The following is a 244,751-nucleotide window of genomic DNA, read 5'->3' on the forward strand; positions in this document are numbered from 1 at the left end:
TCTAGTCATCACCTATTCCCACCATGTAAAGATCAAAGGCCCAAGCTGTAGACAGGAAAGAGTAACCTATTCAGGGGTGTACGTGTGCAGGGACCCAAGCCTTGGCTAGGCTACGCCTACTGTATGAGATGCAGAGGTGAGCTACAGACACTGGAGATAACCTTAAATTGTTACACTTTATAAAGGACACCCCAGAAATCTGGCAAACACATAAACAATATGAAGTAACATCAACTATTTGCTTAGGAAAATAATCAACTGTAAATGACCATCATATAAATGTAACTGTGACACTCTAAGGACCTTTCCCAGCCCTGAAGTAAAGCTGTGTGTGGCCAGAAAGTGTGTCCCTCTCACCAACAGTAGCTGGTCCAGTAAAAGATATTCCCTCCCCCACCTTGTCTATCACAATAAAAGAAACCTGTCAACAAGGTGTTGGGCCACCCCAAGAAGGAATCAGCTCCTGCTCTCCCTGGCTGCAAAGTCCAATCTTATGCCTAATGTCCCTCCTTCGTCTCTCTCTGGCCTGCACCTCTGTCCAGCAGGTCTGCCCACAAGCAACAGCTCCTCACCCGAAGGGCCACACCAGTTCCCCAGTTGCCCAAACTGTGTTTCCTCTGTCAGTGCCCCAATGGTCAACCTCCCTAGTGCTACACTTTGTGGGATAGCTCAGTGGTTTGAGCATTGGCCACTTAGGGATCTGGGGCAAAATTCAGTACTTGGTCCTGCTAGTGAAGGCAGGGGGCTGGACTCAATGACCTTTCAAGGTCCCTTCCAGTTCTAGGAGATTGGTATCTTTCCAATTATGTATTTATTTTGTGCTCTGTGCATGCCCACAGCCCTTCACAGTCCAGCTTCCTCTGGCCAAACCCCTTTGTAGCCAGCACTACCTTCTGTAACTGCCGTCCAGCTTCCCCTCTGGGCAGTTCCTGAGCCTCCCCCCAGCTCCAGCCACTCTCTCGCCTTTCTCTCCCCCCCGGCAGCATTCTGAGCTGCTGCAGCACACCCACCTCTCTTGGTGGAAAGTACAGCAGGTGCTAGTGCTGGGGCCAGGGGTTTAGACATAGTCCGAGCTAAGGTGGTTATGGATGTGCAGTCATTGGGAGAACCCCTGTGGAGTTGGAAAGACTGACTCCTACGCGAGCCCCTGGTGGAGCTGAGGGGACGTCTGGTAAGTGTTCCACCGTAGGCGTCAGCTCTCTGATTGTTTTCCCTGTAATGCTTTCACCGTTCAGATACGTGTGCTTGCTTAGAGAGAGCTGTGTTATAACTCACCTGTCGGTAACGATGCTGTTCCCAGCCTCGGAGGAGACAGCGGAGTGCAGACCCTGCTCTGCTTAGGCCGTCTGGCTTACTGGGGTATCAGCAGATCAGTGCAGCCTGCTCAGACCCTGGCCACGAGGGCACGAGATGCAGGCCTCTGCCCCAGGGAGGTGATGGCTGGGAGCCAGGAGTCCAGAGTAGGTGCCCTCCAGGGAGCAAGTGGGTGCTGTTGCCCTGATCTGGCCTTGGGGAAGGGGTGGTGGCAGCGTACTGCGTGCCGGGGCGGGGGGGCGTCAGTGTATCCAGCCAGGCCAGGGTAAGTGGGGGGTGTCTGTTGCTTAGGGTGGGGCCCATGGGGGGGTCAGTTGCTAAGGGGAGGAGCTGGGGTGGGGTGAGTCACTGGGGGCAGGGTCCTGTGGGAGGAGCGGTGAGTTACTAAGGGGCAGGGCAGGACCCCCGGGTCAGTCGCTAAGGGGTGGGGCTGGAGGTGGAGCTGGGGGGGTCAGTTGCTAGGAGAGGGTCTGGGGAGGGAGGGGGTCAATAGGTAAGGGACGGGATTGGGGATGGGGGTTAGTTGCTAGGGGAGGGAGGAGGGAAATGTGTTGCTAAGGGGAATGGCCAGAGGATGGACCAGGGGTGTCAGTTGCTAGGGGAGGAGCCAGGGTGACCGTCAGCCCCTATGGGGCGGGATCAGTTGCTAAGGGAGGAGCCAGGATGACGTCAGTAGCTTTGGGGGCGTGATCAGATGCTAGGGGCGGGGCCGGCTGGAGTCTGTGGCTATGGGCTGGGGTTGGGGGTGGGGTCAGCTGCTAGGGGAGGGACGAGGTCTGTCGCTAAGGGGCGGGGCCGGAGAGCAGTTGCTAGGTGACGGCCCCGCGGTGGGGGAGGGGATCCGCGTTCCAGAGGGGGTCGCGGCGCCTCCCCGGGGTCAGGGGTCGTGGCGCTGATCAGGGCGGTTTCCGGTGCGGACCCCCCCCCGCCGGAAGCCCCTCCTGTGTGGGGCGGGGCGGGGCGGGGCGGGGCGGCGGCATGGAGTGAGCGCGGCGGCGCGGACCCGGCGGGCTGCGATGGAGGCGGCGCGGGGGCTCTGGCTGCTGCTGCTGCTCGGTGAGTGCGGGGCGGCCGGGCCGGGTCAGGACCTCCAGGGCGGCCGGTGCTTCCCCCCGGCTCGGAGCCGGAGAGCGGCCCGGGAGCCGGGCCCGAGACTCGGGGCTCACTGGGGGAGCGGGGCCGGGAGAGCCCAGGCCGGCAGGAGCGGGTCTCTCCCCAGCCCGGCCCGCGGGAGGCTGTTCCCCGGGCCGGGGGCCTGGATCGTTCCCTTCTCCCCGGGAGCGCGCTGCGGCCCCCCCGGGTCGCTCCCCAGCCGTTTGCTTCTCCGCGTGAAGAGCTTCTCGTTTCCAGGCAGCACTCCGCCGGTGACCTCGCTCGGTGGGTGCCGTGGACGTTGCTCTGCACGTTTCTGGGGCGAGGTGTGTGCTGTGGGCTGGGAGCCATTCTTGTGGCTCTTTCCAGATGTCCCGCATCCTTTGGGAAGCGTGGCCAGCGGAACCGTTCCCTGCCTCATGCGCGGAGAGAACATCTCCCTGCGCTGTTCTTTGTTCCGTTAGTTCGTACGGGCCCGGATCACCGTCACCCTTTTGGCCACATTGCTCTGGAGCTCATGTTCGGCTGTTCCACCAGTCCTCTTCGTGCCAGCTCTCCAAATGATGTACCCCTGCCTGCTCCTTTCCCTCTGTCCCGGGCCTCCCCGTTAATGGGGAGTCCTTCAGCTGAGCACAGGCCTGCAAAGCAGTGGGAACCCAGGGCATGGACTGCTCCCTCATAGCACTAGGCTAAAGACCGAAAGGAAGCCGTGTGGCCACTTGTGAAGACTTGCTTTTTTATCCCCTTCACCCAGTGTTACTGCTTGATGCAGGATGGCTGTGTGCCCTGGAAACAATCGTTTCAAGCTGTATCAGCTTTAATAAAAATCTTTTAGATCTTGCAATTTGGAACTTCGTTCTAAACTAGCAAGACCTGAAGTGAGAGTAGAGGGAGTTGGGTTTAGCTGGCATGTTTTTAGGATTTGAAATGTGTATTATGGTCAGGTTACTCTCCCCTCTTGAATTTTGCCCCCCTGGATCCCTACCCTGACATGTCCATAAGAGAGGTGCCAGCCTCTTACCCTCCTTTAGCTTCTGCATAAAGTGCGATCTCTGCAAACCAGCAGCAAGTACTCCCTGGGTCAGAGGTGCTGTGCCTGTTGGCTGTGTGAACAGGAGTGCTGTGTTGGATGGAGGTGGGCACAGAGAATGGGAGGGTAAGGTACTGGATATTCCCAGGTCCTCTTGCTATTTCCCCAAGGGCAGCAGTAAGGTGGTGTGATTGTGATATGTAGGAAGTGTCCTGTAGCTCTGCATTTTCTAACAATTTTGGTTTGCTTTTCCTTGTAAGGGGACCTTAACTCAGCGTTTCGTGGTTTTCCAGACTTTAAGTTTTGGGAAGGAAACTCTAATATTCTAGAAGGGCTTGAGGAGCACAGGGCTGTCTTGACTGCCAGCAAATTTAATTCCACAGTGGCTAAGCTTTTTGCTTGTGACGCTTAGTTATAACCACAAGCATAGTTTTGAAAGTGAGGACCTTAGAAGGCTGTTATTGGGGGCGGGAATCTAAGCATGAATCTGCAAATACTTAGCTTTATAGCATGTGGGGTTCCTGGCAGAGTATTTCCAGACTCTTCAGTGCTTATGTTATTTGGATGACTCAGGCAGCTTTTGTTTTTTTAATATCTACAGCGTTCTAATGTGTGAGTTAAGTTGTCAAATTATTTATTTTAACACACTGTGAAATGTGCATTAGAGAGAATTAATGTATTTTTGGAGGTATGTTTCCAATACCAATGATATAATTTTATTTGTACTTTCCAGTGGGGCTCTGGCAGAGTTCATCACAAGAGTCCATTAAGGAAATTAAGTAGTCCCAGGGTGAGAGGCAAAGTTCTGTCCTATTAGAAAGCAGTGATAAGAAATCAGAGGAATAAATGGCCAACTTTCACTGTAGTAAAAGGTTACTAGTGTGGTGCTCCAAAAGCCTGTACTAGGATCAGTGTGTAATAAATACACAAACTGCATAAAAACACTGGCGTTAAGAGAACATGAAAGTTGCAAAGTAAACATGGAAAAGCTAGGAAATGCCAAAATTAAGGTCCGCTGAGAGTCTTAAATTGGCCCCTTCGTGCATATGCATTATGATTCCATCTTTAATTACATGATCACATCCTATTTTTTTCCGCAGGACAGATTGCTCAGGGAATGAATTAGGGTTGTGCATTGTGTAGTGAATGAAACTTGCCTGTTAGGAGCTCTGCTTCATTTGTTGCAGAATTGGAAGGTATGTGGTGAATGAATCGGGGACCTGCAGGAAGAAAAAGGATCGCCTCATGCTAAAGACAAGTTGAATGCTGCCCTGGATTCTATCCCTGCCTCTGCCACAGAGTTTCTGTATGATACCGGGCAAGTCACAAATGAAAACTTTCACAGATGGCCACTAAGTGTTCCCCATTTTCAGAGTATCCATCTTGAGCCACCTGGGCTCTGATCTGCAGAAGTGCTGAATGCTCACACTTCCAACTGAAAGCAATTGGAGCTGTGTTCTGAACAAAGAAAGTGCTACACAATGCTACTGTGAGAAATCCAGTGCCTAGGTGTGTCAGATTGCACACCCATGTTAGTGGATACTTATGACCTTAATCTCTCTGTGCCTCAGTCCCCCACCTGTATAATGGGGATAATTACACATATATCTCCTCTCACAGGGGTGTTGTGAAGATTTTGTGAAGCACTCAGACACTGTAGCGATGAGCACCATAGAAAAGCCCTTGAGGAGACTAACTGTATTCAGAGCAGGGGTTGAATAGTGTGTAATGAGAAGCACAGTCAGGAAAGTAACTGAAATATTTCCCTCATGGATTGTATTTTCTAAAAGGACAACCTACCTAATTCTCAATTACTGAGGGACAATCTCCACTCATTGGTGTATTTTGCTTGCCACCACCACTTTGTACAACTTTTCATGAGGGATGTACCTGAGTATTCAGATTCTAATATCTAAACCGTATTGTTAAATCTAGTCACCTGCATTTGGGTTATTGCTAACAACGTACTCTATGTATCATCTGACTTTTAAAAAAATCTGTTCTTATCAAATAAGGTCTGGGGCCAATTAAATCAGCATCATCCATTCTGTGTGTGGAATGAGGTATTTGGCATGTCACCATGCAGTTGAAGGCTGTATCATAATACATACGCACAAGGCAGTATACGTTGGCAACCTTAATTCTGGCCTTTTCCAGCTTTTGATTCTGCAGACTTAAGATGTTAACATTTTTTGTATGAAACTTCTTATATTTTTTAAAAAACTTAAAACTTGAAGTAACAAATTTAGGATTCAGAAGAGGATTATGTTCATATGGAGGACAATACCTAGTTATATTAGGTAACTAATAGATAATCCCTCCTGCTTCATAGCATAATGTAGGTTCTAACTGATAGGGGTAAGAAGAAACTTGCTCTGTGGACAGGTTATTCCAGTTACCCAGTTGGAGTGTGTTCTTGTACCTTCCTCTAGCTAAACCACCAGGTAAAGACTACTGTTGGAGACAGGGCAGATGGGCCCTGCTCTGATCTGACAGTGCCTTCCCCCCCAGATTAATTAGTAATTAAGATCTGATGAACAGTCCCGTCTGTAACAATGGGAGCAACCAGATGTGAGCGGAGAGACCAGCAACTGGAGCCCTTGGAAATGTCAGGACTCCAGCAACCGCCAGTGCTTTTAAATGCTCAATCGGAAAAGTTTGGTAACCACCTCCTGTTGCTGGTTTTAAATGTTACTTTAAGAGCTGCTATTTACATTCTTCCAGTACGTAGCTAATGCAGTGTGGGGCTGTATTAAGTATCTGAAATATTTAAGTACTAGGCTCTTTCTTCAAACAGGAAAGAGTGGCAAGAAGCCACGCATGCAACCGGATAACTGCTACAAGAGTGCAGTGAAGATTCATCTGGTATGATTAGTTACCTCACAGTGCAGCAACGTGAGCATTGTGGGTGGAATACCAGGGGCTTTTGAAATAAATGAGCTGTTAAGTTGTAAAAGCAGCCGTTCTCCCTGCAGGAACTTGCACTGGGTTGAGGCTTGAGTATATTGCCTGCTTGTTAGTGCAAATTGCATTCTTTGTGTGGTGATCCCTTTGTCTGGCAAGGTAGGGGCTGTGTCTTTTTATTTGATCAGGAAAGCACCCATCACACTTGTGGGCATTGTACATATAGTGAAAAGGGTGACATTAAATGGTCTGCAAAGGTTACACACTGAAGCACTCTCTCTGAAGCTGGCACTTCACAGCTCAAATTTGTATTGCTTTATCAAGTTTAGCAGGAGGAATTGAAAAGAATTACTAAGGATGCATGGTAGGCAGGTGCCTAAAACACTGATTAACACAATCCTCCTTGTGCTGTCCCCAAGCTTTATGCTTTGCAGAGACCTCCGAGTGTGCTTCATGAATAAAAATTACTTCATACATGGGGCCTCAGAAAGCAAAGGCTTCATGTTGCTGGAGAGTCTGATTAGTGAAATGCAAGGCACACATTTATAATGCACAAATAGTATTCATGCAGTGATAAGATAATACAGTAAAATCACACAGGAAATATGGCAGTTAAGCCAACAGCTGCATTACCTTGATCCCATAAGACATATGGTGTGTCCCGGTATGTGCTCCATAGCATAAATAAGAAGGTATTTATATAGTTAACAAGAAACAAAGTAATAGAAATTGCAGCTTTGTAGTGGAACCAAGTTAGTGTTCTTGCTGAGACTCTGAACTCTTGCGTTTACTGGCTGTTTTGTGACTGACTTGCATGTTCAGCATTATATTACCATAGGGTTTTTTTTTGCATGTAATTTACTTGCTTTCATCCATCTTTAAGGCCAGAAGGGACTGTGGGGACCATCTAGTCTGACCTCGTGTGAAATATAGGTCGTAGAATTCCACCAGGTGGTTCCCATGGCAAGGCCTTAACGTGCCGTGAAGGCTAAGCTAGAGTTTACTCTGATTTCAAGCAAGGGTCAGCGCCTGTGGTGCAGATTGTGACTTTATCTGGCCATACTAGAGGAGTGACCTGGGGCAGCTCTGCTGGTGGCTGTCATGGGGGCGCATCCCTTGCATAGACAAGGCCTAGCTCTCCGTCCTTGAAATTAGCCCAATACCAGTCCCTGACTTGGCGCCCTGCTTAGGCTGGGGAGGGGAGTACTTGTGATGTCACGAAGGAGAGGGGCTTCAGCAGGCTCTGATAAGTCTTAGCTGAGTGTGTGGAGAGTGTCAGATTCTATTTTTGATTAGCAATTAAAAACTACTTAGTGGCAGTACAGGGTGGGGCGGTTCAGGTCCATCTCCCCAAGCCCTTAACAGCCTGGAAATAACAAGAGGGAAGACTTGCGCATTCCTTGCCACCTTCACATCACCTACAGCGCTGTCAATAACACACTCCAGTGCTCCAGAAGGCTTTCATTTCCATCTCCCAAAGATACCCAAAAGCAATATGTGCCCAGCTTCATCAAACGTGTCCTGTCCAGCAAGGCATTAACAGATCGGCACGTCTGACTGTGCGTATCATGTGCATTTGGAAAGTTATTCTGCCTTAATGCTGCTGAGGTCACTGTTAAGGTTTTATGTGAGTCTTTACAGCTTCTGCTGAAAAGCCAGGCTCTCAAGTTAAGACCTGTCAGACTCTCATCCTCTGTGGATTGGTGACAGAGGGGCTCACCACATGAGTACTGACTTAACACCCATAACCCTTGAGTGTAACATGCTATGTATTAGTCAGCAGTGGTGATCATGAATCCTGAACCCTGTCCCTGGCGATGAGAGGGCTGTGGGTAATAGTAGCTAGGGATGGGATAATCCCAGCGGGTTTAGTCACTCTGGAAGGCATTTGGTGCAGTGGATATGACTGGAATTTGTCATGTTAGGAAGAGCTTTCTAACTCTAAGGATGGTTAAGCACTGGAACAGGTTACCACAGAGACTGTGAAATTTCTATCATTGGAGGTGTTTAAGAACAGGTTGGACCAAACACCTGTCAAGGGTGGTCTAGGTTTACTTGGTCCTGCCTCAGTGCACAGGGTCTTGTTTAGATGATGTCTTGAGATCTCTTCCAGCCCTGCCTTTGTATGATTCTATGTTAGAAACCTGGGTTATGGGCCTGAAGTGATCTTGCATAAGCTCGCTGCTAGCTTCTTTTTAAAGTGGTGTTCAGTGGCATTTCTGGTGTGGCCATAGTAAATTGCTTGGGAATTTAAACAGAAGAGGTGAGATTTTAATGCCTGGTTTGCTGGTGTTTGTGCTGCTTGTCATCCGATTCTGCGGGTTTGCTTTGCCGCTATGTCTAAAGTTGCAAAATGCTCTGTAGATGCTCTTGATGTATAAGTGATATTGTAGGTCTCATCAAACCATCATGAAAACTTCAAATAATGCTCAGTGTTTATTTTGTGTGATTTGGCTTGTGCCATTAAAAAACTTTTCAATGAAAATCTCATTGAAAGTTGCTGGTAAATTGAACTCTAAGTAACACAACCTGGAGTATGGAGTTGGGACCAGCACCTCCGTAATCCCATGGATAGGGGTATACACTTAGGCCTGTGTACGACCATCAGTCCGTCACAGATCCCCCACTGTGATGTCAGTGGGAAGTTTGCCCAAACCTCAAGAGTAGAATCTGGTCCTTACATATTGACTGCATTTTAGTTACCATGATTTATTCAGCACCTGATTGTCTAACTTGGCAGCGCTTAGTAGGAAGCATTCTTGCCAGCATCACTGTTTGTCTGCCCTTTGCTTGTCCTTTGTCTCCTCTTTCCTACTCTCTGCATCTTCAGATTTTCTTCCTCATGGCCCCTCCCAACTTCTATCCCTGTTTTGTTTTCCTCCCGCTCTCTTCATGTTTTCATCTGCTCAGATTCTCAGTGCTTTAGAGGTCTCACCTTAGTGAGATGAATGGGATGGAGGGAGTTCTTGCCTTAGAGAAGAAGGATGGAGTGCTGGCCAGGGTGTAGGGAGACCTGAGTTCGGTTTCCTGCTCCACGGCTGGCTGCCTGTGTGATCTTGGACAACTCTCAAACAGGGACCAAGGCACAGAGATTTGGGGACAATGGCACCGTCCTCAGAGGCTGTGGAGGGTAAATGCATTAAAGGTTGAGATGTGCAGACACGGTGGTGATGGGGAATGGAGAGATCATTGCCCCTCTGTGAGCCAGTATTTCACCCTGTCCATAGATCTGGGAAACCAACGCTGATGTGCAGCACTTCGATCTCGCATTTTGAAGGCTTTCCTTAGAACCAGGAGCAATAGAAGCTGACCCTTTGAAATAAAAGCTCAGATTCTCTAGCCCCTGTACGTGTTGTGTGACTCTCAGATCCGTGAATCCCGCCTTGTGTAAATTTGCTTCTCCAGTGAAGCCATTCAGGGAAAACCCACTGCAGATAAACATTTTGGGTAAAAAACAAAAACATAACCCCACTGAAACTTATGTTCTACCCTGTGTTATTTCAACAGCCAAAAGTGTATGTCTACAGGGCAAACAAAGCCAAAAATCCACCTTGTGACAGCGAGTCTCAGAGCCCAGGTCAGCTGTCTCAGGCTTGCTCTATGGAGCTAAAAGTTGCAGTGCAGATGTTCCTGCTTGGGCGGGAGCCCGGGCTCTGTGGTGCCCCCCCTGCAAACATCTACACTGCAATCTTTAGCCCCTTAGCATGAGCCCAATTGAGTTGATCCGGGCTCCGAGACTGTCTGCCTCAGGTTCTTTCCTGCAGTGTAGACATACCGTTAGGTGATTCAGAGACGTAGACGAGGGTACCTTTTTTATGGGGCTCCGAGTCCGAACTCAGCCCTGGTGCATCATGTGGCAAACAGTAAGGAGGATGTGTGGGGAGTAAGGACAAGGGTCCCAGCAAGACAGTCATTCAGGTCAAGCCAAAGGGGGGTTCAAATGTAAAAATAAGACCCAAGTTACAAGTGGTAAAATGACTTTTTTGTAGCCATCACTGCGGATGAGCACTCCGGCAGGGACTTGGCGAGTGAGCTTGGCCTTTCGGCTATGTGCTCCAGTTCTCCTGGCCTCCTGTTGATTTGGGTTTGTGTGTGTTTGTATGTCTGATGGAGCTGGGAGAGGCTGCCCAGAGAAATGCAGCGAAACTGAGAAGCTCAATGACGTGTTATAAAAAGCCTCTGCAATTCACAATGCTGTGAGAGATCTCCAGTGTTAAGAATCGAAAGCAGGTTTTGCTCCTTCCCTGGAGGACGTTTGCAGTGCCCCCTCCGTGTTCCCCTCTCCCCTTTGGCTGGGCATCTCTTCTCTAGCTGCTGCTCTCTTCTTCAGACCAATGGAGCCTCCCTTTCCTGTTCCGTTCTCTCCTCTTCCCCCCCGCCCCGTGGGGCTCCCTTGCCATATCGAGAGCTAAACTGTACCAGTCACCTGACTGGTAAGTGCCTCTCTGGGCAGGTCCTGGATAAAGGAGCTACCTAATGAATAGGAGCATGGAACGCTTCTTACGCTCAGCTGCCTCTTCCTCCCTGCAGGTGTATGAGCCCAGGCAGCCTTCTTTCTCTCTGGTGGGTGAGCCATTCAGGCCTGCTTCACAAGGCTCCTGTGCGTGCACCTGTGTGTCTAAGTGTTTTGTTACCCTCTCAAACAGCTCTGGATTTTTGTTGCAAGATAATCAACACCTTTAAATACTGCCTTTGGGAAATATTCACTTCCTTCTCATCTGTTCCTTGAAGAGGAAATACATTAATATACAGTAGTCCTGGTCTGTTTATGCTACAGAGCTTGGTGTTTGCATAAAGCTGAATGTGTCGGAGGGGGGTAACATTGCATGTCTGATGGAATGGTATTCGGCGCTCCAGCTTTACTCTTCATGTGTGAGGAGCTGTGATTGGGCGCTGCTATTGGACTGGAAATAACGTGCAATTTGGAGGCAGCAAGCACAAAATGCAGCTTTGTTTAACTAATTAGTGCCGGAATTGCTGACTGGCTCACAGCAGCCTGGGAATCTGGTTTTAGTGCTCAGAACCTGACAGAGCTCTGACTGGAAGCTCTTCATTCTCATAAGAACGGCCATGCTGGGGCAGACCAATGGTCCAGCTAGCCCAGTATCCTGTCTTCTCACGGTGGCCAGTGCCAGATGCTTCACAGGGAACGAACAGAATTATTGTGTGATCCACCCCCTGTCATCCAGTCCCTGCTTCTGGTAGTCAGGGGCTTAGGGACACCCAGAGCATGAGATTGCATCCCTGACAACCTTGGCTAATAAGGTCCATCAGTGGTTATCCTCCATGAAGTTAGCGAATTGTTTTTTGAACCCAGTTATACTTTTGGCTTTCCAACATGAGTTGGAGCTTTCCTGGCAAGGAGTTCCATGGGTTGACTCTACGTTATGTGCAGGAATATTTCCTTTTGTTTGATTCTAGACCTGCTTCCTATTAATTTAGTTGGGTGACCACTGGTTCATGTGTTATGTGAAGGAGTAAATAACACTTTCCTGGTCACTTTCTCCAAATTATTCATGATTTTATAGACCTCTGTCATATCCCCCCTTAGTCATCTCTCTTCTAAGCTGTACAATTCCAGTCTCTCTAATCTCTCTTCATATAGAAGCTGCTCAATTCCCCTAATCATTTTCATTGCTTTTGTACCTTTTGCAGTTCTAGTATCTTCTTTGAGATTGACCAGAACTGCAGGCAATATTCAAGGTGTGGGCGTACCATGGATTTTTATAGTGGCATTATGATATTTTCTCTTTTATCTGTCCCTTGCCTGATGGTTTCTAACACTGTTAGCTTTTTTGACTGCCAGTACATATTTAGCAGGTATTTTCAGAGAACTATCCATGATAACGTCAAGATCTTTCTTGAGTGGTAACAGCTAATTTAGACCCCATCGTTTTGTATGTGTAATTAGGATTATGTTTTCCAGTGTGCATTATTTTGCATTTATCAACATTGAATTTCATTTACCATTTTGTTTCCCCATCATTTAGTGGTGTGAGATCTCTTTGTAACTCTTCAATTTGCTTTAGATTTAACTATCGTCAGTAACTTTGTGTCATCTGCAAATTTTGCCACCTCACCGGTTACCCCTTTTTCCAGATTATTTATGAATATGTTGAACAGCACCGGTCCCCATACAAATCCCTTGGGCACCTTCCTATTTACCTTTCTCCAGTCTGAAAGCTATTTTTTTCCTTCCTTTTGTTTCCTTTCTTTTAACCAGTTACTGATCCATGAGAGGAACCTTCCTTCTTATCCCATGACAGCTTACTTTGCTGAAAAGCATTTAGTGAGGGACTTTATCAAAGGCTTTTTGAAAGTCCAAGTACACTATATTGATGAGATATCCTTGTCCACATATTTTTCTGATCATCCACAAACAATTCTAGTAGATTAGAGAGGCATGATTTTCCTTTACAAAAGCTGTATTGTCTCTTCCCTGACAAACTTGCAAAATCTCTTGTCAACAGGCCTCAGTATTTCGTCAACTTGCTCATAAATCTTGTTCTGTCATAAGCACAGTCACGCTGCATTTCGTGGCTGGGCTTTTTTCTCATTTTGGGCCAAAGAAGACAATTATTGATGTTTCTGTGTTGCTCTGCTAAAGTTCTTTTCTAAATATATTCTTTGTATTTGTCTGTGTGCTGCCTGCTCACTAACTGCAGTATTTGTGAGATTGTCCCATGTGCACACTTGAAGCCATTGTAAATGTAGATCCAAACTTCAGCTTTTTGTGACCGCTTTAATAGGAAGGCTGGCCTTAAATACAGAATTTATTTGGTGGTGATCAGTCTCATAGGTCCCAGAGGGAGGGTTTCTCCATTGTTCCTTTCCTGACTGAAGAGCTGTCACCCAACAGCAGTTGAGTGTGCTCAATAAAGAGGGACTGTCATTTTGGAGGAAGTGTTGGATTGATCCAGTTTACACAGATCATTCCACCTTCCTCTTCTCACTTTCCCTCTTTTAGTTACTGAAGTGACTTGGATTTGATCCGCCAGCCTAGCCTCTTTGGTTAGATCTTGTCGTCTTTCCCACGATGGCAGACTCTGACATGCCAGATATGAATTACTAGCAAAGCAATTATGGCCCAAGTCAATTTCTTCTGTACATTTTCTAGTTTGCATCAGTGTGCAAGTCCTGCTCTTACCCACGCCTAGCTCTCCATCCTTGAAATTGGCCCAGGACCAGCCCCTGACTTGAGGCCCAGCTGTCATGGGGGCACATCCTTTGCATCTGAGCTGAGCAATATTGAAATATGCAGCTGAAATTACTAGCTCTTACCCATGTAGTGAATCTTCTGTTTGGTGGTGATGGTGCCCTCTAGGTTATTCATCCTGCTTCTGAGGATCGTGATTGGTTAAGGAGAGTTTTTTCCTAAATTTAATGTCTTGATACTGCTTAGCTGAATCCAGGCCTTTCCTAGTTTTAACCCTACTCTCCATTTTACAGGACTTTTCTTGTTCATAGATTTCCGGGTAATTGAAATCCTATAGTCTGACCTTCTGTATGAAACAGGTCAGTGAATGGCCCTGAATTAATTCCTTGAACAGATCCTTTAGAAAAACATCCAATATTGGTTTTAAAGACATCAGAGATGGAGACTCCACCACGACCCATGGTAAATTCTTCCAATGGTTAATTACCGTCACTGTTAAAAATTTACACCTTATTTACAGTCTGTTTGTCTAGTTCCAACTTCCAGCCATTGGATTTTACCTTTCTCTGCTAGATTGAGAACCCATCATCAAAGGTGTTCTCTGTGAATGATACAGACTTTGTACCAACCATTTAAATGGTTAAGCTGAGCAAAAATCCCTCTGGGCTCTGAATAGCTATTTTGTTCACAACTCAATTGCTGTGAAATTAAAAAATAAACCAACACCATACTCCTGTGGGCTGCTCTGAACTGATGAGACCCCAGTTCTGGCTTTGCAGCAGCACTGAACTGCCCACCATCCAAGAGCTGAGCTGTGGATTATATAAACAAGGAATTAAACCGAGCAGCATTAAATCCCTCGTCAAAGCTGAATACCTAGCTTCGCCATGATGAGGAAGAATCAGAACCTGATTGTTCATAGAAACCTATCTGAAGAATGGACGTTGGTGTAGGCGTGTGAATATCTTCCTACTGTAAATAAGGGCTCTTTTATTTTTAGGGTTAAACACAACCCCCTTGAATTGAAGTAACGTGCTGGGACATGCATTGAAGATACAATGGGGGGAGGCGTGTCTGAAGTTGGGAATTGTGTTAATTTCTTCAGGGATTTTAAAACAAATGAACAACTTCCGTACTATTGCATCTCACTCAGCCTCTTTTTAGTCTTAAATTGTTTGCATTTTCAGTCAATTTTTTTAAAACACAAACTAAAAAATATGTAAACCTGCCCATCAGATTGGCCTAGTTGTAAACAACTAAGAGCCGATTCAGGACACTGCATGTTGCAGCTTTCGAGGAATACACACCCTGATGTGGAGTCATGTCTTCCTCCTAGATTGTGCAGCTTAAGTGTGAAGCCTTCTGGCACCTTTTGCGTGTGTCCATCAGCTCAGCCCAGCCTGATCCTTGCTGGATAAAGCAGAGAATATGTAACATCCAGATCTCTGGGGTATTTCTTCAGGTGAATAAAACTTCTCCTTCACTTATCACAGCAGGCAGGTAGAAGGCAAAGACTGGGTCTCGGAGAGCAGGCGGTATATAGTATCCGGATCTCGGTATGCTGGCTCTACATACTACCATGATGTGCGTCCTTGGACCTCGCAGGTCACCAGTGTGTCAGAGCAGAGTGCTCAGGGGGCTTTTTGTGAAGAAGTTTGAATAAAGGCCATAAAACATCTCCCACCACAGGGTCTGAATCAGAAACAATAATTCCTTATCCCCAGCTTGCTGCTCAGTTCTAGAGGCTAGGTCCATTGGTGGTGCTTCTGGTTAACTTGTAGGGTAACTGTGTTTTGTCCTAGCCTGTGTGTTGATCTCGCCTCTGGAGATGGAGGCTCCGACCTCCAGGTTTCTGTACGAAAGCCTATTGGCTACTCCCTCCTTTGTTCAATGTTAGGCACCATCTACACACACAAGTTTCACTGACATGACATGCGTTGCTAGAGTTAAACTGATGTCTTTGATGGTGTGCCTTGTGCCTCATGTGTGATCTGCTTTGTATTTGAGCTCCTGCACTGCTTGTAGACCATGGTTGGATGGGCAGGTATCTCAGGGTTCCTGGCACTGCTCTCGGTCTTGCTGAATTTCTCATGCCAGGAGGCCAGTGGAACTGTTGGAAGGGGGCCTTAGACTCTTCCCCCCCCCCCACTTCAGCTCTGTCACAGAGCTCAGCTAGCTGCTAATGCCAGTTCCAAACTAATCTCCATCTGTGTGGAGGAGGCCCAGGGGAGCCCTGCCCTGCAGTACGAGTCTTGAGAATCACTCAAGGGCCCAGAAGTGGAATGGTCACAGTCAGCTGAAATGTGTGGTATCTTTCTCTGCCCCAGGGGAACGGTGGCCCAGTGGTTATGGCATTAGCTTGGCACTCAGAAGACCAGGGTCAGTTCGCTGCTCCACACAGTGTGTCTGCACTGCAGTGTAAGTCCAGGCTCAAGCCTAGCCCCCCTTCCATCTATCCTAAAATCGTGCTGACCCAGGGTTCAAGCCCTGGGGCTTTGCAGTGTGGACACAGTCTCCCCAACTCAGGTGCTGGGAGTCCTCCAAAAAGTATCCCACAATCCTATGGGCCAACCTCCTTTGTCTTTTCTAGCCCAAGAACTTTGCATCTATGCTACTGAGAATGGAAGCAGCCCTTCCATTGACTTCTGACCACCAAGCTGCAAATGCACCACCAGAGCCTTCTTTGCTTGCAATGGCAACTGAACAAATCATGCTGCTCCATGGTCAGGGGAACACAACCAGAGTTTGGTACGTTTCTGGCAGGAGGCCAGCATAACTGCAGACTTCAGTAAGAGTGACAGGAATAACCACATGTAGAAGGGTGGGACCGGGGCTCAACCCTCCCTGAGGGCGGAGGGGAGCCACACTCTGTCAGCCCGGGGCCCGCCCTTTGCTTCAGGGCTGAGCGACAGTACACCATCACTTGGGGGCTCCGGCCTTCTGCGGCAAGGCGGCGCAACAGGATACAGTCAGTGGGGAGCTCAGGCCCCTTGTCTCAGGGCTGAGCAGCAATATACTGCCAGTTCAGGGCTCAGGCCCTCTGCTGCAGGGCTGAGCAATAAACAAACAGTCTAGAAGCCCAGGCCCTGGGGGAGGGCAGGGCAATACGCAGTTCAGGTGTATAAAGCCCAGGCCCTGGCTCGGCGGGGCAGCAAGCGACTCAGGGCTCAGGCCCTTCAGGAGGGGCTGAGCAAACAACCAATCTGAATGGCCTCCTCAGGCCAGGGGGAGGGGGAGTCTGCCACCCTTGGAAGGGTGGCAGGGGGAACGCAGGCCCTCCCTCTCCACTGCGTCCCAGCCCGGGGCCCTAGTACCGGTTAACACCGCTGGCGGTCAGTGGGGATCCTGGCCGAAACACACTGACATTGGTTCAGGTGAATCCCCAGCCTGACTGGGGTTGGCTGCCCCTGGGCCACTTCCAGTCTCCCCTTCACTGGGTACCTGCCATCCGCCGGCGCCATCCGGTGGGTCCCAGACCATGGGCTCCTCAGGATACCGGGCATAGGGAACTCCCGGCGGCTCCTCCGGGTGCCGAGCATGGGGCAGGTCGGGCCAGCCCTCCTCCGGGTGCCGAGCACGGGGCAGGCTGGGCCCGGCGGGAGCTCGGGCACCAGCGTCTGTCCTCTCCAGCAGCCTCCTTCCAACTGAGTGCCGGGGCCGTGCTTTTATACTTCCTGTCCCTCCCCTTGACTTCCGGGGAATGGGGACAGGTGGTGGTGGCGCCGCCCCCTGCCGCGCCTGTTCTAGCTCGTCCCTCTCAGGCTCCACGGGGAGTGAGGCCTCCTCACTACACCACACAAACCAGCAAATAGCTGAGCAGCTGGCAGTGCTGCAAATTTCTGGACCTGTGACCAGTGCAGACAGTGGGATAAGCAGCTGAATAGTGAGTACTGGAAAACCAGGGACCAGAACCACACGGTGGGCAACTTGCCGACATTATGCCCATCTGATGAGGTGTTTGGATGCTGGGCAGTAAACCTAGCATCAAACCAACGGTGGTGCATGATGACCTACTCGGCTGGGACAGTGTCCTGCTGATCCCAGAATCCAGCATGGGGACTGATGGGAGCTAGCAGCAGGCACCGCGTGGGGACAACAAAATCACTCTGTTACTGAAAGCAGCCCCAGAGTAGGCTCTGAACCATGGGTCCAGCTGTTTGATGCCCCTCCCAGGAACAGCCGTCAGTGGAGCAGGCAGAAGAAGGGATTAGAAGCTGCCCCTGAGCCTGGTAAGTTTCTGGCTTATTAATATAGGAATGGGAGGGATTTCCACTCTAGGAACCAATGCAAAAGTTATGAGAAGCCCCGGCTAGCAATGTGTATCCGCTAATGGAGGATGGTATGCCAATGCCTTGATGTCCTCCCTCCATCTCCCCCACCACCAAGTGGAATTCAAAATGGCAGCTGACATGCAAACAGTGAGGAACACCTTTGCAGTGAACTTTTACTGGAAAGGTGCAGATTTTTGCTGGGGCCATTCCCGTTTCTTAAAAATTAAGCACACATTGCCATGCTTATAGGTATGCTGCTCTGTAACCAGTAGGTGGTCTGCTGAGCCACCTGGAAACAGTGACTGTGGGAGTGGTAATCTGTTCCATTTACAAATCTAGTCCATTTCAATTCAGGGTAGTCCATGTAGTCTGCAGGTGACGGAATCACTTGTCCCAAATATGACGGGGGTTTGTAATTTTTCCCAGAATCATGCCATGCCTGGGGAGGAGTTCTGTGTGTTTGTATGCAGCCATAATGGTAAGCCATGGAAGCTAACGCAGCAGCAACCTATTGATTCCCTCATGAATTCTGGCCTAATCCTGGGTGCTGATCTCTGCAAACTTTTCCTGAAGCAGGAACTCCAGATCAGTTGTTTTCAACCTTTTTTTCATGTGTGGACCCTTTAAAAATTTGGCAGTGCAGACCCCTTTATCTAAAATATCCAAAGTCTGGGGACCCTTGGGGGTTCACGGATCATAGGTTGAAAACCACTGTTCTATGGTAACGACAACCTTTTGTGAACCCCCAGGGTCTGCGAACCACAGGTTGAAAACCACTGCTCTAGATAGGGCATATTTTAGGGCATATTTTCCTTGGTAGCTGACCAGCCCACTCCACTCATCGATATGCTGCTTAGTCACTTTGTTTGAATCCTTTGCTTGCATAAACTGCAGGTTTCCCACCAGCAGCTTGGAATAACCTCTCTCTGCCAATCAGGCACCACAGGAACTGTTATGTCCCCCAAAATGTGGAAGGCCTGAAATGATAGAAAAAGCTTTTGTAGCACAGCCACTGATGGCAGCCCCCCTGGCCCCAAACCCAAGTAGTTTTGCAGTTTTCTCAAATGAAAAATGTGGCTTTGCATGGAATTAACCAGGCTGTGTCCAGGGAGTGCCTGTGGCCTGAAGCGTCTTTCTCACAATATACTGGCATTCAGTGTGTAGCAGTATCATTTTATGTCCTTGAAATTCCACAAGGATTTTTTCTGTGTTCCTGCAGTGAGCTATTGGAGACTGTAACTGTCTGGGTCTTGTCCTGTTCCAGGCTCCTCGCTCTCTACTGGCTACAGCACTTGCACGGCAGAAGCCTGAGCCAGCACACCTGCATGGACTGTTCCAGGAGGAATTGTTTCCATGATGAAGTTCTGGAGAGGGCCAGCAAGCAGGCCCCGTACCAAAGACACAGAGGGACGTGCAGCTGGAGAAAAGGCAGGCTGCAGGGCAAGAGGAAAGGCTCAGGCGGGCTGCACAGCTTGAGGATGGGGTTTCAGTGCAGGAGCAGTTACTTGCTTCGCAGTTCCCGGAAGGGAGGACAGAGCTCAGCAGAAAGAGCCCTTTGAGTGGCTCATATCACTAATGACTGCAAGAGTAGAGGCGCCTGCTGCATCACCCAGACCACAACCTGAGTTCCTTGTGCGCTACCCTGAGCAACAGTCCTGAAGCAGCTTGGAAGACTCCATGGTTGGGTGGCCCATGGAGTTAGGCCCCATGAATGGCTGGCCAGGGCAACCTTGCCCCATGCAGCCTTTCATATTGACCCCTTTCCACAGTGCCATGTGCACAGGGAATGAAGGGAGCGGAGAATAGGGGGCCAGGGCTATGCCTGGGTGGGGGTTTTCTGGCTTGTCCTTGGTTCCACTGTTTGCACTTGTTGACGCACTCTGTTTTTCTGTAGGGTCTGATGTTACTGGGGTTTAGGTCTGGTAATGGCAGCTGTCCTGCCTGGCAATGGGAGAATGTTGTAATTCCTTATGTTTACAAATAAAAATGTCTTTATTTTATCTGGAAAGTTTATTTCTGTCACTGCTTCACATCACATGGTGTGTGTTGAAAATAATAAAGGTAAACAACTGATCATGGACAATTAGGAATTAGTATGCAAAGACTGTCCCTCGGTACAGTTACCTATAGCAAGTCATACTTCAGTCTCTTCCTTGCATCAATCCACCATGTGAATAACTCCTCTACCCATTTCAAACATGTCATGTCTTTCATAAGTGCATTGTCTGACACCAACATTCCCCACCCCTCCCAGAAGCACATTCACAAAGGTACTATATCCCCTCTTCCATTGGGCCATGCATGTCTAATATGGGAGCACACAGCATCCCTGACTCTGTTGCCAGCTCCAGCAGTGGGAGGTACCCTTTCTGTATCAGTTCTGCAGCCCCTGGCGGTCACAGGCCCATTCAGGGGGAAATGTCTAAGTTCTGGATTTACAAGACTGTAAGGGCACAGGAAATGAACAGCACTGATGACACTGGCATCCAAACGGGATTTCAGTCTGCCAAAAACACATTCAGGCACCATTCTGGACCTGCTGAGAGTGTAATTAAACTGTCTTTTGTCAGGGCCTTTGAAATCAGGGTACAGTTTTATAAGCCAAGGCAAACGGAGATATGTGGGGTTCCCCGGAATACCGGTGAGACAGTGACTCCATTTATGATGTCATTTGGTGGGAATAATGTCCCAGCCTGTCCATGAATGTAGACTGGCTGATTGGCGGAAAACCCTGGTATCATGAACTTTTCCAGTGTAACCCATGTTGTCATTCATAAATCGCCCTCTGTGGTCCATGAGGGCCTGCATGAGTGTAGCAGTGCTTTTCATGATCTATGTACTCACTGAGGTGGGCAAACCATGGGCACAAGAATCCATCAGTGGCCCCAGTGTAGTTTGGAAACCCCATTCTTTCAAAGCCAGCAGTTTCTTCAGGAATATAAATCCATGGTATGCTCATATCCTGAATACTGTGTGCAGATGTGGGCCCCCCATCTCAAAAAAGATATATATGAATTGGAAAAGGTTCAGAAAAGGGCAATAAAAATGATTAGGGTTATGGAAAGGTTTCTGTATGAGGAGAGATTAATAAGACAGGGACTTTTCAGCTTGGAAAAGAGGCAACTAAGGTGGGATATGATTGAGGTCTATAAAATCATGACCGGTGTAGAGAAAGTACATAAAGAAGTGTTTACTACTTCTCATAACACAAGAAATAGGGGTCACCAAACGAAATTAATGAGCAGCAGGTTTAAAACAAACAAAAGGCAGTGTTTCTTCACACAATGCACAGTCAACCTGTGGAACTCTTTGCCAGAGGATGTTGTGAAGGCCAAGACTATAACAGGGTTCAAAAAAGAACTAGATAAATTCATGGAGGACAGGTCCATCAAAGGCTATTAGCCAGGATGGGCAGGGATGGGGTCCCTAGCCTCTGGTTGCCAGATGCTGGGAATGAGTGACAGGGGATGGATCACTTGATGATTACAGTGATCTGTTCATTCCCTCTGGGGCACCTATCACTGACCACTGTTGGAAGACAGGATACTGGGCTAGATGGACCGTTGGTCTGATCTAGTAGGGCCATTCTTATGTAATATCCTTTATGTCTGCCACCTTGGGGCAAACTACACACCTGTTTGCTTCAGAAACCTCTACTACCACTTTGTCCATCATCAGTGTTTCATCACCAAACTGGTTTGCAATGGACTTGTAGCAGTCTGGGGGTAGCCAGCGTCCAGACAGTTTAACAACCTGCTCCTTGATTGGCAAAGGTAGCCTAAGTGTGCATCTTTATGATGGAGGATGGGGGCAAGCTGCTCACAAAGCTCCAGCAACATAACTATCTTCCTTCAAAAGTTCTAGAGCCACGGCTGGTCATCCCAGGTGTGCATGGCAGTGTGATCCCATTAGTCTGTGTTTGTGGCTCTGCTCCAGACATGCCGGGCTACGTAGGGGGCATCCATGGACATAGTGAGGGTAATGAGCAGCTCCATATCTGGGTACACTTATTCTGCTGCTGCCTCCTCTTGCTGATGGGCCAGAAAACACCACAGAAACGTCCACTGGCATCTCATGGATGCTCTGCCCATTTCCTGAGAAGAGAAGTTCTTCAGAAGGTGCCTCCTCCATGTTGGTTCCTCCAGTAGCTGGGCACACACACAGCTCGGCAGGATTTTGTGGCAGGCTGTTCATGAAACATGCAGAGTTGGCCAGTCCAGTTTTCCCACTGTGCACTGCGTCAGAGATCTAGTTCGGCCACATTTCAGATGGGCGCAGGGAGTCTGGGATGTGGTTGGTCTGGCTCAGGTCTGCATTCTGCATTGTTGACACTAGAGCTGTGGTTTCGAGCCAAGGTTAGAAAATAATTAACCTAAGGTTAACAATCAGTGTTGATGCCCAGGCCCTGGGTTCTCTAACCCAGGACCAGCTGATTTGAGTCCCACTGACATTGCAGTGTAGACAGACCCTTTCTCTCTGCCTCAGTTCTCCCACCTGTCCAATGGTGATAAGCCCCTGTTGAGGCTTCACAGATTTCAAGGCCTGAAGGGACCCTTCTGAGGGTCTAGTCTGGCCTTCCTAGCACAGGTATTAGGACTTACCGCATTCACTACTGTTTGAGCTAGTACTGCGGGCAGTATCCAGCAGAGAGTGTACCACAGTATGTTCTGTAGTGTTCTCCATTACCATTCCTTGATGCACACGAACATCTTGTGCTTTCTTGACTGGAGCGGCATGTTGAACTGAGCTCTCTGTTTAGCCTAATGGCTGGAATGGAGAGCAATTAAACTGGAGACATTAGGGTCCTTCAGTACATTCTGGGAGGGCTTTTGGAATTGTAGGAACACAATTGTGTTGTGGAACACAGCCAAAAGCCCTCGTTTACTTTGGGGCAGTAGGGGAAAGTTCAGGGCCCCGTCCAGGCATAACTGACAGCACCTTTCTTTAAATTGAACTGAAAAACAGCAAGATATCAGTGACAAATATTTAGTGGTAAAGCTGTACATGGATTTTTCCTACTCTGCTTACAATTCATTTGCTACTTGAATCACCAAGATCAAAGCAGGACTCCACCAAGCACACGTGGGCATAAGTAAATACCATGATCTTTAGCTCCAGCCCATGAATAAACACTCCTGCCTCTCTCCAGCTTTTGAAGCCTAGCTCTTGGTGCTGAAATGTGAAATATTTCATGTTAGCAGTGGGCTTGGGCTTTGGGTATTCATAAACTCCACACAAATGCTCATTGAGCAGTGGACAGACCTGGTCACAAATGTGTTCTTTGTTGATACTTGAATCTGCCACGTGTATTTGTAGAGAAATTCCACTGCAATTTTTGATGGTATGGTCAGGCTGTTTGTTCAGACTCTGATCCAACTTCTCTTCTAAGAAGTGCCATGAGTGCTGATGCCAGTCTTGCTGGGTTCTCAGGCAAGGGCACATCTTCAGGCCTCCCTTGGACCTTTTGAACTTCTGTAGGATCTTGTCAACTTACTGATGACCCTCAGGAGTGATTTTCAGCTGTGTAGAGGATTCTGGTCTAGGGGCCATTGTTTTTTTTGTATGCAGCCCCTTCATTTGTTTTATTAATGGCGGATGGTCACGTGCAGCTCTCAGCCTGTCCCATATAGTCTCTCTGCGTTGGTGGGGAGGAAGGATAATGTGTATGTGAGATGTTTCTTGTCTTGATGAGGAGCAGACTCGGCTACATTAATATTTAAAATGGAATTTTTCAATTCATAATTGTTTTGAAACAACCTTCATAGTTTTGCAGTTGGTCTCATTTAGCAAGTGACTGCTCTATATTAAAACAGCTTATCAGACTATCTTGACCAGTAATGTATCCCTTTTTGCCATAGTTCGACTGTCTGTACAAAACTGAATATAACAATTGGTTTATACATTTCTAGGGCGGGGGCTTGATCAGGGCGGGAAATAAGCAAGGTCAGTGCTTCTTTATTCTTAGAGAAAAGGGGCACCCCACCCCTGCTCAGTCTCTTCCCGCAAGGCCCCGCCCCGTCGATCGCTCCTCTCCCTGCTCTTCCCTCTGTCACTTGCTGGATCATCTCCACCTCCTTCCTCACCCCTCAACTAGGCTCCCTCTGCTCCGGGGCTGGGACGGGAGTTGCTGCAGCCTGAGAAGGGGCTGGCGCGTGTTGATGACCCGGAGTCTCCCTGTAGTAACTGGGCTTTTGATGTCCAGTCCTGTGACCGGACACTGCCAGGTCTCCTTTTTGACCAGACCTTCTGGTCGAAAACCAGGCACCTGGCAACCCCAAATGGCATCTGAACACAGAAGCCAGAAACTGGACTGTCCAGGTAAACCCCATATGGTGGCAACCCTATCTGCACAACCCAGCAGAAATGCAAAATGGCTAGTGGGGGTGCACAGACCTAGAGCTTACCAGCGCCGGGCAAGTTTTAGCTTCAGTATCGAACCAGGGTAGCCTAGCTGCTCTGCAGGAGGCCACTGCAAAAGCTCTGGACCCCAATGGTTCCAGTATGATAGTGTCAGAGGCTGGATACTGAGAGCGAAGAGGAGGGGTAGGTGAGGATGGGGTGGAAGCAGAGAGTATATGATGGATGGTGTTGATGTGCCACTGGCAGTTAGAAGTGTGAGAGCTTGTCAAGAAGGCAAAGTATAGCTCAGCGCAGGCAGGGATTGGCTTTAACCCCCCCTTCCCCCCCTCCCGGGGTTGTGTGTCTGAGAGGCTGTGATCTGTGACTGTCTGTTGTATCGTGTGTCATGGAGTTACTGGTTTGGTGGCACCAGCTTGTTTACTTTTACAGTTGGCTTAAGGCGTCTGTGGAGATTATTTAGCACAGTTCTGAGAACGCTCTCTCTAGTGAAGTGCTGCATGCGTCAGGCACTGGCTAATCTTAACTAAGCAGCCCTTAACTAAGGGTCATGGGGAATGCTTTGTTGAGGAAATGTGTAGCCAGGAGCATGAGAGTCACTGATCCTGCTGCTGTAAGTGCAGGAGGAAGAGCAGGAAAGTAATTGCATCCTTCCTCTCAGAGGAGGAATGTCAGATGGAGCCATTGTCTCACCTGGGCAGAAGGAGGGTTCTAAAGGGACATGGCAAGTCACCAGGACCTGGAGCGAAGATTAGTCATGTGGCATGTTATCATAATCCCCCGGAGCTGTGCTAAGCAAGGGCAGTGGTACTGCCAGGAAGGGCCACCACAACCCAGGGAGTCAGGGGTAAACCCAGCCACCTTGATTGGGCATTCTGGCCAGCTGCTAATTATGGCAGCCATTGCATCTCATTGGCCTTAACAAGCTTAGCTGCTGAAACCAACTGTCTACCCCTTGTTGTGACCCAGCAGGCCATAGACGCCGGGTATGGGAAAGACAGGTGAGACAGGCCTTTCCATCGGCTGGGGTCAGGGTAGGCTTGGTGCCTGTTCTGGGCTTCTTTCTCAGCCTTTGTCCAGTATTAGAATCCCCAAGTGACAGGACGTTTGCCTCTTTCCTTGGGCACTGCAGTGGTGAACGCCTCCTGCCCTGCTGGCTCCAGTGGGTTAACTTTCACTTTAGTTTTAGGCTGCTTTTAAAATAGCAAAAGTGTGTGTGTGTGAGAGAGAGAAACAGTTGTCAGCCTGGTAATCCCATGCATTGTGGGACTGTCTGGGAAGCAGGGTTCTTGGACCTCCATTTCATGTATATGGTGATCGAAGTGCGGGATACTTAGCTCTTAAAAGCAATGTTTTCTCTAAATCTTGGCGGCGTCAGCCCTGTATGTATCCATCCCCTTCCCCCGTCTGCTCTTTGGAGGATCTGCTAGTGACACATGGCTGCAGAGACCTTTTTCACAAAGGAAAGACAGTGGCAGCAGTGGCCGGTTTGTTACTGACACCATTGTTGCTCTGTTCCTGTTTTTCTCTCCCTGATTAGCAGCACTTAGGACAAGTGCTGGCCTGGGGGCATGTACAGCCAGTTTTTGTGTCTCATGTCTGAGACTGACACCTCGGGCTTGACTACACTACAAAATTAGGTTGACTTAAGTTAAATCGACCTGCAGCCACCACAGCAATTAAGTCGGCTGTTGATGTCCATGCTGCCCTCCTCCTGTTGGTGTGCGTGCACGCTAGAAGCGCCTGCACCGACTGACGTGGGGCGTTGTGAGGCACTGACAGTTGGGCAGGGCTCGCAGCTGGAGTTCCCTTGCCCCCAGGGCTGACAGCGGGAGCCCCAAACTAAGTGGGAAAAAATAGAAGCTGTGAAAGTGAGGTCAGTTGCCCTGCTGGTAGGCTCCCTGCTGTGAAATTGAGCCAGGCTTGGGGCTCAGGGCTAGGGTTGTCAGCCCTGGGGCTGGGGGCAGGTTCCCACTCTGAGCCCTGACAACCAACAGGCGATGTAAGTAACAGTGTCTACATGGACACTGCCCCACCCTAACTACATCGACCTAAGGGTGCAGTCATTAAATTGCTGTAGTCGGTGATTTACACTGGCGGGAGCAATGTTATAGTGAAGACAGTGAAGAGTTAGATCAATGTAAGCTTACGTCCATAGAGTAGTCCAGGCCTTCGATTGCAGCTTTGATTTCATCCCAACTTGGTCATACAGGCCCACTTCATGTGGGTCTCTGAACCAATCTACACACCCCTAGGAAGCAGTGAGGGTTGAAGAATGAGAAGGCTAGGGGCCCATATTCTTGTATTGATACCAGTGGACATTGTAAACAGATGAGAGTGACTTTTGCTGCTGCTGGCTAAAGCTGGAGAGGAAGCACACCATTGCCCATCACCTCAAAGCTGGAGCGTGGCACTTTCTGGCTGGCCATGCAGGAAACACTGCTGTTAACCAGAATAGCTGTCATTTCAGGTTAGGGTATCTGGTTTATTGGAAAGGTTCAGCAGCTGTTTGGCACTTCATCTGTTGAAAACATTGAGCCTTATTTTTGTGCAGCAGCCACTGGAATGTCTGTGCCTGGGGCAGCTAGCTGTGCTGCATACTTGCGTGCTGGGTGTTTCTAGGAAGAGGGATTGATTAGGGTTTCCAGGTTACCCCACTTAGAATAATGGGCAGCTTTGGCTTTCGGATGCTGGCTCTACAAGAGCAGGCTATCCGTCTGCGTTGGGATACCCAACCATTGTCCACCGTGGCATACAGTGGCAACTCACCAATAGTCTGAGACTTCGCCGTGTCCACGAATGGGAATCTGACTCTGGCATGGGCAGTAGCATCTGCAAGTTTCCATCTTGATCAATGCAACCTCTCCTGAGCATCTTGGTTTCCCCTCCTTTACAGTGGGGAATTGACAGTTGCATTATGAAGGATTCTGTAGAAAGCTGTGGGGAGACACATCGCTGGCAGTCATTGATCTGCCATTCCCTGTACTTGAGGATTTTGATAGTTCCAAAATTCTGCTTAGTGCAGCTGAGTAGTAAAGTAGGATCGATAGATACTCAAAGCCAGCCTCGGAAAGCCTTTGGAATTGCATCACTAACGTGTCCCTCAGAAACATAGGCTGTGTCTACGCTGCAGCTGTGTTGTCAGAGCGCTGTACTGTAGATGCTTCCTACTTTGGCGAAAGGGTTTTTTCCATCACTGTAATTAGTCCACCACTCTCAGACGTGGTAGCAAGGTTGATGGAAGGGTTCATTAACAAATGCCATGTCTATACTGCAGCTTATGCTGGCAAAGCTTATGTTGCTCTTGGATATGAAACTTATGTCCCCCTGAGCAACATAAGTTTTGCCCGGGTAAGTGCTCGTGTGCACAGCGCTACGTTGGCAAGAAAACTTCTCCCACCAACAGAGCTGCTGCCGCTCGTTGGGGGTGGTTTAATTGTGTTGATGGGAGAACTCTCTCCCGTTGGCTTAGAGCAGCTACATGAGCCATCGTACAGCGCGCAGCTGCATCGGTACCGCAGTGCAACGACTTGCTAGCGTGGACGTGGCCAAAGTGTCACTTCCCCATTGTAAAGCAGGGAAAACCAAGATGCATGGCGAAGGATGCACTGATCAGGATGGAAACTTGCCGGGTTAGGTTGGCTTAACATAAGAACGGTCAAACTTGGTCAGACCAAAGGTCCATCTAGCCCAGTATCCTGTCTTCTGACAATGGCCAATGCCAGGTGCCCCAGAGGGAATGAACAGAACAGGGAATTGTCAAGTGATCCATCCTCTGTCTCCCATTAACTATATTGCTCGGGGGTGGGGTTGAGTTTTTCACATCCCTAAGAGATGTAGGTAGGCCAGACGCCATGGATTTCATGCAGTCTTACTGTAAGCAGATAACTGTTAATGCACATCTCTAAAATACTCCTATGTGGAATACCGGTCAGTAAACACATGCACTTTACTTATTAGAGTTAACTTGATAGCATGATACAAACCAGTGTGATAGTTTAGAGAGGCACACGCCAATTTACAACAACGGTGCTATGGTACTATGAAGGGTGTCATGTATTGGTGTGTTCAGTAGCCCCAGCAGCTTCCATGCAAGACTTCTTTCCCCGTTTCACACACAGTGGGGCACCTACTACCTGGAGTCATCCTTAGTATGTGTGGAAGCATTGCCTCCCTACCTAGTGGTGTTTGATTCAACTTGACTATAAGCTGTCAACATGGTTTAAGGATCAGCTTCTCCCGGCTTCCCTTGCCTGGTGATGCTGCTGAATTTGTGGCAGGTATTCAGGGATTAAAACCTATGAGGAGTCTGATAGTATCGTGACCACTTCTTTGTTTTACATAAGTTCTTGGCAGTATGGGATAGATGTTCAGCACTGACATGCAGCTTTCTTTAAGCTCTGTTGCCCGACTCCCAACAGTTTGGGAAGATCTGAGAACACAAGTGGCCTTTGTTACAAAGGCATCAGTTTGAGTTGGCAGTCAAGCCCCGAGTGCATATGCTTTTCATTGAGTGCTCGCTGCTCCAGCTTCATACTTCCACTCCCCGTGCCAGCTTTTTTTCTCGGTCTAATGTGAAAATGTTTTCCCCAAGTTTATGTACAAAAACGAGAACTCTTTCATTTAGCATTAAACGGATTCCTGAGCCATTATGGAAGTGTTCTCCCGGCCCCTGCACTGGGTAGACTGATGCTCTTTTCTGTTTGAGAATTGCATGTTATGCCTGATCAGTTATATTTTTTTAGCACTTTATTCACAAGGCTTCCAAAAGCACCATGCATAGGAGGTCAGTGATTGCTCTTTGTAGGCCTACACTGAGGCATGATCAAACCTATTCTTACAACAAGGAATGCGGATTACGGTCTGAAAACAATCAGTTGGGGTGGATTCTGCCGTGACTCTCAATACTGATTCCTGAAAACCGTTTCTGCTCTTGTGGCTTTGCTGCCTGGTGCCGGCCTGTTTCAATTTGAAAGCGGTTTTCCACAATCATTTTTAAAAATGTTCTCAGTCTACGCAGGTTTCTCTCTACTAGCAACATGATTTCCTGAAGCTATTGTCTAGACGGGTCCTTGTAAAACAGTCTGGTCCCTGGAATACATTGTGGATGGCACTTAAGTGCCAAAGCAGCCCAGGCCCTGATTAGAATGGCGTACTCTGGGGGTTGAGCTGTGTGCAGTAGAGGCGGATAAAGGGGAGCTGAGAGCTCTGTCTGGACGCTAGGCTTTGCGAATTGCATCAGGAATGTGGCTGTGGAAGGTATAACTGGGATTCCAGTTCATATAGAGGGTGGCTGCTCATATTGTAGTGGTGACTGAGGAATACCTCTAGCTGCAGAATGAAATGCACTGTACTGTGGTCGCTCGGTCATCGTAGGAAGTTAGGGCGGAGGAGAGAGGCTGAGTTGTCTTACTTCGGAATGCAGGAAGTGAGTTATTGGCATCTCTGGCCTATAAAGGACTGGTGAACTGGAGGGCTGACATTGGGGCATATAGGAGAGTGTGTGCTGTGGGTTGAGAAAGTTGTAGTCCTTGTAGGAGATGTATACAGGTAAGTGGCGTGGGTCTGGTGTAAGTGGGCTTTTGCCTGCCAGCTAGAGAGGGAATGATATTACCATGGCACCTAGGAACCCTTGTCGTGGACCAAATCCCCTTACTCTAGGGGCTGGACATACAGACCCAAAGGCTGGTCCCTGCCCTGGAGAGCTCAGTCGAAGGGAGGCCTACGTTGCAGTGGGAGGTGTGACTGCAGCGGCGCACACTAGCAGTGTGCGTATATATCCAGGGTGGGTTTGTACAGCCTGCACTCAAACTTGCGCTACCCCATCTTCGCGGCTAGTGTGGCTATGCCTACCTGAGCGGCAATCACCCGCATAGACAATAGACACAGCCGGCCAATGGGGGCAAACAAGAGACAGTCAGTCGGTGAGTCTGGTAGGCAGTGGGCTTGGCACACTAGTGGCCTGTTAAGTTTTTATAAGCATCATGGCAGAGGAGTTTTAAGGGGCAGCTTGAAGCCTTTTTAACATGCAGTGTGATACTTTACACACTTCAAGAGACTGAACTGTTGAGTGTATTTAAGGGTATGGCTACACTTGAAATTTCAAAGCACTGCTGCGGCAGTGCTGCAGGAGCGCTCCCGCGGCAGCGCTTTGAAGTGTGTGTGTGGTCGGAGCGCCAGCGCTGGGAGAGAGCTCTCCCAGCGCTGCACGTAAACCACATCCCTTACGGGTGTAGCTTGCAGCGCTGGGAGCCGCACTCCCAGCGCTGCGGCACTGATTACACTGAGGCTTTACAGCGCTGTATCTTGCAGCGCTCAGGGGGGTGTTTTTTCACACCCCTGAGCGCGAAAGTTGCAGCGCTGTAAAGTGCCAGTGTAGCCAAGGCCTAAATCTCTCTTTATCTTCACTCCAATTCCAGGTACTAAAGGCTGACTGCATTTAACTTGGTTGTTCTAAATCTGTGGAACAGGAATGGCTCCCAAGGATTTTGCACAGAGACTTCAACGCAAAACCGATAGACTGCTGCTTTCAAGACACCTTGATAGCTAGCAAATTGAATAACCATTGGATAGTTCTGCTCCCTTTGTCATCGCTGCATCAAGTAGTTAGTTGCCCTGGAATCGATGTTCCTAGGTCCGAGTGCGAAGATGTACAGGTCTGTCGCATCTTACGCGCATTTAACATGCGCAATTTCAGCTTTACGCGGTTGGCAAAAACAAAAAAAAATAGAGAAAAATAACAATTTAAATACTGTTTCTGTAGTGCTGGTGATTCCGCCCGCCATTCAACTCAATGTAATTTTGACTATACGTGGTTTTCGCTTTACGCACTAACCGCAGAACGGAATCCCCGCATAAGATGAGACAGACCTGTATCCTGAAATTGGCTACAGTACAAATCCTATTGAGCCTAGAGCTCAAAATAATTAGTTGCGCAGGCGGCTGTAATGGTGCTGGCAAATCAGATCCATTTTTCTCTGCCCAAAGGGGAAAATGAGCCATGAATGCAGTTCCACTAAGGATATGTCTGCACAGCAAATGAAATGTGATTGTAGTTCGGGTAAGCCTACCTGCACCAACCGTGATCTGTCCACCACTGGTAACAGTAGCAGTGAAGACATGGCAGCAAGGACTGCAGCATGGGGTGGCTGCCCAAGTACAATCAGGACTTGTGCTAGCCCATTGGGGGCCCTAAGCAGGAATATTTTGGGGCTCTCCCCACAACCCATACTAATAATTAATGGGGGGGCCCTTGAGCTGCTCGGGGCCCTAACAGTTGCTTAGTCTGCTTATGCCTATCTCCGGCTCTGAGAACAATCCTGCTGGGGGGCCTGGTTATGTATTCTAGTTGTTAACCCGCCTGCTTAATCACACCTTCATTTACTGGTCGATCTATCCAGAAGAGAAACCCAACCCCCCTAAGCTTCATCAGCTGGGAATCTGCTTGTCATCCGCTAAGGACTGACTCTGTCTTCAAAGGTGGGTATAGACCAGTTAGCTACTGTATCCAATCTTTCCCTTGGTAATTTGCGGAGTGTTAATCATTGCTGTTGAAAGCAGAGTTGTTGTAAAGCTAATGTGTAAGCCACATACCCTATTATTTAAGATCCATCAGCAAACAGCCCTCTTGTTAGGGGTTGTTAGTCTCTTAAGAGTACAAAGAAACGCTTTGACTTCAAAACAAGCAGCTGTGGTAAGAGATGTCACAGTTACAAGCCAATTGGGATCTGATTGGCCAGTGTCTTTGTTGCTTTCCACGCTGTGTTTGTTGTACCTTCTTTGTGCTTCATGGCTCTCTCTGGGTGTCTCTTCTCTAGGGAAAAAGGGCATGTTCTTAATGTATGTGAAAACTACAAATTGCCCTGTCTTCATGAGGGTGTTACCATGTGCCACTAACACAAGTTAAGGACCCATCCTTGAGTGTGGTTCACACTGAGGGACATGAGGTGCATGGTGTTAGAATTAAGCTAGAAAATAGCTTTACAATTTCAGGTTTACAATTTAGGTTGCTTTAAGGGAGTGTTTTTTGTTGCTGAATTATATGCGTTTACTGAGAGCGGAGAAGAGTGAGGACCGTTAAGGCACCCGTATTGATTTTCTGAGTTTCCTGCCTTCAGAACTCATGAAACATTCATGCGAGCAGGATGGAGTTAGCACTGCAGAGGACGGATCATTCAAATGCTTATTAAACTGCTGACTGCAGTGGAAAGGGGCCAGCTCCTAAATATGAAAAATGTTTCCCCCAGCAGTTAAGAGTTGTGCTAATCAGCCTAGGCCAAAGAAAATAGACATTTCTAATCAGTTACTGTTTCTTCATTCACATTCCTGCTTTTCCTGTGACTTTTGAAATGGAGTCCTGACGAAACAGGCTAGTTACCCAGCGGAGGTGCAGTGTTTAAAGTATTCTGCATGCTCCCAAGTCCTTGAAAGGTATTGATGACGAGAGAGAAGGGGTTGGGAGTGCTGAAAGGAGTCTTCATGGGTGTGCCTATGCTTAAGTTCCCAGAAACTTTCTGCCAGGCTCTGCGCTTCATCCTATGGGCCAAGGACAGCGCGCAAGCCCCAGTCCGGAATGGAGGACTGAATAGCTGTCTCTGGGATATACAATAGCACAGCTTAGCAAGCTGCTTAGTCTGAGCGTTTCTTCTAAACTGGCTCAGGAAGGGTACTGACATGGTGATGCTGGAGACATCACAGGCAGTTCATTCCACTTGCTCTGATGCTGAGCGGTTGGACCCACCATCTCCCAAAATGCGGGGAGGCCTGGCACCCTTGGCTTGGCGCCAAAGGAAAAAGAAATCATCCTCCCTTGGTTCAGAGCTTAGATCCAGAGAGCTTGGCATGAGAGTTTATGGTTCTGACCTCTAATGTGATCTCCCTACTGTTTGTCTTCCTGATATTGGCCTCGACGCACTGGGGCCTATGTTTGCATGCTAGTCCTAGTGTCTACTCCTCTCGCAGCAGGTCGGGGAAGCACTTTGTTATGGGACTCCTGGCCCGGGAGCTGTGTGGATCTGACACCGGACCGTTGGGCTTTGAGGGGCCTCTGCACAGCATCTGGAACAAGAGGGTTTCAACATATACTGACTGTTGGACCTTCGTTAGCTCCCATAAGAGCTTCTTAGTACTCTTGAGCTCCATGGGGGGAATTATATGCCAGGCTCTCCAGGATGTGGCCTTTCTCGCATTGGTTCTTGTGCCACATCTGGGGATCCTGGGTAGAACTGAAAGAGATCTCCAGCACCAGAAGAAGCTAGCTAGAAGAGCCAGCTAGTTACCTGGCACTCCCTGCAAGCTGCACATGGGGCCTCACTCTGCTGTAAGATTCATGACCAGAGACACATGGCTTCTTCGTTTGCGGGGTCTCAACAAAAGCACAAACTAATACTGTGAAGATGTCCTCAGTACAGAACCAGAGGCCCTTCCACACGTGTGAGGAGAAGATGTGCGGTCGCTGGGATAGACAGAAGCTCCCACAGCTCAGGAGCTTTCCTTTGTCCTCAGGATTCAGATGCTGAGTCACATCTCTAGCTGCCTCACCCTGCCTTAGGACGAAGTACTCTCTTGACCCCAGCTGCCACAGGCCGAGAGAGAATAACGGTAAAAAGGCATTGGGTCATCTCTGGCCATTTGGGCTCCAGTCCTTAGATATGACTTGTGGAGAGCACAGGACCGGCCTTCAGTTTCCCCTTTCAGCGACCCCTCACCTTGTGGACTGCCTGGCCAGTTCCATGCTCGTCCAAAGAGTTGTGGGAGCGGTGCTGTGTGTAAAGGGCAGACTCTGGGGAATCTAGTGAGATGAAAAACCGAGTGGAGACAACAATGCAGTTGAATCTAGGCACTGGTCTACACTACGAATTTAGGTCGAATTTAGCAGCCTTAGATCGATTTAACCCACACAACGAAGCCATTTTTATTGACTTAAAGGGCTCTTAAAATTGATTTCTGTACTCCTCCCTTACGAGGGGATTAGCGCTGAAATCGTCCCTGTCAGGAGCAGCGCCAGGGTTTTTGGCGCCCTAGGCGCAGGGCTGGCTCGCCGGTCCCATGGCTGCGGATGCTCCACCGGAGCCACAGGACCAGCGGACCCTCTGCAGGCACGCCTACGGGTGGTCCACTGGAGCACTGTACCTCCTTCCCAAATCCTGGCTCCCTAGGTGACCGCCTAGGTCACCTAACTGGAAGCGCCGGCCCTGGTCCCTGCTGGGTCGAATTTGGGGTAGTGTGGATGCAATTTGACGGTATTGGGCTCTGGGAGCTATCCCAGAATGTTCCATTGTAACCACTCTGGACAGCACTCTCAACTCAGATGCACAGGCCAGGTAAACAGGAAAAGCCCCGTGAACTTTTGAATTTCATTTCCTGTTTGGCCAGTGTAGTGAGCTGATCAGCACAGGTGACCATGGAGTCCCAGAATTGCAAAAGAGCTCCAGCATGGACCGAACGGGAGGTACTGCATCTGATCGCTTTATGGGGAGACGAATCCATCCTATCCAAACTCCGTTCAAAAAGACGAAATGCCAGAATATTTGAAAAAATCTCCAAGGGCGTGAAGGACAGAGGTTATAACAGGGACCCGCACAGTGCCGCATGAAGCCTACCAAAGAACCAGACAGGCCAACGGCTGCTCTGGGTCAGAGCCCCAGACGTGCCGCTTCTGTGATGAGCTGCATGCCATTCTAAGGGGTGCCCCTATAACTACCCCACTCTGTGCTTCCCTCCTCCCCTACCCCTCCCGGGCTTCCTTGGCAGTTATCTCCCCATGTGACGAATTAATAAAGAATGCATGAATTGGAAACAACAACGACTTTATTGCCTTTGCAAGCAGAGATCGAAGTGGGGAGGGGAGGGCAGTTGGCTTGCAGGAAAGTAGAGTGAACCAAGGGAGTGGGTTTTCATCAAGGATAAACAAACAGAACTTTCACACCGCAGCCTGGCCAGTCATGAAACTGGTTTTCAAAGCTTCTCTGGTGCACAGCGTGCCCTGCTGTGCTCTTCTAACTGCCCTGGTGTCTGGCTGCACGTAATCAGTGGCCAGGCTATTTGTCTCAACCTCCCTCCCTGCCATAAACCTATCCCCCTTACTCTCTCAGATATTGTGGAGCACGCAGCAAGCAGTAATAACGATGGGAATATTGGTCTCGCTGAGATCTAACTGAGACAGTAAACTGTGCTGGTGAGCTTTTAAATGTCCAAAGGCACATTCTACCACCATTATGCACTTGCTCAGCTTATAGTTGAACTGCTCCTTACTACTGTCCAGGCTTCATGAGCCATGAGAGCAAGGGGTAGGCTGGGGTAGGTGCGACCGCGCAGTACTACCGACTGGGAGAGCAGCCTGAGGCCGAAGCCTCCAGCTGGCATGGAGATTCAGTCCTGCCTGGAATATCATTAGATGAAATTTAAAGAAGAGGATGACCTGGAGTCATTCCTATTCTTGTCCAGGCGCCCCCGATCCACCTCACTGAGGCCGGCCAGGAGCACTTATGTCTGCCCAGGTGTCCTTGACCAACCTAACTGAGGTTGGCCAGGAGCACCATGGGACAACGATGATGGCTAGCAGTTGTATTGTACTGTCTGCCGTCGGCAAGGCAAGGGGATGCTGCTGTGTAGCACTGCAGTATCACATCTGCCAGCAGCACCCAGGAGACATATGGTGACAGTGAGCTGAGCGGGCTCCATGCTTGCCGTGGTATGTCATCTGACAACATGTACCCAGGACCACCCGCGACAATGTTTTTGCCCCATCAGGCATTGGGAGCTCAACCCAGAATTCTAATGGGCAGTGGAGACTGCGTGAACTGTGGGATAGCTACCACAGTGCAACGCTCTGAAAGTTGACTCTAGCCTTGGTACTGTGGACCCATACCGCCGACTTAACGCGCTTAGTGGGGACACACAAACGGCTGTATCAAATCGATTTCTAAAAAATCAACTTCTGTTAAATCGACCTAATTTTGTAGTGTAGACATACCCTTGATGGACGTGAATCCCACGGTGTAGGCATGTGAATGTATTAGGTGAGTTAAACTCTCAGCTGTCCAGCTAAGAAAAGGAAGCTGGGTGCACAAGGTCAAAAAGAGGCAGTAAAATCTACCAAAATGATAAGAGGAGACTTCAGCTGTCCACCTAGAAGCTGTCCCATTGGGCTGTCCAACCAACATATAGCTGGTTTCAATTGCTCACTGCTTTTCAGCTTCTTACAATAGCTATTTCTAGGACACCTAGGAGGAGAGATTTCAATTTAGCTCCTGTGTGTCGTCTAAGACAAATGCAATAAGTGACAGTAGCTGAGCCAGTAAGTAACAATGTCCACAAGAGTCAACATCCCAGGGGCAGGTGCGTACTGAAAAGTGACACTTGAGAAAGGGAGATTTCAGAAAATGAAGAGCCTCCTGAAAAAGGCCCTGAGTTAAAAGTAAAAGCAGAATCCTTTATTATGTGGCTTGAATGCTACTTGAAAAAACAGGAATTGTCTCACAAGACCTGCGTCCGACTGAGCTAAAGGGAAATAGGAAGGCAGGGAGTAAGCCAGCGTGGTTACGTGGCAGGCTCCAGGGGAGATATTTAACCCAAACAGAAATCACTCAGAACTTGGGAATCTGACTCTAGTGAAGCCAATAAATAGATACATAAATAAACATGTATTTTTGCTGAGAAGCTCATGGATTTCTTTGCCTCACTCTTCAATGCTGAAAACGCTGGAGAGATTCTTTCTCCAGAATCTCTCCTTCCTGGTAACACAGATGAGGTGCTGTGAGGGACTGAGGTGACAGAAGAGGAGGTGCTGGAGCAAATTGATCATTTTAAAGTGCAGTAAGTCACCTGTCCTCCCTAATCCATCCCTGAGCTTTGAAGGAGCTCAAGTGTGAAATAGCTGAGCTGACACCAAAAGTGGGCAGTCTTATTAAAAACAGCCACTATTCCAGAGGCCTAAAGGGCACCAAATGTACCTATATTTAAAAATGGCTCTAGGGGTGCTCTGAGGAATTAGACCTGTATGTATCTGCTTGATTGATTGAAATGATAATTAAAAACAGAACAACAGAATACCTGGAAGATCATGATATGATAGGGTCTAACCAATTCTGGAAGAATAGGGCCTCACTAATCGTAGGAGTTCTTTGAATGTGTCAGTACAGTACTGGATAGAGCAGAATAGGTTGTCATAGTTTATTTAGATTTCCTACAGGCCTTGATAAGTTCCCACACAAGAGGCTACTAAAGAAGCTAAGCAGTTAAGGGAAGAGGCAAAGAATTTTCCAGGATCAATAGCTGGGTAAGAGACAGGAAGCAATGAGTAGGATTAAATGGTCAGCTTTCATCATGGCAAAAAGTTGACACTTGTGACCTAAGGAGCCACACTAATTCCTCTGTTACTTATCAGTCTAATAAGGGGAGTGAGAGAGAGAGAGAGAGAGAGCAAAATTTGCAGAGGACACGTAGTTTGTTACTCAGGACCAGAGAACTGTGAGGAACTTCAGAGAGAACTAACTAACCTGGATAAATGGGCAGCACAGTGGTAAATGAAATACAGTGTCAACAAATATGAAGTAATGGATACAAGAGGGAAAAGGAAAACTCCTTGTGAACCTGGCAGGATTCTAAATTCCCTGCATCAACTCACAAAAGGGGGCTGGGTGTCACTGGAGACAGCTCAGTGGAGACCCTTGTTCAGTGCCCAGCTGAGATCAAAGAGCAAACATACAGGTGCATAAGGAATGTGATCATAGGTGCCAACTTCCTCACTTTCCCCTGGGTGCTCGACCCTGGCCCCACCCCCACTCCACCCCTTCCATGCGGTCCTGCCCCACCCCCATTTCAACCCTTCCCCAGAGTCTCCGCCCCCTCCCTGCCCCATTCCAACCCCTTCCCCAAATCCCTGCCCTGGCCCCGCCTTTTCCCGTCCTCCTCCCCTGAGCGCGCCAAGTTCCCGCTTTTTCCCCTCCCTCCCAACATGCTGCCAAACAGCTGTTTGGCAGCTGCTGGGGGAAGTGTTGGGAGGTAGGTGGAGAACCAGGGATACGGCGCTCCCCAGAGCTCCCACAGAGTCAGCGCTTATGAATGTGATAGTATTATCATATTCTTTGTACTATTAACTTTTATATAAGTCAGCTGTGAGGCCTCTCCTGGACACAGTGCAGTACTGACCACCCCATCTCCAAATGGTTATTGCAGAACTAGAGGGGTTCAGAGAAAAGTGACAAGAATGATCAGAGGTCTGGAAAGCTCTTCTGTAAAGTCAGATTGAAGAGATGAACAAGGCGGGGGGGAACATGCTAAAACTGTATGAAATTACACACAGACTCCATTGCAAGAACATTATTAGATTGCAAAGTCAAGCACTCAAAAATAAGTAACTGCCGGAATTAGGGTTGCCTGGACAGCCTCAGTCCCTTTGTCCATATGCATTATGATACAGTCTCTAATTACACAATGAATCAAGTACAGGTTTTCACAGGCCTGTGCCTCGTTGTGTGCGCGGAGTGGATGGTGCCAGTCAATATTTTGTTCTGTTCTTATTGTTCAGTGTGTGATCCCGGCCTTATTTCCTGCTACTTTTTAGCCTCTGCTCTGAAGACAGAGTTATTAATTCCCTTGGGGCTTTTCCCTGGTGCTCATCACTCCTACACTGAGCACGTCACAAACATGACGTAGGAGGAGGGGACATTATCCTCGTTTTACAGATGGGGACCTGAGGTACAGAGCAAAAAAGGCTGTGAGAGAAGGGGAGCTGGCACTCATGTTCAGGTCAGGGTGGGTTGGGCCAACACATTCACAGGCGGGAACAGAGCTGGCCCTGAGCTGGGCTGGTCTTCCTGCTCCCTTCCCTTCTCAGGACTGGGTAGGTGGACGGGTAAATAAGCAAAAGGGGGGTGGGGCAGGGAAGAGAGGAAAAAGCAGGCATGTGGAGAACAAAGCAGTCTTTGGCCTGCTGCTCGCTTGGTGCTGAGATCGTGGTGGGTCATTAAAAGAACCTGTGGGGAGGGAGCAGAAGAGGAAGTAGAGAGACAGGGCCCATGGGGTTGGTTGGAGCCAGGATCTGGAGGACAGGGGCGTGGAGTGGGACCCAGAAAAAAGCTGGGGAACCAATGGAGATTCAGAGGGGTGGGAAAGGGTTGTGTTTGTGCTGCTGAGTGTACGTGAGAAGATTGCAGCACAAGTCTGGAAAGCTGGAACCTGGGGAGGCCCCTGAAGGAAGCTGTAATGTTACTTAAACATATAGGGTCATGAGGAAGTCCCAGCTGGGGTACTGTGAGCCTCAGGCCCCCGGGTGTGAATATTCCTTCACCAGAGCTGCCTGTGAGCAGCTCTGGAGACTGGTCACACCCCTGCAGTGCTCAGTTCACCCACCAACAAACTGTTCTGTCTGTGCACCCACTCCTCATCCCCTATGAAATATCAGCAAGGTCCCCTTGTGGCCCCGGTTGTGCTGATCCTGTCTAGGCACTTTTAACCAAATGTGTGTCTGGACCAATCTGGTTGCTTTAATCAGAAGCTTCAGAAGTTGTTCCAGGAATCCTTGAATCTAAACCAAGAGCTTGGCAATATGCCTACAGAAAATTACAGGGAGGTCTACAAAGTGTCTGTGCTATGGGAAAGGACAGAGTTATTTCCAGCTGCCAAGTGTTGTCCAAATGCATAACAAATCTCAATACTACTCCTGCTTGTAAATTAGTTACTGAAATAGAAATGATTAATTCTCCAGCCGTCCTGGTGATCAAATGAGCTGATGCTGTAATGAGGGAAGCACTTGTTTTTCAGGAATGCTTAATTTAATGTGAATTTCTATCACTGAGCATCAATTCTGCTTGGTTCTCCTGTTAATTGGTTACTGGGCTCTATCAGACTACTGGAGCAGACGTTCTGCCCACCTATTGATTTGTAAAAGCACTTCAGAAAGTGCCCTGTTTGCATATCCCTACTGCTAATGGCTTTTATCCATTTTTAGAGTGGCGGAAATGCAGTAATGTTTAGCAGTAGAGCATCCTTTTATTAAATAATGTATGAGCACAGGAAATACTAGCTTCTCTGGCTGTTCACTGATTTTGTGGCTTTTAATATAGTTTTTTAAATTTCTATACTGAACAAACACGAATTTGAAGTTGAATGTCCCAACTTTCCCCTGTCCCTATAAGCAATCGATTGATAGTAAAGGTAAGTTTTGAAAGTAGAGGCCATTGGCTCTCCATCCTGGCATCTCCAGGCCCGCAGAGAGACCTTGCTCTGTTTGAGTGGAAAGGTGGCACGTAGCTATCTGACAAGTGGCTCAAAGGTAGCCTTGCTGCTTGAGAGTTCAGTCAGCAGCTTGGGCTGGGTTTGAGCTGAGTTACTCAGAGGTGCTTTTCTGGGCCGTGGATTTGGGAATAGGCTATCGCTCCCCTGGAGACTGATTTACACTAACTACAGATTGTCTAAACCTGCGGATGTCCTTGGTATTAAATTAACGGATTATTGTAACACTCCTTCAGTAACCGCCAGATAATAATATACTAGCACAGCATTTTACGGAGCTGAAACCCTCTGAAATGCCTTTGGTCTCCCCTTCCTCAGAGGCATGGAGAATAGGTGGGCCCCTGTGCTAAAAGCTAGAAATGTGGGCTCTTCTGGACCAGCAACGAGTGACTTTCTAAAGTGCAGGACAGCTGCCCCTGCTTTCTTTGATCTGCCTGGGGGTGCTGGGAGTGGCCCAGAGAATTCCGGTCAGGTGAGCCATACTCCTGTACCCAATCAATTGACCAAAATTATAATTAAAAACAGAAATTTAAAATCTGGAAGTTCATGATATGATAGGAACAAACTAGCACAGCTTTTGCAACGCAAACCGTGTCTGATTCATCTGCTGGAATCTTTGACTGTCTCGAGAAGAGAGTGGGTAAAGGAGAACTGCCTGACCATTTATTTAGGCTTTCAAAACTGCTGTGACAGAGTTCCTCGCAAGAGGCTAACCCCAAAATTGTACTACCGTGTTTTCTTAATCAATTTAAACAGATGCAATAGCTGTATGTCGAGCAGACCTGAAGAAACTAGGTAGTCCAGGGCCGAAGGACAAAGCATTGTCATAGATCAGAAACTGGCTAAGGCAGATCAAAAGAGTTGGAGTCAAAACTCAGTTTTCATTGTGATAGGATATCACATCTGGTGAAGTGGGTTTTAGCCCACGAAAGCTTATGCCCAAATAAATGTGTTAGTCTCTAAGATGCCACAAGTACTCCTCATTTTTTTATCACAGGGAGAGGCACTCTCGGTTAGGGAGGTCCCTGCTCATTTAATGCATTAAGTCGTAGCTAGTGCCTTACACTCCACATGGAGACCAGTAGACCAGTAGCCAGTGTAGATCTCAAAGCATGGGGAGATGTGTGATGGCGTCTGTGCCAGCTTCGCTCTCCAGATGCCGATGGTGAAAAGCTGTCTGAGTTGGTGCTGTATTATGACCATCCAGCTGCGGCTGGATTCTGGAGTCCTCCAATTGTGAACTTTGGTGATCAAAAGGATTGCCTCCAGCAGTTTTCCTCCTCCCTCCATCCTCACCCCAGTTAATTTTCAGCCAGCTCACTCTTATCTGTGCCCCAATCTCAAGTAGGCGCTTGCTAAGGCCCCCTGGTGAATCAGAGGAGACAGACATACATTGACTGGGTGTCAGCATAGTGAAAACCTCATGCCTCTTACTGTCCTCATATGCGGAATATGAGGGGGACCGAGCAGCTCCCTGCAGCACTCCATGCTGGAGAGCTCTGAAGGAAAAGGGACAGTTCCCCACAATTACTTGTTATGATCTTTCCAAGGCAAAAAGAGCAGTCACTGAAACACAGCCCTGTCCACCCCTGCCGAGCTCTGAAGCACATTGGAGCCTCCTGTGATCAGTTGTCTCAAAAGCAGCTGATAGAGATGATAACTTCATGGACACCTGGACTGCATCCATTGTATTCATGATCAGGAAAAGCCAGTGAACAGTGTGGGGGAAAACTTGCAGTTATGTCTAGGGTAGTTTAGACCAGGGAAGATGTGAGGAGCATCAGTGGACCTTCCTAATTTAGGAGAATGGGCAGCATAATGGTGGGTGAAATTCAGTATTGACAAATACAAAGCAATACAGATTAGAAATTTGTAAATTAGCTGCTACCACTCAAGAGATGGATCTAGGAGTTGTTGTGGATAGTTCTCTGAAAACATCCGTTCAATCTGCAATGGCAGTCAAAAAAGCAAACAGCATGTTGGGAATCATTAAGAAAGGGACAGATGATAAGACACACTGCCTCTTGGTGTCCCTCTGGTCTTTCCCAGTCTGGCAGTTCCTATATGCCCTGTGCTACTCTTTCATAGAGTGTCCAGCAGAGGGGACGCCATGTTTGTGCAGCACAGTGGGGCCCCAAATCTGCCTGTGGCTTTTGGACTTTTGGACACTTCTCCAATAGAAATGCTTAATAATGATAAACACACATTGCCTTGGCCTTATCTGTTTGACCCTTAGCCAGTCCCTGAGCACTGCAAGGGACTGCTCTCGGGCTGGACAGCCGGAACCCACGTCTCTTCACCAGCCCTCCCTCGCAGCTACACTCCTCAGACAAGAGGGGACCTGGTAGAACCCTGCCTGACAGCATGCGGACGCCCTTTAGGAAATCAGCAAGGTACCAGTGGAGAAACTCGTAGGCAGCCCCACATTTACAGAGACCTATCGAAGCTCATTTCACATGTTTGTCCAGACTGGAACTCAAGCCTGGCGGTGAATGGACAGCTATTGATCCTCTCCATCACGTACTCGGATGTGGACGTGAGGATAGGTTGGGCGAGAGAATTCCCGCAATCGGGCATCTTTCTTGAACATGAGTGCCCAGAACTGTACACAGTGTTCCAGAGGAGCTCTCACCCAGTGCCTTGTTTGGGAGTCTTCCAATATCCTGCTCTGTTCGCGCTGCCAGCACTCTCTGGTGAGGCGGGCTTCCCCCTCTAGAGTTCAAAGAAAGCTGATCAGTACTGTTGCTCGGGTGCTTCTGTTTGAATATTGCACTCGAGCTGCATCCTGTCAGTCAGAATTGGACATTTCTGCCTCTCCCCTCTCTTCATCACGTGAAAGCGTGGGCCCACGTTCCTCAGGGCATTGGGGCAGGTGGCACTGACCGATGGGATCAGGGTCTTCCCGGATTTGTTGCAGAAAGGTTCTCTTTGGTCTCCTGTGTTGTAGGGACTGAGGCCCAGATCCTCAGAGGTATTTAGATGCCTGCCTTCCATGAGGCACTTAGTTATCTTCAAGGGTCTGAGTCGTAGCCGAGGCAAGGGAAAGAAACTCTGTGGGGTGGGGGAACCGTGAAAAGTGGTGTGAATTTCTCAAGAGGCGGGTGGCACATTTGGCTGCTTCTCTTCCCTCTGTGTCCCCAGCACTTCCCAGGTTCAACTCTAACAGAGTTTCTAGCCTCCAGCCTAGCATCCCATGCTGGACTGCTATCAGCATCTAGTGCAGGGGTAGGCAACTTTTCGGCACGCGAGCTGATTTTCAGTGGCACTCACACTGCCCGGGTCCTGGCCACCGGTCTGGGGAGCTCTGCATTTTAATTTAATTGTAAATGAAGCTTCTTAAACATTTTTGCCTTATTTACTTAACATACAACAATAGTTTAGTTATATATTATAAACTCATAAAAAGAGACCTTCTAAAACGTTAAAATGTATTACTGGCAGGCAAAACCTTAAATGAGAGTGAATAAATGAAGACTCGGCACAGCACTTCCGAAAGGTTACCGACCCCTGGTCTGCAGTCAAGACCTCCAGGGTAGGCAAGGCCAGAGTACAGTATAAAAAACAAGCAGAAACCCTCCCTCCCCCAACCCATTCAGGCTCTCTCTCTAGCTATCATAAAGTAGCTGAAAAGGGCAATTCCCTATCCCATTCTGCACCTCACCTTTAAAATAACCCAGCTCTTCCTGGTTGAGCCATCAAGGAAATTCAGAATTTCAACATGCCTATTAGCTGTGGCACTTGTCAAACACGGAAGGCGGGGAGTGGAGAATGCCAGGACAATGCTAACTCTTCCATGGTTGGAGTGGTAAATGTAACCTTTGTTTTCAATTCCCCACCTCGCAAACGCAGATTTGAAATGAATATTTTATTTACAGCTCTGCCCCGCCCCCCAAAGTCATGGGTACGTATTTACAACTTTAACTCTCATGTAACAACATGTCTGGAAATGTACTGCTAGGGTCAGACGGACTTAACGTGAAGCCAGAAGGACCCATCTGGCTGCGCCTCAGCGAGGGTTACAGGGCCTTGGAGAAAAGCCTCTTGCACTTTCAGAGATTCCAAAAGGAGACTTCTGGATCTCGGTGACAGCTGCAGGGATTTGCCACTGAATTCCTGCGCACAGCTGCGCTATTGAACCTTGGCTGGGAGCAACTGCCTCTTCTCTGCTTACCAAACTCAAAATCCCGGGGAGGTCAGCTCCCAGATTAACTATCTGGCTGCTTTTAGCCACTGCAGGCGCTTCGAAAACTCCAGGCTAGGGGAGGCGATTCAGACCAGCTTGTTGCTGCTCTGACTAGTGGGGATGCTGCTTTGCAGAGCCATGCTTGCTAAACTGAGACCAACTGCCTGTGTGCACACTGTGCTGGTGAACAGCCTACGCTCAGCTCCAGGCTAGGATGCCTGCAAGTCTCCTGAGTATTTACCAGGCCCTATTTCCTGTCCCTGGTTATTTTGTAGGATACACACCGTAGAACTCACCACAGAAAGTCTATGTCCCACATTTAAGCAAGAAGCACCATCCACAACAGACGCTAGAGCAGGGGTCGGCAGCCTTTCAGCAGTGGTGTGTCAAGTCTTCATTTATTCACTCTCATTTAAGGTTTTGTGTGCCAGTCATTCATTTTAACGTTTTTAGAAGGTCTCTTTTTATAAGTCTATAATATATAACTAAACTATTGTATGTAAAGTAAATAAGGTTTTTAAAATGTTTAAGAAGCTTCATTTACAATTAAATTAAAATGCAGAGCCCCCCAGACCGGTGGCCAGGACCTGGGCAGTGCGAGTTCCACTGAAAATCAGCTTGCGTTGCCGCAGGTTGCCTACCCCTGTTCTAGAGTGTATCCTGCTCCATGGGGGGAGGGCTGTTATTAGGACAGCTCCCACGGAAATAGATTGAGGGTGACAGTGATTAGTAACGACAGTTGCTTAACCATGGGAGAAAGCTGTGTGAGATACCGTATCTGGGAAATAGTATGTGATCATGTAACAAAAGACTTGCGTGGTGATGATGTACAACACACCCAGGCAGTGAGAGTCAAATGGGCAGTCCCCAAGGTAGCATGGCCTGTCCGAGTGTGAGCGCTGCAGCCTTCAGGTCGTGTTACACGGGAGTGCCAGCTCTACTGGAGTTAAGGTTGGGTGGACAGAGCTAGCATTTCACCTTGATAATAGTGCAGAAAGCTGCAGTTCCACTGAGAGGTGGATGAGTGTCACCCCCATGGGTCATGCTAGGGGCTGAGTACGGGCATGGGAATTGCTGGTTGCCCAGTCACCCACTCAGCCCGTTAGCCCAGCCTGCTTCTCAGTGCACCGAGTTAAAAGCTGGAGAAGGGCAGCAGATCGGTGAAGGACATTCTTCTCCAGAAGACTAGTAGCTGCTCCCTTCTCCCTTCATAACCCCATTGGCCCCTTTCCTTGTCAGCTCTTTGTGCAGTTGACTTATCTGTGAAGCATGGAGCTTGGCGTGGTTCCAGACCTGGACCCTAGTATTGGACCCAAGCAGCAGGGGGCTGCAAACGGATCCAGAGTGAGACTTGAAATGGGTTAGGTAGCAGCCTCGTCTCTTCCTGCCTCCTCCTTTCAGGGAGATGCAGCTGTGTGTTTATTTGTTGCGCATGTAGCTAAACCTTCCTTGCCTAATGCCCATTATAAGACTCCAGGAAGTTACTGACCTGACAAGAACACAGAGGAAAACAGCCCCTTTTAATCAGTGCAAAGCTTTTTCCACGACACACGATAGTCTCAAATTAGGTTACGCTTGGCCTAGTTTCAAATGTGCCTGAGTCCAGCACCACACTGTATTCCCTGGAAGACAGAGCTGATGTAGCTCAGTGGGGCTGCTGCTCAGTTTGAGGAGGGTGCTGTGCTCAAATTCGCTCTTCATGTGCTTTTAGACTAGGGCTCTGGACAGATGTACTTTCCAGCACAGACAGATTTGCTAGTTATCACATTAAGAGTGGCTAAGGGTCCTGGCAGCAGATGGCTTTGACCGTGCTTGCACTCTATGCATGCTTTTGGTACATCCGCTCCTCTGCTGGCAGATGGAACAGTTGGATTGATTCACATGCATTGCATTCATGCTTCCTGTCCCCTTCCCTTCCCCTTTTGTCTTTATAGCCCTGTAGCAGAAGTTTCCATGCTCCAGCTGGCCACAGTTCTCACTTGCTGGAGGTAACACTGGGCTGTTTTATTGGCTTGGTTCTGATTTTCCCATTGTGTCCCAGTGAGGCAGTTCTTCATGAACAGGAGAATGTTAAACAATTGGCCAGAGCGGTGCAGTTGTGAAATTGTTTGTGTGTCACTGTCGTCCTGTTCTGGGGTGTTCACACCGTGCAGCGTCCGAACTGACTTTGAATAGCCAAAAGCATTTTCAGCGCTCATCCTTGTGTGTACTAAAGGGAGAAGACTTAATCAGCACATCCTGGCTTGTTGTACAAGGTATTAACCTTGATTCACTTGGGTACAAACCCTGGTTTCTCTGCAGACTATGTGATAAAGTTCCTCCTATACTTTGGTGGGTCCTGTGCTTATTGGCGGATTTGCTCACCTCACAGATTTATCCTGTGGGTCGGGAAACAACCCAGAGACCTTCCCCTCTGGTAGAAGCTACAGTCCAGGTCAATTCCTCCTGTGTCTGATCAGGAGTTGGGAGGTTTGGGGGGAACATGGGCCCACCCTCTACTCTGGGTTCCAGCCCAGGGCGCTGTGGACTGCAGCTGTCTAGAGTGCCTCCTGGTACAGTTACGCGACAGCTACAACTCCCTGGGCTACTTCCCCATGGCCTCCTCCCAACACCTTCTTTGTCCTCACCACAGGACCTTCCTCCTGGTGTCTGATAATGCTTGTACTTCTCAGTCCTCCAGCAGTATGCCTACTCACTCTCAGCTTCTTGCACACCTCTTGCTCCTAGCTCCTCACACGCACTTCCTCCCCTCTGTCTCCCTGGCTTCCTCTCTCCTGACTGAAGTGAGCCCTTCTATAGCATCAGAGGGGCCTTAGAGTCAGGTACTTAACAGCCTCACCTGACTCTTAGCAGGTTCGTTGGAGTCAGGGGCTCTCATTAGCCTGGAGCAACCCCTGCTCTGTCACTCGGGGAACAGAAAACTGCTTATCCAGTGGCCAGTATATCTCCCTTCTACTGCTCTGCTGTTCCCAGCTGTCCTGGGTCTATCACAGCAAGTCATGTAGCTTTACCCTGTAGGCTCTGTGCTTTCTCAGCAGGCTCACAATGCTCCACAGGGAGGATCGGGCCAGTAGACTGCCTCACCGACAGAAGGTACACGCCTGCCCCCTCGGGCCATGGGAGCCGCCTGCGGAGAGTGAGGTGCTCTACTCCCTTACTGCCCTTTGTGCAGCATCTTCGTCCACTTCCTCCATTTTCCTTTCTGGTGTCATTGCAAGTCCTTGTGTAAAACACAGGATACGTGTTATCCCGTCTGGAACATTCATCTTTCTTCTGGGCCCTCACACCGATTCTGGTTTCACTTGGTATCCTGTCTTGTCCTTTCCAGTCACCGGCTTTTGTCTTGTCTCCTCGCCCCACTTTCAGGCTTGTCCACAGCAGAGCTGAAACAGGACACTGACTTCAAGAATCAGAGACCAAAAGCAAAATGACATAAGAACATAAGAACGGCCACACTGGGTCAGATCAAAGGTCCATCTAGCCCAGTATCCTGTCTTCTGACAGTGGCCAATGCCAGGTGCCCCAGAGGGAATGAACAGAACAGGGAATCATCAAGTGATCCATCCCCTGTCGCCCATTCCCAGCTTCTGGCAAACAGAGGCTAAGGACACCATCCCTGCCCATCCTGGCTGATAGCCACTGATGGACCAATCCTCCGTGAACTTTCTAGTTCTTTTTTGAACCCTGTTATAGTCTTGGCCTTCACAGCATCCTCTGGCAAGGAGTTCCACAGACTGACTGTGCATTGTGTGAAGAAATACTTCCTTTTGTTTGTTTTAAAGATGCTGCCCATTAATGTCATTTGGTGACCCCTAGTTTGTGTGTTATGAGACCAGACCTGTCATGATTTTATAAACCTCTATCATATCCCCCCCTTAGTCATCTCTTTTCCAAGCTGAACAGTCCCAGTGTTATTAATTTCTCCTCATACGGCAGCCATTCCACACCCTTTCTTAATGATTCCCAACATTCTATTCGCTTTTTTGACTGCTGCTGCACATTGAGTGGATGTTTTCAGAGAACTATCGACAATGACGCCAAGCTCTTTCTTGAGTGGTAGCAGCCAATTTAGACCCATCATTTTGTATGTATAGTTGGGATTATGTTTTCCAATGTGTGTTACTTTGCATTTATCAACATTGAATTTCATCTACTATTTTGTTGTGAGATCCTTTTGTAGCTCTTTGCAGTCTGCTTAGGATTTAACTATCTTGAGTAGTTTTGTATCATCTGCAAATTTTGCCACCTTACTGTTTACCCCTTTTTCCAGATCGTTTATGAATATGTTGAATAGGACTGGCCCCAGTACAGATCTCTGGGGGACACCACTATTTACCTCTCTCCATTCTGAAAACTGACCATTTATTCCTACCCTTTGTTTCCTATCTGTTAACCACTTATTGTTCCATGAGAGGAACCTTCCCTCTTATCGCATGACAGCTTACTTTGCTTAAGAGCCTTTGGTGAGGGACCTTGTCAAAGGTTTTCTGAAAATCTAAGTACACTATATCCACTGGATCCCCCTTGCCCATATGCTTGTTGACCCCCCCCTCAAAGAATTCTAGTAGATTGGTGAGGTATGATTTCCTTTTACAAAAATCATGTTGACATTTCCCCAGCAAATTATGTTCATCTATCTGTCTGACAGTTTTGTTCTTTACTATAGTTTCAACCAGTCTGCCTGGTACTGAAGTCAGGCTTACCGGCCTGTAATTGCCGGGATCATCTCTGGATCCCTTCTTAAAAATTGGTGTCACGTTAGCTTGACATGCTGGCTGGGGAGGGAGGAACATAGTGCATCTGGATCTGCAGTGATCTCGTCGGCTGTCAGGTGCTGGAGGTAGCGCATTTGGCTATACATCACCTCCTCTGAAGGAGCTTGATTTGGGTCATAAGTCAGTGCAGAAGTCCTTGAAGATACCCCCTTCTTTTATGCTGGGAGTAGAGCTCAAGTGTCAGAGTTGCGAGGTGGAGCAGAACTCTGCTTGTGGTGGGGCTGGGGCAATTCTGAAGCAGCCCCTGTTTTGGGAAGGGGCATGTCGGCTGGGACTTTGTGAAGAGTCTAATGAGGTATCTGCAGTGGCACGCTGTGTGCCCCATGCATTGAACTAGAAAAGCTTCTGCAAAAGCCAAACTGAGTCAGCTCAGAATTTCAGACCCTATGTGGGTTGGGTCAAGTGGCTTTGTCACTTCCATTTGCTTCTTGAGGTTTGTGCTGCAAGAGAGTCCAAGCCTCCAGTGCTTCAACAGATGATGTCACTCCAAGATTCAGCGCAGTAGGTGAACCTCACTCCCTGGGTTCTCTGCGTGTGCATATGTTCTCTGGAGACACCAGGCGAGTACTGCCAAAAGCCCTTTGAGGAGTCTCGTCCTCCTGAGTCTGGAGGTTGAGAGTAGAAAGCCACAAGCCAGCACCTGAAAGACTCACGGCTCCTCATCTTAGTGACATGGAAGCAAATGTTTTAAGAGACTGCAAGGCTTCCAGCCTGGAAATGTTGGTCCTTTCCAGTCTTGCTTTGCTTGTCAAAGAGTCTGGACCAAACTCTGGAGGGACGGGACACCCCAATCACTCTTAATCAGGTAGAGCATAAGTGTCTGCCTCAGAGGGACAAAATTAACACTCTCTCCCAATCTCTCCCCATGAGATTGGCTGCACCAGAACCTGTCAAAGGCAGCCGGGCAGATTCGTACTGTCTGGAAGTCGTATGTTATTAAGAATGTATCGGGTACCATCAGCCCTATATTAGTATGTACCTGCTCCTGGAAGCCGAACTCATTCACTGTCCTTCTCTATAGCGGGTTGGAGGCCTGGCACTGGATTAAGGTGGAAGGCAGTAATGAGAACAGCTGTCAGAGGAAGACACTCAGGCCAACATGCTGCAAGTCTTGGGATCTGCTGTGTGACCAAGAGAACCTTTTGAGGGGAGAGTAAGGCCACCCATGGGTCCCTGCAAGCTCCCAGCCTTCCTCTTGCCTTACCTGGGATGCTGAACCCTTAAGGGAACGAGCTGTTTATAACTAGCTGTTTGTTCAGCAGAGCCCTGGCTGCCTAATTTTCATTTCTGTCTCTGCCCCTTTACACTGCTCTGCAACGGGCCCTGCTTCATGTTGCCAGGCTAGTGTAAACGGAAAGCCAGCCCTAAAGCTCTGCGTGTTCAGTGGCATCCCACCTCTGGGCCTCCCAGCATGCAGGGTGACTGTGCTCAGCTTTCGCAAGAGCTGGGCGTCGGAGAAGAAGAGCACGATCAAGCCGTGGGAATCTCTCTCCACGGCAGACACTCCTGCACTTGAAGATGCCTGTGGCTGAGTGTACCGGAGGCATCTCTGGGAGAACATTATCCTCGGCCTGGGGATGCTTGGTACCTCCTTTCCTGGGCATGGCCGGCTTAGAGAGCATGGAGAGCGGGTTTGAGAGGCAGCCCTGGCCTTGGGGCAGCCCACGCAGTAGCGCTGACATACAGTTTCAGGATGGAGGCCAGTTCTGCTTAGGCAGCTCCTCCTGTTGGCTGGTAGAGCTGCAGAGGAGTTAGACTCCTGAAGGGATATTTTTCTTAACCCTCCTCTTCTCCATGATCCAGCACACACCTTTGCAGGTGATGTGGTGGGGTGAAAAACATCGTTAGCAGCTCAGGCAGAGAGAGTCTGCCTGGAGCCAAGTCACTCAGTCTTAACCCTCTCCCCCTAAGCCTGGGGCAAGATGGCTCTTTAGCTGTGTTTGAAAGAGGGTTGCCTTTCCATGGGACTTGAGCTGCGTAGCAAATCCTTGGCAGTGAGACAAGCTCCCCTGTGCGGCTGGAGGTTTCTCTGGGTGTGGGTCTGGGCTGTGAAATAATAATGCACTGCCTGTTAAGTTTGTCTGTCTGCTGTCTGCTGCATCTCCAGCAAACAGGATCTCTTCAAGGAGGTTTGTTTAATTAGATGTAAACCGCTGATGAGCTGTTCCTTTGCCTTCCTGCTTGGGGATGCCTGAGGAAACCGTCAGGAGGATGTGGGGATTAGTCATCTCTGGTCAGCTTTGGGAATGGTAACAGTGTCACAAAATCTTTGTATATTGTGGTCTTCTCACCCTGTGGGCATCACACTAAGCCCTCGAGTTGGCCCTGCACACTGCCAAGGGGACACACATTTTCTCTGATCATTCATGCTGTTGTGACAGGTTGGGCCACTTGCAACTGTTCTCACCGGGCTGCCAGTCTCTGCTGCCATGCCCAGGCTGCTGCACAGTGCAGCTGCTGGCCAGCTGGTCTGGGAGACACATATAACCTCCCCTCCTTGTCTCCCTTCGGCTTTTCCCTTCGTTATGGGGGATTTGCTGTAATGTTACTTCCGTAGCTGTTTGTCGTTAGGGTGCCATCCTATGTTCTGCCATGCAGCATGCATCCGGAGACAGGGAGCAAGTCCCCTGCTCAGTATGTCACCTTGAGGACAAAGATGAGATGCGCAGGGACACCAAGGATCCCACTGGCTTAGATTGAAAGGCTGTCCTGAAAGCAATGTCAGATTGAGCTGGGTTAGTCTCTGTGGTTTTTGCAGAGGAAGTGAGTCTGTAAGAGAGATCTGAATGGGGAAAGGATCAGGGCTTGGCACACTGATTTTGGAGGTCATGCCACACATGGGGTGGCATTGTTACCTGCACACTCTAGGGCAGGGGTTCTCAAACTGGGGGTCAGGACCTCTCAGGGGATCGCGAGGTTATTACATGGGGGGTCGCGAGCTGTCAGCCTCCATCCCAAACCCTGTTTTGCCTCCAGCATTTATAATGGCGTTAAATATATTAAAAAAGTGTTTTTAATGTATATGGGAGGTCACACTCAGAGGCTTGCTGTGTGAAAGGGGTCACCAGTACAAAAGTCTAAGAACCCCTGTTCCTGGGCACCCCACCTTTACCCTTCCATAGGCTCAGGGCGTAATCTTCTGCGGGTTTGCGGGGCCTTTTACCAGTGAGCAAGCCTTACCCAGTAACATCCTTAACCTCTATTTATTAAGTTACCAGACAGAACCCACACGCTAGCATACAATGCGCACCACTGCCAATAAGATAGCTGAACTTTTCCTGGTGGCCAGTCAGGATTAGATCGTCGTGGGCTCCTCCAGCTTCTGCACAGTGTGGTTGGCAGGGTGTTGAGGTCTGGCATTGTGATCTTGGAGCTGTGTCCTGGAGTTCCTTTTGGACTCCAATTTATATAGTTAAACTTGGGTCCTGCTTAGCTGTCCCGTAACCAATCACTGTAAACTGAAGTCCTCAAACCAGTATTTCCCCAATCCTAGCCCATTACAAAACAATTCTTTAACCAATCACATCCCACCATCTTAGTTGATTTAAATATTGTAAAAAATCAGTTACACACAGACAGAACCAATTAAAGAATGAGACAGACCCTACAGAAGTGGGGACTGTAAAGGCCAAACGATAGAAGTAGAGATTTCACAATCACAGTGGTTGATAAGTGGTTTCTTGCCAGAGAGAGCGCTATCAAAGTTTTCTTTAAAAATCTTAAAATCTGTCTCTTTATCTGATGGTGGTGGGTACTATTAGGACAGGAGCCTTCCTAACAGCCCGATTTTAAAAATTTTATTAAAGCTAATATTAAAAATTAGTATAGTACACAGGGTAAGAAAAGTGTGTCAGGACATCTGGGTATAGTGCTTAGATAATCCACAAATTGTGACAAAGTTCCTCCTCCATCTTGGTGGGTCCTGTGCTTATTGGCGGATTTATTTGGTTCAGAGATTCACCATGTTGCCCAGAGACCTTCCCCTCTGGTAGAACCCACAGTCCAGGTCAATTCCTCCTGTGTCTGATCAGGAGTTGGAAGGTTTGGGGGGAACCCGGGCCCGCCCTCTACTCCAGGTTCCAGCCCAGGGCCCTGTGGACGGCAGCTGTCTGGAGTGCCTCCTGGAATAGCTACAAGACAGCTACAACCCCCTGGGCTACTTCCCCATGGCCTCCTCCCAACATCTTCTTTATCCTCACCACAGGACCTTTCTCCTGGTGTCTGATAATGCTTGTACTCCTCAGTCCTCCAGCAATACGCCTTCCCACTCTCAGCTCCTAGTTCCGCTTGCTCCCAGCTCCTTGCATGCATGCTACAAACTGAAGTGAGGTTCTTTTTAAACTCAGGTGCCCTGATTAACCAGCCTGTCCTAATTGATTCTAGCAGTTTCTTCTTAATTGGCTCCAGGTGTCCTAATTAGCCTGCCTGCCTTAATTGGTTCCAGCAAGTTCCTGTTTGTTCTGGAACTGCCTCTGTTACCTTACCTGGGGAAAAGGGATCTACTTAATCTGGGACTAGTATATCTGCCTTCTAACACTCTCCTGTATCCATCTGGCCTGACCCTGTCACATATACTCCCCCCACTCCCCGCTGAACACCACAGGGTTGGGCAACTTGGGACGTCAGGCAGTGTACCCGTGACAAGCCATCTGCATTGCCATGGTGGCATCCAGCCTGGTGTTGTATGGTGAATTGAAAAGGTTGTAGGAACAGGGACCATTTGGTCACCCGTGTGTTGTTCTCTTTATTTTGCTGCATCCACTGGAGGGGTGCGTGGTCGGTCACAAGGGTAAACCATCGTCCCAGAAGGTCATAACGTAGTGTTTCCATGGCCCATTTCACAGCTAGGCACTCTTTCTCAACCACAGCATCCCTACCAGTTTCCTGCTGAGGTAACGGATTGGATGTTCTTCGTCTCCGACCATCTGCGATAGGACAGCTCCCAATCCTACTTCAGATGCATCGGTTTGTAAAATCAATTCTTCATTGAAGTCCGGGGCTATAAGCACAGGGTTACTGCAGAGGGCTGTTCTTAGATCCGTGAATGTGTTCTCTGCAGTGTTAGTCCACTTCACCATGTCTGGACCCTGGGCTTTTATCTGGTCTGTCAGGGGACTTGCTCTGGTAGCGAAATGGGGAATATATCTTCGGTAGGACCCCACCACTCCAGGAATGCCCGGACTTACTTTTTCCAATTCAGCTGGGGCCAATTTTGGATAGCCTCTAGTTGGGGCTTGACCATGCCCCTTCCTACAATGTAACCAAGGTATTTAGCCTCGGCTAGCCCTATAGCACACTTAGCTGGGTTGGCTGTGAGGCCAGCCCGTCTCAGTGTGTCCAGAACCGCTTCCACATTTTCCAAGTGGGTCTCCCAGTCAGGGGTATGAATAATTAAGTCATCCAGGTTTGCAGCTGCATAACTGTTATGGGGCCGCAGAAGCTTGTCCATGAGACGCTGGAAGGTGGCAGGTGCCCCATGCAGTCCAAAAGGAAGAACAATATATTGAAACAGACCCTCTGGGGTAGAGAATGCCATCTTTTCTTTTGCATCTTTGTCAAGGGGAATCTGCCAGTATCCCTTTGTTAAATCAAGGGTTGTAAAAAATCGGGCATTGCCCAGGCGGTCAACAAACTCATCAATGCGGGGTATGGGGTATGCATCAAATTTGGATATCTCATTCAGCCGGCAAAAGTCATTGCACCACTAAGTTTTGTAATTGGGTTTGGGCATCAACACAGTTGGGCTCGACCATTGACTGTGGGATTCTTCAATGACTCCTAGTTCCAACATCCTTTTTACCTCTGGCTTGATCTCCTCTCTTTTTGCCGCTGAGACCCAGTAGGACCTTAAAGTTACCTTTGTCCCAGGGTCTGTGATAATGTGGTGATATGTTTCAGTGGTTCGGCCTGGTTTGGTTGAAAACGTGTCCTGGTACCGGTTCATCGTCTCAGTTACCTCCTTCTTCTGGTTTGGTTTCAGATCAAGGGATATCCTGATCTGCTGATGTAGGTTATTTCCCTGGGTCGGCGCCTCTTCGGCCACCTCACATGCCTCCTGCTCGTGCCAAGGTTTCAAGAGATTAATGTGATAAATCTGTTCTTGTTTCCGGCGTCCTGGCTGCCGCACCTTGTAGGTACTTCCCCCACCGGTTCAACCACCTCATAGGGCTCCTGCCAGTGGGCCAGAAGCTTGCTTTCTGCCGTGGGTACCAACACCATCACTTGATCCCCTGGTTGGAACTGTTGGACTTTTGCCTGGTGATTGTAATGGGTTTGCGGGGCCTCCTGTGCCTTTTCCGAATGTTCCCATACAATAGGGGTGACCCGGGTTATCCGGTCTCGCATCTGCAATACATGTTCTATTATATTTCTCTTTGCATTGAGTTCCTCTTCCCAGATCTCTTTGGGGATATCTAATATGCCACGGGGATGACGCCCGTATAATAACTCGAAGGGGGAAAACCCAGTTGAGGCCTGAGGTACCTCCCGAATAGCAAACATAAGGTAAGGTAGTAGGGTGTCCTGGTCCTTCCCGTCCTGACTTACCGCTGGGTGATCTTGGCTGGTGTTGTATTGCAGCTGCCAGGCTCTGGAATGGGGCTTGCAGCTACACAGGACGTGGAGTAGTGTCTCTTTGGCATAGCCACACTTCCTGCATCGCTTGTCCCGATTCCCGTGGCGGGAACGTTGTTTTGATGCAGTTTTGATGGAATGTGAGGATGTGACTCTCTGCTTCTTAGCTCCTGGCTGCTGCTGCCCTAATGTGGCTGCTGCTGCTTAGTAAAGAAAAATTCCTCAGGCCTTACAGCATGGAAGATTGCATGGAAGGGAGATGGAGGGAGGAATACTAGAAAGCAGGCCCTGAGGGGTGGCTGGGGCAGAGAGCTCTGCAAGGCAAGCCTGGTAGCTCAGATTGCATCAGTGAAGGGTTTTCCTGGAGGCTGCAATCCCTGCTCCAAGGTTCCTGCAGGGATTTTGTGTTCAGGTTGCTCTATGTAACCGGATCAGCATTTAAATGCTCTTTGGAGGCAATTGTTACAGTTGGAGGGGGAGATGTAGGGATCTGAGTTATCATGCAGCAGTGAAGAAGTGCATGTGTGAGCAGCTTTGTGATGTTAACCATGTGCAGTGGAGACTGCCTGTGCTTCCCTGCTGAGTGTGGTATTGAAGGAATTCCTCTAGGAACCCTTTCCGGAGGCCAGCTGTTCCTGTGCAAGTTACAGGGTGGGTTGCCTCAGCCTTGTCTTCAGCGATCAGTTTACAGGCATGAAACTATAATTGCTTTGTTCTCTTCTTATTGTAATAATTGGTTAGAAATTCGGCTTAAGGCTGCACAGCTGTTCCATGGTACAGATCCTGGGCATGAGGCGGGTAGAGGGACATGGAAAAACATTGGTTACAGCATCTCGTAATGAGCTGCTTGGAAGAGACTGATGGGAACTAAGGGCTTGTCGACACTTAATGTGCTGCAGTGCATCACACTGAAGAGGCTACCAGCGCCGACTGGATGGCTTCTCCCGTGTAGCTACTCCACTTCCCCGAGAGGGGGTCGCCGTGGTGATGGGAGAATTCACCTGTTGACCTCTCTAAGCCAGGGGTTAGGCTGGTTTAACTGTCGCTCAGGGGGGTTGATTTTCACACCCCTGAGCGATGTTGTTATACTGACCTAACTCCCTGGTGTAGACCAGGCCCAAGACTGTTTGGTGGTCTTGGTTTTTGTTTTAAACTCTGGCTGAAGATGTAGCTGGCTTCTCAGCTGTACACTCAGAGCCTGTTTTTAAAAGACATTGCCCACTGGGGCAGCCTACAGGCGGCTGGAGATGTCAGCCATTTGCTCCAGCCCAGCTTCTCCTGCATGCTGCCTTCCTAGGAGGGCTGGTGCTGTGATTGTCGGACCAGCGGAGGGAACAGAGAGGTGACAGCAGTCTCCTGAGTCTGCATATCCTCTTGGGGGGTCCATGTGACTCTGACGAGCATCACAGCTAATACGTGCAGAGGATATACCTGTTCTAAGTATTTGGAGTTTTACCAGCCCAGTCAGTTGAGAAGCGGGATTGAGTTTCAGGGCCCTCCTTGCTCTCTAGGTAGGATGTAGCCAGTGATTTTAACATTCCAGTTATGTGACTCCTCTCAGCACCTCTCAGCAATATAGTTGTCTCAAATTTCATACATCAATGAGCATTTCTAATTCCTCTTGTTTAACCAGGCTTCCAGCATTGCTGTACCGGTGATCAAAGAATTTATTCTGCGTCCCTTGACACCTTGAGTCTGAGCCACAGGCTTGGGTTTGTCCTGTGTTTACCCCAGTTCCCTGCCTCTTCAGTTGCTAGTCTAATGGGCCTGGTCTGTCTAGCTAGTCTGTCACCCAGAAGATTGGTTTCTCTATCGCTGTGATGGATCCGTCCAGCTGGTGCAGCAGCCATCTCTCCCATGGCAGAGTTGTGTTATGATCCAGTGATAGTTGGCCATAGACTCGCCAGATCAGTATGTTTCTGGGTGCAGAGATGATTTTTGTTCCTCTTTTTCCTCCTAAAGTTCTGGTTGCAGTGGATGCAGTGGATGTCTTCAAAAGTTAGCCTGATGGGCCTTCAAGGAATTTCCAGATGTTGAGGTTGATTAGAACAGGCCAGCCGCATCCAGAAATTCTTCTCTGCCTTTAAAGTAGTTCCATATGGCCTGGATGGTTAAAATGTTTTATTGTCATCTCCGCAGGTCTGAGGGGCTTTCTAAACCGGAGACCTTCACACTGAGCGGCATGGGGGCTGGAAATCATGTTGAGTTTCAAATCGCTCTCAGTGTTTAGTTTGGCTCCCATCCCTGGACTAGCCGAGCATCTCTCCATCCTGCTAAGCTCTAGAATAGGCCTAGCACAGAGCAGGCTGTCACGCTCTGAGCAGTGTTCCTGACGCGACTTGGGACACTGCCTTTCCAAGCAAGGATTCGTATTGTACTGGTAAGCATTCAAGGGATCTGCCGAACCTCCTAGCTTTCCGCACTCGCTTCCACAGCTTCTAGTAGTGAAAAATCAGGGACGTAGTTTCACGTTTTTGTCAGAGAAGAGCCAGACTCTGGAGTTCTGTGCTGTTCCCTGTCCCGTCATGCTGAAAGTTAGCAGCAGGAGAAGGAAGTTCATAAGGTCCCACTGACCGGTGCCAGGGAACACACGGCTCACTTGGGCGTGAGTGAGAGCTCTGCGGGCGGGCTGGGTGTCAGACTTGCTGAGCGGTGTCCGGAGCTCGTGAGCCTCGCAGTCTGGGAGGGCTGGACGGGCTGAAGTGGGACACAGAAGTCTGCTTGCAACCTGTGGATGACGCTGTGAAGAGGGTAGTGCTTCCCTCCAGCTCTCCGGCTTAGTGTGCTGGGCTGGGAGTCATGAGACCTGGGCTTTCGTCTGCTTTGGGCTGGCTGACCGGCCTGGCAGCTCATGTCAGTGCCCTCACCTGGGAAGATAGAGTATCTGCTTGTGGGAAGGTGGAGCAACTAATGTCTGAAGCTCTGGAGCCCAGAGGCGCTAGAGAGAAGCGCTTAGTTATTGGATTTAGCTGGGCCAAATCCTAGCACCTCTTTTTGTTCCTCGCGGAAGGGGTGAAGCACAGCACCCATTGTCTCAGTGCGACCGCTTGGGGCGCCAGGATTGAAGTGCACACCCCTTCTGGAGGCTGGTTTGCAGCACCAGCTCATCCAGCACTCCTGCTCCCCGACTGGCTCAGGGAGGAGGGGGCTTTGCCTCTGCTGTCCCAGTAAGTGAGCATCTGTGGTTGGGGGATGTGGCACTGTGGGAACGGCTGCTCAGCATTGGTTAGTTCATGTGGGTACAGGCCTCAGAGGCCTGCAGTCATCGGACATGTGCTAAGCAAAGTGTTTCCAGGCCAAACCGGGCTCTGTGTTCTGTGATGGGGTCCCTTCACGTGGTGGTTTGCTTAAGTCCTCCAAGATGACTAGCTAAGAGATTGCGTTGCTGGTCATTTAACTGAAAGATCTCTCTTTACCCTGCCAGTGTGCCCAAAACTGGAAACACGGGGTGCTATAGACACTGGGGAGAGCATTTACCATAAATCAGGTGACTGAATCGTTAACCTAGTTGCCAAGATTACAAACTGCTGCCGCCGCCCCCTCTCTTAGTTGGGGTTTTGTAATTAGCAAATGAGTCCAAAGTTGTATTCGGTGACTAGGAAGGTGTGGAACCTGTTCTTTAAGGATGCAAATCTGAAAGGAGCCCTTTCTAGTCCTGCTTCTGGGATGTGTCTGCTGCGTCTGTACTTAATCCCTGGAAGAAGGCGTTACACTTCAAACGGCAGCTTGGTGTATTGGGCAAGTGCCTAGGCTCCGGTCAGGACTGGGGCCCTGTTGTTTTCCCTGGTGGCTGAAGGCTTGTGCCTCTCTCAGGGTTCTAATGTGACATGGCTTCACTGATCCAGAGCTCTTCCTGACACTTCGCAATTGGCTGACTCCTGGGAAGATCTGACAGTCCTGAAATCCCAGGTCTGTTCACTGGTGGTTGGTGGCTAGGGCTTTTTGGTGTCATTTGTAAAACTCAAACACTCATCCTGTTTAAGCTGCTGGTTAGCTGTGTGCAAACTTCCATTGCACCACAAGATCTGTGCAGGCTCCTCAGTGCATCTCCAGAGAGCAGAGTGCAGGGGGCTGGCTCTCTCGGGAACGACCTGGGGTTCAGTGTTGTCAGCTGTAGGGAAAAGTCTAGTCTCAAGAGGAGAGTCTGGCTGTAAATGTATTGGCTGATTCAGGGCAGAGATCTATGGTGTTAGCATCTCTGAAACAGATTTTCTCTGTTTAAAAACATCTCTTCACGTTTGATGCTCTTTGCCATTCACCCAATTGTGTAAAGGAATTGCCCTACTTATGTCTCTTGCCCTGTTGTTGTGTAAGACGTCTAGCATGTGCCCAAGGCAGGCACTGAAAGTGCTTAAAATGGACCAGGTGACAGCCAGCCTTCTTTTTAATACACAAATGTGACTGCCTGCCTGATGCTGCAGAGCCCAGCAGGCAATGTGGCTTTGCTCAGTTCACAAAGGATCATCATAAGCTGGGACCTGTAGTCCCCACCCTGCTGCACCGCTGGTAGGGTGAATAAGAATTCATGGCTTCTTAATTACAAATGAATTTTTAATTTAAATCAGATTTTTAACATTTAAATATTAATAAAAACCTTATTTAACATTAAATTTGAAATTGACAGTCTTTAAGGCCTTAACTTACTATAGTCTATTAAAATCATTTCAGTTTAATGCAAATAATTAATATTCAAGCAATACACATTTGCTGTCTGCAGTTTTAAAGATAATCAGACCACTGAACTGCTGGAAGTCACTGGCTCAGCACCTGCAGTCCGAATGTGAGTAGCTAACCCAGGTTTTGACAGCACTGTGCAAATAGAGATTTTTTTTTTAATTTCAGTTTATTCAACTAGTTTAGTTCAATGGCTAGTTTATTCCAAGCTAAGAAACTGATTGAGAATTGAAAAAGCAGGAAAGTTTTGTTTTCCTCTTCCAATCTATGAATAAAAAATAGGTGTGAGAGGATGAGATCTGTTAGTTCTAAATTCTTGAAGGACGTGGTGACCAGAACCAATCAGTTAAACTTAACATAAGAACATAAGAATGGCCACACTGGGTCAGACCAATGGTCCATCTAGCCTAGTATCCTGTCTACCGACAATGGCCAATGTCAGGTGCCCGAGAGGGAGTGAACCTAACAGGTAATGATCAAGTGATCTCTCTCCTGCCATCCATCTCCACCCTCTGACAAACAGAGGCTAGGGACACCATTCCTTATGTATCCTGGCTGATAGCCATTAATGGACTTAACCTCCATGAATATATCCAGTTCTTTTTAAACCCTGTTATAGTCCCAGCTTTCACAACCTCCTCAGGTAAGGAGTGCCACAAGTTGACTGTGCGCTGTGTGAAGAAGAACTTCCTTTTATTTGTTTTAAACCTGCTGCCCATTAATTTCATTTGGTGACCCCTAGTTCTTGTATTATGGGAATAAGTAAATAACTTTTCCTTATCTACTTTCTCCACATCACTCATGATTTCATACACCTCTATCATATCCCCCTTTAGTCTTCTCTTTTCCAAGATGAAAAGTCCTAGTCTCTTTAATCCTTCCTCATGTGGGACCCTCTCCAAACCCCTAATCATTTTAGTTGCCCTTCTCTGAACCTTTTCTAGTGCCAGTATATCTTTTTTGAGATGAGGAGGGCACATCTGTACGCAGTATTCAAGATGTGGGCATACCATGAATTTATATAAGGGCAATAAGATATTCTCAGTCTTGTTCTCTATCCCCTTTTTAATGATTCCTAACATCCTGGTTGCTTTTTTGACTGCCTCTGCACACTGCGTGGATGTCTTCAGAGAACTATCCACAATGACGCCAAGATCTTTTTCCTGATTTGTTGTAGCTAAATTAGCCCCCATCAGACTGTATGTATAGTTGGGGTTATTTTTCCCAATTACTTTACATTTATCCACATTCGATTTCATTTGTTGCCCAGTCACTTAGTTTGTGAGATCTTTTTAAGTTCTTCACAGTCTGCTTTGGTCCTAACTATCTTGAGCAGTTTATTCTCATCTGCAAACTTTGCCACCTCACTTTTTACCCCTTTCTCCAGATCATTTATGAATAAGTTGAATAGGATTGGTCCTAGGACAGAGCCTTGGGGAACTCCACTAGTTACCCCTCTCCATTCTGAGAATTTACCATTAATTCCTACCGTTTGTTCTCTGTCTTTTAACCAGTTCTCAATCCGTGAAAGGATCTTCCCTTTTATCTCATGACAGCTTAATTTACGTAAGAGCCTTTGATGAGGGACCTTGTCAAAGGCTTTCTGGAAATCTAAGTACACTATGTCCACTGAATCCCCCTTGTCCACATGTTTGTTGACCCCTTCAGAGAACTCTAATAGATAGTAAGACACGATTTCCCTTTACAGAAACCATAGTGACTTTTGCCCAACAATTTATGTTCTTCTAGGTATCTGACAATTTTATTCTTCACTATTGTTTCAAACAATTTGCCTGGTACCGGCGTTAGACTTACCGGTCTGTAATTGCCAGGATCACCTCTAGAGCCCTTTTAAAATATTGGCGTTACATTAGCTAACTTCCAGTCATTGGGTACAGATGCCATTTAAAGGACAGGTTACAAACCTTAGTTAATAGTTCCGCAACTTCACATCTGAGTTCTTTCAGAACTCTTGGGTGAATGCCATCTGGTCCCGGTGACTTGTTAATGTGGAGTTTATCAATTAATTCCAAAACCTCCTCTAGTGACACCTCAATCTGGGACAGTTCCTCAGATTTGTCACCTACAGAAGCTGGTTCAGGTTTGGGAATCTCCCTAACATCCTCGGCCGTGAAGACTGAAGCAAAGAATCCATTTAGTTTGTCCGCAATGACTTTATCGACTTTAAGCACTCCTTTTGTATCTCGATCATCCAGGGGCCCCACTGGTTGTTCAGCAGGCTTCCTGCTTCTGATGTACTTAAAAAACATTTTGTTATTACCTTTGGAGTTTTTGGCTAGCCGTTCTTCAAACTCCTCTTTGGCTTTTCTTATTACATTTTTACACTTAATTTGGCAGAGTTTATGCTCCTTTCTATTTGCCTCACTAGGATTTGACTTCTACTTTAACTACAAGGAATATTTCCTTTGTTTAATAAGTCACTTGGTTTTAACGTGTTTTGAAAAACTTACTTATTTGTTCGTATGTATCCAGCACATTTAAGATCGATTTATTTAAGGTTTATTTACTTTAAAATGCTGGTTTTGTGCATTTTTTATTGAATTTGAATTTCCATCCAAATAGAGCATGACACAAATCATGGGTGAAAAAAACAAAAAATCATCTAGTAAAAAAGATTTTCTAATGTAATTAAAAATGTAAAATTAAGAATCTGAATAACTATGTGTTAAGCTAGGTATAATTGCTTAAATACGTGTGTATAGCTACAGTATAGCCTCCTGGTAAGCAAAATGGAACACCATATTTAGTGTAAAGGTTATAATTAATTGCAAATCAATATGTTTTAATGGATATACCAATCACTGAGGATCGACCTTTCTTTAGGAAAATGAAAAGTATGAATGCAAAATAAGATTTAAAATCAGTTATTTAAATCAAGGTTTCTTGCTTGATGCTTTAACTCATGATGAAAATGGACTGACGATAAGAGGCTATGAGCCATAGGTGTGTTGCTGAGGTGGTTCTACTTCTGATACTTCTGATAGAACAGAGGTTCTCAAATGGGGGGTTGTGCCCCTCAGGGTAGCGAGATTATTACATGGGGGGTCGTGAGCTGTCAGCCTCCACCCAAAGCCCCGCTTCACCTCCAGCATTTATAATAGGTTAAATATTTTTTGTAAGTGTTTTTAATTTATAAGGGGAGGTTGCACTCATAGGTTTGCTGTGTGAAAGGGGTCACCAATACAAAAGTTTGAGGGGGAGGGATAGCTCAGTGGTTTGAGCACTGGCCTGCTAAACCTAGGGTTGTGAGTTCAATCCTTCAAGGGGCCACTTAGGGATCTGGGGCAAAATCAGTACTTGGTCCTGCTAGTGAAGGCAAGGAGCTGGACTCGATGACCTCTCAGAGTTCCTTCCAGTTCTAGGAGATAGGTATATCTCCATATATATATACTTTTTTAACCACTGCACTAGAACATAAGTATCTTTTGCAGGACAGAGTGGCCAGAGCCTGGACTCGGCTGTGTGTCTAGCTGGTGAGACCCCTTGGTGATCTGCTGCTCTGGGAGTTTCTCTTGCACTAGAAGAGCTCTTCTTTCTTGCTGGTGTTGTCCGTGTCGAATCGGAAAGCAGCCACTTTTGCTGGAATTGCTTCCTAAGCCGGGCTGCTGGAGCTAGTCCTGTGACTTTGAGAGGGTACCGTGTACGCTGAGCCCACCGTCTCTGCTGGCAGTAGAGCTCCTTGGAGAATCAGGCTCACATCAGTTTTCTCCATTAACGTCCAGAGTACGTTTATTTATGGAAAAGACATTTGTCTCAATGCTGCGGAGCCAGTTAGTCTCGGTTATTCTCATACTAACTGTGAGGAATTAGCCAGCCACTGCACCAGCTGCTGAGCTCCTCCTCTGAACTAGAGAACGAAGGATGCCCCATGTTCTGGGAGGAGACAGGCTTCTGTTGGCTTGTTGTGTGCTCTGCATTCTGCAGCCTCCGCACAATGGTCGTTTTCTAGTGCTTCAGATTTTATCTGCTGCATTGGGATTGGACTAACGTTAGCTGAACTCTGCACATGGTCCCACCCTGCCAGGGCTCACTGCACGCCGGCATAGATTCTCTTTGTTTTGGAAGTAAGCAGCGGGACAGTAATGCTCTGGTGGTTAGGTCCAAGATGGGCTTGGAGCATCCGCTGAGCCTGTCTATTGCAACTAGTGTGTGAAAGACTCTGTACTGTTGTGAACTCACGGCCGTACCCACTTCACCCAAAGCCCTGACTGCCCAGGCAGCTGGCTGAGAGACCAAGCTGTCTCATCGGTGAATAAAGCTAACCCCCTGAAGCAGTGCAATGAGCACCTGGTTACGACAGGTAACGTCCTGACCCTGGCTTGTGGGACACCCTCCGGTCCCCCTGCTTGTCTGATGTGATGTGGGGAGCGATTACATCCTCTCAGCCGCTAACAGAAGGAATGGGGTGACTTCCTGCTGCTCCCTTCCACGCTGTCCTGCTGCTTCGTAACTGTGACTTCCTGCTGCTCCCTTCCATGCTGTCCTGGCGATCAGAGAAGCAACAGGCTGTTCCTAGTGCCCTGTGTCTGACTGAGAGTCGCGGTACAGCTGCTGCTGTGCGTGGAGTCACTGCACACCTCAGATTCTATCGATCGGTGGCCCCCAGCAGCATAGTGCCAGGACAGCTGGCAGTCGCTCCAGTACCTGCACTCACACCACTAGGGGAGGCAGGGCCAGGCTGTTATCCCCATGGGTAAGGCCCTACCAAAATCACGGTCCATTTTGGTAAATGTCATGGTCTTGGATTTTAAAATCTTAAATGTCGTGGATTCAGCTATTTAAATCTGAAATTTCAGTGTTATAGCATGGACTCACAGAACCACACGGGTTTGGCCCGGAGCGCAGCTGTGTGCTGGGCACTGCACAAACACAAAGGCAGGCATGGTCCCGCATAGTCTGACTAGTGAGAGCAGCTGCTGCTCTCAAATGAAGCTACAGGTCAGCAAAACCTGGCGTGTTTCTGGCTCCGCTGAATGGCTGGAGGAATTCCGGCACCACCCTCTGGTGTATGTGGTCACTTTAATAACGTTGTACAAGTGGTATTGAAAAGTCCCTGTTATTGCATCCCCAGCTGCTAGAAAGGAGGGCTGGAGAGGTTCCAACATGGCTTAATGTGACACCAAGTGTCTGGGTGGGGTAACTGAGTCCTGAGTGTTCCCCACTCCTTCTAGTGAGAAACTGTAGGTGAGGAGGGTCCGTGTGAAGACAGCGGGGAGCCCAAGCGGTGCAGCGATGTCTGGCTTGTGGTCAGGCTGCATTCCCCAGAGATGTTACTGAGGAAGCGGGAGAGACGGTGGTGATCAGATTGTTTCAAGCTGTTGGTGATTGTTCGGAGCAGGCGCAGTGGGAGGCGGGGGGATGCTGCCTGGCACAGAAGGAGGGACCTGGAGCGCCTGCAGTGGGACCACTCGCTCTGCATTAGCTCAGCTGAGATGCCCGATTAGCCATGCTGAGGGCGGCCGAGGAGGAGTTAAGCAGTGGGTGCAGAAATAAGCTTTGCCTCTTCTTTTGAGCCTGAGTCCTTCTGGTTTGTGCGTCTCCTTGTACGGCTGCCATGAGCTGCTGTGTCTGCGGGCAGAGTAGGGCCTGGAGCAGGAGGCATATGAGGCTCTGTGTTCGTGTGCTGGGATGCTGTGAGTACGTGGCAGTGTTTCCCTGTTGGTGTGTTGTAAGCCCCCGGTGCTGGCAGGAGCTGCTCTGGGAGAAGCCATGTGCGCGTGAGCACCAGGGTTAGAGGAGTTCTCTGGAATGCTTTGTTGAGTCTGTTCCTGCGGCACTTAACAGTCAGTCACTTCCCCGCTCCGAGCCGAGCCCTGAACCCTGGCGCCTGGGTCTCTGTCTGCACCGTGACTGGTGATGACTCACTCCTGGCTACAGCGCAGCGCTGGGTGTTTGGGTGCTGAGCACAGTGAGTCCCAGTCCTGCTCGCTGCCAGGGGGTACCTGCAGTATCCCCGCAGAGCTGGGGGCACCTGCAGTGGCTCTTATTAAGAGCTAATGCACAAGATGTTTCCACAGGAAGCCACTTGCACTCTCTTCTTTCTTGCCATCCTTCTGTTCAGGGTCGGTGACTGCTATAGACTTTCTGCACTCAGGCTGGATGCTGGGCTGGCATGCAGATTGTCCAGTCCCAGCAAAGGAAAAGAAATTCGGTTTTGAACACAAGTCTCTCTTAATTCAGAACTCTGCCTAATGAGTCCCATGGACCCAGTGTGGTCCTGCTGCCTCCATGTGTCTACCTAGAGGCTGGAGATCCTAGGAGCCCGCCTGTGTCAGAGGATTTGCTTAAGGAGGGGCCTGCTGTTGTCCAGTGGGGAATGTACCAGGCCTGAAGTTGCAGAACTCACCGAGCATATGGTATAATTTCACTCTGAGCCACCAGCCACAGAGCTATATCTCCTTAACCTCAGCAGGGAGCCAGGTACCCAGGGTCCTCCCTCAGCTGTCTCACTGCTGGTGCAGCTGGGTGTGTGCTCATACAGGTGGATACAGTTTGTATCCACACCTGTCTGCAGAAATCTTCTGAATCCTCTTTTGCCACATGAGAGCAGGGTTTGTATTTCACTCCTCGCTGTCCCATGGACGGAAGGGACAAGGCCACTCACCTGGCTGCTCGAGAGTCCAATGATGCTGGCCCTCAACCTTCGTTAACTAGCTCAGCTGGAGGCTTGTACCTTTCACTCATACCCCCATTATTCTACAAAGCGCCAGAGCTTAAGGCTTGCTTCTCTGATCAGTCAGAAACTGTCCCAAAACACAAGAGGCCACAGAGAAACAGTTCAGGCCAAAACCAGATTTTTTAGGTGTTTTTTGCATAACATGGACGAGAGTTATTGTGGTACACGCACATAATAATATTGTGGGTGGGTGGATGTGTACACAGGTTTAACAGAGCTGTTTTAACACTTGTGTCCATGGTGGTGGGGGGCTGGCGCAGTTACATTTCACTCATGAAATGCTTTGGAGCTCAGCCTTCACTTTTAGGTTGGCTCCTAATTAAGTTAATCAGCTTTTTCATGACTGTTTTTTCAAGCAGCCCTTTTGGTTGAAGTCAGAACAATTGTGCTATTCATCCTTCAGTTTGCCTTGGAGCCGCCGCTCAGCCCCTCTCTGACTTTCCCAGAGTCCCGATTGCCCAGGCCTGCCTTGCTGTCTGGGTTGTGCTGGGGATCACTCTGGTGAGCTCACACACTGGGCACTCATGGCAGAGCGCAGAGGCTGCTGTCCACTGGGAGGGATTCCGATGGTCTGACATAGGTCAGTGGCGGGGACTCAAATGCTGCTTTCCTCAGTGCAATTATAAAGGGCTTTGCTTGTCTGAGCTGCATTATCCCTGGCCTGCAGGGAATATCCGTGATTATTTAGACAGCCACTCCTGCACAGGGTGCTTTACGAAGAGCTGAAACTGACAGCCTGTGGTGCACCGAACATGCCGTCTACCTGACCTACCCCACAAAAGGCAGCAGCTGGAAAATGGGGGCTGGTGTCAGAGTGAGAGAGACAAAGCATGTGAAATGCAGCTCTGGTACTAGAATTTTTCATTCCGCAGGACTCCAGAGTGTCTCTCAAACCGTGTGACTGGCGCTGCATGTGGGTCGCTGGCCAGCCGTTCTGCACCCGCAGCGCTGCAGACCAGTCAAGAACCACGAGTCAGTTCAGCAAAGTGTAACAAAGCCCTTAGAATGTGAGCAGGATGCTGGCACCTGGCGTCCAGCCGCCTGCAATGGAGTCTTTACTGGCCCAAGGAGTCAGGACTCCTCCACAGTGGCGCCTCTGACAGGGCAGCGCCCTGGTGCCACACTGAGATGTCAAGGGCCTACTTGAGGGAACCAACCCCACCTTTGCAGCACCTGTGTTTTCCTACCAAGTCCCTGTTGGAGTGTGAGCAGGCCAGCCTGGGCTCAGCTGGAGAGGGGCCTAAGGCGAGATGGCTGCTGCAGGAGGCCAAGGACTGCTCTCTCCAGCGCTATGCTCTGAAAGCCTCAGAGGAAGTTTCTCTGTGCAGAAACAAGCCCTGTCAAACTCACAGTTTACCTTGACACTGATACTCTTGGACCTCTATGTGGGGAGATGAAACTGTTTACCTATCGAGTGACTGAGCAGGTGGGCTCTCATGTCCTTTACAGAACGCTTTAGTCAGGTCCCAGATTTGAAGCATTAATTTCACTCTGTGATTCATCCTACCCCTGCATTAGCTCCTCGTATTGCCGTTTATCAGCCACAGGGTAGCAGCCACAAGTATATGGTGTCAGATACAATCATTCATGAAATCAGCAAAGACAAAGAAATGCCTTTGGGAAGTTTTCAAGTGCTAATTGTGTCACACCAAACTGAGTGCTGAAGAAATTCTTCATAACACAAAAAAACTAGTGTTACTCCTCGTTAGCCCAAGTGGTTACCAGCATTCAGGGTGTTGTGGAATATCTTCACCAGGAAGAGAAATTGAGGTGGGGATCGTGTATTTCTTTGGTGCAATCCTGTTTATTTTGTTTCCTTGAACACAGTAAGAACCAAACAGGAGGCTGTTTCTTTGCTCACAATTCCAAGCCTCTTTCAGCCAGCACTCTGCACAAAAAAAATCGCTCTCGCTTTACTTTCTCTCAGGGTCAGACTACAAGAACTTCTCTTGTTGTCTCCTGATTTTCTGCTTGCTTCTGGCTGCTGCTTAATCACAGAGGTACACAGCTCCATCAGACAAGACCCAGCCCCTGTGTTTGCATTCAGTCTAATCTCTGGGCGGTGGCTTCTATTGCTCCCTCATGTAGTCTGGATGGAAAGTAGCCGGCATGCCCATCAGCTGCAGTGAGGTTTCACCCAGGACTAGATCAAAGCTCATTAAGCAGCTGTTAATGTGTGTCAGCAGGGTCCACAGGGACAGTTAGTCCGTAGTGGGCTAGTACGGGGTAGAGTCACACCCCAGCTTTCTGTGAACGAAATGTCTGTGTAGCAAGCACCAAGTCTGGCTGCTGCAAGTTCACTCTAAAATTCAGACCCTGACGAGTCCTCGTCATGAGCCCTTAGAAAATCTGTATCCAGCTCCTGTATCCACTCAAGGTCTGGCCCCAAATTCTATCATTGAAGGAGAGCGCAACTGTTACTGCTTCTGTTCTGCTTCACGTGACGGGTTCCCAGTGCATCCTGGTGCTAATCCAGCATGTCACTAGGATCTACCTTGGCCCAACCAATGTTTGCCTCCATTACCCCTCAAATAGACTGTAAAAATCAAGAACAAGCATGTCGTTTCCCCTGGTTTGCCAGGGAGATCAGGCCTCTGACACACCCTGGGCCCTGAGTGTTTGTAAAGTCCGTAGTCAACACCTGGATCCGGCTGGCCCTAGCTCATTTTCACACAGACCCCTTCTATACAGACAGCAAGTGTATCCACACCAGAGACTCCTGTGTCCCATGCATCGTGCTTCAGAGAGGCCACAATAACCCGGCCTGACATCTTGATCTGTAGGTGCATCACAAGTCACTCAGTAACACTGTGGTTTTCCTCTCTGCAGGAACAAGAAGAGGTGCTGGCATAGCAGATGGGCTGCTGCACACAATCAGATTATATTGGGGCTTAGCTGGTCAGCTCTTAGTGTATGTGATGTGATTGCATTGGTAACCAAGGGCCTGGTGATGGTGGTTCTGCCAGATTCTTTTTGTGTTGCCCAAGTTAATGATTGCTGCTTTATTGGTTTAAGCACTCTTGGTTTGAAATTAATTGCTTAATACTTTAATCCCCTGGTACTTAAAACGAGGATGACACATCCCTCCATCAGATGTGAGGTTCGTACAAATTAATAGATCACAGTGAAAGTATTCAGGGCAAGGAGGGTGCTGCCATGAAAGTCAGGTACCCTGCTGTGATTGAACGGATCTCCTGGCTTTGATGTGAGGAACATTTCCAAAGGCACTGGCCTAGGTCACGGCCGGGACCTCTGGAACTTGCCTTCCAAGGTCAATGGCAGCAGCATGTGTGCCTAACTGAGGGAAGGAGTCTGCAGATTACTGCTGTGTCGTATCCCCTGCCCCTCTCTGTTCCTGTGGGTCTGTTCATCCGCCTGTTGTGTTGTTGTAAACCTATTCTGTGACTTGTCTGTTCAGCACCTTGTCTGGGGGCTACTTGACTACAAATGAATAACAATGTGCATGGAGCTGTACGTACAGTGCAATGTCACATCTGCTGGTTGTCTGTTAGCCTTCGCCCCTCACCTACCGTGTCAGATAGCTAGTGCCCAGCCTGTCAGCGACATGGCCCGTCACGAGTGCAGCTTAATGAAAGAGCGTGTGGTTCAGCTCACTCGGCAGCCTTGAGAGATTGAGCCGGCTTGTATTATTTATGCAACAGCTGCTGTGGGCTGATGGACAGACTGCACCTCATTGTAGGGCATGTGAGATGTGGCGACTGATAGCGGAAACCCCCTTTGGACTTGCACCAGTGTCATCGGGGGCACACACCATTGAAGACAAGTCCCCACGCCCAAGATTTCATTCAGGCCCTGGTTCATGGCAGTGGGCTTGCACTGTGGATCGTACCATGCCTGGCGTGGGGGTCAGGGTCACTGTACCTACCTCGTACTATTCAATGCAAACCCCAGGGCTGATCAAAGTCAGCTGACTGGACCATTTGATGGGTGGGTGTGTGTATCTCTGCAGAAACTCTGGGTCCCCCCAAGGGGAGGCCTCGGTGTTGAGGCATGATCTGAAGAAGGGCCCTGTGTGTGTTCTCCAAGCTGTGTACTTAAGAGTGGGCTGGCACTTAATCACCCTCTGCCGCGTCTGGCCCAGACACAAATGGCAGGGGTGTTGTGCTGCTCCCCCGTTCATGTCGGGCCTACACCAGCACCCAGACACAACACCAGGTGGCATGTTCACAAGCCAGCCAAAAAGCTGGGCCCTGGTCTGTCATGATCCAGCCCTTCCCCAACACCCCCAACTCGTGGGATGGCTCTGTTCTGCCACCTGGGCCAGCTTCCGTCTGCATGACATCCGGTTTGCTCCCCCATACTTTCCTGTTGGCTTCTCTGGACAAGTAATTGCAGCTGGGAATCCAGCACAGGAGCAGCCCCTCCTTGGCCCACATGTTGGGTTGATCTCTCCCTGCTCACATGACAGGGGAAGAGGCCAAATGCTGCATTTAGTCACAAAGTGTGTGATGCTTTTAGTGGTCTTGCTCCTTCCTTGCGAAGTGCTTCAGGAAGGCTCCAGTCATCATAGCCCTGTGCTCCCCTGCCCTCAGCTGGCATTGGCAGGTGACAGCTCCCACAGCCACTTCCCGCGCTGTTCCAGAATAGCGTGGCCAAACCCATCAGCACCGCTGTGGTCCTTTCCATTCCCAGCGCCTCTGGGCTCAGGCTCCAGACGCCCGCTCCTCAAGGCACAGGTGGGGGTGGGGGGGACAGCCCAGGCACCCAAAGCACTTGATATTGAACTGGCTTTTCAGATACCACTCCGTCCCCCCAACCCAACAGCAGCCAGGAGGGAGCGGGCGTTGAGCCGCCAGAGGGACCTGCTTAGATCAATCGGATTCAGCTGCCTTCTCATGCTTCCTGTTGTTAGTCTCTGGGCACCAGCGTCCGCAAACACTCAGTGTGGGGCAAAGGGGCTGAGTGAGGTCCCCCAAAGCAGGGCTGGCTGCCCTCCCTGCCCGGAGCTTGGCCATCCCCAAAGTGTTGCTCGCTTGCTCTGGCAGAGGCCTCAGCTGGGTCTGCACTAGCCTTTGCCGTTGGTGCTTACGCTTTTTGTGCTGCCCTGCTGGCGGTGTTTGAACTGCCGTGTCCTGTAACCCTGCTGCAGGGGCGAAAGGCTGGCAGCAGCTGTGGGCTGCACGGAAACGGGGGCTGGGATGTGACCGGCAGGCCTGGTGGTGGATGGGGAGATGTGCACGTCCTAAGGCCAGCAAGGAGCAGTTTGTGACCAAGGCCGAGGTGAGATTGGGAGTAGCGGTGGAAAGTCTAGTTTTACTCTGGGAGGGGCTTCTGTTTAAACAAATCCCACACGTGATTCGAGGCCAGGATTGGAAATGGTGGCGTTCCCCTTGCAGGGCTCTCAGCTTTGTAACTGCTGGTTACCAGAGCACTGTGCCTAGGTGGACCGAGAGTGCTGCCCGCTTCTGTGCTGCTTCCAGAGGCGTTGTGAGGAGAGCCAGGCCTTGGCCATCAGCCCGGGGAGCTCAGGATGGCCAAGGATCTGGTTTGAATGCCTTGTAGTCCCAGCAAGCCAGACATGCAAGAGATTGTCCCCATTGGCTTTCCCAGCAAGGAGCAGCCACTCAGATGTGGAGACCTGCTGTGGCTACGCAGTTCCACCTGTCGGGCGCCCGCTGGCTCTGTGGCCGACCCAGCGCTCTGCAGCACAACCAGCCGCCCTGCGGGCCGTGCTAACCAGGCAGTAGGGTTTCGACTTTACAATGTGCTCACCCAGTGTCTGGGCATAGAGAAATGTGTTCAAAGCGCCAGTGGCGCTGGGCACCAGGCTCATAGCCTTCACAGCCATTGTCCAGGTGGGGGGAGGCTCCGCCTGCCTGCCCTTCAGTTGAGCTAACCAATCCCAGGCTAGGTAGGGCATGGTGGTGCGATGCCCTCTGTCCCCATGGGCTGCGGAGTCTCTTCTGGGGGATTTTCCTCCCCGGGCCATGTTGGGGTGCAGGCCCTCGCAGGTGAGCTGCTCTGGAATGGCGCGGTGACCCAGCAGAGCAGTTCCTCTCATCCCCTGCCTGTGCGAGGCTCGCGCCGAGGCCTTTCTGGGAGGCTGAGTGCATTGGTCGAATGGGGCCAGCTGTAGGTGAATATTCAAACGTCCAGCTCAAGCGTGTGGGCGTCAGGGCCTGAGCTAGGGCACTCCCTCCATGTTAGTGTCTGGGAAACCTTCTCTACAAGTCAGGTTTGCTTTGGTCTGGGCCATGTTCTGCTATCTGGCCTGAGCCTCCTGCAGCTTTGCAGCGGGGCCGGGTGATTGCACACCTGCAACAGTGCCCTCGCTGTCTGTGTGAATCGTGGGGGTCCAGGAGCTCAGAGCCGGGCTCTATGTTCTGCTCATGTGGGAGCTGCAGTGTGGTATTGCATGCTGACAGTGGAAGCAAGCTGTGAGCCCCGCGGCTGAGCAGGGTTTGCTGTGGGAATGCAGATGGGATGGGGCCCTGAGCCATCTCTGCCCCAGGAGTGTCCTATCCATTGTGCGTGGGCGAAGGAAGGTCCCATGGCACTGCCCCTGGGCTCCCTGCGGCGCAGCAGTGGGTGGGGCAGGCCGTGTCACGCTCCAGCACAGCCCTGGCTTTGGCACTCAATTGCCACGGCCCCTTCCCAGGGGTGAGCTGCGGCCAGCAGGCTTCCTGTGGCCAAGGTGCAAGCTGAGCTGTCTGAGGTACTCATTGTGGGAGACACCTACTGTGCTTGTCGCCTCATCTCTCCAGAGCAGAGACTCCTTTGACAGACCCGGCGAGGCTTGGTTCAGGAGCCTGGTTCTGAAAGAGGAAGGTGCTGCCCACCCCCACAGCCCGTGGCAAGCATGGCAGCGGCTCCTGGTGGCTGTCGGGGATCTGCCCTGATTGTCGCCAGTTGGCTGTGCAGCCCTTGTGAGGCTCAGCTGTGCTGCTTCCTGCAGGCTGGGCTGGCGGGCTGCGTTTTCTCCCCAGTGGGTCCCTGATCACCACCTTTAGGTAACTCTGGAGCTTGTTGCTGGAATACAGGCAGGAAGCCTGTTCCTGAAGCCAGTCCCCCTGCCGGAGCAGCTGTGGGAACACACCATCTTGGGCCCTTCGCCGTTCACCTTCGATGTGTAAAATACTCAACATCTGCCTCGGGTTGAACGGCCCCCCAAGCGCTGCTCTGCTTTGGCCTTGTTCCATGTGAGAGCGGGAGGCTGGGAACGGGATCGGGTAGCAAGCAGCAAATGCTGAATTGCCCTTTGTCTGTCTCTCTTCCGATTGCCAGCTGGTAACCCGAGCGGCGCGTGCATGCAGCTGGCTGCAGACAAGCAGTTTGCACGCTCCTGGGTGGAGTGTTAGACTGACCTTGCTAGGTGTATGTTCATGGCCCGGGCCAATTCTCCAGCCACGTGGCCAGTGCTCTCCTTAGCCTAGGTGGGGTGTGCTCAGCCTGCATTTTTCCGGCCATTGACAATGCGTATCCTTTTCCTGCTGCGCATTGACCCTCAGCCCCCACAGCAGCATCCGCATGGTCCTGCTGACTGGACCCTGTTCAGGCCGAGAGGGCAAGCATCTCTGGAGGGGCAGGGAGCAGCTGCTGCGAGGCACTGGGATGCCAACAAGCTACCCCTAGGGAAGGGGCTTCACAGTGGCCGTTCCCCCTGCACCTGTTTGCAGATGGGCTTTGGGGGGGTGTCTCCCAAGCGATGGAGCAGTGGCTATCATCTGCTGCAGGGATGGTTCCCTCTCCTCCCCCAGATGTGCACACCTCAGGCTGGGGTGTCTGCACTGCTTGCCCAGCCTTGCCTGAGCCAGTTGGGGTGAACAGTCCACGGGAGAGAGCGGAGTCCTTGTTCCTCTGTGCCCTCCTGACACGGTACCCGACGGGCCTGGGCAGTCTCCGAGCTCTGGGACTGTTTGACAGGGGCAGGGTGGGACAGGAATGCCCCTTTGGCCAGCCCTGAGCAATGGGCTTTGCCCCTTTCCCCGAGAGGCTCTCCCACAACCTCGCAGACCCTCCCTCCTGGGGCGATCCAGCGAGAGCTGTGCCTTCGCCAGTGCCCCTGCTCCACCTCTCCCATAGCTCTGTGCTGCCTAGCTCTGACTGGAAGCCACGGGGCTTCAACTGGGATTTGAACGGGTGTTTTTGTGCCTAGCTGGGCAGCTGGGTGTTTGCCTCTCCTCTGAGGTGCTTTCTTCTCTTCCTGCGGCCAAAGCGCCTGCCTGCTCCTGTCCTTGTGAGCCACTCCCGTTTCAAACCAGGAGCTGTGTTTCTAGGTTAACCTCTTCCTCTCCCAGGCTGTGTAAGGTAGAGATAAAGCTGAGGAGTGGGTTGAAAACTGGCCCTCTGGGTATGTCCGAGAGTGGAGACAGTTTTACCAGCGTGGGGGATCATTGGGGGAGGGGAGATGCTGGAGCGGAAAGCCCAGGAACAGAGCCTGTAACAGACTTGTCTGCTCCTGAAATGTAACCTGTGAAATCTGGAAACTTGGCAAGCAGGTTAGCGTGTGCCAGGGTGTTTGGAGCCTCCCAGCGCCCTGTGCGTGGCACGGAGAGGATGGCCTTCTCCTTGGCCTAGTTACTGTTGTCCTGGTTGCCGTTCTGGGCACAGGGCTGCTCCCACGTAGGGCTGAGAAAACAACGGTGCTGGTTTCAGTGCGGGCTTTTTCTGGAAGTTGAGGCTCTGAGGATTCGAGCTGGAGATTGAGGTGCACATTTGTAACAGGGAGGGGAGTTCATCACTGGACCAGCCTCCTTAGTGAATTCTCCACCGGTGGGAGTTGTTGAATCCAGACTCGAGCTCCAGCAGAAGCAATGGGCTCTGTGAAGGAATCACTAGGTGAGGTTCTGTGGCCTGTTAGGCCGGAGGCCAGCCCGAGTCCCTTTTGGCCTTGAAGTCGGACTCCCCTGGAGCCCGAGCGCTGCTGGCTGTTGCACTGGCTAGCAGTGCCAGGCTGAACGCTGTTGGCGCCGTGAGCTGGGTTCAGAGCCCTTGGTTCACTCCGCAGGAAATGAGCCCCGGGAGGCAATTCAGCGGGTTCTCGGACAAGAGCGCCATCACTCCGAGGATGAGGAGGAACCTGCTTGCTGGAAAACTGCCAAGCAGAACACTTCAGAGTCCCCTGGAAGGGCCTGAACTCTTCGACAAGCTCCTCGGGAGACAGGATTGGATGTCCGCACCTTTCGGGGCCTTTGAACACCCTCCCCAACACAGCTAGCCCGTGTCACGGAGTCACCGGGCGATGCTCTGGAACTGCTCCCCACCAAGCCAGGCAGGACTCTGGGGAGCCTCCTCTCCCTTGGAGCAGACTTGTTCAGGGCAAGAAGCTCACACAGCTTCACCTCCTGGGTCTCTCCTTGGAGCATTCAGCATCCTCTGTCCCTCCGTGCGCTTCCCACAGCGAGTCCACCCCAGCGGGGTCCTGGGGAAGCCACGGGGTCCTGCACCCCCACTTCACAGTCAGACGTGACTCTCAGCCAGCCAGTAAAACAGAGGTTTATTCGATGACAGGAACAGGGTCTAAAACAGAGCTTGTAGATACAGCGAACCGGACCCCTCGGCCGGGTCCATTCTGGGGGGCAGTGAGCCAGACCCCCTACGTCTGCACTTCACTCCTCGTCCCCAGCCAGCTCCAGACTAACAACCCCCCAGCCCCTCCTCTCTGCTCAGCTCCTTTCCCGGGCCAGGAGGTCACCTGATCTCTTTGTCTCCAACACCTTCAGCTGGCACCTTTGCAGAGAAGGGGCCCAGGCCATCAGCTGCTAGGAGACAGAGTGCCAGGCATTTAGGTGCACTGGCCCTTTGCTCTTCAGCAATCACATGCCCTTATCCCACCACCTAGATACTTAAGAACTGCATAGGGGACACTCAGGCACCAACACAGTATTCAGAGAAAACATTAAGACCATTCCCAGTTCGTCACAGCCCGTTCCCCCGCTTTCCCTCCCCCGGGTTCCCATCTTGTTCCTGTGGCCCAGCAGGCGCCAGCCAAGCCCGTCAGCACCTGTGCAGTCCTTGGGGCCAGCAGCTATGGCTCCTGTGGGGCAGTCAAGCTACAGAGGCGGCCGTGGGCCCTTAGTTTCTTTGTCTGGGTTTCAGCGGCTGGAAAGGAGAGTTCCAGCCTCAGAGACCAGCCAGCTCTGGGTTAGGAGCAGCAGCCCAGACGGAGAAGCTGCTTGGACCAGCCTGGCAATGGCCTTTGATAGTGGAGGAGAAGCTATCGGCTACCCGGCAGGGCATGCGCCGCCCTTCTGGTGCGCAGACCGGCTAGTCCTGGGCGCTGCGTGCCTCTCTCCTGCAAACTCCCTCTGGGCCCAGCTCTGGAGAGACTGTGCCAGGGCCCTGACTGCTGCTCTCACAGGCTCTTGTATTGACCAGATCAGTGGGCTTCCTTCAAAAGGGCTTTGTTTGCTAAATTGCCTTCCCCTTTCCCACCCAATCCCTGCCTTTGGAAAGGGCTCCGGGTGAGGGAGGTGTTGCAGGAGAGTTCCTGGTAGGGACAGTCCCGGGACCCCACTTGGGGCAGGGCTCCAGACAGAGCTTTGCAGAGGGGGCCATTGTGGGTTCGAAGTCGAGGTGCCTTCGGGGGAGTTTCAGGCTTCAGGGACTCTGACCCTCCACTCGATGTGGCTCGGAGCTGGGTGTTCCTTTGTGACTCTCAGCAGCCCAGCCCATCTCCCCCTGAGAGAGGGGAGTGTTCCCTGCTGGCGTGTGCGGTTCATGGGCGTACGCTGGAGGACGGCCCGGGGCTGAGCTGCGGGGAGGGTTTGGGCTCCAGACGATCCCTCTGGGGTTTCAGATGAAGAAAATCAAAACTGCTCTAAGTCCCAATTCCGAAGGAAATGGAAACTGGGCGTCTCGTCATCAGACAGTGGTTAACCCTTGATGGGCCGGACTAGATCACGGTGCAGTGGTCCCTGGGGGCACATGGACGTCTGTAGTGTTGGGTTCTGAAAGCATGTGGCTGGCTCGGGTGTGGGTGTGGATCTCACTTTGCACCGGGCTGCCTGTCCCCGGGGTTCCCATCACAGCAGTTCCCAGCACCAGAGCGTTGCGGGATCAGAGACCTGGGGTGCCTGTAGGGTTAAAAGCGCAGCCCTGTTCAACCTCCGTGTTCCACTAGGCCCTGGGTGTTCGTGTCCTTCTGGCCATGAGGGTTCCCCGCCGGTCAGGCCTGTCAGCACTCGGGGCTGAAGCTGCAGAGGTGTATGTGCCCTGCAGTGTGTTCCCCAGCCTCAGCGCTGTGTATCCTGCAGAGCCGGACCCTGACGGGGAAGAGCAGTGAGCTGTGTCCTGGTGCTGCCTGGGACACTGCTCAAGCCTGATTTTCACTCCGGCGTTCTCTTCTCTGGGCTGAAAGGGCATGTTCTGGCCTGGCCCGAGCTAGCGCGGGGGCCCCTGCTGTCGACAGGGCAGCTTGCAGCTTACGGCCGAGCATCCAGGCGAGGGGGTGCCTGGGAATGTGGCCTGGAGTTGTGGGGAGCCCCTGGCCTGGAGTGGGAGCACCCGCTCCCTGTCCTGCTGCCCCTCAAGTATGGCAGCCCTCTCCAGGGCGCTGTGGGTCAGAGTGCTCTGAAGCGGGGTTTGTAGTGAAAGAAGCAGGCTGCGTTCCCAGGGTCTGTCATGCACAGGCCCTGGCCTTCTCCTGGGCTGCAGCCGTTTCACTGTCGCCTGCTTTCATTGCTGTCTGGGCAAGGCCTCTGCTCGCCCCCCCGCCCCCGGGATGGGCAGGGACAAGGGTGGGGCACAAGGGAAAGGGCTCGAGCCTCCTCCCCCCACATGCACACACACCGACCTGGTCTACACTTCAAACATACATCGCCCCAGTTATGTCACCCGGGGTGTGCAAGGCGCTGTGACGTTGCGGGGTGCAATCCAGAGCGAGGAGAGGCTGTCACCCACCTGCCCTGGTCACACCCTGGGTGTCTGTGTACAGCCACAGAGCTCCAGCAGCTCTGACCCCAAACACCAGCTGCGCTCTGGCTCCTGCCAGCCTGGCGTTACTGCTCCCAGGGCAACCCCAGCCCACTCCCAGATGCCCCCCAAATACGTGTGTTCTGTGTGTCCAGTCCTCTCCTGGACAGCCCAGCTGTGTTGGGTCTGTTGCCCCTCTCAGGGGATCGGTGCACAGCAGTCTGTACCTCAGCTGGAATTACCTGCCCAGTTCACAACACGAATTGACGAATAAAACAAGTGTATTTAATTGCAAGGCGAGAGCTGTTCAGGGGGTACAAGGAAAGAGGCACTAAAGTCAGAAATGGTTCCAAGAGCAATAAAGATAAATCGATTCCCGAGGCTGAACTTCCCAAGCTGGGCCTGGCTCGAGCTGAAGTCCCTGAGCACGTGTCCAGTAATGCTGCTGACCAAACCCTCCTGCCAGGGTCTGCCCGCAAAGCCCCATGGCCGTTTCTTTCCTGGTCTTGGGTGAACGGGAGAGAGAACTGGGGGGGTTGCCCCCTCATTTTTAGAGTTCAGCCCCCCTTTGAAATGCATTGTCTTGAGGGTGACCCCTTGATAAAGGTCTTTCCCCCCTGAGAGCCAGGAGACAAGGAAGTGGGAGTGGGGGTGGGGGTTCCATGCTGCTGTTTGCTAAGATCAGATCCATTTGTTCCCGCCCCATCCTTGCCCCAGAATGGCCCCTTGGTAGGCGATGGCCCAGCAGCAGTGACGGCAGCTGCCTGGCTGGGGCGACAACTTGTCTTTGGAGAGCGGATCTAGCCCCTCCCCAGACTTGCCTGGCAAACGCCCTTCAGTCATGAGTTCAGCTAATGCTCAGAGCTTTACACAATGTTCCGCCAGCCCTGTCCCCGCGACATTCTTGCTCAGCGAGGTATTAGCTCCCTCAGCGTATTTGTACAAAGATGGTTGCAGTGGTGTGCGGGTGTGATGGCAGGGGGGCGTCCTGTCACCGAGGGGCACTGGAGTCCCATGCACGCGCACTGACCGGGTCGACACTTGAATTCACATCGCCCGAGCTAGGTGTGAAAAGTTCTGCTGACCTAGACCCTGGTGTGGATGCAGGTAGGACAGCGGCAGAATTCTCCCACCAAAAGCTATCTCTGTCTCAACTGCAGCCGCAGACAAACCCCTTCCATGGAAATGTCTATGCTATGGCTCTGCAGCACCGGAGCTGGGCTGCCCCCAACCCAGGCATGGCCTGCAGCTCCCCACGGCCTGCTGGAGCCCGGTTCACGCTGTCTTCCCCTGCCCGAGAGCTGAGAGTCTGACCCCTTCCCCCATACGCTTCCAGCAGGGGGCTGCTCTTGCCCCATTTGATGTCTGAGCTGAACCCCTTCCCCCGGGTACCCCTGGCCCCACAGGTGACCTCCTTTCCTGCCTTCCTTTCAGCCGTGGGCACTCGGGCGCGGATCCTCTTCACCAAGGAGCCGTCCTCTCAGGACGCCTTGCATGGCCGCAGCGCCATCCTGCGCTGTGAGGTGGAGGAGCCGAGCGGCGTGGAGTTCGAGTGGCTGCACAATGGGCTTTCCGTCCAGGACACCGAGCGCCGCTTCCAGGAGGGCAGCAACCTGCAGTTCACTGCCGTGGATCGGCAGCAGGACGCCGGGAGCTTCCAGTGCGTGGCCAGGAGCACGGTCACGGGAGAGGAGGCCCGAACGGCGAATGCATCTTTCAACATCAAGTGTGAGTACGAGAGCAGGGCCAGCGAGCCTGCCCCAAGCCTCTCCTCCTGACCCAGACCCCAGGGTGGGCACATGGCAGTGGGTACAGCCCTCCCTCCTGCTGCCTTTTCCTTGCCAGGGCATCCCCTCAGCTAGTGTCCACTTTCCCATAGTCAGCTACCGGCCTGGCTCCTTCCTTCGATGTATGCTGTGGAGGGGAACACACCACGGCCTCTGGGCTCCAGGCCTGGCCCAGTCACACAACCGCCCCCCTGCCCCACACAGAGGCACATGGCAGTTCCCACCTAGAAACTGTAGTGTCCCAGTGAATCCTCAGAGATGTGGCCAGGGTATGACAGGGTGGGGCAGGGGAGTGGGTGGGGTGGGGATGGCGTGGAGCAGGGGTGTGGATGAGATGGGGCGGTGGTGGCCAGGGTATGACGGGGTGGAGCAGGGGTAGGGGTGGCCAGGTTATCACGGGGTGTGGCCGGGGTGGAATAGGTTGGGCGGTGGGGTGGGGGTGGCCGGGGTGGGGCACGGGTGTGGGTTGTGGGTGGCTGGGGGTGGGGGTGGCCGGGGTGGGTCAGAGGTGAGGGTGGCCAGTATATGATGGGATTGGGCTGGGGTGTGGATGAGGTGGGGTGGGGGTGGCCAGAGTATGACAGGATATGGATGCGATGGGGTGGAGCGGGGGTGTGGATGAGGTGAGGTGGAGGTGGCCAGATTATGACAGGATGTGGATATGAGGGGGCGTGGTGGGGGTGGCCAGGGTGGGGCAGGGGTGTGGATGGGGTAGGGTAGAGGTAACCAGAATATGACAGGATGTGGCTGCGATGGTGTAGGGCGGGGGTGGCCAGGGTGGGGCAGGGATATAGATGAGGTGGGGTGGGGGTGGCCAGAGTATGACGGGATGGGGTTGGGTGGGATGGGGTGGGGCAGGGGTGGGGGTGGCCAGAGTATGACAGGATGTGGATGTGATGCGGTGGCGTGGGGTGGGGCGGGGGTGGGGTGGGGGTAACCAGAGTATGACAGGATGTGGCTGCGATGGGGTGGGGCGGGGGTGTGGATAGGGTGGGGTGGGGTGGGGGTGACCAGAGTATGACAGAGTGTGGCTGCGATGGGGTGGGGTGGGGGTGGCCAGAGTATGACAGGATGTGGCTGCGATGGGGTGTGGATGGGGTGGGGTGGGGGTAACCAGAGTATGACAGGGTGTGGCTGCGATGGGGTGTGGATGGGGTGGGGTGGGGGTAACCAGAGTATGACAGGATGTGGCTGCGATGGGGTGTGGATGGGGTGGGGTGGGGGTAACCAGAGTATGACAGGGTGTGGCTGCGATGGGGTGTGGATGGGGTGGGGTGGGGGTAACCAGAGTATGACAGGGTGTGGCTGCGATGGGGTGGGGCGGGGGTGTGGTGGGGTGGGATGCGGGTGGCCAGGGTATGACTGGGTGTGGGTGGGGGCCAGGGTGGAGCCGTCACATTGAGTGAGGAGCTGGGCCGCACACAGAGCGGTTCCTGCAGGACCCAGCAGATGTCCTGTTGGGCCCGTCTTAACTCCTCAGGGGGTAAGTGGGAGCAGAGGGACTGACTGGGTTAGGAGGAGGGATTTCTAGCTGAGGGCTGTGCCAGACTGTGAGTGGGAGTGGGTGGGAGCTGCCAAACTGGGCCAAAGCCTAGGCAGGGATCTGCGGTGCCCACCACCCAGGGAATGGGCCGGGAGCTGTGATAGGTCCTTCCCCTGGGAGTTACCTTTCTCCTGCTCTCCGCCTTCCCTCCACCACACTGGGCACAAGCCTTCAGACATGGCTACTGGAAAAGCGACCCCCTGTCATCATGCAAGGCCAGGCCGATGGTGCTGCCCCCAATGCCTGCTCAGTGGGGAGCTGGGCCCCAGTCCGGCAGCACTGCCACAGGGATGCCGGCATGGAGAGCTGCGAGCTGGAGTCTGTGCAGCGTCTGGGCTAATCTGATGCTGGCCAGTGGCCCTGAGCGCCACCAGTCTTAGCCCCACTCCTTTACCTCCAACAGTCTGTCTGTCGTGGGCCACTTGTCTCCATCTTTTGCTGATTCTCCTAACCGGTGTTTGGTCCAGGCTCTGCTGGACTTCTGTCCCCTTGGCTGACGCTGAGCACAGGTCTCAGCCCTTCTCCTGTACGGCACTCCCCTTCAGCACTAGAGAGACGTAACGGCCATGCTAGGTCAGCCTAATGGTCTAGCTGGCCCTTATCGAATTCCTTTATGAACCTAGTTATACTTCTGGCCTTCACAACATCCCCTGGCAGTGAGTTCCACAGGTTGACTGTGCATTGGGTGAAGAACTTCCTTCTGTTTGTTTTAAACCTACTGTCTGTTAATTTCATTGGTTGACTCCTGGTTCTTGTGTGATGGGACGAGGTAAATGACATGTCCCTAGTCCCTTTCTGCACACTGGTTGTGAGTTTATAGCTCTCTAGCATATCCCCCTTAGTCCTCTCTTTTCCAAGCTGAGACAGCCCAGGCTCTTTCATCTGTCCTCAGACGGAAGCTGCTCCATTCCCCTGAAGATTTCTGTTGCCCTTCTCTTCACTGTTTCCAATTCTACTGGGTCTGTGATGAGCTGGGCGACCCTTGTGGTTTGGCTGAGCTCTCTGGGTGCGGCTGACCCTCCCCCATGTTCCCAGCACGGCCCAGGCCAGGCTTGTGACCTTGGCTTTCATGTCTGCCTGCTTTTGATCTGCTCCGTTGCCTGCTTTAAAGGCCCTTCATGGATCTCTGCAAATGCTCTACTCCCTGCTGTTGCCCCCCCAGTGGCACAGAGCCCCCGCGTGCTGCAGGCCACGGCTGGAGATGCTCCTGATGTGAGCGCTGGAGGTTGGGGGGTGTGGAGAGGCCCAGGACCGGCTGGGATCAGCCAAGAACTGCGTGGGACCAGTGCTGCCCTGCGCTGGCTGGGGGAGCGGAGCAGCTGGACCAAGCCCAGAGCTCCAAGAACCAGCTCGAGCGCTCTGGGGCCCACGAGCAGCCTGGGATGGGTACCTGGGGCAGTGCTGTCGCTGACAGGGGGCAGCAGCAGTGTGGGAGGGCTGGCATGCTCTGAGCTAGTGCCATGGCAGCGGTGGGGTGCAGGCAGGATGGTGTGGGGTGTGCACACTGCTCGGAGCAGGGGGTGCTGGAACTCCCTTTCCTTCTGCAGGGCTCGAAACGGGCGGCGTTGTCCTGAAGCACCCAGCAAGCATGGCAGAGATCCAGCCCTCTGCCTCCATGACGCTGCGCTGCCACATTGACGGCCATCCGCGGTAAGGAGCCACTCGCGCTTCGCCAGCGTCCGGGCTGGGCTCTGCCTGGCCTTTCACCTGCTCTCTCTCTCTCTCTCTCTCTGTCTCTCCTGTGAAGATCCACCAAAGCCTAGGAGGAAGGTGAGAGGCAGGAATCACCGCGGGAGCACAGTAAGGGTGGGCCTGGAGCTGCTTGGTGTGCTGACCGGGGTCTGTTTGTCATTGAGACGGCTGCATGCGTCATGGCTTCCCGAGCTGTGTGTCCGTGTGTCCTGTCCAGCCCAGTGGGGCGGAACGAAGGATCAGCCGAGCGGGCCATTTCACAGCTGCTTCCTCAGCGCATGTGCTCTCTGGCCCACTGCTGGCCGCCGCGCTGACATGCCTGTCTGTCTCCTAGCCCAACGGGCCAGTGGTTCCGGGATGGCACCCAGCTGCTGGATGACCGTAGCAACTACTGGATCAGCAGTAAGGAGCGGACGCTAACCCTGAAGAGCGCCAGCCCCGAAGACAACGGCGCCTACTACTGCTGTGCTCGCAACGCCGTGGGCATGGTGTGCAGCAGCGACAACTTCACACTGAATCTCATTGGTGAGGGGCCCCCACCCACCCACCCAGGCAGCAGGGCCCTGGGAGGGGGCTGCTCAGGCCTGTGCCAACCGCCTTCTCTTTGATGTTGCAGCACATCAGTGAGGCTATGACCTCAGTTCTGCCGCAGCTGGGGAAGTGTCAGGCTGGTGTGATTTCCTCCCTCCCCCCAGGAGGGAGGGGAAATTGTCATTTCCAGGGGCCCTGCCTGAGCTAGAGAAAGGAGCAAGCATCACCCCTGCGTGGCCACATTTTAACCCCGCCTCGTCCCCGGGGCAGGCACAGGCAGGGATGGTTGTAACTACCCGCTGCGCAGCCCAGCAGGTAGCTGGTGGGTTGTTAGCCCTGCTCTGCACACAGTGCCTGTATCGGTCAGCGGGGGCCGTTGTACCGCTGTGTTCTACCCATTCAGCCCCAGCACAGCCACAGTTATACCAGGATAAAGGTGCCCAGGACCAGGACAGTGTATTCCCCTTTCACCGGTGCCAGCAGCGTGAAAGCAGCATCCACCCAAGGGTCTGGACTGCTGTGCCCCTCCCAGTCGAGGTGAAGCGACTCGCCTTGTGTGTGCAGACAAGGCCTTAGCCAGCCCTCCCGTTCCGAGTCTTGGCGGGACCTGGCGCAGGGGCTGTCGCTGGCAGAGGGCAGCATGCCCAGAAGGGAGGTTGGGTGAAGGTACATTTCTGCCATGTGGGAAGGGAGCAAGCAGCTTGGTGCCAGACCCTGCCGTGTCACACAGGCCCCCTCTCCGTGGCTGCTTGGAAGGCAGGCTGGGCCTTCCCCCGCTCTGCCGGCCCTGCTTGCGGCTGGGCTGGCCTGGGCTGGGCTGTGGCAGCAGACTGACGCTTGTGGCTCTGGCTGTGCTTTCCAGACTGGTCAGCATTCCCAAAGGGGAGCCAGGGGCCAAAACCACCCTGTGAAAGCCAGACGCGAGGACACAGCAGCCTCTCCAGGAGGCAGGGCCTGTGCCGGGACAGGCGTGTAAACACCTGCAGGCACGAGGTTCCTTGTCCTGGCAGGCTCTCTGGATGCTGCAGCCCTGCCCTGTGCTGGATTCCCGCCAGTCCCTGACCAACCCTCCCTGTGTCTCATGTCTCGTGGGAGATGAGCTGGCATTCGGGGGAGAGACGGGACCCCAGCCACCCTAATGTTCCTGCGGTCTCCCCTCCCAGACGAGAGCTTCCCTATCCCGGTGGTCATCCCGCAGGACCTGATCGTGAATAAGAACGAAGAGGCCATGTTCCACTGCCAGTTCACGGCAGTGCCTCCTCCCACGCAGGAGTGGGTCTTCGAGGACAGCTCTCCCATCACCAACAGGACACGGTGAGTGTCCCCTGCCCCCTTGGGAAGCTGCGGTGGGGTGGGGGAAGGAAAGGAAACCCGTCTCCCATTTCATTGCGTGCTCCTGAGACCTGCAAGGCTGGAGGAGCCATGAGCTCTGCGCGTGTGAGGGGATCAATCCCGCTTCCCGTACTGAGTTCCCTTCCCAGCGCCTGTCCAGGGGCCAGGCTCATTCTGGGTTGGTCCCACTTCCCATGAGGCTCGGTCTCTGCCAGCCACTTGCCAGGGGCTTGGAAGGGGAGCAGCAGTCTGGGGGCTTGTCTTTCCGGTTAAGACGCGGGATGAGGGAAAGCAGTCTGATTTCTGGCTAGCTCACGTCAGGAAGGAATCGGTTGAAGCTGGCTTGACCCAAGCCACTCTTCACCTGCAGTCGGAGTGGCAGCACTGCGCTTTGCACGGCCTTAACAACATCGGTTTAAAAACACCCCTGTAGTTAAACTCCTGCTAACTTGTGGTTAGGCCAGGCCAGGCTAGGCCTCAGGGTGGCTTGTTATCGTCCCTGCCCTGTCATTAGGGCACCTGCCTTGTGAACCGTGATCCTGCTGTTCCCTCCCTCCCCTGAGCTGGCCCAGGCTGTTGCTGCTGGCCCTTGGCCTGGTTCTCTTCTGTTGTGTGGGTTATGGGGCAGCTTGAGAGCCGGGCAGGGAATCGCCTGGTAGCCTGGGGTATCTCAGCGCTTCATGCAGGAGCTGAGGACATGGGCAGCCAGCCCCAGGGCTTGTCTACATCAGAAAGTTGCAGCGCTGGTGAGGGAGTTACAGCGCTGCAACTTAGGAGGTGTACACATCTGCAGGGCACCACCAGCGCTGGCCGTACTCCCGTTTTGTCTCGGGTGTAGAGGATCCAGCGCTGGTGATCCAGCGCTGGTAATCAAATATAGACACTTACCAGCGCTTTTCTTGACCTCCGTGGAATAAGCAGGTATCCCAGCATACCTGAGGAAGCCTCTGGTAATCAAGCTGGTCTCCTTCCCCGGTTTGCTCTCGCGTTCCCCGAACCCCGAGCAAGCAGGTCTCCTTCCCTGCGGTTTGCAGGGTGGTTCGGGAACGCGAGAGCAAACCGGGAAAGGAGACCAGCTTCGCCGCGGTTTGCTCTCGCGTTCCCCGAACCCCGAGCAAGCAGGTCTCCTTCCCTGCGGTTTGCAGGGTGGTTCGGGAACGCGAGAGCAAACCGGGAAAGGAGACCAGCTTCGCCGCGGTTTGCTCTCGCGTTCCCCGAACAAGCAGGTCTTCTTCCCTGCGGTTTGCAGGGTGGTTCCGGAACGCGAGAGCAAACCGGGAAAGGAGACCAGCTTCGCCGCGGTTTGCTCTCGCGTTCCCCGAACCACCCTGCAAACCGCAGGGAAGGAGACCTGCTTGCTCGGGGTTCGGGGAACGAGAGAGCAAACCGGGAAAGGAGACCAGCTTCGCCGCGGTTTGCTCTCGCGTTCCCCGAACCTCCCTTGAAGCCGCCCAACAGCGCTGCAGTGTGGCCACATCTAACACCACTTGCAGCGCTGGTTGCTGTAAGTGTGGCCACTCTGCAGCGCTGGCCCTATACAGCTGTACTAATACAGCTGTAACAACCAGCGCTGCAAAATTTTAGATGTAGACATGGCCCCAGACTGGCCGTGCACAATGGTGACTGAGCAGACTCGTGCTTGGCCATTGCTCTGCACCAGGATCCCGACTGAGGAGCTGAGGGTAGGAGGGAGCCATTTGTAGCACTTGGCAGCAAGCCTGACCCGCCCTCCAAAGCCCAGGAATGGCACTGGAGAGTCTCGAGCACCCTCTGCTGGGCACATGCAGACAGCTCTGTGTGTTTTGGGTCCACAGGCCGGGGCTGGGGTTGCCTGACCTGTTGATTGCTTAAGAATCTCCAGCTGGCAAATTAACACTGTCTGGTGGGTTCTAGGCTCCAGACCAGGCTGTGGTGTGGGCATTGCTGTTAAATTGGGAATCCCGATGTGTGTGGTTGGGAAAAAGCTTCTGAGTTTGCAATAGTTTTATTAACACCAGTAGCAAAATCACAAACTCTCGCACCCTGGGGTGGGAATACAGAGTGACTATCTGAGCGGTCATGTACTCACACCATCCCCCACACGAAAATCTGCAGTCAGTCATTGTCCTCACCATTACCCTGGTGTCTCCCAGGGCACACAGGCTGGGATACAGCTTTCCCAGCGTGGGGCGCTGGCGCCCCTGGGCCTAGCACATATTCAGTAGGGGTTCAGCCCCTTTTCCTTACTTCTGCCCCCCACTAACGTGGGGGTGCCCATCTCCCATAACTTCATGGCATATACGTTAGTGACCGTGGCCTTGTGGTGGTAGGACGTCTGCTGATGTTCCTGACCTGAGGAGCAGTAAAGCTGCTGTCAGCTGGTATCCTGTGGTTACTGATCAGCATTTCAGTCCAGCTCCCGATCCGGGCTTGCTCCTGGCCAACTGCTTATGCGAGGGCCGCTTCAGCCCTAGCCTCTGTGAGTTCAGGTGTTGTCGCCCTGGCCTTGAGGCTTGTGGGCGCATTGCATTGCTGCCGTTAGCGGATACCTGTGCCTCAACTAGCAGATACCTATAGGCTCTGGTGCTCCCAGCTGGCCCCCGTCATGCCAACGGGGTGGCCGGGCCAAAACTGAGCAGAGTTGCCACCCTGTGCGCCAGGTCACAGCACTGTGGGCAGGGAGCCAGCCCAGCCCCAGCGGAGCGGCTGCTGTGGGGCGAGGTTTTCGTTGGGTTTCAGTTTATTCCCTGTTGTTTCCCATTTGTGCAGAGCTCTGGCTCGATCTCTGCAGCCTGGGTGCACCCAGCTGGCATTTCACAAACCTGACAGTTCTTGCCCCCGCTGCTTCCGAACGGAGCTGAGTGTAGCCGCGGCAGGGCTGTCTACAGACAGTCTGGCCCCATGGCTCTCAGGAGCAGATCCCAGCTGTGACACCACCAGCTCGCTGGAGCCCAGGGACTAGGAAGGGCAGAGAAGCCAGCAGCACAGGGAGGGCTAAAGCAGCATGGGGGGGCTTGGACACAGCAGGTTTCCTCGCTGGGTGGTGCTGAATGTGGCCACAAGGGATCGAGTAGCTTGAAGGTCAGTTACTCTCTAGAAGTGCGCTCTCCCTTCATCAGAGAATCATAGACTAGCAGGGTTGGAAGGGACCTCAGGGGGTATCTAGTCCAACCCCCTGCTCAAAGCAGGACCAGTCCCCAACTAAATCATCTCAGCCAGGGCTTTGTCAAGCCTGACCTTAAAAACCTCTAAGGATGGAGATTCCATCCCCGTGCCAACCCCCGGAACCCCAGTGCCATGCGCCGTCCCGAAACGGGGCCCTGCTCTGCACCTCTCAGGATGGATGCACACACCGCCAGCAGCAGACTGCCTCAGGATCCCCTCGCAGGCCTGTGCGTCCAGGACCACCTCCCCCGGAATTCCTCGTCAGAGAGTCTCCTGCACAACATGCAGCCTAGGGCCTGAGAGTCACCTCGGGCCCTTCTGAGATGGGCAGCCAGGGCTGCCCCCGGTCCCCTGTCCCGGGTGGGGAAGAGAGCCTGCCCCCGACCCCCTGTGTCTCATCTTCCAGTGCCCAGGAGAGGGGATGCAGGGAGGGAGCGTGTGACCACGGAGTATATTGCTTAGACAGGGCCGTGCTGCTGCTTTGCACGTCTGTCCCTCTTGTCTCAGCCCCTCACTCCCTTCGTGCAGGGTCACGGTGTTTGCCAATGGCTCGTTGCTGATAACCCAGGTGAGAGCGCGCAGCACAGGGATCTACAGGTGCATTGGCCACGGGCAGAGAGGGAAACCCACCGTCCTGGAGGCAAGTCTGCGGCTGGCAGGTAAGGCCCCGCGTGGCTGGCTGGGTGCTCGTGCAGCTCTGGATGTGCTCTGAACTAGGCGGGCGCGGCGCTGCCTCTGTGGTGTGGTTGGGGATGAGCCGTTCTTTCTCCAGGGCTGCACGGCCATGGCAGAGCAGTCCTGTCCCACTGCCCAGCCAGGGGCAGGAGCTCTGCTCTGCTCCAAGGCACAGGACCTCGGCGCAAAGCTGGGGGTAAGTCATGTCTCCCCCGGTTTCTCTCAGAGATCGAGGACATGGCGCCGTTCTCCCCGAAGGTTTTCATAGCGAGCCAGGAGCAGCGCGTGGCCTGCCCAGCCCCCCGCGGCGTGCCCCAGCCCCGTGTCTGGTGGGAGAGGAACGGCGTCCCGATACCCACTAGCGGCAGGGTGCGCCAGGAGGCCGAGGAGCTGGTCTTCACCAGCGTTACTGGGAGCGATGCTGGCACTTACACCTGCCACGCGGCAAACAAGGCCGGGGAGAAGAAGCAAGACCTTAGCGTCACCGTAGCCAGTAAGTGTCTTCTGCTGGGTGCTGGGCAGGGGGCGGTGGGTGTGGGGTGCTGGGCAGGGGGTGCTTGGGGTGGGGTGCTGGGCAGGGGGTGCTTGGGGATGGGCTGTGGGGTGCTGGGCAGGGGGCGATAGGTGTGCGGTGCTGGGCAGGGGGTGTTGGGGATGGGCTGTGGGGTGCTGGGCAGGGGTGCTTGGGTTGGGGTGTGGGGTGCTGGACACGGGGTAGTGGGTGTGGGGTGCTGGGGATGGGCTGTGGGGTGCTGGGCAGGGGGCAGTGGGTGTGAGGTGCTGGGCAGGGGGTGCTGGGGATGGGCTGTGGGGTGCTGGGCAGCGGGTGCTGGCCAGGGCTGGTGGGTTGAGATGGCAGATGGGCAATGCCCCCTGTGACTGACTGTGGAGCAAAGGCTAAGCGAGTGCAGGCTGCATCGCAGACCCTCGCCCAGCAGACAGCCCCAGGCGCAGCAGGGAGGAGACTCTCTTGGCTCTCTTTGGGGTGGCCTCTGGCAGGTCTCCCCAGCCCAGGGGCAGTGCCCGGGTGTCCTTGTGGCTCTGGGAGGAGGTAGGGCCTTTCCCAGAGGCCCCCTGCCCCATGCCCACATTACAGTGCTGAGCTCCTGCTGCCCCGGACTTCATGTCACCGGCAGTCAGAGTTGGGCAGGCGGGTGGTGCAGTGCCCAAGCTCTCCAGGCCAACCAGGGGCACTGCCAGGGTCCTGGTGTGTCTAAGGCAAGCACCGCGCTGCTGGTGGGCACCCAGGTAACGTTGTCCTCTCTTCCCCAGCGGTGCCCAGGTGGGTGGAGATGCCCAGGGACAGCCAGCTGGAGGAGGGGAAGCCGGGCTATCTCCACTGCCTCAGCAAGGCCTCCCTGAAGCCCACCGTCACCTGGTACCGCAATGGTGTCTCCATTTCTGAGGTGAGTGAGGTGCATCAACCCGCAGCCAGCCCGGCCACGCTCCCAGCACCCGTGCTCTGCCTCTGGCCAGGCAGCCCTGGAACCTGCTCATCCCTGTTGTCCCCGGGCTGTGCGTGGGTCCAGGGAGCAGGCTCACATCCTGCTGCCCTGGCTGCATAGGGCAGCTCCAATCCATGAGCCTTTCCCAGTTCTAAGACCCCCTGCATGTCTCCTACCCCCTGCCCCCCAGCCTGCTCCAGTGGGCCAGGTCCCAGCCTGAGCCCTGGCAGGGGAGGCGGCAGAGCTCAGCGCACTGAGCCAGCCACGGGCTGTGCATGCAGTGGGTCTGTGGGCCAGGGCGGGTGGGAGAGGGCAGCAGGACTGATGCCTCTGTTCTGGCTGGGCAGGACTCGCGCTTTGAGATCTCGGAGAATGGGACGCTGCGCATAAACAACGTGGAGGTGTACGACGGGACGGTGTATAAGTGTGTGAGCAGCACCCCGGCGGGCAGCATCGAGGGATATGCTCGTGTGCACGTCCTGGGTAGGCTGGGTGGCTGCATGCTGCCGCGGGGATCCCCCCTGCCCCTGCTCCCACTGCTTGGGCAGGCACCGCACCCCTGGGCTGGGACACCGGCTGCTCTGGGCTCTGAGCCTCAGGCCTCTCCCTCTGTGGCTCCTTGGCTCTTCCAGCGTGAGCCCTGCTCCCATGTGCGTGTGCAGCAGGGCCGGGTCTCCAGCTGGGGCCCCTGCTCCCCGTGTGCGTGTGCAGCAGGGCCGGATCTCCAGCTGGGGCCCCCGCTCCCTGTGTGCGTGTGCAGCAGGGCCGGGTCTCCAGCTGGGGCCCCCGCTCCCCGTGTGCGTGTGCAGCAGGGCTGGGTCTCCAGCCAGGGCCCCTGCTCCCCACCTGTGTGTGCAATAGTGCCCCCAGTGCCAGCGCTGGTCTCCAGGCACAGTCCCCAGCTCCTGGCATGGGTCTCCAGGCACAGCCTCCCCGTGCTCCTGGCGCGGTCTCCAGGCATGGCCCCTCATGCCAGCTCGGGTCTCCAGGCACGGCCTCCCAGCTCCTGGCATGGATATCCAGGCACGGCTCCCGGTGCCAGCACGGGTATCCAGACACGGACCCTGGTGCCAGCTCGGGTCTCCAGGCACAGTCCTCCAGCTCCTAGCACGGGTATCCAGGCACGGCTCCCAGTGCCCGCACGGGTAGGCAGTGGGGTCAGTTACACTCAGGGGTCTCTGGCCTGACTGCCCCGTCTGTGTTTGTTCCAGAGAAGCTGAAGTTCACGCCCCCCCCGCAGCCCCTGCAGTGCATGGAATTCGACAAGGAGGTCACCGTGTCCTGCTCAGCCACTGGCCGCGAGAAGCCCACCATCCGGTGGGTCAAAACAGGTGAGGGGTGGGGACGTGGTATGTTTCCGGACTGCCTGGGGCTGGGCTTCCTGGCATGGGGGTGGCTTGGCTCAGCACTAGGGATCATTCTGGCCTAAGGCCTCTGGCCTGGCCGGGTAGCTCGGTGCCCCTCTGGGCACACGTGCCCTGCTTTGCCAGCACTGCAGCGAGGGGGAGCCCAGGCTACCCACAGTGCCCAAAGCCTCCTGGCTGCAGCGTAACCCCTCGTTCCTGCCCTCCAGACGGGAGCAGCCTGCCGGCTCATGTCAGCCTGAGCGCTGGCGCCCTGCACTTCCACAAGGTGAGCCGGAGCGACGCTGGTAACTACACGTGCATCGCCTCCAACAGCCCTCAGGGCGAGATCCGGGCCACGGTGCAGCTCACGGTGGCAGGTGAGTGCTGCACGCCTCCCGGCTCGGTCCCTGCTCCAGGGAGGTGAGGGGCATTGCCTGGGCACCACCCCTAAACAGCTGTCCTGAGGAAGGAAACATGCTCTGGCCTCAGGCTTCCAACCCCAGGGGCCCTTCGCACCTACTGGTGCTGCAGGTTGTGGCCTCCCAGTCAGCTGAGCTGCTGGCGGTGTCTGTTCGTCCGCGACTCAACCCGAAAGCCAGTGCTGTTTGTGCAGCTCCCTCTCCTGCCCACGGCTCTGCCAGCTCCCCGCTGCAGCCTGTGGCACTGGGGAATGCCACCTGCGGGGAGCTGTCCTGTCCCACACTGACCCCTTGCCTGGGCCCTGCTCTGACCTCCCTCCCCCCCGCCGCCCCCCAGAGCTGGGATGTCCAGGGAGCCTGCGCAGACCTGGCAGTGGGTGGTGGGCGGCGGCAGTAGGAGAAGTACATGCATCGGCGCTGAGCTGCTGTGACCTCTGTGTTCAGTTTACATCACCTTTAAGCTGGAGCCAGAGCCCACGACGGTGTACCAGGGGCACACAGCCGTGTTGCGGTGCCAGGCCGAGGGCGACCCAGTGCCACACATCCAGTGGAAGGGGAAGGAGAGGATTCTAGATCCCAGCAAGCTTTTACCCAGGTATGGAGCCCTCTCTCTGCCCCCCTCTGGAACCTGAGCTCTCCTGCCTTGGGCATGTGTGGCATGTGGGCTGGTTGCCTCCGGCCCATCCTGGAGCTGTGTCAGAGGGCCAGCTGGGGGCACCATCCCCAGCCTTCCATGCTCCTGGGCCAGGCCCCAGACCTGGAGACCAGACCAGTCCCCTGGGGGTTATTGGTCATTGGGTGGTTTCCTGCACTGCTCTGTGAGTGAGAGCTGTGACTGGGAATCCCCTGCCTTCGGAAGCCGAAGCTTTAAGGCAAGGCCCAGGTATGGAGGGGGTACCCTGGGCCCAGGCCATTGAGAACCCTGCTCCAGCAGAGCTCACCAGCTGAGTCACAGAGGAGCACAGGAGTGGGGCCTCTTGCCAGGAGCAGGGGAGTCATTGGCACCAATGTCAGGAAGCAGCAGAGTCCATTCCCTCGCAAGGCCACCGCCTGGTGGGGAGGGGTCCCAGCAGGCCTGGGAGGCCATTGGAGTCCCTGGGGGAGACCAGCCCAGGACAGTGTGAGGAGCTAGGTGCTCAGGACGGCTGTGCGCTCTGTGGTGGTACCAGTAGAGCTGGCTCCCAGGTGCTGTTCTCCAGCTGTAGTTAGGCCCTAGCACGGGCACAGCTAGACTGAGAGAAAGGCGCCTTCTCCGGGGTAGGTACAGCCCTTCTCATGCAGCACTGCTTTAACTGGACCAGTCTAGTTACAGGGCTGAGGGGAGATGAGGCTTTGGTCCAGTTCCTCGAGGCAGGTGCCCACGTCTGACAGGGCAGCGTCACCGGCAGCCGCGGCTAAGGGGCTGAGCGCAGGGTGGGCAGGGAGAGCGAGGCCCCTAGCAGGGCTAAGGCTTGAGGAGTGGTGCCAGGGCTCAAACTTTCTGCCTCCTGGCCCCTTTCACCAGCAGCAGAGCGGTGGAACCAAGGCAGAGGAGAGAGCGCTGACTGGGGGGCAGCCAGCACCCTGCATGCCTGACCCAGGACCCAGCACATACCTCATTCATGCCCTTTGCTGGGCCCTGTGCTCTCCCGCTGGGTGTGCAGGCGCATGCGTCTCAGGAGTGAGAACCGCTCTCCTGTCTCAGCGGCGTCGGTCGCAGTGGCAGTGCCGGTGGGGTCTTGCTGTGCTGACGTATTTGAGGCCCCGGACGGATGTTCGGCTGGATCAGATGCCCACACAGGCGTTCCGGGAGTGTGCCAGAAAGTGTTCTGCACAGTCATGCAGTGTTGGAGGGCAGCACTTTGCAGAGGGCCAGCTGGCTGCTGGCTCCGTGCAGGCCAGGAGGCCCCTGGAGGAATATGGGGGTAGCGGAGCTATTTTGAGGTACACGGTATTGTTCATAGAAAACATGACTAAGAATTCCCACAGCCTCCCTCCCTGCCATCCCTGGCTGCACAGACCCAACAAGAACCCGGGCCCTCGACACCTGCCGCTCCCCTCTGCTCTGGCCTCACATACTGTGTCCTGGGAGGGCCTTGTCTGGGGTTTGCGCAGCACCTAGCACCCGGGACAGCCCCTAAGCGCTGCTATGGGGGGTGCCTGTTGTTCACAGGATCCAGATCATGCCCAACGGCTCCTTGGTGATCTACGACGTCACTACGGACGACTCCGGGAGGTACACGTGTATTGCTGGCAACAGCTGCAACATCAAACACCGTGACGCCATCCTCTATGTCGTAGGTAGGAGGCGCCCTCGAGCCCTCCTTGGGGACTTGGGCAGGAGCAGCTCAGCCACCAGTGGGAACAGCAGCTGGGGAAGGCAGGGCAGGTGGCTCCTCTCTGCACGGGCACCTCTGTGCCGTCGAGGGAGGGTCTCCTGTTCCTGTAGCACCGTTCTGCCGCCCTGGAAGGTCACCATTCCTGCACACGGCACTGTGAGGGCAATGTGGAGACAGCCAAGTGGGGGTTGGAGCTGGACCACTGGGGCTTCAGTGGCAGCAGGTAGTCGGGCTCCCTGTGGCAGCACAGCTGAGGTATTGGGGTCTGGACTCACTCAGGGCAAAGAGCACCCCCAACAGAGTGTCCAGCCCTGCCAGGGGCTCCCCTGCACACGCACACCCTCTGAGCCACGTCCCGCCCAGCCAGGGGCTCCCTGGGGCCACGTCCCGCCCAGCCAGGGGCTCCTCTGCACACACACACCCTCTGAGCCTCATCCCTCCCAGCCAGGGGCTCACCGGGGCCACATCCCTCCCAGCCAGGGGCTCCCCTGCACATGCTCACTCTGAGCTGCATCCTGCCCAGCCAGGGGCTCCCTGGGGCCACATCCCGCCCAGCCAGGGGCTCCCCTGCATGCACACACCCTCTGAACCACGTCCTGCCCAGCCAGGGGCTCCCTGGGGCCACGTCCCGCCCAGCCAGGGGCTCCTCTGCACACACACACCCTCTGAGCCTCATCCCTCCCAGCCAGGGGCTCACCGGGGCCACATCCCTCCCAGCCAGGGGCTCCCCTGCACATGCTCACTCTGAGCTGCATCCCGCCCAGCCAGGGGCTCCCTGGGGCCACATCCTGCCCAGCCAGGGGCTCCCCTGCATGCACACACCCTCTGAGCCGTGTCCCGCCCAGCCAGGACTCCCTGGGGCCACGGCCGCACAGCCAGGGGCTCCCCTGCACATGCTCACCCTGTGAGCTGCGTCCCACCCAGCTAGGGGCTCCTTGGGGCCACGTCCCGCCCAGCCAGGGGCTCCCCTGCACGCACGCACCCTGTGAGCTGCATCTCACCCAGCCAGGGGCTCCCCGGGGCCACATCCCGCCCAGCCAGGGGCTCCTCTGCACACACACACCGTCTGAACTGCGTCCCGCACAGCCAGGGGCTCCCTGGGGCCGCGTCCCTCCCAACCAGGCCGCGTGTTGAGCTGTGCGTTGTGCTGCCATCTCACGCTGTGTCCCTTGCCCCCAGACAAGCCTGTTGTGGAAGGGGATGAAGGTCCCAACAGCCACACACCGTATAAGATGATCCAGACCATCGGGCTGTCGGTCGGGGCAGCCGTCGCCTACATCATCATTGTGCTGGCCCTCATGTTCTACTGCAAGAAGCGGAGGAAGGCCAAGCGGCTGAAGAAGAACCCGGAGGGCGAGGAGCCCGAGATGGAGTGTCTGAACGGTCAGGCCTTAGCAGCCTGCCGGGGCTTGGCACAGGTCTCCCACGCAGCCCCAGTGCGTTGGGAGCGGGCTGGGGACTGACTGGGGCTGGCTCCGTTTCCATCAGCGCGGAGTCCTTTCTACGCCAGGCAGGAGCGTGGGGCTGGGGTCCCAGGCTCTCCCAGCAGGCTGTGCTGGTGCCATTGGCAGTGCAGGTGCCAGCGGAGGCTGGCCGGGTTGCCGTGTGGCAGGTTGTGCAGTGACCCAGCGAGCGGCTGGGCCGCAGCAGGGAGAGTCCCCCGCAGTGCGTGGATGCAGTGCCCTCTGACGGGCAGGGCAAGGCAGCACCCCCTCTGTGGCTTTCCCTAGCAGTGGGGAGCATGAGAACTGACCCCCATGCCAAGGCATTCCCTGCTCCCCCGCCCCCAGCCTGCGTGCTGAGCTCCCTTCAGGGGGCATGTGCTGGAGGGCTGCATTGGGCATGGCCAGCTCGCTCTCTGCCCGGGAACTCAGGCGCCGGTTCCTCTGGTGATGGGTAGAGCCCCGTGCAGTTGGTGCGGTAACGGAAGGTCTCCCAGGGACCAGGCTTGGAGAAGCCAGTAGCGGCCTGCAGGCTGTAAGGAGCCTGGTGAGGTGGTGTCAGGCTCCCAGGCCCATGTTCTCTAGCCTCGCAGAGGGCTGCTGAGCCCTGACGGGATGTCAGTCTTGTGGGGGTTTGAGTGTGTGGAGGGGCAGAGCGCTCTCCGAGCCCGATTGGGGCAGTGACCCGAGATCCTGGCTGCCCAGGCCAGGAAGTGACGGCCCCCGTTTTCCTCGCAGGTGGCACTCTGCTGCAAAACGGGCAAACCACGGCCGAGATCCAGGAAGAAGTGGCCTTGACCAATCTGGGCAGTAGCTCTGGTGCCAGCAAGAGGCACAGCACCACCGACAAGATGCACTTCCCCCGCGCCAATCTGCAGAGCATCACGACGCTGGGTATGGGCAGTGGAGCTAGGTCCAGAACCCAGGCTCAGCCAGGACGTGACACTTCCCGGGCTGGGAGCCACCTGGCTGCTGCCTGCCCCCAGCCCGAGGGTGCTCTGCCTGTGCCAGCTGGGGGTTACCTCCTGGGCAGCTGCTACTCAAGCACTCTCCTCTGGCTGCACCAGCCCTGCAGCCTGCCAGCAGATGCACCCTGTCCCCTGAGTCTCTCCCCAGGGTCCCCCTGCAGTGTCCAGCCCCAATCATGGGATAGCCACAGAAATCCGAGTTCCTCCCTTCCTGCGACAGGGGACCCCAGCTCCTGGGGTTTACCTTTGACACGCAGCCCTCCAGTGCAGTTACAGCCAAACAGGAGATTTACTGCAGAAGGGACAGAGTCAACTAGAAACCAGTGTGAGCAGTGGACACAAACGGTTACATCGAAACCCAATCCTGGCCTGTCTGATAGATTTCGCCCCCCAAAGTTCAGTCTTTTGCAGCGTCTGCTGCCCCCCGCGGAGCTAGGCGCCCCGCCTTGCATGAAGCATTAAATCTCCCCTGCGCACACAGCTGCACTGGTGGGGGGTATCGAGAAGTTACAAGCTTCCAGCAGAGCCCTCACATGCTACCCTGCATGGAGCAATATCCTGGGAGCGGTGCATCAGGTGTAGCGAGTTTGTCAGGTCTGAGACAGGAGTTGCTTGTAAAGACTAGTGAGCCCTTTGCCAGCTGGCAGCAGTGGGCTGCTGTGTCACACGGGCACGGCTCTCAGTCCCCAGGGGCTGTCACCCTGAAGGGCTGTTTCCTCGTGCCATGTTCTGGTGTCCTGCAATCAGCCTCAGCACTAGCATAATGGAAACCTCCCTGTGTGGCCTTGTGCAGAACAGAAAGACCAGCCCCATCAGCATGCATAGAGCGTGACCCCCTCCGACAGAACACTGGGGATGAGAACTGTCACCCGCCCCTAACCCATGGGCACAGAGATACCCCCAGCTCCTGGCAGCGCTGGCTCCAGGAATGCCCACTTGTACAACATTCTTGAGCAGAGCCGACTGGGCCCTTGGTAACGCCCTGCTGCTCCTTTGCTGGGTATCAGCAGACAGGAACGCCGGTTGGAAGGGGGGCGTTGGCCGTGTCACCGTAGCTTTACCGCTAACCTAGCCGCTTGCCCTAAGCGTGCGGCTGTAACCCGCCAGCCATACCCTGTGTGCACAAGTGGCAGCGCATTGTCCCCAGCGGGGGAGGTACGCTGCATGCCCATCTCCTGCTGGCCCCACTGCCCCAGCTGCTTACCCCAGAACCGGGGCTTGTGAAAACCCCAGGCTGGGCAAAGCTCTCGGCTCTGCCATCCAGGGCTGGTCCCTCTTCCAGATGGGACTGCCTAACCGCGGCAGCTGGGATGGAGGGGTTAGCTGCCCACAGTGACCTGCCTTCGGTCTTCACACCTTGGCCGCCTGTCTCTGGCCACACGGCGGCAGCGGGGCTGTGTGCGCACTGGCGGGATAGAGTGAATGACTAGTGATACGCTGGGAGTGTTGTGCATGTGGCTGCCTTGCACGATGGTCCCCGATCTATTTTCTTCCTGGGGGAGTTTCCTTCCTTTTGAGCAGAAATTAGATAATGATGCAAGGGAGTGTCCCGCTGCTCCCCCCAGCCGAATGGGTGCTGGAGAGGGAGGGTGTGTCCCCACAGACATGAGTGCCAGCTGAGCCCATGCCAGGTAGCTCCCACCCTTGGGACCAGCCACCTGTCCCCTTGCTCCAGGCCTGTTGTGTGGCTGCCGCTCCCCACGCCCACTGAACGGGCCATTCTCAGAAGTGCCGTACAGGATGGTGTCTGTCCCTCAGCCCCCTCGTTTTGGGGGCGGCTGTCCTGCTGGCTGCTTCGAGAGTAATGCTGGGTCAGCCTTCCCCCAGCTTAGCTTAGGAAACCAGGGCGGCAGCATGGCCTAGTGGGTAGGTTGCTGAACTGGGACTCGGGACCTGGGGTCTTTCCCAGCTCTGCCCCTGAGCTGCTGGGCGACTCGGGTGAGTCATCCCCTCTCTGTGCTCCAGCTCTCCTGTTTGCAGCAAGGCAGGGGGCTTGGGCTGCACGGAGGTGACCCTGCACGCGGCCCGCCTCCTGGTGACCTGCTGCCCTCTGCTTCCAGGGAAGGGCGAGTTCGGGGAGGTCTTCCTGGCCAAGGCGAAAGGTCTGGAGGACAACGAGAGCGAGGTGCTGGTGCTGGTGAAGAGCCTGCAGACGAGAGACGAGCAGCTGCAGCTGGACTTCCGACGCGAGGCGGAGATGTTCGGCAAACTGACCCACCCCAACGTGGGGCGGCTGCTGGGCCTGTGCCGTGAGGCAGAGCCGCACTACATGATCCTGGAGTACGTGGATCTGGTAAGGGAGGGGCCCTGCTGGTCAGGGGTGGGGCTGAATGCAGGCTGGGAGATGCCGTGTGGGGAGAGACCCTCTAGCGTCCAGGAAGGAGCAAGGCCCTCAGGGGCCAGAGGAGGGAGGCTGGGTTTGTGACCAGGCCCTCCGCTCCCTCCTCTATCTAGAGGCTGTTTTGCCAGCTTTGCCCTGTGGGGATCCAGGCAGGGCTCCCCCCCAGCATGTAGCAGGGCATGTGGTTACTGGTCCCCTGGCCCTGGGCTGGTGCCAAGCTGCCAGGCCCCCCTGGTCCAGGCTCTCCGAGTGCCAAGGCCCGGCTGGGGAACGGGGAACGGGCGGAGCCCCGATCCGCCCTGGGGGCTCAGCTGCCCATTGTGCGAGGGAGGACAGAGCTGTGTAAGGGGGCGCTGGTCTAAAACCTGGGGCCGGGAGGACGCCTGTCTCTCCGGAGCCCTCGCTCCCCCGGCACTGGCAGTGCCAGGGCCCCCTTGCTGGAGCTCTTGCTGGCTGCCCAGCGGGCGGTGAGCTCATGCCTCTGACAGACACAGCCCCTTGCTGCCCTGAGCCGTGCTGACATGGTGATTTCGGCCTTGCCAGGGGGACCTGAAGCAATTCCTGAGGATCTCCAAGAGCAAAGATGAGACGCTCAAGCCTCAGCCCCTCAGCAACAAACACAAGGTCAGTGAGGGAGCATCGGTGACCCCTGATGGGCTAAAAGGGCCAATCTGCCCGGCTGAGGGCCCCTATCCTCCCCAGGATGGGCCCTGGAGCCTGCCCCCTTGGGTACCAGCCCCGATCTGGCCCAGCACAGAGGTGGGCCGTGCTGCGATGCCCTGTGCCTGGCACTGATGTGTCTCTCGTGGCAGGTGTCTGTCTGCAGCCAGGTGGCCCTGGGGATGGAGCATCTCTCCAACAGCAGGTTTGTGCACAAGGACCTGGCTGCCCGGAACTGCCTGATCAGCGCTCAGAGGCAGGTCAAGGTGTCGGCCCTGAGCCTCAGCAAGGACGTGTATAACAGGTACGTCAGGCCAGACGCTGGCCGCCTGCCGCGGGCTCCCCGGTGCGGCGCTCTCCGGCTGGCCTGATCCCCGTCTCGCTTTGCAGTGAGTACTACCACTTCCGCCAAGCCTGGATCCCTCTGCGCTGGATGCCCCCGGAAGCCGTCCTGGAGGACGAGTTCTCCACCAAGTCAGACGTGTGGTCCTTCGGCGTCCTCATGTGGGAAGTCTTCACGCATGGGGAGATGCCCCACGCCAAGCTGGCGGACGACGAGGTGCTAGCAGGTACGTGGGGCACCGCCCACACCGAGGTTGGGCGGGCTGGGCAGAGGAAGTTGCTGGGCGGAGGGGTATGGTGGGCTGTTGCCTTCTCCCCGGCTCCTGAGAAGGCTGCTGGAGCAGCGGGTCCTGGTCAGTATCTGAGTCGGGCCCAGGGCTGGACAGGCCCCGCGGTGACCCCCGGCAATCCCTGTGCCCTCCCCAGACTGCTCAGTGCCTCGGCCCTGGCCGGCTCTCCAGGCTTCCTGCGGACAGGCTCAGTGCTGTCACCCGCCCTGCCCCAGGGCTCTCCTCACCCCTGCCCCCGGGGCCTTTGGCCAATGCCCCACCCTGCCTCAAGGCTCTCCTGTCCCCCCGTGCCCCGGGCCTCTGCTGTCTCTACAGGGGCCTGACACCTGCCCTGCCCCAGGGCTGTCCTGTCCCTCACCCCGGGTCCCTGCTGTCCCTGCAGGTTTACAGGTGGGGAAGATGAAGCTGCCCCACCCCGAGGGCTGCCCTTCCAAGCTCTACAAGCTGATGCAGCGCTGCTGGGCCGCCAGCCCCAAGGAACGCCCCTCCTTCAGTGAGCTCACCACCGCGCTGGGCGACAGCCCGTCCGACAGCAGAGCCTGAGCGGGCAGCCGGCCCCTTGCAGGGGGACGGGGGGAGCCGGGCTCCACCATCGGACTGGGACGAGTCGGAGCCCAGAGGGACCATGGGTTATCACGGCTGGACTGGGTGCTGGAGGGGCCTCTCCCCGGCCTGCTGGCATGGTGTCCTCCAGGCCCTACCTCTGCTCCCCACGGTGCTCCAGGCAGCCCTTGTGTGCAGCAGGGAACGCTGGGGGGCCCGGCCCACTTCCACAGCCCTGACCAGGGCTCCTCTCCCGCCCCGAGCCCCCGCCACCCAGCAGAGCCAGACCCCGTCCCGGGGGGTTGAGCTCCGTGTCCCTCGGCGCTGGGAGCCTGGCAGGAACCCCCGTTCGGCTGAGACGCGCTGTGCAATGCAGCCCTCCCCTCTCCCCTGCGCGCCGCTGCCAACCTCTCCTTTGGGGCAGCCTGGCATGGAGCTGTGGGCCATCTCCCTGTGCCACGTCCCTGCCCGCTGTCAGGCGAGGGGAGCCGTGCAGATCCTCTCCCGGAGTCGCCGAGGAACCCGGGTATTTATTCAGAGGTTCTGCTCCCCCGCCCCGCCCATGGCCCTGCGCAGCAAGCCAAGCAGCAGGAACACCATGTGCCTGGCCTATGAAGGAGATTCTCACTCGCTTTCCTGACTATCCGATGCCTTCTTTTGTATGATTCCCAGGGTGGTGCCCCTCTGCTCCTGGTGCGTCGCGCTGACCCCTCCCAGCCCAGACCCCGGGGGTCGGGTTGGTTGCGTGGGGGCTGTGACAGCCAAGGTTTTTTACACGCTGCTCTCAATAAAGAATCTCTTTTTGTAGCTGCTGTGCTCAGCCTCCTTCCTCCATGCAGAGGCTGGGCGAGTCCTGCCCCGGCTGTCGGCGCCACCAGCCCTCCAGTGCCTCGCACACACGCCAGCCGTGGGGTGGGGCAACAAAGGGCTCCCGCTGGGAGCTGGGCAAGGGGCACGCGTGCTGGCTGGCGTCCCTGCTGCTGAGGTGGCCTCCTGCCTCACCTGGGAGCCGGGCATGGAGCTGACTGGGAACCAGGGGGCTCTGCAGGACGCATGAGCTGAAAGCCCAGCAGGTGGGGTTGTCTCTTCCGGGGAACGTTAGAAGTTTGTTTTTTGGTGAGAAGCGGAAAAACAAACAATTTCCATCCCAGCTGCTGCCGCAGAGCCTCTGGGCGTTCCTGGTCCCCACCTGTGGCCCTCTCCACTGGCCAGCCCCAAAGCTTGTCCCCCCTCATCGGTGCTGGAGACTCCCGCAGGGTGCCTGGCCGTCCCTGCGGCAGATGGCACTAGCCCAGCATGTTCCCAACACCTCGGGCATGGGGGGAGCAAGGCCAGATCTGTAGCGCTAAGAGGAGAGGGGGCACCAGCCCAGGGGGACCTGCAAGGGGCTGAGCTCGTGGGGCTCCCCACGCTCAGGCATGGAGGCTTTTCCCTGAGCGATGGCAGGGGTAATGCCCAGATGCTGGGACATGGACCATCCAGGCTGGGCAATGCCCCCTCCCCAAGAAATGGGTCTGTGGCCTCTGTCATCTCCCTGCATGGGCCATTCTGGCTAGCAGGGACTATCATGAACATCCAGTCTGAGCTGCACATTGCAGGCCACAGAACCTTGCCCACCCCCTGCTGCCCCCTCAGAGGCAGGCGAGTCTCCCTCCCAACCACCCGGGTCTCTGCCAGTCTGCCCTGGGGGAGGATTCCTTCCTGATCCCAAATATGGTGATCAGTTAGACCCTGAGCATGTGGGCAAACCCCACCAGCCAGCCACCAGGGAAAGATCCTCTGTGGTAACTCAGAGCCCTCCCGCCACTGAGCCATCTCCGGCTGGCGGAGATACTGGTTAACAGCAGTCGATGGGGCCGCGTGACATGGTAGGCAACGTCAGGCCATCCCCTCCAGAGCTTTTCAAACTCATTCCTGGCACCATCACTGCTCCCCCCGGGAGCCTGTTCCAGAACTTCACCTTCGCCTCATTTCAAGCCTAAACTCGTTGATGGCCAGTTTATAGCCCTTTGTTCTTGTGTCCGCATTGGTGCTTACCTTAAATAACTCCTCTGCCTCCCTCGTGTTTATCCCTCTGATGTATTTCTAGAGAGCGATCAGATCTCCCCTCAGCCTGCGTTTGGTTACAGTAAACAAGCCAAGCTCCTTAAGTCTCCTCTCATAAGGTTACTTTTCCATTTCTCTGATCATCCTCGTAGCCCTTCTCTGCACCTGTTCCAGTTTGAATTCATCCTTCTTAAACCTGGGAGATCAGAACTGCACACAGTATTCCAGGTGAGGTCTCACCAGTGCCTTGTACAATGGCAATAACACTTCCCTGTCTCTACTGGAAATACCTCGCCTAGGATCCATCCTAGGATTATATTAGTCTTTTTCAGTCGCATCATGTTAGCGGCTCATAGTCATCCTGTGATGGCCCAATACACCGAGGTCTTTCTCCTCCTCTGTCGCTTCCAACTTATACATCCCCAGCTCATAACAATATTCTTCTTGTTAGTCGGTCCCTAAGTTCTTGACCTTGTTCTTTGCACTATTACATTTCATCCCATTTCTATTAGTGCAGTTTTCAAAGTCCTCCAGATCTTGTTGTATGATAATCCGGTCCTCCTCCATACTGCCCATACCTCGCAACTCTGTGTCCTCTGCAAATTTTTTAGCACACTCCCACTTTTTGTGCCAAGGTCACTAATGGAAATATTAGATAAGATTGGTCTCCGGACAGGTCCCTGAGGCCTGTTGTATTAATTTACAGGGAATAGATGAGCCAGGGGTGCTGCATAACCCAGTCGCTGTCCAGCACTGAACAGTGGTAAAGTCTGATTCTATTTCATCCCAGGGCCTGGTTGGACTTCAGCTGGAGCTGGTACGAGTGGGGATGTCACCTGGGTCCCTCTCTCTGACCTGGTCTTGTCAGGACATCTCTCAAGATGAGGATGCTGAAGGCCTGGGTTTCCAGGACGTGGTGGGGTGGCAGCCATGGGTGAAGCTTGGGGAGGGACCAGGGAGCTGGGGGGAGCCAGGGCCTGCGGGAGGCTGGGAAGGGCTGCAGAGCTTGGGCATGGGATGCTCAGGCAGTCGCCTTGCATATGTTTTTTTCTGCCCCCTTCCACGGCCAGGCAGCCCAGCCTCAGCAACTGTGGCGTTTGCCCTCCCTCTCGGCCCATCTTGTGGTCCCAGCCACTGCATGTGCTCCGTGCTGGTCTCTGCCAGTTTGCAGGCAGCTCCGGGCACCAACACAGCCTGGCAGGTAGGGACGAGGAGGGCGGGTGTTTGCCAGGGCCCCTGTGTGGCAGGCATGTTCAGCACTCGTTTCCATGGCAACATCATCACAGGATGCACCAGGAACTGAGATTAAAGCATAATTTTAGCACCTGCTAAAGTAACAAAATTCTGCCCCCTTCCCCCCACCTCCCGACTCACAGCTGTTCCTGTAGGAACCAGAACTTCAATTTTCCTGATTCGTCCTCCAAATCAGACCTAGAAAACCCAGGGGCACGGGCTGGCTTGGGAGTGGGTGGAGGCAGGGAATGGGGCGTTTCCCCTTTAGGGGGTGCTGGCTGCCAACTGCCTGGCTCAGGGAATGGGACATGGGGCCTTTCCTCTCGGAGGGACGCCGGCTCTGATCCAGCCCAAGGTGTGGGACTGGCTGATTGGGAGGATGGGCTGGGAATGGGGCAAGGGGCATTTCCCCTCTAGGGGGTGCTGGCTGCAAACTTGTCCCAGGGCACTGAGTTCAGTTCTCTTGTTGGAAATCCCAAGCAAGGCTCCCTGGGGGCAGGGCTGCCCGGGGAGCAGAGCCATTTCCAGCCCTCAGCAGTGACAGATCATCAGGCAGCTACTTCTGGAAGCAAATTCAGCAATCCAGCAAGAGCAGCTGATAGAGCAGATGTGAACATGTGAAAGACCAGCCACACTGGGTCAACCCAATGGTCCATCTATCAGTGTCCTGTCACTAGTGCCAGGTGCCCCAGAGGGAATGAACAGAACAGGGAATCATCAAGTGATCCATCCCATCGCCCATTCCCAGCTTCTGGCAAACAGAGGCTAGACACACCATCCCTGCCCCTCCTGGCTAATAACCACCAAGGGACTTATCCTCCAGGAACGTCTATAATTCTTTTTTGAACCCAATTATACTTTTGGCCTTCACAACATCCCCAGGGAGTGAGTTCCACAGGTTGACTGTGCGCTGTGTGAAAAAGTACTTTTCAAACCTGCTGTCTATTAATTTCATTGGGTGATCCCCTAGTTCTTGTGTTACATGAAGGAAGAAATAACACTTCCTTATTCACTTGCTCCACACCAGTCCTGATTTTATAGACCTCTATCATATCCCCACTTTGTCATCTGTTCCAGTCTCTTTCATCTTGCCTCAGACGGACGCTGTTCCATGCCCCTAAGCTTTTTTGTTGCCCTTCTCTGCACCTTTTCCAATTCTAATACATCTTTTTTGAGACAGAACAACCAGAACTGCACACAGTATTCAAGGTGCGGGTGCATCATGGATTGATGCCGTGGCTTTCCGTTATTTTCTGTTTTATTATCTATTCTTTTCCTAATGGTTCTTCATATTCTATTTGCTTTTTTGACTGCTGCTGCAGCACATTGAGCAGATGTTTTCAGAGTACGATCTACAAAGGTGCCAAGATCTTTCTTGGGTGGTAACAGCTAATTTAGACTCTTCATTTTGTCTGGATAGTTGGATTATGTTCTCCAAGTGCATCACTTTGCACTTAAAACATGGAATTGCATCTGCCGTTCTGTCACCCAGACACTCCGTTTAGTGAGAGCCCTTTGTAACTCTTTGCTTCCAATTGAAGCTACCACCAGTACCCGGAACCCATCCACAGACAAGCCCTGGCAGACCAAGGCACCCAGGGTAGGAGAAGGAGCAGCAACTGCCATCTCCCCACAACAGCCTGGATCCTGGGCTGTGACTAATGCCTGAGCTCGGAGCTGTCAAGGGTTCCACAGGGTCAGTGGAGAAACACCCAGGGCCTGACAGACTCTTCCATGTGCTCCAATATTTCCTGGTTGGCAAAGGCGTGAGGGATGCTAGGAAATGTGTAGAGGAGATGAGCTCCAGCCACCTATCCCTGCTTCAGCAATTAGCAACAGCCTTCAAGTCCCAACTTCCTTTAGGACGTGCAATCTAAGAGTGTGTTTCCAGCCACCAGAGGTGGGTCACCATGCAGGCAGCTCTGCAGGACAAGTATCAGAGGGGTAGCTGTGTTAGTCTGGATCTGTAAAAGCAGCAAAGAGTCCTGTGGCACCTTATAGACTAACAGAAAGCTCATGCTCCAAAACGTCTGTTAGTCTATAAGGTGCCACAAGACTCTTTGCTGCTTCTGCAGGACAGCGGCCCACTCCCAGTCTGCAGCCAATCGAATGATGCACGGGAGTGCTGACCAGAAACCCAGAGTGCCTGGGACTGGGCTGCATAGATCTGCACTTCCTGGGCCAAGCACTGAGCCGAAAGGCCTGGCTGCACAAAAGGAACGAAGTGCCCGGCAAATCACTCACAGAGCCTGAGTTAGACACCTGAGCTCCCCACCCAGTGAATGGGAACAAATACCTTAGACAGCAGTTCCCAAAAGCCAGCGTGCTGGGCAGGTAGCTGCCTCAGCCAGGCAATGGGAGACAGCAACTTGGGGCGGGGGAGGGGGGATGCTAAGGCCTACGCCGCCCCCAGACCTGGCTGCTCCAGTCCAGGCTGCAGGGTGGTGCCGACTGCTTGCGACTGAGCCAGAGCAAGAGTGACTAGACAGCAAGTATGAAAAATCAGGATGGGGGTGTGGGTAATAGGTGCCCATATAAGAAAAAGCCCCGAATATCAGGACTGTCCCTATAAAATTGGGGCATCTGGTCACCCTACCAGAGCCCTTCGCTTGGCGCTAGGTACCTGGGCCATTTTGCCAGGAGCCGGTGCGGCCCCCGTATGGCTGCAGTCCCAGGGGTCCGTGCACTCCCTGGGGAGGCGGGAGACCCAGGTCTGCCAGAAGAGGGACAAGGTTTGACCAGGGCTAGGAGGGGAGTGGAGAGGAGGCCATAAGTCTGTCTGTGAGGTTTATTTCTACCAGCTCCCAGTCACAAGCTAGTCTGTTATCAGTTAGCTCCTCCGAAATTGCAAGATTTGCTCTTCAGCCTTAGTTCAATGAAACTCTCCTATTGTTTCACCTTCTTTTGGTACTCTGTGTAAAAACACATCGTGTGTTTCATTTTTACATGGAGAAGTTCTCCGCAAATCTCTGTAACACAATTTCAGAGTTAGCCAAACTATTAACCACATCAAGTGCTGCAGAATCCGCTATGGGAAGTTACTGTCGTCCTTTTTTCAGGCCTTGTCACGTTTAGATAGAGAGTGGAGAACTGTTTAAATCTCCTCCAGTTGTTTTCCAGAGTTTCAGCTCAGTGGAGCTTTTACCTGCTCCATTTTTCCACTGAGACACTTTTCTTAGGCCATGGCTATGTGACACATGTTGCCGATGCAAGTTATATCGGCATAAAACCTTCAACATTAGTACATTGCTCATGCACATGCATACCTGGTTCCTTGCGTCGGCGCTGTGTGTACTCACCAGGAGAACTTGTATGTGCAGTGCAGTGCACTATGGGTAGGTATCCCAGCATGCAACCCACCCCTATCTAGTGCACTGTTATTGGAAGTTTTGGCAATACACGGTAGGGCAGAAATGAGTTGCGCAGGGGTGACTGGGAGCCAGGAGTCAACTTCCCAGCATACAATTGTCTCCATCCCATATTGTCACCTATATCCATATTTTTCACACCTTTTAAAAAAAAAATCACAGGAGCCCCTGTGGCCCTCCTCACTATCTGCCATCTCCGACAGAAGCCTGGAGCCTGCACTGCTCTGCACTAGTCTCATGTGCATTGCAAGCACTGGGGGTTAGATGACCCTGACCATCCGTTCTAACCCTATGGTTCTATGAGTCTATGGCATATGACCCTCCAATTTTTGGAGAGCTGCACAAAGAACCACATGAGTGGGGAGTGTGATGATTCCTTGGAGGACAGATTGCTGTGGGACATAGCAAGAACCAAGGTAAAGTTGCTGGTGGCATTCATGGAGCAGCTGCAGATGGTGAAGCACTGCTTCTGGGCCTGAGAAACAAGCACTGATGGGTAGGATTGGATTGTAATGCAGGTTTGGGATGATGAGCAGCGTCTGCAGAACTTTCGGATGCGCAAACCCCCCTTCCTGGATTTGTGCGCCGAGCTCACTCCAACCTTCCAGCACCAGCACACCAGCACGAGAGCTGCACTGACAGTGGAGAAGCAAGTGGTGAGTGCACTGTGGAAACTTGCAATGCCGGATTGCTGCTGGTCAGTCGGAAATCAGTTTGGAGTTGGAAAATCCACTGCGGGGTATCATTGTCATGCCAGTGTGCAGGGCCATTAATCGTCTTCTGCTACGCAGGACTGTGACTCTTGGCAATGTACAGGACATAGTGGGTGGATTTGCAGCAGTGAGTCTCCCAAACTGCGATGGAGCGATAGACAGCGCACACATCCTATTTTGGCACCAAGCCACCTTGCCACAGAGTGCATTGAGAGAAAGGGCTACTTTCTATGGTTAAGCAATTGTTGGTGATCAGTGGGGATGCTTCACCCACATCAAGATGGGCTGGTCAGGGAAGGTGCATGACGCTCACATCTTTAAGAACACAGCTTTTCGGAAAGCTGCAAGCAGGAACTCTCTTTCCCAATCAGCTGATTACCACTGGCGATGTATAAATGCCAATAGTGATTCTGAGGGACCCAGGCTACCCCTGGCTCATGAAGCCGTACACCTGCTACATTGACAGCACCAAGGAAAGATTCAGCTACCAGCTCAGCAGGTGCCGAATGACAACTGAATGTGCTTTTGGTAGATTGAAGGGATGCTGGCGTGGTTTACTCACAAGACTGGATCTTAGTGAAAAAAACATCCCAATGATTATAGCTGCCTGCTGTGTCCTGCATAATATCTGGGCAGCAAAGGGGAAAAGTTGCTGCTGGGTGGAGGGGCTGTCTGATGAGTTTGAATGACCAGATCAAGAGCTATCAGAAGAGCTTAGAACGGGACTATATGGCTCAGGAAGTCTTTGAAGGAGTGTTGTGGTGGACTGTGCTCTCTCTGGCCTTGCTGTTTTAGGGCCAGGAAGGAATTGTGTGGTGATTGCTAGACATGTAGGAATATAACACTATCAGTGCACCTATTAATTTTGTGGTGCTTATTGCATTTATGATTATTACACTGTGTGTGTCACTGATCCTATGAGTTGTGTCACTGTTCAATAACAGGGGTGCTTTCAGTACCACTAGCTGCTCTGTAGCATGTGTTGTGAAGTACTAAAGATTAATTATTCTCCAAACAATAGAATTTTGAATAACAAAACCAGTGCAAAGAAAAATCTGTGCAATTTAAAAGCAAGTACATTAAAAACTTAGTAAAATAATGGAACGGAACTTAACAAGGGGAACGAACATTTATGTCGATTTTAGCTACACATACAGCAAGTGTGGCTTTCACGGGTCAGTGTATGGGAAGCTGTGGTTGTCCTGACTGTCCCCTGGGTGGAGTGGTAGGGGTAGGGATGGAGCCCCTGATGTCACATGGAACGTTGAGCGGGTGATGTAGGGAGGCACAAGACTGGAGTTCTCCATGGGCTGCCAAGGGAGCCTGGGATTGTTGAACTTGTAGGTCCGCAAGAGTCTGCAGCAGCTGTGTTTGCTGGCAGAGAAGCCCCATTACATCCTGGTGCATTTCCCGTCTCCTTTTTCTGCTGGGATGCCTGGGCCCGTGTCCTGTCTGCTCTTTCCTTCTCCAGGCTGTCTGCAATGTTCACCCTCCAGACCCTGTGCTTGTGGTCCAATGCAGCACTGCCTTGCAGGATCTCATTGAACATATCATATGAGTCCTTTTCTTTCTCCTGCTTATCTGGCTCAGGTGTTCTGTGGGTGTAGAGGTGGAGACCATTAAGAACATAATGGCGGCAGCAGCTGCAGATAAAACACGCAGAGGTACCATTGTCAGTACAGTCACAACGGAAAGCAGAAGTTAAGATTCAGAATTCCCTTCCCTTGCTCCCCTAAAGTTTTAAACAAGACGTGCTTCTTGGTACTTGTGCTTCGGAGCACCACCCACAGCCCTAGCCACGGGGAGGGCGGCCTGCCAGAAATGAGGGAATTGCTCGGTTGCATGAATCTAGCGGGATAGCGCATTGGCACTGAATACTGGCACTGTTTTTCACAGGCGGGGGTGATTTTAGCTGATATTTCACTCCGGAGGGTATCAAAGGCAGAGAGATCCCAGCTGCTGCTGGCGTCCCATATGCTGCCAGGGCTGTATGCTGCTAGCCCATGTACTGCAATGGTGCAAGCCAAAGTGATCGCTGAGTGACGTGGGAAAGTGTCCTACCGCAGAGGAAGAAATAAGGCTGTCATCCCTGGAGACCTTTGGTAGAGGACTGCGGAGCGCCTCAAACCTCCATGAAAGTGTCATCGAGATGTCTCAGGAGGATTCAAGGGACATCCCTGTGCACATAAACTGCTCCACATGGTCCTCTGCTTACTCTAGGAGTCAATGAAAAGCCGATAGCAACTCTAGCTCTCCTGCTTGTATCATGACCTCTCCCAGCACGAGTAAATGAATGGAAAGGCAATAGCTGGGTCCTGCTAAGTGCCACCAGAACGTCCCTGTGATGGGAAATACAATCACACACTTCCCTGAAGTTCCTTCCCCTGTATCAGGCTCCACAGCTGGGCCTGTGGTGGCATCTCAAATAAATCCTGGCTCCTGGCTTAGCTGCAACCCCCTCCCCCCCCGTAGGGGTTGGAGTGTAGGAGGGGGCTCAGGGCGGGGACAGAGGATTGGGGTGCAGGGGTGAGGGCCCTGTCTGGGGGAGTGGGCTCGGGTGGGACCAGAGAAGAGGGGTTTGGGGTGCAGGCTGCCCCAGGACTACGGCAGGGAAAGTGGACCCACCCCCCAGCTCTTTCCCCACAGCAGCACCTGGGCTGGGCGCCTCTCCCCTGGCCATGTCAGGTCCAGGCTGGGTTGTGGCCAGGGGATGGGCACCTCTCCCCTGGCTGTGGCAGGTCTGAGCTGGCCTGGGTTAGGGCCCCTCTCCCCCGGCTGTGGCCCATGATGATTTCTCCTGCGCTGCCCTGCTGTTTCTCCCCAGGGAGCAGAGAGCAGCATGAAGTGAGGGCACAGGTTGAGGTCCCGTCCTCTCCAGTGCCATGAGCTCCAAGGGCTTTCTAACAGCCCTGCCCACGTGGGCCTTGGCCCGACTCTGGGCCAGGATCTCTGCTAGGACGGGAGTGCTGGCACCCACCCCACAGTCCCATTGAGGCCTCAGTGAATGGGGTTTCCCATCCAACTCCAGGCACACCCCTACACCTCCACTGGATGGGCCAGCCCAGATAGCTGCTCAAGCCTCAGCTTGTGTCAGACAGTGGGGATCAGACCTTGCGCCATCCGCGCCTTCCCCTCTGTGGGGCCCTATAAAAGGCTTCCCTGGGTGAGCAGTTCCAAGCAGTGCTGGGCTCCCCAGGCCCGGCAGAGGGCTCCTTTTCCCCTGTGTTTGAGGGTTGGGTGCCAGATGGGGCCAGTCCTACCCACCTCTCCTGCTGATCAGAAAAGGGATCCCCCACTTTCTGAGGCTGCTTGTTCCCTGTCTTGTGCATGGGGTGAGGGAAAGGGGAGATTACAGTTTGCAGCGGGGGGTGTGGGCGAAGAACTAGCCCAGAGATTAGATTAGTGCGTCAATAACCCCTCAGCCTTGGCTGGATGTTTAGCCAGGCCCTGGGGGCTGTTCTCTCTTTCTCCAGGCAGGGAGCTGTAGACTCGAGGAGATCTAGGGTGGATACAATGCGGGCTCTGTCCAGGCTGTGCTGGCCCTTTAAGAGAGTGAGGTCAGCCTCACCTGTGCTGGGGTAACCGGCCCCCCCAGGTGAAGGGAGGGAGGCATTTGACCAAGAACCAGCCCTGCTGGGAGGTGTAAGGGGCAGCCTGGGCTCAGGGCAGGAGGGAGGGGTGTGTTACCCTTGGCCCAGAGGGCCTGGGGGATGGGAGCCAGCAAAGGGGACGGGGGGGGGGGAATGTGTTTGTCCTGGTGAGTGTGATGGTCAGGGCCGGCTTTAGGAAGTGCGGGGCCCAATTCGAACATTTTCCGTGGGGCCCTGGCAGGGATGACTAAAAAAAAAAAAAGAGTGTAAAAAGACAAAAAAAAGGCTTTTATTTCTTCCATGTATTATTTACTTTCCATAATTATATAAACAATACAATTTTATATTATGTACATTGCATCATATATGCTGTTGGGTGCGGTGATTCCCTCTGATGTTATTTGGGGGGCAGCAGCAGGCTCTGATGCTGGAGGACGTAAGACCCTGTTACAGGCTCAAACGAGGGAGTCAGACAGTCCCTCAGCCTCTGAGAGGTACAGGGTGGCTGCTGCAGAACAGGACCAGGAGTGTCCCCCCACCCTCCCTTGAACTCTCCTGGCCTCTCGGGAAGCAGCATGTCTGTTGCCATCTCTCTTGTACCTACCCTGTTCTCTGTGGCCCACCCCCAGGGGCAGGGCTGGCTTGTTCCCCTTCCTCTGGTCTCTGTACCCTCTGCATTCCCAGCCCTTGGCCCTCTGGCGTCATCCCTCGCCTGCTCCTAACGTGGGCAGGCTCTCCCCTCCTGCTGGGGCCCCTAGCTTGGGTTCTGTTGTGAAGCTTCTCATCCGATAGCACCTCTCCCCTGGGCTACCCCTCCTCTCCCTGCCCCCCCGACTGACCTGGGGGTGACTGGTTCTGCTGAGTGGGGGAGGAATGCGATATCCAGTTGGGGCCCCCACTTCCCCCCCCCCCAAGATAGCTGCTATCAGCGAGGATGCTGGGAGAAAGGGAACTGGGCCCCCTTTTGTGCTGTCTTTAGCTGCTTGTAAGGCAACCACTTCAGTCTCCAAAGAAATCAAAGGACCTTGTGTGAAACAGATGGGATAGGTGGGTCCTACCTTCCAGTCATGATCTAAAGCCAGAGCTTTGTATCTTGCTGTGTAGACCTTGGCATAGGAACTGCCAGGTTGGGTCAGAGCCATGGCCCAGCTACTCTGATAGCCTGTCTCCAACCGTGGTCAGGATCAGCAGCTTCACAGGAACGTGGGAGAACCTTGAGTGGACAGCTTCAGAATAAGCTGCCCACAAAGGGAGTTTCTCCCAGCTCCCACCAGTTTGTGTCTGCCTTCTGCCCTGAAATGAGGGTTTATAGCCCTTATTTTCATGTTGTCTATGGTGACTGTGGATGTTCCTGTGCGTATTAATGTCCAGTTGTTTGCTGAACCCGGCTATGCTCTTGGCCTCAATGATATCTTGTGGTACTGAGTTCCACAGGCTAATCAAATGTTAAATCTTGGCATGACTTGCTGAATCAGGGTTGTGAGAGGTTGCTGGACCATAGGAAGAGGAGGGCAGTGGTTGCTTTCAGCTCGGCTGGGGGCTCATGGCAGGTCTTTAACACAGGAAAGTGCTGACCTAACCCCCTAGGCATCCACTGGGGTGGAGGTGGGAGCTGAGTGGCTCCCAAGGCCAGAAGCCTTCACCAACCTCTGGTGGGGAAGGACAATAAACTGAGCTAATCCCCTTGTGGTCCAATCCTGGCACAGGGACTAGAAATAACCCAGGGCAGAGTCCTACAGCTCGCCCGCCCGCATGCCACCTGGCCTGGCCTGCACAGTCCCTGATTCCCCACCCCCGGCTCGACCCCAACCTCTCCTCGTTCTAGTTCCAGCTTGTCCCTGCTCTGTCCCGGGCCAGGCCCGCGCTACCGCCCCGCAAGCATTCATGGGGCTCTGTCCCTTTAAGAGCCTCCCTAGTCCTCGGCCCCTCCGGCTGACGTCGAGCGTGAGCACAGCGCCCCAGGAATGTATGCAAATCAAGCCCCGCCCCCGGGCCAATGGGAAGTGCCGCTCGGGCCCCCTCGTCCAATGCCGAACGAGGCCCGCCAGAGGGCGGCCAATGGGCGGGAGGCGCCGGCTCGCACCATATAAGGAGCGTCTTCGCCATAAAAGGCAACATTGTATCGCTTTATATGGGGGGAAAGTGGCGCGCGGGCGGCGGGCAGGAGCAGGCGCCCGAGCGGGTCCGTCTGTAGCGGGAGCGAGCGAGCGGGGCCAGGCCGGGAGGCGGAGGCGGGGGCCGGGCCGGAGCAGCCGGCGCGGGGCCCATGGCAGCGCCGGCCTGACCCGCCCTCGCGGTCCCTGCGCGTCTCCCTCCGCGGCACCATGTTACCCAGCCAGGCCGGGGCCGGGGCCGGGAACGGCGCTGCCGCCCTGGCCCGCGGCTCCGCCATGGGCCTGGCCCGGGCCGCCTCGGGCCGGCCGGGGGCCGGGGCGCCGCGCGGCGCGAACGGCGGCGGAGCGGGGCCCCGGGGCCCTGGCAACGGCGCGGGGCTGGCGGGGGGCCGCTTCGAGCGGGAGCGGGACGCGGCGGCGGCCGGGGCCGGGGCCGGGGCCGGGCCGCTCTACAGCGGCAGCGAGGGCGACTCGGACTCGGCGGACGAGGACGAGCTGGGCAGCGGCGAGCGGCGCGGCCTGAAGCGGAGCCTGGCGGACGTGGAGCTCGGGGTGGTGGTGGGGCCCGAGGCGGCGGCGGCGGCCGCGGGCTACGGCGGGGTGAGCGGGGCCGTGAGCGGGGCCAAGCCCGGCAAGAAGACCCGGGGCCGGGTCAAGATCAAGATGGAATTTATCGACAACAAGCTGCGGCGCTACACCACGTTCAGCAAGCGGAAAACCGGCATCATGAAGAAGGTACCGGGCTGGGGGCCGCGCCGGGGTGGGCAGCGCCCGGGCCTTTGCGGAAGAGGGGCCCCAATAGCCGTCCCGGGGGTGGGGGCGGCTCGGGACACTGGGGGCCCGGAGCAGCGCGGAGCTGCGGCTTGGGAAGGTGCTGAGGGTGCTGCCCTGGGAGTGTCCCCGCACCCCAGGGTGCCAGCCCGGGGCGGAGTGGGGAAGGGACACGGGGCGGCTTCCTTCAGTGACAGCTGGGACTTGTCACCTCTCCGCCTTCTGAAGCTGGGACCAGAGAACGAGGCTTCCCCTCCGAGGCTCCGCTGGGCCAGATAGGGGCCTGGCCTGGCTTTAAACCTGCGGTAGCTGGACCGGCGCTGGTGGTTGGGGTGCAGGCGGAGCCCGGTGGAGGGGTAGTCGGAGAGGCTGGTTTGGGTGCGCTGAGGCCGGCACGCTGGAATCACTTCGAGAGACACTTGGGTGAGGATGAGCCAGCTCTTGGGTGGCCCTTAGACCCTTCTGTAATCGACGTGATGGATGATGATAGAGACTCTTGGCTCAAGGAGACCAGTCATATCGCTGCAGCAGATTGACCAGGTACTAAACTGCCCACATGCAGGGCCTAGGGAAATACGTGTGAAGTGTTGATGTTTCAGGGCTCCCATTAGATGGGGAGGAGGGAAGGTGTTTTTAAAGGGGTGTAAATCCTGTTTACACCCACGGGGCTAAGTACTATTCAAAACACCAGTTAAAGAATATTCACGAACACGCTGTAAATCATTATCTCTCCTGTTCTAGACCCGCTGTGCGCAAAGGGAAACCTCTGTACCCCGTGAGTGGGGGTGGTATTGCCATACGCACGCTAGTGCCCTGCCCAATCTAGTGCCGACTGACCCAGCTGGAGAGAGCATTCTAGAGTCTTGAACTCTGCAACAGTCGGGACTCATTTCGCTATTTGGCCTAACTGGTCCCTTAGCGTGTTCCTAGGCGTGACCGGGTGAAGTTTTGTACAGCCCTAATAGATCCCCTCCCTCAGAGTTCACACCCCCCAACACACTGAGTTAAGCTTTGCTGTCCCCCCAAAGTGTTCGCCAAGCCATGCTGGGCGCATCTCTAGCTCCCTTCCTTGGAAGTCAGTCCCCCTTGCCCATAAATCCGCTTCCCAGTTCCCAACTCCTGATGTATTTCTGGTTCTGAAGTCCAGAACAGAACATGTTCCAGATGTGTTTTACCAGAGCTGCAGAGCAGATCTGTTATTGTCCAGCCTTCACTTGATGCTTTTACATGTGATCTGTCCTACTCAGCAGATTTGCTTCCTAGCATCAGGAGATCTTGACTGTAGCAAGAGGGGAGAGAACAACCCAAAAATGCAGTATTGATACTAAGGTGGTGGCCCAGCCTCTCCCAAAAAGTTACAGGGCAGACTTGGGATGCTGGGTTGTTGCTCTGAACGTAATGGTGTGACCTAATGCTCTGCCCATCCAGACTGAGGAGTGGGACGCCCTCCATCAGCTGTCTAGCATCTCCACTTGAGCGCATAGAGGTGTGGCCAGCCAAGAGTTAGAGAAGCATTGGGAGCGCTACACCTGGCTGGCTAGCAACTCAAGGGAAGGTGACCGGGTGTAAGATGTCACCTGAGTGCAGCCGTCTCAGCCAGCCGGGTGAACCGTGTGCCGAGGGGCTGTTCTCTTCAGCACTCCAGCGAATCCCACTTTACAGACGATACTGGGAGACATCAGCGTGGGTCAAGGGCTCTTTGGCATCGTCTCCTCCATCTCAAGGGCTGAGCTGAGCCAGTTGGGGTTTGAACCATGGAAATGGGGGTCAGCAGGGGTGGAGCAGGTTTGCAGAGGAGACACCGTTATTTAGGCTAAGCCCAAGGCAGCCTGGGAGAACAGGCAGCACAATGTCAGGAAATGCGAAGTACTGGCCATTAGAGGGGGAAATTTGACCTGGTCATACAGGTTATTGGGCTCTACTGTCAGGTGAGAGCAGGACATGGGCATCGTTGTGGGGAGCTCTCAAAACTATCCAAAAATTGGACCCGATATTCAGAGGACTGAGGAACGGGATGGACGATGATGCCATTATATGGGTCAGTGGGCACCGTGTGTCGTTCTGCCACTGCATCTCTCCCAGGAGTTTACGGAGCTAGAGCAGTTTAGAGACTGGTCAAGTGCCAGGAGGGCTCCTCTCGGGAGAGTGATTCGTTCCCCTAGGAAGGAGACGAATTAGAGAGGACATGATAAAAGTTGATTAACAATGAGTGGGGCAGAGGAGGGAAACCCTTGGTGTACCCAGGTTCAAAAAGGGATTGGGCATCTCCATGGCTACCGCGAATACCCAGTGTTGTCACGGTAGAGCCTTTCCCGAATTGTAACCCTTCTGCCTCCGAGCTTACGCCAGTCTGCTGTGTGCCGATGTGTCTGGGAAACGCCATGTGTGCAGGGCACCTCTGGGCAAGTACAATGTGATTCCTCCGGGGTAGAGCGGGAAGCTGCTGGGAGAGGGTCCAGGCAGCCGATGGGGGTAGAGAGCTGCCTGTGAGGGGCTGCCATGCTGTGCCGTGGGCATCGGGGCTCCCGAGGCTTCTCCGTGAATCTCTGCTGGGCCTGTACCAAACTGGGAAGAATCTGGAGCTGTGGCAGGTTGCCCTTGAGCACAGGGCTGTACCTTGCTGGTGAGAAGGGTGGCCGGGTCTATACCTTCGGAAGCCAGCTGCTTTGATTCTGTACCACTGATGCATGTGGTGACGTTGCTGGGGATGGGCTGAGGGTGGTGCACCTGACTGCTGACTAGCCTCTGGCAGCACCCCCTTGTCCTTCCTGGCTGTGGCTGGTGGCATGCAGGGCACACGGGGGCAGGTGATGCCATCGGAGGGTCAGGGAAGGCGAAGTTGGCAGGGTCAGTGGAAGCAGAGCCAGCTGCTAACATGCCCTCCTTGAAGTACAGCTAAACAGTGCTTTGCCGGGACCCCGGCCGTGACTGCTCTGCACGGCTGGGACTGTGCTGTACGTTGCTTTGTGCTTGGCAGCATCCGGGGGGGACCTCCTGCAGTATGATGTTTCTTCCCCGCTAGCCTGGTGTGGCAGTCTCGCCGGTGTAACTGACCTGCCTGGAACGGATTTGTCACCGCTCCCTGAGAGCCCGCACCAGGGATTGCCCTGATTTGATTAAAGCTGCTCAGAAAACTGGGCTGCTGCTGCCTCTGGCTTCTGGGCTGGGCTGCTCCTTGGATCTTTGGGTGCTTGTGGGCCTGGCTGTGGGCCTGAGACAGCACTGCTGCCCCCCCGGGGTGCTCTGCTGGGGATCAGTGGGGCGAGCAGCTTCCCTCTGCAGGCTGTGGGTGCTGGGGCTCGGGAAGGCGTTGGTCCTCTGGCTGGGACTGCTCTAGTGGTTTCTGTCCCCGTTCCCCCTCTTGCCCAGGACAGGCTGGCCCCCGTGAGCTGCTCTGAGCGTGCTGGGAAAGGCCAGTGGCCAGCCTGTGCTCCCAGGGGCTGGGTCCAGGCTAACCATTGCAAAGGCAGAGCATAGCGCCAGCCGCCGCTGTCCCTCCGGGGAGAGCTCTGCCTGCCCCGAGTGCTGCAAAGCACCGGAGCGGCAGTTTGCCAGTCTCACCGGGGAGGGTGTCCCCACTAGACCAGGGGGTGCCTGCCTGCGCGTGCGGAGCAAGGAGGAGGTGGTGAGTTGAGCTGTCCCATGTCTGTCTCGCCCACTTCAGAGGGCCACATGGGTGGGCAGCCTAGGGAAGCAGAGGTCAGTGCTGGGCCTGGTTTGACACCTCCGTGCCCTGGCAGGGTGCTGGTGCCAGGTGCTGAGATGACTGGGGGAGCTGCAAACGGCTGCTGGGCCAGGGCAGTAACACAGGTGCCTGGCAGCAGGGACCTGCGGCTAGTGTGTTCGGGTGGTGTTCCCCGGATCCTTGGTGGCAGGGAGACAAGTGCCGTACCCGGAGCAGCTGGACACACAGGGGGGCGGTGGTCAGCAAACAACATGGGGTTCTGTCTTGTTTCGGCTCCAGCCTGCCAACCTGGGAGAGGTCTGGGCCCCAGCAGCCGTGTCCGGCTTGTGCCGGGTTCGGTGGGACAGTCTTGGGATGAGTCCGGGATGAGTGTTAGGAGCTCACTTGCTCTTGGAACGCCATAGCCAAGTGCTGCTGTGTCCCGTCGGCCCTTCCCTTGCCCCGCTGGCTGACTTCCACGGCAGTGGGGTTTGAAGGGCAGGACATGGTGGGACGTTTTCTCGGTGCTGTGGTGCACAGGTGCTCACTCCTGGACATCTTGTTACCAGGGGAGATGGTAGAGCCTTTCCCAGAACCCTGCTTGCCTCCGTCCCTAGAGACGTGAAGGGAAAGAAGGTAGATGGCAGACATCCCTGGCAGCGCTGCATTGTGCTCTTGGGCTTGGGGGGTTTCCCGGGGAGCTGCAGGGAGCCTGTGCCCTGCTGTGCTGGCAGGCAGACAGGACCCCCACTGGGTGCGGGTCCTGTCCGGGGGATCAGGGGACCATCTCCCTCAGAGCGGGGCAGCCCCCTTCCTGCCTGGGCGAGGGCTGACTGCCCTGCTGCGTCGCTGAGGCTACCAGAGCTCTGGTGTTGCTGGGCAGGGCGGATCCCCTGGCTGTTGCCGGCTGCAGCAGGAGGATTGGCTGGGGGCACCTGTGGCCTGGGGGGTCTGGCTGGCTCTCATGGTGTGAGTGGAGGGCTTGAAGCCAGGCAGCCCTGGTGGAGCCTAGCTCTCTGCTGCCGGGGCTGTGTGCAGCCCATGGGCTGGGGGCGCTGGCTGTTGCTGGGTCGGGGAGCCCAGGGCAGCCCAGAGGCCTCGTGGGGCTGGTGCTGTGCAAACCCAGGGGGAGACAGGCACAGCCTGGTAGCAATCTGGCTGTGGGGGAGAAATGGGGCTGAGGCTTGGACGAGCTCTGCCCGTGGCAGCCATGCCCTGGGAGAAGCTGCCTGGGATTTGCTGGGGGCCAGGCCTTAGGTTGGCAGGAGTGGGGGGGGGGGGCGTTCAGGACACTGCAAAGACGTTGGCAGGAGCAGGCAGGCAATCAAGGTTGGCTGGCGACCATGTGATGAGAGAAATAGGGTGGGGTGGTGCCGGGAAGGGCCCTGATGAAGAGGATGCTGGGGGGTGGTTCAGGCAGAACAGCCGGCCTGGGAGGTGTTTTTCGGGGGGCAGCACCAACGTCCATGTGACTGGCTGGCTGAGTTCAGGGCATGTGGCTCACAGGTGTGAGAGGAAGCAGTGGGGCAGGCCACACATGCTGAGGGCTCGGGGGAGGGGGGGACTTTGGGGGTTCCGGTAACCCCTACAGACCTGGGCCCTGCTGGGGAAAGGTAGAAGTAGGTAACGCTGGCGTCTCCAGTGAGGACAGCGCTGGCCCCGGCCTGTGGCCGTGCCCCACGTCGGGTGTCTGTGGCTGACTGGTGTTCTGTCTGCTGCCTTGCAGGCCTATGAGCTCTCCACCCTGACGGGCACTCAGGTGCTGCTGCTGGTTGCCAGCGAGACAGGCCACGTGTACACGTTTGCCACGCGGAAGCTGCAGCCCATGATCACCAGCGAGACGGGGAAGGCACTGATCCAGACATGCCTGAACTCCCCGGACTCACCCCCCCGGTCCGACCCCACCACCGACCAGCGCATGAGTGCCACGGGCTTCGAGGAGACTGACCTCACCTACCAGGTGTCGGAGTCCGACAGCAGCGGCGAGACGAAGGTAACCCCCTCTCCTCTGTGCTCGTGGGCACGGCCGGCTCGGGCCCGGGCAGCCTGCCTGGTCTCTGCCCAGCTTGCGGACCACCCTGTTGCAGGGATCAGCTTGAAGGCTCCTCCTGCTGCCCAGACTGGGGAGCTCGCAGGGCCAACTGGGGCTGCCTGCTAGATCTTGGGCGGACTCACCCCTGCGGTTCCTTGGCATAGTATCCTAGGGCCTAGTCTGCCAGCCTGGGTGCTGGACTCCCTCCTTCGCTCCCTGGCCCTGCCCCTGTGAGCTGGGTCCCCCTCCCTGTGGTGGGGCTGTGCCTCAGTTTCCCTGGGGTGATGATTGGGTTGGAGCGGGAGGATAGTTTCCTGGCCTGGGCTGCTATGAGGTCAGTGCTGCAGTCCCCTGCCCACCTGTGGCTCGCTGGCTAGGAGCTGCAGAGCCTATCTCCCCTCGGTGGGGGTGGGTGGGTGACAGGTGTCATTGCCCCTGCAGCCCCCCCCCCGCTGCCCCTCACCCTGTTATCTCTCCTTCGGCGTCTCCATGCTCTTGCTCTCATTGATAAAAATTTGATTCTGCCTCCATGGCCATATAAGGTCTGGTTTCCCTCGCCAGAGTCCCTGGCAGGGCCCCTCACATTCCTTATAAGCTGCAGCTGTCTCTTGCTTTGGGGCCGGGTTGGAAGGGGGCAGGGAGGACATGGGGAATGGAATCGCTTGGCTGGCTGGTCCGTTCCTCCTCTGCTGGCTCGGGCTCTCGCTGGCCCTGCTGCCGGTGGCGTGCCAAGAACATGGGGCTGTTGATCTGCCCTGGGGACTCTGAGGGGCTGGCTTGCTGGCTGGGACCCTCCTGGCTTTACGAGCCCCTGTGCTGTCCGCATCCCCCTGCTGGGAAAGGCTCAGTCATGGGGGCTGGCAGCTGGGGGAGATGAGCCATCTGGGGACATGGGCCCCCAGCGAGGGACCACGTGGTGCCCGGGGGGAGGGGAAGGAGGCTGGGCAGGCTGTGGCCTTGCTTCCCAGGGTGGCTGCCAGAGCCTCTGGCAGGGGGATTGCCACCCTCTCTTGGTACCAGTCCCGGTGGGGGTCTCGGGTCTGCGCTCGCTGTGCGGGGTGTCTGCCAGTGGATCTCCTGGCTCCATGGTGGGAAGGAGCAGGCAGGCCGAGGGCCCAGTGGGGCGTCGCAGGTGGACAGGCTGTTATGCTGAAGTGACCTGGGGTAGGGGTGTAGCTACTCCCTGCTGTGCGCTGGGCAGTGTGAGTGGCTGAGCCCCAGGGGGGTGGTGGGTTCGGTGTGGAAGCCACCCCTCAAGGATGACTTCCCTGCTCTGTGCTGCGCTGCACAACCGGACTGGGGCATTGGAAGACTCCTGCCCCCCCCATGGCACCTCCGCTGGGGCAATATTGGCACAGTCCTGAGCAGCAGCCACCCCGTTTCCTGCTGTCCCGTCTGCTCCCCTGAAATCAGTGGCTTCCTGGCTATCACAGCCCCCCAAGCAGGGTTCCCAGGCTCTCTGGACACACGCTACAGCCTGGAAAGGCAGAGGAATGGAGCAGCTGAGGGGGGATCCTGTTAAAACCTTCCACCCCGTGCCCTGCAGCTGAGCCCGTGATGTGGGTGACCCTGGCCCTTGCTGGGCTGGCAGGCTGAGGGGGGAAGGAAATTGGGCATCTGAGGAGATCTGCTAGCACTGGCAGTAAGGGGGCTGCCGCAGCACCCCAGCCGTGTGCTGGAGCCCATGGCGGGCGGGGGGCAGTATGCTGCCTGTCAGTGTGCCGACCGACCATCTGCGGCACGGGCAGCCCGTGCACGCCCCTCTGCTGGCTTCGTCTCACACCTCGTTTTCTGCAGCCAGGGATCCTTCCCTGCTTGTCTCTCAGCCCTGCCCCTGCTGGCAGTGTGCCCCGCGTGTGCCTAGCACGGTGACGGAGCCATGAGGCATGCCCAGCACAACTCTCCAGGAAGCTGAGCTGGGATTGGAGTCCTGATGCCCTGCACCACCACCTCAGGGCTGAGTCTCCATGGCTGCACAAGCCGCGGCCGCCCAGCCCTGGAAAAGCAGAAGCATGTCTGTCATGAGCGCTCGCACTGCAGCGCTCTCTCGGTTCAAAGGGCCCAAGGCTAGAAGGGCCCATTGTGCTCATCCCTCCTGACACCTGTAAAGCGCAGTCCAGACAGCCTCCCCCAGCGACTCTGGCTTGGGGCCCAGAACGTCAGTTTGTGCTCGAGCCGGGCTCTGCCGAAGAGATCCAGTTGTGATGTAAAGTCTCCAAGTGTCGGAGAATCCACATGCCCAGGGTTAATGATCTTCGCTGGTAGAAGTTGACGTCTTTTTTCCGATCCGAATGTGTCTAGAGTCTGCTTCCAGCCGTGGGATCTTGTCTGTGTTTGCGGGGTTGGAGCACCCTGCTAGCCAAAATCTCTTCCCTGCCTACGCACTTGTAGATTGCAATCAAGTCATCTCTCGGATAAACTGCCTGGCTGGGCCTCCTTCAGTCTCTGGCTGTGGGAGGTGTTTTCCAGACCACTCTCCTCCACGCGCCCTGCTGCAGAGCCCTCTCCAATTTGTTCACATCTTTCTCTTTGGTTGAAGTGTGGACCCAGTATCCAGTAACCGTCTCCCCAGTGCTGTATACGGTGATGACCCCCATGCTTCCTGCTTCTGGTTGATATTCCCCTGCTTTGCAGCCAAGGATCTGGCCCCTCCTTCCTACAGCATCCTGGCACTGGGAGCTGGTGTTCAGCCGATTGTCAGCCGTGACCCACCCTCAAGTCCTTTTCAGAGTCCCTGCGTTCCGGAATAAAAGCCTCCATCCTGGGGCTTTGCTCCTCACGTCTGCCCTGGTGTTGGGCTGTATTAAAATCCATGTCAAAGGAGCCCGCTTGACCAGTGATCCCGATCACTGAGTGTCCTGTCGTCTGCATGTTTTACCGACAAGGACGTCAGATTTTCTTCTGGATCATCGATAGACATTGAATTAGTGCTAAGCCGGGTACGGAGCCCCACGGGCCCCCACAGCTAGTTACTTTGAGCTCTGTCGGGAAGCTAGGCCTTGGGCTATGTGGAGTGTAGCGTGTGGCGCTGAGTCTGAGGACGGGATGTCTCACAGTTACCGTATCACCTGGTCTTGTGATCTCATTGGAAACGACAGCTGGCTTGTTTCCCAAAGACCCGTTTCCCCCATGATCCTGTTGACTAGCATTAATTATACCCCCACCCTTTAATTCTCAGCTGATTGCTCCCAGTACCAGCTTTGCCAGGAGTTTGCCCAGGATTGAGGCCAGGCTAACCAATTGGGTGACCCAGTGTGCCCTGGTATGTTGGCACAACATTAAGGGTGTTTTTTTGCCGATTCTCGGGCATTTCCAAGAGTTGCTGACCAGTCAGCGTTCCTGGGTGCAGCTGCAGCCGGCCTCCCACGGCAAGTGTGTGGGAGATGCGTGAACGTCTGTTGAAGGCTGCGCTCTTTTAGCCTCCAGCGGCGGTCCAGCCTGAGTGCAGGTCACAGTGGAGGCAGGGATGCTCTGTGGCAGCCAACTCCATCAGATCCCAGAGAGTGACGAAAAGCCCCAGCCTGGAGTGCGTCCTGGGGCCCTCTGTACTCACAGGCCCTCCAGGGAGCTTGGCTCCTTCTCAGCACTTTCATGTGCCGGTGCTGGGGTGGCAGCACCTGGGGAGGGCGAGGGGGAAGGACGCTGCAGTGTGGCCTGGGGAGGGGAGCGGAGCAGTGGCCGAGCCCTTGGAAGCACTGGGCTGGCTTATTCACACCAGAGCGAAGCAGGGAGTGGGCTCGGTTAGTGCAGCAGAGATCGGCAAGGCGGGCAGGGGCCGTGCCCCACAGTACTCGGGCTGGAGGGAGGATGCTGGGACTCCTAGCCGGGGGCCACTTAGGCAGCTCCAGGAGTCTCTGGCTTTCAGCTGACTGAGCAGTGAGGCTAGTCTCTTCAGCCTAATCACTCCCTCCTCGGGGTGCCTAGCTGCACTGAGGGATGGTGGGTCCCTGCTGCTTTCCCCCTTCACCTGCCCCCTTCGTGCTGCCTTTGCCTCTGGCAGTGGGCAGGCCCAGGAGAGGCCACTGGAGAGCAATCAAACTGAGCAAGGAGGGAAGGTTACCAAACTGGGCCTGTACTGAGCCTTGAGAAGAGGAGGCTGAGGGGGACCTGATAAATCTTGGAAGATGCCAAGGGCTTCTACTGAGAGGAGGGTGATCAGTTGTTCTCCTTGCCCACTGAAGGGAGGACAAGCAGTAACGGGCATCATCCGCCGCAGGGAGATTTAGGTGAGATGTGAGGAAACTTCCTGTCTGGGTGGTTAAGCTCTGGCCCAGGCTGCCCAGGGAGGCAGTGCAGTCCCCATCACTGGGGGTCTGTAAGACTAGAGTGGGCAAACCCCTGGCAGGCATGGTCTGGGGTTACTTGGCCCTGCCTCAGTGTTGTCTGTCAGGCCTCTCCCCCACCATAGGGAGCGTCCAGCCCAGTAGGGGCATGTGCCCGGGCATGTCTCCAAGCCCTGTGTGCTGGCTAGGACCACGCTTCTGTTTGTGGGGGGGAAGGGGAGTCTGGGTTTAATCCCTGCCTGCGTCCCTCGCCCCTCTCCCAGCCCCGCTGTGTGTACAGCACGTCCCAGTCGGTGCTGTGGGTTATGTTCTCCTTAGATCTCCTAAATTAAGTCTGATAGGGCCTGGCCAGCACTTGGCTGGGGAGCGGGGGGCGGGAAATCCTGCTTGTGCATCCTCTCTACTTGGCTGATCCCTGGGCTGGCCCATCTGAGGAGCCTGGAGCCAGGCCCCGACCATGCGCTGCAGCCTCGTGTGCCCCTGGCCGTTGTACGTGCTGCCAGCTGTTTGATGAGGTCTCTGCTGCGTGGGAGCTGACTGAGAGCAGCTCCTGAAAGGGGGCTGCCAGGCTGCTGCTGAGCACTGGGGTGTGTGGGGCTGCAGCAGAGGGAAGGTCTGGCATGGACAGCCCCGTCCCCGCCTGGAATGCCCAGCCTGAGGCAGCACCATGTGGTCAAGGAGCTCCTGTTCCTTGTGTCCCGCTGCCTGGCCTGGGGGTGGGCAGAGAGTGCCGGGCGCTGTAAATGAGTCCCTGGCCGCTCGGTAGCAGCTTCCAGGAACGGTGGCCAGGAGCCGCACTCTGTCCAGTGTTCTTGGCGCACCAGTACCGGAGCAAGGATTCCCATGGCGTTCAGGGGGCGGTGAGCAGGCCCAGGAGCCTGCCCAAGTCCTGCATGCAGCCTCAGCTCTGCTCCGGCTCCAACACGTCGCAGGCGGCTGTCCAGGAATTCCAGCCACAGGTTGGTTGGGAAGCATCCCCGGCTTAATGCCCCTGGCTGTTAGCAATGGGCGCCACGGCTCTGGCCAGCTCTCCACCCGGGCATGCTGCCTGTGCCCCGCCGCACCCCATGACCTGCAGCACGGCATGTGGCGTGGGCTGAACCATCTCCTGGGAGTCGGGGGTTGTTCTCTGGCTCCATAGCCAGCTGGTTCCTGGCCCTCCCCCTGCGACCCGTGCAGCGAACTCGCAGCAAGTGGGGCTATGAGTAGCCGGCTGTGTGGGGCAGGGTAGTGAGGGCGTGCGGCTGCAGCTCTTTGTGCACTGCAGGGTCGGACTTGCCGCCCCAGCAAACAGAGGGGCAGGCCAGGCTGCAGGCAGGCCAGGATGGCTCCCAGCCCCTCAAGGAGTGCTGCTTCTCTTGGCATCTCTCCTTTCCCAAGCGTAGTTTGTGGAGTGGGCCTGCAGGGGCGCGGCCTGGCGGGGGGAGCCCTGGTGCTGTCCATCATGGTGCCCCAGGAGGAGCATGAGATCCTTGCAGCAGAGGCAGGCAGCTGGTGACGGAGCTGGGGCTCAGCCTGGCCGGGGGATTGGCCCAGTGGGGCCTGCGCGGTGATGCTGCCGACGTTCCCAGTGCAATGCCTGCTTCTCACTGAGGTGGCTGGGGCCAGCTCGGTGCTGAGGTACACAGGCCCCCCGCAGCTGCCCCCCACCCCTGGCAGGGGGCTGCCCATGTACGCAGGTCCTGATGCAGCTCAGTGGCAGGAGATCTGGCTCAATCCAAACACGCCGGATGCCTGCGCCGCAGGGGAGGAGAGAGAGCTGGGAGCGGGAGGTGGCGTGAGCCTCCCTTCTCCTGTGTTCCACCACCCTGACGGAGCGGGTGGCTGCGGCCTAGGGCAGGGAGGCAGCCTCCTGTGAGCGCTGGGGCCTGGGTCAGCCTGCGGGATCCCTCAGAGCAGGTGGGGGCTGAGCCCTCTGCCCTAGGACGCTGGCCTGATCTTGGGCCACGCAGGGGCGAGCCAGCTGGTTCGTGTCTGTCCAGGCCAGGCTGCCAGTACCCCATAGTGTCTCTGGGCCTCCAGCCTCACCTGCTCAGTGGGCAGGACCCCCCCCACACACACATACACCCTGCCGCACAGTGTTAGAAGGGGAAATAGTAACAGTTGTGAGGTCCGATCATTCAGTGCTAGCTAGGGCTCTCCTCACCCATACCCTGGTGAGTGGGGGGCACATGGGCATGGGGGGGTGCTGAGCCTGCTGCCAGGAGGTGTGGGAGGTGACTCTCCTAGCTCGCTGCTCTACTGTCCCTGACCCGGTGCATATTTCCCCCGAACAGGGTGGGCACACTCCGGCTGGGAGGCTCACCCGCCATTGCTCCAGGCTCTGTGCCAGCAGCTGGCAGGGCTCCCCCAAGGGCCAGGCCGGGCCTGGCTTGGGAGAGCTGTAAGTTGGGCTAGGGAGGGCGAGGGGACAAGGCAGAGAAGAGGCTGTTTGCTGAGCCCCAGGGGCTGGGAGCTGATGGGTTCCAGGTTCTCTTCTGCTCTGGGGGGACGTCGGCTCCCTATGGTGGTGAGTTGGGCCTGGCCTGCCCCCCTTCCCCCTGCTGTGGCAGGCCAGGTGCCACTTGTGTGCTGACAAAGGGAACAGCTGCAGCGGGCGAGGGGCTGGAATGTGGCTGGGTAGCAGGTGTGGGGGAGAGGCCGGACGTCCTGGAAGTGGTATTGGTTTGGGGCTGGCCCCTCCCCAGCTTTGCACTTGTCTCGGGGCTCACGTCTCTCACCTGCAGCTCAGGGGGTGCACTCCTGAGGATGCAGTTGGCAGTGCAGCCTAGGCACAACGAAGTAAGTGCTGTCCCCGGAGCCCTGGCAGCTCAGAGCAGGGCCCTGCTGTCCGGGAGGGCGAGATGTTGCTCGTTCTGCGTGTGGCAGACGGTGGATCTCCGGCGCCCCTGCTCCGGGACACTTCCAGAGCACCCTGCTGGCAGGGGGCAGGCGGGCCGTGCCCAGCACACAGCTGTGTGAGCCACTTCGGAGCTGCACAGACACACTGGCCCCTTCCTCGGCGGGGCGGGATGGGGGTGCTCGCTTGCCAGGATGACCTGGGTCGAGCTCACTTAAACGTTTCCCTGCCATGCAGGGGCCCTGGTGCGCCTAGGTCCCTCCTGTTCTCTGCCTGGGGCACATGCTGCTCTACGCTCCTGGAGTCTGTTCCAGGAGCTGGGTTCTGAGCAGGTCAGGCTGCATGAGGAGCTGCTGCTTCTTTCTGGCCTGGGACTCCATGATTCTCCAGTGTGGCGGGGACCTCGGGGTGATCGCATGGGAGCGCCACTCCCTCAGAATGACATGAGTCCCGGCCTGTTGCTTATTCGTCCTCGGTTGCTTCAAACAGCCCCAGCTGGCTGCGTGGTTCCCCTGCCATGCGGGATGGCGACATGCAGCATGCGGCCAGTGGGCCAAGGCAGAGCAGCAAGCGTAGGACACGGGAGCTGATCTGCTCTGGGCCCCGAGGGCCTGTGCACCCATTGGGGTAGGTGGAGTGAGTGCAGCACATGCCCGCCCCAGGGCCTGCAGCGGGGGTGTAGGAGCCAGGGACACTCCCTGTGAAGGTGGCGGGAGGAGTGTGGGCTGGGAAGACTTTGGAGGTGGCGTCGGACGTCAATCTGTGTGCATAGGGTTGGAACGTTAGCAGCAGCCTTCTCTCAGCAAAGCGGGGAGCCTGCCCTGAAGGGCCCCTTGTGGCCCCCAGCTGCTCTTTGGAAATAAATTTCCTTGGCCCCTGGATTCCTCTGCCCAAGAGGGCTGGGAACCACTGACCTGAGCCCAGCTGGGGTCCCTGCAGGGATGGCTTTTGGAGGGAGGCTGCTTTGGCCTGGATCCCCCTCGCAGCCCCTGGAGTGGGCAGCAGGGGATTGTGGGAATGAGGCTGCCCAGACCAGCAGGCACAGCCCTGCCCCAGGGAGTTGGCAGGGGACAGCAATGGAGGAGGGACACCTGGGCTTGGCAGCCCCCAGGGGTCAAAATCCTCAGGCCAGCCCCTCCCCCTCCAATACCATGAGACTTCAGATACTAAACGCTGAGTGCTCTGTGTACACGCTCGTGGAGGGGTGGGGGCACTGGGTGTACTGCAACCCTCGGTTAATGGGGCGCAATGTTGGGACCCCTGGGCTAGAGCATCTGCCCCGCATTTGAACCCAGGGTAAAGATTTTCTGACCTGTGCTTGAGCTTAGGGCTCTCGTGTCCACACTGCCGTATCCCCTGCCCTGTCGACTCCTGCCCCCGGACAGCTTGACTGCCCCCCGGTCCCTGCCCGCGGGCGCTGGTGGGGGCACTCTGCGTGCTGAGCTGCTCTGGTGCTGTCACAGCAGTAGGACTCTGCTCTGAGGAACCCTGGGCTCTGCCCTGCTGGGCTGGGCACCCTGGCAGGACCATGCCAGGGGCTCCGTGCATGAGTCACCAGGGCTGTCCAGCTATTCAAATGAAACTTGGCAATTCTTAGTGTTTAGAAATGGAGGGGGAAGGGGGGGTTGGGCTGGTGGGTCTCGCCCCTCCGCCTCCCTTGGCCGTTGTTTTGAAGTTTAGTTTCAAAGAGAAAACGCCCCCACCCCCCCAGCTTGGCCGCCGCAGAGTGGTGACATGGGGGGATCCCCAGAAGGTGGTAGGGGAGTTTGGGGGCTGGCTCCCTCTCACTGCCCTGACCAAGAGCGGAGTGGGGACCAAGCAGCTGTCCTGCAGCGGGGGTTGGGGATTCTGAGCGGGCGGAGGGGTGGGGGCACTGTGGGAGTAGGCAGAGGGGAAGCCCCCCAGGTGGCATGAGTTGTGGGCAGTGCTGACAATGCGCCCCCGTGGGTACGATACCCAGGGTGCACGGCAGTGGGGACGCCCACCCGGTTGGCTCCTATTGAATTGCTGGCTGATCCCCCTGGAAGCATCAGCTGGGTGGCTGGGTCACCCTCTCTTGCCCTCCCAGTGAGGGGCTAGGGCCGGTGGCTTGCCCCTCCGCGTGGGGACAGGAGACTGCCGCTGAGATAATGGAAAGTGATTTGCCTGGCTCTGCTCCGTTATCACATGCTCGTTCTAATTCGGACTGCAGGGAATCTCAGTGGCGCGGCTAGCGGGGCTCTGCCACCCAGCCCTCCCTTCCCCTGGGGGAGACGGGCAGGGCGCTCTGGATTGGCTGGGCCTGTCCAAAATGGGCTGCCTTCCCTTTTTTAGACGTTAGGCAGGCTATGAATTCCTATTTCTTGGCAGAGCGACAGGCCGGCCGCAGCACGTGGGAGCTCTGGGCCCGCCAGTCTGCACTCGCGGTGCAGTGCTCTGAGCATGAGCTCCGTAACCCTCGGCAGCTGGGTGGTACTGTGATCCCCGGGGAGGCTAGTGCCCAGAGGACTGGCGCCCCAGGGCTCTGCGGCTGGCATGTGGCTCGTTGCTCCTCCTGACCCCTGCACATCGGGGGTTGTTCCAGAGCAACTTATGGCCCACGCTGGAGCTGTGTAGGGGCCACAGCAGACAGACAGGATCTCTTTCTGCCCAGTGCGGGTCCCTGTCAGATCTGGCTAATTTCTGTCTCCATCTTCGGTGCAGCTGATCTCAAGGCTCCTGTGTAGCAGTGGTTCCTTTGCCTCTTGCCTGGGGCTGATTCCCTGTCCATCCCGCGTACTGAGCGGTCACGCGTCTCTGGAACAAGAGTAGAACAGTTGGTGTTGCCTCTGAGTGTAGTTTGGCCGCAGGCCGGCTGCTAATTACTCAGCCATAGAACAAAGTTTGGTGTGTGGAGGGGAGAAGTCTGTGCATGCCACGGTGGGGTGTGCCCCGAGCAGTGGGGTGTGCCGTGGGGTGTACATGGGGGTGTGCCCGGAGCAGAGGGGAGTGCCTGGAGCCCCAGGATGTGCCCAGAGCAGTGGGGTGTTCCCAGAGCCCCAAGGCATGCCAGCATAGTGTGGATTTTTGCTCTGTGTGTTTCAGGGAGTTTGGTGCTCACACGGGCCTGGCCCCGGCTCCCAGCAGCTTCTGTTGCCTGCTAGCCTGTGTAGCCCCTCACCCAGGTGTTTGGCAGAGCCCTGAGGTCTGGCTGGGGATGGGGCATGGACGGGGCTCAGGACCCGGTTTGGTTTGGGGGGTTGGCAGAGCCCTGAAGTGGGGATGGGGCGCAGATGGGGCTCAGGACCTGGTTTGGCTCTCCCTCACCCGCCAGTCTCTCGTAGGACTCGCTGAAGCCTGCGTTCACAGTTACCAACTTGCCGGGGACGACGTCGGCCATCCAGACCGTGCCCACCACCTCCACGTCCATGCAGGTCAGCAGCGGCCCCTCTTACCCGATCACCAACTACCTAGCGCCTGTCTCTGCCAGCGTCAGCCCCAACACCGTCACCAGCGCCAACGGGACTGTGCTCAAAACCACGGGCACCAGCGCCGTGGCCTCCGGAGGGCTTATGCAGCTCCCCAGCGGCTTCACTCTCATGCCAGGTCAGTGTGTGCTCTCGAGGCCTGGCCCCAGGCCGATTGGTTGTTCGCTTCACCCACAGGGCTGCCTTGCCCGCAGCGGTGCTGGATGGGCCTGTTCTCTAGACGCTGTCCCTGCGGCCAGGCCTTTGCCCCGGGGGCAAGAGGGGATGGGCTCTCGCTGCCTCCCCTTCTGTGGCGGGGATTGCAGGGATCCAAGGTGGGCCGTGCGGCTGTGTCCAGGGCCGCCCCTAGGAGGAAGCTCAGCACAAGCTCCGGGGCTGGAGGAGGTAAAAAGAGCTGGTCATGATGAAGCCTTTCTTTCCCCCTCCTTTTGGCAGGTGCTTCGCTCCCTCCTGGGACCCCTACCATTCCTCTCGCCCAGTTACAGCCGCACTCACTGGCCCTCTCCAGCCAGCAGGGCCAGGCGGTCGCGGGCACAGCGGGACAGCTGCAGCAGGCACAGCAGACAGTCTTCCGTTTCCCCGCCACAGCCGGAGGGCAGATTGTCTCTCTGACAGGTCAGCGCTCGCTTCTCCTTGGCTTGCTCGTGGGAGGGGGGGCTGGGGCGCAGGGAGCACGGCCAATGCCAGGCTGAAGGGCACAGGAGGCTGGGCACAGGGTGCTCTGGAGGGCAGTGCTTGCCTGCTGGCTGGCAGGGGGCGGTATCCTAAACAGGCTCGGCGCATGCTGCAGGGACGCTGCCGTCAGTGCTGAACTGATCCATCCAGCTGGGCTCCCACTGCACTGCAAGGCCTCCCCAGGCTGGGGGCTGGGCACAGCCTTGTGCTCGTCAGCCTGATGCATGGGGCAGGCTGAGTTTGACTGTGCATAGGGGGCCCGGCAGTCAGTGTGGAAGGAGGGGTGTCTTGGCAGATTCCTGGCCACCCGAGCGTCTCTCCCCAGTTCTGGCGGTGGTGCTGTGTTGATTTCAGGGAGCCGGGAGCTGTGGCGGGGAAGCTGCTTGGCTCCCTGGGGTGACTGACTCTGTGTAAAAAGAAGCAGGACAGTAGCAGCTGCTCCACCAAAGGGGCATTACAGGAGGTGATCTGCTAATAGGGTGTCAGGCTTGAGGCAGTAGGGGGTCCCTGAAATCCCCTCTGCAGGTAACAGACACAGGGTCCAAAGTGGAGCAGGAATATACGGAGGGGTTACAGAGCAGCGAGTCCCCAGAGCACGCTGGACACGCTTGCAGGAGCTGAGCTGTCGACAAAGTCGGTATCATTTCAAATCAGCTGCTGAGAACCTACCAGGCAGGGTCAGAAGCAGCGCCCAAGGTGGGCGCTGAAGTTGATGAGTTCAAATGGGCGATAGGATGTACTTGTCACCAGCCAGGTGGATTCGCTGTTAGGCGTCGAGGTGGGACGTCCAGCTAAAAACCGTGCTCCAGTGCCCCCGTGTGTTCTGTGCCTGGGTGATGTCCTCGGGCCTGGGCTGTGTGTTTACAGGTGTCCTTTGAGCTGTTCTAGCACCTTGTGCTTTGAAACAGGGACATGAGAGTAGCCCTGGGGCTGGAGAGGTGCCTTTTGCTGCCCCTATGACTGTTCACCCAGATTCAGTGGAGGAGTTGTTCTCTGAAAATTCCCTTTGTACGTGCTCCGGACGGGTTTGTTAGAGGCTCCAAACATTGTCTGCTCTGACCATGCTCCAACCCCAGGCCACAAGCTGGGGGGGGCTTCCCCTGGAATTGCTTGGTCTCTCAGTGCCCCCCTCTGGTGCCCAGGCAGTCTGGAGAGGGAAGAGGAAGCAATTGCATTGTATTAACCAAAATGCAATTCAGGGAGGACAGGAAAAGAGCAGGAGAGGACATACTGTAGAAGGGGAGAGGGGGCTCGGGGCAGGAAACGTCTGTGCCCATGAGAGCACATATCCTTCCAGAGCCTGGTACTGAGCCTGGCATCCCCGAGTCCCAGCACTCCTCTGCTGTCAGCCTCACTGGCAAAGCGTGGCTCTCCCTGGCATAGAAGATGGCCTACTACTGCTTCAGTGATGGAGGTCTGTGCTGTGGCTCGAAAGGCTCTACCCTTGTAGATGACCAAGGCAGGGCTCAGCGTAATTCCTGTCTTTTCTGTTTGCTTTCTAAAAACACTGGAAGTTACATAAAACCCGCCGTGAAAAGAACGGGAGCAAAGCAAAATGGTGCGCTCCAGCCCTGTGGAGTGCAATACAGAAAAGCCTTCGTTACCTGGGCACGTGCTGTGTGGGGCCACGTGCCGAATGAGCCGGACACAAGGAGATTGTGAATCGACCTGGTCCACCCATTGCGCACGCACAAGGGCTGAGGTCAGGTTGCAAAGGCAGCTGGAGAGCTGGCACGTCCCAGCGTCTTGACTTGACAAGCTGAAAGGGTTGGGTGTGCAAGGGAGGATGTCTCCTCGTGATTCCAGGTAGAAGTCAGTCGCTAACTGGCAGGGTTCAGACCATCTGTAGCTGCCTGTTTTCGGTATCCTGCCCTCTCTCTGGACTAGCTGGTCCTGGGTTGTCAGAGACGGGAGCCTGGGCTGCTCTGAGCCAGCCTGGTGACTGCTGTGTTGTGTGTGTATTGTGCAAAAACCGCACACAGCTCCTTCGGGGCCCAGCAGGTTAGACTGGAGGCCTTGTGCTGTGTCACATGGCTGCTCCCAGGAACATTGGGCTTCTCCTTTTGGCATCCGGAGCAGCTATGGGGAGAACCAGTTTCGTAGCTGGGTCCCCCTCAGGGCCAGGGCTGCAGCAATCTTCCCCATTGGAGCACAGAGTGCCCGGAGGAGGCTGGCTAGGTGGGGCTGGCCTGTGGCTGTCACCTGGCGTAGGTCAGATGTGGCACTTGCATGTCACTCAGCTAGTGTGTCTGTGCTGGGCGGTGAGTTTCGGCTCCAGCTCAGCATGCCCGAGGCTGTAGCCCGTGGCAGGTGGTTCCCAGCCCCACCCCCAGTCCTTTCCTGATTGAGGCAGGGGCTGGAGTTGCTGCCATGGGGGCCTGGACCGGGAGTTAGTGGGTAGAGTCCTAGCTGTGAGGGGGGGCTTCCAAATCCAGCCGAGATGGGGTGTGTCAGGGGGCAGAGCATATTGCTGCTGGCTGGGCTCCCCCCTGAGCCCCTCTTTGTCTGGGGTAGGCGAGGGCTGTGTGCCAAGTGGGGAGGGCAGTGAGGGAGGCCCCCCACGTGCCCCCTCTGCGTGGCTGGCTCCAGGCAGTAACGCCTTGCAGGGGTTGCTGCTGTCAGTCTCCGGGGCTGCTGAGCCCAGCTGGGGAGCAGGTGGAAATCCAGTCGGGAGGTCGGCCTTTCCTCCAGCAGGCAGGCGGGTGCCTCAGGTGCATGCAGGGAGCAGCCGGGGGGCATGGGCAGGGGCGGGTCTCCTCCCCTCACCGTGTGAACGTGCCCCAGCCCACGGAGTGGGGCCTAAACGCTCTGCTCCCCTTTCATCCTGCCTGGAGGCGCAGGGGGTGCGTGTGTGACGCGGGGCCAACAGGTCCCTGCGTTGCCTTTGGGTGGCAGCGGCCGGGGGAGCGTGCGGTGAAGGGCTCTCCTCTCTCCTCCCAGGCGGCACCGTGACGCAGCAGGTTCCCGTGCAGGCCATCCAGGTACATCAGGCCCCACAGCAAACGTCTCCATCCAGCGACAGCAGCACTGACCTCGCCCAGACCTCTTCCAGTGGAACAGGTAACCTGCTCCTTGGCAGCTGGCTCGCTGTCCCTGGTCGCTAGGCCTGGCTGTGGTTCCCTGGCCGAGGAGGGCTGGTCTGCGCCCTGCTCAGAGGGCCAGGAAGTATGCCATAAAAAGTGGTGTAGCCAACACGAGGGAGTTCTTCATTGTTTTGTCCTAACACACAGAGGTGCTGATCACAGAACTGAAAATGAAAAGTCTCTTAAGTTCAAGTGATCGTCACTTAATCATATTTATAATGTGCAAGCGGAATAAAAGACCAGTAATATATATTCCGGGTGCTTTAAAAGAGCCAATTTCACACAGCTGTTTACAATCCACATCAGCTGGTAGGAAGAACTTTATCGGATCAATGTGAATGATCGTCGGGAATCATTTAAGAACACATTACTAGATGCCCCAAAAGTCTCAGCTCTTCGAGTGCTTGTTCATGTCCATTCCAGCCAGGTGTGTGCGCTGCGTGCACGACCGATGGAAGATTTTTCAGCTAGCAGCAACCGTAGGGTCGGCCTGGGCACCCCCTGGAGCTGTGCCTTCATGGTGCCCAATGTAGGGCCATGCTGAGCTGCCACCCCTTCAGTTCCTTCTACCGCCAGTGACGGCTAGCTGGGACTTCCCTCGCTGTTTAGCAGTGTCTCGTATTTTGTATATAGTTAGTCGTTTTTTGTTTTAAGTTAACAGTAATAGTAGTAGGCTGTTTTCATTGGGGGGGTCCTCGTCCCCCTGTTTTTCCCGCACTGCTGGGGCATGCCTTGGTCGCCAGAGTTCAAACTGGGTGAAGTCTGTGGAAAGTTGATGCCAAAAAGTGACCTGCGCACTCCTTGTTTGAAGTGCCTTGGCGAGGCACCAAAAGGACACGTGCCGCATTTGTAAAGGGTTTTGGCCGAGGACTCTTAAGGATCGTGAGCAGAGATTCAGGCTTATCCTCCCCTCTGCCCGCAGTCCAACCCCAGGTCAGTGGAGCCCGTACTGAGCGCTGCCTCTGTGCGCAGCACACCGGCACCGACAGAACGTGTGTTGGCTCCTAGAGAGGAGCCTAAGGACTCCTGGCACTGACACAGCACTGAACATAAGACTTCTGGTAGGCACCTGTCTGTATCCCCAGTGCCCCAGAAGAAAAAGAGGCAGGAGAGGAGGCTCTCCCCCTCCTAAGCCTAAGGAGACAGCAACAGGGAGACCTCAGCCCACCCAGTTTACTTTGGGCCTAGGGGCTCGTCAACTCCTGCCCTGCAAGGGGTCTAGTCGAGTTCGGCCCTGCTACCGGACTACGCCTCTCCGGACTGTCATGGCTGGGACATTCAACTCCCGTCCACTCCGGAGACTTGTGAGGCGGTGCAGGACCTTGTTCACCGATGGCTCCGCCTTCCCCAGGGAGGGATGAGGCACTGGTGTCAGCCAGGCTGCCTATTCCATCTTGGGGCAAGCCGGCAATGTTGTCATGCCACTCCCTGGCACCAGTGGCAGGGGAGAAACCACATCAGTCCCCAGAAGCCCGGCACCACTCTTTGGCCTGGTCTACAGTACGACTTTAGGCCGAATTTAGCAGCGTTACCTCGATTTAAGCCTGGACCCGTCCACACGATGAAGCCCTTTTTTTGACTTAAAGGGCTCTTTAAATCGATTTCTTTACTCCACCTCCGACGAGGGGATTAGCGCTGAATTCGGCTTTGCCGGGTCGAATTTGGGGTAGTGGCCTTCAGGAGCTTTCCCAGAGTGCTCTGTTGTGACCGCTCTGGACAGCGCTGTTAACTCGGATGCACTGACCAGGTAGACAGGAAAAGGCCCACGAACTTCTGAATTTCATTTCCTGTCTGGCCAGCGTGTTTGCAGAGCTCATGCAGAGCTCATCAGCATGGTGTGCACATTGCCTGGCCCGTACTTTGTGAGAAGTCTGACCATGTCCCTCTCGTCACCGCGCTTCCGGCGCCGCCTCGCCTGGTTTTGCGTGAAACAGTCATCTGCCGTTGCTCTGACGGAGGGAGGGGTGACTGATGACATGGCTTTCAGGAAATTAAAATCAACAAAAGGAGTGGCTTTGCATCAAGGAGAAACACAAACAACTGTCACACAGAATGACCCCCTCAAGCATTGAACTCAAAACCCTGGGTTTAGCAGGCCGTTGATTTCACAAAACAAATTGGGTCAATTTCTTGTTTTGATCCATCTATCTCTTACATCTTAGGCTGGCAGCAGACAATGCAGCATGACTGCTACCCATCCTCATCTCCTGGGTGCTCGGCAGAAGATGGGAATGACCTGGCTGAGTCACTCCCATGTCTGCCCAGGCACCCCGACTGACCTCACCGAGGTCGGCTAAAAGAGCACCCAGGAATACGACGACGATGGCTACCAATCATAGTGTGCCGTCTGCTGCCAAAAGGCAATGAGCTGCTGCTGTGTAGCAATGCAGTCCCACGCCTGCCAGCACCCAGAAGACGGACGGTGAGCTGAGCGGGCTCCATGGTTGCCGTGGTATGGCGTCTGCTCAGGTAACCCAGGAAAAAAGGCTCAAAACGATTGTCTGCTATTGCTTTCACGGAGGGAGGGAGGGAGGGAAAGAGGGGCCTGATGACATGTACCCAGAACCACCCGTGATGCTGTTTTTGCCCCATCAGGCATTGGGAGCTCAACCCAGAATCCCAGTGGGCAGTGGAGACTGTGTGAACTGTGGGATAGCTACCCACAGTGCAACGCTCCGGAAGTCGACGCTAGTCTTGGTACTGTGGACACACACCACCAACTTAGTGCTTTTAGAGCATTTTTTGTGGGACACACAGTCGACTGTATAAAAACGATTTCTAAAAAACAGACTTCTATCAATTCGACCTAATTTTGTAGTGTAGACATATCCTATGGCACCAGTCAGCATCACTTCTCCGTGGCCGTCTTTTTCGGAGTCCAAGGCGGAGTCCTGTTGTTCGGATAGGTCCAGCAGCAAGAGGTCTGAGGCTGGTTGTATTGCCTAGATCCCTTCGGCGCCGTGGCCACCTCAATGGCAATCACCAACTCAGTGGACCTTTTGAACTCCCTGGGCCTATCATCAGGCCCGGGGTCCAAGCCAGGCATCGAGATCCAGGTAGGCATCCATTGCCCCATGCAGCAGCTGGCACCGGCTCGATCTCTGGTGACGACTCCCACACTCCTGCCTGCCACTTTGAGCCCTGCACTCCCCTGGGCGCCGAGGGCAGTGACCAGGGCCATGGGCCAGTGTTTTCGTCCTCCCCAGATGGGCCTGTTGCAGGCATGTCATCGGCCCTGGCCTTGGAGGGCAGTAGTGTCCTTCAGCAGTAGTTGCACAGAGTGGCCCAGAACCTGGGGATCCAGGCAGAGGAGGTGGTAGAGAATACAGATCCCGTGGTGGACATCCTTGCCCCCTTTGGGCCCTCGCTGCCACTTATTAAAACTATTAAGTGAAACCACAATAGCTTTGTGGAAGACCCCAGCCTCCTTGCCCCCTACAGCAAGGTGGATGCTGCGAGCCACAGGGAGCACCAGGAGTTCCAGGGACCCTCCCCTAAAAACCAGGAGGCCAGAACGGTTGACTTATTTGGGAGGAAAGTCTACTCCACCGGTGGTTTGCGGCTCCAGATAGCAAACCAACAGGCCATCGTTAGCAGATACTCCTTTAACCCCTGTGGAGCGATGGCCAAGTTTGCCAAATTGCTGTGTCCGGACTCCTGTTCCGAATGTAAGGCCCTGGTGGAGGAAGGCAATCTCATTTCTAGGGCCTCCTTGCAGATGACTCTCGATGGCGCAGATGCAGCTGCCTGAACCATGGCTACGGGCATGGCCATGAGGAGGTCATTTGGACTACCTCTCAAAGTCCAACAGCCTATCCAGGACCTACCCTTTGAAGGTCAGGCGTTCTTTTCTGAAAAGACCAACAGAAGACTGCACAGTTTAAAAGACTCAAGGGATACCCTCAAGCCTCTGGGTATACACACCCCCGCCACACAACGCAGGTATTTCAGGATGCAACCTCCTCCACGGTTTTACTAGCAAAACCGACAGGACGGTTCCTGGAGGAGGAAAAGGTGTGGCGGGAAGAAGCCGTGCCCATCCTCAGGCCAGGGCTCTGGCCAGACCAAGCCTTCTGCAGGCCAGATGATGACGGACCAGATTGAGAACTGGATCTACCCCCACCTTCCCTTCTCGTCCTGGTTATCCCCTTTCTGCTGTGCATGGTCCTTTATCACTTCGGACCACTCAGCACTCTGCACTGTAGAGAGGGGATACGTCATCCAGCTCTGCGCCTGCCCTCCCTTCCACCCCTCTTTCCGGTCCCTCTTCAGGGACCCCTCTCACGAGCAGCTCCTTGCACAGGAGGTGCACTCGCTCCTCTCGCTGTGGGCAGTGGAAGAAATGCCTCAGGAGCAGAAGGGTGAGGGCTTCTATTCCCGATATTTCCTAATACCGAAAGCCAAGGGTGGGCTCAAGCCAGCCCATCCTGGACCTGCGAGAACGCAACAAGTTTGCGAAGAAACTCAAATTCCGCATGGTCTCTTCGGCCTCCATCGTCACTTCGCTGGGTCCAGGAGACTGGTACGCCGCCCTCGACTTGAAGGACGCTTACTGTCACACAGCGATAACTCCATCCCACAGCAGATACCTCAGGTTCGTGGTGAACACCACCCACTGCCGGTTCACAGTCTCCCGTTCAGCCTGTCAGTGGCACCTCACATGTTCACCAAGTGTCTGGCGGTCATGGCCATGTTCCTGTGCAGGCGGCAGGTACGGTGTTCCCTTTTCTCCATGACTGGCTGATCCTGGGCTCAGGGAGAGAGGCAAGTTGCCTTCATAAGAGTCTCTTTTGATGACGCTGGGACTGCTACTGAACGAGTGGAAATCAAAGCTGTTGCCAGTCCAGAGGATAGGGTTTGTAGGGGCGGTACTGGATACGACACACGCCGGGGCATTCCGTCCCGAAGCGAGATTTCTAGCCCTGGGTTACATTATCCCCTAGCCTCTGTTTGTCAGAGGATGGAGATGGATGGCAGGATAGAGACCACTGATAGGTTCACTCCCTCTGGGGCACCTGGCATTGGTCACTGTTGGCAGACAGGATACTGGGCTGGATGGACCTTTGGTCTGACCTGGTACGCCCGTTCTTATGTTCTTATTATTCGAGGTCTCAGACAATTCCCGCCCCACCACAGCACGGAACTGCATGTACCTATGTAGTACCGCATGCCAGGCTCAGACTTTAGCGTCTTCAGTCCTGGCTAGTGTCAGTGTATCGGCGAGTGTGGACAGGATTGTAACCCTGCCTCGCCCAGTACTCAACTCCCTGCTGTGGTGGCTGAACCCGCAGGTGGTAGGTGCAGGGTCCCCAGTCTGCAGCCATCCCTCTCCCTAGTGATGGACATGTCAGACTTGGGCTGGAGGGCACATTTGGGAGACCTCAGTGCACAAGGGCTCTGGTCTCAGGCGGATCTCGCTCTACACATCAAGGTCAGGGAGCGGTACACTTGGCATGCCAGATTTTCCGAACCTACCTAGCAGGGAGCTGTGTATCAGTCCTGACAGACAACACCATGGCAGCGTTTTATATCAACAAATGGAGGGGGTGGGTGCATGCTCCTCTCCCCTGTGCCAGAAACCCTCATGCTGTGGGACTTGTGTATCGAATGTTCTATACAGCTGCAAGCATCGTCCCTCCCTGGAGTACGGAACGAGCTGGTGGACCATCTCAGCAGGCCATGAGTGGTCCCTTCTCCCAGATGCAGTGAACTCAATCCACCATCAGTGGGGCTTTCCTCAGATAGACCTGTTCACCACACAACGTAACAGGAAGTGTCAGCAGTTCTGCCTCTTCCTGAGTCACAGCCCAGGCTCCCTCGCGGACATGTTCGGTCTCCCGCAGGAGGAGGAACAGTCTCCTATGCACGTTTCCGCCATGCCTCTCACAAGGTGCTTCTCAAGATTTGCAGGGACCGATCTCTGGTGATAGTGATAGCACCAGCCTGGCCCTGCCAGCACTGGTTCACATCACTCCTGAAAACATCCGTGGAAGCCCCAGTCATCCTGCCCCTCTTCCCGGACCTAATCACGCAAGATCGTGGCCGCCTCCAACATCCGAATCTCAAGTCTCTCCACCTCACAGCGTGGAAGTTCCATGACTGAACCCAGTGGAGTTGTCCTGCTCTGATCAAGTCAGACAAGTTTTTTTCCATGGCAGCAGGAAACCCTCCACGAGAACTACCTACTTTGCCAAATGAAAGAGATTTTCAATCTGGTTGGCGCAGCACCTTCTATCCCGAACGCTCACGTTGGTGCCACTTATACTGGACTATCTTCTCTACCTCGAGCAGCAGGGACTGTGCATGACATCAATAAGAGTTCACCTGGCTCCCGTCTCCGCCTTCCATCCAGGCACAGAGGGCTGCTCGATCTTTTCCAACCCGTTGGTCAGCCCTTTTCTTAAAGGGCTCGACAGATTGTACCCGCAGATCTGACAGCCTGTCCTAGCTTGGTACCTCAAACTGGTCCTATCCAGACTTATGGGGTTGCCATATGAGCCCTTGGCGACGTGCTCCCTGCTCTCGCTCTCTCTCATACAAGGTGGCATTCCTAGTAGCGATAACCTCAGCCAGGAGGTGTCTGAGCTCAGGGCCCTAACATGAGAGTCCCCCTACACTATGTTCCATCAGGGCAAAGTCCAGCTCAGGCCTCCCCCGGCTTTTCTCCCAAAGGTTGTCTCCCAGTTTCACATCAACCAGGACATCTTCCTCCTGTATTCTACCCTAAGCTGAACTGGAGTGGCAGGGAGCACTTCACTCACTGCCTGTCCCTAGGTCACCAGCCTTCTACATCGAGAGAACAAAATCATTCTGAAAGTCCGTCCAGTTATTCGTGGAGGGGGCGGACAGAATGAAAGGTCTGCCTGTGTCATCACAACATAGGTCTTTGTGGATCATCTCCTGCATTTGGGAGTGCTACAGCCTGGCAGGGGTGCCCACTCCTCCAATCACTGTGCACTTCACCAGGGCTCAGGTCTCCTCAGCAGCATTCCTGGCGCAGGTTCACACCCAGGAAAGCTGCAGGGCAGTGATGTGGTCCTCCATACACACTACACAGTTACCCAGCAGGCCAGAGACCATGCGGCCTTCGGACAAGCAGTGCTCCAGTCAGCAGACAACTCCGACCCCACCTTCTGGACTTAGGTTTGGGAATCACCTGATTGGAACTGACGTGAACAAGCACTTGAAGAAAAAGCGGTTACTCATCTTCTCGTAACTGTTCTTCGAGATGTGGTGTTCATGCCCATTCCAGTACCCACCCTCCTACCCCTCTATCAGTGTAGCCAGCAAGAAGGAACTGAAGGGGTGGCAGGTCGGCAGGGCCATGAAGGCGCAACTCCAGGGGGTGCCCAGGCCCACCCGCTGGATGCTGCTGGGGGAAAAGTCTTCCAGCTGTTGTGTACGTGGCAGGCACACACCTGATTGGAATGGACATGAACAACACGTCTCAAAGAACAACAGTTCTGAGAAGGCCAGTAACCATTTTTTCCCCAATCGGAGAAGACTCATAGACTCATAGGTCAGAAGGGACCAATCTGATCATCTAGTCTGACCTCCTGCACAAGGCAGGCCACAGAACCCCACCCATCCAATTTTATAACAACCCCTATCCCAGGACCGAGTTATTGAAATCCTCAAAAATGGTTTGAAGACCTCAAGCTGCAGGGAAACCACCAGCAAGCGACCCGTGCCCCACGCTGCAGGGGAAGGCGAAAAACCTCCAGGGCACCTGCCAATCCGCCCTGGAGGAAAATTCCTTCCCGACCCCAAATATGGCGATCAGCTAAACCCTGAGCATGTGGGCAAGAGTCACCAGCTAGCACCCAAGAAGGAATTCTCTGCAGCAACTCAGTACCCATCGCATGCAACATCTCCCCGCAGACCATTGAGCAGACCTATCTGGTGGTAATTCAAGATCAATTGCCCAAATTAACGATCCTATCATAACATCCCCTCCATATACTTATCAAGCTTTGTCTTAAAGCCAGGAAAGTCTTTTGCCCCCACTACTTCCCTCGGAAGGCTATTCCAGAACTTCACTCCCCTAATGGTCAGAAACCTTCGTCTAATTTCAAGTCTAAACTTCCTAATATCCAGTTTATACCCATTTGTCCTCGTGTCTACATTAGTACTAAACTTAAATAATTCCTCTCCCTCCCTAACGTTAACCCCCCTGATATATTTATATAGAGCGAGCATATCCCCCCGCAGCCTTCTTTTGGCCAGGCTAAACAAGCCAAGCTCTTTGAGTCTCCTTTCTTAAGGCAGTTTTTCCATTCCTCGGATCATCCTTGTAGCCCGTCTCTGAACCTGTTCCAGTTTGAATTCATCCTTCTTGAACATGGGACACCAGAACTGCACACAGTATTCCAGATGGGGTCTCACCAACGCCTTATATAATGGTACTAACACCTCCTTATCCTTGCAGGAAATACCCCGCCTGATGCATCCCAAAATCGCATTTGCTTTTTTAACAGCCGTATCACATTGGCGACTCATAGTCATCCTGCTGTCAACCAGTACCCCAAGGTCCTTCTCCTCCTCCGTCGCTTCCAACTGATGCGCCCCCAACATATATCCAAAATTCTTATTATTAATTCCTAAATGCATGACCTTGCACTTTTCACTGTTGTATTTCATCCTATTTCTATTACTCCAGTTTACAAGGTGGTTCAGATCTTCCTGAATAGTATCCCTGTCCTTCTCCGTGTTAGCAATACCCCCCAGCTTCGTGTCATCCGCAAACTTTAGTAGCACATTCCCGCTCTTTGTGCCAAGGTCAGTAATAAAAAGGTTAAATAAGATCGGTCCCAAAACCGATCCTTGAGGGACTCCACTGGTGACCTCCTTCCAGCCCGACAGTTCACCTTTCAATACGACCCTCTGGAGTCTCCCCTTTAACCAGTTCCTTATCCACCTTACAACTTTCATATTCACTCCCATCTTTTCCAATTTAACTAACAGCTCCCTGTGCGGAACCGTGTCGAACGCCTTACTGAAATCTAGGTAAATTATATCTACCGCATTTCCTTTATCTAAGTAATCCGTCACCTTCTCAAAGAAGGAGATCAGATTGGTTTGGCACGATCTACCTTTAGTAAATCCGTGTTGCAATTCGTCACAATTACCATTGACCTCTATGTCCTTAACTACTTTCTCCCTTAAAATTTTTTCCAAGACCTTACATACTACAGACGTCAAGCTAACAGGCCTATAATTACCCGGATCACTCTTATTCCCTTTCTTAAAAATAGGAACTACATTAGCAATCCTCCAGTCATACGGCACAACCCCCGAGTTTATCGATTGCTTAAAAATTCTCGCTAGCGGGCTCGCAATTTCACGCGCCAGTTCCTTTAATATCCTCGGATGGAGATTGTCCGGGCCCTCCGACTTCGTCCCATCGAGCTGTTCAAGTACGGCCTCTACCTCAGTTGCGGTAATATCCACTTCCATATCCACATTCCCGTTTATCATCCCTCCATCATCGCAAGGTTCCTCACTAGTCTTATTAAAAACTGAGGCAAAGTACTTGTTTAGATGTTGGGCCATGCCTAGGTTATCCTTAACCTCCATTCCATCCTCAGTGTATAGCGGCCCCACTTCTTCTTTCTTTGTTTTCTTCTTATTTATGTGGCTGTAGAACCTTTTACTATTGGTTTTGATTCCCTTTGCAAGTTCCAGTTCAATGTGGCTTTTAGCCTTCCTCACTTTATCCCTACATGTTCTGACCTCAGCAAGGTAGCTTTCCTTACTGATCCTGCCTTCCTTCCACTCCCTGTAAGCTTTCTGCTTCTGTCTAATCCCCTCTCTGAGTTGTTTGCTCATCCAGTTTGGCCTACAGCTCCTGCCCATGGTTTTTTTCCCCTTTCTCGGGATGCAGGCTTCCGACAGTCTCCGCAGCTGTGACTTAAAGTAATTCCAGGCCTCCTCCACATTTAAATCCACTAATTCCTCCATCCAATCCACTTCCCTAACTAATTTCCTTAACTCTTTAAAATTAGCCCTCGAGAAGTCAAAAACCCTAATCCCAGATCTACATTTGTTGATCCTTCCATCTAGTTTGAACTGAATCAGCTCATGATCACTCGAACCAAGGTTGTCCCCTACCACCATTTCTTCTACGAGGTCCTCACTGCTCACCAATACCAAATCTAAAATGGCATCCCCTCTGGTAGGTGCTTCAACTACTTGATGAAGAAATCCATCCGCTATCACATCCAGAAGAATCTGACCCCTATTATTCTTGCAAGAACTCGTCCTCCAGTCTATATCCGGGAAGTTGAAGTCCCCCATAATCACACATTTCCCCTTTGTGTTTACTTCATTAAAGACATTGAAGAAGTCTCTATCCATATCCCAATCCGATCCCGGCAGTCTGTAGCACACCCCAAGCACTATCTCAGGGGATGCTCTAGTTGCTTTTTTACCCAGTGTGATTTTTGCCCAGACAGACTCTGTCTTATCCATTCCATCGCTTCTTATTTCGCTACAGTTAATTTCATCATTGATGTACAAGGCTACTCCACCACCTTTGCCTTTCTTCCTGTCTTTTCTAAACAGCACATAGCCTTCAATACCCGTGCTCCAGTCATGAGTACTATTCCACCAGGTTTCGGTAATCCCTATAATATCCGGCTTCACTTCCTGCACTAGTAACTCCAGTTCCTCCATCTTGTTACCTAGGCTCCTCGCATTAGTGTACAGACCTTTTAATTTTCGGCGTTTGGCGTCAGTGACATTCTTTCCCCCGTCGTGCACAAACTTTCTACCACCAGCATCTCCCGTTACTCTGGTTTCTACTCCACTATTCCTCCTTGGATCAAATCTTGGGGTCGCAAGGGTATCCCAGCTCACTTTGTTTACTTCCCTCTCCAGGTTATATTCTGGCGTGGAGATCTCCCGAACATCTCCCAACCATCTCCCCCAACTTCCTAGTTTAAAGCCCTCTTGATGAGGTCGGCGAGCCTCCATCGTAGAATTCTATTTCCCTCCTTGCTGAGATGAAGTCCATCCTGAGCGAACAGTCGTCTATCCGTAAATGCTTCCCAGTGACCGTACATCCCAAAGCCCTCCTTATAACACCACTCCCTGAGCCATCTGTTGATCGCCATAATCTTGTCACTCCTTCGTCGCCCCGCTCTAGGAACCGGCAGAATCCCACTGAAGATCACCTGAGCCTCGATGTCTTTAAGCCTCTTCCCCAGTCTGGCGTAGTCCTCCTTGATACAGTCCAGCGAGTAACTAGCCGTGTCATTCGTTCCCACATGAAGGATAATCAATGGATTCTTTCCCGCTCCCGGGAGGGCTGGATTGGTTGAAAAACTGATCTGACTTAGATGGAAGTGAAGACAGCTGTTTAAAAAAAATTATATTGTGATAGGTTTGGTCAGAGAGATCCCCTTGGGACTGTCACCTGATGTGCTGACATTATCTCTGAGCCCACTCTCCCTGCCAGCTTGGGACTCCAGAACCCTGCCTTGTTGAGCCAGACATGCTAACCTGCTGCAACCTGACCCAGGGTCTAGGTCACACCTCCGAAGCGGCAGACTTTAAAAACAGCTCAGCAGGTTACCTCTCCAGCATCCAGACTTTCAGCTTCCAATGGGATCCAAACCCCAAATAAATCTGCTTTACTCTGTATAAAGCTTATACAGGTAAATTTATAAATTGTTCACCCTCTGTAACACTGATAGAGAGATATGCACAGTTGTTTGCTCCCCCAGGTATTAATCACTTACTCTGGGTTTATTAATAAACAAAAGTGATTGTATTAAGTATAAAAAATAGGATTTAAGTGGTTTCAAGTAATAGACAGAACAAAGTAAGTCACCAAGCAAAATAAAGCAAAAACACGCAATTGTAAGCCTAATACACTAAGAAACTGATTACAGGTAATATCTCACCCTCAGCGATGTTCCAATAAGCTTCTTTCACAGGCTAGACCCTTCCTAGTCTAGGCCCAATCCTTTCCCCTGGTCCAGTCCTTGTTAGTTCCAGCAGACATCTCAGGTGGGAAGCAGGAGTTTTCTCAGAACTGGCAGTCCCTTTTGTCCTGCTCTACCCTCTTTTATAGCTTTGGCACAAGGCGGGGATCTTTTGACTGTGTTTGTCCCCATCCCCACCTCATCAATGGAAAAGTACCAGATTTAAGATGGATTCAATTATCATGTGACATGGTCACATGTAAGACCCCCAGTCTCCATTCTTCCTGGGTTGGCCCACAAGTACACAGGAAGGCTTGCAGGTAAATAAACCATTTATAACCAATTGTCACTGGCAACGGGAGCCATCAAGATTCTAAACCACCATCAATGGTCCACATTTTGCATAATTACAGTAGGACCACAGAGTTGTACTTCATATTTCTAACTTTAGATACAAGAATGATACATGGATACAAGTAGGAGGAATGTATTCAGTACGTTATAACCTTTGTAATGAGACCTTTTTGCATAAAACATATTCCAGTTGTATCATATTTACACTCATGAGCATATTTCCATAAAATATATGGAGTGCAACATCACCAAATAATTTTATTCATATGAATAAGAAATGGAAGAAAGGGGAAGTTGATAGAAATGTATATACATCAGAAATTAAGAATTGTAGAAAATTGGTAAGGGAAGCAAAGGGACACGGAGAAATCTGTAGCAGATATAAGGACAATAAGAAGGAGTTTTTAAAATATATTAGGAACAAAAGGAATCCTGACAATGGTATTGGTCCGTTTAAATGATGGAAATGGTACAATTATCAAAAAATAACACAGAAAAACCAGAAGTTCTCAATAAATATTTGTTTGGTATTTGGGGAATAAACAGATGATATAGTCTCATCATATAGGGATTAAACACTTTCCACTTCACTAGTATCTCTGGAGATATTACATAGAAACTACTGAAGTCAAACATTTTGAAATCAGCAGGTCCCGATAACTTGCACTCAAGAATTTTAAAAGAGCTGGTAGAGAAGCTTGCTGGACAATTAATTTTAATTTCCAATAAGTCTTGGAGCCCTGGGAAATTTCCAGAAGACTGGAAGAAAGCTAACGTGCCAATTTTTAAAAAGATGAATGAGATGACCCAGATAATAGGCCTGCCAGCCTGACATCGATCCCAAGCAAGATAATGGAGTAGGGTGACCAGATGTCCTGATTTTATAGGGACAGTCCTGATTTTTGGGTCTTTTTCTTTTATAGGCTCCTATTACCCCACCCCTCTACCCCCATCCTGATTTTTCACATTTGCTGACTGGTCACCCTATAATGGAACCTCTGATATGGGACTTTTTTAATAAAGACCTAAAGGAGGGTAATGGAATTAATGCAAATCAGCATGGGTTATGGAAAGTAGATCTTGTCTAACTAACCAGATACATTTTATTTTTTTTTTTTGAGATTTCAAGTTTGTTTGCTAAAGGTAGCCATGTTGTCATAATATACATAGACTTGGTGTCACTTGGCATTTTGATTTAAAAAAACTAGAATGATATAAAATGAACATGTCATGTGGGCCATAGATTAAAAACTGGCTAACTGATAGGTCACAAAAATAACTGTAAACAGGGACTCATCAAGCGGGTCTCTTTCCAATGGGTCCCCTAGGGATTGGTTCTTGGCCTTAGGCTATTTAACATTTATTCCATGACCTGGAAGAAAACAAAATCACCCCTGATAGTCTGCAGATAACGCAGAACTTGGGGGAGAGGTAAATAATGAAGAGGAAGGTCACTGACTCAGAGTGATCTGGATTGCTTGGTAAGCTGGGTGCAAGCACACAGTGTTTTAATATGGCTAATTGTAAATGCATATCTCCGGGAATGAAGAATGCAGGCCACGCTTACAGGATAGGGGCCTCTATCCTGGGAAGCTGCAACTCTGAAAAGGATGTGGGGGTTGTGGTGGGTAATCAGCTGAACGTGAGTTCCCTGGGTGACAGTCTGCCCGGAGGGGCACTACAGGTGCAGTGTGGGGGGAGGGGCCCTGTGGGGACAGTGCGGGGGGGGCTGCAGGTCATGCTCTCCCTGGGGAGCCCCTCCCACGCTTCTGACTAGCACTCGCTCTGTTTCCTGCCAGTGACGCTGCCAGCGACGATCATGACTTCGTCTGTGCCAACCACAGTGGGAGGTCACATGATGTACCCCAGCCCTCACGCCGTGATGTATGCGCCCACCTCAGGCCTGGCGGACGGGGGGCTGACCGTCCTCAATGCCTTCTCCCAGGCGTCCTCGGCAATGCAGGTCTCCCACGGACAGGTCCAGGATCAGGGTAAGAGGGCTGCTTCCCGTGCTGCGCTCGAATGCCCTTGTGCATGTCCCGTCCCCCCAGTGCATCCAGCCCCCACCCACATAGCCGGCCCCCACCCCCATCTATCTCCGGATGATTCTCTCTGCCTGCTGGCAGCAGGGGGGTTGCCTTCTTCCCCAGCAGGGGGTGCTGGATGTGCCAAGAGCCATCTGTGACCCCAAGGCAATTGAGAAGGGTGGGTGAGAGCAGCCGTTTTGAAAGAGAACAGCTGTTGAGTGGAGCTGGGTGAAGATTTTTTCCCTCCACCTCTGCTGCAGGAGAAGCATTCAGGCAAGCAGAGCGCTGGCAAAAACTGATCCTCGGCCCTAAGAGACATTGTTAAAACTGACCCATTGCCCCAGACCTGCTCGCCAGGGACGGGAGGTGTGGGTGGGAACGTGGGGGCAGGAGCAGGATTTGGAGAGTATATGGGAGGCAGGGAGACTTGGGGGATGTGCGCAATGGGATAGGAGGGGCATTTTGAGGGTGAGGGGGGCTGAAGGAAGGGGGATTTGGGGAGCGCATTTTGGGGTGGGAAGGGAATTTGGAGAGGGTGCGCAGGTGACATGGAGAACAGGAAGGGATGGGGAATTTGGGGGTGTACATGGGAGGAGGTGAGAAACAGGAAGGGAAGAGAGTTTGGGGGCGCACAGGCGACTTGGGATGGACACTGGCTCCTTTGTGATGCCTTGGCGATGGTGAGCCGGCCTGCGCATTGTGGCTGCTTGGTCTGGTGTGGAGCGGGGTGACGCAGCCAGTGCGCGTGGCTGAACAGGCTCCCAAAGGCTCGATGGCTGGTGTTTCACGTGGCCCGGCCTGCCACGGCGTCCCGGGGCGTGTTTCACGTGGCCCGGCCTGCCACGGCGTCCCGGGATGGAGGATCTAAGTGCTGACTCTGTGTGGCAGGTGCTGTCCCCCAGGTGTTCCTGACGGCCCCATCGGGCACTGTTCAGATTCCGGTCTCAGCCGTCCAGCTTCACCAGGTAGGCACAGAGCAGTTCGGTGGGTACCTCGCCCACGCCTCCCACCCAGCCTCTTCCCCGCACCAGCCCTGCGGATGTGTGTCCCTCCCCCTGCTCGCAGGGATCCCCAGTGGTCACTGGTAACAGGGGATGTCCCAGCTGGAGGGAGGGCATGAGAGAAGGCACTGTGCCCATGGGACTGCTCTGAATGCAGTCAGCCTCTGCTCCGCAGCACCCCCAGCCCGTAGGGGAGACGGCAGCAGCCTAGGATCTGGTCCACAGATGAAACAGGACCAGAGCCTGGCTGCTTGGCAGCATGAGTAGGGGAGCTGCTCCTCCTTCCTGCTGTTAACAGCACACCCTTGGGCCAGGTTCCCCTCCCAGCCCTGAAGCATTGCTCTGTGGATGGGGAGGCCTGGCATTAGCCCCCCGAGCAATGGGTGGAGCTGGCAGGCTGGCTCTCCGGGTGGGCCTGTATCCCAGGGCCCTGGCTGCACCCTGGGGTGGCCCCGTGACGCTTCCCGGTGCTCTCTCCTCCCTTCTCTCTCCAGATGGCTGTCATTGGCCAGCAGTCCAGCAGCAGCAGCAACTTGACCGAGCTGCAGGTGGTGAACTTGGACACGTCCCACGGCGCCAAGAGTGACTGAGAGGCCCTGTGGTGCCCCGGCCCGGGAACTGCGGCAGCTGCTGCCAGCCGGGTGCCGTCTCTGGCCTCGCCGGCGCCGGGATCGGCAGCGATTCCCTCTCGTACGGACTGCGTCACTTATTTATTGTTGCCTTTTCACGTTTCCTTCACACACACACACGCACGCACACACGGGGCGCGGAATGGAGCTGAGCCGGGGCTGGGCTGCATTGGGACGCTGCATTTCCTGTGCTTTTCTCACTCCAGCCAAAGAAACTCGGCCCTCGAGGGCAGGGCTCCCCTGCCGTGTCAGTAAACAGTCTGGTGTCTGCCCCGGCTCCTTGCGATCACACTGGGCGTCTCCAGCTGCTGTGGGCCAGGAGTATTCGCACCGAGCAGGGCACGGGCCCAGCGACGCGCCCCCACCGAAGGAGCTCGCTTCCCAGGTCCAAGTCTCACTCCCCTCTGCCCCTGTGCCAGGGAGGGGTAGGGTGGGTCCAGGCAATGTGCCTTCAGCATGGCCCAGCAGCAGGCGCCCTCCTGCAGACGGCAAGCTGCTCCGGGGGGCTCCCAGGCTGAGTCTGCTCCCCTGCCAGGAGGGACGCTGGGGCATTGGCATCCTCCTGGGCTGCTCTCCTGCTGGCAGGGTGGGCTGGACAGGACCTACTCCTGCCCAGGTGGCAGCACAGGTGCCAGGCCCCATGGCTCGGCCTGCGTGGCAGAAAGCAACCCCCCAGCAGTGATAGTGCGGCACCGTGGGCGAGATGCTCCCTTGTCTGTAGCCCTGGCACTGCTGGGACACAGGAAAGCGAGCTCCTGGCACAGTCCCTACAGCCCCACCGGCCCCATGCAATGCCTCCTTGGCCTGGCGGGTGTCCCCGGGGGGCTGTGATGCTGTCCCAGCACTGTCCATGAGGAGCGGGGCCGGAGGGGTGCTGCATGGGAGCCGAGCTGGAAGTAAAGTGCGGTTTGCATTTCCCATGTTAAATGTCTCTTGTTCTGCCTGGCCAAGGCAGTTGCTTTTGTACCCCCTGGACACTAGCGAGCTGCCTGGGAGCAAGGTAACTCGGTTGTGGGACCCTGCCCTTCTCAGAGAGCCCTAAAGCCCATGGACATAAATCATCTCCGTGGGATGCTGCAGGGGCCACCATGTGCTCTCGTTCAGGTGCCAGGGCTGGGAAGACCCAGGTATGTGGGGGCAGGATTGCTCTCTGTGCATCGCAGCGTTGCCTCACTCCTGCCGGGGGCGCTATCTGCACCCGGGCACAGTTCCTGCCATGGTTAGTGCTTTCCAGAGCACCATTTCAATGCGAGATGGAGGAACCAACTGAAACGTTCAAGGGAAAAACTTCAGGGTCCCGGAGCTGCCGCGCAGCCTGGCCCAGGAGGCAAAAGGGGGCGGTGCGGATTCCTTCAGGCACCTGGGAGGGGAGGTGGGGCACCCCAGAGGGAGGCGCTTTGGTCGTGTGGACGCAGCAGGAGGGGGGATGGCTCCGCTCGGAAGGAGCGTCCTGTCCTGGAGATGGAGAACGTAGGTTGCAGTGAGCGGCTCTGTGGGGAGAGAGGAGGCTGCTGACTCCTTAGGGAACGAAGCAGCTACTGTAACTTTTTTAAATTAAAGACGAGAAGCCTTGAAAAAGAAAAGACTTTATTTTTCTAAGTGTTAAACTCAGTATTTATGTAATTCTCAAAGGAATTCAAGTCTGGCTCCTGTACAGTTTTCATGGGGTTTGTACCACGGTGGGGGGCGGGGGGTAGGGACAGGAAGGGGCCTTGCTTTTGAATTTGTATTGTAACCTTGGACATGGTTCCTCCAGCATTAGCGTTTAAGCTGCCTGCCCCGACGTGCTCACAGGTGCTAGGAATTGAACTGGGGCCAGCTCTGCCAGTTCTGAGGGTGCCTGCGTCCCTTGGACCAGTCTGGGTGGCCTGCATGGCAGGCTACAGTCCAGCCACTGGCCCCCAGAGGGCAGGGAGGGGCTGCTGGGCTGGCTCCTGCTGGGATGGGTGCGGGGAGGGTGGGGCAGGGAGTCCGTCCTCTGCTCCCTCCTGCTGTGTGGTGGGAAGGGGGGAGAGGCTGGCACGAGGTGCCCAAGCCCTCAAGGGCCCTGCCTGGTGTCGACTGGGATACGCGTTGCCGCACGGCTGCAATTGGAATGGCGCCCTCAGCTGAGATGGGGACAGGGCCTAATGGGGGGTCTGCCCTGGCACCCCACTCCCTAAAGCTGTTGTCAGTCTGGGAAACAAGTGCCTCCAGCAGTGGGTTTTGAGATGGCTTGGGGAGAAGTTTCCAATGTCCCTGCAAAGCCTTAATTCTCCCTGAGCTGGGCAGGAGGCCAGCGCCCAGCCCTGGGCGGGCGAGATGCCGGAGTTTCAGGCTGCTGGCTCTCCTGTCCCCCCGGGGCCGGTCTCTGCCGCTCACACCCCTCCCAGTAACGCATGCAGACATGGCTCCCCCCCGCTGCTTTGAGGAGAGGGGTCGGCCTCCCGCCAGCCCTCTCCTTGTGCTGTTTGCTGGTGAGCTGGGCAGGTCCCCTTGGGAGTGTGGAGGTGCTAGGACCAGTCATTCCTCTTCTCTGCACTGGGGCACTCTCCGGAGTCTCCTCCAAGCCAGGCTCTCTGCTCCCCTCCGGCTGCGCAGCTCCTGGCTCTCAGCAGCAGCTGACCCGTTGTGGGGCCGTGTTCGGCAGGGGGCGGGAGGGGTTAGAGCCCAGCCATGGCTCAGGCTGATATGCCCAGGTCTCTCTGTGGAACAGAGCCACTTTTCCGGGCAGCAATTTCTTCCTCCTGTTGCTAACTAGGAGTCAGCCCAGGGCAGGGAGGGGATCTGGAGCTGTTGTCTGGCCTTTCCCCCCTGCTTTTCTTCGGCTGATGGCGCAAAACTGACCCCCTGGCCGGAGCTGGAATGAGTTGACTTAAGCCCCCGTGCAGCTCCCCCTACCCTCCAAAGGAAATGCAGTTTAAACGCTAATGTTGTATTTTATTTAAAGTGCGGACTTGTCAGAACACTTGTATATCAGGGATGAAATGGCATTTATTGTGTGGTGACCTTTTTAGTTCCTTTTATTGATTGTTTTGGGGTTTGTGTGTGCGAGCGTGTGCTTGGTTGTGTGTGCGCGTGCGTGCGTCTGTGTGTGTGTGGTGGTTGTGGTTTTTTTGTTTTGTTTTTTTTTAAAGTTTCCAGGGCTGTGTTTTCTGGAAGGATGTGGAAGTAATCACAGTACTATGTACAGAGCTTTCTTTTGTATTAAAAAAATACTCTTTCAATAAATGTATCATTTGTGCACAGATCGGATGGTCTGAGTCTGCTTCTAGGAACCAGGTGCTTAAAGGAGAACAACTTTGGAGGGGCTGAGACATGCGTGGTGTATGTCACACCTAGTTGTAAGTGATTTCACACGAGCAGAAATGGCTTGGTTATAAGTTTAAAGAAACAAACTGGGTGCCCAGGCCAGATGGCAAAGGCTGACTTGCTAACACAGCCGATCAGCCACCCGCAAAGTCAACGCCAGCCTCTCCCACGGGCTCTGCTGCACCTGACCTGACAAGTGAACATTTGAGAAAAAGGAGGTTTAGGGTTGATTGCCAATGATTTGAAGATCTGCTCTATGTCCCTTGGGAGCATGTCTTGGGTAGGGGTTGTGTGTGGAATTTTTAATAATTAACAAAGCAAGGAAGTTCCAAGACCCACAACCTCCTTGAAATGGAGTGAAGGCTGGGAGTATTAGTAACTTAAAAGATTTAAAAAAACAAAACATCTTACCGGGGGCTTGTAATTCTTACTAACCCAAGGGCCATGCACCCAGGAAAATCAGAGATGAGGCTGCAGTTGAAAGAAATACAAACTTGTAATGCTCTGGGAAAGCACCATGAAGGCACCTAAACAACCTTGACTCTGCCCCCAAGTCAGGCCCTTCCATAACTGTGCCATTATGACTAAGCTTTTTAGGGATGGAGGTGACAGCTTAGACCAGGGGTCAGCAGCCTTTCAGAAGTGGCGTGCTGAGTCTTCATTTATTCCCTCTCATTTAAGGTTTTGCGTGCCAGTCATACATTTTAACGTTTTCAGAAGGTCTCTTTTTATAAGTCTATAATATATAACTAAACTGTTGTATGTAAAGTAAATAAGGTTTTTAAAATGTTTAAGAAGCTTCAATGCAGAGCCCCCAGGACCAGTGGCCAGGACCCAGGCAGTGTGAGTGCCACTGAAAATCAGCTCACATGCTGCCTTCGGCACACGTGCCATAGGTTGCCTACCCCGGCTTAGACTGAACTGATTTTTAGGGAGACACTAGGTTTTTTCCTGCCATGAGGTAACTACAGGGCAGAGTTGTAAATTTGGTATTTCCTGATGGTTGAGTGCTGTCCTTTTCTCTACATTCTCTGAACAGAGGAGTTTTTTGTATATAATTTCCAAGGGTTTTTTAAAAGCAACTCTAATGCCCTCACTCCACCACAATCCTGATTAAACCCAAACCCTTCAGTGTGGCTGCACAGACCCTGCCTACGTGAGTTGAAAGATTAGTTGTAGATGCCGGCGGGTGTAGGCTGTTGTTCTCTGTGGCCCAGCCACAGTGTGCGTAGTACAATGAAACAGGAGTAGCCTTGTTTTAAAGACAGCATAGCTGAATCTGGACCACACTGCCTCTCAGAAAGAAGCTGCCACAGCTAAGTGGTTGTCTCCCATATTAAACAGCTGGGTTCTGTTCCCAGCATGGCCAGGTGTGAGGGATACGAGCCACAGATGTCAAGTATCAGAGGAGTAGCCATGTTAGTCTGGATCTGTAAAAAAGTGATAGACTCCCACGAAAACTCATGCTCCAATACATCTTGTTAGTCTGTAAGGTGCCACAGGAGTCTGTCATTTTTTATGAGCCACAGATGTGATCCCAGGTTTACGCTAGGCCAAGACCACTTAGTAGGAAAGTTTATGAATAAATAACAATCAATGCAGTCAGAAGACAGCTGTGAAATCATAGTCCCCCATCTGGTGCACCTTCCCTGAACCCCACAGGCAGCTAAGTGGCTGAGGAGCCATTTGTCCGTGTCCTGGCTGGAAGAGCCAAGTGGGGTGATGCTTGTGCAGTACTCATTGAATGTTCAGGGGTTTTGACAGCAAGCTGCAGGCAGCAAATTGCAGATGAGAAATGACAATTTCCAGCTGCTCCTAATTGCCAGATCTGAACAGATTTACATGGGGCCAGCAAAAGGCATTTCCCTGACCCCAGTATGTCCCTCTCGCTGAACTGTGGAGACCTGCTGCATATCATGGAGGAACTAGAGGTCTCAAAAAAACAGTAGAATTGTAAGGGAAAAGCGTAAGGTAATGAATATAGCTGTCGCTACCACAGCACCCTGCTGGTCTCTGGGTGGAGAACTGAAACAAATCCCTGAGCGCAGCTTGTGATAGTCACTACACACACACTTTGTCAGCATGCTAACAGAGTCACAGTGCTAACAATTGCTACTTCCATGGAAATACTGTGGCTCCGCTCCTCTGTGGAAGTTAAGTTTATATTATGTACAGCACTAGTTTTAGGTCTGTTTCTAATGTGGGGTGTAGGATTATTTTGGGGGATGAATAGCTTAGTGGTGTGAGCATTGGCCTGCTAAACCTAGGGTTGTGAGTTCAATCCTTGAGGGGGCCATTTGGGGAACTGGGGTAAATATCTAGGGATTGCTCATACTTTGAGCAGGGGGTTGGACTAGATGATCTCCTGAGGTCCCTTCCAACCGTAATGTTCTATGATTTGACAGTGCTGGTTGCCAGGAGAAATCTCCTTGTCTCTATGATTAGGAAAAGGTTCCTGTTTGGCTGTACTTACACACTACGGTGAGGAATGCAAGACATCTCGCTGGGTAGCTAGATGGGATCGATGCTATTTAGAGCCCTGAGGAACCCCTACAAGACACACAAGGACTGGTCACAGAGGGAAGATGAAAACCAGGAAAGAGGGTATGAAAATCAAGGGGTAAATAGAATCAGAGCAATCAAGGGTAATGCAGAAGTCCAGGAGGAGGATGACAAAGTGCAAACTCTGAGATTTGGACACATCTCTGGAGATTTCAGGGAGAGCAGTTCCGGTGGGGACCGCATTGGCTGGCTCCAAGTGTAAATAGAGAGGAGGAAGGCAATGGCCAGTCCTCTGTGAGGTCAGAGAGTGGAGGGAGACAGTGGGGTAGGTGGAGAGACAAGCAAGGTTAAGGGGGAAATGGGACAGAGCTGGACAGGCCAGGGCCCAGGTAGAGGATTGGAAGTGGAGATGAGGCCATTAACCTGTGTCAGATCTTGTCAATAGCCTCTCTGAAGAGCAAGGTCTCCCAAGTGCCCATGGAACAGCCTGAAGCTTCAGAAACTGTTGTCCAACAACTTTCCACCTGTTCCCTATTTACTGTTGTTACACTGCCTTGAACCCGGGACCCCAGGGAGCTCAGCTCAGCCCCCAGCCAGGCCTGGGAGAGCATGACCTGTGTACTTCAGTGTTTGCAGGATGGGGGATGACTTACAGAAACAAGGATTTTTTAATACATTTTCAATTACAAAAGGGGGTGGGAAATCACATGATACTGAAAGGTCAAATTGAATATTACAGGACTGTACAAGCATTTTAGGTAGAGGATTCTTTGGAAGGGCTGAAGCTAGTATACCCTAAAAGCTCAAACTAACAGAGCAAATTAAAAAACCCAGTTTTTGTAATGTATTGACTTCTGGGTGAATAACTAATGATTTTGAATGCTTGTCCTTGTCAGTCTGTCTAGGGGTTGAGTATCTGTATTTAGTAAAAATTACAGTACAACTTTGTGCCCTTAAGGTCAGTTTTTTTTAAAGGTATTAATTTAGGCATCTAGTGGGATTTCAAAACACCTCGTTACATTCAATCTTTAACTCATGTGAGCCCACAGAATAAACTTCTTCTTTTTTCATAACAAAGAGCAACCATTGACCATTACAAGCTAAGTTCCGCTATTGCAATACAACCAGGAAATGTTACAGTAGGGGTGACAGCGAAAGGCATGTATGCAGCGTAGGTGTGTGGGGGTCCCAGGTCTCAATGTGGCTCTCGAAATTCCCAGCAACTATTAATATTTTCAATGATTACAGACTATTAAACTATACATGAAGCAGCACAATGCCATCCAGCTGCACGATGTTAACATGGGTCAATGACGAAGTGCTAAAAGTAATAACAGATTAAAAGTAAACAACATAAAGGTGTGAAATACAGTTACCAAAAACAGACAGGCCCATTCAGAACTGCAGCTAGGTCTCTGCAACTTGCTTTGTGGTGGTGTGCATGCCTCGTGCTGTGCAGAGCACTGATAAGGGATTCTTTGCAGGCAGTGCTGTTGTAGACAGGTCGGTCCCGTGCTATTAGAAAGGGGTGGCATGGGAGGGAATATATTTTATTAGACCAACTTCTGCTGGGGGGAGAGAGCCGCTTTCCAGCTGACCCAGATTCTCTGAAACACTACAAAGCGGGGAGGGAGGGGGGCAGGGGCTGCTGCACCCCTCGGCTTGAAGTGGTTTCCATCATATCCAGGGTTTACAGTTTAGTTCAATGGCTCTCAGCATCCCCTGTACAAATTGTTCCAGCTCCCCTGCTACAAAAATGAATGACAAAGGTAAGGGAGGGGCTGCGCGGGAAATGCTGGGGGGGCTGCGTGGATAATGCTGGGGGGGCTGCGCGGGAAGGACTGAGGGTTGCGCGGGGAGGAATTGGGGCTGCGCACGGAGGACGGGGGGCTGCGCGGGAAATACTGGGGGGGCTGCGCGGATAATGCTGGGGGGGCTGCGCGGGAAGGACTGAGGGTTGCGCGGGGAGGAATTGGGGCTGCGCACGGAGGACGGGGGGCTGCGCGGGAAATACTGGGGGGGCTGCGTGGGAAATGCTGGGGGCTGTGCGGGAAGGACGGGGGGCTGCGCGGATAATGCTGGGGGGTTGCGTGGGGAGGAATTGGGGCTGCGCGGAGAGGACTGAGGGGGCTGCGCGGAAGGACTGAGGGGGCTGCGGAGGGAGGACTTGGGGCTCCGGGGCACAGTCCCGGGCGCGGCTGGCACGCGCCGCCCCCCCCCCCCCGGCAGATGGGACCAGCCCAGTGCCCCTCCCCCCATCCACTGCAAGCAGCGGCCCCGGCTACCCAAGCGCCTCAGCTCTGTGGCGCATGCGCGCCGGCGCTCGCCCGGTCACCCCGCTCCGACCCGGAAGCGAGGCTCGCGTCGCGCATGCGCCGCCGTACCCGGAAGCGGAGAGCGGCCGAGGCGAGGACGGGAGCGCGGTGCTGACTGGGCAGGTGCCGGGCTCGGGCTCGGGCCGCGCGGCTGGGGGGCGGCGGGCGGGGCCGGAGGGAGGCCGAACCCCCCCCCCCAGCGCCGGGCCGGGCAGCGCAGCGCACGGGGGCGGGGTCGCGCCGGAGCCGCCGCAGGCCCCAGCAGGACTGTGCCCCGCCGGGGGGGGCGCAGGGCAGGAGCGGCCCCGGGGTGTCTCCGAGGGCACAGCCCCGCCAGCCCGTGCCCCGGGGGAGGGACCGGAGTGGGTGGGTCGGAGGCCCATGGCGGTGGGGGTTGCGGAGGCCGCGCCGTGTCTCGGAGCCGCGGGCGGGGCCTTCGTTACAGTCGGAGTCCCCATGTGCCTGCGAAGCCCGTGTGGACGGAGTGTAACCGGTGCAGTGGTGTGAGGCCCATTCACCGCACCGTGACATTACTCTGAATCCTCAGGGTAGTTACCGTTTCGCTGCTGAGAACTTTGGTAAAACCCCTCAGCTACTGAACCTACCGCACAATCCTCAAATGCCTGTCGAGGTGCCTAAAACCCCAGCTGTGTCCTACCCAGCTGCCAAAACCTCCAGCTTCACCTGACGACTTCTGTGATCCATTGCCAGCACAAAACTCGGTGGCACATTGTGAACACTGAAAATGTGAGGACAGTGAAGCGAGTGCAATGGAAGATCAGAGTAAATGACACGGGAGCTGTTGCATGTTATTTCTTTCCCTGTTTCGTTCAGTTTCTAGTCTATATAAGCTGTTTGGGGCTAGCACCTTCTTTTTTTCTGCATTTATACAGTATGTGGCGCAAAGGGATCTTGGCCTAGGCCTGGCGCTCATGGGTGTTACCACAAGATATGTATAGAATACATAATATCATCCACTGTTTAATTCAGAGGAAGCACCCACATAATCCCAGCTCTACTGTGCCGGGGTGCTGTGGAATCCAGGGACCGTGCTACAGGATTTAGGTCTGGATGTGCCCTCCCTCTGCAACTCAGTATAGCCATCCTTTGCATGCAGAGATCTCCCTCTAATTGTAGGAAGGATGATCCGTTCCTTGTATGATGTCTGCTTGTAGACAGTGACTCAGAGAACTGATCCAGATCCAGCTTAAGCTGCACAATGTTTCTACTTGTTACCAGCTCCCTTGGCCATGATTCAGGCAGCATCTATTTATTCCTCCCCACTGTCTACCACATGGACTCCATTAGTCTCTCTCGCCATGTAAATGATTGTCAAGTATCGGAGAGGTATCCGTGTTAGTCTGGATCTGTAAAAGCAGCAAAGGGTCCTGTGGCACTTTACAGGTTAACAGATGTTTTGGAGCGTGAGCTTTCGTGAGTGAATGTGACATGCATCTGACAAAGTGGGTATTCACCCACAAAAGCTCAAATAAATGAATGTAACCCAGCATCATGAATAGTACAGAGATTGGTGCTTTACATGCAGTCTAGTCCGCAGGATCGTTGAGAACAGTGCTATGCACAGCGCATGTCATTAGGGCCTTTGTTCATATTGAGAGGACGTTTCCTGCTGACAGGCTTGTTATTGGCCCCCAGCCATAAATAAGGCTGCAAGCCGGAGAGGAGCTTGAAATGCAGAAATGGCAACAGAAAAGCAAATTTAGTTTCTTGGTTCGCATGTTCCAAGGTATCATGTCCATGGTACTTGCCTCCATGTGAGATGATAGTTCCTTAGTCTGGCTCTGGGGAACCTTCCCATTCAGTACCAGGAAAACTCAGACAGTTTGCATGCAGTTTAGGGAATGACTGGGTCAGTGCGAATTGATTTATTCATTGAGATTTATTTACTGTATGTGTATTGAACCTAGGAGATTCTGTTAATGACTTTTCCCTTTGGGGAACGATGGCGGATATTGAGCTATTTGCTGTACAAACACAGTGAGTGGCTGTCTCTGCCCTAAAGAACTTACAGTCCAAGCACACAAGACAGATCAAGTGTGGGAGGGAAAACAGAGGTGGTGACTTGCTTAAGGTGACACAGCAGGTCGGTGGCAGGGCTGGGGACAGAACACGCAGATCTCTCCATCTCTAGTCCCCCCCCTACCAGCTGGGTCCCAGAGGTTCTTCCCTGGAGAGCTCTCTCCCTGAGCTCTTGACCAGGGTTCCTAGGCGGATCATAACCTGCTCCTACCTCTCTCTCTCTGTGCAGACGTTCCCCGTCATGGTGGGCGAGAGGAGGAATGGAAACCTGCTCGTGCATCTGGGGCCCAAGCTGCAGGCCCACCCCGAGGAGCTGATCCGACAGCGCCGGGGCCACGATGGCCACACCGAGTACCTGATTCGCTGGAGCATCCTCAGCTTGGAGGAGGGCCCGGGGAGCAGCACCAATGCCTCTTCGGCAGAGAACAAAGCAGAGAACATCCTGATGTGGATGTCGGCAGAGGAGGTTTATGCCAACTGCCCGACGCTGCTGGGCAAGAGGAAGCCCGAGGGGCAGCGGGTGAAGGAGGAGAAGGCACCCAGCACGTTCCCTCCAGACGTCACGCTGGATGAGGCCTCGCTGCTGGAGATGAAGGCTGACGTTAGGAACCTGGTGCAACGGGCTAGCCGGCAGATGGCTGGGCCCACGGGCCCAGAGTCCTCCATCCTCAACACCATCCACGTGCTGAGCGCCTACGCCAGCATTGGCTCGCTGACGGGCGTCTTCAAGGAGACCGGGGCCCTGGACCTGCTGATGAAGATGCTGTGTAATGAGGAGAAGCAAATCCGCCGCAGCGCCGGCAAGATGCTGAGGGCCCTGGCTTCACACGACGCAGGTGAGATCTGGCCAGGAGCCCCAGAGAATGGCTGGGCCAGGCCCAGCTGCTGAGCACGGTGTGCTGGGGGGGTCCTGGAGCTCTCTGGGAAGGGGAACAAATTGGAGCTGGGTTCCCCCAGGCAGCAGGATCTTCTCGGGGACCCAGTTCTCTTCTGGGTGGCTGGGGAGGAGTTGAGGCTGGGAACTGTTTCTAGTATGTGGGCTCAGTACTCTGAGAATCTGACTGGGTCGTGAGGGCCTGACTCACACATCTCAAGGTTGCCCAGCAGAATGTAGAACTCAGAGGCCTGAATGTGTTTCAAGGTGCCCCCTAGGGAGGGAGAAGTCCCATAATTGATCTCCAGACGCTTCCAAGGCCAGCAAACTCAGCAGAATTTCCTGGGAGGAATGAGGCCAAGCAGTGAGCAGAGTGAGATGCTGAGGACAAGGCACGGGGACTGCACTGCTGTGGGAGACATGGGTTTAGTTCCAATCTTTCGTCTGCTGTGGGTACTGAAGAGCCAGGCCCCAGGCCCATCTACAGTGCTGCCCCGGGCAGCCTAGAGCAGCATTCTGGACTCAAGCCTATGTCGCTGTGTTATCTGGTGCTCCTTGGAGAATCCCAGCGGAGTTTGGGAGCTTACACAGAATCTTCATTTCCCGCTTGCCGTTTATCCTATTTTATAAGATAAAACTTGATGCTAAAAACATTTCCGAGCCTCTTGTTAGCCCGTGGCTCAGGGATGTGGATTTTCTGTGTGCTCCTTGGAAGAGCCTGGTGGTTTCCCTGTCTGCCCCTCTTCTTTTGAAGTTTTTTTTTGGCTCATCCTGCCTCCCATTCCCCAAGGACAGTTCTTTCTGGCAGTGACTAAGGCCAGGTCTACACTACAGACCTATGTCCACCCCCCGAGCGATTTTCTACCAACCTAACTCCTGTGTAGACAGCCTTATGTCAGTGGGGCAGCTACCGCCTCTTGGGGAGGTGGACTGCACTGACTGGAGCACTCTCTTGTTGGTGTAGGAGTGTCTTCACTTAACCCTACAGGGGTGCAGCAGCATTGGTGCAGCTGTGCTGATGCAGCGTTTTAAATGCAGACCTATCCTCGGTAACCAAGCGGCAAAGCTTTCTTCATGCCCAGTCCCAGCTATGTCTGCAGAGCTCCGGTGTTCCTAACAAAGCACCAAGCAGCAGGGGAGTTCCCACCCTACCGAGTTCCTTGCCTCTCCTTCCCGTCTTCCTTTCCCTTCTTTCCATAGACGTTAATTTTTGTGGCACATTTGGTCTGTCTCTGGGCGTGAGAACAGCTGATAAGCTGGTCCAGTCAAAGATACTATCTCACCCATCTCCAGCTGCAGCCCCTCAAGAACTCAGCCCTGGCAAGTGGACCCATTTTGTAGCCACAGTCAGCCTGTCGCTGTCTTTGTCTCTTTCCTGTTCCTCTGTGACCCCTTCAGGGAAGTGGGGTTGACAGCTAGCTCTAGTAGGAGGGCAGCGTCTGGTCCTGTGCAGTTTGATCTGGGCAGGGTACAGTAATAGTGCTGAACAGGCAGATGGAGAGAGACTCAACCCCTCTCATGCAGGGCTGGGGGGTGATAAGAGCCTAAGAAGCTGCACAGCAGTAAAACAAGCCCCTTCTCCTAGTTCTGAGTGATCCTCCCAAGAGGGGAGGGCAGCCTGGTTCTAAGTGATCCTCCCAAGAGGGGAGGGCAGCCTGGTTCTAAGTGATCCTCCCAAGAGGGGAGGGCAGCCTGGTTCTAAGTGATCCTCCCAAGAGGGGAGGGCAGCCTGGTTCTAAGTGATCCTCCCAAGAGGGGAGGGCAGCCTGGTTCTAAGTGATCCTCCCAAGAGGGGAGGGCAGCCTGGTTCTAAGTGATCCTCCCAAGAGGGGAGGGAAGCCTGGTTCTCAGCGATCCTCCTAAGAGGGGAGGGCAGCCTGGTTCTGAGCAGGAGACCCAGGAGAGGCTATTGCCACGTGAGGGCTTTGAACCGAGCGCTCTAGAATTAGACTGCGCAGGGGGAACCTCCTAAGCCACAAGATGAGTGTTTCCCCAGAGACACTTGGGCAGGAGTTTAAATAGACCAGCTCTGATGAGTTACCCGAGATAAGCTGCAGTACGTCCAGGTCCCGGAACTAGACAGTCTCTTTCCAAAGGGTCAGGGATCAGAGTCTCCAAGCAAACATTTTGAAGCACTGGCCTCATCCATACAAACCTCTCTCTCTTCAGAGCTATCACAGCCTGGTCCAGTCTGATCGTGGATGAGCCGAAGTGAAATCCACTGTAAAGTTTTCCTAATGGTTCATTGATGGCTGCAGTGAAATGCTCAGTGAGGTCTCTGGCTCCTAATGCTGTAGTCTGATGCCAGCTGTGGCTCTGTGAATGAGAAAGGGGCTCCTACATCAGGTCAGCTGTGACCTCTCAAATCTCCAGGCAGTAGCTCTCCGAGGGCACCTTTGTGAGCTGGAGCAGACCTGCAGAAAAGGAGAAACTCCTGCTGCTAGCACCCAAGCTCCCCAAAAAGAGAGCAGGCTCCTTTCCCAGCTGGAGTCATTTCTCCTGCCCTAGGACTAGTAGTAGGTGTTGTTGGCACAGGACGGGCAGGGTACCCATTGACATGGTATCTGGACACCAGTGTATAGGCACAGAAGAGAGGTAGGTGCCTGGCACGGTAACGTGACAGAGGAGGATACCACTGGCACATTGTGCCTAATGCTTCCTCCAGCACCCACTGATCCTGTGCATAATGCCAAGTTCTAGCCCTTGCAAAGAGCAGTTCAGGCGTGGGGACCAGGCTCAGATTTTCTTTCTGCCTGGCAAAGGGACACTATGCTAGCGAGTGTTTCAAGGGGATGCTTCAGAACTAGCCAAGGTTTCCCACTTTTGCTTCATCCCAGTCCCCACCTTCCAGGGGTCCCTGAAGGCAAATGAACATAGTGGGGGCAATCTTCCACCTACTCTGTATTGGTGCCGGTCAATATATCTGTGAAACGCCATCAGAGCTGTGCCCGATGCTCTAAAGACAATGAAACAGGAAGAGTTCCCTGCCCAATGAGTTTCCAGTCTAATGGGCTGACTGGGTGTAAAAAGATGTGGCACTGCGCAGGGCTGGGTGTGGTGGGGATGAGAGCTGCTTGGCTGTGACTAAAAAAATATTGGTGCAGAGCTCTGCAAATTCTGTAGAGCAGCTGTCCAGAATGTGCGTGTTAACACCACCACTCCCACTAACCCCTACCCTCTTGATGTACAGGTATGTGTCTCGCTTCCATGTCTGGGAGGCCATCTGGCAGCTGCCTGGTTAGTGGCAGGGGGTGATTGTGCTCCTAGCTGGGACAGAACTGAGTGGACACAGCCTTGATGAGGTTGTTCCGGGGCTTGCAACTGCATGTCAGGGAATGGGCCTGGTATGGAGAGGCCCAGGGTAGTGAGTGATGGAGTCAGGGAAAAGCACACGGGGGTCCTTCAACTCAGTTCAGTGAGAGTTTATTGAGTAACAAGCTCTGTCAGTGTAAGATGTAGCCAGACCCCTCAGATCTAATCCTGCTCCCACTGATATCAGTGGAAACAAGTGTGGATCTTTAATTAGCCATTTGAGGGGGATTTTGCAGTGTGCTTGAATTGAGATTCCCCCTTCCTTCCTGGGCTGTCCAGAGGCAGCGGAGACCCCGGTTGGGGCAGGCAGGGAGCAATGCTGGTGCTGCATCAGAGCATCTCAAATCCTTACATCTGCCATGATGATATGTGGATAGCTTAAAACAGCCTGACCTTTCTACCACGCTCAAGGGGCGATCCCACAAAGAGGGGGCACATCTGTAATCTGCCTTTGCTGTCTTGGGTTACTAGTGAGCAAGACTTTCTTCGTGTTCTGAGCTCACCTTCACCAGCTGCAGGGGCTGTGTGCAGACTTGGCACTTCCCGAGGGTGTGTGTAAAGCGTGGCACGTGGCAGCCCCAAAGGACCCTGGTCAGAAAGTTATGGGCCCATCAATATAGGATGATCAAATCCCAACAGCACCTGCAAGGCAACCTGCAAAGGGTTTTAAAAAACCGCGCTTGTGCCTTTCGGGTTGTGTCTGATGACAAAAGGGGCCTGAAAGGGCTTTTTCCAAAACCAGAGGTTTTTTGTGATTTGTTTTATTTTCTCCTTACGATATAAGGCATGTACATTTTATGTTTTCTGGAGGACCTGCTGGATGTCTGAGAGCTTGTGTGGAGTGAGCTCTCAACACAGAGGCATGGGCATTGAATCTGGCAGGCAGGGGGCTTTGCAATGCTCCTTGTCATTCAGGTGAGATGTTTCCAGGGAGCTTTAATAGTGATGCTGTTTTCCTCTCTCGACTGGTGCAGTTTTCACTCCCAAGTCCCCATTTCACTCATTCTTCAGTCAGTCCCGCAACTGACAGGGCTCAGCTCCCTAATGCCAAACCCGAGGGGGACAGGCTGTTTTGGGAGAGAGGAACAGCAGGGTTGGGCTTCTTTTGCCTTCAGAAAGCAGCAAAACAAAAGCACAAGCTTTGTATTTTACTTTGCAGGGTCACTGGCAGGTGTGGGCAGGTGCTCCCAGCTCATGGCTGCAATCTAGCTTTCATTGATTGCTTTTTGTTTCACTTCGGGGAGTGGGGGGCAGTAAACTCCGTGGCTCTCATTGACTCTTCTCCCCAGACGAGGACTTGGCCTCTTGGTGTGGGAAAAGCCTGGGGTACTGCAGGCCTTGGGAACTCTCCCATGCAGTGATAGCCCTACGGTTTGGTTGGTTGTTTAGTGGCTGGATGGTGGTTGGAAGGGTCTGGGGGAGGGGAGACAGGTTTAAGTTGTCCAAGGGGGATAGGTGGTCAGGGGGTGGTGTTTGGCTTTGTGTGGCTGATTCCCCTTTCTAGGGCAATAACCCGGCTGCGGGACAGCTGGGAGAGATGGAGAGAGGACAGGGCACGGGTGCTGGGAAGATTGAGATGCTCCTGAGGGGCAGGTGGGAGGGAAAGCACTCAGCTGGTGTGTGTCGCTGTGCAGGGAGTCGGGCCTACGTTCTCCTGTCCCTGAGCCAGCAGGACGGCATTGAGCAGCACATGGACTTCGACAGTCGCTACACCCTCCTGGAGCTGTTTGCAGAGACCACATCCTCCGAAGAGCACTGCATGTCCTTCGAGGGGATCCACCTGCCCCAGGTACCCGCAGGCCTGGTTCGCTCGGGGGAGGGGCACAGGAGCAGGGGGTTTCACTGGGCAGGGGGCTTGGAGACCTGTCTGGTGTGGAGATGGACGGTGTGGTGACAGGAGAGAGAGCTCAGAGGCCTGTTGGGGAGGGGAGGGATGGCTCAGGGTGGATAGGTTGGGGGAGGGTTGGCTCAGAGGCCTGTTAGGGATGGGGGAGAGGAGGGTTGGCTCAGGGTGGGGAGCCTGGGGGAGGGTTGGTTCAGGGTGGGGAGGACAGGGGGAGCCTGGGGGAGGGTTGGCTCAGGGTGGGGAGGACAGGGGGAGCCTGGGGGAGGGTTGGCTCAGGGTGGGGAGGACAGGGGGAGGTTGTGGGCAAGACAGGGGGAGGGTTGGCCCAGAGGCCTATTAGGGATGGGGGAGGGGAGGGGTAGGCAGGAGGGCGGAGGCCTGTTGGGGTTGAGTAGCGATGCTCCAGGACAGGTGGGTGGGCAGGCAGGGGAGTGGGTGGGGAGCTCTCTTACCGTGGCTCTGACACCGTGTCTGTTGCAGATCCCCGGGAAGCTGCTGTTCTCGCTGGTGAAGCGCTATCTGTGCGTCACCTCTCTCGTGGACAAGCTCAACAGCAGCACGGAGCTGGGCGGGGAGCGGCAGGACTGCACCGTGCCCTGCTCTCATGTTGGGGAGAGGAGCCGCATGCAGCGGGAGTTCGAGTTCAGCATGGCCATGGCCAATCTCATCTCCGAGCTGGTGCGGGTGATGGGCTGGGACCGCAGCCAGAGGATGGAGCTGCTGTCCCTGCAGGAAGGGCAGCCGCGGGTGGTCCGCTCCATCTTCCAGCCCAAGGCTCCTGCCTGCACCTCCATCCAGGTGCCTCTGGTCACGCCAAAGCCCTCGCCGTGCAAAAAGCAGGGCCCCGGGTTCCTGACTTTGTCCGACTTCGCCAGGCGCAGCAGCTATGTGGAGTACGTGCAGGAGACCCTCAAGCCGGGGATGAGGGTGCGCATGCTGGAGGACTACGAGGAGATCAGCGCTGGGGACGAGGGCGAGTTTCGCCAGAGCAATAATGGCATGCCCCCCGTGCAGGTGAGTGCCCGAGGAACGGAGGAGCGTGGGACTGGCACAGTGTAAGGGAGGAAGGTGAAACACTGCAAGTGGCATTGCTTCCCATCCTCCCTTCCCCTGAGAGCCCCAGTCCCTGGTGTTCGGCTTGGACTCTTTGTAGCTGGCTTCCTTTGATCCACAAACAGGCTGTGCTCCCCTGGCCGAAGGTGAACAGGTTTTTCGTCCTCACACTTCCCGTTTAGGAGAGCCGGGTGCAAGTGAGAGTGCGGTCTGGGGGGCTCCCTTCGCACTATGCGTGCGCAGAGCAGCATGTGTTTGGTGCAAGGTCAGAGCTGCTGACAGAGCCCACCTGACTCGGGAGAAACTTAAGTAGCATCTCCAAGAGAAGTTTGCCGCTATGCCTACAGCTGATGATGATGATGAAAATTTGTGGGATTCAAAACTGCCATTCTCAGCATGTGCTGAGTCCATTGGATATGTCACCTACCATCACCAAGATTGGTTGATGAGAACGATGCTGAGATTCAGGGCTTGCTTGACAAGAAGAGACAAGCTCGTTGCATGTAGCAAAACAGCATATCACACCAGCAGAAGAAAGAGTCATTCAAGCAACTCAAGGCTGAAGCCCTAAGGAAAATCTGTGTCATCAGAAATAAGTAGTGGCGAGAAAAGACCAAGGAGATTGAGCTTTACGCTGATAAACATGACATGAGTTTTTTTCAGGCAATAAGGGCCATTTATAGTCCATGCTCCACCCATACCACTCTGAGGCCAAGACGGATCAACGTATTTTAAGAAGAGCGAAGCCATCAAAGCCAGATGGAAGGAACATTTTGAGTTAGTCCTGAATCATGAGTCAACTTTCTGTGATGCCACTACTGAATCTATACCTCAACGACATGAAAGAGAATCTCTTGCTGATCCATCCCCCCACCCCTCAGAAGAAGTAACACAAGCCGTTATGCAAACTAGGAACAACAAGGCAGCAGGGCCTGAAGTCTACAAGTTTGGAGGTGAAGAATTGGTAGGGAAGCCCCACAAACTTTTTCTTCATATCTGGTATAATGAGAAGATTCCAGAAGACTTGAGAAGCGCTAACATTGTTATAATCTTTAAGGAAAGAGATAAGTCAGAGTGTGGAAACTATCGAGGCATTGCCTTGCTATCTACAGCAGGGAAGATTCTTGCCTGTATCCTCTTAAACCCATTACTTCGCCTTGCTGAGGAAATATTGCTGGAATCTCAGTGTGGTTTTAGACCATCCTGTGGGACAACCGACATGATCTGTGTTGCCCACCAAATCCAGGAAAAGTCTTGAGTGCAAAGTCAGAACCTGTACATGGCTTTCATCGATTTGACAAAGGCCTTTGACTCTGTCAATCACGAATCCCTGTGGAAGGTGCTGGCCAGATTTAGCCGCACTCCAAAATTTATTAAGGTCGTAAGGCTTCTCCATGATCAGATAACTGCCATGGTTCTCTGAAATGGCTTTGAGATGGAACCTTTTGTCATCAAAACTGTGGTTTAGCAAGGTTACATTATCGTCCCAACCCTGTTCTCCATCTATTTAACAATCATTTTGGTCCTCGTTAAAGACCACTTCCCCAATGGAGCTGACATTCAATACAGAATGGATGGGAGGGTCTTTAATCTTCAATGTCTCCTCAAAGTCTAAAGTCTTCAGGGCATCCATTACTGATGACTGTGTCATCCTCACGCACACTGAGAATGACCTTCAGTCCATATTGGATTTTCTTGCACAAGCTTACCAAAGCCTAGGACTCGCACTCACTATTGGGAAGACTAAAGTGCGCCAGCAACTTGCCTTAGGCTTTGCACATGACCCACCACAAATCACCATCGAGGGTCAAACTTTGGAGACAGTTGAGCACTGTTGCTACCTCGGTAGCCAACTTTCTCAAAACTCAAAAATCGACAGTGAGATCCAGCACAGGATCCAGCGTGCAAGTGCTTCCTTTGGGAAATTGCTCCTACGCGTTTTCATGGACCGTGACCTACGGCAGGACACCAAGATCCAGGTCTAGAAGACAATTGTTGTTCCTACACTTCGCTGTGGATGCGAAACCTGGATGACCTGTCGAGAGCACCTCAAGAGCTTGGAGAGGTACCACCAGCGACGCATCCGGAAGATCCTTTGTGTCAAGTGGGAAGATCGCTGCTCCAGCGCCAGCATCCTCGCTGAAGCCAATGTCACCAGCATTGAAGCAATGATCCTCATGCACTGACTTTGCTGAGCCGGACATTGTGTGCAAAATGCCAGACTCTTGCCTCCCAAAACAAGCCCTCTACTCTCAGTTCACCCATGGCCAGATATCCCGCGGTGGTCAGAGGAAATGCTACAAAGACGCACTGAAAGTGGATCTTATGAAAACTGATGTGGACATCACAAGCTGGAAGGAACAAGCCACTAACCGATCCCAGTGGTGCCATTTCCTCCATCAGGCAGTGGCCTGCTTTGAGGAGAAGTGCCTGGCCCTTGAAGCTGAAAAGAGAGAGAAGGAAGGAAAAAGAGAGAACTTTCTGCCAGCAGGCAACTGGCCTGCCACGAAATGTCTGTACCTACTGCAGGTATATTTGTGGGTCTGGGATCAGACTCTTGAGTCATCTCAGGACCCATATATAATTCCACGATAGAGATCATCCTCGAATTGAGGGATCACTTACTTAATCTGTTAGTAAATTCAGTTTGTGCTGATGCCCTGAGGGGGATAGTGGTTGAGGTAAAGGAGATCAAGGATTTGTTTGTTTTTTTAAAGGTGGGAGAGACTAAAGCATGGTTGTCCTGGGAGGGGAATGAGCCGGAGGTGAGGGGGATCAGGGTGAGATAGGGTCACAGGGGCAGGGTAGAGGGGCTGCAGGAAGAGAGAAGATGTGCTCTCAGGTTCAGTGATTAGGGCCATGAGAGGGAGTGGTGGTGAGAGGCAGAGGGGAAAGGGAAGTGAGGACTGGGCAGCAGAGGGATGGAGTTCCACTTGGATCTTGCTAGTTTTCTTCCCGCAGAAGTTAGGAGGATCCCAGGAGGAGGGGGGATAGGAAGGAGCTGAAGGTGGCCGGTTGGTGAGCATGGTGCACGCTAGGGGCAGAGCCATAGGAGAGGAGCAAGTCTTCCTGGGGCTGGGACATGTGCTAGAGGCCCTCCACTGTGCAGCAGCAGGAGTTGAGGAAGTGGATGGTGGGGCTAGGGCAGGGCTGGGGATCTTTGAGCTGAGTGAGTGTGGAGAGTCAGTGACTGTCACTGGAGAGGGTGGAGAGCAGAGAAGTCCTGGCAGTGGTGGGGGAAGTCAGAGGCCGCTGGGTAGCGGGACAAGTAGAGGGCGCAGCAGGCTGTGTTGGAGCTGAGTCGCTGGCCAGGCACATGAGCCTCAGTGAGGGAAGGGCCCGAGGGGAGCAGATCAGACTGGTGGTTTTGGTGGGTGGGAGAGCTGCTCCTAGGCTGTGGTCAGGGAGGTCGGTGGCTAGAGGCCAGAAGGGTGGGATTGTGGCATGCAAAAGAGAAGGTGCTAGGAGTCCAGGCCAGAAAGGAAGGTGGTTGGAACGTTTCCGTGGGCAGTAGATGACGGCATCATGGAGGGAGGGGAGAACAAAGTCAGATGCAGTGTTGGTCTCACTCAGTCGCTGCCGTTTGAAGAGGGATGTGGGGTGTTGGGAGAGGAAGGCTGGTGCCCTCGCTCCGCTCCTTAGTGAGGGAAGCTGAGCTCGGGGAGTGGAGATGGAAGGAGTGACTGCAGTGTTGGGGGGAGTGCAAGTTTCAGTGGGAGCTGGGAGTTGCAAGGAGACAGGGTCCTGAATGGCTGTGATCTGTTGGGAGATTGACCCGAGTGTACCCCTGTTAAATAGGGTGCAGAATAGCCAGCACCTAACGCTTGTTCCTTCAGACTGCAGGGCTGGGAGTCAGGAGATTTTCACCTGGACCCGTGGGTGTTGGGGAACTTTGAGCCCTGACCACACCCACTGCCGTTCCATGGATCTCCTGGCCACGCTCCCTACCAGACTCTCCCTTCTCCCCACCATAGATCGATCAGCTCTCTCCACCTGTGCGACGACTGGCCTGTGGGTCATGTGTGTATTCATGATGTTCATTGCTCGGCTTGCCATCTGGGGTTTGTTTGAACATTTCATGCATCTGTCTTGTGCTGTAGCATTGTCAGCTGAGCAGACCATATTACCTCACACCCAGCATTGCCCTCCCTGTCCCAGACTGCACTTGTAATCAGCGTTCTGTGGCCACTCTTCCCGCTCCGTTTTCCCATTCCGTTCCGCAGTGGTTTCCTCACTTGGCCTTGGACCATACTTAGGAATGGTGTTTGGATGCGGTTCCAGTTAGCAAGAGATCACTTGGTTTGCCCAGCCCTGTTCCCATGGGTGTTCTGGCTAAGGTCCCAGTGGAGATTGGAATGTGTTGCAAAGCATGGTGTGTCTGCAGCCAAACAGAGTTAGCGAGAAGTGCTTAAACATGCTTTCCACTGTGTTTAGGAACCAAAAGCCGTGGTAGATGGTGCCATGCTGTCGGGAGTGGCTCACAAGTGAGAATAGCAACCTCAGGGCACAAACCCCAAACTAGTTGTGAGTTGTGCAATTAGATTTCACCAACCAAGTAACAAGTGTAAACTTTGCAGGTCCTGTAACAGCTTACCATGGAGTCACAGACAGTCCCCTGGGGCATTCCGATCTACCTCACCACCCAGGCAAGCTTGTCTCTGTGATAGTCACTTTACACCAAAAATTGCAACAATTTTCGGGTCACTTCCAGTCCCCAAGGACCAGTCACTTGCCCAGGTCAGTTGTATTTAGATTTCAAACCCAAGACTGGGCCTGTAGCCAACAAACTAACTTAGGGCAGGTCTACACTTAAAACGCTGCACTGGCACAGATGTGCCACCATAGTGCTTAAATGAAGACGCTTCTACACCAACGAGAGAGCATCTCCTGTCGCTGTCATTAATCCACCTCTGTGAGAGACGGTAACTGTGTCAACGGGAGAAACCCTCCTATCAACATCGTGCTGTCTACATGGGGTTAAGCTGATGTTATTAAGTTGCTCAAGGTGTGGAGTTTTCACGCCCCTGAGTGACGTAATTAGACTGATATAAGTCTGTAGTATAGACCTGGTCTGTGATGTATTAAGTAAGAAAAGAAATGAAGGTTATTTACAAGGTTAAAACAGGAAACATGCGCAACAATGAGTTACAGTCTTAAATTTAAATAGGTACTGTCAGCTTCTATAATAAGCAGCTGTGTGTATCCTTTAGGGCTGACCCAGGCCAAGCAGCATGGGGATCTCTTGTTTATGCTTAGAAATCTTTGCCCCTTAGAGTCCAGGCAGCACAAAAGGACCCCAATTTCTTCTGGTCAGGGGTTTTTATCGCCACCCCCCTAGAGTCCAAGTCGATGGGATGAATGCTTCTGAACGTAAACTCTTTGTGGGTGTGTGTGGGGAGCAGTGGACAAAGTCTTTGCTCCACAATGGCCCAGTTGGATTCTGTAGGCCTTTCTGCCGGGCGAAAGGTAACACCTACTGTAGGAATCCAGCATTTTGCACTAGGTGATGGTTTTTTTCCTGTTTGGGGAGTTATGGTGTTTCAGAACAAACATTTTACAGTTACAGAGCAAACACCAAAGTTTTGCCTTATAGCATGAGATACAGATAGTAAAATTCATCCTACAAGCATTCCATAAAGTCTAATCCCATTTCTATAACTCTGATATCAGTTGTAACTATACCAACCCGCAGGGGAGCCAGACCACTTTCCAGCTCCGTTTTGTTAGTGTTAGCGAGGCCTTGGCACGAGCTGGCACCTGGTCTGCCAGCGTCACAGAGGGGGCTTTAGAATCCTGCCCAGATGTGGCCACAGCTCTGTTCTGTGACCCTGTGCCATTACCCACTCGACCCTACTCCATCCTCTCTGCTTTCTTTTCCCGTGCTTAAAACATGGGGCCACCATGAACGTTCTCTTCCCTCCTCTGTCAGTGCCCAACTTCCTCCAGAGCTCAGGTCTTCCCCAGACTAGCACGCTGTTTTGCATAGCCCGTTACGCTATCTTCCTTGGCTGCCTCCACCGCCCTCACAACCCTCCCGGTCAGCTTCGCTGAAACCATGTCCTTCCTTGAGATAGAGAACGAGCCATTGTGTGTGACCAAGACAAGGAAGGCTAGATTTAAAAACCATCCTGACCCAGTCAGTGGCCTCTGAATCAGCAGCGTCCAGTCCTCCAGACCTCCCCACATGAAAAGAGCAACTATCCGGCGTGTGTGCAGCATCTTCCACAGATGTGCAGTGAGCTGTCCTGGCTGCCCCAGGCATGATCAGTCTTGGTGCACCGAGCCGTGCCACACCTGAGCCTGAGAAGCTGGCTTTGGGAACTCAGAGCCGGGTAGCCGCTCATTTGGCCTGGCAATGGTATACAAGGTCCTGGTAATGGCAGTGGCTCTGTCCCGATCTTCCTGTCACTGGTGAGACCAGCTGGTTGGAGAGTGTGCCGCAGTGTCCAGATAAGATGTCTGCTGTGCAGTTGATGGCTGGGTGCATCCCAATGTATTTAGAGTTGAAACTGTAAAAAAGATGTCTCTACAAGGTTCTAGGCACCCTGCCTCATTCGTTAGACAATAGAGTGAAATCCAGCAGCATTCCCACAGGAGCTCAGCCAGCCAGTGCCTACAGAAACTTATTTCCATCCCCCAGTTGTTGTGGGATGCGTGTCCTCTGTCCTCTCCAGAAGCCGTGTCAAATGGGGGTCTTTGTAACATGACCAGGAAGTCACCAAATCTGAGCTCTTTTGGATCAAGGCGGGAAGCAACTTCCAGAGTCTGAGCCCTCGGAGAAGGCTCTGCCAGCCATAACAAACAAACAGTCCATCCCTCACCGTTTCTCCTTCCTTCTTGATACCCTCACCTCTCCATTCCATGGCCTGGCCTCACTTGATCAGTCACTGTATACGGCCTCTGGCAGAGCCCTCGTTTGCCAGGCATGGAACTTTCACTGCGTGGACTTCCTCCTCCCTGCTCGGAGCCCGACTTTACCCACCAGCCATTCAGTTTCCATCCTCCACAATGAAATTCTGTCACTGGAGGTCCCCCTTTTCTTCCAGGCCCTTTACTCTCTCTAAAAATCTGTCATCCCATTGCACCTGCCCGCCTCTCCTGTCCATACTAGTATAACACACTCTCAATCCTTGAGTTAAAACTGGAGGATTGCTGGCACACCAATCATTTCACTGTCCTCCAGCCTGCAGCTCTAGTGATCTAGGAGTTTTCCCTCTGCTTTCAGCTGCTCGTGAAAATCTTTACTTGTGGGCTCAGGCCTGTGGTTTGTCAGATGTTATTTGTGAAGGACTTTTTCCCCTAAGGTCTTTAAAAAGTTCCTAGACTCTGACTCATCCTCCTTTTGTTATCTTTCTTCTGGGGCCTAGGAGGGCTGAAATTGTAAGTGTGAAGAAGGCGCTGTACTTTCAGAACCGTGTTCAGACTTGTAGACGTGATGCCAGCTTTGTCAAAGCACTATCCTGTGCTTGAAAACTTGGCCGGGTACTGATCTCTGTGGAGAGCTAAGGCCTTTGCTTGGCTTGGAAGAAATTGTTTTTGAGTCTGCCACGATGGGGCAAGCTGGTGAGTGTCTGCAGAGCATGTACAGCAGAAAATGTCCCTAGCTCAGCACTTAGTGTTAGGTGTGCACTCACACACACACACTCATCTAGTAGGAGAGCAGCTTTTAAATTCTGTAAGCTGAGGCTGTGTCTGCACTACAGCTGAGAGCAGGCTTTCTGGTAGACAGATGCACGGCCGCTGCTCTAGCTTGCACACAAATAGCAAGGTTGCACAAGCAGTGGCTTAGGCCAGCTGTCCATGAATGTGCCAAGGAGGCTGGGTGGCTTTGCACTGGCTTTGCTGCCCCGCTATCCCTGGCTACGCTGCTGTGTGTGGTGTCCTGGCTTGAGCAGAGCTGGCGTGAGTCTGTTGACCTGTGCTGGGAAGCTCATTCCCAGTTGCGGTGTAGACATACCCTGAATAAATCAAGAGCAAAGAGTTTCCAAGGAGCAGAAGCAAAGCTGGTAGAACTTATGTAAGTAGTTCCTGATGCTGTTTTTAAACAAGAACCTAGGAAACAGACGCAAAAGAACTTGTTAATGCAGTACAGTATTAAGTTTACCCGTTTAAAATCAGGAAAGGCAAAGATTTCAGTATCAATATTGACTAAGCCACATTGTATGTCCTGGATACCACAGAATGTGCCCACGTTTATACAGCTTAATGGGTGAGATGGTGGCGGGCATATTCCCTTCTCTATTTATAGAGCGTGGGCACTGGGGAAGTGGCAGGTCTGATCACACGGGTCTGTTTCACCCACAGGTTTTGTGGCAATCTACAGGCCGGACTTACTGGGTGCACTGGCACATGGTGGAGATTATTGGCGCTGGAGAGCAGCCTGAAGAAGGTGCTGCCCAGGAAAAGGTATCCAGTCTGACAGAGAACTTGACACTAACTACAGGTGAGGTTATGTGCACTGTATGTATGTGTGCATGCTCTGCCTATTGCTTCCATATGCTTTGGGGTGTGCTTTGGGACTAGTCACATCTCCTTTCCAGTATGAAGTGACTTAAATTTCTTCTACGGATTTTCCTAAAGAGAAAAGTAATTCTGCGTGTTCTGTATGGGGGTGACAGCTTGTCAGTCAGTGATATGACTTAGAGCTGCATGGGACACATGCTCAGATAACAATAGGTGAAAAATGTCATTTAATACATTGACGTAACTCTAGTTATAATTAAACTGAACTAACTGCTAAAACCAGCATGTTATGATATTTTGGCACTTGCTGCAAATGAAACCACCTGAAATTTGGTTCATATAACATCAAGAGGAATGAATAAAACAATGTAGGTTCATAAGTTTTAAAAGCACTGGCGTGCTTTTTTTGGAGTTTGATAGGCTAAGGTTTTAAAAGCTGTTTACTAATTTTGGGTGTCTGCATTTCTGGGGGTGCATCTTGAAGCACCTTAAAAGGTCTGGTTTTTCTAGGCAGGGTACTCAACAATTTCCTTCAAGGTGTCTTAAGTTGAAATCGAGGCACCCAAAATTTAGTCACTTTTGAAAATCTTTTTCATCTAGTCTGACCTGCTGCGTAACACAGGATAGAGAATTGCCCCAGTAATTCCTGCATCAAACCCAACAACTTGTTGTTGAACTAGGATGCATCTTTTAGACAGACATCCAGTCTTGATGTAAAGACTCCAAGTGGCAGAGAGTAAGCTGTTTCAGTCTTCAGTCACCCTCTCTGTTAGAAAAGTGTGCTTCTATTTCCAGTTTGGCTTTCTCCATCACTGACCTCCAGCTGCTGGACCTTGTGATGTCTCTGTCTGTTAAACTTTGCCTGAACACCAGCTTGCTTTGACTTAAGTTAAACCGCTGCAAACCCTGGTAGGGATGCTCTTATTTCAGTTTACACATGGTTTCATTCAGTTTAACTTATATCTATTCCTAGTCAGCTAGTTTACCTGAAATAAACCTGATTTAAACTGGAATAAGTGTGGCCCCACAGCTTTGGCAAAGCTTTAAATACATTCATTTAAAATCACACCTTTATCCTGTGCACTCTGCACGTAGGCAAGCCCTTCTATTACCGAGCTCTCTCATGATGATACCTTCTCCCTGCGTAAGAACTTCCGGACCATAATCAGGGCTCCTTTTATCCTTCCTTTCAATAAGCTAAATCGATGTAGGGCATGCCTACACTTGCCATTTAAAGTGGGAAAAGTCCCTTTTTTGCTCAAAAACCATGGGAGCATCTACACTTGCTAATGATTCAGAAGTTTCGCTGCAGACAGAAAACCACCTCCACGAGAGGTGTACAGCCCTTACCGGTGAGGCTTTTGCAGTGATGTGCAAGTGAAGACACGTTCTGCCTGTTTACAGAGTTTTAGCCTCCGGAGGATATCCCACAGGGCCTAGGTGACCATTCAGGTCAGCAGCTCAGCTGCTTTGACGCCAGGTAAACAGACGTCCACCTGTCATAACCTTAGTCCCAGATTTGGACCTTAGCGTCCAAAATATGGGGGTTAGCATGAAAACCTCCAAGCTTAGTTACCAGCTTGGACCTGGTACTTGCTGCCACCACCCAAAAAATTAGAGTGTTTTGGGGCACTCTGGTCCCTCTGAAAAACCTTCCCTGGGGACCCCAAGACCCAAATCCCTTGAGTCTCACAACAAAGGGAAATAATCCTTTTTCCCTTCCCCCCTCCAGGTGCTCCTGGAGAGATACACAGACACAAGCTCTGTGAAACTACACAGAGTGACTCCCCCTCTCTGTTCCCAATCCTGGAAACAAAAAGTACTTTCCTATTCCCCCAGAGGGAATGCAAAATCAGACTAGCAAATCCAACACACAGATCTCCCCTGATTTCTTCCTCCCACCAATTCCCTGGTGAGTACAGACTCAATTTCCCTGAAGTAAAGAAAAACTCCAACAGGTCTTAAAAGAAAGCTTTATATAAAAAGAAAGAAAAATACATACAAATGGTTTCTCTGTATTAAGATGATACAATACAGGGTCAATTGCTTAAAAGAATATTGAATAAACAGCCTTATTCAAAAAGAATACAAATCAAAGCACTCCAGCACTTATATTCATGCAAATACCAAAGAAAAGAAACCATATAACTTACTATCTGATCTCTTTGTCCTTACACTTAGAAACAGAAGATTAGAAAGCAGAAACTACTTCTCCCAAGCTCAGAGAAAGCAGGCAGGCAGACAGATAAAGACTCAGACACAAACTTCCCTCCACCCAGAGTTGAAAAAATCTGGTTTCCTGATTGGTCCTCTGGTCAGGTGCTTCAGGTGGAAGAGACATTAACCCTTAGCTATCTGTTTATGACACGCCCCCCAAATTGCAGACAGTGGGGAAGCTCACTGGCGGCGATTTCCTTCTAGAACTTGAAAATAAACAGATTAATACAACACATGCACCTTTACATATACCACTAAGTATATAACTAACAGACTTCTACATTTTAAGAACACTTTTTAACTACTGAATTCTGGGAAACTCTCTCGGGAGAGTGCATCAGCAACTTTGTTAGAAGCTCCTGTGATGTGTTGAATTTCAAAATCAAAATCTTGGAGAGCTAAACTCCAACGAAGAAGTTTCTTGTTGTTCCCCTTGGCAGTATGAAGCCACTTTAGTGCAGCATGGTCAGTTTGTAGTTGGAACCGCCGTCCCCAAACATATGGGCGTAGCTTTTCCAGGGCGTACACAATGGCATAGCATTCCTTTTCACTGACTGACCAGTGACTTTCCCTCTCAGACAGTTTCTTACTGAGAAACACGACAGGATGGAAGTTGTGATCTGTTGCTTCCTGCATGAGCACTGCTCCTATACCACGCTCAGATGCATCTGTGGTTACTAGGAATGGCTTGTCAAAGTCCGGGGCCCTGAGCACAGGGTCAGACATGAGCGTTGCCTTAAGTTGGGTAAAGGCCTTTTGACACTCATCAGTCCACTTAACTGCATTTGGCTGGGTTTTTTTGGTCAGGTCGGTCAGTGGGGCAGCGATTTGGCTGTAGTGTGGTACAAATCGCCTGTAGTATCCGGCCAAGCCTAAGAAGGATTGGACCTGCTTTTTGGACCGTGGGACAGGCCACTTTTGGATAGCATCCACCTTGGCCTGTAGGGGGTTTATGGTTCCTCGACCCACCTGGTGCCCCAGGTAAGTCACTCTGTTTTGGCCTATTTGACACTTTTTGGCCTTAACAGTTAGTCCTGCCTGCCTGATGCGCTCAAAGACCTTTTCCAGGTGTAGTAGGTGTTCGGGCCAGGAGTCTGAAAAAATGGCCACATCATCGAGGTAGGCAACTGCAAATTCTCCCAGTCCAGCTAGTAGACCATCTACCAGCCTCTGGAAGGTGGCGGGTGCATTTCGAAGGCCGAAAGGAAGGACATTGAATTCATACACCCCCGCATGGGTGATGAATGCTGACCTCTCCTTGGCAGGTTCATCTAGCGGTACTTGCCAGTACCCCTTGGTTAAGTCTATTGTAGAGATGAACTGGGCACGTCCCAACTTCTCCAATAGCTCATCGGTACGTGGCATTGGATAGTTGTCCGGACGAGTTACAGCATTTAGCTTACGGTAGTCCACGCAAAAGCGTATTTCCCCATCTGGTTTGGGTACCAGAACCACTGGAGATGCCCATGCACTGGTAGATGGGTGGATTATACCCATCTGTAGCATGTTCTGGATCTCCCGTTCTATAGCAGCTTGGGCATGAGGAGACACCCGGTAGGGTGGGGTTCTGATTGGGTGAGCATTACCTGTATCAATGGAGTGGTATGCCCGTTCAGTCCGTCCTGGGGTGGCTGAGAACAATGGGGCGAAGCTAGTGCACAGCTCCTTGATTTGTCGCCGCTACAGACGTTCCAGGGTGGTTGAGAGGTTCACCTCTTCCACGCCACCGTCTTTTTTCCCGTCGTAGTAGACACCGTCAGGCCACTCAGCATCATCTCCCTGGACTGTAAACTGACAAACCTGTAAGTCTCTGGAATAGAAAGGCTTGAGAGAATTAACATGGTACAGTTTAGGCTTTAGTGAGGAATTGGGAAATGCTATGAGGTAGTTTACAGCTCCCAGGCGCTCTTGGACCGTGAATGGCCCTTCCCATGATGCTTCCATCTTATGGGCCTGTTGCGCCTTCAAGACCATAACCTGGTCTCCTACCTTGAAGGAACGTTCTCTGGCATGTCTGTCATACCAGGCCTTTTGCTCTTCTTGAGCATCCTTTAGGTTCTCTCTAGCAAAGGCTAAAGAGTGTCGGAGGGTGCTTTGTAGGTTGCTTACAAAGTCCAGAATGTTAGTTCCTGGAGAAGGCGTAAACCCCTCCCATTGCTGCTTCACCAACTGTAATGGCCCCTTAACCTCGTGACCATACACAAGTTCAAACGGTGAAAACCCTAAACTGGGATGTGGTACAGCCCTGTAGGCAAACAGCAACTGCTGCAACACTAGGTCCCAATTATTGGAGAATTCGTTGATGAATTTTCGTATCATGGCCCCCAAAGTTCCATTGAACCTTTCCACCAGGCCATTGGTTTGATGGTGGTACGGGGTGGCAACCAAGTGATTCACCCCATGAGTTTCCCACAGTTTTTCCATGGTCCCTGCCAGGAAATTAGACCCTGAATCTGTAAGGATGTCAGAGGGCCAACCTACCCTGGCAAAGATGTCTGTTAGGGCCAGGCACACAGTGTTAGCCCTGGTGTTGCCTAGAGCTACTGCTTCCGGCCATCGGGTAGCAAAGTCCACTAAAGTCAGTACGTACTGCTTTCCTCTGGGCGTCTTTTTTGGGAACGGGCCCAGAATATCCACAGCTACTCGCTGAAATGGGACCTCAATTATGGGGAGTGGCTGGAGAGGGGCCTTGACCTGGTCTTGAGGCTTTCCCACTGTTTGGCATACCTCACAAGACCGGACATACTTGGCAACGTCCTTGCCCATCCCCTCCCAGTGGAAGGACTTCCCCAACCGGTCCTTGGTTCTGTTCACCCCAGCATGGCCACTGGGATGATCATGGGCTAAGCTTAAGAGCTTCCCCCGGTACTTAGTTGGAACCACCAACTGTTTTTGCGGTTGCCATTCTTCCCGGTGTCCACCAGAAAGAATTTCCTTGTATAAAAGTCCTTGGTCTATAACAAACCGGGATCGATTTGAAGGGCTGAGAGGCGGTGGGGTGCTCCGTGCCGCCGCCCACGCTTTCTGAAGGCTGTCATCTGCTTCCTGCTCAGTCTGGAACTGTTCCCTTGAGGCTGGGGTCGCCAGTTCTTCCTCAGACTGTGGACTTGGGCTTGGTCCCTCTGGAAGCGATGTAGGTGATGGGGTTGTTTCAGTTGCTGGTGAACCGCTCTCCGCTGGTGCACCTGAGGGTATTTCAGGCTCTGGCTGAGCCTTTTGGGTATGGCTGTCTGTTGCTTCTGCCAGTTGTGGCTCGCTGGCGCCCACTGGCGTTGAGTTTGAAGATGGGTTTGCACTTGCTGGTGCTGGTTGCTGTTCCAGTTCCGGGCCTGGGACTGGAGGTGCTGTGGCTGTTTCAGTGGTTGGCATGGAATCTGGATCCACTACCTCTGTCTGGGTCTCTGGTAACACAGACGGGGCGTCTGTGGACGGCTCAGGAACAGGAATGGGTCTGGAAGCTTGCCTGGTTTGGCTACGTGTAACCATTCCCACTCTCTTGGCCCGCCTCACCTGGTTGGCCAAGTCTTCCCCCAGTAGCATGGGGATAGGATAATTGTCATAGACTGCAAAAGTCCACATTCCTGACCAGCCTTTGTACTGGACAGGCAGTTGAGCTGTAGGCAAGTCTACAGCTTGTGACATGAAGGGGTAAATTGTAACTTTGGCCTTTGGGTTGATGAATTTGGGGTCAACGAAGGATTGGTGGATAGCTGACACTTGTGCCCCCGTGTCTCTCCACGCAGTAACCTTCTTTCCGCCCACTCTCAAATTTTCCCTTCGCTCCAAGGGTATTTGAGAGGCATCCGGGCCTGGGGATCTTTGGTGTGATGGTGGTGTAATGAATTGCACTCGCATGGTGTTCTTTGGACAGTTGGCCTTGATATGTCCCAGTTCATTACACTTAAAGCATCTACCATCTGATGGGTCACTGGGCCGAGGTGAGTTACTGGAGACTGGTGAGGTGGAAGGGTAGGGTGTCTGTGGCTTTACTTGGGTGGTATGTGGGGTCTTTGGCTGTCCTCGGTTGTAGGGTTTATGGTCTGTGTGCCCCCTGGGGTAATCGTTCCCCTTGACAGTAGCTTTCTTGCTTTCTGCCAGTTCCATCCATTTGGCTCCAATCTCCCCCGCCTCAGCGATATCTTTGGGATTTCCATCTTGTATGTACCGTGTGATGTCTTCAGGAACACCATCCAAGAACTGCTCCATTTGTATGAGGAGATGCAGTTCTTCCAAGGTTTGAATGTTGTTTCCTGTTATCCAGGCCTTATAGCTTTTTGCAATGTAGTAGGCGTGTTTGGGAAATGACACCTCTGGTTTCCACTTTTGGGTTCTGAAGCGCCGACGGGCATGATCTGGGGTTATCCCCATTCGGTATCTGGCCTTGGTTTGAAAAAGTTTATAGTCATTCATTTGCTGCTTAGGCATTTCAGCTGCCACCTCTGCTAAAGGTCCACTGAGCTGTGACCTCAATTCTACCATGTACTGGTCTTCGGGGATGTTGTACCCAAGACAGGCTCTTTCAAAATTTTCCAAGAAGGCCTCGTTTCATCACCTGCCTTGTAGGTGGGAAATTTCCTGTGCTGTGGAGCAATATTTGGCGCCGGGTTGTTAGGGTTGGCTGGCACAGGCAGCCCAGCTTTTGCCAACTCCAGTTCATGTTTTCTCTGTTTTTCCTTCTCTTCATTCTCTTTTTGTTGTTTTTCCATTTCTTTTTGTTGTTTTTCCATTTCTCGGCGGTGGGCCAACTCTTCTTCTGCTTGTTTCCTTCGGTAGGCCACCTCTTCTTCTTCTAGTTTTCTTTTGTGTGCTGCGTCTTTGGCTGCCTGTTCTTTGGTAGGCTGCCTCTCTGATCTGTTCTTCTCTTTCTTTCATCTCCATCTCTTTTTGTTTTATTTCCAGTTATCGCCTGTGTTCAGCTTCTTTGAATTGCTCTTCGGCCTCAATTTTTGCCTTAGAAGTCATGATTCCTGTTTTCTTGTGTTTGGGTGCCCTCCGGTGTTTATCTTCTGAACTGCAGGCTCTGTTGCCTCCTGGGGTCTGCCTAGCAACAATGCTTTTTTCCCTTTCTCTCTCTAGCTAATGTTCAATGAAAGGAAACCAGAAAAACCACTTTATTTGCATGCCTATAGTGCTGGTACTTGCCTCCTAATGGGAGGGCTATTGTGTGACAAAAGACCCTTAACAGTCTCTTAATGGCTTCTCGCTTAACATGCAAGCCACAAACTGCCAGAGAGAGCAGAAAAAAAAAAAATTCTCTCTGGTTCCCTTTTAAAACCAAACTGTTTCTCTCTGCTAAAAAGCCCTTAGCAGAGAAAAGAAAAATATAATATTCCTACTGGCTTCTGGATTCTGTCTATCCTCCCACCACTGCCACTCATGTCATAACCTTAGTCCCAGATTTGGACCTTAGCGTCCAAAATATGGGGGTTAGCATGAAAACCTCCAAGCTTAGTTACCAGCTTGGACCTGGTACTTGCTGCCACCACCCAAAAAATTAGAGTGTTTTGGGGCACTCTGGTCCCTCTGAAAAACCTTCCCTGGGGACCCCAAGACCCAAATCCCTTGAGTCTCACAACAAAGGGAAATAATCCTTTTTCCCTTCCCCCCTCCAGGTGCTCCTGGAGAGATACACAGACACAAGCTCTGTGAAACTACACAGAGTGACTCCCCCTCTCTGTTCCCAATCCTGGAAACAAAAAGTACTTTCCTATTCCCCCAGAGGGAATGCAAAATCAGACTAGCAAATCCAACACACAGATCTCCCCTGATTTCTTCCTCCCACCAATTCCCTGGTGAGTACAGACTCAATTTCCCTGAAGTAAAGAAAAACTCCAACAGGTCTTAAAAGAAAGCTTTATATAAAAAGAAAGAAAAATACATACAAATGGTCTCTCTGTATTAAGATGATACAATACAGGGTCAATTGCTTAAAAGAATATTGAATAAACAGCCTTATTCAAAAAGAATACAAATCAAAGCACTCCAGCACTTATATTCATGCAAATACCAAAGAAAAGAAACCATATAACTTACTATCTGATCTCTTTGTCCTTACACTTAGAAACAGAAGACTAGAAAGTAGAAACTACTTCTCCAAAGCTCAGAGAAAGCAGGCAGACAGACAAAGACTCAGACACAAACTTCCCCCCACCCAGAGTTGAAAAAATCCGGTTTCCTGATTGGTCCTCTGGTCAGGTGCTTCAGGTGGAAGAGACATTAACCCTTAGCTATCTGTTTATGACACACCCCTCCCCTGTAAACTCCCGGGAATTTAGAAACTCCCCTTCCTGATTTCTTGGCAAGTGCTGACTTATCTGGCCAGGTGACAATGGCTGCTCCACAACAAACGATCCCCTGCTTGGAGCAATGCTGAGCTACTGGAGCTGATCAGTGTTTGGGAACAGGAGGCTGTGTAGCCACCCAGGTTGCCCCTTGATCAGCCTCGCCCTTCCCATAAGACCTGTCATCAAACTGGAGAGAGCTGCACTGTGGGATAACTGCTCTCATCCAGGGACGCATGTGGAAGTGAGTGAGGACGCAAACCAGCGCTCTTCTTTCACCGGGGAACCTGACGGTTCAAAAATGCTGCAAATGTAGACATAGTCTCAGCTCTTTAAGAGTCTTGCATATTTTCCAGACTGTTGATCGTTCTTATGGCTCTTCTCTGACCTCTCCGTTTTTGCAATATCCTTCTTAATGGAACTGGACATGGTATTCTAGAAATGATTCATAGTATTTAAGGCCAGAAGGGAACCACTAGATCATCTAGTCCAGGCCTCTCAACCTTTCCAGACTACTGGGCCCCTTACAGGAGTCTGATTTGTCTTGTGCACCCCCAGTTTAACCTGACTTAAAAACAACTTGCTTACAAAATCAGACCTAGAAATACAAGTGTCGCAGCCACACAATTACTGAAAAATTGCTGACTCTCATTTTTACCATAGAATTATTGAAATAAATCAACTGGAATATAAATATTGTACTTGCATTTCAGTGTATAGTATATAGAGCAGTGTAAACAAATCATTATCTATGAAACTTTAGTTTGTACTGACTTCGCTAGTGCTTTTTCTGTAGCTTGTTGTAAAACTAGGCAAATCTCTAGATGAATAGATGTAACCCCTGGAAGACTCCTGCGTACCCCCGGCTGAGAATCGCTGCTCTAGTCTGACCTCTTGTGTAACGCAGGCCAGAGAATTGCACCACGTTGACCCCAATATTGAGTTTAATAGATTGGGTTTAGCTAAAGCAGCTTCTAGAAAGGGATTCCATCTTGCTTCGAAGAGATGGAAGATCCGCTGCTTCCCTTGATAGTATGTTCCATGGGTTGATCATCCTCCCTGTTCAAAATCTGGGCCTTATTTCTAATCTGAATTTGTCTGGCTTCAGCTTCCAGATGCTGGTTCTTGTTCTGCCTGTCTCTGGGGGATTAAAGAGCCCTTAGTACATGGTATTTTTTCCCCATGAAGGTACTTATACACCACAATCAAGTCCCCCTGCAGTCTTTTTTTTGATCAGCTAAGCAGACTGAGCACTTTTAAGTCTCTCACTGTGAGACATTTTCTCCAAGCCTCTTTTTGTTTTGTGGCTCTTCTCTGCCCCCTCTCCAATGTTTCAACCTTCTTAAAACGTGGACACCAGAACTGGATGCTGTATTCCAGCATCAGTCTCACTAGGGCTGTATATGGAGTCAAATCACATCCCCGCTCCTATTCCCTCCTCCCGGGTTTATATCTCCTGGGGTCAGATTAGCCCTTTCGGGCCCAGCGTTGCACTGGGAGTTCACATCAAGTTGCTGGTCCATTGTGACCCCCTAAATCCTTTTCAAAGGGGCACTGTGGAAAAAACAGCATCTGGTCCCATAATTAAAGAGTGTATCATAATGCGAACACACAAGGGGGCTGAATTAAGGTTGTATGGGGAACCTTAATTCTGGCGTTTCCTGACTTCTGAGTGCTTGGCTTTACGAGATGTTCAGTTTTGTTGTGTGTAAATTGCTGGGTTTTTAAACTAGATTGAAAGGCAAACTGCAAATGCGAGTCAGTCTCCTGTAGGCTTCACAACTTCGAAAGGAAATTGTTTTGATTTTTAGGTGCTTATTAATATTCATAATATGCAGTGCCTAGGAGCCCAGCACTGGGACCAGTTTTGTCATGGTGGTTGCCAAAGGGACTAAGGCCTTGTCTGTACACACACGTCATACTGCTGTAACTATCCTGACAGAGTTAAATTGCTACGGTCCCTGGTGTGGATGCAGTTATACCAGGATGAACGTGTTTATACCAATATCACTTATTCCTACCTGGGAAGAGGACCGAGCTATCCCAGTATAAGGCACACTTATACCAGTACAATGGTCTAACTGTATCGGTAGAAATCACTCCCCCTTCTCGCCACCAGTGTAAAATCTGGGCCTAGATCAGGCCGACGCAAAACTAAGATCTCTGAGTACTCAGACCCCAAGCCACATCTGTTCACTGCTGTGGCTGAGCCCAGGACCCTCACCCCGGTTAATACAGCAATGAACAAACAGGGCCTTTTATGCTTGCAGTTTTGGTGTGCGGGAAATCTCTGTACCTCGGTACTGGTACAGCCCTGGGGCCATTGTGTCTGAGCACCAAAAGCAGGTGTTTCTACTGAGCAAATGTCTGTTCTCTTCAGGTCCTTCTTTATTTTTCAGTCCTCACAGATGTTCTCTGCTCCCCCGAGTGGAGCCTGCCAGTTAAGATGCTGCTTACTGCCTTCTTCCAGATGTTAGGGAGGCTGTTAAGTAAGACTTACCGCTGATCTCCACAGTACCCCCCAGACGTCCCCCATTTCCTGCCCCCTTTCCTTTGTTGACAGTCCTCTAGCCAGTGATCAGTCTTTGTGATGGTGTCGTGTCCCCAAAATGATGAGTGTGACTGTAATAATTCTCCCCTTGCTGTGCCGCATCGACCGCCTGGCGTCTGTGGATTGAACTGAGCAGCTGGCTCCGACTAGCGAGCTCAGATTTCAATCAGTTTAAAGGGAAATCCTTTTATTTAAAATTCCTGCTGGATCTCCCCTTGTCGCTGGGCAGGAAGGTGGTGGTTGGTTCTGACAGCCACCCAGTGTTCTCTGCTCTTGCTTCATGTGCTCGCTCTGTGTGCGGGAATCCAGCCAGCCTGTTAAGAGACTGAATTCCTTTTGAACCCTGCCCCTTGGCTGCCTGACTGGCCCAGGCCAGCTGTCCCCTCCTGGCTCAGATGGCTCTGCAGCAGGGTAACTGTCCTGCTGAGGTGCTCAGGGTTTGTGTCTCTGCCTTGCTGTGCCCCCCTGCAGTGACCCAGACGTTTTACTGCAAGCCCCTTGGGGGACTGTACTCCCTGCCCTACCTGACGGACCGGCTGAGCGAGGACTCCGAGGCCCTGAGCCGGGTTGAGTGGTGGGAGCTGCTTTTCTTCGTGAAGAAGCTAGACCCCCATGAGCAGCAGGAGATTGCCCAGCTCATCCAGCAGCACCAGGAGGAGCAGGTGTGGGATGGGGTGGTGCAGGGGAGGGAGAAGGACCTGGGAGGAATAGGGAACTGGGAGGTGAGAGATACCATGGAGCGAAGCGGGAGAACAGGTGAAATGGGAGTGGATGGGGGCAGCAGGGATGGCATGGAACAGGGAACTGGGGAGCTTTGGGAAGGGCGGAGCAGACTGGGCGGGGAGATTGAACCGGGGGAGTAAGGGGGGTGGCGGGGGGGGCAGGTGAGGGGGGGACCAAGGGGTGCGGGTGGAACAGAGGGAGAACGAAAGAGGAGACCAGCTCTGCCCAGGCTCAGGTAGAGAAACTGTCCAACAGACTCTGGATGGCAGGTCACAGGCATGGGGAGATGCTGTCAGCAGCCACTCGGACATCAATGTAGGACAAGAGAATTGGGCTTATTTGGTTCTGGCTGGCCTGGGAATATCCTGGTGTTGAGTCAGTTCTGGCTGGCCTGGGGACATCCCAGTTGGACTAGCCCAGTTTCAGTTTGGGTCTGACTGGCCTGGGGATATCCCAGTTGGACTAGCCCAGGGTTGGGTTGGTTTGGTTTTGGCTGGCCTGGGGATATCGTGGTTGGACTAACCCAGTTTCGGGTCGGTTCTGGCTGGCCTGGGGACATCGGCCTGCTGAGCATTAACCCAGGCCCTGCATTTCCAGCTGTCAGAGCTGGATGAAGAAGCCCTGATCCAGCTGTCGGTACCAGCGGAGCTGGCCCAGAAAGTGCTGCGGGTGCTGAGTAAGCAGTGCCAGGGCTGCACCCTGAGTGACCTGCACAGCTCCCGTGTCTACAGCAAGTACTTCCTCCGCCCAGGGGGGGTGCAGCCGGGCAGCCTGGGGCTGGATGCAGCCCCCTCAGAGTGCACCGAATCCCTGGTGTCCAAGAAACCAAAGAAAGACCCTCCCACCGCCAGAGTGCCTGTCCCCGCCCCGGCCCCCCCGGAGAAATCCGACTGCCAGCTGTTCAGCGAGCTGCTGCGAGTAGAGGGGCTGCCCTGCCTGGAGATGGTGGAGGAGAAAGCCAAGGGTATGTGCCGGCCAGGGAGGGAGCTGCACGCGGCAGTGCTGGGTGCTGGGCTCTAGCTAAAGAGGGTCCCTGCAGGCCAAGGAGGGTCTGGGCAGGGGAGACCCAGCCACTGGCTCAGGGAGGGGTGGTGCAGAGGGGCGATCTGTGGGGGGTGGGGAAGCGCTGCAGGGAGGGGCTGGCTGGAGGGCTTGTGGGGCAGCCGTGGGTTGACAGGTGTTTTGTTCCTGGCCAGTGTTGTGCAGCGTGAAGGGGTCGGGGAAGAAGAACTCGTTGGAGAGGATTGCAGAGGTGGTGGAACTGATCCAGAGGTCCAGCTCCGAGGTGGGGCTGCAGCTAGCTGGGCTCAGGTTCATTATCAAGACCCTGGAGGAAGAGGCCGGGCGAGAGCGGCAGGTCGTCAAACCCGAGGGCGGACTCACCGTCAGGTCAGTTCTCTGGTGGGTCCTGTGAGCGTGCCCAGACCTGGAGATGGCAGGCCAGTGCCTCCCGGGAGAGAAGGGGCAGGAAAAGCAGCTGCTCCTGTCTGCAGGGGCCAGCTGGTGGCGAGTGTCTGTCTCTGGCACGGGCATTGCCCGTGGATGAGGTTTCTATTAGAGACGTGCCAGGCAGAGCCGTAACAAGGAATTTTTGTTTCCAAGGCAAGGGCTGGCTCTAGGCTTTTTGGCAGCAATTCGGCTGTGGGTCCCTGAGTCCCTGTCGGAGGGAAGGACCTGCCGCCGAATTGCCACTGCCGCTTCATTCATTCTTCAGCGCCAAGTCCTTGTGTCCCTCTCGGAGAGAAGGACCCACTACCGAATTGCCACCGAAGAATGAATGAAGCAGCGGTGGCAATTTGGCGGTAGGTCCTTCCCTCCGACAGGGACTCAGGGACCCGCTGCCGAAGAAGCGGTGGTGGTAGAGATGCCACCAAAGTGCCGCTGATCGCAGTGGAGCTGCGCCACTCTGCTTTGTGCGCCCGAGGCAAGTGCCTTGTTCTTGTAATGGCACTGGTGCCAGGGGTGCCAGTCAGGGCTGGGCGCCTGGGCTGTGCTCACGATCCTGGCTCCAGAACCTTACGGTCTAGCTACAGCAACGTACAAAGGGTTTGGGTGTGGGGGGCAACAGATCCATGTCACTGATTGTACGGCCGGCAGGGACCATTGTGATTGGCTGGGCTGATCCTGTGCATCGTGAAGGCCAGAGAGCGTCACCCCGTCACTCCTGCCTGGGACTGAAGTCTCCTGGGTTAGTGGCCCACGGAGCCCAGTAGGTGGTGGTCTTTGGGCAGATGGCCCCTCCCAGCGTAGCGACCACAAGCTGTGGAAGACTTGCCCCATCCCTGGGAAGTTGGTCCCATGGCCGGTCACCCTCCCTGGTAAACAGGTCTCTGATTTCCCGTTCGAACTTTGCTGTGGTTCTCCTTCCACCTCTGTCTGCTGGAGCAAAGAGCCCCCGTGTCAGCAGGGTTCTCCTCAGGCAGGTGCCTACAGACTGCGAGCAGATCTCCTCCCCCTTCGTCCGAGGAACTGCCTGGATCCAGCTGCTTTAGCCACTTGTTGTGAGGCAGGTTTTCCAGCCGTGGGTGCTTGCAGCCCGTTTCTGACCCCTGTCCGGTAGCCCTGTGTCCAAGTGCGGACACATGACCAAGGGGTGACTTGATCATGATGCGCAAGGACCTTTCTGGGGAGAAAACACTAGTGCTAACGGGTCCGTTAATGTAGCAGAGATGGGCAGGACCAGAACCGGCGTCTGGAGCTGAAGCCAGACACGTGCCTGTGAGGCGTAAGGCCCAGATGTTTACCAGGGAGGGTGATGAGCTGGAAGAAACTCACAGGGCAGGGGTGGATTCTGCACCTCTGGATAGCTGAAAATCAAACCTGGCTGCCCTGCTGGGGCTCCTGTGAGGACTGGGGAGTGGGGGACGTGGTGGGGCCAGGAGGGGTGGGAGGGCCGTAGGGGGCCCAGGGATCTGGTTTCTGGCCCAGAGCTGACCTAGAGCCACGCAGCAGGTCAGTCCCCGGTTGCCCAAGCCCGGCTCCTCACCCACCGACCATTTCTCCCCGCAGGGAGAAGCTGGTGAAGATGCTGGTGGAGCTGCTGACCAACCAGGTGAAGGAGAAGCTGCTGGTGGTGCTGGCTCTCCGCCTGCTCTGCGTGCTGATGGCCAAGTACGACTGGCGTGTGCTCTTCGCCACAGAGGGCGGGGTGCGTGCCGTGCTGGCCTGCATGCAGGAGTACGCCCCCTCAGCGCTGGTCCAGCAGGCCGGCCTGGCGGTGAGTGTGCGCCAGCAGCCACGGGGCCAGGCATCTCTTGGGGGGAGAAGTGTGGCTCCCGGGGGAGATGGTGGCTGTAGTGGGCTCAGGTGGGGACATGCCGGGATCCTGCGTGGGAGAGGGCGGGATGGGATGGCCAGTGCTGGGATCCCAGGGGGATGCCAGATGCATTGGGAAGCCTCGTGTTCTGGGCCCGGGGCTGGCGCTGCCAGCTCTCGTCCCTGACCAGTTCCCTTGGCCTCCCAGGCTCTGAAGGTGCTGGTGGGCGCCGGAACCTGCGAGTTGGTGGGTGCCAGCGAGAAGCCCTATCCCCTGAACCACGCCGATGCCCCGATGATGTGGGAGATCTTCGCCAGCATCGGCTCCGCCTCCAGCAAGGACTCGGACAGCCTGCTCTGCGCCCTGCCTGCCGCCATCCGCACCATGCAGGGCATCGCTGGGTATGGAGGCTGAGCGGAGTCATTTCCGGGGGGGCAGTGTTGAGGGGCAGCTCCCTGGAGGCTCTGGGGGATGTCTGGCCAGGGGGGCCTTTGCTGGCAGGGAGTGCCGTCGCCCCACAGACCCCCTGGGAAGGAGCAGCGGCTGGTGCCCGCGGGCACTCATCCTGGCGCTCTGTCCCGCAGGGCCTCGTCGGCCGTGAAGAACGGCCTGCTGGTGGCCGGCCTGCTGATCGACAACCACCGGGGCCTGGCCGAGCAGCTGGTGAGCTGTGACGTCCACTCGGCCCTACGGAGCTGCTGCCAGGGGGGCCAGGGCCACACCACCGAGACGCTGGCCCAGATCGCGCTCAGCCGCCTGGCGGAGCACAAGCTCCCCATGAACCTGGACACGGCAGGTACAGAGCCCCCCGACCCCCGTGACAGCCCTTGTCTGAGGATGTGGGGATGGCAGGTATGGAGCCCCCCCACCCCCACGACAGCCCTTGTTTGAGGATGTGGAGATGGCAGATACAGAGCCCCCCCACGCCCGCAACAGCCGCTGTCTGAGGATGTGGGGACGGCAGGTACAGAGCCCCCCCACGCCCGCAACAGCCCCTGTCTGAGGATGTGGGGACGGCAGGTACAGAGCCCCCTGACCCCCGCGACAGCCCCTGTCTGAGGATGTGGGGATGGCAGGTACGGAGCCTCCTGACCACTGCGGCAGCCCCTGTCCCCCCGCCTATAAGCCTGAGGATGGCTCCTACACAGCGCTGCTCCACATACGCAGCTCCTGCCCCACCAGCCCCTGTCTAAGAGCTTGGGAACGGCAGGTACGGAGCCCCCTGCCCCCCTCCAGCCCCATCTGTGAGCCCGAAGATGGGGTTCAGAGCACTTGGCGCCTCCAGCCCCACATTGCCTGCAAGCATACAGCCGGCAGCATGCAGTCCCCGGCCCCAGCCCTACGGCTGTCTCTCTGTGGCAGAGGAAGGCTCAGCCCCACGCTGCCTGCGAGCATGCAGTGCCGGCCCCAGCCCCACGGCTCTCTCCCTGTGGCAGAGGCAGGCTCAGCCCCACACCACCTGTGAGCGTGCAGCTGGCGGCGTGCAGTGCCCTTCCCCGTCCCCAAGGCTCTCTCCCTGTGGCAGAGGCAGGCTCAGCCCCACACTGCCTGTGAGTGTGCAGCTGGCGGCGTGCAGTGCCCGTCCCCGTCCCCGTGGCTCTCTCCCTGTGGCAGAGGCAGGCTCAGCCCCACACTGCCTGTGAGCGTGCAGCTGGCGGCGTGCAGTGCCCGTCCCCGTCCCCACGGCTCTCTCCCTGTGGCAGAGGTGGGCTCAGCCCCACGCTGCCTGCGAGCATGTAGTGCCCGGCCCCAGCCCCACGGCTCTCTCCCTGTGGCAGAGGCAGGCTCAGCCCCACACTGCCTGCGAGCGTGCAACTGGCGGCGGGCAGTGCCCGTCCCCGTCCCCACGGCTCTCTCCCTGTGGCAGAGGTGGGCTCAGCCCCACACTGCCTGCGAGCGTGCAGCCGGTGGTATGCAGTGCCGGGCCCCATCCCCACGGCTCTCTCCCTGTGACAGAGGCAGGCTCAGCCCTACACTGCCTGCAAGCATGCAGTGCCCGTCCCCACGGCTCTCTCCCTGTGGCAGAGGTGGGCTCAGCCCCACACTGCCTGTGAGTGTGCAGCCGGTGGTGTGCAGTGCCCCTCCCTGTCCCCACGGCTCTTTCCCTGTGGCAGAGGCAGGCTCAGCCCCACACTGCCTGTGAGCGTGCAGCCGGTGGTGTGCAGTGCCGGGCCCCGTCCCCACGGCTCTCTCCCTGTGACAGAGGCAGGCTCAGCCCTACACTGCCTGTGAGCGTGCAGCTGGCAGCCTGCAGTGCCCGGCCCCACGGCTCTCTCCCTGTGGCAGAGGTGGGCTCGGCCCCACACTGCCTGCGAGCATGCAGTGCCCGTCCCCGTCCCCACACCTCTCTCCCCCTATGGCAGAGGCGGGCTCAGCCCTGGAGCTGAAGGATGTGGATGTGCAGACGCTGCTGGGCCGCCTGCAGGAGGGCAGCCTCTCCAAGGAGCTGGTGCTGGCCCTGGAGCGCTGCCTCTGCGACGAGGCCGGCCCCGAGAGCGAGGGGGCCGCGGCCCTGCGGGACCGCCAGCACTTCCTGCTGCTGCTGCGCAGCCTGGAGCAGCTGGGGGCTGAGAAGGCCGTGCAGCTGGGGACCCTCCGGTGAGTGTGAGACGCGGCCGGGTCCTCAGTGACACGGGGGTGGGGGGTCCTCAGTGTCACTGGGGGGCGCGTGGCCGGGTCCTCAGTGACACTGGGAGGGGTGCGTGGCCGGGTCCTCAGTGACACTAGGGGGGCGCGCGGCCGGGTCCTCAGTGACACGGGGGTGGGGGGTCCTCAGTGTCACTGGGGGGGACACGTGGCCGGGTCCTCAGTGACATGGGGGTGGAGGGTCCTCAGTGTCACTGGGGGGGTGCGCGGCTGGGTCCTCAGTGACACGGGGTTGGGGGGTCCTCAGTGACACTGGGGGGGTGCGTGGCCGGGTCCTCAGTGACACTAGGGGGGCGCGCGGCCGGGTCCTCAGTGACACGGGGGTGGGGGGTCCTCGGTGTCACTGGGGGGGACACGCGGCCGGGTCCTCAGTGACATGGGGGTGGAGGGTCCTCAGTGTCACTGGGGGGGTGCGCGGCTGGGTCCTCAGTGACACGGGGGTGGGGGGTCCTCATTGTCACTGGGGTGCAACCCGGTCCTCTGTGACATGGGGCATGGTCCTTGGTGACACTGGGGTGGGGCGTGCCGGGTCCTTAGTGGCACTGGGGGGTGGGGTGCAGCCGGGTCCTTGGTGACACTGGGGTCCAGGTCCTCCGTGACGCTGGGGGCGTGGTCCTTGGTGACACTGGGGGGGCACGTGGCTGGGTCCTCAGTGACATGGGGGGGACATGCAGCCGGGTCCTCAGTGACATGAGGGTAGGGGGTCCTCAGTGTCACTGGGGTGCAGACCGGTCCTCTGTGACATGGGGCATGGTCCTTGGTGACACTGGGGGGGCGTGCCGGGTCCTCAGTGGCACTAGGGTGGGGTGTGCAGCCGGATCCTTGGTGACACTGGGGTCCAGGTCCTCCGTGACGCTGGGGGCGTGGTCCTTGGTGACACTGGAGGGGGCGCGCCGGGTCCTCAGTGGCACTTGGGGGGGTGTGCAGCCAGATCCTTGGTGACACTGGGGGGGGAGGGGTGCATGGCTGGCTCCTCGGTGACACTGGGGGGAGGGAGGGTCCTTTGCCGGGGATCCTGGGGTGACACCTGGGGAGGGGGACCTTGGCCTGGGATCCATGGGTTGTACTGCGAGTGTGTGGCTGGGATGTCCCAGGTTGGAATGGGAGCCAGAGCGGGGGTGTGTCTGGTTGGGCTTTCCTGGGGGTGGATTGAGGCAAGGTTAGTTGGCGCTGTCCTGGGAGCGGTTGATTGGGGCTGTCCTGGGGCTGGGGATGGCTGTTTTGGGGGGTCAGGGTTGGTTGGGGCTGTGCTGGGGATGGGGGTGGCTGGTTGGGGCTGTGCTGGGGATGGGGGTGGCTGTTTTGGGGGGTTAGGGTTGGTTGGGGTATGCTGGGGGCGGGGGTGGCTGTTGTGGGGGGACAGGGTTGGTTGGGGCTGTCTGGGGGGATGTTTTGGGGGATCAGGGTTGGTTGGGGCTGTCTGGGGCTGGCGGTGGCTGTTTTGGGAGGTCAGGGTTGGTTGGGGCTGTCTGGGGGAATTTGGGGGGGTCAGGGTTGGTTGGGGCTGTGCTGGGGATGGGGATGGCTGTTTTGGGGGGTCAGGGTTGGTTGGGGCTCTCCTGGGGTTGGGGGTGGCTGTTTTGGGGGGTCAGGGTTGGTTGGGGCTGTCTAGGGATTGTTTTGGGGGTCAGGGCTGGTTGCGGCTGTCTGGGGGATTGTTTTGGGGGGTCAGGGTTGATTGGGGCTGTCCTGAGGTGGGGGGTGTGTGTGGTCAGTTGGGGTTTCCCGAGGTGAGGGGGTAGGGTGGGGTTGGGGTGAGGGTGGTGGGGGGCTGTCATGGGGTGAGCGTGGCTCGTGCAGCCAGAGGGCCGGGCACACGGGGGATCGGGGCACTGTCAGCCGCTGGCCTCTCCCCTCAGGCCCCACCTTCCCCCGTCTCTTGTGCAGGATTTTGAACAAGCTCCTGGACAGTTACCAGGAGGAGGCGCTGCCCTGGCACGAGAGCATCGAGCCCTGTCTGTCCTCCATGAGCGCCCCCAGCACCGAGCGGGAGGTGAGGGGTCCGGGGGGGGCCCTGCTTACCTGTCGGGGGTGCGGAGGCTGGGGGCAGGGCGGGGCTCCTGGCTCAGCCCCAGTTATGGGTTCGCGGCAGGAATCACTGGCGAAGTCTCTGCCCGGTGCCCTGGCTCCTAACAGCCCTGATGTGCGCCAGGCCTGTCCCGGGGAAGCTGGGGCTGTGGCCCTTTACCCAGTGCCCCCGGGCAGGGCTAGGGCCTGTCTCTGTTCTGTCAGACTCCAGCCCAGGCACCGCAGGAGCTGAGAGCTGCTCCGCCCCAGGGAGCTGCGCTCCCCATAGACCAGGCGGGCGAGGGGCTGGGGCGACTGGCCCAGGGAGAGCAGGTCGGGGCAGGGGTGGGACTAGAAGCAGGTCTCGTGGCTCCCAGGCCGGTGCCCCAACCCCCAGGCCGCGCTGCTCCCTCTGCAGGTCGTGCAGGAGTTCGTTCGCTTCCTCCACCGCCTGGCCACCACCAACAAGGACTGTGCCGTGGTGATGTGCCGCCTGGGCACCAAGGAGGCCCTGTCCAAAGCCCTGGACAAGCACAACTCCAACCTGCTGCTGGGGTCGGAGCTGCGGGACCTGGTGACCGACTGTGAGAAATACGCCAGCCTCTATCAGAAGCTGACGACCAGCATCCTGGCCGGCTGCATCCAGGTGAGGTGTGGGGTGGGCATCCTGACCCCGCCCAGGTGACCGGGAGCTCTGCCATGGGGGAGACCTCCCCCCACCGCCTGGGGCGGCCTGCCCTCCGGGCGGGTGGAACCTCTGCAGCATGCCGGGGCACGACCAGCCGGGGGTCCCAGGCTGTCTCTGAAGGGAGGGGAGGGAGGAGGGCAGGTTGTCTGTCTGTGGGGAGGGGTTGGTGGTCTCTGCAGGGGGTGGCCTGGAGGGAGGGAGTGACTTTCCCCAGGGTGCAGCCTGGACTGCTGGGTCCCCTTAGCTCTCCCACCTGGGATGCCTTTTACGCTGCTGGGAACAGCAACCCATCCCTGCTCTGCTCACTCCCAGCCCCCAGCACGTCGTCACTCCCAGCTGCGCCCAGCCCTCCATGAATTACATACAGGGCGACACCCACAGAGCCCCCGCCCCAGCCTTGCTCCCCAGAAATGTGCCTTTTGCACTGCACCGAGCCCTCCCGGGCAGCGTAAGCTCCTCGCTCCCCATTCCAGCTCTGGGAGGGAGCATGCGCCAGCCTTTGTTGTCCCAAGCAGAGGTTTCCCAAACACGTCAGTCAACACACGGGTACAGATAGAACCATGAAACAAGTCTGTTACCCAGAGAGGGGTGGATTTGGAGTGATCGCAGGCGGGAAGGCCTAACAGTCAGAACTGGTCACAAAAGGAATAGAAAGATAAACACGCAAGCGAATTCCTAAACTTCACCAGGACTAGTAAGTTGAAAAGCATAAGAAGGAGTTTCTCTCCCCAGCAACTGCAGTACATTTCACGGGCTGCGTCTTTTCCCAGCCTGGGACCACTCCCCCTTTGTTCAGCTCATTGTGCGTCGTCGTCATGAGCGGAGAGATGGACAGAGGAGAGGGGTGGCCAGGGACATTTTTCCCCTTTCTTATACTCCTGCCCTTTGTGCTGGAAAAATCCCTGCTCGGTCGTGGGGTCGGGCAGTGCTGTTGTTTACGTGAGCTCCAAACTGCCCTCCTGATGAATTGTAACTTGTTTCCCTCCCCTCCCCGCCAGCGGGTGACTGTCTGGTTTAGTACTTTGGTACTTTGCTGGCGTGCTAGGGTGTCTTTGTCCCTGAACAATTAGTTCGTGGGCATTACCCAAAATGACACCGTATTTCAGTAACAATCATGCAGCTTTACACACTGTGTTGTTACACACATCTTAACAGGACAATGATATTCAGCGGTTTATGAATTTTCAAATGATCTCTCACAAGGCGTACTTTGTACAAAATATGACCATGTACAATGGTGAACATGGGGTACAGGGTGTCACAGAGGTTGATGGTCTCTGGAAGGGGTGACCAGGGAGTTGTCTGCGGGCAGGGAGAGGGCTTGGTGGTCTCTGGAAGGGTGTGGGCAGGGAGGAGGTGGTGGTGTGTGAAGTGGGGAGAGTGGCCATGGGACAGAGGCTCTCTCTGAACCCAGTTCACTCAGTTCTCCCTTCCCCACCTGTGGGGCTGAGTTCCTCAGGGGCTGGTTGCTGCTCAGGGTCCAGCAGTGGAGGAGGGCTGCCAGGTCCTTCCTCCCATTGACGCTTTGCGCCCCCCCTCTCTTCCAGATGGTGCTGGGTCAGATTGAGGAGCATAGACGAAGTCACCAGCCCATCAACATCCCCTTCTTCGACGTCTTCCTGCGCAACCTCTGCCAGGGTCAGTGCTGGGGGGGTCACCTGGAGTCCCTGTGCCTGAGCTGTGGCCCCGCCAGGGTGGCTCCCTAGCTCCCTTCAGCACTGTCCCCTCTCCCTGCAGGCTCCAGCGTGGAAGTGAAGGAGGACAAGTGCTGGGAGAAGCTGGAGGTTTCCTCGAACTCCCACCGAGCCAACAAGCTGACGGACAGGAACCCCAAGACCTACTGGGAGTCCAACGGCAGCACCGGCTCGCACTACATCAACATCTACATGCACCGTGGCGTGGTGGTCAGGTGGGGCGGGAGGGGGCTGTGGGTACTGGCCCCCGGGGGGTATGGCTGTGTGTGTTGGGTGGCAAAGAGCATGTCCTGGAGATGGGGGAGGGATGAGGTGGGCGGGGGGAAGTTGGGCCCAGGTAACAATTTGGCGAGGGGTGGCAGGGTGCCCAAGGTGGCACAGAGGGGCTGCACATGCTGGTTCCCTGGCTGGGGTGGGTTCCCTTCCCAGGAGCCAGCCATGCAGGGACCTCGTCTGTGTCCCCGGGCGCCATATGCCCTGCTGGGATGGCTGTCGGCACTGCGGACCCAGAGCAATGCAGCACCAGGTGCAGCCCCCAGGAGCTGGGGCCAGGGTTTCAGGGTCTCCTGTTAGGACCGGCAGCCATGCGAGGCTCTGAGCCCACTGGAGGACGTGCCCCTCGGGACGGGCACCGTAGGCTTAGGCCTTGAGCACAGGCCAGAAATGGGCCGGTGCCGACGCTGTGGCTCTCCCCGGCTGCAGGCAGATGAGCCTGCTGGTGGCCAGCGAGGATTCCAGCTACATGCCAGCCCGGATCGTGGTCATGGGAGGAGAGAACCCGGCCAGCATCAGCACCGAGCTCAATACGGTGAGTGTGGGCCAGGCCGCCCCGGACAGGAGAGGGGGCGCTGCAGGGGGTGGGGGTCCTGTGGCTGGGGGGCTCCCTAGCAGGGCGGGCGCAGGCTGAGAGCTTCCCACCTGCCAGCACCCACCTCTGCTGGTGAGCGTGGAGCTGGGGCATCCCGGCCCAGGCCGGCGGGGGCACAACTGCCTTGGAATTGGGGCAGGCAGCACCCGAGGGGCAGGGAGTCGCCAGCCCCAGGCCTGTAGGCCCTGTCCTGGCGAGCACGTCACCAGCCTCTCCTAGGCGGGCAGGAGCAGGGCAGGGCCCCAGGCTCAGGGTCTCCAATGCTTGCCAGAACCAGCTGCTCCAGGGGGAGGGGCAAGACACCGCAGTGGCCAAGTCCCGGCTTCCCCTCCTGTCCTTCTCATCTGCCCCGTACAGGCCTGGCACTGCCTACCTTGTCCTAGCTGCTCCCCTTTCTGCTGCTAGACCCTGCCACCCTCCCGCCCTCTGCTTCCCCAGACCTGTTACCCACCTGGCCCACGCCCAAGTGAGCTGCCCTGGGAAACCTCTGGCCAGAACCCAGAGGCGCTGTCTGCGCTGGGCTGCGTGCCTAGCTTGGGTTGTGCTGGGATCTCGGCTGCACGGTGGCCATAGAGCAGAGGACGGACCGAGAGGAGCCACCTTCCGGCCCCCGAGGCAGCGCTGAGTCCCAGGAGGTCACTGGGGAGAGGCAGGGGGGCGGGTGGGGCAGACACACAGGCCGGCGCGTTCCTACTGGGCGCAACATGTTCATCCGTGCCCACGGCTGGCTGGGTGTGGGGGCGCTGGGCCTTTGCTTACAGTGGTGGTGCTGGCACCAGCTCTCGGCACGGCTGGGCTGTTCCTTAAAGCTGCAGCTCCTGGGGGCAGGTGGTTCCATGAGAATCCAGCCTGTGACTTCCCGAGTGAGGCTCCAGCCCCCCTGCTGCAGAGAGAAGCTGGAAATTGGGACCCCCCCTGCAGCTCTAGACCCAGTGGATAGGCCTGCTCTGGGCGCTGGGGCTGGCGGTGCTGGGAACCTGCTCAGCTGGCTGCATGCGGAAGGAGCAGGATCGGTTACAGTCCCCTGGACACTGGGACCAGGGTGTGATGCTTGGTCAGTAGCCCCACTCGGGCTGGGAGCCGAAGGGGTACGCCGGGAGATCTGCATCTCGGACGGACCACTGGGCTGTGGCTGTCGTCCAGTTCCCGTGCCCGGCAGCATCCCTCTATCCCCATCAGCTCTGGTCTCTGCGTCCGCTCCCGGTGGGTTGACGGCAGCCCCTGAGCGCGGTGGAGCTCCCAGGGGCTGGTCTCTCGGTGGCCCTGCTGGGAGGGAGCAGCAGGGAGCGGTGGAGAGGTCTGGCGCATCTGACTGCTCCAGCAGAGCCGTGATTTCTGTGATCTCCCCAGGTGTGGCTGGGAGGGGCCCTGGGGCTGCCTGACGGTGCGGCAGAGGCTTTGCTGGCTAGTCCCGTCGCTGCTGGGAGACCACTTACGTCCTAGCTGCTGGTCGTCTCTTTGCCCTATCCCTGTGGGGCCCGTGTTCCTGCACGCCGCTAACCCCACGGCTTCGCTTCATGTAGCTCTGGGGCCTGGGCCTGGACAACACTCTCGTGGGGTGGGGCAGGGCGGGATCTCTCGCGGCCTCGCTAGCTCTGTGCCCTGACGGCTTGCTGCTCTCCCTGCCCCCCAGGTGAACGTCATGCCCTCGGCCAGCAGAGTGATCCTCCTGGAGAACCTGACCCGCTTCTGGCCCATCATCCAGATCAAGGTCAAGCGCTGCCAGCAGGTGGGTGCGCTGTCGGGTCCCTGACAGGTTCAGTCACAGGGACCCCCTTTGGACTGTCACCTGATGTGCTGAAATTACCTCTGGGCCCATTTTTCCTGCCAGCTTGGGACTCCAGAGCCCTGCCTTGTTGAGCCAGACACACTAGCCTGCTGCAACCCGACCCAGCGTCTGGTCCACGCCCCAAAAGCTAGAGACTTAACTGAAAACAGCTCAGCAGGTTCCCTGTCTCCTGCACCCAGACCCTAATGGGGGAGACCCTAAATAAATCCATTTTACTCCCTGTAAAACTTGTGTAGGGTAAATTTATAAATTGTCTGCCCTCTATACTCTGATAGAGACACACGCACAGCTGTTTGCTTCCCCAGGGAGTAATCACTTACTCTGGGTTTATTAATAAACAAAAGTGATTGTATTAAGTCTAAAAAGTAGGATTTAAGTGGTTTCAAGTAATAACAGACAGAACAAAGTCACCAAGCAAGAAACTGATTACAGGTAATATCTCACCCTCAGAGATGTTCCAATAAGCTTCATTCACAGGCTAGACCCTTCCTAGTCTGGTCCATTCCTTGTTCATTCCAGCAGACATGTCAGGTGGTAAGCAGGGGCTTTCTCCTGACTGGCGGCCCCTTTTGTCCTGCTCCACTCCCTCTGTAACTTTGGCACAAGGCGGGAATCCTTTGTGTCCCTGGTCCCCACTCCTCCTAAATGGAAAAGTACCAGATTTAAGATGGATTCCAGTATCATGTGACATGGTCACTTGTCACTGAAAGACCCCCAGTCTCCATTCCCCATGGGTTGGCCCACACCTACACAGGTATATAAACCATTTACAGCTGATTGTCCTAGTCACTGGGAGCCATCACGATTCTAAACCACCATTAATGGCCCACACTTTGCATAATTACAACAGGACCTCAGAGTTATACTTTATATTTCTGGCTTCAGATCCAAGAATGATCCATGCGTACACGTAGGAGGTCATGTTCAGTAGGTTATAAGCTTTGTTCTGATCCCTTGCAAGAGACCTTTTGCATACAGCATATTCCAGTTACATCATAGTCACACTCATAAACATATTTCCCTAAAACGTCGCCCCCCCGTCCCTGTGTGCGGCCGAGCTGGGCCCTGGCCTCCCTCGCCCCCCGCAGGGCCTCTACGGGCAGCGAGAGGCCTGGCCCAGGGGCGCCCCGTGGGGAGTCGCTCGGCCTGGCAGGCCTGTGTCTAACCGGGGGGGTTTGTGCCCTGTGCAGGGTGGCATTGACACGCGTGTGCGTGGCATTGAGATCCTGGGGCCCAAGCCCACCTTCTGGCCGATCTTCAAGGAGCAGCTATGCCGGCGCACGTACCTGTTCTACACCACCCAGGCGCACACGTGGTGCCAGGAGATTGCGGACGAGCGCATGCAGCTGCTGCAGCTCTTCAATAGGTGAGGCCTGTACCCGGGGTCCCCCTAGCCCTGAGCAGAGCCCCCGGCAGTGCCCTGCCCTGTGTATCTGTACCCGGGGTCCCCCCCCAGCGCTCACCGGGGCCCCCGGCAGTGCCCTACCCTGTGTGTGTCTGTACCAGGGGTCCCCCCAGCGCTGAGCAGAGCCCCTGGCAGTGCCCTGCCCTGTGTGTGTCTGCACCCGGGGTCCCCACAGAGCCCCCGGCAGTGCCCTGCCCTGTATGTCTGTACAGGGGGTCCCCCCAGTGCCGAGCAGAGCCCCCAGCAGTGCCCTGCCCTGTGTGTGTCTGTACCCGGGGTCCCCCCAGCGCTGAGCAGAGCCCCCAGCAGTTCCCTGCCCTGTGTGTGTCTGTACCCGGGGTCCCCTCAGCACTGAGCAGAGCCCCCAGCAGTTCCCTGCCCTGTGTGTGTCTGTACCCGGGGTCCCCCCAGCGCTCACCGGGGCCCCCGGCAGTGCCCTGCCCCGTGTGTCAGTACCCAGGATCTGCCCCCAGGGCCCCACCAGTGACTGGCGCGGGTGTCTCTGCTGCTGCAGGCTGAACTGTGCGCTGCGACATGAGCAGGTGTTCGCCGATCGCTTCCTTCCCGATGACGAGGCGGCCCAGGCTCTGGGCAGGACCTGCTGGGAGGCCCTAATCAATCCCTTGGTGCAGAGCATCACCAGCTCAGGTACCAGTTCCCCAGCCCGGCTCCCCGCTGCCCCCAGCCCGCCCGGCCCGACGGCTCAGCCTCCCCCTCTGGCCTTGCAGATCCCAGCGGCGTCAGCCCCCTGGCCTGGCTCCTGAGCGAGTACCTGGAGAACCTGGAGACGGGCCGACGCGCCAAGAGCCGCGCCACCATCTTCAACTCCCGCGTGCGGCGCCTGAGTCACCTGCTGGTGCACGTGGACCCCGGTAGCCCGGAGCCCGAGGAGCTGAGAGCCCCAGTCAAAGCCAGTAAGGGCCCCTGCCCTGCGGGCTTTGGGGCTGGTGCCAGGGTGGGGCTGGGGGAGGAGGCCCTGGGGTGCTGAGTGGGGAGAGGGCTCTCCGGGCTGCCTTTTGCACGTCCTGCCAGAGCCGGGCGCTGGCGCTGAGCTCGGTGTGACCCTGTGTGTGCCCGATGCCCGCAGGCGGGGGGGCGTGAGAGCGCACTCTGTGGGGCGGGCGGGTGGGCAGCCCCTGGGCCTGGTGCAGCAGAGGCTGGTCCTCAAGGCCCTGGGGCCGGGGCGTAGGAGACAGACGTGGGGGTCTAGCCCAGCACTCAGAGCCGTGGGTCTGGTGCCCACAGGTAGAGCCGGCAGGTGCCAGATGCCCCTCTGCAAAGGCAGCCCTGTTGTAGGGGGCAGGGTCCCAGCCGGGCGTGGCTACTCCACTGCCCTGAGGTGCCTGGGGCTGGCTGGCTCCAACTCGCCCCGAGCTCCAGGCTTGGCCCTGCGCCCCCTCACTCAGTGACCAGGTGGGGCTCAACCGGGCCCATCCGGCTCCCGGCCGCCCCTGCCTATTGCCAGCGAGCTGCCCTCCCTGGGGGAGTGCTGGGAGGGTCGGGCCCTGCCCTCGCCCCACAGGCGGCTTTGGGGTCGGGGAGGAGGGCAGTGCTGGGGCTGCTCTCACGCCGGCCCCCCCTTGGCAGACGGGAAGAACGGGAAGAACAAGGAGACGAGCTCTGGGGCCACCAAGATGTCGGGGAAGAAGCCCAGCAGCATGACGGGGATTACGCAGTGCTGGAGGGGCGTGGTGCAGCAGCAGGTGTGGGGGGCTGATGAGGGGGGCGTGGTGCAGCAGCAGGTGTGGGGGGGCTGATGAGGGGGGCGTGGTGCAGCAGCAGGTGTGGGGGGGCTGATGGGGGAGGGTACGTGGTGCAGCAGCAGGTGTGGGGGGGCTGATGGGGGGGGGCGTGGTGCAGCAGCAGGTGTGGGGGGGCTGTTGAGGGGGGCCGTGGTGCAGCAGCAGGTGTGGGGGGGCTGATGGGGAGGGGCGTGGTGCAGCAGCAGGTGTGAGGGGGCTGTTGAGGGGGGCGTGGTGCAGCAGCAGGTGTGGGGGGCTGATGAGGGGGGGCGTGGTGCAGCAGCAGGTGTGGGGGGGCTGTTGAGGGGGGGCGTGGTGCAGCAGCAGGTGTGGGGGGCTGATGAGGGGGGGCGTGATGCAGCAGCAGGTGTGAGGGGGCTGATGAGGGGGGGCGTGGTGCAGCAGCAGGTGTGGGGGGGGCTGATGGGGAGGGGCGTGGTGCAGCAGCAGGTGGGGGGGTGATGGGGGGTGGTGCAGCAGCAGGTGTGGGGGGGCTGATGGGGGGTGGTGCAGCAGCAGGTGTGGGGGGGCTGATGGGGAGGGGCGTGGTGCAGCAGCAGGTGTGTGTGTGGGGCTGACGCGGGAGGGGCGTGGTGCTGCAGCAGGTGTGGGGGTGTGTGACGAGGGGGCGTGGTGCAGCAGCAGGTGGGGGGCTGACGGGGGAGGGGACGTGGTGCTGCAGCAGGTGTGTTTGTGGGGTGACGGGGTAGGGGGCGTGGTGCAGCAGCAGGTTGGGGGGGGCTGACGGGGCGTGGTGCAGCAGCAGGTTGGGGGGGCTGACGGGGGGCGTGGTGCAGCAGCAGGTTGGGGGGGCTGACGGGTGGCGTGGTGCAGCAGCAGGTTGGGGGGGCTGACGGGGGGCGTGGTGCAGCAGCAGGTTGGGGGGGTGATGGGGGAGGGGGCATGGTGCAGCAGCAGGTGGGGGGCTGACGGGGAGGCGTGGTGCAGCAGCAGGTGGGGGGGTGATGGGGGAGGGGGCATGGTGCAGCTGCAGGTGGGGGGGTGACGGGGGAGGGGGCATGCTGCAGCATCAGGTGGGGGGGTGACGGGGGAGGGGGCGTGGTGCAGCATCAGGTGTGGGGGGACTGACGGGGGAGGGGTGTGGTGCTGCAGCAGGTGTGTGGGCGGTGACGGGGAGGGGGCGTGGTGCAGCATCAGGTGTGTGCGGGGGGTGGGCGTGGTGCAGTGGGGGGGCAATGGGGTGGTGCTCATCCGCCTCCCGACCCTGCATGGGGGTAGCAGGGCCCCCATCCACCTCTGTCTCTGCGGCTCCTGCCCCAGGCCCATGGGACACTAGATGCGGAGGACTCTACCCACCCCTGGCCCATCCTGTCCCCCTGGGACCCTACCCACCTTCAGGGCCTCCCCCATGCACAGCCCACCCTGTATTCCCTGGGGCTGGCCAGGCCCTCCCCCCGGGGCCCTCCCCACGCCTGTCACGTCCCGTTTCCCCTCCCCCCCGACACCTGTCCCGGCCTGTCCTCCCCCGGCCCCCAGCCTGTACCTCCCCGGGGCCCTCCCCACTCCTGTAACCATGTGCCGCCTGCCCCTGCACAGGTGAAGCGTTTCCTGGAGTCGGCGTGGCAGGGGCCGGACTTCGTGGAGCGGTACTGCCGCCTCTACCGGGGCCTGCGCAGCGCCATGGAGGAGCTGTTCGGGCAGCAGACGGCCTTCGCGCTGGCCCTGCGGCAGGGCTTCTCCGGGGGCCTGCTGCAGCTCTCCTTCCTGACGGCCATGCACGTGAGTGGGGGGGTGCCGGGGGCTGGCCTGGCCCTGGGGGACGAGCGTGGGCCCCAGCAGAGCTACCAGGCTGGTCGGCCTGGTGCCAGCTCGCCAGGCTAGAGGCTGCTGTGCCCCAGTGGGGGTGAGCCCCTCGGCGTCGGCTCTGCCCAGCCACGCTCCTGGCTGCTTTCCAGAGTCCGAGGGATCCCAGGTCATGGGGGTCTCTGCCAGCTAACCCCCCTGCGCTAAGGCCGTCTAGTCCGCTCCTGCTCCAACAGGCCCCTCGCGCCCCCTTGCCCAGCGCCCAGACACGCAGCTCCCATGGCCCCGCCTCCCCCAGAGCCTCTCCCCCATTCTGCCTCCCTGTCTCCACAGGGGGTGACCCCTGGGAATGACCCCGGCTCCTAGGGAGTGGCCCCTCCCCCTCTCCGGAGAACTACCCCTCTGTAGGACTGTTCCCTCCCCCAGAGCCCCCCCATCATGTGAGCATCACCTGAGCTGTGGTAGGGGAGCCGCCCCGAGAAGGCCCCCTGGCAGCTGGCTCTCTCCCCCACAGGTGAGCGAGCAGTTTGCTCGCTACATCGACCAGCAGATCCAGGAGAGCCAGACGGACGTGGCCAACACGGAGTCGCTGCACCGGCTGCAGCAGAGCCTGGAGCCCATCCTCTTCCTCTCCGGCCTGGAGCTCGCCAACACCTTCGAGCACTTCTACCGGTGAGGGGCCCCAGCCGTGCCTCCCGCCCGGCCTGGGCTCTGTCTTGGGCCCGTCGCGTCAGCGGGTGCTGGTGCCTGGCTTGTCTTGGGGGCTCTGGCTCGGCTCGGGCCGTGGGCTCCCCAGAGTCCAGCCGGACCCCGGCCATCAGCCCCGAGCCTGTGTGCCCAGCCGTGGGTTGCAGGGGGGCCGCAGGGCACTGCAGGGCCCCCAGGCTGGGTCAGACCAGGCTGCGGGCTCCACAGCGCACGCGCCAGCTGCCGGCCGGCTGGGACGCCCTGCTCCAGGCCATGGCAAAGGCATGGAGGGGCCGGGGGGGGTTCCGGGATGGAATTGGGGGTGGCTCTGGCCCCGCCCTGACGCCGGCTGCCGTTGCAGGTATTACCTGGGCGACCGGCTCCTGGCCCAGGGGAACGTGTGGCTGGAACGGGCCGTCATTGAGCAGATCGGGCTCTGCTTCCCCAATCGCTTCCCCCAGCAGATGCTGAGGAGCCTGAGCGAGTCGGAGGAGCTGCAGCAGCAGTTCCACCTTTTCCAGCTGCAGCAGCTCGACAAGCGCCTGCTGGAGCTGGAAGCGGGCCAGGACGATGCGGTGAGAACCCTGGGGGGAGGGTCTGCGCGGTGCCCCCTCCCTACCCTTTAGGGGCGGGGTCTGCGCCGTGCCCCGTCCCTTTTCCAGGGGGGCGGGGCGGGGTCTGCGCTGTGCCCCCTCCCTACCCTTTAGGGGCGGGGTCTGCGCCGTGCCCCGTCCCTTTCCCAGGAGGGGCCGGGCGGGGTCTGCGCCGTGCCCTCTCCCTGCCCCGGAGGTGCTGCAGACGAGCCCCTGGCAGGGAGCCTGACTCCTGGCACCCTGCTCCCGTCCCCAGGCGATGGAGGAGGAGCCGGCCGAGCCGGAGGAGGAGCCGGAGGTGAAGGTGCTGGCCCTGTCCCCGCGCTGCTGGACCATCTCCCCGCTCTGCTACCTGGAGGATCCCAGCAGGTGTTTCCCGCAGCCCCTCGGGGGCTACTTGGCGCGATTCACCGACTTCTACACCAACAGTGAGGCTGGGGGCAGGGCTGGGGGGCGGTCACTGTGCCCCATCGTGGTGGCAGGGAGCGGCGTGTGATGGGGGAGGGAACACTGGGGGGGGCCTGTGGCTGGAGAGAATGCACTGGGGGAGGGTGGGAACAGGGCTAGACTGAGCAGTGGGGTGAGCTCCAGCCCCGCCTGGGGGCGTGTGGCTGTGGGGGGCGGGGCAGCCCCAGCTGGCTCAGGGACCCCACGGGCCCGGCTCTCTGGTGGCTCTGCTGGGACTGGCCGCGTCTCTTGCAGGTCAGAACCGGTTTGGCCTGGAGCACACGAAGCCGCGGCGCCTGCAGTGGACGTGGCTGGGCCACGCGGAGCTCCAGTTTGCGGGCAGCACCACCCTGCACGTCTCCACCCTGCAGATGTACATCCTGCTGGGCTTCAACAGCGCCCAGGTGGGACCCCCGCTCCCTCTGGGGGGTGGGACCCCACAGCTGGTTCCAATGGGGCACCAACTGGTCCTGTCCTTGCAGCAGAGAGAGTGCCTTCCCCCCAGCTCATCCATATGGGGCAGAGACGGTCTGTCCTCCTCCACGGGCAGACACCCCCCCTTCCCTCTGTCCCTCCCCACATGAGGCAGGGAATCCCCCCCACCCCCGAGCCCTTGGACTTCATCTCCACAGCCCTGGTCCCTGCTCCCCTGTGGCCCAGGAGCTGCTGAGAAGCAGCCGCTGCATCCCCTGGATGGCTTGTGCCAGAGGAATCGTTGTTCTCTCTCCCCTTTGCCCCTCTGCCCCCCCCCCCCATTCAGCCCATCCTCTGATGGCCACTCCCCCACAGGCCCCAGCGACCTCGCCCCCCATGCCACGGCCGCCAGAGACTTTGCCCCATTGCTCCAGCCCCTGGGCTGTGGCCCCAAGATGCCTGTCTTGGCCCCCCGAGCTGTTGCCCCATTGCCATGGGCCTGCCCCTGCCTATTCACTTCCTGTCTCCTTTGCTCTGCAGGAAGTTGCTGTGGAGACCCTGGCCCAGGCCACGGGGCTGTCTCCTGTCCTGCTGAGCCACGCGCTGAAACCTCTGACGGGAGAGGCCGGGATCCTGACCCAGAGCCTGCCTCAGGGGGGTGCGTATGGGGGGACTGGGCGGGGGGGGTTGAGCCCTGTCCCTGGGTGGTCCCTGAACAGGGCGACCACAGATGGGGACGGAGCCCTGGAGCCCCTACGCTGGGCCTGGTTGGGGGGTGCGGAGGATTGGCCGGGCAGGGTTGGCCCAGGGCAGGTGCCAGGGAGCATGGGGCTTGTCTGTGAGCTGGAAGGGGGTTTGTGTGTGGAGGGGCCAGTCTCCAAGCAGGGCTGGGGGAGCGGGGAGGGAGAACTGGTCTAGTGGGTGTGGAGGGGCTGGGGCTGCTCCCCAAACAGGGCTTGGGGGAGCGTGGTGGGGGTATGTGGGAGACCTGGGGCTGGTCCCTGAAGAGGGGTGGGGGTGGGGTTCATGGGAGGGAGGGCGCATGGAGGGCTGGGGCTGTTCACCCAGTAGGGCTGGAGGGGTGGGATATGTGAGGGGGGGCATGGAGGGCTGGGGCTGGTCCCCAAGCGGGGCTGGAGGGGTGGGATATGTGAGGGGGGACATGGAGGGCTGGGGCTGGTCCCCAAGCGGGGCTGGAGGGGTGGGATATGTGAGGGGGGTGGCATGGAGGGCTGGGGCTGGTCCCCAAGCAGGGCTGGAGGGGTGGGATATGTGAGAGAGGGGTCATGGAGGGCTGGGGCTGGTCCCCAAGCGGGGCTGGAGGGGTGGGATATGTGAGGGGGGTGGCATGGAGGGCTGGGGCTGGTCCCCAAGCAGGGCTGGAGGGGTGGGATATGTGAAGGGGGGGCATGGAGGGCTGGGGCTGGTCCCCAAGCAGGGCTGGAGGGGTGGGATATGTGAGAGAGGGGTCATGGAGGGCTGGGGCTGGTCCCCAAGCAGGGTTGGAGGGGTGAGATATGTGAGAGGGGGGTCATGGAGGGCTGGGGCTGGTCCCCAAGCAGGGCTGAGGGGTGGGATATGTGAGGGGGGGGCATGGAGGGCTGGGGCTGGTCCCCAAGCAGGGCTGAGGGGTGGGATATGTGAGAGGGGGGGCATGGAGGGCTGTGGCTGGTCCCCAAGCAGGGCCGGTGGGTGCTGGAGGAGCCGCTCCCTGGGCATGGCTGAGTGCGGCTGTGTTGGTCCCAGGCGTCCTGCGTCTGAACGAGGCGGCCCTGGCGCGGGCAGCTGGCCAGCGTCTGTGGCTGCTCCCCAAGCAGACGTACCTGAATGTGGAGGATGACGAGGGAAGCACCCTGGAGAGGAAGAGGAACATCATCTGCTGCCTCATCATCCAGATCCTGAAAGGGGAGAAGGAGCTGCACATCGATAACCTGGTGTTCAGGGTACGGGGTCCTGGCAGGCGAGCGGCCACACGGCTCCGCGCCCCGGCAGCCTGAGTAACTCTGCCCTCTCCCCCCCACCCCAGGTGATCGATGCCTGTCAGAAATGGGAGTCTGGCTCCGCCCTGAAGTTCCTCAGCTTTTGCTGCAGCAGCACGGACGTGCTGTCCTGCACCCTGCACCTGCTGAGCCAGGGCTACCTGCGGCGCCAGGAGGACAACCCGCAGCTGCTGGAGTACGTCTCCACGGAGCCCACGACACCTCACCGGGGCCAGGCCCAGGTCATTTTCCATAGCACAGGGTGCCTGAGGGGGCAGGACAAGGGCAGCAAGTTCTCCCCGTTCAGGTATGGGAGCGTCTCAGGCGGGGGCTGACGGGGGCGTCACCAGGAGCTCTGCAGACGGGTGACGGTTTGCTCTCTGCCAGGCTGGATGCCCGTGGAGTCGGCCCAGAGGCGGTCCTGATGGAGACCCTGCTGCTGCCTATGGGGCGCACCATGAGTCAGGAGGAGGTGCAGGTGCTCATGAACCAGACGGTGCAGCAGGTCCTGGACACCCTGAGTGTCTCAGCTGATAGAGCCCAGCACCTGCTCATTCACTGCAAGTGGAACGTGGACCTGCTGATCGAGCGCTACACCGAGGACCCCGAGCTGCTGCTGATTTCCTCAGGGCTGCAAGTGCAGAACCCCCAGCCACCCCCGAGTCCCATCACCCACTGTCCGGTGTGCGTGAGCCAGCTGTGCCCGGACGACAGCCCTCCCACCCTCTGCTGCATGCACTACTGCTGCAAGGTGAGGGGCCTGGGGGCTGGCAGCGTCTATGACAGTGAGGGGAGGGTCCCGGGGGCATACTGTCACCCCTTTTTCCCTGGCTTCCTTGTGTTCCTGGGCTCACTCCCTGTTTTCAGGTGTGGCATGATTCTGGTGGCACTTCGCCTGCATGGCAAATTCCTGAGTTTATCAAGCTGGGAGCTGGCCCCTGACGAAGGGAGGGGGCTCATCAGGAGAGTCTGTGCCCTGGGGTGAGCACGAGAGGTTCTCTCTAGATCTGATCTTGTTCCCCCTCCCCAGTCCTGCTGGAATAAATATCTGACGACTTGCATCGAGCAGAACCTGGTTCAGAACTGCACCTGTCCCATCCCTGACTGCCCTGCGCAGCCCACCACGGACTTCATCCGCTCCATCATCTCCTCCCAGGAGGTCATTGCCAAGGTGGGTGAGGTCACTACTGGGCACGGGGCCGTGTCTACTCTGCCCTGAGCAGGTGTGTCAGGGAACACGCTTTTGTTTCTGGGCCACCGCCTTTCCCCCCTCCCTGTCTTGGAGAGTGGTGGGGCTGAGAGCTACCCGGGAGAAACCTGGTGCCTTTGAATGAATGAATCCTCCCTTGTGCCAACTGGCTGTTCACTCCCCTGCCCTCTATCAAGGTTTTTTTTCCCCACTCTGAACTTATGGGTACAAATGTGGGGACCTGCATGGACACTTCTAAGCTTAATTACTAGCTTAGATCTGGTATACACTGCCACCTCCCAGAATTCCAGTGTCTGGGGCACTCTCTGTCCCCCCAAAACTTTGTCCCCTCCCTGGGTTGCCTTGAGGGACTTTACCTATTCCCTGGTGAACACAGATCCAAACCCCTTGGATCTTAAAACAAGGAAAAATCAATCAGGTTCTTAAAAAGAAAGCTTTTAATTAAAGAAAGAAAAGGTAAAAATTATCTCTGTAAAATCAGGATGGAAAATGCTTTACAGGTTAATCAGATTCCTATAGACGAGAGGCCTCTCCCCCCCAGCCTTAGGTTCAAAGTTACAGCAAACAGAGGTAAAATCCTTCCAGCAAAAAGAAACATTTACAAGTTGAGAAAAAAAACATAAGACTAACACACCTTGCCTGGCTAATGACTTACAAGTTTGAAACATGAGAAACTGATTCAGAAAGATTTGGAGAGCCTGGATTGATGTCCCGTCCCTCTCAGTCCTGAGTGCAAACAACGAACAAAAAAAAAAAAAAAAAAAAACACAAACAAAGACTTCCCTCCACCAGGATTTGAAAGTATCTTGTCCCCCTATTGGTCCTCTGGTCAGGTGTCAGCCAGGTTTACTGAGCTTCTTAACCCTTTACAGGTAAGAGACGTTAACCCTTAACTATCTGTTTATGACACCCTCTCTCAGGCTCTTTGTGCTGCCCTCTGTGCCCTCCCTTTGCGCCCCCTGCCTCCGTTCCTGTCGCTCTGTGTATCTAATCCCCTTCCAATCCAAACTAGAAACCAACCGCGAGAGGACGATGGTACGCCCTGTGCAGAAATGAAAATAGCTCCTCTCTCGCAGGGAACATCAATCCAAACAGTATATGGCTAGAGTGTCCCTGTGTTGCGAACATGAGCCCCTAATTCTCAGACACTCCCTCTGCCCAGTTTCCTTCACCCCACCTTGGAAAGCCATTCCACCCTTGGACAAAGCCCTCAGCAGGAGACACCAAAGTGGGTTGGCTTCTGATTGGCAAAGAGGGAGGAGGAGTCAGGGTCAGGCTTCCAATGGAAGGCTTGTCTCAACATTAACATCTTTTCAGAACTGGGCTTTCCTTCCTCTTCCGGAAATGACTGGTGGGGACCCCTTCCCGCCTCCCCATCTACAGAATTATCAAATACCTGCCTGCGCCCCTGTTGTGCAAGGAAGTATGGCATGCCTAGATTTGCAGAGAGCTATTTTAGTTTCTGCACAATTTCTGTGGCAGTTCCTGGTGGAGAGATCCTGGAGGCAAGGATCACTGGGCCTGGAGCAGAGAGGGGTGTCTAAGGTACTGCTGTTTGAGTCTTAGCTGGGGGAAACTTGGGATCTGCTCACTCAGCCATTTGGGAGGCACTTCTTGCTCGGATTTCCTTTGACATCCAGGCAGCTGCTGTTGGTGGCTCGACTGGTGCCCAGATGTTTCTCTCTGTGCTGACTTTCTCTCTAGGGTGTGAGTACTGTCCTTGTTATGATTGGGAGCAAGAGAAGTTCCTTATTTGCACAGAGGTAGAGGTTTCTATTCCTGCAGCTTCTGGATTCCCACAAACAGAGGTGGGTCTTTGACCCATTCTGGACTTCAGTGTTCAACGGATTTGTCAAGAAAATGAAGTTCAAGATGACCACCCTTGCTTCTGTTATCCCTTGCCTGGAGAGAGCATCCTGCAGGTTGAGGGCAGCATACCAGCTTCCACGTGGCAATACAGCCAGACCACAGGAAGCTTTTTTTCAATTCATAGTACCCAGTATGCATTGCCAGTATATGGTCCTGCCCTTGGTCTAGCCTCAGCCCCGTGGGGATTCACAAAGCGCACAAAGGCGGTTGTGGCTTATCTGTGCCATCTTGGAATTCAGATATTTCCTTACCCGGATGATTGGCTAGTTCCAGAAGATCGAGGTCACATATCCAGAACAGCCTTCTTGTTTTCAGATGTCTGTTCTCTGGTACAGGTCCAAAATTGGACATAGAAAAATCATTGTTACAGCCTCAACAGAGAATACATGTCATGGAGTGGGCCTTGACAGCACATCTGCCATGGCTTACCTTCCAATGGACAGGTTCCAGGAGATAGTCTCTACAGCTGAGAGTCTCACGTCCACTCTGCAAACAGTGTGTGAGTCTGCAGCTCTTGGGACACATGGCCTCATGCACGTACATGCCATGCTTTACTTGAGATGTCTGCAAACCTGGTTTCATTCAGTATATCCCCCAAACCGACATTCCCTGGGCATGTGAGTTTGCACGAGTGCTTCCATCTCTAAATTGGGGGATAGAGCCGTAGAACATATGCAGAGGAGTTCCATTCCTGCCCTCAGAACGCACTGTGACTTTCCCCTGGCATTATCTAGACCAGTGAGCTGCTAGGTCACTCCAGTCCTCGACACTGGGAACCTGCCTTACCCTGCTCTGTTGTGAGAACCCCCACTTGCGGGCTGCTCACACACAGCCTCTAGCATGTAAACTGCTCCCAGTTATGTGAGTGAGCACTTTTGGCCAGCTGCTGCTTGGATTGTGCAACTGAATGACACTATCCAATATGTCCGGTCCCAGACACAACCCTAGGAACCTCCATCTTGCAGTGTCCAGTTATGCCCACTGGATGCTGCAAGCTTATATGAGTTCGTCAATTTAACAAAGAAATTGATATGTACCAGACCTATTATCCCAAGGGGAGTCTCTGACATGCATCAAATCAAACACACTGCTTCAGGTAGGCTGGACAAACCAATTTATTAACTACAAAAGATAGATTTTAAGTGATAAGTCAAAGCACAAGAAGTCTGATTTGGTTAAATGAAATAAAAGCAAAACGCATTCTAAGCTGATCTTAACACTGTCAGTGTCCTTACCAGCTTAGATGCTTGTCACCACAGGCTGGCTGGTTGCTCTTCAGCCAGGCTGTCCTCTTTGATCAGCACTTGAGTCGCTTGGTGTGGTGTCTGTAGATGGAGGTGGGAGAGAGAGGAAGAGCCTGGCAAAATGTTTCTCCCTTTTATCATGTTCTTTCTGCCCTCTTGGCTTTGCCCCCCGCCCTTCAGAGTCAGGTGAGCATTACCTCATCACAGCCCCAAACTGACCAAGGGAAGGGGGGTGACTCGCTAGAGAGTCCAACAGATCCTTTGTTACTGCCTAGGCCAGCATCCTTTGTTCCTGTGAGGCTGGGTTGGGTTTGTCCTGTACATGCCCTGATGGGATGTGAACTGTCCCTCTGTTCCTGGAGAGTTTTTGCCTGGGCTTGTTTTAAGCCATGAGGACATGTTTTAGGCCTCATAACTATATACATGACATTACAAGCTATAACTTTACTATAACAACAATGCTCAGTGCATTGTGAGCCTGCCGGAAACACCTAACATGACAGACTTTGCATTGAATATCACACAGTCATAAGGATGAACATGGGAGTGCTGGGTGTTTCCCCGAGGTACAAAGCATCATACCTACCTTACACAGTAGTCTATAAGGACAAAATCTCGCTACAACTACACCAAAATTCACTCCTAAGGTAGTTTCAGGATTTCATATAAACCTGCCAGTTCACTTACCTGTGTCTTTCCCAAAGCTGCATGCATCTAGCAAAAAAGGGAGACTGTTTGCTTGACATGAGATGAGCTCTGGCATTGTACCTTCCGAGAACAGACCGGAACAGAGAGCCACCTAGACTTACACTGTTGCCGTAGCAGGATGAGTATGAGGACATGAGGACAAGCTGTATCCTCTGAGAATATCGAAGGGGATCTCTGGCTGTATCCTGTCAGATGGTACAGCTGGGAGTAAGGGCTCCGCGTGGGAGTAAGGACTCCCTCTGCAGGGTCGCATGCAGCCTCAGCAGCATCCCCTCAAGAAGTGCCCCTTGCTGTTTGCAGGTGAGCTACACGGAGTTCCATCTACACATTCATGAGACTTTTCACCCTGGTCCAAGACTCCTCAGCTGATGTCCTTTGGCACCACAAGCAGCTCTGCCTTCTTGAGTAGTGTCCCAATGGGTGCCCCACTTCAGGTGTGCGCATGTCCTGTGTGCCTTAGATTGGAGATCCTCATGTTCGGTAGCAGTGCCTGTTGGGTCCGCACAATCACTCTACTCTGCCTCGTGCTCTGCACCATGGCCACAGAGAGCTCCACGGGCGAACCGCCCTCAGTTCCTTCTCAGCCGAGACTGAGCCTCAGCAGTGTCCCGGTTGAGCTGAGCTCAACTGTCATTTTTGTTTTGTTTTTTCTCTAGCTTTATTTAGCTTAGTTAGCTTCAGTAGTTAAATCATTACACAAACCACAGGATTTGTTGTAAGGCCCATTGACCTTTCAGTTTTATCCCTGGGGAGAACTTTAGAGTGCTGGGGAGGTATGTCCAGCTCTCCAGGTTTTAAACATTGCTTTTCATTGCCAGGATGCTCTCCCGCTGAGCGGCGGGCACTCCTGGTATGTCTGTTGCCGTGGGAAGTCACACGTCCCCCCCAAAAATGTAATTTTTGTCTGGTTGTGAAATTGAGAGAACCAGGAGATTAAATTGCACCTCCGAATGGCTTCTGACCCGTGCACCAGTCTCCGAGCAAGTCACTCACATCAGCACAGCACTCCTCTAGAGCTTCTAAGAGGAACTCAAGAATTCTCTCAAAGAGACACCAAGAAACAGAACTTGGGTTCCCTGGTAGGGAATCTATCCCAAAGAAACCCTGATCACAGATCGAGACAACTGCTTCAGCACCCACTGGTTCCTGACTCTGCACCCATGAGGCTGCAATTTTCTGTGAGCACCATTAAACCCAAAGAATGTAAGGCTCCCAGCTCTGCGAAATGGTCAGTACCTCAGGGTTTGAGATGATAAGGAGAAGACTACTCTAAGTTGGTACCAATAGACTCAGCCAAGCCGTCGGTACCATTGTAGACCAGACTGCCATCTAGCAGACACTCCTTGGAGCTCATAAAGCTTACGGCACTGGCAGTAACATCTGCCCAAGCTGCTGTCTTGGTACCAAGCACTTGGGTACTGCAGGAGTTTAGATTTTCATGAGACCTTGCGGCAACAGATGCTTGGCTCCCCATTGCTTGGTACCGATCTGTTCCAAGGCCTCTAGATCCCTTGGCATTCAACCAGTACCAGCGGAGTCACCACCTTTTCTACCAGTGTTCTTTCAAGAGACTGTCTAAAGCAGGAAATAGACGCTCCCCTGAACTGAGTTGTACCCCTCTAGGATTCTGTATTGGTGAAGGAACCAAGGGCCAGCGAGGTCCTTGGGTGCAGGCATGGCCCTAGCGAACGCTGCTGGCCGAAGTACTCTGTTCATCTGAAAGAGCCACCGTTCCTGTAAGGAAAATAACATTCCTACAGGAACTTTGTTCGCTCTAGGCGGGTCAAACAAAAGCCATTCAGCCCTGACGCACCAGGGGTTCTCTCCTTGTTTGCAGAAGTAGAACAGTATCCAGCAATAAGTGCCACTTGCTTTCTGCCAGATTCCTGTCTGCTTCCTTGTGCCTGGGCACTGAGCCAACCCCCCCGGTCAGATGGGCCTGTCCCGTCCGTAGCCTATGGCGCTGATGGGTAAAGAGTGGCTGCTGCTGAATGTCTGTTTCATCTGTCCTGTTTCTCTCTGCATCCCTGCAACTGTCCTCTCTGCCGTCGCCCATTCCCCTCTCCAGCTTGCCAACGCTGTTTTTTCTTTCCCTGCGAGAATTTGACAGGACCATCCCTGTTCTCAAGACAGAGGACTTCTCTCCCGGGCAGCATCGTTACAGACTCCAGCATGTTTAGTGCTGGGGAGAGGTGCTGGCTTGAAAGCTCTAGGGACTCAAGTCTTCTGGTCTCAGAGGGTGTCCCACATGGCCGGTGACATGGCAGGTTTTCCACATGCTCTGCTCTTCACCAGTCTGCCTCTTCCTTGCCGTGAGAGTGGCTCATTCAACCCTTGACTCCTCTGCTCAGATGGCCAGACTGCGTCACCTGGGCAGATGTCGCATCGGACACTGACTGACGGCCATAGCCTGTTCCTTGTGCGCCGGGCTGCCCTAGAGGGGAAACCCATGGCCCTTTCTCCTGAGCCAGCCAGCTTTTTGGGGATCTTCTGCTGCTTTGACCTCCCCGTGGAATTACGCTAAAGCCTTTGTTACACTCCATCCTCCAGTCAGCCCTGGTGCACTTTCCTCCACACCTGACTCTCAGGCAGTGTCTCTACAGCTGCTTTATCCTCCTCTTGTATCTGCAGTAAGTGTGTGCATGTTACAAGATCCCTCGGGGCTATATTGTTTCCCACCCTTGTGAACCTAGTCTGCACCCTGGTGAGTATTTTGCACCTAGCTATGGAGGCAGATTCAGACCAGAACTGCTGTGTGCTCCATGGCTGCCCTGACAGCAGTCCTAGGGTCTTTGCCAGGGAGCGTGTTGCTTTCTGTTCATGTGACGGTCGTGTCAGCCAAAACTGGGCCCCTTTGTGCTGGGCCTAGTGTGAAGCAGAGTTGTCCCAGCGAGCTTACGACAATCTAAACAGACATGACAGATGCATGGTGGGAGAAAGGAAGCATCATTGTCCCTATTTTATGACTGGGGGCTGAGCCGCAGAGGAGGGAAGTGACGTGGCCACGGTCATGCAGTGAGTTGGTGGCAGAGGTGGGAATTGAACCCACAGCTCGTGAGTCCCAGTCTGGTGCCTTAACCACATGACCATCCTTCCTCCTCATGCACCTCTGCCCTCGTTTCTCTGCAGTACGAGAAAGCTCTCCTGCGAGGCTACGTGGAGTGCTGCTCCAACCTGACCTGGTGCACTAACCCCCAGGGCTGCGATCAGGTCCTTTGTAAGGAGGGACTCGGCTGCGGAGAGGCCTGCTCCAAGTGCTGCTGGATATCCTGCTTCAACTGCAATTTCCCAGAGGTATGGCTGAAGTTTGCTCGACTGCGGGCCTGTCTTCACGCCGGCTCGCTACTGCCTTCCCGCTCCCTTGTGATTCATGCTCTGTCCCTTGCAGGCTCATTACCCGGCCAGCTGCAGCCACATGTCCCAGTGGATGGATGACGGTGGGTACTATGAAGGGATGACGGTGGAAGCCCAGAGCAAACATCTGGCCAAACTCATCTCTAAGCGCTGCCCAAGCTGCCAGGCTCAGATAGAGAAAAACGAGGGCTGTCTACAGTGAGTATCTTTCCTCATTTGGGAGCTGGGCCAGGAGGAGATGGGAGGGATCCAGGCAGGTTTCTGGGGCACTTAAGAACATAAGAACGGTCACACTGGGTCAGACCAAAGGTCCATCTAGCCCAGTATCCTGTCTTCTGACAGTGGCCAATGCCACGTGCCGCAGAGGGAATGAACAGAACAGGGAATCATCAAGCAGTCAGTCCCCTGTTGTCCATTCCCAGCTTCTAGCAAACAGAGGCTCAGGACACCCTCCCCGCCCCTCCTGGCTGATAGCCATTGATGGACCTATTCTCCATGAATTTCTTGAGTTTCTGTTTTTGCTGGTCCTGAGCGTCTGTGCTGTTGTCTTGTTACCCCATTGGACTGCTGAGCTGCTCTGGTTCATGGGATTTGCGGAGCCCTTTGCTGATCCCAGGTCCTCAATGGCCAGAATGAACCCACCCGATGGCTCTGCAGTGCTGTACGTGATATAAGTGGGTAGGTCTTAGTCTGTTTTTCAGTGGACAGGTGCCCACCTCACCACAACTGGAACATGGCCTGGTCTGCATGCTGGAGCGCAGGAGATGCTCAGCTCTGCCACGCTGCTCTTCAAGTGACTTGAGCCAGACCACCCACATTCTGTGCTTGCTAATGATCAGGAGAACAGTGTTATGGCACTAGGTGCAAGTGGCTTATACAAGAGAGGGGGTCATTGATGTCTGAGCAGAGAGGATGAAACTTTCCATGGGACGAGCGCAAGGTGTCATGCAGTAACTGCACCCGTGAAGGATGTTGAGGGGTTAAGTGCCCTGTCTGACAGCTGAAGTGCTGAGGATCACCTGTCCAGGCCATGCAATCTCAAGCGAGCAGCCTTGGGCGAGGGGTTTGCAAGGCAGAGTGCTGAGGGAGGACGAGGAGACAGTGAAGCAATGAGACTTGTGAGCCACAGAGGCCCCAGAGAGCTGCCTCTGCAGCTAGAGCAGTGCTTTGAGGTTCTGCAGGATAGAGTTGCTCATGCCATATTTTACCACCCTGTCCAAAGCTCTGTTTTCATCACAAATTACGCAAAGAAAACGCCCGACTCCACCTCACTGATTTCTGCTCCAAATGGGAAACCGAACCCCAGAGCACGGAAATTGTCAGCACTGCTAGGCACAGGGGCAACAGGTGTTCTCCTTCCAGTGCTATCAGTGCAGATCCCTGCTCTGTGCACAGCCCAAAGCGCAGAGCCCTCTGACCTTTGGGAGCATGTGGCCTTTGCCTGGAGCTGTGGAGCGCTCCATGGTAAGCTATGTTCCTGCCTCCCTTGGTTCCTTCCCACACCAAACCAGCAAACTGAAACTTCCTCTGGTTTCTCAACTTCCTACTCGTTGGGCACTTCTTATGTTTGCGCCTTAATTAGGAGCTAGCTTCAGCGTAAACTATGTTAGCACAGCGATAGAACTAGAACTAGTGTGTGGCGTGGGCATGTCTTTACAAGGTTCTTAATTCTGATTCACCTACCCTCTCTAGCCTCTTTGAGGTCGTTTTGGTAGTTTTGCTGTAGGGGCAAATAAGAAAAACCCCAGGTTTCAGGACTGATTTTCAAGAAGTCCATAATAGACCCCTTATGGTTTCTTTGTTCCTAGACATAGGGCCTTGAATTAATGTAGATCCCCATACAGCATTGGGAGACTGTCTTCTGGAAAGGACTTGAGGGTAGTGGAGGAAATCAACTGTACACATGCCCCTAGTGTGATGTTGTATCAAAAAGTCTGTGGGTCCTTACACGTGTAAATGGGAACAGGGAGGAGGAGTAGGGAGGTGGCATCACATGTGACTAGGGTGCTTCTGAGACTATTCCTGGAAGCTATCCGTTGTCCTTTTCTGGTGCCCACACTTTAAAAGGAGTTTGTCCAAAGAGCTGCCAAAGCTATATGAGGCCTGGAAAACCTGTCTCCCCGTGAGAGACGAAAGCAACCCAGTCTGTGTGTAGGGGTTTAGTGGACAAGAGAGAGAGCCTAGAAGTACCTGCCTGCAGAGATGATTTCTGATGCTAGAGGGCTCTTTAATTCAGCAGGAGGCAGCAGAAGATCCGGTGGGTGGACTTTGAAGCTCAAAGCAGAATATTCAGATGGGAGATAAAGCATCCTTTTCTGCGAGTAGTTAACCCTTGGGACTAAAGGCTGGATTCCCCATCACGTGGCATTGTGCCATCAAGATTGGGTGTCTTCTAGTAGTCATGCTCTGGCTCCATCACAGGTCAGGGAGCAAAGCTATTCTTTGAGAGTCTATGTGTTTCCACTTACAGGAATGGTGCCCTGGTCCCTTGAGTCTGCAATGCCCATTGGGCTGCACACACTTTAGTGGCATTGAACATTCAACACCCAACATTACTTGAGCGCATTCAGCCTTCAGCTGCCTCAGGATGCTGAAAGGTTTGGGCTCCAAACAATACCTAGAACAACCCTCATCAACTCCTAGACCCACTATAACTAAGTGGGCAAAGCTGTTGCCTCCACACTCAGATATTGTCTCCCATGGCCCATTCCTTCCTCTGGATTCAGCCGGGCTTCAGCTGACATCTTGGTTATTGAAAAGAGAGCCTGAACCATTCTCCATCAATCTGCCAGTGTCATCCAGACTTTGCTAGCACCCAAGAGAGCCTCATACTCCTCTATCTGGTCCAGGTTTAGTGGCTGCTGCCAAGAGCATGGGGCGGACCCCAGGAAACGGGGGATTTCAGCCATTTTGGACATTCTGCAGGAAGGCCTACACAAGGGCCTTCAGTCCAGCTCCACAGCTCACCAAGTTTCTGCTTTCATCTTTTTTATGGGGTCTGCGGGATCCTTGGCAGAGAACCCCCAGACCTCCAGGTTCCTCCGAGTGGTCAAGCCAGTCTTCCCAAAATGGGATCTGCTACAGGTTTTGAAGGCTCTAACATATCATCCCTTCAAGCCCTTGACTTCAGTATCCATAAAAATCTGTTTTCTTGTCGCTGTTGCATCTGCTAGATGGTTGTCAGATCTGTCATTATTGTCTGTACAGGAAGCAGAGTGGTGCTGAGAACTAGAGTTCTTTCTTCATGAAGTAAATTCTCCCTTCTGTAGTTCCCAAGAAGCCATCCATCCTTTGTTCTGCCTGGAGCCGCAAGATCTGGTAAAGAAGTGACACATCCCAGAGCTCAGGAAAGTGGTGGAAAACTACATCAAGCTCATGGAATCCACAACGAGGTCAGGTGCCCTGTTTGTGTCCTGCCAGCCTAAATGTCAAGGAGTCAGTTTCCAAGTCGTTCATCGCTAGGTGGCTTCGGCTCTGTATCATTGAGGCCTACAAGGCATCAGAAACCCGGCTCTGGAGGGTATCAGCACACTCCACGAGAGCTCTAGCTGCCTCGTGGATGGAACAAAGAAGATATTCCACACTGAACATCTGCAGAGCAGCCATCTGATTGCCAGCCAGCACCTTCATCAGTCACAAGAAGGTGGACTTTCTGTCCTCAGCAGAGGCTTCCTTTGGCAGGCAGGTGCTGCAGGCGGTGGTCCAAAAATGATGTTGACCTTTGAGCAATTCTTACAAAAAAGGGTGGTCCCCTTTTTTCCCTCTTCTGTCTCATTGCTCGGTTTCTTACCTTCCCCTCCCAACCTCCATTCACTGCTTGCTAGTTCCCTGTCGTCTCAGAATTGTGGGAGACGCTGGGCTGCAGAATAGAAGATTTTTTCTTTTTTTTAACCGATAACATCCTTTCTGCTGGCAGCATCTCTCACAATTCTACCCACCCTGCAGGGCGTTATGCCGAAGGGTCTAGTATTTTCTTTGTGCTGGATCGTTGTGTTGCAGGCTGTATGCCAATTCTCCAGAGCTGCTGTTCTCCCATGGAAGTTGCGGATCTAAGAGTTCTGAACAGCTTTGGAAAGACTCTTCTGGCAGCAAGCAAGAGCAGGGGGGTGACCAGTGCTTGTGATGCTGCAACTTTGGACAGCCTCTGTGAACAGCAACGCAGAGAGGAGCAGCCTAAATGTCATGGAGTTGTGAGAGATGCTGGTAGCAGAAAGGAGATTATCATTAAGAAATCTTCCAATTCCTTGCCCTCTTTCCCCTCCACTGCACGTGCTTATTCGTTACGCTCTTTTGCTTCAGTCTAAACTGTAAACTGGGACAGGGTCTCTCTATTTTTGTACAGCACTCTGGGTTCCTTGATCTTAACTGGGGCCTCTGAGTAACTGTGATAGAATAAAAATAATGGTTGGTGTGTGAGGAAAGCATGCAGAGCTGAGCACGTGAGACTCAGCTGCCCCTGTACGCCAGCACCACAGCCAGATTCCAGTGCCCAGGAACCGGGCAGGTGTCTGCAGGGTACTGCAGGGACTGCATCTTGCATCAGGCCAACTTCAGCTCCCCTTCTCTCTTCTTCCTGTGCAGCATGACCTGTGCCAAATGCAACCATGGATTTTGCTGGCGTTGTCTCAAGCCCTGGAAGCCAACGCACAAGGATTATTACAATTGTTCGGCCATGGTGAGTGTTTGCTGCGTGCAAGCGGTTTGGATACTCCTTGGGGTGAGGACAAACTTCGGGACTCTGGGGATCACCTCTCGTGCTAGGCCTGTGGCATTTGGTGGTTGTGGGTCTTGTTTTGACCCCGCCATGGAGAGATCTGCCACTCCGGGTAACTGCTGCCTTTCCCTGCAGGTGAGCAAAGCCGCTCGGCAGGAGAAGCGTTTCCAGGACTACAATGAGAGGTGCACTTTCCATCATCAAGCAAGGGTGAGGGCTTCTCCTCCCACACTCCGGGCACAGGCCCTGGCTCCTAACCCCAGGTGCCCACAGCAGGCGATTCAGACTCCAGTGTGGCTGGAGTTGAGGACTGGGCTGCAGATCTGTGTGGTGGAGTTGAGCGTGTCCCCCTCCCCTGTGGCGTGTGATAAAATTCTCTCACAGTTTGCTCCTCTTTGCCGACTCTGCTTGGGAGCGTGTGAGCGTGGGGATGAGGCTGGTGGGCTGGTAGAGAACAAGTCAGGTCCAAGAAGGATGTGTAGACTTCTGTGCAGGCCACTGGTAGGGGATAGAAGCTGCTGGAACTTTGCTGCCACTGCTCCTCAAAGACCTTGCCAAGAAGAAGGACAGGATCGGCCTGGTGGTTGCTGCCATGGAGCAATGTATAAATTCATGGGGCATTAGCTCTTCATTAGACTTCACCAGCTGTGAGGGGCGGGAGTCAGTTTTCACAGGTGGTCAGTCAGGCATTCCCCAGCAATTCTAGGTGCAGATTCCATCATGGCGGGTGAGATGGAGACGGGTGGTGTCGCAGGAGGCACCTCGGTCTCAGCAAGGCACAATCGGTCACAAGCTATTTGCATTGAGCAGACTCAGGATCGCTCAGCGCAGCTCACCAAACAGAATAACTGGGCTGGCAGTGTGATCATAACAGAGGGACGAGGCAGAAACCTCCCTGAACCTGGGAGCTCAGTCCTTCGTAAAGAGGAGGAGGGGAGGCTGAGCCCTTCTGGCTGGGGCAGTGATCTGGAAGCCGGTGGAGGGTGAAGCTGGGAGATGACTTTGCTCTTGGTGGTTGTAGGAATTTGCTATGAACCTAAGAAGCAGAGTTTCTGCTATCAGCGAGGTGCCACAGATTCGAACCTTGACCTTCGTTGTGGATGCCTGCAAAGTCCTGGAACAGGCCCGGAAGGTAAATGCGTGAGGAGCGGGAGACTGATTGGCTTTATTTTGAGGTATTACAGCAGTGCTTAGTGACCCCATGGTGCTGGGCACTAAGAGATGGTCGCTGCCCCAAAGAGCTTGCAGGCCCAATAGCTAAGATGGACACAGGCTTGGAGGGGGAATGGAGGCACAGAGAGGAGAGTCATTGGTCCAGGGTCATGCAGCAAGGCTGGGTCTAGAACTCAGGTCTCCCAAGTCCTGGCTGGTGTCTTAACTACTGGACCAGACTGACCTGTCATTGAGCCATAGACACTGGAGAGGGGAAAATCCTATTAAGTTACCTAGTCCATGCCCTAGTGTCAGTGCAAGGGTGCACCTAGTTGCCTTGTCCACATTGAGACTTCCCAAATGATGGAACTTCCTTGGGTGTGAACTTGGAGGTTGTTGGGTAAGGGTGTAAAAAGTATGGAACAAGTTTTTTTTGGAGGGCGAGGAGGGATTGTTAGGGAGCTTCCCCCATGCAGACCCTGGCTGAACCCTGGCCTCTCCCGTTCAGTCAGGCACATCTGTTCCTGTCCCCATGTGTTCCTGCACCCCCATGTGTCCCTCCACCCCCGCTCAGACACCCACTCACCCCTCCGCATGTGGCCATGTACCCCCTCCCCCCATCCCCGTGTGTCTGTGCCTCCGCCCAGCCACCCCACTCCCCATGTGTCTCTGTGCTCCCACCCAGCCACCGCATCTCCATGTAGTTCTGCACCCCTCCCCCATCACCATGTGGCCCTGCACCTCCACTCCCATTCAGTCCCTGCCCCAGTCTGTCCTCCTCCATGAGCTCCTGTCTGACCCCTGCCCCAGTACCCCACATTGTCTCCCCATAGCCCCTGTCTCCTAACCTGGCCCACTGCGAAGAAGGCAGGCTCTTTCTCTTCCCTTGCTGGTGGGGAGCTGTTGCTTTGTTCAGTTGCCACAGCACCCTCTGGTGGGAAAAAGGCAGAACTGCAGCAACATTTTGGCAGATGCTTTTTTCTGTGCACAAATTTAAAAATGTGCAGGGCTCATTAATTACGCACATGCACAGTAGCGCAGAATTCCCCCAGAAGTAAAGAACACCTTTGTGCATCTCTGCTCTGAACTCTCAGGAAAGGTAACAGGCCCTGTGGCAGCTCTTCTGTGCTCCTCTTCTGTTTACTTCCAATCCTGCTCTAAAAGTCGGTACCTCCTTTGTTTTCTGCACGTGCCTGACGCCACTCACTTCTGCATGTTTTTTCAGAAATATTTCAATGGTTGGTTAGCTGTGTTAGCTATTTCCCGCAGCTCTAACCTGGGTAACGTGTCTGTGTTCATGCTTTCCAGATAGAGAAGGCAATTTACCCGGGGGTTTTGGCTGGCACCTGAGCCCTTGGGTAGCATCACATTGTCCAAACTTGTCTTGTTTTGTCTGTCACGTGTAAATGACAGTAGAGTGTATCTGCCATTAACGGTCCTGTTCTTCCTCTCCCTGCTACTGTGCTCTTGTCTTCAGTTCTTCTCTCAAGGCCTGAACAGCACCCTTGAGTATAATGAACCCTGCTTTATGTTGTCAGTTGTTATCTATGCATAACAATCCGAGAGTGGCTCCGTCTGGCCCCATCTCCTGGTCAGTGGTTGGAAAGCAGCCTCCTCTGGGCTCATCTCAATCTGTAACATTTAATTGGTCAGTAAACCACGGGGAAAGGAATGTACCCCTGAGACTGGCTGAACAGAGTCGGCATCTGGGCAGTGCCCCCTGGGCCTGGGAAATGCCCAGAACTTTCAAACCTAAAAGTCGTAAAGGGCAGTGTAATGCTGGAGAGAGTGGATTGGAAACCTGGCTGCCTGATAGGGACACTTTCCGTCACTCCTAGTAAACCATAAAAGCCCTGCAAGAGCTACCACTTTGATCCAGCGTCCTCCAGGGGCGGAGGAGTTCTACAGAGATCCTGCTGTTCTTAGCTAGACAGGTCCAGAGTTTTCAGGCTCTCCCACTCGCTGTCTCGATGGCAAATGCAGCCACCTCCCGTCAGAGAGGAGAGCACGTCCGCCGTTAGGGAACTGGCCTTAGATTATGTGAGCTGTGTGTGAATACGAGGGCTCGTGCTGCTGTTGCTCTCCATCTGGCTTGGCTACCAATGGGTCTGAGGCTTCAGGTGCCGTTCAAGCCCTTCTATCATTCCGTTCTTATTCCCAGTTCCCATCCTCCTGTCATCGCTGTAGCATGTGCAACCCCCATAGAAACCAACTTCTGCGTGTCACATACATGTAGCTCTCCTGGCCTCGGGCCTTAAGGAGGACCACTGATCGGGTTCTCCTGTGGACGTCCATGGAACCTGCAAGAGGCACTGGTGATAGGGAATGCCTGTGGGAACGTGTTTGTGCTGAGATGCTGTGTAACCCTATGGAGCCCCCTTGCCCTCTCCTGTCTGCTGCTAGGCTAAGTTTTCTTCCACCTTTACCTTGGCTAGTTCCTGCCTTGATTTAACTCAGCACGTCCATGAATCTCGTGACCATGCTCACGTCTAGTTTGGGCATCCCTGCTAGCCCGTATGTGTGCCTTGCTTGGCGCCGGTTGTGCCATCCCTGCCCGCTGTTTGCTCACTCTGTGGTGCCAGTTCACATGCTGTCCACGCTTTGATGTTGGGTGGCTACCCCCAGGTCAGAGCTGGGACCGTCAAAGCCCACCCAGCGCGCTGCAGTGGGTCAGGGCGTTCCCATTAGTGCCAGGTGAAGTCAGAAATGAACGTCCAGCTTAGATCCCCCAGCTGTTCTGTCCGTGCTTGCCCTGGGCGCTGACAGCCGGCTCTGTGCTGCTCCAGGTGCTGGCTTACTCTGCTGTCTACAGCTACTACAACCAGGACACCGAGAAGATGGATGTCATGGAGCAGCAGACGGAGAACCTGGAGCTACACACCAATGCTCTGCAGATCCTTCTGGGTGAGGGGGATGGTGCTGCTCCCTGAGGCGGGCGGCTGCACAGCGAGGGAAGCGTGCTCACCGACTCCGTAGCTCTGTCCTGCTATTGGGTTGGAGGTGTCCCATCCAGGAGCTGCTCTGGCCTGGTTCTGCTTGGTTTATCTGACTGGATACAGATTTTTAACAGGGAGGGTAATTAATCACTGGGACAATTCACTGAGGGTTGTCCTGGATTCTCCATCAGCGTTAATCTTTAACCCGTGGTTGGCTGGGTTTCTAAGGGAGCTGCTCTAGTTCAGACAGGAGTTCGTGCAGGGAAGTTCTGTGCCCTGTGCTGTACAGGAGGTCAGACTCCATCACAATGGTTCCTTCTGGCCTTGGAGCTTGGGAATCTAATCTGGCTGCTGGCAAGCCAAGGCAGAACAAGAGGGAGTCTCCAGCACTCCCTCCACCCCAGCCCTGCCAAAAGGAAGGCTGCTGCCGGCAGGCCACCTAGCGAGTGCGCTGTGCCTGCAGGCGGGGGGGTGGACCCGTTCACCTGGGGATCCGCGCTCGCTTCTGGTGACGGGCCCCTGAGTAGGGATGCTGTGTAACGCTGCCTCTTTTGTGTTCCAGAGGAGACTCTGCTGCAGTGTCAAGACCTGGCCTCCTCCATTCGGCTGCTCAAAGCCGAGCATTTTAACACTGGGCTGGAGCTGGTGCGCAGGATCCAGGAGCGGCTCCTCGCGATCCTGCAGCACTCCACTCAGGTACCAGCTGCATTTCAGCTGGGGCATGTGGGTGAGGTGGGAGGGAAGGGCAGGCGTTGTCCCCTAAGCTGTGCCGTGGAGTGTGGGGGGGGAAGTGCCCCGCCTCTGTCTCTTTTTCTGACTGTTCCATCCTGGCAGGATTTCCGCGTTGGCTTCCAGGCCCGGCCAGGCTCTGACCAGAGAGAGATGAAGTTGTCAAATGTGCCTAATGCAGCCCCACTTTACAAAGAGTGAGTTTCTTTCTCGGGGGACACTAGGGAGGGGAGGAGCAGGATGCTGGTGCTTCCGACTGGATGCCCAAGTGTTTGTGACGCCAGCTCAGGGCTCCCACACCTTCCTGGGTCTACGCTGTCGCCGTGGTAGAGGGACCAGGCCTCCCTGCAGGCAGCCAGTGCACTGGTGTGAGCAAAGCAACCACTGAGGAACGGGAAGGCGAATAACACAATAGCGGTAATGCCACTAGAGAAATCTCTGGGGTGGCCTCCCCTGGAGACGGCGTGCAGTGCTGCTCACCGCATCTCCCCCAAGGCAGTGCAGCGCTAGAGGGGGTGACACAAACTGCCAGGGGCCTGCAGAGCTCTTCTGTGAAGACAGGCTGCAATCAGGACTGTTTGCTTTAGAGACGAGACCGAAGGGGAGATGGTAAAAGTCTGTGACTTGAAGCCTGGGACAGGGAAAGCAGATGAGGTGCTTCGGTTCTCCCTGTCTCCTAGCATGAGAACAAGGGAAATTCAAACCCTTCACAGCAGGTGAAAGAAAAGCCTCTGCCAGCTGTGATCACACTGCAGACTTCCTGCCAGCGGCCGTCTGAGGCCAGAATGTAGCAGGAGTCAGCCGGGGAACGGCCACTTTCCATGGCTAGCCAGGGGAGAGCTGTCATAGCTCATGTTAACAATGCTTGGAAGGGATGGAAAGCTCCTGCTCAGGGCTGGACAGTCTCTAGCCAATAGGGATCAGGAGATCACCAGATGCAGGGGGCCAGTTTTCACCCCGCCTACTGCGAGGTTTTCACCCCTTTTCCCTGGTCCATCTACCACTGGCCCCTATGTCAGAGACAGGAAACTGGCAGCCAGGTCTGATCAGTCTGCTCATTGCTATGGGCCTAGGGACCCAGGGAGCCACGCTGGTGGATCTGTGGGCTCAATGAAAGTGGATCTCCCCGCTTTCCCAGGCAGGGCTTGGAATTCTTTCCAGAGACCTGGGCTCTAGCCATTGCCAGAGCTGGTGTGTCTGACTTTGTGATTGGTGGCTCCATCAGGCCTGGCAGGAGACAGGCTGTCCCGGGAGCAGCCTGCGCTGTGCTGATGCAGAGGGCTCCGATCACCCAACGCTTCTCGGGCCGGGGAGCCAGACAGTGCCCCCGATGGCCCATGAGTGTGGGTGGAGGGGAAGGACACCAGGCCAGTCTCTGAGCTCAGTCCTGCATCCCGGACCTGCCCGCCTGCCTGAGGCTCGGCTCAGGCAGGAAACGCTTGGCGTGCGCCCACTCTCTTCATTGCTTCTGCGCAGGCTGAAGTTCGATGGGGCATCCGACTCCCCTGACACAGACGAGGGGGCCAAAGAGGAGGAGGATGAGGAAGATGAGGAGTATGTCCCAGACTGGCAGGAGGAGTATGATGAAGACCTTGATGACGACAACTTTTCCTATGATGACGAATCGGAGAATCTAGAGCGCGATTCCTTCTTCTTTGATGACGAGGATGAAGCTTATGACTAGAGGTGGCCCCCGTGCTGCTGAGCCCATCTTAGATCCTAACATGACACCACCTCTCCTCTGCCAGCCAGCTCTGACACGCACCGCCGCTCCCTGCTCTGCCCCAGCCATGCCGGGGGCCCCCAGACACCAGCGGGGGCTATTCACTAGTTTCCAATAAAGGGAAGTTTCCTTTTAGGGCTGGTTGCTCCGTGACTCTGTTGAACTTGCTTGGCCACTGTCCCTGGGCCCAGGTCCCGTTACCTCTGTTCCTGTTCTAGCACATACCCTCAAGGATACGGCAGGCCCCAGTGGATCTTGAAGGCCTGGCCCCTGGGGAGGGTGGACAGACCCAGTTGGGTGTGTGAAGGGATATGCTGTGTGCAGTGCCCCATCCCTTCCCCGGTAGTAGCGTTCCCACCTGCCTGGCCCTGCCGTCTCAGCCCGGCACGCCGGGAAATAGCATCTCCCAGCCCAGGGGCGGGGACGGGATCCCACACGCTGCCTTCTGGTGCCAACAGTGCCTCTGGAAGTAACGTGCTGCCTCTGGCCCTGGGTGAACTCCCCGGTCACACTCGGTGCGAGAGAATTTCACAGTGCGGGGCTGCTCCCGTCCGCTGCACTACCAGAATGGGGAGAGGCCCGACCTGGCAGGGCAGTGCACATGGCAGCAGGGGGAGTGGGGACGGTTCTCAAAGTAAGTGTCCAAACTGGAGCCAAAGTGCCCCCCTGGAGCTGGCTGGGGCTGGGCGCGGCCACCCCGGCTCGGCCTGGCTGTGTGTGTTGGGCCTGGAGGGGCACATTGTCTGTAACTGCATTTTTGCTCGTTTACCATTGGAGTTGTGGCCTTCTCTGGCATGAAGGGGGGTGATGCGGAAGGCTGTATAGATAGTATAAATATATATATATGTGCAGAAGCTGTCATTGTTCACAGATTATGCTTTATCTTTCTGGAAAAGAAAAACCCTACAGATACAACTTCCGTTTATGAAATAAACGGCTTTTCTTCTACCACCGGCCTCCGTGTCCTCCTGTGGGGATGGGGGGGACCCCCAGAAGAGCCCAGCCCATCAGTCAGAGCAACCTGACATGGTCCCGTTGCTTCCCGAAGGTGCCCTGTTTTATGGAGAGGTAGTGGCTTGGCCACAGTCATCCTGGGGATTAGTGGTGGCATGAGGAGAAAACCCGTCTCCTGACTGTCTTGTCTCCAGGCCCTGGATCATGCTGCGTTCTCTGAGCCAGAGAGTCAGAGCCGGCCTCTGTCCAGTCGGACAGCAGCTGGAAACTTGTCAGAATATGGCAAAGAAGCCCCACCCCCGCCCCGCCCCTGGCCCGTGTGGGAAAGGAACGACTTCTCAGCGGGAACCTGCCCCTTGGCCCATGTCATGCTCCAGCTCACTCTAGATGTTCCTGTCCCATTGGTTTGCACTCCAACGATCCCGCTGCACTCCTCTGTTTCCCCGGGCCGCTGATTTGGGTCCACCTCTTCCCCGTGGGGACAGGGGCCTGTGCTGGTTAGAGCTGGCAGTGCCAGGGGGCAGTGGGCCCACCCTCTGCTCTGCATTCAGGGTCATTCTGGAGCCCTGCAGCCTCATTCTCCACTCCCTCCGTGTGTGTCTCAAGCACTGAGCTGTGAACACGCCCTGCCCATCCTGCCTTGGGCGATGTTTCTATCTGCTCTGCAGGTAGAGCGTGTGCACGATCCTGCTCCCCCTTCACTTACACATTGGGCAGCTTTGCTAATGCTGGCTTGGCCGGGCCGCCAGGGGGCACGGGCATCCCGCTGCGGAGGGGCAGCCTCTAGGGAGCGTGGATTGTGCAGAGAGCCTAGAGGGAGGGACAGCGCTCCCTGCAGGAAGTGTACTCCCAGCGCCGGGCGGCTCTTGCAGCTCCAGCTGGGGCAGTGCAGCTACTGGCGCGTACCTGAGCGAGGTGGCTGCTTGGGAACGAGGCTAGTGTGGATACAGCTAGAGACACACGTGCCTGTGTGATTCCACCTCCGGCCAGGCTGACAGCCTTTCGCACTAAGATCCTGGGCCTAACACGGCTACATCAGCACCGCAGACAACGTAAAAGCAGTGATGCCAAAGGTAGGGGGCGGGGGAGGGTTTTCTACAGAGCCTCCAGCTTACTTGGTTTCTTGGCAAACACCCAAAAACATTGGTTCTGAGGTTGCAGGTTTGAGCAAACACAATCATTCTAAAGCGCCCTGGGATGGCCCGGCTGTGTGGTCTGGCGGGGAGCAGGCTGGGCCCCCTGGAAAAGCTAGGAGGGCGGGGGGACAGGAAGTCTGGTACGACAGCACCACCCATACTAGGTCACATGGGACTGGGGGTCGTGGCTGGGGCTTATTCCTCTAGGCCAGGATAAGCACTGAGCTGCTTGGCACGGCCCTGAGGCTTTTAGGCACCTGAGTGAGGGACCTGGTCACTCCAGACGTCCCTGGCGTCAGTGTAGCCATGTTGGGAGTGGGACTGCGGGGCCTCCAGCCTGGTGCTGTCGTAGAGCGGGCGGGAGGGGGACACTGCCCTTGACTCAGGTGAACCCCTGAGGAGCAGGCTCACGCTGCAGGCACCCGGGACCGTTCTCTCCAGGGAGCCTGGCCTTGCATCCCTGGGTGGGTGGGAGTCACTCACCTGGGCTGCTCTCTTTCCCAGGGGTGGTGGTGCTGGACCTCCGCTAGGAAACTGAAGCTGTGCTGGCTTTGGGAACGATGAGCCACCGTGCAGCGCAGGCTCATCCCCAAACCCACCGGCCCCATTAGCTCTGTGCCCCCGAGAAACCCCAGGCCTCCTGCAGATGGAGGGCTGGACACACCTCCCAGTGACGGAGGGCTCCTGCACCCAACCTACCTGTCAAATGAGCAAGCAATTCTACGAGACAGATCATCAGTATTTTCATCATCAGCTGTTCTGGAAGGTGCACGAGTGCTGATCAGTTAATATGGTGTCCCTAGGATTTCATTAACTCCAGTGCAGCGTTGACTGTTGCTTTCAGTTACAGGGACGTGTTAACAAGTCATTGTTTGCCAGCAGATGACTTCAGAGCTGATGACCAAGGCCATGTCCCTGTCCCTGGAAGTCCATGTGAAGGTATCACATGGGTGAGGTACCAAGCTCTGTATCTGTCGCTAGCTCGCGTTAAGGTGGGTTACCCACCATCTGTCCCAGCACCTCAGCTAGGGGAACAGGGCGAGCGAGCAGGAAACTGCGTGTTCGCTGCTGCGGCACCTGTGTGGTGGCTGCATGAGAAGCAACAGATCAGGGGACCTTTATTATCCAGTATGCGTGGAAACTGGCCTGCTGCTCAATCATACGGTCTTCACACTGTCAGCCAGACCCTTCTGTGCCCCTTTGTATCTGGGCATCACCAATGGGGCCGGCTTAGCTCTCTGGCTGCGTTCACCGCTCTTCAGAACTGAGTGTCTGGCTGTGTGGTTTGGAAAAGACGTTTCACACCAGAAAAAGGGAGACTTCAAACACTGCTCTTCGCCCCCAGCCGCTCATCACTCCTGGAACAGTCGTTGAGCGTGTTCCTCTTGTCCTCCCCAGTGAGCAGCGTTGCCTGTGATGCTGCACAGAAGGTCTTCACTGTGGGACCCTTTGCCCACAACGGCAACATCTGATACCTGTAGGCACCAGTCAGCGCTGCAGCTGCTGCCCCCAGGAACATGGGCATGTTGAGAAGTCTAGTGGCACAAAAGCGGATGGTCGGGCAGGCTCAGTATGAAGGGAGTGGCAATGGTGCGGTGACCAGGTGCTGGGGGGCTGAGTGTTACCCCCTGCTCCCCGAACGCACTTGCTGTGCTGGCTAGGGTGGTTCCGTGTGGAAGTGGCTCTGCTGGGCAGAACGTACAGTCCTGAGAGGAAACAGTCCCAGCCCACCCAGCTAAATAGCTGACAAATGAGGCCCTTTCAGGGCACAAAGCACCAGGTCATCAGGGGGTGGATTTCGTCACCGAGCAGGGCAGGTAAAGAAATGCTGTCTTGTGCTAATTAGCCTGCGGCATTACTGGTAGAAAGTGTTAGGTCTTGGGAGACCCGGGTTCTGGTCCCAGCTCTGCTCCTCGGCCAATTGTTCCTATCTCTGTGCCTCAGTTCCTCCATCTGTAAAATGGGGATACTGACCTCCTTTGTAAAGTGCCTTGAGATCCTCTGCGGGAAGAGCAGTGTGGTGGTGTTACTATTAATGAGCAGCTTTATAGGAGAAGTGATTGTGAACACTTCCCAATGCTAAAGAGTTGTATTAGCTTTTCAAATGGCCAAGCCCAGGCAGGCAAACAGCACAGGACAGCCTGCCCCTATTCCTGAATGCACTGGTAGAAGGATGAGTTGGAATTGGGTTACTTAGTGCAGATGATCTATTCAATAGGTGAGGAGGTGCTCTCAAATCTAGGTGTTGGATGCTGGCCCCTGCCTGACGTCTTTGTGGTTTTGTTATTACGTTCCTAATGCGTTATGGAGATTCAGTCATTCAATTGTAAAGTGTGTTTTTGTTTGTTTTTTTTTAAGAAAAAGTCATGCATGTTTCTGCTGATTTTTGGGGCGTGCGTAACTTGGGTTCAGTTTTGAAGTACAATTAAAATCCATGCGGGGTTGTGTCATGAGCTTTCCTCTCCTTTCTTTACCAGCCATTGCCAACAGAGGATCCATTAAGAGAGTAAAACAGATCGCAGAGCCCACGAGGGTCTGAACACCTTCAGTCCTGTAGAGGGCAGCGCCTGCAAGTTCAAACAGGCAGAGCTGCTAGGAGTAGCAGCGACTGGTGTACAAATTGCAGCGTTGGCTGAAAAATGTCAAGTCATGGTTTTTGCAACATATTTGTGAAAAACGTATCGTCTCCGATGAGTTCTAATGAGCAGTTGACTCTCTTTTTGGGGACAGGACAAAAAATGGTCATCTGTATTCTTCTGTTTGATATAGGTGCTTCTACTGTGCCCATCGCTGGAGTATCTGAACACCTTCACGTGCCTTAAGTAATGTCTGTCACAGGTTGTCTCTTCTCCTGTCCCCTGCCCAGGGGGAGAAGCAAGTGCAGTGGAGTGACTTGTTTTGGTAGTGTGTGTGTGGATATTTTGTGTTATGAATACATCTTCTGTGTACTTACATTAGAGAAGGCAGGTCAAATAAATGTGCCTTGCACTTGGAGGGGAGGTTTGTGCTGGCTCTTAGTTCTTGGAGGAGTTCATTCCGCAGTCTCGGACCATCCCGGAGACGGTTCTGTCCCCCTCACAGACAAGCTTTCCTCCTCTTGCTGAGAGTTCCCTTGTGCCAGAAGGGTGGAGCTGTCGACCACAGTCTTCATCCCAGAGCATTCAATGGTGGTCTAGGTATCCTGGGCCCAGGCCAGGAAGCACTTTGGAAGCTAAAGACCGAGACCTTGTATTTGACTTGCTATTCTATGGGAAGCCAGTGTCGAGAGCAGAAGACAGGTGTGATGTGTTCGCAGTAGTCTGTAGCTGAGATGTGCTGCAGCATTCTGTGCCCATTGGAGTTGCCTGAGTGCTGAAGGCTTCATGCTCAGGTATATCACGTGGCTGTAGCCCAGCCAAGAGGTGATGAAAGCATGAATAATTGAGGCCAGGTCTTTGTCCACCAGGATGGGGCAGAGTCTTCTAGCCAACCAGAGGTGGTAGAAGAAGTTACTCACAGCTGCATGAGAGCTCTGCCTTGGCAAGGAATCCAAAAGCGCTCCTAGCTACAGACTGAATTGACCAATTCCAGATGCGCATCTTCAACCAATGGAGACAGGCAGTTCTTCAAAATACTTTCCTCTCCCCACCATCATCACCTCTGTCTTGCTCAGCATCGGCTTCAGCAAGCTGTCCTTCATCCTTGAACTTAACACCTCCAAGGACCGGGCCATCTTAGTGGAAGTCGTATGTGGTGAAGGACAGGTAGAGCCATGTGTCATCTGCATACAGCTGCATGTTGATGTTGAAAAGGGCGTGAGAGAGAACTGAACCTCGTGGTAGAGGTGCAGTTTCCCATCAGCACTCATTGGGTGTGTCCCTCCAGGAAGGACTCAAACCATTTTAGCACATTAATTTGGATCCCTACCACCTCTCTCAGGCAAGACAGCAATATCAACAACATTGTCAAGTGTTGCAGACAAGTCCAAGAGAATAAGAATGGAGGCTATCCTCTCTCCATTGAGAGGAGGAGATCATCCATCACCACCACTAAGGTGGTTTCGGTTCCACGCCTTGGCCTGAATCTAGGTTGTGCTGGGTCTAGAACGTTGGCTTTAGTTCGATGAGCTTGTAGGTTGCCTTTGGCTAGCTCCTGTCTGAGCTTCCTCAGGAATGGGAGGTTTGACACTGGGCAGTAGTTGGCAAGGACTGAAATGTCCAGGGTGGCTTGGACTACTGTGTAGGAATATGTTAAACTCATGTGGGGAACTGGCAAAGCCAAAGGGCAGCTGGTTCCAAGTGAGAAGACCAGCTTGTCCTGGTCTTGGGGTAACACTTCTAGGGCCCACAAGCTATAGATTCATGGACAGATAGGGGTGTGTGGTATTGTCTCACGTGGAATGATGGCCAACCCTTATGTGTGAGAACCTCTACAATGTGCAGCGTAGTGCAGCCACACAAAAATATTGTGAAATTCTTGGAATATCTGGGCTAGATCTGATATGTCCTTGGGTAGGCGTTCACTACACTTGAAGTTGGGTTTGTTCTTGGAATTCAGGGTATGGTTCTTTCTGATCCTCTCCAACCCTATCTCCTTAAGCGAGTGTTAGTATTGGTTGTCTCAGTGAGGGTGCACCAAGTGTGTGTTCCCAAGTGTCATCCCTTCTGAGGGGATCAGGTGCCTTTCTCCCCCGTGTGGGGGTGTGTAGTGAGTGTGTATCTGGATCGGACAGGAAGGGAGAAAGACATACTATGTCTGCTCATCCCCTTCTAGTGAGATCTCTAAGTAACCTCTCCAAGGAGAGGCGTGTGGATGTAGCATTTGGCAAAGTGTTACTCATTGTTATCCTCATGCTTGTAGTGCTGGAGAGCCTGGAGGTTCAGAGGTGCTATTGTTCTCGATGGAGTGTATCGTTCCTATCTGGCTTTGAGGGAAAGAGGATCCTGTTTTCTGTGTCGAGAGGCGATTTTCTGGTTGGGTTGCCTCCGGTGGCACGACGCTGGAGTCAATGGTCTTGTTAGTCTTGGCCTTGTTCTCTTCCTGAGGAATATCTGTTAGAACAGGCTGTCCCATCTCATCATCCTTACTTCACTGGTTTGTGTCAGGCAGTCTCGGCCTCTGAAAATAATGACTCTCCGTGGGGCCTGGATTTGTTTCTCAGGCAGATAGCTCACTGTTGAGAACAGTTGCTGACGTCCCAGAACATCTTTCGACAGGCTGGATTCCCATTTCGCTTACCTTGCTTTGGGGAATGTAATTTGATTCCAGCATAAGGAAGAGGATCTGAAACATATGACCAGAGGGTTGCTTGGCAGCTATCGCTCCACCAAATCTAAGGATTAAATCCATGCCAATAATCCTTTGCTTTGTTTTTCATAGATATGTTTGCTCTTAGTTCCTGCAAAGTCTAGAGTAAACCTGGCCTATTCCAAAAGTCTAATAACAGTTAGACAGGGTTATAACACTCTTCCATCTCAATTGCACCGGGATAACCAGTTTGGCTAAGTTCTTGGAAGAGTCCAATAGTCGTAAGGCAAACCTCAGCCCTGGAGTCTAGTAATGCCCATGTTGGGACCTTACCTCCTGCACATATTGCTGGACATTCTTCTGCGGTTGGAAGTTTTCCCAAAGAAACCTTGTCGGAGGCTGAGTCAGTGACCTGTCTCTCCTTTGTTTTCACTGCACCAAGGGACAGTGACTGGAGAGTAGCTGCATTCCTGAATGGTGTTAGGTATCACTCTAGGAAAGACCCACTGCTCCAGGCCTTGGTTTGGACTCTGGGCAGGAGCAGAGGGTGCCCCGGTCAGTGTCCCGGTCGTTAGTTTTTCTGCTCCGGGAAGTGGGGGAGGGAGATGCAAGAAGCAGTGGGAGTTTGGGGGGTAGGAGAATAGGGGAGCTGGGGGATGCACTTGGGTATGTCCGCTCTGCATTTAAACCCCTGTGGCGGGCCCAACTCAGCTGACTAGGGCTCACTGGGCTTGGGCTGCTGTAAAATTGCTGTGTAGTTCAGGGTCAAGCTGGAGCTTGATCTTTGGGACCCTCTCCCTCCCCCCAGAGGGTCCCAGAGCTTGGGCTTCAGCCAAGGGTACCGGAATAGGGAGGCCCCCCCTGTTTACTGGCCATAAGGGCGAGCAATGGGGGGAAGGGGCAGAGAGGAGTGAGCGGGGGGGCAGGGTCTGGGGGGGGAGAGATGGTGTGGGAGCAGGGCCTCGGAGGAAGCAGCAGTGTGGAGGCAGGGTCTTGGGGGTGAAGGGGCAGCGTGGGAGTGGTGCCTTGATGAAGCAGGGCCATGGTTTGGGTGCTTGTGGCCCCACCATTTTTAGGGTGCTTCCGCCACTCCTTGCTTCAGTCTGAGCCCGAATGTCCACGCCGCAATTTTTAGCCACCCAAGCCCAAGCCCAAGTCAGCTGAGCTGGCCAGCCATGGCCATGCTGTGGGTCTCTCTTATTCCCGTGTAGACGTGTCCTCAGTTTTTTTGTGTGGCGGCTGCAAACCTAGTTCCGTTGGCCCGGTCACTCTGTCTGCTTTGTGCTGTTCCACAGTAGGGCAACGCAGCAGGGATGTACCAGTGACTCTAGGAGGAAAGGCTAAAAATACACGTTTCCTATCAGGGCTTCAGGTCATTAGAAATATCGCCCGGTAAGATTCTCTTTGCGATACTTGCTTAGTGTTCGGTGATTAAATACTGATTTGAAAAAACCAAACCGACGGAATGCCCAAAGCAAAGGTACGTTAAGATGTGACTAAAGTGAGAAAATCTGTCAGTAACTTGGAGCAAAGGACAGGACAGGGATGTTACAATGTTCCAGACACAAAGCCTGTAAAGCCAGGAAATACCGAGGTTACTTTAACAGAATCCAAATATCCATGGTAGTGCGGATCTGGGACAGGAGATGGGGTGATCCTGGCCTTGAGCCACACAAGCAGGAGGCCATGTAGGAAGCTGCAAAGGTGTTTCCAGCCCTGTACTTCTAAGGATATTCCTGACGTTACGTCCTATGTCCACTTCCGTGGTTCGTCATTTCTTTGCTTCTGTATCAGTCCATCATGTTTTCTAGTTCCCAACTGGACGCAGCTGGGGCTTGATTTTCAGAACAGCTGAGCATTCTCATCCCCAAGTGAATCCAAGAGAGCTCAGCACGTCTGGAAATCAGGCACAAAATGTCTCCACTTGGGCACCCAAAACCATTGGCCACGTTGACCTTAACCTTGGCACTGACCTTTTCAGGGATCTTAGCAGGAGACTGCCAAATCCAGCCTCCACCTCATAGCCAGCACACTATGATGTCATGGCTAGAGGCTGGAGTTACTTTCAAAGCAGCCAGGCAGACTTAGGGGAAGGATACAACAGGAAAAAAGCAGTGAGGCTGGCTTCTCCCCACAGAGAAGCAGGGAGCTGGGGATCTCTAGGAAGACTCTGCTAAGAAGGTAAGGACAGTTCTTCAGCCTGGGAGGGGTTTGGTTTGTTCCCCCTTCAGCCGACACTTAACTCTGCCCCAGAGGGGCACCAAGAAAACACAATCCGATTGTGATTAAGAATTGTAGAGTTTTGAGGACCCAGATTAGCCTAAACTGATTTTTAAAGCCGTTAGATTTTCGTTTGTTTCCCCTTCGTGGTGTCACTGCAGAGCAGAGCTCAGGACTTGAGGAAAGGTGTGGTCAAGTTGCCTGAGAGTCTGTAATTGGACTTGGCAGTAAATATTTCAATTAGTGAAAGCAGCAAAGAGTTCTGTGGCACCGTATAGACTAACAGACGTATTGGAGCATGAGCTTTCGTGGATGAATACCCACTTTGTCGGATGCATGCTGACGAAGTGGGTATTCACCCACGAAAGCTCATGCTCCAAAACGTCTGTTAGTCTATAAGGGGCCACAGGACTCTTTGCTGCTTTTACAGATCCAGACTAACACGGCTACCCCTCTGATACTTGACACTTCACTTCACGAGTTCCCCAAAGCCTTGTGGCCTGATCGCACGTTTTCCGTTGCGCAGGAGATGAACTTCCAGTCAGCAGGGAGGGATTGGCCTGCCACTCGATCCCGCATTCATCAATCCCAAGGCTGGAAGGGACCATTGCGATAATCTAGTCTGATGTCCTGGGGAGCGCAGGCCAGACCTGCCCCACAATCTTTCCTGGAGCAGAGCTTTAGAAAAACAGCCCAACGTGATTTAAAAATCATCAGTAATGGAGAACCCACCATACCTTGGTAAACTGTTCCAATGGTTAATTACTCTCAGCCATTAAAACTTCACGCCTTATTTCCAGTCTGAATTGGTATTGGATACTGTTGGGCCTTTCTCTGCTAGATGGTAGAGCCCATTATTAAACATTTGTTCCCCATGTAGGTAGTTAGAGATTGTAATCAAGTCCCACCCCCTTAACCTTCTCTTTGTTAGACTCAAAGAGCTCAGTCTATTCAGCTTATCACTGCAAGGCAGGTTTTTATTCTCGTGGCTCTTCTCTAATCCCTCTCCAGTTTATCAGCATCTTTCTGTGGGAGACTATTCTGCAGTCTGCTAGAGAACAACCTCCATCCGCGTCCCCTGGGAATCTCTTTCCATTTCCTCGTTATTCCCTGTTGTTCAGCCCCACCCCAGGAAATTCCTCTCCACCCATGGGGAGGCCATCTTCCTCCACAAAAGCCTCTGGCAGGGGCACAGTCCCTCTCACTTCAGTGCAGCACACAGAGACAAGGGGGAAGACATCTACCTACCATTAAGCCTCACGAAGTCAGGGGGCTGTGACTCAGCACACGCAGGGGAGTGGGCTCCTCAGAACTAAGTTACTCATGAAAGATCGTGGTGTTTCTCAGACTAATCCCCAACTCAGCCACCCCTCTCCCGTGCAGCCCATGTCAGGAGGCACAGGCTCTGAGGGCCCCCCTCCCAGGAGGGAAGTGATACAGCAGTGGGAAAGGGAAGCATTACATCTATTACAAACCGGTTATTTCTGTTTCTTTTCCCATTTCTACCATCCCCCCAGCCCATCTGCGAGGACACTTTAACAACACAGGGCCCTGTGTCCTGTCTTCCGATAGTGGACAATGCCAGATGCTTCAGAGGGAATGAACAGGACAGGGCAATTATCAAGTGATCCATCTTCTGTTGTACACTCAGCTTCTGGAAGTCAGAGGTTTAGGGAGACACAGAGCATGGGGTTGCATCCCTGACCATCTTGGGTAATAGCCACTGTTGGACCTATCCTCCAGGAACTTACCTAATTCTTATGTTTGTTTTAAGCCTGCTGCCTATCAACATCATTGGGTGCCCCCTAGTTCATGTGTTACATGAAGGGGTAAATAATGCTTCCCCGTTCACTATCTCCATTCCCTTCCTGATTTTATAGACCTCTACCATCTCCCCACTTTGTTGTCTCTTTTCTAAGATGAACAGTCCCAGTCTCTCTAATCTGTCCTCAGATGGAAGCTGTTCCATACCCCTAATTATTTTTATTGTCCTTCTCTGTAACTTTTCCAATTATAATATTTTCTGAGATGGGATGACCAGACCTGCACATAATATTCAAGGTGTGGGCATACCATGAATGTATATAGTGACATTATATTTTCTGTCGTCTTATCTATCTCTTTCTTAATGGTTCCTAACATTCTGTTCGCATTTTTGACAGCCGCGGCACATGGAGTGGATGTTTTCACAGAACTATCCACAGTGACTCCAAGGTCTCTTTCTTGAGTGGTAACTGCAAATTTAGACCCATCATTTTATATGTATAGTTGGGATTATGATTTCCAATGTGCATCACTTTGCATTTATCAGCATTGAATTTCATCTGCCATTTTGTTGCCCAGCCACTCAGTTTTGTGAGATCCTTTTGTAGCTCTTCGCAGTCAGCTTTGGACTTAACTGTCTTGACTAGTTTTGTGTCATCTGCAAACTTTGCCACCTTGCTGTTTACCTCCTTTCTTCAATCATTTGATGATATGTTTAACAGCACAGTTCCAGTACAGATCCTTGCGGGACCATTATTTACCTCTTTCCCTTGTGAAAACTGACCATTTATTCCTACCCTTTGTTTCCTATCTTTTAACCAGTAACTGATCCACAAGAGAACCTTCCCTCTTAGCCCATGACTGTCTACTTTGCTTAAGAACCTTTGGTGTGAGACCTTGTCAAAGGTTTTCTGAAAGTCTAAGTACACTATATCCACTGGATCCCCCTTGTCCATATGCTTGTTGAGGCCCTCAGAGAATTCCACTAGCTGGTAAAAGACGTGTTGACTTCCCTAACAAATCGTGTTCCTCTTTGTGCCTGATAATTCTGTTCTTAACTATAGTTTCAACCTATTTGCCTGGTACTGAAGTTAGACCTACTAGCCTGTAATTTCCAGTATTGCCTTTGGAGCCTCTTTTTTTTTTAAATAGACATTACATTAGTTTACCCTCCAGTCATCTGGTAAGGGGCTAATTTAAGCAATAGGTTAAGTATCTCAATTAGTAGTTCTACAATTTAATATTTAGAACTCTTGGGTGAATCCAATCTGGTCTTGGTGACTTATTGCTGTTAAATTGATCAATTTGTTCCAAAAGCTCCTCTACTGAGACCTCAATCTGGGACAGTTCCTCAGATTTGTCACCTAAAAATAATGGCTCAGTGTGGGAATCTCCCTCACATTCTCGGCAGTGAAGACTGATGCACAGAATTAATGTAGCTTCTCCGCAACAGCCTTGTCTTCTTTGAGTACTCCTTTAGTATCTTGATTGTCCAGTGGCTCCACTGATTGTTGGGCAGGCTTCCTACTTCTGATGTACTTAAAAATATTTGCTGTTTAGTTTCTGTCTCTCTTGCTAGCTGCTCTTCAAAATCTTTTTTGGGGGCTACCTACTTGTATTTTTACATTTGACTTGGCCAGAGTTTATGCACCTTTCTATTTTCCTCAGTAGGATTGACTTCCAATTTTTGAAGGATGCCTTTTTGCCTCTAACCACTTATTTCACTCTGCTGTTTAGCGATGGTGACCATTTCTTTGGTCCTCTTACTGTTGATTTTATTTGGGGGTATACATTTAGTTTGTGCCTCTCTTATAGTGTTTTATAATAGTTTCCATGCAGCTTGCAGGCATTTCACCCTTTTGACTGTTCTTTTCAATGTCAGCTTAACTCACTTCCTCCTTTTTTGCGTAATCCCCATTTTTAAAGTTAGATGCTATTGTGGTGGGTTTCTTTGGTATTTTCTCCCACACCGGGATTTAAAATTTAATTGTATTATGGTCATTATTACCAAGCAGTTCAGCTATATTCACCTCTTGGACAACATCCTGTGCTTTACTAAATCAAGAATGTCAAGTATCAGAGAGGTAGCCGTGTTAGTCTGGATCTGTAAAAGCAGCAAAGAATCCTGTGGCACCTTATAGACTAACAGACGTTTTGGAGCTTGAGCTTTCATGGGTGAATACCCACTTCGTCGGATGCATGTAGTGGACATTTCCAGGGGCAGGTATATATATGCAAGCAAGCTAGAGATAACGAGGTTAGTTCAGTCAGGGAGGATGAGGCCCTGTTCTAGCAGATGAGGTGTGAAAACCAAGGGAGGAGAAACTGGTTTTGTGGTTGGCAAGCCATTCACAGTCTTTGTTTAATTCCTGAGCTGATGGTGTCAAATTTGCAGATGAACTGAAGCTCAGCAGTTTCTCTTTGAAGAAACTTGCATATATATACCTGCCCCTGGAAATTTCCACTACATGCATCCGACGAAGTGGGTATTCACCCACGAAAGCTCATGCTCCAAAATGTCTGTTAGTCTATAAGGTGCCACGGGATTCTTTGCTGCTAAATCAAGAATGGTCTCTTGTCGGTTCCAAGCCTAGCTGTACCAAGCAACGGTCACTA

At 54.3% G+C, this 244,751-nt stretch overlaps 3 protein-coding genes and 1 long non-coding RNA gene across 8 annotated transcripts; all 4 read left to right on the plus strand.

The window, feature by feature from the left end:
- The first annotated feature begins 2,142 nt into the window (after positions 1 to 2,142).
- On the plus strand, positions 2,143 to 102,761 carry PTK7 (protein tyrosine kinase 7 (inactive)). 2 transcript variants are annotated; one of them, XM_050951182.1, is made up of 20 exons: positions 2,143 to 2,370; positions 80,571 to 80,864; positions 84,014 to 84,116; positions 84,493 to 84,683; positions 85,853 to 86,003; positions 89,694 to 89,824; positions 90,067 to 90,333; positions 91,113 to 91,246; positions 91,633 to 91,768; positions 92,497 to 92,616; positions 92,859 to 93,008; positions 93,495 to 93,645; positions 95,203 to 95,330; positions 96,548 to 96,751; positions 97,549 to 97,704; positions 99,839 to 100,071; positions 100,663 to 100,743; positions 100,932 to 101,083; positions 101,170 to 101,348; positions 101,794 to 102,761. In XM_050951182.1, the coding sequence occupies exons 1-20, from the start codon at positions 2,331 to 2,333 to the stop codon at positions 101,952 to 101,954; spliced, it is 3,162 nt and encodes a 1,053-aa protein (XP_050807139.1). In that variant the 5' UTR covers positions 2,143 to 2,330; the 3' UTR covers positions 101,955 to 102,761. The 2 variants fall into 2 exon arrangements, with proteins under 2 accessions (XP_050807139.1, XP_050807138.1); XM_050951181.1 differs by lacking the exon at positions 2,143 to 2,370 and adding an exon at positions 23,873 to 24,085.
- On the plus strand, positions 16,974 to 19,767 carry LOC127049899 (uncharacterized). The gene is made up of 2 exons (XR_007774101.1): positions 16,974 to 17,725; positions 19,032 to 19,767. It is a non-coding gene; the product is annotated as an uncharacterized LOC127049899 (long non-coding RNA).
- Positions 102,762 to 115,077: 12,316 nt separating the features above from the next.
- SRF (serum response factor) lies at positions 115,078 to 154,978 on the plus strand. The gene is made up of 8 exons (XM_050951214.1): positions 115,078 to 115,753; positions 121,180 to 121,446; positions 131,910 to 132,171; positions 132,489 to 132,668; positions 135,669 to 135,788; positions 149,892 to 150,083; positions 151,008 to 151,084; positions 151,615 to 154,978. The coding sequence occupies exons 1-8, from the start codon at positions 115,229 to 115,231 to the stop codon at positions 151,708 to 151,710; spliced, it is 1,719 nt and encodes a 572-aa protein (XP_050807171.1). The 5' UTR covers positions 115,078 to 115,228; the 3' UTR covers positions 151,711 to 154,978.
- A 4,943-nt stretch (positions 154,979 to 159,921) lies between these two features.
- LOC127049855 (cullin-9-like) lies at positions 159,922 to 231,783 on the plus strand. 4 transcript variants are annotated; one of them, XM_050951148.1, is made up of 41 exons: positions 159,922 to 159,980; positions 162,127 to 162,733; positions 167,718 to 167,872; positions 168,410 to 168,943; positions 177,287 to 177,425; positions 188,966 to 189,156; positions 189,815 to 190,181; positions 190,414 to 190,606; positions 192,227 to 192,434; positions 192,681 to 192,874; positions 193,058 to 193,269; positions 194,837 to 195,071; positions 197,007 to 197,112; positions 197,545 to 197,772; positions 199,362 to 199,452; positions 199,552 to 199,723; positions 200,211 to 200,316; positions 202,010 to 202,105; positions 203,356 to 203,531; positions 204,085 to 204,218; positions 204,299 to 204,484; positions 205,158 to 205,273; positions 206,870 to 207,052; positions 207,591 to 207,748; positions 208,125 to 208,338; positions 208,613 to 208,784; positions 209,059 to 209,207; positions 209,758 to 209,875; positions 210,964 to 211,160; positions 211,244 to 211,503; positions 211,584 to 211,947; positions 212,227 to 212,367; positions 219,357 to 219,521; positions 219,616 to 219,779; positions 224,163 to 224,256; positions 224,431 to 224,505; positions 225,317 to 225,427; positions 228,234 to 228,351; positions 228,946 to 229,079; positions 229,218 to 229,309; positions 230,589 to 231,783. In XM_050951148.1, the coding sequence occupies exons 2-41, from the start codon at positions 162,139 to 162,141 to the stop codon at positions 230,794 to 230,796; spliced, it is 7,551 nt and encodes a 2,516-aa protein (XP_050807105.1). In that variant the 5' UTR covers positions 159,922 to 159,980; positions 162,127 to 162,138; the 3' UTR covers positions 230,797 to 231,783. The 4 variants fall into 4 exon arrangements, with proteins under 4 accessions (XP_050807105.1, XP_050807106.1, XP_050807108.1 ...); XM_050951150.1 differs by lacking the exons at positions 159,922 to 159,980; positions 162,127 to 162,733; positions 167,718 to 167,872; positions 168,410 to 168,943 and adding an exon at positions 170,821 to 171,511; XM_050951149.1 differs by lacking the exons at positions 159,922 to 159,980; positions 224,163 to 224,256; positions 224,431 to 224,505; ... (2 more) ...; positions 229,218 to 229,309; positions 230,589 to 231,783 and having other exon boundaries at positions 225,317 to 225,418.
- The last annotated feature ends 12,968 nt before the right edge of the window (positions 231,784 to 244,751 follow it).

This window comes from Gopherus flavomarginatus, chromosome 4 (genome assembly GCF_025201925.1).
Source record: "Gopherus flavomarginatus isolate rGopFla2 chromosome 4, rGopFla2.mat.asm, whole genome shotgun sequence".
In the NCBI taxonomy this organism is placed as follows: domain Eukaryota; kingdom Metazoa; phylum Chordata; order Testudines; family Testudinidae; genus Gopherus; species Gopherus flavomarginatus.

What these genes read in the sequence shown, in the direction of transcription:
- LOC127049855 (XM_050951148.1), top strand. Translation starts at nt 162,139, where the DNA reads ATGGTGGGCGAGAGGAGGAATGGAAACCTGCTCGTGCATCTGGGGCCC. An exon ending in ACCTTCGAGCACTTCTACCG is followed by an intron (nt 207,749 to 208,124) that starts GTGAGGGGCCCC and finishes CTGCCGTTGCAG; the next exon opens with GTATTACCTGGGCGACCGGC. An exon ending in TCCTGCAGCACTCCACTCAG is followed by an intron (nt 229,080 to 229,217) that starts GTACCAGCTGCA and finishes CCATCCTGGCAG; the next exon opens with GATTTCCGCGTTGGCTTCCA.
- PTK7 (XM_050951181.1), top strand. Translation starts at nt 23,926, where the DNA reads ATGACCCGGAGTCTCCCTGTAGTAACTGGGCTTTTGATGTCCAGTCCT. An exon ending in CCTTAGCGTCACCGTAGCCA is followed by an intron (nt 90,334 to 91,112) that starts GTAAGTGTCTTC and finishes TCTCTTCCCCAG; the next exon opens with CGGTGCCCAGGTGGGTGGAG. An exon ending in CGCCATCCTCTATGTCGTAG is followed by an intron (nt 95,331 to 96,547) that starts GTAGGAGGCGCC and finishes CCTTGCCCCCAG; the next exon opens with ACAAGCCTGTTGTGGAAGGG.
- SRF (XM_050951214.1), top strand. Translation starts at nt 115,229, where the DNA reads ATGTTACCCAGCCAGGCCGGGGCCGGGGCCGGGAACGGCGCTGCCGCC. An exon ending in GCAGATTGTCTCTCTGACAG is followed by an intron (nt 132,669 to 135,668) that starts GTCAGCGCTCGC and finishes CTCTCCTCCCAG; the next exon opens with GCGGCACCGTGACGCAGCAG. An exon ending in CGGACAGGTCCAGGATCAGG is followed by an intron (nt 150,084 to 151,007) that starts GTAAGAGGGCTG and finishes TCTGTGTGGCAG; the next exon opens with GTGCTGTCCCCCAGGTGTTC.